Source organism: Dermacentor andersoni, chromosome 2 (assembly GCF_023375885.2).
Source record: "Dermacentor andersoni chromosome 2, qqDerAnde1_hic_scaffold, whole genome shotgun sequence".
Taxonomy (NCBI): Eukaryota; Metazoa; Arthropoda; class Arachnida; order Ixodida; family Ixodidae; genus Dermacentor; species Dermacentor andersoni.
In genome coordinates, this window is record NC_092815.1 from 112,452,221 (window position 1) to 112,717,883 (window position 265,663).

Genomic DNA, 265,663 nt, shown 5'->3' on the forward strand with positions numbered 1-265,663 from the left:
CGCATTTCGATGGGGGCGAAATGCCAAACATACCGTGTACTTAGATTTAGGTGCACGTTAAAGAACCCCAGGTGGTCGAAATTTCCGGAGTCCTCCACTACGGCGTGCTTCATAATCAGAAAGTGGCTTTGGCACGTTAAACCCCATAACTTAATTTAACCGGGAACAAAGCCACAAAAATATGTTCAGCAGTTTCTTCGCTTCCGCATCAGTCACACATAGGCGTGTAACCCATTTCAATCAGGAACGGTTAAGCCTTTGCGAATGCCACCGGTGAGACAGAGGCGGCACAGCAATATCGCATCAGCGCGGGAATCTTTTCATGGTACTTGCAGTTTTCAGTTCGGCTACTTATTGGTCCTCTGTTGGCATCTCGAACTGCCATCTGTATTCAGTGGATCTGATGGAGTGAGGATTGCGAGAATGCTATGCCCGGCACTTCAACACATCTGGCTCGTAATCAAACCGGCGTGCCTCCAACGAACTCATGCATTCACACTCAAGGTGTGGCTTTGATGCGGAAAGTACAATCAATGCTTAATAAGACTGAGTATTTTGTTGTAACTGTCATTGTTGCAGTGACTATACCTGTCTTACACAAACAATTGTACTGCAGAAGGGCAGCGGATTGGGCGAGTTGGTGTTCCATGGTAACAACAAAATTCAAACAGCGCTAGAGGACAGGACCAGAAAAAGGAGGAGACAAGCACGGCGCTCAACACGGCGGTCCAGCGCCGTGTTTGTCTCCTCCTCTTTTTGGTCCTGTCGTCTAGCGCTGTTTGAAATTTATTGTTACCACAAACTATTGTAATCGATGGGCCAGTAAGATTGCCAGATATAATCGCCAAGTCACTCTTGCAAGTAATGAGTTAAGCAGTAGAGACACGAGATTGATAAACGGGGAATCATATTCATGTAATGAAGGCAGAGCGAATGCAAAACGAATGCTAAGTAAATCAATATGCTTCTGGGCAATAGAGGGCTGGATTGAAGAGTTACAGAAGATAGAAGCCTTCGACTGCTATTATTTAGTCATGTTACCTTTTGTAACCCTCTATCGTTCGGGTAATTTATTTGACCAAGCTCTGATAGCTTTAAGTTTGACATGGTTGTAAGAACCACCGCTTACCTCCCCTTTACCTGTCTTCTCAAATTTGCAAATTATTCCAGCTTTCACCCAGTGAACACGCCGTTATACGGCCGGTTATCAATCTCAATCAGCCGAATTCTCCTTGTCCGCGACGCTTGCAAGATATCCTGCCGACTTTATTTTTCCGAAGAACAAATTTGGCGCTTTTCTAATGCAGTGAAGGGCACAAACTTCTGGTAGCAATGCGACTTCTGTGTATATCGGTTTTACATGAAGTAGGTGAGAGTAGGAGTCAACGAGCAAAAAATGTCCGTTGCAGGTTGAGACGCTAACTTTTTCAATATCGCCACTTCCGCGGAGACTATATTGCTTAGCGTTCGGACATGCTTCGAATATAGCCTAGATTAAACAGAAGACAAACGTATGATGGAGTGACCTTCAACCTTGTTCACTGAAATTGCTCCATCCGCTACTATTTGTACAAACAGTAAGTTCTGACGAAAATTCATATGGCCATAAAAAGAACAACTGCGTTGGTAGGATTCCGCGTCGATGAAGGGAAGTCACAGCTTTTGATATCGTTGACTGCGTTTTCTCTGGAAAACAATGGCCTAGTTTTATAGGACGGTCGATGCTAAAGTTTTCAAAGTTTCTCTTCATCTACAAAAGCGGATGCAATTTTGCGTGTGCTATAGCAAAAGAATGCAAACAGAAATCTAGACTGCCCTTATATGGAGGAATATAGACAGGTTTCAGGCTTTGTATGAACATTATATATACCATGCCCCTCCTTCGTTTGCGGGCAAGCACCTGACGTGTAAAGAACAGCTGATCGAAATAGGAAAACCTTAACGATTTTTACATGTATGCGCTCTAGGACTATTTCTGTAGTGATCGCCCATGAGCTGTACGACTTTCTAGATCGTTTCTGCACTTTTTATGGATTGCCAAAAAAGAAAGAACCCTGTTAGTACAGCGAGCTAGTAAAGCAAGTGTGCTCATTTCTGGCCAGCCTACGCACATCACAGACCCGTGCCTTGCAGTCAGACAGCGTCTGCAAAGATAACCATCGACCCCGCGTTTTGCGCCTCTTAACCGCATTCCGCAAACATCGTGAGGACGGACCAGCTTCATTCCTTACGTTAAAATGAAAATATACTGAATGACAAATCACTCGCCGTAGAGGAGAATACACTGTATACTGTATATAGAAAAGAACCTCGACGCTATTATTAAAAAAAAAGAAAGATTAAGCACAGGTAGCGCTTAAAAGCGCTGAAGTCTTTTTGTAGTCCTGTGTTGCCTTTTGTAGAGGACTCAAGACTCCCGCTATTAGCAATACGTGCGTGTGTTCCTGCAGTATTGTGGCGTTGTGCATTGTGCCTCTTGGCTATGTATACTTAGCTGAACATGACGTAATGTATCTGAAGGGATGTCCCCAGATGCGGAACACATATTCGGATAATTATTATTTTTTTGTTATCTCATGTACATCAAATGTTTCTTCTACTTTCTTGGAAATAATTGGACGATATGACTGGATGAACAACCAACTAGTTAAAGAATGATGCACACGCCTCCATGACAACCTAAACCTGCAATGAGTTCTTCAACACTAATTAGGTGTATCCTATAAGAGATCGCTTTACTCTTTGAGTAGCTGTGTGTTATCTAAGTTATAATTAACGTCTAAATGTAGTCTCATTTGATAATTTGACATTCTCATTCGAGCTTACTTTTAGTAGTTGATCACGGCAGTATATTTCGAATACTATCTGTGAAAGAAAAAAAAAATTGAGAACTGGGCATCAACCAAAATATTATCTCTAAAACACACAATAAATTCAGTTAAAAAATACATTGAGAGAAGCTGTTGTGTTTTGAACAGACGCATAGCTATACTGCCAAAGTATAGGTGAGCAGCAAAATACGGCCGCTCTTTTGTATTGCGAAATGTGATCATCGTTAGACAGCAGCACACTGGCAATAACGCGACATACAGCTGCACAACTTTACAGCCCTCAATGACATTCCGCCTTTAAAGGGCATCTTATCACGCGCCAAGAGAAGTATATGCGGCAAGAAAGCGCATCATTTGCAACTTTCTTTAATTTTAATTTTACGATACAATGTCACTGCCCACAACTTAGGAATTCAGGCGACAATCCTTGCTTCGATGCCGCAGTCGTTCCTTCCTAGAAGTATCCGGAAATAACCTGCGAAAAATGATAGCAATGTAAATAAAAGATGCACACCGGTAGGTAAAGTGCGTAATTTTCGGGTTGGATAAACTTTATTAAACATACAGAATTGTCCCTCGCATATGAAGGCTGACAGTGTTTAAACACCAGGAAGGAAATTTCAGCAATATTTGCGTCCTATAACGTATACAAGAAAGTACACAAAACCTGACAGACTTGGGGGCGGGATCACAAGCATTCTCTCCAAAACTCACCTTTCGCTAGAAAGCGAACTAGTTCACTATGACTGCGCTTTTCTCGTTGTGACACCACTTTGTATGGCACTGAAGATTATACATGCACAACTGGTAGGGATACTCCCAGTGACTAGCTTAAATCTTAGTTACCTCCGTGTCTTGCTTTTCTTTTTCACGAGTACGGTGAGCAAAAGCAAAAGCAAAACCAAACTTCAAGCTCGCCCGCATGAGACGAACGGCGCTAGATTGTAGCCAGGGGCCCTATAACGTAAAGCTATTCCAATATGTTTTTATTCCAATCTCCTGACGTCAAATTTGCGTAACCGCCGACGCAAGCATCGGGCGGTCACCCACCGGGTTCTCTGAACAGACCAATCAAACGCTCTCCTCGTTCATAGGAGGTCACTTTTGTTTGCTTGAAAAACGAATAACATTGCCTACACTGAGCGGCTTGTCTTATCTAATTGGCTCACAAGAGGCGAGGATCACACTCAAGTGGAAGAGGATTCGATAGGGCCGAGCCACTGCACTGAAAATCGATAACCGGATGAAGAGGGTGGTGCCGGCGTCGGCGATTGGTCCGCTTGCCCTTACTTAGCTTGCGGCGGCTCGTCGACAATCGCGGCGACATGCAACGGAAGCATAAGAATGACACTAAAACGGATCCTCAGCAAAGAAGAGTTGGTAGAACGAGGTCGTAAACGGACTGAAAGTGCTCGAAAATGGTACATGGCCACGCAGAAAGTTTTATTACACGCAAATAAACCCATGCTCTTCTACAGGTGCGAGTAGCCAGTGCCTGAGCGATCGGCGGCAGCCATCTTTTATTCCTTTCGGAACGGGGAAGCCTGCGGCTATTCAGAAGAAAATTCAGTTTTGTTCGGCATATTAATGCATCTTTATCGCGTACACGTCACTTTGACGCGGTGAGTTTTTGCGGTTTTGTGACGTCGCGTGAGAGGCAGGTAAAGAGGACGCAGCCTGAAAACTTTCTACCAATGGCCGAGGGCTAATGACGAAGATGCGTCGAATCAGAAATAACTATTTTTCTTTTGTTTGGTCAAATCATGCATAATCCGTGTGTACACGTTATATCAGATGGGGAGCTATCGCGGTTTTCGTGACGTCGCGTGACAGACAGGTGAAAGGGGGGTGGTCCAAAAAGCTTTTGACCAATCGCGGAGGGCTGATTGCAAAATTGGAATAGAAAAGTTTGCAATAGTTTTACGTTATAGCGCCCCAGGTATGCTTCCCGGGGTCTTAACTCGCTGAAGAAGTCAAATCAGTATAAACGACCGAATTCCGCACAGACCACGGTGATTGCCTGCTTTGTTAAGCTATAGTGCTAAACTAGCCTGTAACGAGCTGAATCTTTATTAAACCAATTGCGTTACTGCAAAGAGAGTCACTCCAAGCCTTTCTTCAACAAAGATTATAGCCAAAAGATATTACGAGTGGCTTAATAGACCATTAGTTTTGCCTTTCAAGACACACTTTAGTTAGCCCCCTCATTGTGAACATACAGTATTGATTGAGAATACGGTCCAACGCAACGTAAAGGGGACAGATAACGTTCAAATCTGAAGCCGCAGCAAGTAATAGCAGCTGCATTGAAAGTCCGGGTGAGGGTCGTTGCTATTTATTGCAGTGAGTCAATAAAGAGACAGAGATAGATAGATTTGATACTGCATACGACTGGCGGCGTTTTTTGTTTATTTTTCTAAGAGGGGGGAGGGGCTACGGCAATGAATTTTGCACTGTAGCTTCCCAAACTGAGGCCCGTGCTGCTTTTTACACAACGCAAAACATGAAATGATGCCGGATACTTAGGTAGTCACATCTTTCTTTTAACGGAACAACTTGTTTACAAGCAGAAATGAACTGTGAAATAAAATTTCGCTCCACTGCATCTAATGTTCGGAATGAAGCATGTCGCTTGGTAAAATACGTCGGTATCACATACGTCGACTTATGAGCAAGCGTATACGGACCAGGGATTACTCTACAAAACCGATCTTTTTTTTTATGTGCCTATGAATGTAACTTGAAATCACACCATGCTTGAAATTGAGTACTGCTGTCCAAACTTGGCATTGCGAACTTTCCATTGTAGTTTCCAGCGTCCGTAAAGACGGACACCACGAGCGCTCGTGGCGTTAGTTCTACGTGTCCTGCGTTCTTGTCTTCCTCGCGCGGCTGCGCTTAGCATGTCGAACCAACAAGCCTATCAACTCGGTGTCCTTGCACGTCTGCGACAGCCTGTGCACAGCGGACCACAATGGAGGGGAATACCCTATAAGCCCTCGGGACCGTCAAGTGTCCTTGTTTCTTGAGCACGAAATTAAAAAAAAAAAAGTAGAACGCTTTCCTTAACAAGAGATATACTTGTAGTCACAGGGCAATCTTTCGAACACAAATAAAATTTAAAACATGGTAGGCGACCCTAATTTCTGATTTAGGTGCCTCTTAGTAGCACCCGCACCTCGTCGTTGGTGTTCTTTCCGTTAACTTAAGGCGAACGCAACGCCCGAACCGAACTTGGAGGAAACTGTTTTCCATTAATTATCTGCTTAAATATCATAATACCTTCTTGTTTGTGAGGTCATTAGTTATATCTTTACTTCCGCTTTCTACTTCCGGGTTTCCAGGAATTTCGCCAAGGTCGTGCTCACATGACGGGTCTTTAAGGTCTACGATTCTGTGCTTTGGTGTACGGTAATCAGTGATTTCTAATTAATTTTATTTATTTCATACACTTCAGTAACTCAACTTGTAACTGAACTTATGCTCTGATATCATATATATAATGAAACACGTGAATATTGTACTGTACTATTTTTTTCTTCTTTTTTTTTTTTTTAGTTTGAATTTCGTCTCCGGTTGTCTCAGGAGGTTCACCGGAAGTGCTGCGCAAGAAACAAGAGTGTCACTCGGTGCTCGTGCTATTAAAAGAAAGGATATATTTAGCATGCATTAGCAAGTAACGTTCAAAGATTACATTTCACTACTTGTTGCTTGGCTATCGGTTGGGTGATCCATTTCCCACTGGCCCCTAATGAAAGGTGTCCTGTTAGCAGGGCTACTAGAAATCACTGAATATCGCTCTGTGGAGAACTAATAGACCGAGAAGGAACAGCGCTCTGCCCATATACACTCTATCCATGGATTCAAGAGACGGAAAACATTAAAGTATTTACATGCCTGAGAAGCTTTTACACAGACACCAGCGTCGCTGTCCCAGTGGATATACGGTGCTCTGGTGCTGAGCACGCGGTGGCGCGGTTCGATGCCTAGGCCCAGCAGTCGCGTTCCAGTGACGTTGTAATGCAAGCGCGCTCGCGTACCGCGTATTGGCTCCACATTAAAGGACCCCAGGTGGCCAAAATCTACCGGGAGCCCTCCATTACGCCGCCCCTCGTGGATCCCTTTGCAGCTTGGAGTATATATAGGCCCTACAATTTAGTTTTTAATTCAAAAATCTGCAAACGTTTTTAAATACCTTTGTAGTAGCAATGCCAGGCTGCCTCATTTGGGTACAGGTTGTACGTACCACACCGGCACTCACTGTAGCTGCGGCTGTATCCTATACATACGTGTGTGTCATATATGTCATATACGTACATATGCGCATGATACCTCTATGCTCATCATGCGTTCAAGCCGTTTGTCGTACTTGATAGTAGTCAGAAACTACGCTAGTAGTCAGCCACTACGCTTAACAAAAAGCTCGATATAATTTGTTGGTGCCCGCACTTGTGTGTGCATGCGTGAGTGCGTGTACTCATGTATCGACTCTCTATGCACTCACACAAAGGTTCGTGGTGTATAAATTCCAGCTCGTTGGATCTGCTAAAATTTTTAGAGACCCTGAAACAATTTTGCCCCATTTCGATTGGGGCGAAATGCAAACACACTCGTGTACTTAGATATAAGTGCACGTTAAAGAACCGCAGGTGGTCAAAATTAGTCCGGAGACCCTCACTACGGCGTGCCTCATAATCACAGCGCTTGTCTGTGGTATTTGTTTGCTTCTGTCCTTGTTTTAGTCGCGCTGTTTAACCTCAGTTCTCATAATCAGATCGCGGTTTTGGCACATAAAACCCCGTACTTTAATTTGTTTTTTACCACAGCAAGTGTTGTCTGCTTGTTTTACAACGTGCTCTGCATTAACGCGAGCTACGCGGTCAGTGTTGGTATCGAGGTTTCTGTGGGCTGCGAATCTTGCGATCGGCGGCATGTCAAGCTGCGACATCGTGTCCCTCTGCAAGACAACAGGCGAGCGGAGTGGCTGCAGCGCATCGGGCTGTCGGTATCCGATGGGCGCCAGGATCTACGCGTTTGCGGCAGTCACTTCACGCCAGAGGATTACCACCACAGCAGGGAGCGCGTCCGGTATTCCGGTAAATGCAGGCGGAGCGGGCGTTTTGCCGGATGGGCGGATGCAAAAACGTGAGTAGGGTAACTCGATCTCCTCCTCTCTTGCTGCTCCCTACAAAGCTCTGCGCTTAGCTGGTTGAGCTCTGCGCCAACAGGTGGCTGCACCGTGCAGACCGCTCCCGTTTACGCCTCCGCCCATCCGTCAAAGCGCCCTGATCGACTGCGTTTCCCGAAATACCGGACACGCTCGGCGCTTCGACAGAACACTCACAACGCACTCTGTATAAATTGCTCTCGCTGGGGATCGACGGCCAGGTGGCTAGCGGAGAGGTTAGAGAGGCTTCGCGCACTGGTTCCAAGACACCGGAAGTAAACGACACGACGCCCCATCATTACGCAGAGCCAGTGAAGGCGTGCCTTAGCCCCAATCGCTCGGCGAACGAGTTGAGGAGGAAGAGCATGGCTAGGAAGGAAGGTAACTTGTAATTGTCCGTAGCTCTTTTAATACTAGAGGCTTCACTTGAAATGTGGCGCAAATGTTTCACTGCAGCTGTATCCTATGCGTCTACAAAATGCGTCCAAACCACTTATCTCTACTATGTTTTCCTGTGGCGGGCGCTCAATGCGCTATCCAGCCCCCTAAAGTACATATCAGTGGTTCAAATCGTTTCATGGACCCTTTAAGCAAAATACGAGAGAAAAAGCTTTTCGGAGTTGAAAATACGAGCTGCTACGTCTTCAGTATCTTATACCCAGAGAAACATCACTTTAGGGATAACTTATCAGCCGATATGAACGTTGCTTCGTTTTTCGATGGCGTTAATGTGTGAATAGATAGCGCACACCTACTGAGACAACAGAACACTTGCAACTACTTCCAGTACCTATTTGTGCTATTTTCTGCCACGTATTAAATTCGACGTTGGCCCACTCATTCCTCTGAGTTCATTGTCTGAGTGTACAGGCGGGACCAAATATTGCGAGATCTGCAACATGCAGTGCACGAAATTGACCTTCCTAAGTGCTTTAGTTTTTCAAGTACTGCCACTGTGCCGACGGATATTCCCGCGGCGGGCGTACTTCTAACTGTGCGACCAAAGTTTTCACATAGAAAGATGAAATTGCAACACCCGTACCAATGTGAATAAATTACACAGCGTTGCTTTTATGTTTCTTCCACCAATCCGAGTATCACAGACCAGCCTAAACCTATGTTTGCACCTCGTGCTAACACATAAGGACAAGTCATACGTATAAGGTTTTCAGATTTATTGGAAAGTCAATGGTATGCATACTGTGCTGCAAGTTCGCTCTTCTGCCCTGTACAACATGATGCCTAATAGCGGCACCAGTCATCGTTCAAGTAAAAAAGTAGATGCGCCAGTTGGTATTACTCTTAAACCTGATAAATTCGCTCCACATGCCTGTTCATTGTAAAATTGACTACGCTGCCGTTAGCTCGGCAATTACCAAACGCAGTAGGAAGCGTCAGGCCATCACATCATCGTACATAATCGGAAGATATGTATACAGCACGTAGGTCCATTCCTCCTCTAAATAAGAACACCTTTATCGGTTAGAAAACCGACTAATTAAAGCGGAAAGGTATGCTCACCGCCTAAATTTGACGACGACGTCTATGATGTGCACGCTAATGGAAGCATTTGCATTAATTTCACTCGACACAAAAAATCACCCGAAATTGCAGACATTGGAAATGAGTAACCGCACAGCAGGATTCCTATTGGTGTTGCCAGGCTATGAAATTCTGCCGATAACGCACCCTCGTAATCATCATTGAAGAGCGTCGTTACCAAAGTAATCTCCATGAAGGATGTAATCACCGCCAGTTCGGAGTTGGCACACATACTTAGCTTTTTTCAATAACTTTAAACACATTTGTGTTAAACAACGAAGCTGCAGCTTGCAAGATCACATCACAATATAGATATACACGTTAATTGAGCGATGTACGCAACCATCCTGGTAATGTCTATTGAAGTGACGTTCCGCTCAAATGCAACGTAATCACGGAAGGTATTCTAAACGTGCCTTAACATAACACAAAGTACGATGGCTAGATGTTGCCAAAATAACAAAAGCGTTATGTCCTATCTCTTTCGACGGCCTAAAACAAGTTTTCAGAACCTATGTATATGCCCTTTCAGTCAAGCACAATATTGCAAGCGTCATAGCTATACGGGAACGATATTGCCGGATCGCAGGGACAATAGTGGAGAAATCAGTCTATATCGGCAGCCGTAGACCTGGACGCGACGTTGATGTCGGACATGCCTGTCTCGTTCATCTTGGAGATCAGGCACCGCCTCTTGCGCATTGGCGACAGAGGAACCACCGACAGCGTGACTTCGGGTTTGCCGGCGCTCAGGAGGTGATCAACCTGCGGCCGCGACATTCCGTCCACCGGTGCGCCGTCGATTTCAAACAGCACATCACCCGGGAAGACCGCCTTGTTGTTGGAACTAACCACGTCTGCGTACTAGAAGACGAATAACGCGCATATCTCAGTTTAAAAAGTAGAAGCGTTATCAAGATATCTGCAAAACACCACTAAAATGCGGTGCTTCATAGGTTTATTTAGGCCACGGGCGCCAAGTTGATTGAATAGTGAGGTTTAATTAAAATTCTAAACCAAATGCAAAGACCGTAAGTGGCACCGTAATAGAATCATCCATACAAATGCTGACTACCGTTTTTTTTTTTTTTACCTGCAATTACTGCTTGACGCACGGGCGTTTTTGCATTCTGCGAACGTGAAAATATGTGTCCCCGCGGCCGGTTGTTGAAACCGCAAACTCGTGCTCGGCAGCAGAACGTCAGAGCCACGCAGTGAAACCTCCTTGGCAAGATTGGCGGGTCTTAACAAGGAGATCGGTAAATCGTTTCTTCTTCGGATTTTCGCATATATAAGGGCTCAGAATGCATTAAGTGTGCTGACTTAAGACATGCCGCACACGCCGATGAAGTAAAGCTGCAGTCGCACGGGGTCTCGTGGATTCAAGCGGGAACGAGCCGCGGCGACAAGACGTTTTGAGGCACGCTTCCGCGAAAACCGCGTATGCTGCGGTTTCGGAAGAGGTTGAAAAAAGAAAGTCGTTTAATAACGCCCTGCGCTTACTCCCTGCGTAGTCTTGCGATTACTCGCTTAGTCGCATAACGATCCCCATGGTGCGTCCTGTGTATCTACGATGAAAACACGCGCGGGTGGTGTAAACGTACGTGATATCTGACCTCAGTATTTAAGCCTTGTGATGGGGCTACCCTTCTTTTATTTGGGAGCGTATTTATGTAGGCTACATCTTGGGCAGATGGCAAAAGAAAAATGCCTAATTGAAAAGTAGGGCGGGCATGGCTTTACAAACCATGAAACAAGCATCCACTTTGTAGCCAGACATCTATTCCGAAATTAAAAAGGCCGCGTAACAAACGACGTGCGAAAATACACACACGATTCGGTTTGTATGTCACGCAATGAAAGAATAAAATTAAAAAATATATATAAGCGCGCGTGACCGCGCGATTATATTCATCCCGTCATATGGGTGAGTACGAAGAATTGAGCAGCTAACTTACAGGAACGAGGGATTTGTGTTTTCGTAATAGCTCTTAATAAGGAACTTCGTCAATCACGCAGAGTTAGTTCTGGTGACCATTTACGCCGCACTGTGTCGTCGATGCTTGTCAACGCTGTCGTATCTCAAGAGTTACAGGCATACGCATTACTGCAACATATACTTCAACGCGCAACGTCGCTTCAAAGCCTACACACTAAGCGCGCCGTGCAATGTTCCAAAGCTATTCGATGCGGGACGCACCCTTCCAGCCTCACCAGTAGCACGAAGCACTTGGCCGACTGCTTCAGCTTGTCGTCTGCGACGTCGACGTCGAGGATGTCGATGCCGTACGGCCTCCCACCGAAGCAGCCGGGTGTCGCGGCCTTAACGACGGCGGATTCCCGGGGTATGCTGCGCATGATGCCCAGCATGTCTCGACGGCTCGTGAGCAGCCGGTAGGGACTCAACGACATCACCGACAGGACCATCTGGTCGCCGGCATCGCTGATGATCTTCTTGATCCGGGCCAGCGGCGCATGCGTCACCGCGATACCGTTCACGTGAAGAATGAAGTCCAGCGGCAGCACCTTGGACATGTCGGCAGGCGAGCCCTTGGTCACCGTCTAGCCGCCGGTATGCAGACAGAGACAGCGGCACACGTCAGCCTTCGCGCGGCCCAAAGCGTGGAGCAGCGATGTGACAGCCAGAAGGCCGTTTCTACAGAGTCGATTTACGCATCGGCAGTTCAGATGGGACACTAGCTCAGAAAGCTGCTAGTATAGTCAAAACGGTGCCCACATTCCAAAGATCTAGGCGCTACGGCTAAGTATAGACGGAGCAATATCGTTGGGCAATTCAATATCGTATCCAGTACTTTCCTCGGTTTTCTAGTATCTGAGTCGGCTCACGAAAGGCATGCCGTCACAGCCACGGATTTCGAAAGCACAAGCTTTCCGTGTGAACGCTCGTGCGTGCGTTCGTACGTAAGTAAAGTGTATAAAGCACCTCGGAGCAGATGTGCAGTGTTTTACACCTCTACAGTGTCTTACATTAATAATTTAGTCCGAATGCCGCTTTGTACTCAGTTTTACAGGAAAAAGAGCTGCATCAATATTAAAATATTTAACCCGTTGTCACTGTACATATCTTAAATTTGCTTCACAAGCGTCACACGAGCGAACGCACCACCAATGAAAATCGGCCAACTCTATTCATCATCATCATCAGCCTGGTTACGCCCACTGCAGGGCAAAGGCCTCTCCCATACTTCTCCAACAACCCCGGTCATGTACTAATTGTGGCCATGTCGTCCCTTCAAACTTCTTAATCTCATCCGCCCACGTAACTTTCTGCCGCCCCCTGCTACGCTTCCCTTCCCTTAGAATCCAGTCCGTAACCCTTAATGACCATCGGTTATCTACCCTCCTCATTACATATCCTGCCCATGCCCATTTATTTTTCTTGATTTCAACTAAGATGTCATTAACTCGCGTTTGTTCCCTCACCCAATCTGCTCTTTTCTTATCCCTTAACGTTACACCCAACATTCTTCTTTCCATAGCTCGTTGCGTCGTCCTCAATTTAAGTAGAACCCTTTTCGTAAGCCTCCAGGTTTCTGCCCCGTAGGTGAGTACTGGTAAGACACAGCTATAATACACTTTTCTCTTGAGGGATAATGGCAACCTGCTGTTCATGATCTGAGAATGCCTGCCAAACGCACCCCAGCCCATTCTTATTCTTCTGATTATTTCCGTCTCATGATCCGGATCCGCCGTCACTACCTGCCCTAAGTAGATGTATTCCCTTACCACTTCCAGTGCCTCGCTACCTATTGTAAATTGCTGTATCTTCTGAGACTGTTAAACATTACTTTAGTTTTTTGCAGATTAATTTTTAGACCCACCCTTCTGCTTTGCCTCTCCAGGTCAGTGAGCATGCATTGCAATTGTTCCCCTGAGTTACTAAGCAAGGCAATATCATCAGCGAATCGCAAGTTACTAAGGTATTCTCCATTAACTTTTATCCCCAATTCTTCCCAATCCAGGTCTCTGAATACTTCCGGTAAACACGCTGTGAATAGCATTGGAGAGATCGTATCTCCCTGCCTGACGCCTTTCTTTATTGGGATTTTGTTGCTTTCTTTATGGAGGACTATGGTGGCTGTGGAGCCGCTATGTATATCTTTCAGCATTTTTACATATGGCTCGTCTACACCCTGATTCCGTAATGCCTCCATGACTGCTGAGGTTTCGACAGAATCAAACGCTTTCTCGTAATCAATGAAAGCTATATATAAGGGTAGGTTATATTCCGCACATTTCTCTATCACCTGATTGATAGTGTGAATATGGTCTATTGTTGCGTAGCCTTTACGGAATCCTGCCTGGTCCTTTGCTTGACAGAAGTCTAAGGTGTTGCTGATTCTATTTGCGATTACCTTAGTAAACAGTTTGTAGGCAACTGACAGTAAGCTGATCGGTCTATAATTTTTCAAGTCTTTGGCGTCTCCTTTCTTACGGATTAAGGTTATGTTAGCGTTCTTCTAAAGATTCCGGTACGCTCGAGGTCATGAGGCATTGCGTATACAGGGTGGCCAGTTTCTCTAGAACAACCTGCCCGCCATCCTTCAACAAATCTGCTGTTACCTGATCCTCCCCAGCTGCCTTCCCCATTTGCATAGCTCCCAAGGCTTTCTTTACTTCTTCCGGCGTTACCTGTGGGATTTCGAATTCCTCTAGACTATTCTCTCTTCCAACTCTATTGCCTGGTACTTAATACAGACAGGTCAGCCAGCCATTCAATGCGCCTTTCTTGCTTTTTTTTGTTTTTGTTCTTTTATGCAGTTACAGCATGCATGTGGTTAACCTGCAGGGCATGCATAAAGGATTGACAAATGTTTCACGCCTTTCATAATTAACAAATGACAAAACGCTGTCAAATGAAATATTTTGCCTCTGACTATTGCACCAAAGCGAGCTCTTTTCGTTCAAAACACTGCACAGAAGACAGGCATGGTCATAGCGCGGAATCAAGAATTATGGGCGCATTCACCAAAGCTTTTCCTTCGTAAATGTTGTTTCGCATTGACTGGCCGCCTTCGCTGCATAGCATATCCATGATCAGGAAGTCGCTGGCATGTGCTCTTAAGAACGGTTCTAGCGTAAGTACTTTTTTCTAAATAGGAACCTACACGGCGCAAAAATACAACAGTGTGCACGAAAAATATTGCACAGGCCTGCGATGCGTGCTGAGTCTTTCTTTTAGTATACAGGGTGTGCCAGCAAACTTTAGGCTGAGTTTAAAAATATGCCAATGCCACGTAGCGGGACATAACCAAGGTAATGTTGCTTGCCGTCGCTTGGAGAAGCTCATTTTTTCCCTTTCGCCTAATAAGATAATTAATCCTAAATAATTAGTGAAGTTCTCAAACATTATAGTTAGATGAAACGTGTCAATGAGGAAATTGTAGAGCGACATGAAAAACTGCCGATACAGCTTTCTGTTGCTTAATACGTGCTACATAAAAGTGTTTTTTCGAGCGTGAAAGAAGCCCCCAAATACACGCGAAATTGCCGCGCGACTGGTGGCTCGAGGCACGTGCAAATGGCTGTGGTATTTTGAAGACCGGGCATAATAAAGTTAAAGCGAAGTTTAATGCTTTAGTGCGCGGGGGCAGAGAATTTATTCTGACCCATCAACATGACCGAGACCAGAGACATAAAAACTTAGGCTTTCTTTCCCACGGCTTTGTACCTGTATGTCCGTAATCTCACCTTGGGGGCGACCTTCACGCACACACTCTTTTCCGATGGTTGGCTTCGAACCCAGTTACCCAAGCACGGGAGTCCGACGCTCTAACCATCAAGCCACGGAGGCACGCCTGAAGATGTACCAATTTCACTAGAGGAATCCCAGCGCTTTGAGACGCTTGGCGCGTTATATTAGGAGCCTCACATGGCAAGAATTTACTGATAAAGAATGAGCGCACGCATCTTTAATCTGACGATGAAGACGCATCATCACCAGAATTCGCTACGCATTTCTCACTGGACTGTGCCACTGTAGCGAGTTTATACAAGGTCAAGAGAGAGAGAATACACTTTATCATTGTACAGTCTGTAGTTCGAAGCTTTTTGCTATGAGATTGTCATTGTATACTCGCTGAGCCTCATTCAGCATGTTACGGGCGCGCAGAACAAGGGCCCGGGGGAGAAAAGAGGTGTGGGTTCGGGGAGCGAGCCAGTAATTCAGATATGTGGGATGCAGGGCAAGGATAATTGTGTTAGGTGTGCTGGTACGGGACTGTTGAGCTGAGGGGGCGGCCCCATAGGGTGTGTGTTGTAAGGTTAAGCACATCGGGTTTTGCGATTCAACATTTTTAGTCTTGCACCGACCGGAAAATGGGGGTAAGGGAACCTTGTCCAGCGTGCAACTGACTTTCGTCACGGCTAAGTAACCCACTGGTAACGGAACGGTGCCGGATTGATTCGGCCTCCCGCTCCTTCAGCTCGGGATCTTCTGGTTTCTGTCGGAGTTCCTGGGCTCGGGCGCCTCTGACAGCTGGTTCGGAGCGCCGACGGCGAGCCCTTTCACGGGGGAGTTTTCGTTGCCGCTCGTCAAACGCTGCCCGTTCCTCGGGGAAAGCACAACACATGGCCGTCCCATCCGTCTTCCGAGAATGAACTGAACGGTAACCAAGCTGGCGCAGCGCGCGCGAAAGCCTTTGCTGCAGTTTCCCTACCCGGCTGAAGCGAAACGGTTCCGATTGGTTGGGCGCGTGGCGTGAGCGCGCGCCTATGCAGCTGGAATGATTGCTAATGACTCACGCTTCGGCGCCGGCGCAGCTGTACCCTCATCAAACGGCGCCTTCCCGCAGCTGTTCTGCTCTGGGAGAAACTGAGTTTTTTTTTTTTTTTTTGCGTGACCACGACAACGCCACCGAAACTTATAAGCCAATACAAGCTTCTCTTGAAAAATAACTTCTGTCTTCTCTACAAGGTCCACCATGGTGGCCAAGGGACGCGACCGACAGCGATATCTTCAGCGCGTCTTTTATCGTAAAGCGCCATTTTGCCTTGCTGGCTTACGAAAGCTTGGCATACACAGATGCCCAGTGTACGTGGGACCTACGTATTTTTTTTTCTTTCGTAGGCGACACCTGTCGCTGTCGAGAAACGCACACGCGTTCACATGCGAAACATGTTAGCGCGTCCGTTCGAGGCCGTCTATACGAGCCGCCGCGCCAGATTGAAACGCCGGTAACTGACGCTTTGCAAAAATATTATGGGCATGCGTAAGAAAGGTATTTCCCAAACAAAGATGTTTAAGATGGCAAAGTTTGCAGTACAGATACATGGTCGATGTGTACGTGTCCCTGTTACTAGTTTTAGGATGAAATCTGAACGTTCTGGCAACTTTTATTGCAGATCACATATTAAGCCAAACGTAACACTTCCGTCAGGAACAACCACCGTTTATTTCGTAATTAGCCTACAACTTACACAGACACTGCAAAAGCACCTAATCCATGCGAGGACTTCAACTCAGCTGGCCGAGAGGCAGAGGAATATCACCTGTAGAAAGAGCGGCTATATGCCTTGTTTTGCAACCATATTTTGTCGTGCAGCCGCAGCACCAAAGCGGGCGAGCACTATTTTGCCATTCGTCAATTAGCCACACTGAGACTCACGTCCACGTAGGTGAAGCTCGCTTCCTCTCCCTGGACCCGACGCAGCGAGAAGCCAAAGCCCCAGAACTTCGTGTACTTCTTCCTCCGGTAAAGCATGAGATCCACCTTCTCGGTGTGCACGCCGTCTTTGCCTTCCGGGCCTGCAACAAGGCAGCGGTCGTTCAATCTCGTCGTCATGTCTAGTGTCGACATTAGTACCGCAGAAACGGAGGGGCAAAGTCGTCATGCCCAGCTCCATAGTATATGGTCCGCGTCACCGACATGCAGGTGGTGCTGTTTTTCCGTTGGTGCCTGGAGCTACAACTTACTGTCATCAATAGCCCTGAGGCAACCCCGTAGCATGTTGTCACGTAACAAAAGTATTATTATTCACAAGCCACGCAACTATATATAAAGAAGGTCTTCTCTTGTTGAGGATAAACTCCAGTTTTTCGCGCCACTCTTGGTTCCTGTGTAATGGCATTTGAAGTTATTGATTGCGAAATTGACGATAGAGAAGTGTGCTCCTGTATGCAAGAAGAATTGCTCTGCTAGAGCGTCTATTCAGAACAGGATGTTTCGTGAGCGTACTTACTGCTCATAGCTGTGGTTCTGCTCGTGGACATGGGAGAGTTCGCCTGATAGTCGATGGCTTCGGAGCTCTGACCGCTGGTCTCCATGAAGGAATCAGACACCTTGATAGGGCTCCTGCTTGACTTTACCTGGGCGGAAACAATAATTCCCTGTCACACCTGGGTTCACCGGACCATGTTTATTTTGCTAGTGCTTTCCCACTCTGATCATCGTTGCCGACATTACAAGTGGTGAAACACCCACTGATAAAGACTACAGCTTCCTTCTACAACCTCCTGCAATATAGAAGACTTCTAATTAAAAGCTACTTTACGAGTTGTGCCCGAGTATCCCAAAGCGCTATACCTTTCAAACTGAGACGAGCCAACTTCACAAAAGCCAAGCTTACGTAAGTGTTTGCGCATACACTAAGGAAACTTTCCGAACTTTAGAGTTGAGCCTATATACGACAATTACATTATACTCAAGAGGAAATTATATTCAACACAGCTTACTTGCGATTGACCATTGATATGTATACGTACCTTGATCATGAGTTTCTTGAAGCTAGGCGAAGCGTAGCACAGCAATGGTTTCTGGGTTTCGGCGTTGACGTCGGTCATCTCCTCGATCTGCTGGTGCTTGCGCTTGTCCTCGGGGTCCCCACTCTTGCGGTCTTTTTCGGCGTCGCTGTTCATGATTTCGGCGATGCTCGCTATGTCGCACAAGTTCGTCTTGCCGTAAAGCACCTGCCAGTTGAACTTGTCGAAGAAAGGGTGCGTCCTCAAGTCGCTGTAGTTGCGCGAGCCGAGCCGTTCCACGGGGTTCTTCTTGAGCAGTCGGTACGTCAGGTCCTTGGCCGGCGTCGTGGCCGAGTGTGGATGGTCGTCGGCACGCGGCCACTTCAGCGGCGACGTGATGATGCGTTCGCGAAGTAGCTGCTTGGACTTTCCTCTGAACGGCACCCGGCCGGTCATCAGCTTGTACATGACGACGCCCGTCGACCACCAGTCGGCAGCGCGACCTGCGCAAAAATGAAGGACCACGAACTGCGCATGTTGCGCGAATAACCCCCACAAGAACATTTTCCGCCGAACGCGTAAGTCTTGCCTGTGACTGGCTCTTATGCAGTCGGAGGGCGAAGACCCGAAACCACGCATCGCTAAGCACGCGAAAGAAAGGAGAACAACGCAGGGAAACGTGCTTTGCTGTAGACAAGTAGTGAGCACAATAACTATTAACTTCAATGTAATCCAATAAACTTTTCGCTGCAGAGCGTAGGACGTACCATACGGTCTCCTTTTGAGAATTTCCGGAGCCATGTACGGTATGGTGCCGGCCGACTCGCCGTCGTGGAATTCGAAAGGAGTTCTCTGAAAGTAGCCCCTCAGGAAACGCTTGGTGACTGCGTGATTGCGCATGGATTGATTATTACAGGGGAATCAGTTATTCGCATCTCGGGATCGCGCGTCTGAAGTGAATTCCAGAATTCACAAAACCTGACACCGCAGACGTAAATCCCCAGAACCGTTTATCCGCAGCACCGGTCATGTGACTGCTGCACGGGTGCAGAAACCTTATCAACGATGAAACACAAACCGTTCCACTGGCTACAGTTAGGACATGTAAATATACTGGAATTTTCTTCTGTGTTATAGAGGGACAGCTACGAATAGATAACAGAAATAACTGACAGCTTTCGCGGCGTCTGTCACTAGTGTAATCCGTTCTTCGTTAAACAAAAACAAGAAGTCGGCGTCAGCAGTTAAATGTCACAAGGGGTTGATAGCAGTACCGGATAACAATATCCTATTAGTACAGGTTCTCGAGAGGGAGAACGTCCATGTGGAATAATCATCGAACGATAAGACTGTCCAAAAGGTCCTTATAGTTACCTTACAGTATTACAGTCGGTAAATTATATAATAATTTCCTACTAAATTTAACGAGAAATATTGGTCGGGGGTACTAAATATATGGCTTGTTTACATGGCCTTCGAAGAGCTCGACGCAATCATATAGCTCGCTGAAAGCACACTTTGGTAGTCTTTTCTTCTGATAGTAAAAAAGCCAGCAAATGCGAGAACACCAACGTTTTCTTAAAACGTTTGCCTGAATCAAAGGAAAACAGGCTGCACTCACAGTGACCGTTGCACACTTTAGTTGTGTCGAAGTCGATGACTTTCACTCTCCCGCCCGGCAAAATGAGCATGCTGGAAAAGGCCGCGTGTAATGTATACGTTCACCAAGTCTATATGCAGTCGTAAGGAATAAGGTTTTTGCGAAAAGCAATACGGCCAAGAGAACATTATAACAATAACGCCATGATACTGTTTTCAGCATGCCTCGTTTTAAAGCAGCGCTGTCACTCACAGCCTGAAAAACTGCCAACGAAGCGGCGTAAAGTGCTACACCATGACAGCAATAGCAATGTTCCCAAGCAATCGCCGCGAATTGCCACTGCAACGTGAGTTCACGACCTCTATATTCGTTTATTAATGCGATAGCAATTATATCGACACTCCAGGCGCATTTCTGCCGACGCCGTCGCCAACGGCCTAGCCGTTATGTTCCGTATAAAGTCCAAAGGCGATAACATCGTCGCCGCGCGCCGCATGCTGTATGTGCGAGTGAAAGCGTGCGAGGGTGAGCCGGAGATGATGGCTCAATATCGCTCTCACAAGAGATGAAAGCGGGGAGGAAGCGCGACTTCTTCCGTCGGCCGCAAAGCAATGGGCGGAAGTGAAAGAGAGGGGGGGGGGGGGTCGTCTACTCCAGCGGCAACTGCGTATGGCGCTGTAGCGCCGGCCCTATCTCGAAAGCGATCTGTGATGTGGGACAGAGATTAGCTGCGCCGACGTCTTATAGCTTCGTAGGAGGTGTGTTCTCGCCGCTCAATTTGCATAGAAGCTATAGGAAGCACGAAGGTCACTTCGCTCGGTGCTGCTGCCGCGGGTCCTCACGCCTGCGTTTTAAGAGCGAGCGTTCGCGGTCATCGAGTGAGGTGTGTACATGTTTGCCTGTGCACACGTGACACCATGCTAGTTCACACAGCCGATAAAACTATCTTTACCTCGTGTCCAATAATTTGCTGTCGCAATCAATGCTTCGGCTTTCGGGCGAAACAGCTACTTTTGGGAGGTATCGCACGCAAGTGTCCCGTTGAAAGCACAGCACATCCATGCGGATATATAATAAGCACCCGAAATCTATATACGGCCAGGTAGAGACAATTTTACACTGTGCTCGCGAAATCGTAGGTGCGCCTACTATTTCGCAGTACGACACACTGGCCTGCACTAACGAGCAGCCACTCACTTGGACACCTTGATATCCCGGTGGAGAAATCCGCGCAAGTGCATGTGCTCAAGCGCGAGGATCAGTTGCGCCATGATGATGCGCACGGCCTCGATCTCCAAGAACTCCTCCTTGGTCACAACGCGCATCAGGTCCAAGCCGGCGATGTACTCCATGATGGTCACATACGCTTCCTGCCACGATGCACGCTCGAGCGTTAGCATGGCAACAGTGCAACACGGTCGCGTGAGTCGCTGCTCCTTTTTTGATGGCTGCCTTCTCATTATTGTACAATTTGCTTGCCAGCAACATTTCCTTTTTAAAGAAAAGAGAAAACAAAGTAAACGTGCTCTGGGAAAAAGAAAACATTGATATTTATAGCCAGCTGTAGAAAAAACAAGCTTGTAGAACAGAATCTACAGAAGATAGTGTCTTTTAAAAGCGTAACCTACCTCAAACGTTGATTGATATACCTGGTGTTCAAAATTAAGCGTTATGGGTTTCTTAAAATTAGGCACTGAAAGGCATGCGAAGACCACCTGCGCAAATAAGTGTTGTGGCCAGGATGGCACAAATTGACATGATAATTATCGCTGTCAGCAGCCCAAGTAACTAAAACTGAACAACTAACTTTTTGCTGACTGCAGTAAGTGGGTATCTCAGTAATAAAAAGTTGGAGTCAGTCGTGTTTCTACACAATATCAGTCGGCAGAATTCTTCTACCCTGTCTCTGCTCCGACATATCCGACTCCAATTTTTCATTCTCGTTCGCATGATTACACATGCAAGAGAGTCAGGATTGGTGCAAAGCTCCTCCCTGATGTGACGCAGCTGTTGCGTGCGGGCCTTAGTCTGACAACAGGGCGGAAACATAGGCAAAGATGATAATTGTCCCCCCTTCCCCTCTCGGCTGGCGAAATTAACATGACAGCGAGGTGTGCCGTGCAGTTGTTGCCTTTGATTTCAATAAAACTTAGAATACTTAGAAATCAGCGGTCACATTATTTGCGTAGCCCAAGCAAGCACCGTGCCCGCTCGTCTAGTCACCATTGCGCACGCGCACTGCCCTCCGGCTTCTCCGCTCGCGCCATTACCTCGGCATGGCAGCTGCCGCCATCGTTACAGGATGCGTGGTCGCGTAGTACGACAGCGGCGCCGTGTTCTCCAATTGTTTAGAGGAGAAGGAGGGCAGTTATCTTTGCCAATGTCTCCGGCCCGTTGTCATTAGGTTAGGTTAGGTTAGGTTACAGTGGCTAGAAAGGAGAAGTGTGATTATCCCCGAGCGGCCACTATGGGAGTCGCTGACGCTGCCTAGCGATGCCACCACCAGATGGCGCTCGATCCTGTTTACACGTCGTCGTCGAGTTGAGCGCTTTAAAAGCGGGTGACTGCGAGTTTCCTACACGTGTTGTCGGAATTTTTTCAGTCTGCTTGCTAAGATTTTCGTCGAAGTTTGTGCGAATGACGCACAATGTGCCGCCGTCAAAGCCATTGTTTTGTGCCCGGATGCACGACTGGTTACAAGTCATGCAAGAACAAGTTTTCATTTTTCGGAGTCCCGAAGGAAGACGCTGTGTTTCAGAAGTGGCAAAGGAACATACCGAGAGCAGACAAGCCGCTTGAATGCAACGCAGCCGTATGTGAGCTGCACTTCGATCAGCAGTTCATCTCACGACACTGAACACTCAATTGACGGCCAAACAGTGCTCTTGGACCGAAGCAGGCCACTTCTTCTGCCGGGCGCCGTACCGACGATATTTCCAAATGTACCAAAGTACCTCTCCAAGTCAGTTCCGAAGAAAAGAAAGCCTAAAGAGAGGTCAAGCTTGCATTCCCCAGTGCCATCAAAAAGGCGTCGAAAGGATGGGCCGCTGCAACCACCTTCGCAAAACGACGTTGATCACCTTGATCTACCTGTGCCTTCCGACAATGAAGACGCACATCACTATAAGAATGTCCGTCTTCCGTCCAGCCGGTGGCGAAAGCACATTCTCAGCGAAGAACCGTTAAAAGTAGCTTACCGTTATATTTGCTAACTTCCCGCCTGAGCCAGGATCCCATAGAGAAGTTGTTTGGCATAATTCGCCAGTTTTTGGGATGTAATGATCATCCAACCTCAGCACAGTTCCTTACTGCTGTTAACTGTCTGAGCTTCAATAATTTAGTAAAAGCTCTAGACACAGGCAACTGCTCAGGTGGCGCAATCGTGTCATTTGTCGGACCAGCTGAGGCAGCCGACCAAGTGGACAACCAGCCGACCAAGTGGACAACCGATGTCAGCAGCTGCTGACATCGGTTGAGAATTCAGATGAAGCTCTCTCATCTTTCACCCAGTTCTGTGATAAAGGAGGGCTTCTGTATCCCTCAAGACAACTTTTTTCATTCGTGGAAGCTTTGGAGGATAGCTTAATTCACAATGTGGTTCAGTTGGAAGAAAGTCCAAAGAGATAGCGCCACCGATATTTTGCATTGTATGCAACACGTGCCTTCCATTGGTTGTGATGCCCACAAAGAAGCACTGTCAAGCAATATAGTGAAGTTCTTTATCTTGACACGACTTCACTTTTACATGAAGTCTTTGAACAAAGAAAGAATATCAACGCGAGAAAAAAAGAAACATCTGAAGATGCGCCGCACTGCATAACCAACATAACAATGCGGATGCTCACTTTGCCTAATCTTCACTTGCTGAATAAAACTGATAAAAATTAAGAAGCTTATGTGGATCTCAGTTATTTTTTATTTTCATACACAGTGCTATGGTGTCTGTTTGTTAGGAATTAGTAGTCAACACCAGCATTCCAGCAATTTTGAATCTCCAGTAATGCAGGTCATCTCACAAGGTGAACCGATTAACTAACTCAGACCTCACGGGTTAATGAGGAGCAAGATCGGCAGGCGGGCACGAAGACAGTTACAATAAGGTCATTTTCGCAGTATTCTTTAGGAGCTAATGCCGCGGTCGTGATAAATTAGTTTCGGATATAGGTCAGCCATGGCGCCGTTCAACAGATCAGCGTCGCTTGTCGAATGGATAAACGCAGATCTCGGCACTAATACGCTCTGTGTTTAGTCTAGTAAACATCTGAAACTGCGATCGCGTGGCCTCCGCTGTAGAATCAACGCCACCAGACGCATGTACGGAATAGGCAGCTGTAGATGCATTTTGGACCGGCTTTTGCAACAGCGCAAAGCGAAGTGCGGAGGCCATGCGATCGTAGCTGCCTCAGATATGGCTTCATTATGACTGCAGCTAATCTAAAAAAAGGAGTGTAGAACACCAAGCTGCCTCAGTGCCGCGGCTGGAATGTCACAGTGCCTACAGCAGACCGCCGCCTCCGAGCGACGTGTAAGCGACTGCGAGCGCCACCTGAGCGGAACATCCGAGAAGCCCACGCGAGAGGCGGCGCCTTGCGCACACTTCTCCTATTCTAGCCACTGTAGTTAGGTTAGACTAAACGCCACACGCAACAGCCGCATCACATCAGGGAGGAGCTTCGCGCAGATGCTAACTCTCTTGCAAGCGTAATCATGCGAATGAGAATTAAATTTTGGAGTTGGATACGTCGGGAGCATAGACACGGTAGAGGAATTCTTCGAACTGATACTCCCCAGAAACACGACTGCCTCTAACTTTTCATTACAAACATACCCACCTACTGCAGTCAACAAAAAGTTAGTTATCAAATTTTAGATAACTGGGTTGCTGACAGCTCTAATTATCATCTCAGTTTGTGTCCCCATGGCCACATATTTCCCCAGATTGTATTCGCGTGCCTCCCAGTGCCTAACTAAGAAATTCATAAAGCTTAATTTTGAACACCCTGTATCTTGCCTTGTAAATGTAAACCGCTGCATTTCATGCAACGTTAACAACGTGCGAATGTGACATGCCATTCTTGTGTTCGACTGTGAAAGAACTTCGTGGAGTATGTATTACAGTACCGTGTTCTGTACAAATAAACTGGCAAATGAATAATTCTTACTTAATAATATTTTCTTATAGCTTTAATATGAAACGCCCGAGTTGCAATGCACCGTCACTGAACTTGAGGGAATACACGAGTTCTCCGGGAATCGGCATTATACTAAACGCTTCCGACATCGGCTTGACATTGCAAGCGATCACGACAACGAATTTTGGCTTTCAAAATGCGGATATTTTTTTAAGTCATATTTGTTGATGGCTAGTTACACAACTGACCGTGGCTGTGAATAATGCCACGGGAACGCACTGAAGATCTCAAGGAAGGCGAGAATGGGCGCTATCATAGCAGCATAAGCTATAGGAAAGTGTACTAATTATGTTGAGTGTGCATGCACGCTTACGAAGATGATCAGGATGACGACGACGAAACTAGCGAACGCTTCACAGCTTAGTTGACATGTCTTCGGTAAAGGGTCTCGTTCTGATAAAGCTGTCCTTGTTATACGCAAGATGCCGAAGCCTAGGCTATGTGCCCAATGAGGAGCAACTGGTAAAACGTAGTACGCTGACATTAGTAGAGCTACGACCGTGTGAGAAGTGGACAAGACAAAAGCTGCCAGCTACTCAGCTAGTGCGTCGGCCACACAACGTGGAGCAGCACGTCAACAAGCGGATCACACAGGACGAGTTGGAAGAGTGGGCACTAAGGATGGCCAGGGAGCCGAAGAGGCGCATTAGAAAAATATAGGCGATGGGAGGTGCGTTTGTGGTCGACTACAGACCTGTATATGCAGGCGATACGGCGCAAGGCCAGTTCGGCGAGCCAAATTATTGAGGATTAGTTCTCATGCAGGCATATCTGAGAGCGCCACAATGTTGATTTACTGGGCACGTGCAAGTATCAGTCACGTACGTGTGCTAGTACGTGTGCTAGTACTTGACCATGTAGCGATACCCCGAGGTTACTGTTACCAGTGAAGCATGTGGCACGTGTGGGTAGAAATGCCATCATTGATCGTTTGCAAAGCAACTTCAGGAGGCAGAGTTTTTATTATTTCTTCTATTTTCGTTCCCAGTGATCTACCGACGAGTGATGCGGCCGTCTGGATTCACCTTGACGCAGAAGCAGCAGTAATACTTGACAAGGAAGGGGTTCCTGATGACGGACGCGACAACTTTGTCCATGGCGGCCTGCTTGTGTCGTCTGAAGCGGTCCATGTTCACAAGCTTCACCGTCACCACGAAGTTAGCAGGACGGTAGGTGACCAGGTACACGACCCTGCGGAGTGAGAATCCGGCTTGGAGACATTGCTGCCTCCACATTCTGCAAGCTGCTTGCTAAGTTTGCCATATACAAAACTATGTAACTTTAGAGGAAAAGGATGCTGCCATCAATGATAAATCTTTACGTGGCCGAAACGAAAGCGCTCCTGTATTTAAATTGATGTGCATGCTCCACGACCTCTGGTTGTGAAAGTTATCCCAGAGCGCTCCACTAAGGTGCATCGCATACCTGCAGTGTTGCTTTGAGATGATAAACCCCAAACATTTATAAACCTTATTATATTAAATTAAAGGGTCTGCGAATGCTCATTTTTAAGACCGAATCGAATACGAATTGAATAGTAACACAAGCGAATCACATCGAATCAAATATCGTATACTTTTCCAAAAGCTTTTGAATAAGGAACCGCCGTTATGACAGCATAAAACAATGTTGACATCCCAGTATGCTTGAAGTTGGCAAGATTCTGTCATTGCATAGTATCGTATGAAGAGTTGTTTATGAAAAGCACAGACGGAGCATTAGAAGCAATGAATATCATCGCATTAGCGACTCTTCAGATAGCGCGAATGATCGCTGTACAGCCTTTAAAGTGTGGCTATCTAAGTGACGTACAGCCTGATCCACGGTGAAAGTTCTCATGTTTTATGTCATGCTATGCCCGCGATCGTGATAATTTACCGTGCATCTGCTCCAGTTTTCTGTTTCCTTGGGCGCAGTTGACGTTTTGAAATATTCGAAAATATTCTAAAGATATTCGAAAACTATTCGCGTCTACGAATGGTGACTATTCGATTCGTAATTAGAAAGTTTCGAATATTGGCACACCCCTATTTCAAAGAGAACCATGCAAAGAGAATTTCACGGAAATAGCTTTACCTGGAATTTCTAAGAACGCCTCGCAACCATTTACAAATAGAACCTACATCCTAAACACAATCACTAAAATATACATAATTCACTGACAAGGCAGAGTTAACTTACCCTTACATTTGCTAGGCTTCATTGTCTGTTAATTTTGTAACAAAACATTAAGCCTCTCGCCTGCTCCGGTGATTCTTCTCGTTTATAACAACAATATATGCTGTCACAAAACACATCTTATTATAGACATATTACAGCACCAGCGCTTTTGCATTTCGCAGACTATTACTATTACGCACGTGCACCCGTGCGTGCGTGCGTGCTGGCGCGTGAGTTAGCAAACGAGCACTTTTGCATGTCCCCTCTTGCTGACAGAATCGCACCTCGGACATGCCCCCACAGTGTTCACGGGAATTAAGCCAAGGACAAAAACGCAACAGTGTTGTATGCAAACCTACCCAAAGCCGCCGGCCCCGAGCATCTTCATGTTCTTGAAGTCACGCATCCGTGGAATAAACATAGCGAATGGAAGTGGTTTAGGTGGATTCATCTGCGAAGCAAACAACAGGCACAAGGTTAAATTTAAATTTTGGGGTTTTACGTGCCAAAACCACTTTCTGATTATGAGGCACGCCGTAGTGGAGGACTCCGGAAATTTCGACCACCTGGGGTTCTTTAACGTGCACCTAAATCTAAGTACACGGGTGTTTTCGCATTTCGCCCCCATCGAAATGCGGCCGCCATGGCCGGGACTCGATCCCGCGACCTCGTGCGCAGCAGCCTAACACCATAGCCACTGAGCAACCACGGCGGGTAACAGGCACAAGGTTATGACAGAAAGGCTAAGATGAACAGAGCGATAGACATCTGCTACGAGGCTCTGTGACGTTCCTATACGTGCTTCTTGAGAATTACAATAAAAATAAGCCTCGCGTTAAAAGATAACGACGGCATCGTAACTGCTCCCCAGTCGTATCGGCTTTCTTGTTCATGTCTATGCCTTTCTTTTCAATTCAAATTTAACATCCCATGCCGGACAAAATATAATCATTATCAAAACAAGTAGGCGGTGTTTAGCATATTCGATATTCTGAAGTCTAAAGGCACCACTTAGTCTGTTTGCTCTCAATTTCTCCAACCCGTGTTGTGGGAACGCGAAGATCTTTGATGGAGTCCGTGTACAGCTTAACATTAGGAAGAGCCAGCAGAATTAGGCTAAGAGGTTATTAGGAATAATTGAATCACATTCATAAACAACATTACTCTTCTATTTAAGAATGGGTCCGTGGTGGTTACTTACTGTCTATGGTGTTGGGGTGCTAAGCACGAAGTCACGGGATTGAATCCCGGCCGCGGCGGCTTGCGGCCGCATTTCGATGGGGGCGAAATGCGAAAACACCCGTGTACTTAGCTTTAGGTGCACGTTAAAGAACCCCAGGTGGTCCAAATTTCCGGAGTCCCCCACTATGGGGAGCCTCATAATCAGATCGTGATTTTCGCGCGTAAAACACCATAATTTATTTCTTTTTTATTTCAGAAGGGCCCAAATACCGTAATAGCCTGGCCATAATCTATATGATTTAGGGTATCGACACGATAAACGGACTCACGGGTCGTGTAGAGTAAAAAATTCGTATTAGCTTATATTATATTTGCCTTTCAACATTGAATAGCATAACTACACGCCTTCATTATCACCGGTATCAGCACGTCGCTGCAACGTGTGAAGAGAAATCCATACAACCAAAGGAGAAGAATACGTTGTAGGATGTCCGGTCTCACTGCTAGATGGCCGTGTTTCATTTTTTTTTTTTTTGCTCTTCAACATAACAGTGTTCTGCTAGCGTTATAGCCGAACATTCTCCTTCAACAGATCACGATATCGACTGTTGCTGCGCGCTCGTGGTATAAACACTGAACGAAATGTAAACCCCCCCGTCACGTCTTAATCTCGAATGTTTACTAGTTAACACAGACAACTACTCCCACGTTGCACAGCAACGCGACAAATCTTTCTTCCTGTTTGTGTGCGATGCCTTAGTTATGAGTGAATGCTCACTTTCCTCACCCATGTTTCTTCGCTCCCTATATGAACAAGGCTCCCGTAAAAAGAGAGGGAATATTTGTCATCATCCTTTATACGGTTTGCTCGATAATAAACATAAGTTATCGTTAAGAGAGGGGTGTTCCTACACTGCCGCCGACGCCGAAGCTTTCTCGCTCAAGGCGTCAAGGCGAACACCTGAACCATCCCACGGCAACTGTACAGCCATCATTGTTCGAAGTACTATGAAGCCTTCCTTCTTCCACGTACTGGCCAAGCATAATTAATGTCGCTAATCTGAGTAAAACCGGCGAATTCTGCCTTAAACGATCAATTGCTTGATTTGGAATTTCCCTGAGGTCTTATCTTCCTTATAAGCTTCTCAGCGGATTGCTCTAAGCAACACTTGCGTATGTTTCTACGCAAAACCTTTTTCGATCAAAGCGCGCGTAAAACAACGCGGTCGTCGTTTCGAGTAAAACTTGCAGAATGCCCACCCGTTCAAGCTTGTTGACAATAGCGTCACCGATGGCCATCCAGTCCGTGACGGGCACTTCGGCGATCTTCTCCAAGGATGTCGCAACCTCGCCCACGATGATAGTCAGCTTGCGTACGGTGTCACCGAGTTCTTTCGCAACTTCCGTGTTTTTCTTTATACACTGCGTGACGAGCGATGTCTAAGATAGCAGATAGCATTCGTACAGAAAATGTACCCTGCTTACTCACGTGATGATAAAGAGCACCTCAGAAAGTATGGCGCCCCGCATTGCATACTGAAGACAGCTGCGTATAGTTGACTAAAATATCTGTTTATCTGCGACGACCCACAATCGCGTTCAGTTCTTCGTTATACAAATAAATATTACTTAAAGAAAGCGTTGATTAACAGATTCATTTGATGTTATTGAATTGCATGAAATTTTCGCAAATTGCAACTTCATGAAATATATATGTAAAGTGCGCACACCTTGCCAAACAAGACAGCCTGCGTAATTTTGTTTTGTGCATCAGCTGCAGGTTTCCTTGGAAAAGCTTTGGAGGTCAACTTCAAGGCAGTTCACAAATGAAACAAAATCACGAAGTTACGGTTGTCGTTCATCACTATAGATAAAACGTTTTAGACGCGGCATATCGGCAGAGATGCGGTAGGCGTCTTTACCATGTTGTGGAGGCCGACCAAATTCTCGACCATATCGCGGATGTCCTGGTACGTGATGACCTGCTTCTTGAGCTTGAGGAGGCACTCTTGCGCGTGGAGAACCACCTCTTCCTGGCAGAAGTGCGACAGCGGCTCACGCATCAGGGACACCTTGCTCTCGCGCTTGATGAAGAAGTCCAGCAGCACAGAGGCAGTCTTTGGAATCTGAAAACGAGCAGGTGCACAAAGCGCGTTGCTATATATTGCTGATTTTATCTATTTTTATTCTTTAGCTGAGACCACCCGTCCACAGGATGCATCCTCATAAAGTGCCACTTCCAGGGCTGTGGCATTCTAGAGTATATTATAGAATTCTAGAGTACACTCTCGAATTCTTCGCTCTGGTCGTGTCTTAAAGAACTCGCAACAGCGAAACGCGTGGGGAGATGCTTCCACTTCCTCGAAACATGTTATATCCGTTGTATTCACTAATATTCGCAGTATATTTAATAAAATGGACGAATTGTCTTCGCTGATTGATGACACTGATGCTGACATAATAGCGATAACTGAATCTTGATTGACTAACAAAATAACAAACGAGGAAATGTTTCATTGCCATAAAAAATACGTGGTGTATAAAAATGACTGTACTGATAGAATTGGGGCGGTTGTTTGCTTGCTGTTAGTGAAAACGTTGAGTGATTTTATGTACCGATAATCACTTAAATTGAGTCTGTGTGGTGTTGTTTAACCATTAAAAAAATATCTGAGGCGTATGCTACTGGCCACGCTCGAATAGCTCATCTTGTGATCACATACATGACTATCTAAATCAATTAATGGTAAGATTCCCCGGAGCAAAGATAATTCTTATGGGCGACTTTGGCTTTCCTAACATAAATTGCTCGAGCACATGTCCCTTCCCCATCATCTACTGAGGCTAATCAGTTTGTCGCTATTTGTTCTGGCTTTACCCTTGTATAAACGATCGTTATTCCGACACGTGTAGCAGGCACTACGTCATCATTACTTGATCTTGTGCTGACATCATCAGCTGATATTATATCTGCGATAACGCACTTACCTGGCCTTAGCGACCATGATACATTACATTTTACAATCACGATATCCCTACCGCTGAAGCGTAAACGATTTAAACAAATAAAATATTATAAAAAGGCTAAGTTCTCTGCAATAAACATCGAACTTGCTTTCTTTTTTTGCACGTTTCTACTCGGCCATCTCGATCGTTCTGTCGAGACAAATTGGCGCCTCTTTAAAGAAAAAGTTTGTGATCTGATAAAACGTTATATTCCAGATCAACGTATCTATTCAAATAGTAACACACCATGGTATAGCAGACACCTTAACAAACTAAGCAACAAAAATAAACGCCCATTTCGTATCGCTAAACGGTCACTAAATCCTGAACACTGGTTCTCATACAAATGCGCTGCCGCTACGTACTTTTCTAACTTAAGGTCTGCGAAGTTTTCCTACTACAACGTTACCCTTCCCAAGCTACTGAACACTAACAGTAAGGCATTCTGGAGCTCTATTAAAGGAGATAGCACTACAAAGATCCCTCTCATATCTCCAACTGGGAACGCAATCGCCGACCACGCATGCGCTGATGTGCCAAATGACACGTTCGTACAGGCTTTTTTGCCGTCTTCACATGTTGCTCCTCCTCCCGAAATACGGCCTAAAATATACCCCCAGATGGAGCCCGCAGCATTTAATTGTAATGGTATTAAATCAATCATAACTAAATTAGAATTAAAATCATCATGTGGTGTTGATGGAATTAGCATTACATTTTTACACAATACTAGCTAGTGAGTATTGCTCTATAATTTTAGAATTAATTTTTTCTCAGTCGCTTCACAACCACACATTGCCTCTAGATTGGAAAACGGCTAAGATCATTCCAATTCATAAACCTGGTGATAAGCACAACCCTTCTAATTATAGGCCCATTAGCTTGCACTGCCTGTAAGATAATGGAGCACGTAATTTATTTTTAGGTAATCAATCACCTTGAATCTAACAACTTCTTTACATCTAGCCAACACGGTTTTCGTAGAGCATTCTCATGTGACCGGACGTGCAATAAAGTTTCTTCACTCACTCACTCATTCTCATGTGATACCCAGCTTCTTTGATTTACCAACGACTTGCATTCCAACTTAAACGCAGGATTTCTTACGGACTATATTTTTCTTGATTTCGCTAAAGCATTTGACAAAGTACACCACACATACTGCTATCTAAACTCAGCGCACTAAACATTGATACTAATGTACTTAATTGGATAAAAGCATTTCTAACACGCCGCATGCAATTTCTAAACGCTAAGTTAATTCAACTCTAACACCCATCAAATCTGGCGTTGCACAAGGGTCTGTGCTTGGGTCGCTGTTATTTTTGATCTACCTTAACGATCTACCTGATAACATTTCGTCTGAAATTTGTATTTTTGCAGATGATTGCATAATATATCGCAAAAATACTTATGATGCTAATAGTTCCTCTCTTCGGGACGACTTAAACACACTGCATAACTGGACTAAAAGATGGGACATGCAACTTAACGTCAAGAAATGTAAATCGATGCGAATATCCCGTAAAAATGAAGCTTGTCCTGCCTATTTACTTGCTAACATTCCTTTAGAGAGCGTAAGAAACTAGATATATCTCGGCGTGCATATAATCTATAACTTACCCTGACAGTACCACATAACGAGCAAAGCTAATCGCACACTTTGATATCTTAGAAGAAACTTCTTGATCGCGCCATTATCACTCAACCAATTGTTATACACGACATATGTTCGTCCACAGTTGGAATATGCATCATCAGTATGGGAAACACATCATTCCCTCTCAATTAACTGCTCCGAAACCGTCCAAAATCACTCCGCTCGGTTTATACTAATTACCATGGTACGGCAAGCGTAACCCAAATGACGACTACACTGAACCTACCTTCGCTGTTAACCCGCAGGAAACAATCACGCCTATGCTTATTTCATGAGATTTACTACCAGAACGCAGCGCTTCGGTCGGCATGGATTAATCCAGCACCATTCATCTCCTCACGTAGAGATCACACGCATGAGGTACATATGCATCGCTCTAACACGCTAACACAATCGCAATCATTTTTACCCAAAACATGCAACGAACGGAATGGTCTGCCACCATCTATTGTTAGCATAAGTAATCCTGTTCAGTTTAGAGATGCTTTAGTTAAATAATGAAATCATGAAAATCATGAAACTTGTAATAATACATCATGTGACTTTTTTTATTGTATAAACCCGACATTTGGAACTTAGCGTTGTATGTACTGATCTACCATTCATAATTTGCGTATTGAAAAGTGTATCATCAAACTTCTACGGCGAACTACCCCTGTTATTTTTTGTTTATTATTATGTGAATTTGTGAGCTAGCATAACTTGTCATTGTTACTTATACAGTGTCTTTTCTGTATAATCTCATTTTTAACCTCCTCTATGTAGCCTCTCCCCTCTATAATGTATACATACTCTGAGGGTACTGTAAATAAATAAATAAATAAATAAATAAATAAACATGCAGTAAGATATTCCACTTGGACTCAACCTGTCATCGTTGTATGAAGACATGAGGTGCGCAAGTGAAGTGTGAGAAAGGTAAAAGTAGTGCTGAAAATCCAAGCTCCTCACCCTGGGGTAAAGCGACACGAGCATCTTCGCCGACACTTTCCGCTTGTCCAAGCCTGCAATATAGAAGGAAATGAGTACGGGCGGCTTATATTACTTCACAAATTATCTCAGTATAAAAACATAAACTAGTATGCCTTTTTATGTGCGATTTGAGTATTTCATGTTAAGTTGATCTAAAAAGAAGTGAAGCGAGTTCCACGCAGTGATAGCTGTCAAAACAGCGAAGCTGGTGGTTGTTTTCTCACGTTTGAACTCGTGTTCAGCGCGATTTTCATGAAGGTCTTTTGTCTCGTTGTCGTCGTTTTGCTAGATTCGAGCATCGGTTCTGGATTGCGCACACTCTTCAGTTGCGTGAGGTTGTGATCAAACTGCAGTCTATCACACACCTTGCAGCTGTGGCCGCACTGACGGTCGAGGAATTCGCTCTTGAACCACCCATCGGCACCCTTCGTGGGAGGCATCTCTCCGCGTCGACATCTGTGCTGGGCCTCCTGCTTTCGAAGTTAGGAGTTAGCTTGCCTCAAGAGAAGGCTTGGGTTGCCTTCTCTTGAAAGGGGGGGTTGGCTTGCCTCGGCAGTACCCTTGGCGATAGCGGCTTCCCTCCGCTGGCGCTTTGCTTGAGCTCCTCGCTCTGGATGCTCGGAATTAGCGCGACAATGGCGCTGCCGCTCGCGCCGAGCGGAATCCATGGGGCGAAAAGACGGGCGCCGACGAAACACCTGCTCCTATAACCCTCTCACCCCCCTTCCCCGGCGCGCACTCCGCCCCCCTGCGTTACACCGGACAACGAACGGCGAAGGCTCGACTTAGAACAGCTCCGCTGTTAATATTACTAGGCGTAAGAAGTGTAGCAGTGCAAACCGTCCTACAAAAAAAAAATAATAATGAGCGATGACTTCTGTGCAGCTTTGCAATGAAGATGGAAACACTTCCCTGCGCCACGTTCCCCTCACCAGGCACTTCAAGAAGAAGTAGTTTAATGATTGGAAAATGTAGAAAGGTCGGATGGAAAATCGAGCATCTGGCCTGCTACTTTACGTAAGGAAAGGGGAAGAGAGGCAGAAAAAGGGTCACAATGGGGGATGATAATGGGAGGAACGAGGTGAAAGACACATTGCATAAATGTTATCACAAGCACGCGTCTACAAGCACTTCAAATTTTGTTTATAGATTGGAAGTTGTACGAAGTCACCAAGGGAGTATCTTGTATACCTCAACTTTTTCTTTCTAGTTGCTAGATTATTATAGGAGATAGGAGAAAATAGAAATGTCGCGATGCCACCGCTTCCAACTCTCTCTCTCTCTCTACCTAGACTAGCACCCGCAAGGGATATTTCTTCTTTTCCCATGCCAGATGCGAAAGTACCAGGCCCGACGATGGACCTTTGGGTGACAAGGCACGCGTTTTTTTTTTTTTAATACGAAAGTATTTCATGCAGGGGTACGCCGTTGACTTCCTGTAACGGATGTGACGTCGGCGCAAACGATAAAAATGTGCTCTCTCTCTTGACGGGGATGGCGCCGCCATCTAGGAGAGTTGAAGCGAAGTACTGCACCATGACACGAACGAGCGCCGACAGTGAGCGCTTCGGTAGTCTCAGCGCAGCGGGAGTTCCAACTGTGTGTAGCCAGGCGTACATGGTGTAGGCCTTCTGGTGAGGTGGCTACGCAGTTTCCGCACATGGTTTGTGTTTCGCGTCTAATTAGCCTGTGACGCTTCATCGTCTACGGAGTGCTGCTTCAACATGCATCAGCAGTGCCTACACGCCGCCTACTGCTTCGCTTGCGATTACACCAATTAAGAAAGCTGCTGTGCTAAGCGGCGCAGAAAGGCAACGACCTCGACAGGTGAATCTCGATTTGGCCTGGCGAGAGACACGCCGGCGTGAAGTAGAACGCCTTCGCGCCACTCTGCCGCTCGCATTCCTAAAGCGGAGTGCGTCGCAACTCAACTGGCCCAAGACACTACGGAGCCAGACCAAAATGTTCGTACCTTCGCCGTAGTGGCTCGGCAGCATGACGCCACTAGCCAACAAGACGCCGAGCGCTAAAAGCAAAGCTGCAACGCGGTCGCCGGCCCGCAGACCGTGCGCCTTTCGCTGCAGGGGACGTGAGTTCACGAACCGATTTAGTAACAACCCGTTCGGTTTCGTTTGTACCGTTTGCGAACGCCTGTGGTTTATCGGGGGATTTGCGCAGTGCTTCTGTGAAGACACGGTTCACTTTCACGTTCTACCGATTCCTAAGAAAAAGGGATCAACCATATCCCCCCCCCCCCCCCCCCACACACAGACACTTTTCTTTTGCACGGCACACTTCCAGTGGCAGTATCAAAACACGTTCTGCATTCGGCGAGTTACCGAGCTTATTTGCCATCACCGGTGACATTGCAGGAAGTGGGTCTCACGTTGCTAGAGGCATTTGTGCGCGTAACCTAGCGTTGCCAACATTCCAGTGGACGGAGAGGGAGCGGGTGCGGCTGTCGATGACCCCCCTCCCCCCCCCCCCCCCCCGTCAGTTGCCAGGATCCGCCATTCTGCACGTGTGAGAAAATTTAACATTTTTTTTTGTCCCACCGTCTCGCGACTTACAACAAGAAACGTGCAATTTAGTAGCCTGGCAAACAAGACTACCAATACAGATTGCAGTATTGTGAACGGCTAGGGGCCCAAAACAGAACTGGAACCACGGCAAAACGAACCTGCCTTTATGTGTTTATGACAGTACAACAGAAGACAAATGAGAAGAATGTGCAAACGAACTCTCAAACACTATAAAAAGAAAATCTGGTCTATTCATTGTCGTCCAGTACAAAAGAGACAAAAGTCAGGACATTTGGCCGTCCCGACTGGGTCGAGTGGGGAGTCGGGACATTTCCTAAAAAGCCGGGACTTTCCCACAAAATTCGGGATAGGTTATAAACCTACTGCAACCTTGACTCTCTGGCTGGAAACGGAGATCATTCCAGAGGAAGGGCACGTGGACTCCTTTAAGAAATTTCTGCAGTTCGCGCCGTGCAGCCACTTGATACTTTGTAGACACAATTGGCACAAGGTGACCTATGCGCGTCGGATTTGCCTGTTTGCAATGACCAAGTACGGTGAGGGGCACTTTAGAGTACACGGCGTTCTTCAGTTCCGCATTAATTTCCTCGGCTAAGAAATTATAGTGCTTTAGGCAACAACTAACGTTTGCCATTAGGCATGGAATCAGTACCGCTGTATACCTTTGGCCAGTGTCCCTCAAGTCACTGAACGTACCGGGCTTGTCGGTAGGCGAAGCAGCAGCAACGACCATGTCGTTTGGTCTCTGCGCGCTCGATTCTTGAATACGTGGTAGCAAGGTGTGCGATGTTGGCGTCCAAGATTCGGGGGACAACACGGACTCCGGACAGGTCGCAGGGAAGTCGCCGTCGTTTCGGAAGCGGTGCTACGACGCGGTGCTGCCACGCGGAGACTGGAAGGCGTACGACCACCCCGACCTTCTTCTGCTTCTTCGAGGGAACCAGCAAGCCTCCACGTGGAGGCACGCTTTCCTTGATGGCGATGACGATGTCTTTTTCAAAAATGGCACAAACACACTGTGTGAAATTTTTTTGGCCGCTAATTGGTTTTTTTATTGTTTTTTTGCTCATGACGCTTATATTCGATAAATACATGTGCAGGAAAATGCCAACGAGCAGTAAATACGAGGGCGAATTAGAAAGTATCTACCCTTATTTTTTTATTAGCCAAAATAAGGTATATATGGGTAATTACAAATATGCGTACGTAGCTTACGCTATTTTTCCATACAGTCCCCACACCGGTTCAGACATTTGTCCCATATATCAGCACCAAATTTGAGATGACCCTGTGGTAGGATTCGTGCGGCTGACTGTGGAACCACCGCCGACTGCTGTCTTGGCTTCATCGTTGCCCGTGAATCGCTATCCTACCAGGAACTTCAGCAGATAGAAAACGCGGAAATCTCTAGGGGCGAGGTCCGAATTGTATGGTGGGTGGTCCAGACTCTCTCAGTGAAATGACCGGAGCTTGTCGACGATTCTGACGGCCACACTTCGTTGCTCGTACGCCGTGGACGTGTGAAGCGCAAACGCCATCTTCAACAACTGACAGCACCGGCATGCCGTGGAGCTATCGGCAAATAAGGCCGGGCCGGTCCAAGAAAGGTCCACCACTGGAAATAAATATGTTGACTTCGCATATACAGCCATAATTTGGCAAAAAGAAACATACGGGCAAGGACTTTTTGTTTCGCCCTCGTACCTACGCATTTTAATGCAATAGACTTGCTAAAAACGGACGAAAAGGAAAGAAAAGATCATGAGCCATTCCACTCTGTGAAGGTGGTTGATAAGCGAAGCTGTTTAGCACACGACACGGAAGTGACACATAATTTTAAAGAAAGGTACCAACTCATTTATTGTCTTGATCGGTGGTAATTATTTCACTAGCACCTTCAATCACATTGTTTGATAATGTCTAATCGATGCAAGTACGCCGCTGTGTGGTAGGTTGGGCCGGATCGGTGTGGTATCGCAAGGGATTGCAACACGGAACGCGTAAACCATTCACTTTTCGATGCCGACACATCCACACTGAAATCACCGACAATGACAACAGGGGTAGTGTCATCGCAGCTAATTCGCGCAAAGTGAGTAGCCATGAACCTTATGGGATTATGAGTCATTGCAATTTTTGGTGGCTTAAGGGGATATGAGCCATTGCTCACGGGGATATGAGCCCTTGCTCATGGGGGTATGCGCCATTGATGATGACAGTTTTCGACATGCTGCTCTATATGTTTTATGAGTGATTAGAAAAAGTTTAAGCACTGTTCGCTTCACTTTGCTGAGTGCTTGTAGCCTCTGCCTTACGGGGCTATGAGCCATTGCATATTTTGCTTGCTTACGGGAGCATGAATGCTTACGGGGTACGAGCCATTAACGATGAGAGTTTTGTTCATAGAGAACAAACATGCACGGAAACTAGCCATATACAGTTTCGCTCTATAATTATGCAGATGTGGCTACCAGCACAGTTCGGGGTTCTTCAGATCATGCAACATGTTTGTGTGAAATCTGTGTGTAAGGCGACAGAGCTGTAAACGTGATAATGAAGTAATGGGATAGCGATTATATGGACACTGGGAGCGCGTTCTGGACATCGGCGTCAGCCGCGAGGTTCCGTATAACGTCCAAGTGCGATAAGATAGCGCCTCGCGCACCGCTTGCTGTGTGTGCGGAAGAACGCCTGCGAGCGTGAGCCGAGAAGTATGGTGGCTTGATGTGTGTCGTTCGCCCGAATGCCCAATGTTGGAGGTCACGCGATAAAACGCCCACTAAGTCGAGGGGTTGGGAGTTTAATCCAATTAATAGACAGCTATACGAAGTAACCTTGCGACACTGTAACACTGCGACAACTGTGAGCCGCAATTGCCGGCTCACCTTCGCCCGCTTTCACTCGCACCCTTTCCTAACTGCTATATATTCTCAAGCCCGGACACTGTACCGTGTTATTTTCTCGGATGGTACTTATATCGGCCGTATATGCTTGTAAACGAAGGCAAACAAGCTAAATTAACAAATCATGGTGTAACGCGCGCACAACCAAAAATGAACACATCTCACTCGATGACCGCAGAAACTCGCTGTCAAACGTTGGAGTGAGGAAGCGTGGCAGCAGCAATGAACGAGCGAATTGACCTTCGTGCTGCCTCTCGCATCAACGCGAACTAAGCCGCGAAAACGCAGCACACGGCGCACCCTATCCCAGTCGCACATGGCTTTCAAGATACAGCGGCCCGGAGGGGGGGGGGGGGGCGCTGTCCGGAGTAGAACACCCCCTCTCCCCCTACCCTATACCCCCGTAGCCTTGCGCGCGACGGAACACGGCGCGATTCGTCCCCACTTTTCTGCCTTGTGTGCGCGAGATATTTCAACACACCTTTACTTTGCTTATCATTCAGCCTACTGGCTTTCCTAAATGCTATATATTTTCAAGCCCGGACACTGTACCGTGTGCTTTTCTCAGAACGGGCGTACTTGTAACACTGCGACAACTGTGAGCCGCAATTGCCGGCTCACCCTCGCCCGCTTTCACTCGCACCCTTTCCTAACTGCTATATATTGTCAAGCCCGGACACTGTACCGTGTTCTTTTCTCGGAACGGGCGTACTTGTAACACTGCGACAAATGTTTTCATACAGGAGGGTGGAATTCCGCAACCCGTGTACCACCGTCACCAAATTACACGACGTCGCCTTTATTTCAATTTTTCTTCCAACTATCTGAGAGCCATAGACCAGTTTAAACATACGTGCTTGCACCTCGTAGTAACCCATAAGGAGAAACCATACGCATGCGGTTCCAAAATTTTGTGGTAATCACATGGCATGCACTTGTGTCAAGAAATTCGTTTTGCTGTGGGTGGCACCTGGCCACATTCTTTTCCTGCGCTGAAAGTACGCTTCTCTGCACAGCGCAATTTACCAAGAAATGGCAGCAACCTTTATCGTTCAAATACAAATGAAGTACGAAATGTGCCTGTATGCGCTTGCTGGTGCTTCATCAGGAAAGCACATTTATGCCTTCTATTTCGCAGAACAAACAGGTTCACAACACGCACACGTTCATTGTAACACGGACTATGTAACCCCTAACCGGGCAAGTTGCCTCAGGCGAGAGCGTCCTTGAAACTAAGAAAAATGTTCTGCAAAGCAATAGGAAGCAATAGGCCAATATATCAGCGCGCACAATTGGTAGATGCGCACAAAGGAGTCATTCATTCTCTAAACAAGAACGCTCGTATCGGTGAGAAAACCGTATATAGAAACGCATTTGGTACACCCTCCTACTAAACATGACGCCAACGTGTCTGAGGCGCTCGTTAATGGGAGCAGTTGCTATAATTTCAATCTACGACATAGAAAACGAGAGAAATGGCAAAGGCTGAAATCGGTGCCGCAGGATTCGCAGTGTTACTGCCAGGCTGTGAAATTCCGCCGATGACACAGCTTCACAATAATCATTGAAGAGCGTTGTCGTTACCCCAGTCGTCTCCAGCAAGCATTTCATCACACAAAGTTGCACTCTTGCGTAACAGCCAGTTCAAACTTCGCACATGTACACGCAGCTTTTTTTCAATAACGTTGAACGCAAACGATGTTCTGCTCTGCGACGTTGCAGAACAATATTTGAATACACGCTAAATTCGCGATGTCGACAACTATCCTGGTATAGTCCATTGAAAAAACGTTCCGTTCAAATGCAACATAATTACGGCAGGCATTCTAAACGTATACCTTCACCTAACACAAAAGTGCGATGGCTAGATCTTGCAAAAATCACAAATACGTTATGGATGGAAGTTTGTGTAAAACGGCGTAAAACAAGTTCTCGCAGCCTATATATGCACTTTCTGGCAAGCACAACATTGCAGGCGTCAAAGCGTTACGGGAACTCAACTGCCCGACGGCAGGGGCAGTAGTGAAGCAATCAGTCTATATAGGCAGCCGTAGACTTGGACAGAACGTTGGTGTCGGACAGGCCTGTCTCGTTGATCTTCGATATCAGGCACCGCTGCTTGCGCATTGGCGACAGAGGAACCACCGACAGCGTGACTTCGGGTTTGCCGGCGCTCAGGAGGTGATCAACCTGTGGCCGCGACATGCCGTCCACCGATGTGCCGTCGATTTCGAACAGCACATCACCCGGGAAGACCGCCTTGTTGTTGCAACTGACCACGTCTGCATACTAGATGACGAATCAAACAAATTTACAAGGCGTTTCCACACACTTTCAAAAAGTTTTTTTTTTTTTTTTTTAGTGGCCTGTGCCCGATAGCACAATTATAGTCCATGTGCTGGTCTACTCGAAGAGGTCGACGTTGCTTTCACAGAAAAATTGAAATGCATAATGGACTAGTTAAAAAAATTTAAAAATTTTTTAGTGGGAAGATTGCAAGGCGTATGTGACTCGAGAAGAATTGTGTGGATGACACCATTTACGACATATGCGCTGTCGAACTTGCGGTAAATAGGCGCTGTCGTTCCTCTTACTTTCTTTAAAAGAAATGTCGTTTTATACATTGAAGCACAAAAGTAACTGCGACGCGAATGCATTTCTCCGCAAAGTTCGGAATTTAGTATCTCGAAACTGGTGTCATAGTGAGAATTCTTTCAAGTGGATGCGGCTTGCGAACTTCCCCTAGAATTCGTAAATTGCAATATGTGCCATAAGGTAACTACTTAAACTTAATTAGTGAATTTCTGTTACTTAGTCGATTATGCATTCCAATATTTTGTGCAGGTAATGTCTGCATCTTTGATTAGACCGGCTCATGGACTAGAATTGTGCTATCTGCCGCAGAAAATTCATAAAAATTTGGAAGTGTTCGCTGAAACACTCGGTACTTGCATAAGAAGTGTACAAGCGTTGAAGAGACCACCACCAAAACACCACCAAAATGTAGCACGTTTTGGGGCTTCTTATACGCAACAGGCGAGATGTTGATTGATTGGTGAGGTTTAATTAAAATCATAAAACAGACGCAATGGCCGTAACTGGCACCTCAATTGAATGCTCCAGATAATTTGTCTACCGGGGGTTCTTTAACCTGCACGCATTCTTTTTTTTTTTCGCGCACGGGCGTTTTTGCATTCCGCTGCAATCAAAAATGCTGTCGTCGCAGCCGATGAATCAAATCCGCAATCTTGTGCTCAGCTACATGACGTCATAGCCATGCAGTGAACTCAACGTGGCGAGTTTCGCGTCAAGCATAACAGACCGTTAAATTACTTCCTCCCAATGCTTTCGCTTGCAAGCTTACATTGCGTTCCGTGTACTGCAGGGGCGTAACCAGGGGGGGGGGGGGCTTATGGGGCTTCTGCCCCCGCCGAAATCTTTTCGTGCTGTCAATGCACTGCCGACCAAAGCAATCCCCGGCGCCGGAAATCATTCTGGATTTTGTCTAGATGTCTTTTTAATGCTCAAAAAGACATTTCACCGCGAAAATAGGAAACTCGGGCTGGATTTCGTGGCAACGCCCATGCACCGGGAGTCACATAACGTAAGCAGCCCCATCCGAGCACAAAGTTTCAATGGCGTTTTGACGACAAACGGGCTCACCGCGGCATCTCGCGGAGGCCGCGGAATCTATGGAGCGCATGGATATGAATTCCGAAACTTTATGAGTATAAATCTAATAAACTTTTCATGTGAAAGGAGCACTGACATTTCTAAAGTAGTGCTTCAGATTTTCAATTGCGGAACCTTGTGGGTCTAATGTTGTTATAAACATTTGACGCCAAAGGTGCATTGACTTTTCTAAAGTCTTGCATTGGAACATACAACGGGACAAGCCAAATCAACACACTATTAGACAAGTTGACAAAGGAAGCAGCGAGGTCCAATGAGACGAAGCATTGTGGTGGTTAATTTGTGCCGTCATGTCACATAAAAAAATATAAAATACTTTTTTCACCTGCGCCAAAGCATCTATGTTAAGACACTAAAGCCAGCCAAAGTAACTACGTTCTTATTTATTTTTCCTACTTTGACTTTTCTTCGCGAAGATACATTGAGCGTCTTGAATTTTTTTGGTCTTGCTACCCTACCCGCGTGCTGCCAGAGCCAGCCAGAGTGCATACGTTTTTCTCGTGTTGCCCTGACCCCTGCGCGTCGCACTTCGGTGCGTGTTCGGTTTGCTCTAGCCGAGTGGATTTTCATCCGGCAGAGCTTTAGACGCTTTCTGGCTAGCACACGAGAAAAAGAAACAATGGTCGCTCGCCGCCATCACTGTGGGGACACAACGGATTGCACCGCGTTCACCTGAGGGCCACCTCTCCGGAAAGTCCTGGCTCGCCGGTGTAGGATACCGAGCAGTGTGCGTATAGTTCTCTGTGGACCAAGCGTCTCACGTTGTTTTTTAATTTTTTTATATTCCTTCGGTAGCTTCATTAGGTGCGCAAAGTAGGCATTCAATTGTGGCCAACATATTTTCCTTGGTTTCTTCTGAATTTCGGTGCCCCGCGACACAAAAGGAAAAAAATACATTGTTGCGGCGCAGCGAATTGTTGCATGGTGAAAGTTCGATTTTGTTACTTCTTCCTTTGCGGCAAGTAATGGGCCACGGGACGCTTCAGTTGCCGGATACTCTTATTATATTATTGCGATAGCAATTATATGGACACTCCAGGCGCATTCCTGCCGTGACCATCGCCCTCTTCGTATAAAGTCCAAGGGCGATAACATCGTTTACCGAGCGCCGCATGCTGTATGTGCGAGTGAAAGCGTACGGGAAGAGGGGGGGGGGGGGGGCTGGAATGGGTGAGCCGACGATGGTGACTGTCTGTCTTGTGTGCGCAAAAAATAAAAGCGGAGAGCAAGCTAGTCATCTTCCGTCGCGCGCGATACATCTGGGGGAGTAGATGGAATGGGGGCGATATCTAGGATTCTGTGAACCTGTGATTGCGCAACATGTTTATTTGCTTCATTCGACGCATTATACACCCTGACTTTTTCTTAGATACGTACATTTCTTGGATACTTATACGTATATTTAAATATCTTTCTGGGAGATCTTGTGTATACGTGCAGTGAAATTTGTTTCCAGTGACACTTTTTTGCCCTTTATCAAGCTCTATCTTCACATTTGTGTATCCCATTGTATCTTCGCATTTCTAATGTACGAGGGCCAGTCAAATGAAAGTGAGCCTGCCCACCCCGCGCAATAATGGTTTGGTTCATTATCTGCGAGGCATGTGTGTAGAAGAGAGGGATGTCTCATTTAAAAAAGTGACACGCAGGTGCGAGGATAAAGGTTCTGTAATGCTCTCATACATTCGGTTGAACATGATTGCGTGACATAGTGGAAACTCCAAAAGTTGAACAGCGTGGTGCCGTGAAGTTTTTGACTGCTGAAGGTCTTTCGTAAAAAGCAATTAGTCGCCGTATGGCTGCCGTGTACGTTGAACATCGCATTTCATTGGCCACTGTGAAGCGTTGGAGCAAACGGTTGAAAGGAGGACTTTTAAGTTGCAAAGACGGTCCAAGATGGGACTAAAGCCATCATGAAATCACCCTTAACAAAATTGCGAAAGTTGATGAGGTGATGATACAAGAACGGAGGATAAGCATCGACGAGCTGGCAGAGCATCTGAACATCAGTCACGATTCGGTTCACGCCATAATTCCATGAACATCTCTGTCATCTCCTTTTGTGTGCGCAATGGACGCCCAATATTTTGAACCACCGCCAGAAGACGGAGAAGTTCGGTGCTGCCTTGACTGATCAGATCCGGTACCACAATGAGGGTGACGACTTCTTGTCTGCAATTGCGATCGGGGACGAACCATGGTGCCACTACTACGAGCCTGAAACACGACGGCAAAGCTTACAGTGGAAACATTCGAATTCACCACGCCCAAAGAAAGCAGAGGCCGTCATTTCCGCCGGAAAGGTGTTGTTGACCTTTTTTTTTTTCGATCGTCAGGGGCCATTAAGGATACAATTTGCTAAGTCTTGAGAGACTATCAATTGTTTCCGATACTGTGAAACGTCGGAACGGCTGAGTGTTGTAATCAAGAAGAAACGATGTGGAAAATTGACGAATGGTTCATGTTGTTCCACGACAATGCCCGTCCCCAAATCGCTGATGTATTTAATACATAACTGGCAACGTTCAAGTGGGAAACGCTGCAACATCCGCCACACAGCCCAGACCTGTCGTCTTGCGACTTCCACATTTTGGGGCAACCAAAAAAAAAAAAAAAAACAGCTCAAGGGAACCACATTCGTGTCGGACGATGACGTGAAAGAGTCAGTTGCAGACTTTCTGAAGCAGCAACCCAAGGAATTTTATGAGACCGGAATCACGCGACTCCTTAGTCAATGGGACAATGGCTAAATGCTCATGGAGATTAATTTTAAATAAAGTACCCCGTTTGTCATATATTCGCATTGGCTCACTTTCATTTGACTCGCCCTCGTATATTTTGCAGAACTCCTGCTTTTTATACGTGCTCTTTGTTGCGACTATAAATTTGGTGCAATTACTCATGATACACGACCGGTGACAGCTGCTCCTGCGTAATATATTGAAACAAATGCCAGTGTCATTGATATTTTGCACTGGCCGTTGCATACGTACATGAATGTAAACACGGTTTTTGAATGACAAAATTTAATTAACATATTTGTCCTCAACTTGTTCATTTCATCGCCTTTACATTTTTCATATCAGCGGCATGCATTGCTTTGCTGGTTTCGAACTGATATAGTTCTAAAGTTCGTGCGATATTTTCTTTGCTTATTAAATAGACGAAAACATGGAAGCATTGATATCAGTTATTCAGGACACAATTTTTGGCACATGCGAGTATATTCTTTTATGAAGAATGATATATCTTACTTGTTTTTACGGTACGTAGCGTTCAAGAATTCGTTTTCAGCATCTTTTCAATGGAAATGTAAATATTATTAATGTATTTGATCCCTCGACAAATTGTTTAAGAGGAACCTTTAGCTCAGGCCCCACTCCGACGCGGCCTATTCAAATACATTTAAAACGCAAAAACGCTTTTCTGAGATAACCTCTGGATCGCTTTTAATGAAATTTGTTGCATTTGAGAGAGAAAGTTAAATTGTAGTGTCTGTTCAAAGCGGAATTTCGATTTAGGGCCTGAATTTTTTTTAAATATTTCGAAAATTTTGAAAATTCAAAAGAAATAGGAGCACCACGTTTACAATCTAACAGCTCTGCATCAAGAACAGATATCGCGGATCTGTCAACGGCATCTATTATAACAGTCAAAGTGGAAAATTTTGGCATGTCAATTTGTATCTTACGTGAATTGGTTACGTTGCGTACAAGGGTTCTGCAAAAGCCGTGTTTCATAATGCTAAATTTTTTAGATTCATGTGTAACATATCAATTTTGTCCGCTGTATATGTGCTATTAGCTGAAATTCACAGAATTGTGATGTCTTTCTTCATTGTTGAGCTACAGAGTTTTAAACTTGATAGTTCCGTTTTCTGAAAAATTTGCGATTTTGGCCAATTTTTAATAAAATATTGACTACCTAAATGTAAAATTCGAGACCAGCAGTCACTAGGACTCCCCCCCCCCCCCCCCCCCCCAAGTATCTTTTTTTAAATGCAATAATCTTCGTAAAATTTGGTGTGCAGTGATTGCCGAGAAAAACGCATTCCCGTCCTACATGTATTTAGATAGGAGCACCCGAACTAAAGATTCCTCTTAAGGAAGATGCCGACCCGCAACGTAAGCCTCCCCCCCCCCCCCTCAACGAAATTTCTGGCTACGCCACTGGTGTACTGCATGAAAACACGCCGGATATACCGATAAAGTAAAGCGGCAACCACACCACTTGCAACTACAACATGTACTTCAACTCAACGTCGCTTCAACGCCTCCACACTAAGCCCGCCGTGCAATGTTCCAAAGCTATTCGATGCGGGACGCACCCTTCCAGCCTCACCAGTAGCACGAAGCACTTGGCCGACTGCTTCAGCTTGTCGTCTGCGACGTCGACGTCGAGGATGTCGATGCCGTACGGCCTCCCACCGAAGCAGCCGGGTGTCGCGGCCTTAACGACGGCGGATTCCCGGGGTATGCTGCGCATGATGCCCAGCATGTCTCGACGGCTCGTGAGCAGCCGGTAGGGACTCAACGACATCACCGACAGCACCATCTGGTCGCCGGCATCGCTGATGATCTTCTTGATCCGGGCCAGTGGCGCATCCGTCACCGTGATACCGTTCACGTGAAGAATGAAGTCCAGCGGCAGCACCTTGGACATGTCGGCAGGCGAGCCCTTGGTCACCGTCTAGCCGCCGGTATGCAGATAGAGACAGCGGCACACGTCAGCCTTCGCGCGGCCCAAAGCGTGGAGCAGCGATGTGACAGCCAGAAGGCCGTTTCTACAGAGTCCATTTACACATCAACAGTTCAGATGGGACACTAGCCCAGAATGCTGCTAGTATGGTCAAATCGGTGCACACATTCCAAAGATATAGGAGCTACGGTTAAGGATAGACGAAGCAGTAACGTTAAACAATACCGTATCATATCGAGTACCTTCCTTCGTTTTCTAGTACTTGAATCGGCTCACGAAAGGCATGCCTTCACAGCCGCAGATTTCTAAAGTACAAGCTTTCAGCCCGAACGCTCGTGCGTTCGTTTACGTAAGTAAAACACATAAAGCCCTTCTGCGCAGATGTGCAGCGTTTTACACCTCCACGTGCACTTATCGGCACCGGCGAAATTATTGTTGCGCGACTGAATGCCGATTATTAATTTCGTCTGAGTGACGGTCTGTACTCAGTGGTACAGGAACTAGAAGTTGCTTCAATATTATTTACTTTTAGCCGTTGCTGTTCGTATACTCCTGGTTTGCTGTCGCTTGCATTGCTGTCCTCAAAGGACCCAACGCCTCATCAATGAAAATCACACAACTCCAATGGCCTGGATACGAGTCAGCCCGCCCTTTAAGGCGCATATATTTCCACTGCAGTTAAATCTTGCATGTGCTAAACTTGCAGCGCATTCACACGGGCCTGGCAAAAGTTTTACTGCTGTGATAACCGATAATTTACAAAAATCATCGCCCAAGCACTCCGTGCAGATGGTTAACCAGCGAACCTGAAACGCGCGGCCCCAGAGTTTATCACTGGGTCAATCCCGACGGTTCATTAAACGACGGCTTGGTAGGCTGCCGGATCCTCGGTATACGCAATTGCTGCTTGCGCTCGGCTGCACGAGCCTGTTCTTGTGCCCGGGGTGCAGCATTGGCACGGCGTAGATGAGTTCGTTTCTGGTCCTGCTCGCGGCGTTGCTGATCGAAAGCTGCTTGCTCCTAAGGTGTACTTATGACGCGTGGCCAACTCATTTCGGAGTCGGAGAGAAAGTGCTGCTCGCGCGCTCGGCTGCAACGGAGAGCAACGACGTCACTACTGGTGTAGCTAATCCAACACCACCAAGATTGCGTAAGGAGTTTTGACTCCGATCCGTGACGTCATGTTACCTGGCCCGACTGCCCTAGAATCTAATGGGGATGCTCCCCAGTTGGTAACAGTGATTTTGACGCCACCACTTTCATCACGCCAACCTTGTCAATGGAAATTTCGGGCCAGGTAGCGTGACCTCATGGATCGGAGTCAACAGACCTTGTGCTATCTAGGTATACAGTGTTGGCTAATCGAACGCAACTTTTTCTCTTTTTTTTCGCGCATGCGCATGAGGTTGCGAAGGAGGCGTTTTCGGCGTACAGGCGACGAACAGATGGACGGACGGACGAGTCGGCTAGCCATATACAGGTTCGCTGTAAAAATGTGCGCAATGCAGTATCTTGCCCGGAATATTGCCTCAGAACGAGCTCTTATTGCTCACATCATTGCAAAAGCAGACAAGGGATGGGCACAGCACGTAATCAAGAATCACACGCGCAAAAGTACAACAGTGCACACGCGCAAGTACAACGGGAAGATTTCGCGCAGGCCTTCGGTGCCTACTCATTTTTCCTGCTGTAGTATGTAACGCCCGGAACACGTACACCTGGTGCCGAATTCACAAAGCCTCTCATTCGCAAGTGCTGTCCGGTATTGGCCGGCTGTCTTCGCTAAAAATATGTCCAGTATATGATTGGCTGGAATGCACTCTCACGGACAATTCTAGCGTAAGGCACTGGGCTCGTGTTCAGCAAGCTTTTCTTTCACGAGTGCTCTCCGCATTTGGTCGCTCGCCTTCTTTAATATTATGTCCAGAATCGGGATTGGGGGATTCCTTTCGTACGAACAATTCTAGCGCAAGAGGATTCTGATTTCCGTACAACTTATTTTTGCGATTCTCTTCAAATTGTGCAGCTAGGAAGTTATTCATTGCAGTTTACTTACTGAATTGATTACTTTGGATGATAATGTCCGCCTGGTCAGATAATTAATTATAAAGCTTGCGTGCTTTGTTTGCCCGTTCCAATTTGAAAAAAAAAAAACTGTACAGGAAACGTTATATATCTAAGCGCTTTCTAAAATTAATTTAATAGAGCAGCAGTCACAATGAAATGGCCTCATGTAGTTCGACAAGTAAATATAATAGACTAACAGAAGTTTAACTTAAAGAGCCAGACCATGCATCAATCCTAATGCGAGAGTTGAACATCCCGTCATTCGGAAAGCTCATAAGCCCAAACTATGAAAAAGCTGACGTTGTTATTTCGTCTGGAGTAATAAGTTTCGGTTTGTTAGTTATATTTATTAACGTTTGTCTAATTGCTACTTCGAGCCATATTAAAAAGCATATCGCGATGATAAAAGCAACCTCGAGGGCACTATTGAACGAAACCGCCTCGTCGTCCTTATTCTTCGAGATTTTTTAGTACATTTTCCGAAATACCTAACGAATGAGCGGGACTCACGAGGTGTGTTGCTTATAGCAGGACATACGAAAAACACATCTCTAACTGAGCGGGCGAGACAAAAAAAAAAAAAGCTTCATTCTTGCGGCAGAACTGGCTGTCAGAAATGAGACGATAATTGTTCCTGCATCGCCGGAACAGCCGCCACAACAGAGACGAAAGGGTCTACGAATTCATTACGTCATAATGGCCGTCAAGAAAGCAAGGACTTTTGTACAATTATTCATCCTAAGAAAACCGTAAATTGACTCTTACTTTCTGTTTAAGTAATGTTACATTTTATTCTTTGTTAAAGAGAAAACGCAAACATACAAAAATACACAAGAAAGAAAGAAAGCGATATTTTATGCTTGAGCACGTGGGGCAGGAAAGTCACTCTGCATGATCGATCAACACGTCGGAGCGCACTCCTACAAAAATGAAGGATAGGTCTCTCTACTGTCTAGAGCTATGGAACAACAGCGACACCATAGAATGGTCTTGCAACTTTCCCGTCGCAACATTAGTTTCGTTTTGATTTTTGACGTATGGAGCACATGGCATACCTGTCGTCGTTTAAGAACCACCAGCGCACGTGTTCAGGTGCAAAACGCCTGCGCCCGTGCTGTCGTGACTGTCTATACGAACGACCGTGCCAGATTAAATCTCAGATTGACAGGCACACTGAGACTTACGTCCACGTAGGTGAAGCTCGCTTCCTCTCCCTGGACCCGACGCAGCGAGAAGCCGAAGCCCCAGAACTTCATGTACTTCTTCTTCCGGTAAAGCATGAGATCCACCTTCTCGGTGTGCACGCCGTCTTTGCCATCCATGCCTGCGACAAACGAGCGCTGCTTTTCAAGATCTTCGCCATGTCCAGTCCAGTCGGCAAAGTCGTCATGCTATACATTTCGCCCATGATCTCCATACTATGTGGCGTGCATCAGCGACATGCGCGTGGTTATAAAAGTGGTGCTGCTTATCCGTTGGTGTCTGACAGTTACTACTTATTTTCATCAGTAAGCCTGAGGCAATCCCGTAGCACATTGTGACGTTCCAAAAGTAATGTTATTCGCGCGCCAGGCAACTATGGATAAAAAAGGATGGCCACCCTCAACATATCCACAGCTCCGCTCCTCAAATCGTCTTCTCTTGTTGAAGATGTGCCGTGAGCGCACTTACTGCTAAGAGCTGCGGTTCGGCTCAAGGACACGGGGGAGTTATCCTGATAGTCGATGGCTTCGGAGCTCTGACCGCTGGTCTCCATGAAGGAATCAGACACCTTGACAGGGCTCTTGCTTGACTTTACCTGGGTGGGAACAGGAATTCGCTGTCACTTCTCGGTTCGCCGAACAGTGTCTATTTTGTCGGCGATTTCCCATTCTGGTCATGGTCGCCGACGTTATAAGTCAGGCAGCACATCGCTGAGAACGACTACATCTTCCTTCTTCAACCTCATGCATTTTAGAAAACGTCTAATAAAAAGCTATTCTTCGAGTTGTGACCATTGTAACAAAGCGCTATAACTACAAAACTGAGAAGGGCAGACTTCACGAGGGCCACGCTTGCGAAAAGCATTTGCGCATGCACAAATGCAAGTTGTCCAAAATTATAGTTTATTTATTTTATTTATTTGAAATCTGCAGCGCCCGAAGGTATTACTGCAGGCGGGGAAGAATACATATGTTTGCATGTGGGTGGCATGGAGCAAACAGCAAACTACCGCGCACGCCATTAAATATATACATACATAGCGTATACACAACGGTTACATTATACTCAAGAGGAAATTATGTTCAACATGGCTTACTTGCGATTGACCATTGATATGTATACGTACCTTGATCATGAGTTTCTTGAAGCTAGGCGAAGCGTAGCACAGCAACGGTTTCTGGCTTTCGGCGTTGACGTCGGTCATCTCCTCGATCTGCTGGTGCTTGCGCTTGTCCTCGGGGTCCCCACTCTTGCGGTCTTTTTCGGCGTCGTTGCTCATGATTTCGGCGATGCTCGGTATTTCGCACAAGTTCGTCTTGCCGTAAAGCACCTGCCAGTTGAACTTGTCGAAGAAAGGGTGCGTCTTCAAGTCGCTGTAGTTGCGCGAGCCGAGCCGTTCCACGGGGTTCTTCTTGAGCAGTCGGTACGTCAGGTCCTTGGCCGGCGTCGTGGCCGAGTGTGGATGCTCGTCGGCACGCGGCCACTTCAGCGGCGACGTGATGATGCGTTCGCGAAGCAGCTGCTTGGACTTTCCTCTGAATGGCACCCGGCCGGTCATCAGCTTGTACATGACGACGCCCGTCGACCACCAGTCGGCAGCGCGACCTGCGCGAAAATGAAGGACCACGGACTGCGCATGTTGCGTTAATAAGCCCCGAAATAAACCTTTCCACCGAACGCGTAAGTCTTGCCTGTCATCATCATCATCATCATCATCATCATCATCAGCCTAGTTACGCCCACTGCAGGGCAAAAGCCTCCCCCATACTTCTCCAACTACCCCGGTCATGTACTAATTGTGGCCATGTCTTCCTTGCAAACTTCTTAATCTCATTCGCCTACCTAACTTTCTGCCGCACCCTACTACGCTTCCCTTCCCTTGGAATCCAGTCCGTAACCCTTAATGACCATCGGTTATCTTCCCTCCTCATTACATGTCTGGCCCATGCCCATTTCTTTTTCTTGATTTCAACTAAGATGTCATTTACCCGCGTTTGTTCCCTCCCCCAATCTGCTCTTTTCTTATCCCTTAACGTTACACCTACCATTCTTCTTTCCATAGCTCATTGCGTCGTCCTCAATTTCAGCAGAACCCTTTTCGTAAGCCTCCAGGTGTCTGCCCCGTACGTGAGTACTGGTAAGACACAGCTATTATACACTTTCCTCTTGAGGGGTAGTGGCAACCTGCTGTTCATGATTTGAGAATGCCTGCCAAACGCACCCCAGCCCATTCTTATTCTTCTGGTTATTTCAGTCTCATGATCCGGATCCGCGGTCACTACCTGCCCTTAGTAGATGCATTCCCTTACCACTTACAGTGCCTCACTACCTATTGTAAATTGCTGTTCTCTTCCGAGACTGTTAAACATTACTTTAGTTTTTTGCAGATTAATTTTTAGACCCAATCTTCTGCTTTGCCTCTCCAGGCCAGTGAGCATGCATTGCATTTGGTCCCCTGAGTTACTAAGCAAGGCAATATCATCAGCGAATCGCAAGTTACTAAGGTATTCTCCATTAACTCTTATCCCCAATTCTTTGCAATCCAGTCATGCCTGTGACTGGATTTTATGCAGACGGAGGGCGAAGACCCGAAATCGTGCATCGCTAACCACGCGAAAGAAAGGAGAACAACTCAGGGTAACGTGCTTTGCGGTAGTGAGCACAATAACTATTAATTTCAGAAGGAGCAGCGGCAGCCTATTTTATGTCCACTGCAGGACGAAGGCTTCTTCCCAGCGATCTTCATTTACCCCTGTCCTGCGCCAACTAATTCCAACTGGAGCCCGCGAATTTCCTAATTTCATCGCCCCACGTAGTCTTCTGCCATCCTGGACTGCGCTTCCCTACTCTTGGTAGCCATTCTGTGACCCTAATGGTCCAACGGATATCTAACCTGCGCATTACATGACCCGGTCAGCTCCATTTTACAAGGCGAAAGCCTTTCTAGGCTCACAGTGAAGTTTGTGTCAGCAGAGCTGACCGCGAAGTGTCCACCGAAGCATCATCACGCCATATCAATACAGATTAGACATATTAAAGAATGAGAAATTATTGATAGTGACAGTTAGTGAATGATAACGTTCTAATATAGATTGGTAGAGGGTAATAATGACTAATAATGACTAATAATGACTAATAGCGCTCATGCGTGTCGTTTCTCCCTGCTGTCCCCGTCAAAACCGCGCTGTTGTGTTTCAAAAAATGACTACTAATGACTCTGAAATGACAAATATGTCTAATGACTGCTTGTAATGACCACAATTGATTAGAAATAACTAGAAATCTCTAGTAACGAGTAGTAACAACTAATAATGACTGAAATGACTTTTAATGACTATTGATGACATTGATATGACCAACATGTCTAACGACGAATTGTAACGGCTACAATTGATTAGAAATGACTAAAAGTGCTTAGTAATGACCAGTAATCCTAATAATGACTGAAATGACTTGTAATTACTAGTAACGACTACTAATGACAAATATGTCTTACGACGAATTGTAACGACTACAATTGATTGCAAGTGACTAAAGATGCCTACTAATGAGGCGAATGATAAGAGGAGGAAGAGTAGGCTTTCGCCGTTCACCTCTTAAGAAATCTTAAAAGAGACCTTGTAATTTTTTCTCTTAATGTCAATTAGAATATCGGCTATACCCGTTTGCTCTCCGATCCAAACCGCTCTGTTTGTCTCTTAACGTTATGCCTAGCATTCTTCGTTCCATCGCTCTTTGCGCGGTCCCTAACTTGTTCTCAAGCTTCTTTGTCAGTCTCCAAGTTTCCGCCCCTTGTGTCAGCACCGGTAAAGTGCACTGATTGTACACTTTCCTTTTCAATGATAATGGTAAACTTCCATTCAGGAGCTGACAATGCCTGCCGTATGCACTCCAGCCCAATTTTGTTCTTCTGTGAATTTCCTTCTCATGATCAGGGTTCCCTGCGAATAAGTGACCTAGGTAAATGTACTTCTTCACAGACTCTAGAGGCTGACTGGCGATCCTGAACAGTTGTCCCCTTGCCCGGCTATTTGATCATTATATTTGTCTTCTGCTTATTTATCTTCAACCCCACTCTTATGCTCTCTCTGTTAAGGTCCTCAATCATTTGTTGTAACTCGTCTGCATTGTTGCTGAATAGAACAACGTTATCGGAGAACCGAAGGTTGCTAAGATATTCACTGTCAATCCTTACTCCCAGGCCTTCCCAGTCTAATAGCTGGAATACTTCTTCCAAGTATGCAGTGAATACAATTGGAGAGATTGTGTCTCCTTCTCTGGCCCCTTCCTTTATAGGTATCTTCCTACTTTACTTGTGTAGAATTAAAGTAGCTATGGAATCTCCGTAGATATTTCCGAGATATTTATGTAAGCGGTCTGTACTCCTTCGTTACGTAATGCCTCTATGACTGCTGGTATCTCTACTGAATCAAATGCATTTTCGTAATCCATGAAAGCCATATAGAGAGGCTGATTGTATTCTGCGGATTTCTCAATAACCTGTATAATGACATGGATAAAACACATTATAGTGTCCCTTCCTGAAGCCAGCCTGTTACCTTGGTTGACTAAAGTCCAGTGTTGCCCTTATTCTATTGCAAATTATCTTGGTGAATGTTATATATAATACTGGGAGCAAGCTAATGGGCCTATTTTTTCAATTATTTAACGTCTCCCTTATGTGGATTAGTATAATGTTTGCATTCTTCCAGTTTACTGGGACCCTCGAAGTCGATAGACACTTCGTATAAAGAGCCACCAGTTTTTCAAGCATTATGTCTCCTCCATCTTTGATGAGATCGACTGTTATTCCATCTTCTCCTGATGCTCCCTTGTCACCTCATCTTATAGGAGGAGTCTCTGCAACCTGTTCATTACTGCTTTGAATGGAGGTATCGTGGCTCCCTCTGGGTACAGTACAGGGCAGTCTAGAATTCTTCCGCTGCTTTTACAAAACGACGATTGCTGATGATGTTACCTTGCTTATCTTTCAGTGCATACATTTTGGTTTGTCCTATTACAAGTTTCCTTCTGACTTATTTGAGGCTGCGTCCATTTTTTACGGCCCCTTCAGTCTTTCTCACTTACAATGTCGAATATCACATATTTTCGCCTTGTTGATCAGTTTTGACAGTTCCGCGAATTCTATTTTATCTCTTGAGTTGGACACTTTCATTCTTTGTCATTTCTTTATTAGGTCCTTTGTTACTTGGGAGAGCTTGCCTACTGGTTGCCTTGGCGTCTTGCCTCCCACTTCACTTGCTGCCTCTGAAGCCAACCTAGTTACGGCTTCATTTATTAGCTCTATGTCATCACCTCCTCTCTGTTCTAAGGCTGCATATTTGTTTGCTTATACCATTACTGCCTCTAGGTTGACCTTTTCCTTCTTGACCAATTTAGCTCCTTCTCTCTTCAAATTGAGGTGAATACTAGCCCTTACTAACCTATGATAACTGCACTTTACCTTACCTATCACTTCTACATCCTGCACTATACTGGGATAAGCAGCAAATATCAAGTCAATTTCATTTCTTGTTTCACCATTAGGGCTTTTGCAGGTCCACTTTCTGTTGCTACGCTTCCTGAAAAAGATGTTCATTATTCACAGCTTATTCTTTTCTCCGAATTCTACCAGCATCTCTCCTCTAGCGTTCTTAGAATCGACGCCGTAGTTCCCAACTGCTTGTTCACCAGCCTGCTTTTTCCCCACTTTTGCATTGAAGTCGCCCATTATTACAGTATACTAAGTTCGCACTTTTCTCATCGCTAATTCAACATCTTCATAAAACTGATCTAATTCATAATCATCGTGACTGGATGTTGGAGCGTGAGCTTGTGTTACCTTTAATCTATACCTCTTATTAAATTTGATTAAGACTGCTGCTACCCTCTCATTTTTGCTGTAGAACTCGTCAATGTTGCCAGCTATGTCCTTATGTATTAAGAATCCTACCCCGTATTGCTTCTTATCTAGGAGACCTCTATAGCAGAGGACATGCCCGTTATTCAGCAATGTATAAGCCTCGCCAGTTCTTCTAGCCTCATTAAGGCCAATGATATCCCAAACAATGCTTGATAGTTCCTCAAAGAGTCCTGCTAAGCTAGCCTCTCTCGACAGAGTTCGGGCGTTAAAGGTTGCCAGGGTCAGTTTCCGTTGGCGGCCTGTCCGGGTCCAGACATTTTTAGCACCCTTTGCGCTGCGTTACAGGTCTGACCGCCGCCTTGGCCAGATGCTCCGCAGCTGCTGGGTACTGAGGGCCATGGCTTGATTGTAAGAATCATGAGGGAGGTAATGGCCGAATACTGCACCAGGGAGGCCAATTCCTGCTTCGTTTTTCGCTGCAGAGCGTAGGACGTACCATACGGTCTCCTTTTGAGAATTTCCGGAGCCATGTACGGTATGGTGCCGGCCGACTCACCGTCGTGGAACTCGAAAGGAGTTCTCCGAAAGTAGCCCCTCAGGAAACGCTTGGTGACTGCGTGATTGCGCATGCATTCATCATTGCAGGGGAATCAGTTATTCGCATCTCGGGATCGCGCGTGTAAAGTTAATACGCAAAACCTGACACCACAGACGTAAATCCCCAGAACCCCTTATCCGCAGCACCGGTCATGTGACTGCTGCTCGAGTGCAGAAAATTTATCAACGGTAGAACTTACGCACCGTTCCATTGGCTACAATTAGGACGTGTGATAATGCTGTAATTTTCTTCCGTGGTTTAGAGAGACAGATGGATGAAAGAAATAATTGATAGCTTTCGCGGCGTCTTACGCCAATGTCATCCGTTCTTCATTAAACAAAAGCAGAAAGTCTGCGTCAGCAGATCAATGTCATAAGGGGTTGATAGCAATATCGGATAATAAGGTCCTGTTATTACAGGTATAACTACGAGAGAGGGAGAACGTTCATGTGGACATTGACAGATAATCGAAAGTTATTATGTCGAACGAACGATAAGACCAAGAGGTCCCGTCGTTACCTTACAAAATTACAGTCGGTAAAGCATAACATAAGACCTGTGAGATTTAAAGAGAGATAATGGTCGGGGTACTCGTTATGGCATGTTACATGGCCTACTAAGTAGCAGACATAATTATCTGGCCATCTGAAAGCAAACATTGGTAGTGTTTCTTTTTTCTAATAGTACAGAAGGCCAGCAAACGCGAGAACTCCGATGTTTTCTTAAAGTCAAAAGAAAACAGTAAAACGTAAGCCAAAAGAAAACGGGCTGCACTCACAGTGACCGTTGCACACTTTAGTTGTGTCGAAGTCGATGACTTTCACTCGCCCACCCGGCAAAATGAGCATGCTGGAAAAGGCAGTTTAGGGTATGCGTTTACTAAGTCTTTATATGCAGTTGGATGAAATATAGTATGTTTCGAAAATCCAAACGGCCAAGAGAACATTACTGTTATGATACTATCATTACGTGATGATACTGTTTGCAGTATGCCTCGTTTTAAAGCAGCACTGTCACTCACAGTCCGAAAAATTACGAAAAGGTGTAAGAAGTGCTGCACCGTCACAGTAGTCTGAATATTTCCAAATATTTGCCGCAAATTGTCATTACAACGTGGGTTCACGACCTCCACGTTCGTTTATTTGTCGATGTCACGCGCAAGTGTCCCGTTGAAAGCACAGCACATCCGTGCGGATATGTAGTAAGCATCCGAAATCTATATACGGCCAGGTAGAGAAAATCTTGCACTGTGCTCGCCAAGTCGTAGGTGCGTCCCACCGTCGGCGGTACGACACACTGGCCTGCAATAACGAGCAGCCACTCACTTGGACACCTTGATATCCCGGTGGAGAAATCCGCGCAAGTGCATGTGCTCAAGCGCGAGGATCAGTTGCGCCATGATGATGCGCACGGCCTCGATCTCCAAGTACTCCTCCTTGGTCACAACGCGCATCAGGTCCAAGCCGGCGATGTACTCCATGATGGTCACGTACGCTTCCTGCCACGATGTACGCTCGAGCGTTAGCATGGCAACAGTGCGTCACGGTCGCGTGAGTCACTGCTCCTTTTTTGATGGCTGCCTTCTAATAATTTTACAATTTGCTTGCCAGCAACATTTATTCTAAAAAAGAAAGCAAGCAAATAAACAACCTCTGGCAAAAAAAGAAGTTTCTATTTAGAGCGACCTGGAGAAAAAAAATACAAGTTTGTAGAACAGCATCTACAGCAGATAGTTTCTTTTAAATGTGTAAGCTACCTCAGACGTTGATTATCTTGGATTAGACAGACAGCATGCTGAATGTGAACAGTTGCGTGTCATGCAAAGTTAGCAAAGTGCCAATATGAAATGTTCTTGCGTTCGACTGTTTAAAAAAATCGTAGTAAGTGTATTACAATACCCTATTATGTATGAATAAACTGGTGAGTAAATTATTCTTACTCAATAATATTTCCTCATAGCTTTGAAATTAGACACACGAGTGCCAGTGTACCGTTTTTGAATAGAGCGAATATACGAGTATTCCGGGAATCACAAGTATACCAAACGTCTGCGACATCACCATGACACCATGCAGCTAAAGCATGTAAAAGAAACACTGAGCTACCGTAATTCCGTACAGCGATCGCAACAACCTATTTTGGCTTAAAACATGCTCAGAAATGTTCCTTAACAAACACATTTGTTTATGGCTAGTTAAACAGCTCACCGTGCACGATGTCACGGTAACGCACTAAGAACCTCAAGGAAAGCGAGCATGGGCGTTATCATAGCAGCATAAGCTACAGGAAGATGTGCTAATTATGTGGAGTGCGCACGCATGCTTACGAAGGTGATCAGAACGATGACAACAAAACCAGTCAAAACTTCACGTCTTAGCTGACGTGTCCTCAGTAAAGGGTCTCGTTCTGATAAAGCTGTCCTTGTTATACGCAAGATGCCAAAGCCTAGGCCATGTGCCCAACGAGAAGTTACTGGTAAAACGTAGTACGCTGACATTAGTAGAGCTACGGCCGTGTGAGAAGTGGACAAGACAAAAGCTGCCAGCTACTCAGCTAGTGCGTCGGCCACAAAGCGTGGAGCAGCACGTGAACAAGCGGATCACACAAGACAGGTGGAAAGAGTGGGCACTAAGGATGGCCAGGGAGCCGAAGAGGCGCATTAGAAAAATATAGGCGATGGGAGGTGCGTTTGTGGTCGACTACAGACCTGTATATGCAGGCGATTTGGCGCAACGCCAGTTCGGCGAGCCAAACTGTTGAGGATTAGTTCTCATGCAGGCATATCTGAGAGCGCCGCAATATTGATTTAGTGGCCACGTGCGTGTATTAGTCACGTGCATAAGCTAGTGAAAGAGCTTGTATTTGACCATGCAGCGATACCCCGATATTACTGTTACCAGTGAAGCATGTGGCACGTGTGTGCAGAAATGCCATCATTGATCGTTTGCAAAGCAGCTTGAGGAGGCAGAGTTCTTTTATTATTTGTTCTATTTTCGTTCCCAGCGATCTACCGAAGAGTGATGCGGCCGTCTGGATTCACCTTGACGCAGAAGCAACAGTAGTACTTGACAAGGAAGGGGTTCCTAATGACGGATGCGACAACTTTGTCCATGGCGGCCTGCTTGTGTCGGCTGAAGCGGTCCATGTTCACAAGCTTCACCGTCACCACGAAGTTGGCAGGACGGTAGGTGACCAGGTACACGGCCCTGCGGAGTGAGAATCCGGCTTGGAGACATTGCTGGCTCCACATTCTGAAAGCTGCTTACTACGTTTGTAATATGCCAAAAAAAAAAAGAACACCAAGAAACTTCTTACTGTAGAGGAAAGGTGTGCTGCCATCAATATCATAACCAGGGGCTCTGGTTATGACTCTGGTTATTATATATATATATATATATAGGGGGGAAATTGCACGTCATGCCATTTTCCCCCCACTCCTTTCTGTAGTGCCTTTGGGCCCTGAAGGCATTTTTATAAAATAAATAAATAAATAAATAAATAAATAAATAAATAAATAAATAAATAAATAAATAAATAAATAAGAGAACTAAATAAGTAAATATGATTTTGCGCCTTGGCCTTCATTTCCACAACATTCGTGGACACTGCTTTGACGGGGCAGCTAACATGTACGGCCGTTTCCCAGGAGTCCCCAAAAAATATTATTCTGAGCAGTGATTTCTGTATATACAGTGTAGTAATCACTGCCTATATCTTGTGTTACAGAAAACTAGCAAGAGTTGCGATATCATTGCCGATGCTTTTAGTACTCTAAACGACCTTTTCAAAGTCATTCGTGAACCAAAAAAGCACTCAAGCGATTATGCCTATATGAGCCAGGGCCAATGCCAGATAGGATTCTGCCACTGTGCTCGAAAAGGTGGACAGTCAGGTTAAAGTCAACAAAAAGGCTCACTGAGAACTACGCCAGGGTCTAAGAAACACAGACTGAGATCCTTAGAGGAACAGGCTCGATGGCATACAACGGCAAAGCCATTTTGAAGGGATACCAAGCACTCCTGGGAAAGTATGAGACGTTGTTGGGTATATATATACATATATATATATATATATATATATATATATATATATATATATATATATATATATATATATATATATCGGTCTATTTGGTCAGTGTGAGGAACTAGGACGAGTCCTGAAGCGCTCAACGGTTCCTACTGCAGGTGTGAAAGGAGCTGCAGAGACTCTGTGCGAGGCACTGTCCCGCCTGATGTATGAAACCACGTTTCAGCAGTTGTGGGACCGCACGAGTACTGTTTCAACTCACCTAAGTCGTAAGGAGCCTCGCAGTGGAAGGCTACAAAGCCGCCGAGTAGGTTTGAGATGTCCATCACGACTCTCCAGCCAGTTGCGCCCGATCCCAAAGCAGCATTGCACAAAGCACACTTTGAGGTGATCGACCGCATTACAATAGAAAATGTGGCGGCGCTTTGGTCAGCCTGGCATGGAGCAGCTAGTGAAATTAGAAGGCATGTTGAGTGACGTCGCCAGAGGAAGAAAATTTTCGGCTGACGACCGAAACGGGACCTTAGAAGTGCACGCAGCTGATTTTGACCTAATCCAGTCTCTCAGCGCTGTTCTTACCTTTTCATTCTATTTTGTCCAACGTTGAGTCCTTAACAAAAAGCATTTCGAAGACTCTGCAGGCAAAATCTGAACAATTCCATGCGCTGCTAGACGCAAGTCATCAAATACATGCAACTTCATTCACTAGCTGCATCTGTAGCTTCGGCAGAACGCTCATTCAGCGCTTTACGCCGAATTAAAACTTATTTGCGGAACCGCATGACGCGGAGGAGGCTAAAACATCTTCTCACTCAGCCCATTTACAAGTAAAGGACCGCCACGCTGAACTTAGATGTGATCAAAGAATTTGTCACCAGGACTGCTGAGCGAACTGTCAGGCCTTTGGTGTGATCAGCAAAGCGTGCATCTGTATCGTACCAAGTCGTAGGTGCACTAAATATGTGACCTATCCATCTCTCGCCTTTACTCTCTCTCCGCTCGTTACCTCCGGATTGAATAATCGGACGTTAGTCCATAAGCAGGACGTTTAGAGCTGTATGATTAAGCGTCACTGCCTTAAATAAGCTTGTGCACAGAAATAATCAGTCTGCTGTGAGCAATGTATACCACGGTGTTCCGCGCACAGTTTTTCCCCGTCTCCCTTCGAGCGCTGTTTCTTTTCACGTAAAGAGCAGATCGGAACGCGAGTTTCTAGCCTACTGTCAAGCAGAAACTAAAAAGACTGGGTATTTCATTGAACTTCGCTTGACGACGAGGACTGATAGCCCCAAGCTTTCGCTTGTAAACCGATGCACTGTTTCATCAATACATGTATATATCGTAAATGTAATAACATCTGCAGAGCATTGATCTTCGCACCTCCCTCCATTAAATGTGTAGAGCTGTTCATATGTACATATATTGTGCATCTGTGTAGTATAAAATAAAACATGCTAACTTGTTATTGCGACAGCAATTATATGGACACTCCAAGCGAATTTCTGCCGCCAGCATCGCCGTGATATTCCGTATAAAGTCGAAGGACGATAACACCATCGCAACGCGCCCTACGCTGTTAGGTGCGAGTGAAAGCTTGCGAGTGGAGCCGACGATCGCGGCTCAATCTCGCCCGCGCGAAAGGGAGGAAAGAGGGAAGGAAGCGCGCCGTCTTCCGTCGCGCGCGAGGCACCGTGGTCAGGGGAGGGAGGGAGGGCGAGGGGTGGCGTTTTACTCCGGCTGCAAATGCGTATATGGCGGCTGCGCGTGGTGGCTCGGCCGTTTCTCGAGAGCAATCTGCGCTGGGGGCAGAGCCTAGCTACGTCGACGGCTCGTAGCCTTGTGCATGCTGTGTGTTCTCGGCACTCAGTTTGTGTTGAACCAATAGACAGCACGAAGGTCACTTCACTCGCTGCTGCTGCCGCGCTCCCTAACGCCAGCGTTTTGACAGCGAGTGTCTGCGGTCATAAAGAGTGACGAGTTTTCTCGCGATTTCAAGTGCCCGGCACTCTTGACAATCAATAACGATAACGCATGACCTTTGATTCGATTCCCGGCTGGAAAGGCCTAATCTTTACGTAGGCGAAACGAAAGCACTCGCGTACTTCTAAAAATATGTGCGTGAATTAGGCAACTACGGGTTGGCAAGATTAATCCGGAGCCCTCCACTAGGTGTCTCGCATTCCTGCACTGTTGGTTCCCAAATTCCCCAACATATCAAAAATAAACCGAGACATTTTAAAATAGGGGTGTGAGAACAGTGACTTTCAGACAAAATTGAATACGAATTGAATAGCGCCAGAAGCGAACCAAACCTAGTACATCTCGAATGGTTATCGAATAATGAACAGCCCTTATCACAATTACTATAAGAGAAGTTGACATCCCAGTAGCAAGTTTCTGTCATTGCATAGTGCGTTATGAAGCGTTGTTAATTAAAATCGCAAACGAAGCATTAGAAGCAATCAAGCATAGTTTCTTCGCATGAAAAGAACTTTCAGAGAGCACGAATGATCGCTGTACAGATTTTAAAGTGTGGCTATCGAAGTCACATAGCCTGCTCCACGTCGCAAGTGCCGCTCTTTTATGTCTATACTATGCCCGTGCACGAGGGTGCATAGTTTACCGTATTTTTGCTCAAATTTAATGTTTCTTAGGGCGCAGTTGAAATTTTGAAACATTTGAAAAGTATTCGAAAAATAGTCATATTTACGAATAGTGACTATTCGATTCGTAATTAGAAAGTTTCGAATTTTCGCACACCCCTATTTCAAAGAGAACAATGCAAAGAGAACTTCACGGAAACAACTGCATCTGGCAATTCTAAGAACGCCTGGTAACATTTACCAATAGAATCTATGTCCTAAACAGATTCACTCAATTATAGATAATTCATTGATAAAGCAGAGTTAACTTACCCCTACATTTGCTTGGCTTCATTGTCTGTTAATTTTCCAACAAACAGTAAGCCCCTCGCCTGCCCCGGTGATTCTCCTCCCTTATAACAACAGAAACTGCTGTGACAAAACACCGTCTCATTAGTGACATATCGTTAGCGCACGAGCACATTTGCACGTCGCAGACTGTCACCATTACGCACGTGCGCCCGTGCGTGCTCGCGCATGCGTGGTTCTCTTGCTGACAGAATCGCATCTCGGACATGCCCCCATAGTGTTCACGGGAATTAAGCCAAGGACAAAAACGCAACAGTGTTGTATGCAAACCTACCCAAAGCCGCCGGCTCCGAGCATCTTCATGTTCTTGAAGTCACGCATCCGAGGAATAAACATAGCGAATGGAAGTGGTTTAGGTGGATTCATCTGCGAAGCAAACAACAGGCGCAAGGTTATGACAGAAAGGCTAAGATGGACAGAGCGATAGACATCATCTGCTACGAGGCTCTGTGACGTTCCTATACGTGCTTCTTGAGAATTACAATAAAAATAAGCCTCGCGTTAACAGATAACGACAACATCGTAACTGCTCCCCAGTCGTATCGGCTTTCTTGTTCATGTCTATGCCTTTCTTTGCAATTCAAATTTAACATCCCATGCCGGACAAAATAAAATCATTACCAAAACAAGTAGGCGGTGTTTAGCATATTCGGTATTCTGAAGTCTAAAGGCACCCCTTAGTCTCATCATCATCATCATCATCATCAGCCTGATTACGCCCACTGCAGGGCAAAGGCCTCTCCCATACTTCTCCAACTACCCCGGTCATGTACTAATTGTGGCCATGTTGACCCTCCAAACTTCCTAATCTCATCTGCCCACCTAACTTTCTGTCGCCCCCTGCTACGCTTCCCTTCCCTCGGAATCCAGTCCGTAACCCTTAATGACCATCGGTTATCTTCCCTCCTCATTACATGTCCTGCCCATGCCCATTTCTTTTTCTTGATTTCAACTAAGATGTCATTAACGCGCGTTTGTTCCCTCACCCAATCTACTCTTTTCTTATCCCTTAACGTTACACCTATCATTTTTCTTTCCATAGCCCGTTGCGTCGTCCTCAATTTAAGTAGAACCCTTTTCGTAAGCCTCCAGGTTTCTGCCCCGTACGTGAGTACTGGTAAGACACAGCTGTTATACACTTTTCTCTTGAGGGATAATGGCAACCTGCTGTTCATGATCTGCGAATGCCTGCCAAACGCACCCCAGCCCATTCTTATTCTTCTGATTATTTCACTCTCATGATCTGGATCAGCAGTCACTACCTGTCCTAAGTAGATGTATTCTCTTACCACTTCCAGTGCCTCGCTACCTATCGTAAACTGCTGTTCCCTTCCGAGACTGTTAAACATTACTTTAGTTTTCTGCAGATTCATTTTTAGTCCCACCCTTCTGCTCTGCCTCTCCAGATCAGTGAGCATGCATTGCAGTTGGTCCCCTGAGTTACTAAGCAAGGCAATATCATCAGCGAAGCGCAAGTTACTAAGGTATTCTCCATTTACTCTTATCCCCAATTCTTCCCAATCCAGGTCTCTGAATACCTCCTGTAAACACGCTGTGAATAGCATTGGAGAGATCGTATCTCCCTGCCTGACGCCTTTCTTTATTGGGATTTTGTTGCTTTCTTTATGGAGGAGTACAGTGGCTGTGGAGCCGCTATAGATATCTTTCAGTATTTTTACATACGGCTCGTCTACACCCTGATTCCGCAATGCCTCCATGACTGCTGAGGTTTCGACTGAATCAAACGCTTTCTCGTAATCAATGAAAGCTATATATAATGGTTGGTTATATTCCGCACATTTCTCTATCACCTGATTGATAGTGTGAATATGATCTATTGTTGAGTAGCCTTTACGGAATCCTGCCTGGTCCTTTGGTTGACGGAAGTCTAAGGTGTTCCGGATTCTATTTGCAATTACCTTAGTAAATACTTTGTAGGCAACGGACAGTAAGCTGATCGGTCTATAATTTTTCAAGTCTTTGGCGTCGCCTTTCTTATGGATTAGGATTATGTTAGCGTTCTTCCAAGATTCCGGTACGCTCGAGGTCTTGAGGCATTGCGTATAGAGGCTGGCCAGTTTTTCTAGAACAATCTGCCCACCATCCTTCAGCAAATCTGCTGTTACCTGATCCTCCCCAGCTGCCTTCCCCCTTTGCATAGCTCCCAAGGCTTTCTTTACTTCTTCCGGCGTTACTTCTGGGATATCGAATTCCTCTAGATTATTCTCTCTTCCATTATCATCGTGGGTGCCACTCGTACTGTATAAATCTCTATAGAACTCCTCAGCCACTTGAACTATCTCATCCATATTAGTAATGATATTGCCGGCTTTGTCTCTTAGCGCATACATCTGATTCTTGCCAATTCCTAGTTTCTTCTTCACTGCTTTTAGGCTTCCTCCGTTCCTGAGAGCTTGTTCAATTCTATCCATGTTATACTTCCTTATGTCAGCTGTCTTACGCTTGTTGATTAACTTCGAAAGTTCTGCCAGTTCTATTCTAGCTGTAGGGTTAGAGGCTTTCATACATTGGCGTTTCTTGATCAGATCTTTCGTCTCCTGCGATAGCTTACTGGTATCCTGTCTAACGGAGTTACCACCGACTTCTATTGCACACTCCTTAATGATGCCCACAAGATTGTCGTTCATTGCTTCAACACTAAGATCCTCTTCGTGGCTTAAAGCCGAATACCTGTTCTGTAGCTTGATCTGGAATTCCTCTATTTTCCCTCTTAGCGCTAACTCATTGATCGGCTTCTTATGTACCAGTTTCCTCCGTTCCCTCCTCAGGTCTAGGCTAATTCGAGTTCTTACCATCCTGTGGTCACTGCAGCGCACCTTACCGAGCACGTCCACATCTTGTATGATGCCAGGGTTAGCGCAGAGTATGAAATCTATTTCATTTCTAGTCTCGCCGTTTGGGCTCCTCCATGTCCACTTTCGGTTATTCCGCTTGCGGAAGAAGGTATTCATTATCCTCATATTATTCTGTTCTGCAAACTCTACTAATACCTCCCTCCTGCTATTCCTAGTGCCTATGCCATATTCCCCCACTGCCTTGTCTCCAGCATGCTTCTTGCCTACCTTGGCATTGAAATCGCCCATCAGTATAGTGTATTTTGTTTTCACTCTACCCATCGCCGATTCCACGTCTTCGTAGAAGCTTTCGACTTCCTGGTCATCATGACTGGATGTAGGGGCGTAGACCTGTACAACCTTCATTTTGTACCTCTTATTAAGTTTCACAACAAGACATGCCACCCTCTCGTTAATGCTATAGAATTCCTGTATGTTACCAGCTATATTCTTATTAATCAGGAATCCGACTCCTAGTTCTCGTCTCTCCGCTAAGCCCCGGTAGCACAGGATGTGCCCGCTCCTTAACACTGTATATGCTTCTTTTGGCCTCCTAACTTCACTGAGCCCTATTATATCCCATTTACTGCCCTCTAATTCTTCCAATAGCACTGCTAGACTCGCCTCACTAGATAATGTTCTTGCGTTAAACGTTGCCAGGTTCATATTCCAATGGCGGCCCCTTAGTCTGTTTGCTCTCAATTTCTCCAACCTGTGTTGTGGGAACGCGGAGATATTTGATGGAGTCCGAGTACAGTTTAACATTAGGAAGAGCCAGCAGAACCCGGCTAAGAGATTATTAGGAATAATTGAATCACATTCATAAACAACATTACTCTTGTATTTAAGAAGGGACCTAATATTGTACAAGCCTGGCGATGTTCTATGTGATTTAGGGTACGTTACGTTAAACGGGCCCACTGTTCATGTTGAGTAAAAAATTCTTATTTTTCATTATATTTGCCTGTCAACATTGACTGGCATAACTGAACGCCTTGATTATCACCGTTATCAGCACGTCGTTGAAACGGGTGACAAGAAGTGCATATAATCAAAGGAAAATAATTATGCCGATGTCATGGATTGCCGTTGCAGAATGTCCGGTCTTACTGCTAGAAGGTCATGTCCTTTCATTTTTTTTTTCTTCAACATAACAGTGTTCTTCTAGCGTTATAGCCGAACATTATCCTTGGATAGATCACGATATCGACTGTGGCTGCGCGTCCGTGGTATAAACACTGAAAGAAATGTAAAATGTAAACCCCCGCGTCTTAATCTTGAATGTTTACTAATTAATACAGACAATTACTCCCACGTTGCACAGCAACGCGAGAAATCCTTCTTCCAGTTTATGTGCGATGCCTTAGTTATGAATGAATGTTTATTTCCCTCACCCCATGTTTATTCGCGCCATATATGAACAAGGCTCCCGTAAAGAGAGGCGGAATTTATTTCATCATCCTTTATACGGTCAGCGTCGCCTTGTTACTTTTTTTCAACGATATCCACCCACCATACTAATTGTCAAGCTTTTCATTTCATTGGCCTGAAAATTTACACGCCACTTGCTCCGTGATTAAATATTTGTAAAAACGGCGTTTTACCGACTGTTTCCATCTTGCGGCTACTATGTTCTGCGATCGTTTATATCCGAATATTATTCCCATGTACTTAAGCGGGGTTCACCCTACGAAACGGATTGCCGACTCATCCAGCTGATGATGATGACGCAGATCAGATAGCGCATAATGTTTGCGTTTGCTCGATAAAAAAATGACAGTTATCGTTAAGAGAGGGGTGCTCCTACACTGCCGCCGACGCCGAAGCCCTTTCGCTCAAGGCGTCAAGGCGAACACCTGAACCATTCCACGGCAACTATACAGCCATCATTGTTCGAAGTAATATGAAGCCTTGCTTTCACGTACTGGTCAAGCTCAGTTAGTGCCGCTAATCTGACTAAAACCGGCGAACTCAGCCTTAAACGATCAATTGCTTGATTTTGAATTTGCGTGAGGTCTAATTTTCCTCGCACGCTTCTCAGCGGATTTTTCTAAGCAACACTTTCACGTGTTTCTATGCAAAACCTTTCTCAAATCGCGCGTAAAACAACGCGGTCATCGTTCCGAGTAATGCCCACCCGTTCAAGCTTGTTGACAATAGCGTCACCGATGGCCATCCAGTCCGTGACGGGCACTTCGGCGATCTTCTCCAAGGATGTCGCAACCTCGCCCACGATGATAGTCAGCTTGCGTACGGTGACACCGAGTTCTTTCGCAACTTCCGTGTTTTTCTTTATACACTGCGTGACAAACGGTGTCGAAAATAGTAGATAGCATTCGTACAGAAAATGTACCCTGTTTATTCACGTGATAATAAAGAACCCCTGAGAAAGTATGGCGCCCCGCATTGCATACTGAAGACAGCTGCGTAGTTGACTAAAATATCTGTTTATCTGCGACAGCCCACAATCGCGTTCAGTTCTTCGTTATACAAATAAAAATTACTTAAAGAAAGCGTCAATTAACAGATTAATTTGATGTTCTTGAAATGCATGAAATTTTCACAAATTGCAACTTCATGAAATATATATGTAAACTCTTCACACCTTGGCGAACAAGACAGCCTGCGTAATCTTGTTTTGTGCATCAGCTGCAGATTTCCTTGGAAAAAGCTTTGGAGGTAAGCTTCAAGACAGTTCCCAAATGAAACAAAATCACGAAGTTACGGTTGTCGTTCATCGCTATAGGTAAAACGTTTTAGACGCGGCATATCGGCAGAGATGCGGTACGCGTCTTTACCATGTTGTGGAGGCCGACCAAATTCTCCACCATATCGCGGATGTCCTGGTACGTGATGACCTGCTTGTTGAGCTTGAGGAGGCACTCTTGCGCGTGGAGAACCACCTCTTCCTGGCAGAAGTGCGACAGCGGCTCACGCATCAGGGACACCTTGCTCTCGCGCTTGATGAAGAAGTCCAGCAGCACAGAGGCAGTCTTTGGAATCTGAAAACGAGCAGGTGCACATAGCACTTTGCTATATATTGCTGGTATTTTTTTTTAACTGAGACCACCCGATCACAGGATGCATCCCTATAGTGTCGCTTGCAGGGCGGTAACATTCTAGAGTATACAGTCAGTCAAAAACTGCACTAAGGGCTACGCGCGTGCCTACGTAGCCTCATAGACGCTACTGCAAGCCAACAGCTGTGAACTAATGCCACCTTCAATCGTTATAATGTTTGTGCTTTTTGCATTGGTTCTCCACAGCAACAATTCTTTAGCAACTCAGTGTTACGAATGCTTGCGATCTTGTTCCCCTTTTAATGCGTCAGCATGCTTTGACGAGCTCCCCAGCCCTGTCACGCGAAACGTGCAATGCCTCGTATTTGCACAAAAATGGGTAATTTAGAAACTTAAGGCATTTTATCGTTATAACAGTGTAAATGTAGATGATTGGTAGCCTTGTAAGCGATAAGGAAGAACTTGAACCCGCCAAAAATTCAGAATATGTCCATAGAGATACATAGGGCTCCATAGAAGATGCGTGGGAGGCTTATAGTAGGGGTGGGCCAACGGAAATTTAGGGGTGGGGCAACTGGAATTTTGGAGGTGGGCCAACTGAAACTTGGGGGTGGGCCAACTTGAAATTTGGGTTAGCCCAACCTAAATTGGGCTAGGCCAAGTTGAAATTTGCAAGTTGGATGTCTTGAAATTTCGGGGTGGGCCAATTGAAATTTACGGGTGGGCTAACTGAAATTTAGGGGCGGGCCAACTTAAATGAAGGGGGTGGCCCAACTTGAAATTTGGGGGTTGGTCAACTTGATATTTGGAGTTGGGCCAACAAAAATTTCGGGGTGGGACAACTGGAAATTTGGGGGTGGTCCAACATTCTTGGTGGTGGTCCAGCTTTCAAATTTGAGTGTGGGCTAACTTTTAAATTTGCTGGTAGACCAACTTGAAATTTGGGCATGGGAAAACTACATATGAGGGTAGGCCAAATAGAAATTTGGAGGCGGGCAGACTAAAATTTGGGGGTGGGCCAACTTGAACTCTGAGGCTGGACCAACTATGAATTTGCATGTAAGGCAACTTAAATTTGTGTGTCGGTCAACTTGAAGTTTGGGGTTGGAGTGGATGAAACGAAATTCGGAAATTTGGAGGTGGGTCAACTTGAAGTTAGGATGTCGGCCAAATTGAAGATTCGGGGCAGCCCAATGTCCAAATGAACGCCCCTGAGCGGTCCTTCGAGTTATGAACTCTTCGCAGGCAAGCGAGCGCGTTGAGACGCTTGGCGCGTTTTCATTGGGCCTCACCGTGGTGCAGTTAGAATGCAGGCGAGAGCTTACGCAGACAAGGCACGCGCGCATAGCACAGGCACGCTGCACAGCCACGCTGCCATGCCACCCGCGCACAGCGCGGGTGGCATGGCAGCGTGGCGATGCACTCTCCCCTCACGCAACTTCTAGCTCACGCGCTACAGCGGCAGCTGGTGTTCCCTTTGTCCCGCTCCGCTGCGTCGAGGCACGCTTGAGCCCGGCCTTCAGGCTCAATTGGGAGGATCGCTTTGAAGGGGCCGGATGCGGCGAGAACATCTGACAATTGTCTACTAAAGCCTAAGCATTCTTTGCCACCGCAAAGGCCGTGGTTAGGCGCGCATAAGCTATGAAAAGCAAGCAAGCAAAAGTAAGCAAAAGCGAAGTCTCAGCCGAGCCAAACAAAATGCTTACGCATTAGCAGACAATTCTCAGAATTTCTGTAGCTGTCTCTGTTCCCGTGTTGAAGTGTTTCAATTCAAGCCACTGACTTTGCTTATGCTTGCTTCTTAATTTGCCCTACGGGCTCGTTACGCCGGTCTCCCACACCGAAGCACGCGCCGCAATGGGCTCTTATCTCGAGGCTACATATGAGCCTCTTAGATATCACAGCGACAGCATCCCTTCTCGAGACGATAAACCGCAGGATAGCAATCGGCTTTGAATTAAATTCTGAGGTATTACGTGACTAAACCACGATTTATTTACGAGGCACGCCGTAGTTGAGGTCTCACGGATTAATGTTGACCACTTCGGGATCTTTAACGCGCCCCCAAAGCGCGGCACATGGGCGTTTTTGCAGTTCGCCCCCATCGAAATGAGATCGTCGCGGCCGGGATTTGATCCCGCAACTTCGTGCTTAGCAGCGCAACACCGTAGCAGCTAAGCCATCTCGGCGGCTGAATAGCATTCTTTTCTCGCAGAACTTAAATGTGCTTGTTTATTGCGATACCTAATGTCGCGATGACAACATGATGATTAACGTTACCGGCGACTTTATGGACCTTTTCGTGTAGCAAGCGCACGTATAGTACCGCCTTTTTCCCGAGAAAGGACAATCGATAGACAATTTCTCTCTGAATTCCATCTATAGTAATGTAGACATAAGCACACTTTACTAGACGGGAAACCAGCAATGGCCTGCCATCTAAAGATTCGTTGCACTTGGACATTACGCTTCTTGTACGTGCCAGCACAAAATCGGACGCAACATCGAACCTCTCGTGTGGTTCCATAAACGCACTCCACGGCTGCGAAATGCAGCGCTACCAGTGTCTTCTCTTTACACTCTTATAAAGGTGTAATTTGTGAGTAAACCGCCTGCAGCATTGCTCTAGGAGGGCTGGTGGGAGAGCTGAGGGTCGAATGGTGGGGCATAGCTAAAATTATTAGTAATTAGTGGTGACACGCTTGTGAAGTTATGTTGAAAAAAAAATATGTTAAAATTATGTTGTCAACATGAGTCTGCCCTTCTCGGCAAGCAGGTACGATCGAGTTCATGCAATTGGTTTTGCGGCAGAAATGTCGCGCAATGAATAACTACGCCCTCTATAACATGCGGTAAGATGTGCTACCTATACTCAGCCCGTCATGGTTGTATTAATACATGAAGTACACAAGTGTGAGAAAGGTGAAAGCATACTGCTGCAAATCGAAGTTCCTCACCCTGGGGTAAAGCGAGACGAGCATCTTCGCCGACACTTTTCGCTTGTCCACACCTGAAATATAAAAGGAAATCAATACGGGCAGATTGCATTACTTCACAAATTATCTCGATGTAAGAATAAACTAGTATGCCTTTTTATGTGCAATTCAACTATTTCATGTTAAGCTGATCTAAAATATTACCAGGAGGAAGAAGTGCGGCAGTACAAACTGTCCTACAAAAATATCATGAGCGATGACTTCTGTGCAGCTTTGCAATGAAGGTGGAAACACCGTTCCTTGCGCCACGTTCCCCTCACCAGGCGCTTCGAATTTCGCTTATACACCAAAAGTTGTAGGAAGCCGTCTAGGGAGCACCTTACCTCGAATTTTTCTTTTTAATTGGTTCAATATTAGAGGAGCTTGGAGAAAACGGACATGTCGCGTTGACACCGCCTCCAGCAGGTAAACGTGGCTGCCAAATCTGTTTCTACCTTTACTAGCGCCCACAAGCGATACTGATTTCTTGCCCTCTCCCGTACCAGGGCTGAAGATAGCCGATGGACCCCGTTACCTTGAAATCGCAACGCCCTCACTTTTTTTTTTTTTTTTTTGCGCGGCATACCTTTAGTGGCAGTATAATTCGCGAGTTCTGCATCGGGCGATTTACTGAGCTTACGTGCCATAAACGGCGACGTTGCAGGCAGTGCGTCTTACGCAGCTAAAGGCATTTGTGCGTGTAACCTAGGGACGCCAAACCTCGAGTGGATGGAGCAGGAGCGGGCGAGCCTGTCAGTGTCAGGAGCCGCCATTCCAAGGGTGTGAGAAAATGTAACAAATTTTTTAGTCCCACCATGTCGCAATTTACAAGAAATGTGCGGTTCAGTAGCCTGGCAGACACGACTACCAATACAGATTGTGGCACTGTGAACGGCTAGGGGCCCGAAACAGCATAGAACCACAGCCAAAACTAAACTGCTTTCATGTGCTTATGGCAACACAACAGAAGACAAATGAGAAGAATGTGCAAACGAGCTGTCAAACACTATAAAAAGGAAATCTGGTCTATTCATTGTCACCCAGTAGAACATAGACAAAAGTCGGGACATTTGGCCGTCCCGACTGGTTAAAGTCGGGAGTCGGAGCTTTTACTGAAAAGCCGGGACTGTCCCTCAAAATTCGGGATGGTTTATAACCCTGGTGTAAACTTTGACTCTCTGGCAGGAAGCGGATTTCGCTCGAGAGGAAGGGCCATTGGGATCCTTTAAGAAATTTCAGCCGTTCGCACAGTACAGCCGCTTGAGATGTAGACCCAATCGGCACAACGTGATCTGTGCGCGTCGTGTTGGCCTGTTTGCAATGCCCAAATATGGTGATGGGCCCTAGAGAGTACACGGCGTTCCTGGGTTCCGCATTAGTTTCGTCTGCTAAGAAATTATACTGCTTTGGACAAATACTTACATTTACCATTAAGCATGGAATCAGTGCCGCTCTATACCTGTGTCAGCGCCGCTCATAAGGTCACTGAACGTACCGGGCTTGTCGGTCGACGACGAAGCAGCAGCAACGGCCATGTCGCTTGTTCTGCGTGCGCTCGCCTCTTGAATACGTGGTGGAAGCGTGTGCGATGCTGGCGTCCAAGATTCGGGGGACAGCACTCACTCCGGCCAGGTCGCAGGGAAGTCGCCGTCGTTTCAGAAACGGTGCTACGACGCTGTGCTGCCACGCGGAGGCTGGAAGGCACGCGACCACCTTGATCTTCTTCTGCTTCTTTGACGGAAGCGGCAAGCCCCCACGTGAAGGCACCCTTTCCTTGACGACGATGACGATCTTCTAAAATGACACATATTGTGCAGAATAGGCCGCCAAACGGGTTGTATTACGCCAGCAAAAAGATATAACAAAAATTTGAAAGAAACGGAATATAACTTAAGTGATGCATACTACAGTAGTCAGCCTGGCAAAAAAAAAAAATCGGCAGACCGCATCTCACGATGACTGTGCACGGTAATGCGCTTAGCGTTGAATCAATACAGCGACACAACGTATTGCTGACGTCGAAATGGGTTATGCATGAGGCGTGTACTGCAGCGGGGCTCCTCTTTCGCGCTTCCTTAAGAACACTCGGCGCCATATAGCGGCGCCACATAGCGGTGCCGCCGCGAAGCCTGCGCGTGGCCTCTGAAATGCATGGCACGCTGGCGCGCGCGAACGCTGAGAAACGCGCCATGCGGCTGCCCGGCTCCTCCCTCGCGCTCATGATGATGATTAATTGGCATCCCCTTTGAAAGGAGCGGTGACAAATAGTCACCTAGACTGCTTGAGTTAATCAGGTATGCTATGTATGCTTTTCATTCTACCATTCTTGTGCTCGTCTTTAATCTTTTCTTTTTTTTCTTCCTCAAAACTTATCCGTCTACCTTGTACCGCTGCCTATGCCTGTAACGGGTCCGGTCGTATCAATCTCGTCCCTGCTTTTTTCCACGAATACTCTGGACGTCTCTTGCTTATCTCGACTGCTGACCGGTTGATGCTTCCGTCCACTTTAAATCCAAGCGCTCCTTGAAGGTGTGCATTACCTCTGGGTCTCACTGGGTGAATCCCTTCGCATTCTATTAGAATGTGCCGAGTGGTCTTCGGATTTTTGCTGCAACATACACATGCCTCATCTATTTGCGAATAATTGCTCCGGTTTGTCCTTAGGCAACCAGATCGAGCCTCAGAGAGCAGTTGAGGCACTTCCCTTTGTGTTATGGTACAGATTTTCCCTTCTAATTTATTTCCTCATTCTTGTAAATCTACATGGCATTTTTGTTTCCGTTCTTTGCATCCAATTAACTGGCTCCTGGTTCTCTATTTACACTTTCAGTTACCCTTTACTTGGTTGGCAACTTTCTTGACCTCTTCATCCATTATGTGTCCATGCTTTTCAGGTAAAGATACTTGCGCACTTTAGCCGCCCATTTACTTCGATCCATGTTTCTGAATCTTCAATACTAATTTTGCTATGCGCTTCTTGACTTCAAACGACTCCCAGGCTGTGTCACTCTGCACGTACTGCCTCAGTAGAGGATTTGCCGTGGGCTGCCAAAGCCAACCGGCCTACCGACCTTTGGCTAACTTCCAGCCGCGACAAGATTAGATTTTAAGAAGAGAATGGCATTTGCGAACGTTAGCGCTGGCACCATTATCACCATTACTCCTTTCCAGATTCCACGCACCACTTCATACTTATTGCGGCCCTAAAGTGTTCTGTTTCATTATTGGCCTATTCCGCTTCCCCTTTATCTTCAAATTATCTTGGTGGTTGCTTGAGTAAGTCTTTCCTTCGTTTATGTATGTGCGTCGAGGTACTTATATTGCTTAACTATGGTTATGACTTGCTGTTGAATTGACACCACGTAATTACTCGTCTCTTCGTTGAAGACCTTAATTCACGATTTCTCTGTGCTAAACTTAAGGCCTAGAATTCGCAAGTGTTTGTGAATCTCTTGCATTGTCCGCTAGTAGCACTATGTCATCCGCATACATCAGTCCGGGGACCTTCTGCTTCCCCATTTGTCCATTACCCATGCATAAGAAACTAAACCCTAATTCACTGTTTTCCAGTTGGCATTCCATGCCCTTGACATAAAACGTTAACAACAATAGAGACAGAAGACATCCTTGCTTCAGTCCTTAGTGAACTTCCGCCACTTCATCACATATTCGGCCTTCCTATACAAGTTGTGTTGTCTGTATATATTTCTCTCAGCAGCTCCACGAAATCGTCATCTATGCCTTCGTACTTGAGAATGTCCCATAACAATTCCCTGTCCACGTTGTCGTATAGGCTCCCTCAATATCTAGAAATGCTAGCCATAAAGGTCTGTTTGGAGCTACTGAAATCTTTATGCACCGAGTTGGTACAAACGTCTTATCCTCTAAGCGTCTGCCTGGTCTGAACACATTCTGTAGTTCGCTCAGTACATCATTTTTTTCCCACCCACTTCGACGATTCAAATTTTATGGCTTGCATTGTCATTCTATTTATCACCGACGTTGCTGTAACAGGCATATACCAGCTGGTCCTACCCTTATCACTTTTGCCCTTGTAGATGAGGTTCATCTTGCATCCGCGCCATCCAACCGGAATTTTCTTCGTTTTAATCACTTGCTCAATGGCATTAGCAGTGCCTTGCTCGTTGGACCGAGGTTTTTTTATTAGCTGTATTGGGACTTCAACAGCTGCGTCTTCTAGTGGCACTGCCGAGGTGTCCGCGCGTGACCTCTGAGACAAGATGCGTGGCAAGGCTTCATGCGTGCGAACACTGAGAATTGTTCCCTCGCTTTCCGCACACCCAGTGGCATACACACTGTGACCTACGTTCACGAGAGGTTCATCGAAGAGCGACACATATACCCAGTGAATGTGTGGCACTGCCTTTTTAACGTCGGGTTGCTGTTCTTCAGGAACCCGTATGGTTTCTGATGTTTTCGATTTCCATTGGTTTCGTTTCGATTTCGACGTGGTTTCGATTCCGCCCAGCGCAGGTGAAATTTGAAGGGGCCCTGTACCGCCATTCGGGCTTGGTGAAATAACATAGTTCACGGGTAGCAAGCGCTGCTGTGAACATCTCAGCCAAGTTTTGCTGTCGTACGAGGTGTGTGGAGCTCGCAAGAACGCGAAGTCACTTTTGCATCAAAGGCTCTCTTTTCAACGCATTCTCTTCTGGACGCTTTATTTCTTAGTGAAGAGGATTCTCATATGCGGCCGCTATTGGTAGCTGCGATCAGCTACTAGCGTAAATACCGCGGCCGCCGCGGGGTATCGCCATTAGTCCACTGGCTATAGGATTACTGTACATGCTACCAAAGCCTGTATATGCTGCCTTCTGTAGCATATACAGGAGCACTAACTGGCTAAGCTTACTGCGGCTCGCTGAGGACAATAGCGTTTGGCTTACGTTTAGCGCGTCGTAGGCACCGAAATCGGAAGTCGTGGCGTCTACGTTAACATCGAAAATTAAATTTGAACTGCGCGCCACGGTGACATTTAGAAGGGGGAGCATGGCGGAGCGTTGTGGGCACGCCTCACTCCGCCGTAGCCTTCGCAGTGCAAGGCATTGAACAAGGAACGGGAGCACAGCGGATGACGTGTTTAATTGCCAATAAATCCTCTTCTGCTGAAGGCATTCAAGTACTTTATGCGGCAAGTTATTAACATTTATTTCTCTATGGTATTAACTCAATGGCGTCAAGGGCCCCATGTCGCAGAAAATCCGGCGTCGGCGTCCCCCGTCAGGCGTCGCTCCGACAGAAAAGGCGGACATAATTCCGAACCACGCATACCCAACCACTCTTCTACCATCAAAGTTGCTCATACCTTGTCTTTCCTTCTTCACAAAGTTGTTCCTCAGAATTTTGCCAACGGCAGCCCACAAACAAATATAATGAAAAACAACAAAAAAATACCCCGACGCGTGAATCGTTTATGTTAGCTCTTCTCAGACTAAAATATTAGAAGTGCAAAACAACAACCGGAAATCGACCCATGCAAGAAGCCGTGTTTCCACCAGAAATCATGTCTTCGTGCATAGTGCTCTCCACCAGCGTTTCCCGGTAAACGTAACGGTTACATAAATGCTTCTGAAATCACCTATTTTCACATCAAATGCCTTTCTTCACTTCGATAAAAAGTGGTTCAGGGCCCCTTTAAATGACCATTCTTGTCATTGCAGACTGGCACACTCCTACTGGCACATATCCAGTGACCCAATTAAGTTGGCACCAAGAGGTTCAATGAAGACCAGCACAGACCCAGTGGTATATACCCAGTGCTCCAAGTCGGCGTCGAAGTGTTTCTTCGAACAGCAGTATGTACCCAGTCCTGCATCTACAGTCACCCATGTCGGCGTGTAAGAGGTTCATTAAAGAGAGGCACATATGTACACATTGCCACCTACTCAATGACCCATATTTTCCCTCAGCACAGGATCCCGATGCGCTGTGGTGTCTGTGGCGGCGACCGACCGTTTCAGAGCCAGGAGCTGCCATTTTGTACGTGTGAAAAAGTTGGAAACTTTTTAGTCATACCGTGTCGGCAATACATCAGATTTTTTTTGCTGCACCAAATTTTTAAAAGATTCCTTACGGCAGATTCCTTACGTCGCCGTGATGTTCCGTATAAAGACGAAGGGCGATACCATCGTCACCGCGCGCCGTATGCCGATGTGTGAGTAAGAGCGTGCGAGTAGGAGCCGACGACAGCGGCTCAATCTCGCGCGGTCTTCCGACGGGCGCAAGGCAGCGGGGGGGGGGGGTCCCACTCCAGTGGCTGCTGCGTATGGCGCGACCGCGCGGGCCAAATCTTCAAAGCGATCTGCGATGGGGACACAATGTGCGGAGTGCTGAGAACTCCTTGTCAGGGTGCCTACCAAATTGACATTTCCAAATTCCACGAGCTTTCCCGATTTTCCCTGAGTGCTTTTGCAAAATTCCCTGAGTTACACAGAAGTTTGTTTTATGTCCAGACGGGCTGACTTCGTGTTGCCCGATGCTGTCACTCTCTAGTAAGCATGTTAAAAAAAAAAATCGACTTAGTCCAGCTTGAATAGTGAAGAGTGGTGTCTATTTTATCGGAAAAGAAAGCAATTGAGGGGTTAGGAAAATGCACAGCGAATATCTTCTAAAAAGAATGGCAAAACCTATTGCAAAGCGAGTCGAACATATTCAAATACGAATAAAAGGAAGGTGCATACAGAAGCAAATATTTTCGAGTATGAGGTATTTCTATCAACTGATAGCAAGCTCATTGATATGAGGCCCGAACTTTAGTGAGTCTCGCTGAGCAGCTGAAAAGTCAACCTCAACTGTCCTGACATACTCTCACCCTGCGCACAACACCTCAGTGTTGCGTTTCACTGCTTTAAAGAGTTTACTTTCGTTTGGCTGGGGGACATCTGCATCTCGGCGTCAGCCAACTGTTTTTTGAGCTCGAGCTCCTTCAAAGAAGCGGCGGCACGCTTCCTTTCCCATTCATTCCTCAATGCGCCGGTCCTTTCTGTTATCGTCCTCCTTGCGCCGCGCGTTTGCCTCACTGACTACTTGAAGCATCCTCTAGGTCAGTTGTAATAAACATCCGATTTTTCAGTCTCCCTATGGGAGGCAAAAGCGTCCTAAAAATATGAATGCAAGTATTTTAGTGGCCTTAGGAGCTCAAATCGCCACAAGCACGGGCGAAAAAGCTCTGAAGGTTTACCAGTACATTTATTAGGCATATCGGTGCTTGTACTGTGACGGGAGACGGCCGTTGTGTACGCGTGTATAATTAGAGAATACATACTGTGTCCCGTGACAATTGCCCCTTACTACGCTTGCTAGGCTTCACTGCGTAACATTGCTGTATTGAGGTGAAGCCGACTTTCGGGAATCGATATTATGCAACGCGTCGTGCTTTCCGAGCTTCGAAGCCAATCGCGTGGATTACAAAGGCGGAGTCGGCGCCACTGCTGACAGCAGCGAATTCTTTCAATGAAAAACATGGCACCGAACGGCAAGAAGCTTAGTTGCCGCGGTGGTGGTTACGGCTGCCATTTGCGTGTGAGCGCCGGTTCGATGCGGAGAGATAGTCAAAATGGCGGCCGTGGTGGCTTTAATTAATGTCATTTCGGGCCTGCGATCAAGGCAAAAAGTCCGGAAAATCGGACGGCGAAGGGTTCTTGCGTCCGAAATTTCAGACGCTCTTATACACTGACTATATGGTGTACGTGGTGGCGCCGCCAAGCCGTCCGAATTATAAGGCATGCCTGAAAAATAGGGCGTCCTGAAAATCGGTCGTTCACTGAAAAATGGCAACTCCTCCAGCCGACGACATTCCTCCCTGTTACTCGAGTCAGCACAAGCGCGACTTTCGTTCCCTTTTAATAAAGTAACAGCCAATTTTCCCTGATAGAAGGGATTTCCCCGAGTTCACAAGTTCCCCGAGTTTTCACCGAGTATTTCCAGACTTTCAAAATCCCCGAGAATCCCCGGTTTTCCCAGTTGGTAGACACCCTGCGTGTGCGCTGCGTTTTCACCGCTTACTTCGCGTTGAAGCGAAAGGCAGCACGAAGGTCAATTCACTCGCTGCTGCTTCCGCACTTCCTCACTTCTGCGTTTTGACAGCGAGTTTCCATGATGATCGAGTTAGGTGTGTTCATATTTGCTTGTGCATGGATGACACCATGCTTGTTAATTTAGTGAGTAAGCAAATGTTTACAAGGTCATATGGTCGATAAAGCTGCTATCCTACTTCGTATAGCTGTCCAATATTTGCTATCGAACTGATGCTTCACCTTCCGGGCGAAACTGCGACTTTTTCTAAACATAGAACAGAACTGGACAAGTAGCATTTGCTTCTGTCTTATAATGCAATACAATTATCTTTTTATTGAGAGGTTGAGTACTAGTGACAGAATTATTATGAGTTGCTACGTCATTGGGCTAGTACTTGAATGTCCCAGATGAGTTGCAAATCATGTCCTGCATTTATCTGAAGTTTTTTATTACTAAAGCTCTGTTCGCAATAATATTGATGCCTTAGACATTCTCGAGCATAAATCTATCAATTTTGCATGTCTTAATATTTGCTTTTAGTGTCCCTTTAGGAGGCTGCTGACCCTGAAGAACAGATAGCTTGCCAGTACCTACAGACTTCTGATTGTAACTCAAATGTAGAATACTGTATAGTTAAATGACCACCAAAGTTGTAGTATATGTTTGTACTTGCATTTCTTCCTTTTTGTCTTGCTTGCAATTTACTTTTGTCCTAACAGCTTTACATCTACTCTGAGGCACTCTGTCCGTCTTTAGTTTCTTTTTCATCAGTACCTTTTATGTTGCTTATTCAATTAAACTGAGAGTAGAGAACATTTACATCTAGCCCGTTATACACATCTGAAAAACTTATCTTGTTTTCTTTTTCTTTATAAGACAATATTACATCCTTCAAGAGTGGCCCTTCTTTTTCTTTTTCTTTGGTGGAGGCCCTCCACGCTTCTGAGAGTCACCACAGCCAGCAGCTTTTGCTGCCGCCTCTTCCACTCCAGGTGCTTTGCAGGCCTCCACGAGCCACTTGTCTTTCTCAGGCAATTCATCAAGAGACTTCGAGAACACAATGGCTCGATCCACCTTTCGCCTGGTTTCTGTACAATGAATAAAAGGAAACCAGTAAAAAAAGACATGAACACACTACTCTTACTCAAATGTAGATCGACATACCATAAAACATCACACAGATCCCACACACTGAAGGAAGCTGAGTTCATGTGAAACGTTTTCCACACAACAGATGTGATGATAACTTTTAAAACTTCTATTTGTGTGCACTTCACTTCTGCTGTTGGGATTCACAAAGAGGCTATTAAAGCTGACTGACGCAGACCCTCACAACACCCAATTTTACACAGCATAAGTGCAAGTGAACCTTCCCATTGCTAGATGCAGTAGAGCACATGTCATCTTGAGTATAATTCACGACACATAAGGGTAGAACGACAGAAAGCTGAGCTAGGTGGTAAGGATTCATTATGCGTTCGTGTTGTCCACTTCTCTTGTGTCTTGTCTGTATGCCTCACCTTTTTGCATAATGAACACATAAGCGTAATGATAAAGAGGACAAACATCAACGCTTACTGAACTAGACTCATCAGCTGCTCGGCACGAGAGAGAACTCTTTATGGCAAACGATGGTGATGTTGCAATATGTGTTCCTAAACAATGGTAAAAAATAACTGAAGCTGTGCAATGCACTAGCTGGCCCACAAAAAAGATGTCCCTGCAACGTGTCATCACTTCAACATTGAAAGAAAGAAGATTCGTGTGGGGACATACAAAGAGCTGTTGTCGCCCAAATGGTCGCTGCCGTATATTTACAATGCTATCTACATGTTTGAAAAATGCCACAATTTTTCAACGTTGAGTTGCCCAGCAAGTGTTATCACATTGCGTAGATATATAAGACATTCATTTTTCAGCTCAGTAGTCTCTTGGTTTTGATTCCACGGCTTGCTTAACCCGGCTCGGCAGTTAGTTTTGGTTTTGTCTTGTAAATTGTTTCCTTTTGTCATGCTCGCAATGGCTGATGTCCATCTGCTTTCTAATCTCTCAAAGGGTGACCAATAGGTGCTCGCTCATTTATTTTTCACAGGGATGCGATTACATTTGTTCCCAGACAGACGCTGGTATAACCAACGATGCTGTCATGCCTGCGTTTCTTTTCTTGAGACTCTCGAAAACTGCTTGCCCTTCGATGGCAATGGGGCAAAGGATTACAGCAAGTTTCTGACTTGCTTGGTTCTTCTGATGGGTGCACAATTATAGAGTTCTCTCGAGTGTGCTCACCTAAATGGTTCAATTATGCTATGGATGTGTGTGCCCGTTGCTCTTGTGCAACTGAGTAGGGCAATGATTCCTTCGATGTGGACTACTACCGTCCAAGTGCTGAATCAGAATATATCCACTCCAGTGCATATCCTTTTCATTCTAAGCATTTATGCACGCCCATCTGTATTAATTAGTAAAAAATGCTTGTTGCCCTACAAAAAATATTTTTTTGTCACTTTATACTCACTCTAAAAGAATTGTGGTAAATTTTTTTCGAAATAGGTCACTCTGAAGATTTTAATCTGCAATAAAAATAAATCTACAATTAGGATACTCCCTAATGCAACATTTGAGAGCAGCTCTATACATATTCTCATTTTGTGTGTCAATATTTTGTATTGTGATTATATGGGTACACGGTTTATATTACGAAGAGAATGCTGTCAGTAGCGTGCTTTGTTTCCATACAGACAATGTTCGCTACTCTGGCGCTGTATCATAGCCATCGCCGCCACACAGCTCGTCTCGCGCGGCACTATGCTTTTCCACCAGTTATGAGAGTGGCCCTTCTTTTTGGGGAAATCATGTCACCAGTGTCAGCTGTGACAACACCCAAGGGAGCGTCACATCGAGCCTTGCTCACAGCCGCTTGCCATCGCCCCTCGCGGGAGCAGTGGTCCCCGTCATACACGCTGGTACCGTGGACTGGTACCACTGGTATCGTACAGCGGAGCTGGTACCGTACGTGGTACTGTACGCTGGTACCGTACAGTGGAGCCATTGACGCCGTCGACGAGCGTAGCCCTCCCCACCTCACGCCACCCTGCCCTGCCCCTAAGTTATTACCCCTCGGCTGCTCCTCCACTTGCCGCCTCATGCTTTCACTGTACCCTCCCCTCCTCCACTTCCCTCCTCACATGCTCTTCCTTTCGTTTCGCGCTGCACTGAACGTTCGCTTTCATCTTTTGCTGCGCTTTTTCACTTGGTTAGAACGAGGAACAATGCCAACGCTCAAAGCATGAATGGGTGCCTAAGGGATGCGTTCTAAATATCAACCCTGAAATGGCAAAGTCTTGAATATGAAATTATGGGGCTGGCTTAGGTTCAAAGGTCTAATTTTGTCATAACCTTCACAGCCTTCACACCGTCTGACAGCCGCATGAAGGTGGCAGCATATGACAATGTGCAATGGCAATAACAACAGAATACTTCGTATGAGACAGCAATTCACATCAGTCATAGCAATCACTTGGTAACAACATAAGAATTCTCTTTGAGCTCCACCTAGAAAACAGCAATGTACCTGCCCTCTGTACCTCCGTGCTCCAAGCGTAGGTCCCAAAAGATGCTCATATTTACACAAGTTCACATCTGCCATGACGTTGAATTCTGAAGTTTTACATGCCAAAACCACGATTTTATTATGAAGCACACCATAGTGGAGGACTCCAGATTAATTTTGACCATCACGAAATGTCTGCCATGATGTCACAAAAATGAGCAAGCATAATTGGACATTTTATCTATACAAATTCTGTTTGAGTTGCACAACAATGCAGAGTAGAACCTCGTTGATACAATCCTGTCACATACGATTTGCCAACACCAATGTTTGCGATCGAGAACACAAAAAATTACCCAATAGAGATATGCTTATATTTTGCCGGTTCATACGTTTTTGGAAAACACAATCTTTCGGCATCAATGTTCAGCACATTGTGAAACTGTGATCGTACGATACATTTCCTGGCTGCTAGATCGGGCCCCTCAGTTGACCCCCTTTCTTCTCGTTCTTACATAATGGGGGTCTCGAATCCGGCAACACTGATGCCTTCAGGTAGTATGTGCAGGTTTATTGACCAGTTGCCTTCACCCAGAAAGATCATGCACTCATGACGCCTGTGGCAGAAAGGATGTTCCACATCCGTCGTCAAGGTTTATGGGTGGTGGCGCTGGCTAACACTCCCAAAGTTAGTTCTAGTAGTAACACATAAATACCCAAGAAAGTGGATGGAGAAACGGCGCCACAGTAGCTCAATTGGTTAGAGCATCGCACGCGTATTGCGAAGACGTGGGATCATTCCTCACCTGTGGCAAGTTGTTTCCTCATCCACTTTCATTGCCATTAATTTATCATTTCTTTAATTCAATTGGTAAGTACAAGTAATTTCCTCTATGTTGTCGTTGGTGTGTTTGTTGGCTTCTCATGATATGATCTGTATATCAGGCACATCATAGTGGGGGGCTCTGAATTATATTTGACCATGTAAGGTACTTTAAAGCTCACACAATGCACTGTACACGAGTATTTTTTAATTCTGCTTCCATCAGAATGTGGTCACCATGGTCGGGATAAAACTCACAACTTTGAGCTCAGCAGCACAACACCAAAGATAAGGCTTTTGAATCTGGCAGCCAGATGAACAATGAAATCTGCAGTTTATCTTCAGCGAATGTAAATTTATCTTTACTTAATGTTCACCATTGTCAATCTTAACAGCTGTTTATCGCTGTGGGCCACAATGTGTTGCCCTCCTTGCAATCTATTGACTTTGATAGCCCGTGTTTTTCAAACCACTACGCTACAATAGCAAACTGGACAGTGGCCAATTTTTAGGCTGACAGTTCTCCAGTTAGGCCTGTGACACATGCAAGTCTCTGGAGTTCCAAGAAAACGTGACACGACTCTGTTTCTGCTAGCTTAGCATGTGAAGTAACTTTTATCTTTTGAATGAGCTTGTGTCACCAAAGCCTGAAAGTGGCATGTCGTTATCATCATCCGATGCAAAAACCTGTTTTGCCGCCATCTTGTGAGGACAATGGCGATGATTCCAGCTGTCATGGTAAAGTGTTGCCAAAATTGTGAATGCAGTTTCAGTTTCATATCTAATTTTAATTAGCAGAAAATCTTTGCACAAATTTTCTAGGGATTTTCTAGGGAAGAAAGGTGGGCATTTGCATTGGATGAATATGACAATCACTCATCGTAAAATGCTATATCTGCTTCAAAGTGCCCCCAAAATCAGTGTTTCAGTTAGAGACAACGTGCCTTCGATGCATTCGCTGTTGTCTACTGCTGCCGAGACAGATGTTGCAATCAATAGGGTTACGATTCAGGCCAGGCACTTGCATGTCGACCAGTGAAGTATACATTATATGCCGAGGGCCAGTTTCTGGATCAAAGTACTGATGGCTCATAGACATGTGAGAGAACTAACCCGCACCTTCCGTTGGGGTCAAATTATTCACCAAAGTCAAATTAATCGAAGCCTGCTGTACCACAACCAAGTTGCCCAGTACAGTGGGTTTCATGTTAAAAGATGGACAAGCCAAGTTATTTTCATTGTGACAAAAACAGTATTTACCTGCATGCATGATGACACTTCGGCAGTTGCCAAAGACAGCCTCTCGTGTTGTGCACTCAGAAAGCCCATACAGGAAACCGCTGTGAATGATGTCAAGGCCTCGCTCTTGAAAGCACAGATAAAGCCTCATCGAAGAACACTGCTCTCAAAAAAGTCCAGCAAAAGGTCAGACACCTGCTTTAAGCCTAAAATAAAAGAGCCGCTACTGCAGTAACAATGGAATGTATCATGAGCAACAGCACCATAAGCCACAGGTGCTACAACTAAGTTTCTTAGAATTGAAAGTGTGATAATATGCAAAAAACTGCCATCCACTTAACCGTAGCAGAATGGGGAAAAGTACTCTTTTCAATGTCTTAAATTAAAATTAAATTATTGCATTTAATTCCCCAAAGCAATGTACAAGTTATGAGAAATGCCACAGTGGAAGGTTCCATAATATTTACTGCCTTGAGTTTTTTAATGAGCACACACATGGTACATGAGTTTTTGCATTCCAACACCCTTAGAGTATGCCTGCCGTGACCAGGAGCTGTACTTGGTTTGGTCCGGTGGTTCGGTCCTTCCATGCGCACATGTGTTGGGGATCACATGCGCAGAGCCATAAAGTTACACGCAATACACTGAAGCGGAAGCGCACACTTTGATAAAAGTATGGCAATACCATTTGGGAGCCCTATGTAATCGCCAACGTTTTTCATTTGGCGTGGCTAAGCTTGACTTGGCTCAGTTACTGCTGTGCAGCTGTGACAACTTGCCTTAACTGGCTAAGCATATATCTTTAGAGGAACTTTTTATTATTAAAAATATTACTTCAAAGATAAACCCAGATTAAATGCAAGTTTTGTTAGATTCTTCTTTCCCCCAAGATCATGGTGATCATTTTCAAATAACATTTGTTTTCACCATGTGACATCCACAGAGGGAAGATGACATTAAGTCCACTTAAATTCATTCAATGGAAATGACATTTCATTTGCTGTATGACAGGGGTTTTAACCACATAATTAAAAACAAAGCAATAGGATTGTATGTGATCCAATGGGCAATAGAAGGATACAGGTTGGCAGCATCATTTGGTCCTCTCAGTTCCTGAGGCTGGAGCACAAAAAAATGTCAAAAAGGAAAAGGGTTGGGACAGAAGGCAGATGACAAAAAAGGTGAAAACAATTGACAGGACCCATTTACTACACAATTTGATTATTGTGAAGCATGTTTTTATATCATTGCGAGGACAGCCAGTTGGTTGCAGAATCTCTACTGAAGCCCTTTAAATAAGGGGCAGATTGCCAGCAATATGACTCATTTTGCCAACATTAGCATCAGTATTGCCGCTACGGCAGTCAAGTTGTGTTGATATTGCACATATATAATGGTGATGGGCTTACACTTACAATGCAATAACAGCTTTATACCGTGAACTCCTCTAGCACACATATGAAATCGGTATTTATAAAGTTGATAACACAAAGTTGATAACACACAGAATCAGACAAGAACAAGAAAATGTTTCGCAGCCATTCCACTCTGTGAATGTGGGCTACCAGCAGAGCTGTAAAAAAGACAAAGCACACCACTGAGTGTAAAGGTTTACTTATTTAGGGGCTTTTCCCTTCCACATCTGTAGAATGCTCTACGAACATGCACAATCACTACTAATAGTGGCTCAACCTGTCGAGGTGTTCAAATTAAAATGCGCTAAGCATATCAAGATGCTGGCCTGCCTGCAAGAAATTCATAAAGGTGTTCTATGCCGCTTGTCGATGCATGTGTCCATGGCGTTATGATTTCAATGTCAGGTTTCTGTGCTAGGGATCCTGTGTTCGAATCCTGGCGGTGAATGATTTGGACGATTTAAATCATGTTTATATTATTATTCATTACACAGCACTTTGTTGAAAATGATGAATTTACAAAGTCAAGAGACATTTAAAGACAGAAAGACGAAGTTTAGGCAAATCCATGTACTTCCCATAATTTCCATGATTGCTGAACCATCCCAATTGCAGCTTCTGTAGACAGATAGCACCAAAGTTCCCTCTAGTAATTACCGTATTTACTCACGTAGTGAATGCGCTTGCATAATGAACGCACCCCCAACTTTGCTACTGTGCAGTAAAACACCAGTGCTGGCACAGCGGCACCTTGCAGATTTTAGAGAGAAAAAGACGTAAGTGGCTCTCTGCAGCACATCCTGCTTACGTACTTTACACTGACGTAATAGGAGAGCGCACGTGCGGGATGCGCGGCCGGGCGCAGCGCATGGGATAGCCAAAGTGAAGAAGAGGTGGCCGGCACTTGATTGGCATTGTGGTCATAGTTGGGTGTAGTGTTGAATTCGTGTGGCTGTGGCTTGCATTTCTGCCCACCATGGGTTTCGATGTCTGCGATGGGCCTTAAGTCGAGTTATGTGCCTGTTGTGGGACATAGAGCTTACCTTATCACCAAACAGAAACGCTGATCAGACACCGATAAACTCTGACATGCCGATAAGCAGGACGGTTCAGGAAAGAGATGCACACATCCTGCTTGTCAAAACAGGTGCACGCTTCAATGTGATGCTTGCGATAACGGCAGATGGACAGAAGCAGCTGCGAGGATGAGCTAGGGCGCAATCGGAGGTCGTTGTTCAGAGTGTGCATTCAATTTCATCCCATGCGATTGACCTAGGCCGCACCTACTTCGCATGGCTGACGCGTTCGTTCTTTATTCTACGGTAGAACCATGATGTGAATGAAGTGGCCAGCGACCTGAATGGCAGGTCTGGTGGTTCCGATGCGAAGTGAAGTTAGGGTTTGCAAGTGGCATGCATGTATTTTTAATGCCAAGATAAGTTATCTAATGCATCTTCCAAATCATTACCGTCTTACTTTTCCATTTTTGCTGCTTCGCGAATGTCTCCATGAAATTTACCCGCATAATGAACGCAGACCCCAATTTTGCTTCGATTTATTGAAAAAAAAAAAAATTCATTGCGCAGGTACATATGGTATTGTATGAAATTATGTATTGGGTGGTTTATTAGCTTTTCTCTTGTTACACCAGGTGTCAGTACATGCCTCATTGGTTTGCATTGCCTCCTCATGGAGAGCGCAGGAGTTTTGAGGCACGGACATTGAAAAATGCATGGAAGGGGTGAGATATACAGCGCTGCTGTAAAAGCATCACAAACAAAGAACATGAGGCAATATGATCAGCTCATGATCTGAGTGTGAGACTGAAACTGAGTGTGAGCTTGGTGTGTTTAATAGGTATGTTTTAACAGTCACAGTTGCCTTTTGTACTAAAAAAGAACTACAAGTACAAATGTTGTCATCATATGTTCAAACTACACTGTCAGCAAGCTTTCTCTTTCACACATTATAAGACCCTGGGAGTAGAGGCACTAACTCAGTATACCAAGAAGCAGTATGTACCATGAAAAGTGATAACCGGTATGGCATATTTTGTGTTTCTTAAGAACACTTACAAAATGAACAGTTAGTTATTCACATTGAATGAACAAACTTGAGCAATAAGACGATCCAGTAGAAGCAGCATTTTGTTAGGAAACATAGTTTCTAAAGCGAGGTAATTAAAAAATATTAAGCTTAGATTTGTGCTACAAAGCTGTAAGCTTGAAGATATTGTCACAGACAAAGCCACAACAAACTTTGGTCGAAGCTACAGATCTTTTATATAGCTGTCTGGGCACCTTCGTCGTCTTCTTCTGGGAGCCACCCAACATGCCTAGCATGTGGCACCGAATTGCACCGAGTGGCTGTCAGTTGTGTCAAGGTTGTGGCAATATATATATTACAGAATCGAAATTAAAATTTCACCTATGCTTTTTATGGATTAAGTGAAAGTTAGTTAGTTAAATTGGGTTTAATGGCGCAAAAACGACCAAGGCTATGCTGTGCCAATTACGCAGTGACTGGCGTAGCAGTGTTTTTACTACGAAGTGAAAACACTGCAAATGATAATAACAATGAGCCCTGGCAATGACACTGACAATGCTTTAATGTTGCTGCTGATCATGATTTGAAAACAGGCTAAATAAGCACATACAGGTAAAGCTCGATATAACGAAGTCAGTAAAATCGGCACTTTACTTAGTTATATCAAAATTTCAATACATTGACATTTCACCTTTTATCCAACTAGGTAGAGTTACTGTTAGACTTTTCTTACACAAAACAGGCTGTAAGAATGTTCGAATTATCAAGTTATTGAAAAAAATTTTTAATGACAAAAAATTTGTTTTTTTCGCTTTTGCAAGTTGGCGACCAAAGATAAGGTTCCATGAAATCTTGCAATATCTTCCCATTGACAGTACGAAGCAAAGCCTGCAAAGCTTTTGCATCCACTCCACCACTGAAAATGATAGTGTCGTCCATAGTCGGACGACACTATCAGCAGGCTGCTATCCACACAGTCTGACCAATGCAGCATCAAAACCTGTCATACGCTGCAAAGAAAGTTTCGCTTTAAAATTGGATGAAAGGGGCGCAACGTGTGACACTGTGTCATTCAAGGCCGCCGTGTTTGCTGTAAATTTGTGACATTGCATGCATGTGTCGTCTTCAACAAATCGAACAAGATCCACTATGGCATCCAGAATTTCGACACCCGTTATGCACTTTTCCTAGTATTGGCAATACGAGTAAAAAGGTTACAGTTTCTTCTGAAGGACGGAGTGCTGGTAGTAAATACACAGTATTAGACAACTGGATAAAGTGTCACACGCGCATAGACAAGCACGAACTGATCTCATTCAATGACCGCCACCACACGCTGCTAGAATGCTGCTGTGATGATGAGCTTAGGCAGCGGGGAGCAAACGCTTCGCCTGCCTCCTTTTTCAATGCATCGCCAAACTCGAGATTATGTGGACTCCAGCACTAGGTGTGTGGGAAAACAGTGCACACAAAGCCACCAGCCATTTTAGCTAGCCCAGCTTTTGCACTTGGGGCAGATTACCTCCAAGATGGGGCATGTGGCCACATATGCGCAGGCTTGCCGCCCCCTCCTCTGCCTACCAGCCCCGTGTGGCTGATCAAGTCTCATTACCGCATGCTCACTCCTTGTCCTTGTTCGAACGGGAGCACAGCACACATCAAGCCTTTTTGGCTCCTTTTAGGATCCTTTTTGGCTCTCCCCACAGCATACAGCTTGCGGGGCATAATAGGGTGTTATCCCACTTGTGCTTTACATGGACCATGATGGCAAGAGGGTCATTTGCGTTTAGTACAAGTACAGCTACTCATGTTTACCTGTTTTTGCCACATGAGGTAGGGGTAATTGGCGACAACAAAATCACCAAATCGGATGCTGACGCAACACACAATCAGAATAAGAGAACTATGTCGACACTGCATTCATCAGTTATGAACTCTGAAATCTCATGGTGTGCTGCCTGATTTCGGAGGCCATGATTAGCTCAGTTCTCCTCTGCCGGCGAAGGTGCTGCTTCGCTTTGACGGCCGCTCTCTGTTGCACGTTGCATGATTTGTGAGGTGCATTCACAAGCAACTGTATGTAATTCAAAACCATATGCACCCGTGCCAGTTTCGATTTATTAAGGTGAAAGCCTTAGATGGCTCATGGGATGAAAAATTCAATGTCCAGCGTTACGGCACCAAAATTCATTGGACCAAAATTCATAGGAAGTCGAACCCTCTACCTTTGGCAGGAGTCGAACCCACTACATGTTGTGTTAATTAAAGCAAAGTAGGACGTTAATTTCTTTATAAGAAATTGTGAAGCCGAGGCAAAGAAGAAGCATCATCACTCAACCCATGATGTTAACTAAAACAAATTTCATTAAGGCACGCTTGATTAAGGCAAAGTTAAGGCCCTCTAAACCAAACCCTTTCGTGGGAGTCAAACCCACTCGGAGATATGGGCAAACCAGCCCATATTTTCAATCGGATTCCAATTTCTAAATTGGATTCTAAGTCGGATTCCAAATGCCATAGGGAAACATCGAGAGCCAAACCCACGACCATTGGTGGAAGCCGAATCCTCGACCTCTGATCTGAAGTGAAGGCGCTAAAACGACGGTGGATGAAGAAAGAACACACACACAGGGCACCACTTCCAACAATGTTTAATTAGGAAAAAACACCACTGATTTATACTAGGAGCGCAATCACAGTTTCTCAGTGCGCATTCGCGTTCAGGTAAAGCAGTTCTTTACGTGATAGGGATATTGATGCAACGCTTACGCACTTATCATCTGCTTCAATGATCCTTTTGGCCTCAATTATTAATTGAACCTATTTGTCATGGCTTCTGGCAACCACAGCGCAGGCGTGGAAGTCTGGCTTACATTTGCAATTTCTGCAATGAATTGCCAGGTGGCCCTCCTTCCCATTGTTGACTTTGTTATTGTGTTGCCTCAGCCTGTCATTCAGGCACTGCTCTGTTTGGCCCACATACTTTCTAACACAATCTAAAGGAATCTCATAAACGACTCCTGCCTGACATTCTACGTATTTGTTATCGTGTTTTATGACACAGGCCGGTGCCTTGCGGGAAACAGGGTTAGTCATTCTGCATAACTTAGAGAGCTTGCACGGGGCAGAAAACACGACATTTACGTTGGCTCGCTTTGCGATCTTTTTCTAATTATGCGACATGCGGTGCATGTAGGGTATGACAGCTACCTTTTCTTTTTCGCGGGGTGACATGTGTTCTGGTTGGCGAGTTAGGGAACTTCTTGAGGATTGTTTCCGCTACGGAAACTAAAACAGGTTGCGGGTAGCCTGCCTCTTCCAGTCGGTCAATCTGCATAAGAAAACTCGCCGCTGCTCGATGTGGACAGGACTTCTTAAAAACATTCAGCAGGCACATGTTAGCAATGCTGCATTTAACTAGCTTAGAGTGAGAGGAACTAAAAGGTAGCAGAGGTTTACTAGCCCGAGGTTCATACTGCCAACAGACGTGGTTACTTGCTAAAAACAATCTAAGATCTAAAAACCTGACGGAGGAATCTACCGAAAGTTCGTGGGTCACTTCAATGGGAGATAAAATATGCCTGAAGGTTGTCAATGTTTGCCTAATGACCAAGTCGGCGTCATTGTAATTCTTATCTACCAAAATTAGGAGGTTGGCAATGAATCTAAAAACTTTGGCTATGCCATTACCCTCATGACTGCTAGAAATGGCTCTGCCAGCATGAGCTAAAAATAAGTCACTCAGGATCGGAGCTAAACACGAACCTATGCAAACGCCGCTCTTTTGCACCGTCGTTTTAGCACCTTCACTTCAGATCATGCTTAACCAACACGCCCAACTATCCATCCTAACCTCGACCTCTGTTACGAGTTGAACCCACAATCTTCGGTGTTAATTAAGGTGAAGTTAATAAAAGCACATGAACCAGGATAACCCCTGCCCTTTCGCTTGAGTCAAACCCATGACCTAAGGGGTTAATTAAGATAGAATCAATTAAGGCACTCGTACCCATGACCTTTAGTGGAAGTCGAACACACTTGGAGATTTGGGCAAACAGACGATATCTCCAAGTTGGATCCCAATTGGCATTATGAAGGTCGAGAGTCGAACCCACAAACTTTGGTGGGAGTTGAACACATGACGTTTGGTGTTAATTAAGGCAAAGTGGAGTAAAGGGCCCCTCACCAGGCCCCATAGCAAATTTTGGTTATATGCTGGAAGTTGTAAGGTGTCCTCTAGGAAGCATTCTGCAGCAAAATTTTTTAAATCGGCCAATTAATAGCCGAGATAGAAATACTTCAGTGCCACGAACCCATGATTCGCGAACCCATTGAGTGGAGGTCTTTCTAAACTCTGAAAGCATGCTGGTAAACTTATTAAAGGTGTCTCGGTGCTTGTACTTTAGCCGGAGACGACACATGTGCGCGTGTAAATTAAGCAACATGTGCTATGTCTCGTAACAGAGGCAACCTTTCATACTTGGTAAGCTTCACCGTTTAACACGGCTGTATCGCGGCGAAACTAATTTGAAAGGCAAATACTGCGAAGTGAATTAACGGCATGTTTTGCCGTTATTTTCTAGTCATAGTTTAATTTGTCGCGCCGGATAATTCGACCAGCTTCGTCAGTCCCATCAGGATCGAACTAACGGAAGTCGACTGTACATTCAAATCGCGTATAAACAAACTTTGTTATATTGAGAGTCAAAATACATGATGTTCCGTGGACAATCAGTCATAAAAATTAAATTATGTGGTTTTAAACACCAAAACCACGATTTCATTATGAGGCACGTCGTAGTGGGGGACTCAGGAAATTTTGACCACGTGGGGTTCTTTAATGTGCACCTATGTCTACTAAGTACACGGGTGTTCTTGCATTTTGGCCCCACCAAAATGCGGCCGCCATGGCCGGGATTCGATCCCACAACCTCATGCACAGCAACCCAACACCACAGCCACTAAGCAACCACGGCGGCTGACAAGAAGTAATAAATTATTTGGTTATATCAAGAATTTCGCTACACAGACAAACCTGTTTATAACAAACTCGATAGTTCCACAAAAATTGATCATTATATCACTAGTTCGTTATAGTTCGTTTATCACTAGTTCATTATAGTACATATCACTAGTTTGTGTAGAGCGCCCGAATTCTATCTTTCGCTGGCTTGTTCAAACAAACATCGAGCGACTGGAGCTGCGATGTCATGCCACCAGGTATCACTACAAGGTTGGTGTTGCATGCAGCCAGCTTGTCCTTGATGCACTGTTGAGTCAAGGTGGCACTTGAACGCGTCGAGCACAAGCATCCCACGCAGATCCAAACTGCTGTCGGGTCTCTTCTGCCAAACGTTATCAATCCAGTCAGCGACCAAGTCCATGGTAATTTTCATTTGCACGCACAATCACACCACTCGGAAAAACAATTCCTTTCGGCAGCATCTTCCGTCTGAAGATAAGATACAGGGGCGGTTTGTGCCCATCCGCAGTGCAACAAAGCATTGTGATGACTCTAGTTTGTTCGTGGCTAGAAGACAAAACGCGCGCTTGCTTCGCCCCTTTCTTTTCAACGGTTGCGGTGGCAGGCACGTCAAAGCAGAGCGGTGTCTGACTGGCATTTCCAATCTGTCTGAAGTGATAGCCGTTTCTATGGCGCAACTTCAAAACATACCGCTGAAAACTGTGCAATTTCTCTTCATATTCCTCAGGAAATTTTTGGCATATCCCTGTCTGCCTTTGAAGAGAAAAGCCTTTTCTTTTCATAAAATTTGACAGCCAGCACCTGTTAGCTTTGAAGTCACTCCGCATTAGCCCTTTTTGTAGGGCTAACTGCATTGCCCGTACTTCGAGCAGATCAGTCGTCACAGGCCACTGTGCCGCTCGCTGCTCTAGCACGTATTCCGTGAGCAGCTCTTCTGTTTCGGCAAAGTGGCCCTGCTTCGGTCCACTGAAACCCTTCCTTGTTGCTTTGCTGGCGAAAATATTCTCCTTCTGTTTGTGCCAGTCCCGCACGCAAGTTTCGGGTACTCCGAACGCCCGTGATGCGGCCTGATTTCCGTCCGTCTCCGCGCACATGATAACTTTCCTTCTACATGCAGCATCATGGTGGACTCGGCGTGCCTTCGCAGTCGGCGCTTACATGCTGATTGAATAAACGCAGAAAACGGGAAGACAGGTGGTAGACCAGGTTACACTAGTGCCTGGTTACACATACAGTAAAACCTCGTTAAACCGTACCCGCTTAAACAGTAGTTCCGTTTTAAAAGTAGTAAAGTGAAATCCCCGACTCGGCGGCCATTGAACATAATGCATTTTGTATCCGCATAAACCGTACCAGCTTGTCGCGTACGTATCGGTTAAAAAGTAGTGTTTTCACTTTTCGTCGCGCAATCACGGCGGTACATCGTCCCCGTCGGGCGGCCCGGCAGAACAACAACAAGCCTCAGAGATCCGAACGGCCTCCAAGCGCAAACGCAGAGGGCGCTTGGAAGGGTGAAGCATTCATCCATCTCCCCATCCGAGAAGCCACATCAACATCAACATCACTTCGGCGCCGTGCCAGAGAGCGTTCTATATTTCCTACGAGAAAGCGTTGTGACGTCGTGCAAGTTAGGACTCTCGTCATGCCGAAGCTCGGGCAAAAACACCGCGTGCTTAGCATTCAGGAAAAAATGGACATCGTTCGTGCCATCGAACGTGGCATGAAGAAGTCGGCGCTGGCACGCGAAAGGGATGTACCTTTAACTACCGTGTGTGGCATATGGAACGCAAAGGAAAAGTTGTTCGGCAGTGCTGCTGCGACCGCGAAAAGATGTCGTATACGAGGTTCGACTTTTCCTGACGTGGAGGAGGCGCTGGGGAACTGGTTAAAAGCAGCGCGGTCGAAGAACTTGCCTGTCAGCGGACCCCTACTTGTGGAGAAGGCCCTGGTTTTCGCTTCGCAGCTGAACCACGATGACTTTGTATGCAGCAATGGCTGGCTGGCGAGGTTCAAGGCGAGGCATGGCGTAAACACAAGAGTCGTTTCAAGAGAAGGTGCCGCTGGCGACGTGGATGGGGCAGAACAATGGCAAAGTGGTCAGCTGAGGCACATCCTGACCGACTACGCGCCCGACGATATCTTTAATATAGATGAGTCGGCGCTATTCTTCAAGCTGCTGCCAAACAGGACGCTTGCGTTTAAAGGTGAGACGTGCACCGGCGGCAAGCATGCCAAGGACCGGATTTCGGTTGCGTTCGGTGTAAACATGTCGGCAACTGAAAAACTGATCGTGATCGGGAAGTCGGCCAAGCCGAGATGTTTTAAAGGCGCCCGACTGCCCCCCGGAGTTGTCTACCGCAGCAACACGAAAGCGTGGATGACGTCGAAACTTTTTGAAGAGTACATGCGCCTCATCGACTGCCGTTTCGCGGCGAAAAACAGAAAAGTTGTTGTTATCTTGGATAATGCCTCGGCGCATGTCGCGCTTGATAACCTTGCGGCTGTAAAATTGGTGTTTCTGCCTCCTAACACCACAGCGATTGCACAACCCTTGGACCAAGGTGTCATTCGGGCTGTGAAACAGCTTTACAAAAAGAATCTGCTGTGCAGAATTCTTCTGGCCTTTGAGTGTGGCAAGATTTTTTCAATTGATCTGCTGGGCGCAATTCACCTGCTCGAATACTCGTGGCGCCATGTTGAATCGGCGACTGTGCAGAACTGCTTCAAGCGCGCTGGCTTCACGGTGTGTGCGGGTGACGCCGAGGATGCTAGCGATGCCGTCGACCAGTCATCTGACGCCGTCGACCAGTCATCTGACGCCGTCGACCAGTCTTCTGACGCCGTCGACCAAGCTTGCGAAACACTGCTCGCCGAAGTGCTGGGTGCATTTCTTTCACCGACTTCAGGGACATCGATAGCAATGTTCAGACTTCTCCGGATATGTCCGACGAGGCTATAGTTGCCTCTGTTGCCGAAGTGTCGCGTAACGACAGCGATGAGGACGACAGCGACAGCACGGGCGATCCAGGCCCGACAGTGGCAGAAGCTGCACGTTATGTGAGCCTCATGCGGGTGTTTGCCGAGAAGAGGGGGCTGGTGGAAAAAGCTGGCTCGCGGCTTAAGTGAGTTTGAGGCGGCTGTCGTCGCTGCCAGGCCGCCGCGCCATCAAACAAAGATCACAGACTTTTGTCGCCCAAAATGAATAAATAGTGTACGTTTTTTGCCCTTTCATTGCATTTTCTCCGAGTTCCGTTTTTGACAGGTAAGTGGGCGATCTCACGCTATTTCGGTTAAGCAGTACTACCGTTTAGTACGTACCTTTTCCGAGCTCCGGCCAACTACGGTTTAACGAGGTTTCACTGTACAACATGGAGGTACTGTATGCATATGGAGGAAGCTATGGCAGCTAGGATAGAAGCGCGTACGAGGCGGCCATTTTTTTTATGCAGATGGCGATATGGTAATGCAGATTTAGGGTCGTACTCAATTCTAACGCGGATGCAATTTTCGGACCCATTTTACTGGAAAAAAGGCGTGCATTAGGTTCAAGTAAATACGCCGTTTGCCACTTACCATCCATGCTCCACTTGTTATGATGATCCCCTGCAGAAGTAAGAACTCACATGAAGTACCATGTCACAAACAGCAAAGTAACAACTAGAACGCAAACTACAACAACGTACAATTACAAAGAATATGAAATTATCTGAAATATGTGTTGTGACTTCTTATAAGTACTTAAGTATTAACTTGTCCAGTAACCTCAGTTGGTCCTCACACATTTGCAGCATTAGCAATGATGCCAATCGTGTACTATGCTACTTTTGCCATAATCTACGTCTTGTTTCCCCTTCAGTAAAACTACTCGCACATTTAACACCTGTTCGACCCAAACTGGAATATGCATGCTCAATGTGGGACCCATACCAATCTAACTTGGCAACAACACTGGAATTCATACAGAATCGCACAGCAATGTTCATTCACTCTGACTACTCTTACCACACTAGCGGCACTAAACTTATATCACCTCTGAACCTTCCAACCCTCGACCACAGCTGCAAAACAGCAAGACTATCTCTTTTACAAGTTTTACCACTCGCTGCTTCACCAGACTGACATCACGCCTGCGCATCACACTTCCATCTCGTCATAGCCATTCAAAGGCTGTTTGTCCCCCTCCAGCTCGCACCACCGCTCATCTTAACTCTTTCTTGGTTCAAGCAGCGAAAGACTGGAATCAGCTACCTGCTGAAGCGGTGCACCACTCCAGTCATTCATCGTTCAAGGCATTCACTGAAAATATGACCGAGATATGCCCACCCCTCATGTAAAACCCCAAATAGGGTATTTGAGGTACGAATAAATAATAAATAAATAAATAAATAAATAAATCAAAGCTATTGGAATTAGGGTGGAGTAAAATGACAACTGCATGTACCAATTCCCAAGTGTATGTACTATAACTTCTTGGAGAGCTACAAGTATACGAATAAAAGACATTGTACTAAAGTAAAAGCTGTAGTACTTAGGCACTTCTGTTTCTCTTGCCACTGCAGCTAAGGTCTCAGTGCAAAGCAATTTACAGGCTGCAGGTGCCTCAACCAAGTAGTTTACATTAGACCTCGTAGGAGGAATGAAATGAGCATTGCCGTTCAAATGAACGTCTACTGAAAACATGTGATGGTTACGTACAGCGTGAAGCACACAAGAAGCAACACGATGAAGCAACTAAAATGATAACAGGAAATCCTAAAGGTAAACCGGAACATGCATAGTTAGGTGAAATCATGATGGCCGAATTCACCATTTGTTAGATAGACAGATGTTAGACCGACGGCTGACTCGCACATGGACACACACACTTTCTGACATAAAACACTTATCTCACAAGCCCACTGACCTATGTGCCTCATAAGAATGGATTTGTTGGCAAAATTTCTCACCCAACCGCACAAGCAACAGTGACGTGATAAATGGGAGCTATGTGCAACTGCCACTGAATTAAAATGTCCTTTGACATAAACACTAGTGCAACAGTCTGGACAATGTCAAGTCTTACCACAAGAGAGTCTAGCTTCATAAACAGTGCCTCTACAACAGCGTATAAAGCAGGTGGTGTTTTAGTGAGCAACTGCTACCCATAATACCTGAATAAGTTGGCTATTTTTTACTAATTTGGATCCTTTTCTAAAGTGTAATTCCAACCAGCTACTGTATATCTTTCGTAAGGACCATACCTGATGTAAACAGGGTGTCTACCTAGTTGACATTTCCAAATTTCGAGTTTTTTAGGTTTTCCCTGACTGCCTTTGCAAAATTCCTCAAGTGACGCAGAACTTTGTTTTACATCTAGACAAGCTGACACCATGTCACCCAATGCTGTCACTCTCTAGTAAGCATGTCAGAAAAAAAAAGCGACTAAATCCAGTTTAAATAGTAAGGAGTAGCATTTATTATATTCAAAAAGAAATCAGAAGGAAGGGGTTAGTAAAATGCACACCGAATAAGATATCTTTGAAAAAAATGGTAAAACTAATTGCAAATCGAGTCAAACATTCTCAAATACGAATAAAAAGGAGATCCATACAGAAACAAATGTTTTCAACTAAGCTATTTTTATCGATTGATAGCAAGTTCATTGGTATGAGGCCTGAACTTTGTCAAAAGTGAAATTCTCTCTCAACAGCTGGTGTGTCAAGCTCAACTGACCTGACATTCTCTCAGCCCGCACACAATGCCTCAGTGTTGCGTTTCACTGCTTTAAAGGGTTTATTTTAGTTTGGATGAGGGATACCTGCATTTCGGCGTCAGCAAACACTTTGTTTTTTGAGCTCAAGCTCCTTGAAAGAAGCGGCAGCAGTTCATTCCTCAATGCGTAGGCCCTTTCTGTTCCCATTCTCCTTCCACCGCGTATTCGCCCCACAGACCATTTGAAGCATTCTATTCATCAGCTGTAGAGTCAACGTCTGATTTTTCACACTCCAAAAGGGCCACAAAAACGTCCGTAAAATCTCGAGGTGCAGCAAAGGAGAGCACGTAGGACAACAGAACAAATAGAAAACACAGCGCTTGCGTGCATTCACAAGCAACTGCACGTAATTCAACGTGTGTCTTTGTCCTCTTCTGTTGTCCTATGTGCTCTCTTGCGCTTCACCTAGAGTCGACCATAGCTGCCCAAGGGCCAAGTATTACAACTGAGCCTATATAAAGTTAACAAATACACAATCATTCCCAGATATATCAATCTCGGATATATCAAATTATTGCCTATATCGAACAGTTGTAACAGTTGAACAGTTGTAAAAGCACTGTATTACGTGTATATCGAACTTCCATTGACTGCCACATTCAATATATAGAACGCTACGCCCCTGAAAGTGCGGTTCTGTTAATGAGATCACAATCACTTCTCGCATCATCGAAAATATTCATGCCGACGAAACGGTACTGTTTTGCCAGATGCTGAAGGGCAAGAGTAAAAATGAGCAAGGTGCATCTTTAAATGTGAACGGCTCGTGCAGCAATGGTCTTATTTGTGCCCCATAATGGTGGATTTGGTTTAGTAGGCTTAACCGCAACCCAGCCACATAATACGGTGAAGCATACTGATAGCAAAAAGAACCGCTGTGCAGTGAAGCTACTACCAGCGTCCCGTTCATTATTGGAAACAGGATCACCACACTGCTTTAAGAACGCAAAAGCCTCCCTGTCTGATACATGTGCTTCACATGAAAGCGTGGATGGTACCCAATCTTCTCATGCAGTGGCTCCGGGCATGGTATGCCGAACTGGAGATGTCTCTGCCACTGAATTAGTTTTGTAAAGTTTCCATGAGCGGAATTTTGTTTCTGCGAGCGGTCAGAACGAATCTGACTCCAACCCTTATATGTAAAAATTTTTACATTAGTTTGAATTTAACAAAACCCCCAAATGCCCCTTCCGGCCTTCATGGAAAGACTACCACAGCAGCGGTGCGCAAGACTCATTGCTGTGCCCTTTGTGGTAACAGAGTTTGTGCTGAAAGCAATTCATTTGTCTTCACAGAGATGCATCAGTGCGAATGGACTCGGGTGTCCTGCAGTTCTGCAGGCTGAAAGCCACTTTCGAATCTAACAGCATCTGCCTGATTAACTCGTCCCTGATGTGTAATGATCAGCCATTGAAAAGGTGCATTGTAGAAGAGATGCGGCTGGGTATGCCCATGCGCTACTCACAGTGCAGGTGCATTGATGGCAGCACGGTGCACATAGGCTGGTTTGCTTCTGCACTGTGTTCATTTCTACCTTATCCTGAATAAAAATGCGCAACAAGCAATTTGACGCATGCAAAGCGCACTGCGTCAAGGCTTACTGCTGCGACACGGGCTTTTAGGGTTAGCACTACGATCAGTTAATCAAATAATGTTCTGCAGTGCAAATGACTTGCAACATTCATCGGCAAAATACAAAGAATAAGTAAACTTTTGCATTTGACGAGGACTTGGAGTAACAAATCATTAAATTCCCACTTATCACAATTTCGGGAGTCTTGTCTGAGACGTGGAGTTTTTAGATAAGCTTCAGAGAGGCATATTGTGTCTTTCGGATTATCTATATATTGAACTATTTTGCTATCTCCTTCGAGTTCAATATATCTGGGATGGACTTTATATATAATTTTGAAATTATTTGCACATCATGTGTACCTTAACTCCTAAGCATGCACACCATCAGCCTGCACCATCTCCATGTGGTATCACAACAGAACCTAAGAATTATATACTGGTGCAGCATAATGTGCTCCTCTCCAATCTGTTTGTTGTTTTAACGTTTGATAGACTGTTGGGCCACCACATAGACTAAGCATCAAAATCGTCATATGGGTAATCCATATCCCGATACACCGCAGCTTCTGCCATCGTGCTTATTATCCATTGTTATGCGCAGTGTGAACAGCGTACAGGTGAGCCACTGCACACTGACCTGCATACATGAACACCAGGGTTCACAAGTCTTAGATAATGTGCCTGTGCAGGGAACTTTCTCTACTCTCATGCCCCCTCCAATGTAGGCAGCTGCTATTGACTGTCAAATTCCTGTAACATACTGTTAACATTTTAAGTGAATACTTTTGCACTTTTTTTCAGTGTACAACTTTGTGCATGGCATGACTTCTGAGCTCACGTCCCAGTTCGCCACAACTTTTGAAAAGCACAGTTCTTGTGAACTGAACTTCAGATCTGCCTGATCTACATGGTTATATGGCAATTAAGATGAATGTGGTAGCAATTGTAGTTAAACAAATGCTTTTCAAGGTTGTCATATATGGCGGCAAGCACACTTATGTTCTTGAGCACATACATGTGCATTTATAGTTTACTCCTTAATCGTGTGTGAGATGCATCCAAGAATGTCGGACCCAAATGTAAGAAAGAAAAACACAGCCTTTGCACAAGAACTTATGATAGCCAATTTTCCAAAGAACTAAAAGCTGACATGTCCAGCTTTTAGCAATAGTAATCTAGACTTCTTCTGTCCTCGTTCTCATGACCATTACATGAGGTGCACAAAAGATACTACAGTAAAACCTTGTTAATTTGACCCTCATTAATTCGTAAATTCAGACTTGCCCTCTGGTCTCAGCAGGCGTATGTATTATTCAATGCAATGAAACTCTCGTTAATTAGATTTGGCCGCACATCAATTAATTCAGACAACTTTCGGAGCTCACCGAGCGAGGAGCACCGCAAATTTGTGACGCAAAAGAGTGAAAACAGCGCTAGCGTCTAACTGAAACAAAACAGTGGAGTCCGTATAGCCATAGTCAGCAGAAATTGTATGTTAATGGCAGCAGCGCCAGAACGCTTCGTGCCCATTTGTGCCTTCAATGCCTTTATTCTTCTGTTTACTGCCGCGCATAACACCGCGTTGGCCACGTGCTTTCATAACTGCGTAATTGCTATCCAAGATGGCATCGATAACAGCCACGGTTTCTTCTGCAGCGGTTGCTAAAAACAGTGGTTTCATTTTGACTTGCTACGTGTGTCGGCCACGTACCAAAAAAAGTTCCCATACATGATTGCGTCGATAGCGACCGTGGTTTCGTCCGCAGTTGTACTGAACAGTAGGTTCGTTCTCAGTGCATGCATTGGCCGCGTGCCTTCAGCACCGAAAAGTTGCCATTCATAATCGCGTCGATAGCGGCCATGGTTTCTTCCGCAGCAGTTACGTAAAGCAGTAGTTTCGTTTTGACTCGGTGCAAGGCTGTCGAGGACGAAGAGCACCGGCTACATCGCGGTGGACGGACGATCTGTTGGGGATCAGCTCCCTGGCTAGAAAACAATGTGGATGAGTGCGCGGATGAGTACAAAACGTGTCGCAAATGAAGGCATGCGCTGCGGCCATACTGAGAAGGAAGTCGCAAGGCCTTGATCGCCGCTGCGAGAGCCAATGAGTCCCGACATGACGAGAGTTGCAGCTTCCACATTGCTTTTGTGCAAAATAGAAACAGGATTTGCTCATTCATTCACTAAATAAAAGCGTGTTGATATAGTTAACATTTGCTTATTGTTTTCTGGATACCCTTGATAATTCGAAATTCGGTTAATTTTGACATTTTTTTCAGTCACGTAAAATTCAAATTAACTAGGTTTTACTGCATTACAAAGAATGACTAGATCTAGTTAAAAAGTAACGAACAATTTCTGTATAATTGTTTCTAGAAATTTAGTCATTTTACAGAATAAGGTGATGCTCATGAATAGCAAATCTCAATGTAATCGCCACAGACTTCACCAAACCTTCCCAAGAACCCACAAGGCCCACAAGAGTGATCTAAGGTACCGATGCTCAAAACCAGAAGGCCCAGATTAACCCTTTCGCTGTCACGGACGTACCGGTACGTCATCGCGCTTCCCCCCCCACAGTGTCACTGACGTACCGGTACGTTCTCTATCGTGCGTTCAAAATTTCGCGCCTGAGCGCAAAGCTGGCGCTCCTAAACTGGCCACGCCATCTGTTGACTCTTTCTACAAGTTTGTATTTTCGCCCCGACCTGTGTAGTACATGTATTGAAGAGTACGGTGCGACTGCCACTCCCCCCTTTCTCTTCGCTGAGTGGCGCGGTGGCTCCGCGTTCGCTGGATCATGCGTCGCGCGCGTGTAGTTATGGGTTCAAGGGTTGTTCTGCCATCTCCGCTGGTTTGAAGGTGTTTATTTTTCTTCTGTTGGTATGTTTGCTACGGCGCGTCAAATTCAGGCGCACACGCCGTTGCCTCTCCGAAAAGAGTGACTCGATTGCTGCTTTCGCTCTCTCGCCGCACCGCCGCTTCCGACTTGCAGCAGTAAACGTAAAGCCCTTCGAACTTTGTTTTAGCCTTTTTCCATCTCCCTCTGTCTTCTTGATCACACAACATCCCATTTCTCTCCATTGTGCTGGCGACCGAAAGCGCATCCTTCCTGCGCGCGGTTACTTTCGGATAGCTGAGGCGCGCGGGACCTTCGTCTGCTCATTGGAGCGGTGGCTCTTCTGATTCAGAATACGAGCAGAGCACGGATTTGGACTTGGACAGCGTCTCATGCGAGGAAGAGATGAGTTCCGCATCGTCAGATTCGGATGTTGAACGGATGTTAGTCCGGCTGATGATGATGATGATGTTTACTAACAACAGCTGCAGAACACTGAAATGTGCATATTGCATTGACTATGTTATTTGTATACCAATCATAATCAAAAATAAATTGCAATGTTCATTCCCTGTTATGCTCGTTCCCTGAAACCAAGCCGACACTGGGGGTGCGTCACGGCCAGAAAGGTCCGACAGCGAAAGGGTTAAAATACTTGGGGCACAATAAAGTGTGTCTGTTGTTATGATATTTTACTATGCATTTATAGAGTGACACAAACTGGCATCCTTCAGTATTGACTCTGATTTCCAATCTCTAAAAAAGCTTATTAAAAACAAGTGCAGAACAGAACACATTTACCTTGCCTTTGCCTGCATGCATGAGAGTCTGGCAGTTAGCAATAGTGTTCCGCAGTGAAGACTCATCACGAATGCACGGAGCATACTGAATTTCAAAGAAGAGCCCCCGGCCTGTGGCCTGCACAAAAAAACAGACATGAATCGTGAACACATTTCCTTACAGAATTGTTCTTACACTATAAAGGATCAGCTATACTACTCATTACACAAAATGTATGGTAAGGTAACTGTGCAGAATGTTATCTAAGGAAAGGTAGAAGTTCTCAGCCCCCCAGCACCAAATAGACAGTTTTGGAGCCAGACACACAAGCTGAAAAACTGAGTGCCAACCCAGAATAAAAAGCGGAAAGATGCATGGTCTAATATAGCAACATGAAGTTGTCTATTCCATGCATACTCACCATAGCTTCGCTAACAACGTGCCTGGTTTCCAGAAAAAAATAACTTGTGCAACATGCTTTCTGTCTGATGTTGTGTAAGCCAAGTAGCCTAAGCAACAAAATGACAAGTTTTTATAGCTGTGTATTAAATTTTAGTCTGCATGAACCTAACAAAGATGCGTCGCCACAAAACTGCAACATCAAAACAAGACGGGTGCTGAAACCAGTGAACTTTACTGGCTCAAAACTTAACATGCATGAATGGTCAGGGGAACCAAGGGACTTGATTTTAAATGCATAAGCATTTCTACGACTACCCAACGAAGAAATCTGTTAGCCTGTTTGTCACACAAGATTGATCGCTATAAAGAAATTAATGTATAAAAAAACAATAAATTCGAAAGAAAGAACGTTGGTGGTGGTGAGTTTGCTACCTATGACCCGACACTCAGAAGCCAAGTGTCTTACCTACTGGGCTAAACACCCACGCTTGCAGAAGGTGAGTATATCTGAACCATATGAATGTGCTGTACCACTGGTACAAAACAAATCTCAAAGAAGAACAGTTTCTATAAAAGCTTTGTTGAAAGATTTGGTGATGGTAGAATAAAAGCCATCTCTAGGACTACATATAGAGCTGACTTGGAGCATTGTAGACATTCGGAAAACTCTGATCTTGCGAAAATTTAATGCCAAACAGGCCACATATCTGATTCAGTTTGGTGGTTGCGGGATGCGCAACCATCAAAGAGTTGGGGTGCTCCTTTATCGACTGAAATACCACCAATCTCTGAGGGCTCATGGGCTTTGCGTTGCGCAACACAGATAAGCAGTCAATGACTTCACAAGGATAAGGAGTGATGAGGGGTTATATAAGTCTCCTCACAGCTGATAATGGTTCGATGCGGATGGATAAGGTACTAAAGAGCGATAAGGGCTTATAATGGTTGGAGCAATTCTGATAAGGTTAATAAGAGTGGTATAAAGTCCGATTAGGTTGATAAAGATGAATAAGGGTTGATAAGGCATTTGCTGTGACATAGTTACTAGCGCTAACAAAACTAATGGAAAAGAAGTTGGGACAGGACAGAGCGACAGGACACTAACGCTCTGTCCTGTCCCAACTTTTTTTCCATTAATCTTGTTAGCGCTAGTAACTATGTCACAGCAAATGCATCAACTAGCCCAACTTTCTGCGTTGATAAGGCACAAATTGACTGCAATAAGGTTAATACCTAACAACCCGATAAGGGTTGATAGGGGTCAATAAGGGTTTATACTAGGTAGATCAAGCTTGATAACAGTGATAATGACACCGAGCTTTGTGGCACAATACTTACGCATACTTAGACAACTCCAGTGGAGCTTTCGCATTATTTTTTTTTGTTAATAACAACCACATGAAGCTAATTGAAGCATAGGAGAAATAAACTTCATACAAAAATTAAATGTATAGTTCCTAGGCAAAAGGGAAAAAGTGGACGAAAAGACAGCTTGCCACCAGTGGGAGTTGAGCCAACAACCTCTGCATGGTACATGTGACACTCTACCAATTGAGCTATAGCAGTGGATGGGCCCCACCAACTTTCTAGACTAGAGTATGACTATGTGTGTGCTAAATTTAGCACTAGGAGTATTAGGTAGTGCCACTCATGGCCATGGCGGTAAATGCAGAACATTTATTTCAACCACATGTGTTACTTAGTACAGTCGAATCTCGTTAACTCGAACAGGCTTAATTTGAACTTCCGGTTTATTTCAACTGATGCTGTGGTCCTATCAAAGTTGTGTATTCCAATGGGCAAAAACGCCTGGTAATTTGAACTCGCCAGCACTTGCGACGATTAATTCGAGCATAACGTGTTCCGACAATGTTTTCGTACTGTGACAAGACACCGCGGGTGCACGCGTGTATAATTAAGGAATTATGTCCCGTGACAATTGCCCCTTCCTACTCTTGGTATGCTTCACCGCAATACTTAGAGTATGCTTCATCGCGTAACCCTGCTGTGAGGCGCAGCTGATTTTCAGGAACTGGCATTATGCATCACGCCGTGCTTTCCGAGCTTCGAAGCCAATTGCGAAGATTACAAAGGCAGAGTCAGTGCCATTGCTGACAGTGGCAAATTCGTTCAAAGGAAAACATGGCACCGAACGACAAGAAGCTTAATAGCAAACGTCAAAGCAGCTGGGTCTAGTGTTGCCGTGGTGGTGGCTATGGCTACGAGCAGATCTGCATGCGAGAGCGCCGGTTCGAGGTGGTGAGATAATCAAAATGGCGGTGGTGGTGGCTTTGATTAATGCCGTTTCAGACCTGCAGCCACGAGAAAAAGTCAGGAATATCGGACGGCGAAGGGCTCTCGCATCCGAAATTTCCGACGTTCCTATATGTTGAGTCTATGGGTTACATGGTGGCGCCGCGAAGCCGTCTGAATTATCGAGCATGTCCCAAAAATCAGCCGTCCGGAAAATCGTTCGTTGACGGCACATTGGCTACTCCTCCAGCCGATGACACGGCGTCAAAGAAGATTCATTACGGTCCCCCTCTGTTACTCGAAGTCAGCATTAGCGTGACTTTTGTTCCCTTTCAATAAAATTACAGCTAATTTTCCCTCATACAAGCACAAATTCCCGGATTTTTTCCTGAGTATCTCCAAACTATCCAAATCCTTGAGAATTCCTGGTTTTCCAGGTCGGTAGACACCCTTTATCACAGAGCACACTTGATACGAAAGTGTATTGAATCAAATAGAAGAGGAATAAATTATCTTCTGGTATTATTTCCAAACAACATGTTTATTAAAAATAATTAAAAAAAAAAGCTAAAGCAGTGTTTTGTAGAAGAAAGAGTTATACAAGAACGACATTGTTACTCTGCACAGAAAGACATCTAAAAATTTTCAGAATATACATCTTCAATACAAAGCCCTGTGTCTATTCTAATTTGTGTGATATTCTAGCAAATATAATCTTTTATGCAAAAAGATCTCTTGAGATATAAAAGAACATTAACTCTAGTAACTAGCCCTAGCGTGATGCCGAAGTCGACTACCGACGGTCTTTTCGCACGAAACTCGACTCCTTGCGTGGCCGCTGACAAATGATACCGACTGAAGGCTGTTAACATCATGCAGATAAGAACTGTGACCTTTAGAACACGCAGGATATCTTTGTATCAGTGTACGGCAGCTTTCAAATGGTTCGGCGAAGAAAGCAAAACTCCGTAGTGAAATCTTATGAACTGAAGTTGTCTTCTACGCCAATGCTGCTTTCAAAGTCAAAAAGCTTGCATGCAGATGCATTGAAGTAAGTAGAAGCGTGACGTTTTCATGCATGAGCGGCACGCAGTGGTGACGCCATCTTGGAACCTACGAGCGCCCATCACACCGACCACGCCCCTTCTCCGGAGGCACTTTAAAAACGTATGTGCTGCATAAAAAGAAAACCAAAAACCAAAACTGACTACATAGTTTCTAAATAATCCATTGAATGGAGCTAGCTATCTGTGAGCGCTCAGAAAGAGGCAAAATACAAATTTGTAACTGTCGATAGCAGGTTATCGATAAGAATAGGCACTAAGAGAAAAGTGTTAACAAATAAAACTTAAAAGAATTATTATTTCCCCTGAATTACTCTTGTGATTATTTATTTGAATTTTACATACTGATACCGTTTAAGGAAATGAGTTCATGATAGTGACAGTGGCATGCATTTAGGAGACCTACAAAATGTATCACTCACTGCTCCGTATTGTGTTCGCTTCACCACAAATGGGAGCCGATCGTCAAGTGGAAGGCAGACTATGTCAAACTCTCCCTGGTTGCAGAGATGCTGTGAGCAAGAAGGGACAGCATAGATTAAACAGTATAGATACTGGCCAAATATAGTAAAATTGTTTTGCTACACTTTCAGCAATAGTGACACATCATGAAAAAACAAGTTGGTTGAGTAAAATAGCAAAAGAGCAGACGTACACCTTTTGAAATCAAGCCTAATTTCATGTCAGAACCATTGTGAGGGCCTTAATAACTGACATGGTCATACAGCAATTTAATGCTTTACTAGATGATAAACAGTTGCCAAAATGTTAGCCTCATGTTGAAGGATTTGTGAAACATTTACTACGTGAAATTCTTTTTATCATTATACGGTATGCAGAGCTTAATTTTTCTACTGCTGTAGCTGTTTATTCTTGTGTTTGTATAGTACATTGCATTTAAAATTAACATGCTGTTTTGCTGAGATGCTTGTGTTGTTGTTTTGGTTACCCCTCATATTGTACCCATTTTAGTGCCTTCAACTCCTCAAATGGTCCTTATACTGGCAGTACTATATATATATATATATATATATATATATATATATATATATATATATATATATATATATATATATATATATATATATATATAAAGATAAATGTGCCAGTGGGAAACGTGCTCCTCATGGACAGGTTCACAAAATTAGCACAGTTTTGCATTACTGCATTCCGATCTTCGCGATGAAGGAACAATACAGCTTCAAACCCTGATATTAACTTGAGTGACCCAAGTTAAGCCCTCCCCATATATGGGCTGGTCCTGAAGATAGTAAAATACCGGGCCGACACACGGCAGAAGTGAAGTAGGTGCTAAACACTCCCCATATGTGAGTCGATCCCAAAGATAGTGCAATGCCGGGCTGACCCGCAGCAGAAGTGAAGCAGGCATTAAGCACACCCCATACGTGGGTTGATCCCGAAGATAGTGCAATACCAGGCCAACCCATGATGGAGGTGCAGTTCACCATTAAGGGGTCCATATGCACAGCTTCGCTCGCCATTCTTCTGCATCGCCCCATCCTTCCATCCCTCACTATTTTCACAAAGACCACTCCTTTCGAACAATGAGGGTGCTCCTTTCATTGGTGCGCTTTCTCCAGGATCTCCCTGCCCTCTATTGTAGGTCTTTCATCGGCTGCTCTCTTTGCTTTATCTGGCCAAGCTTCAATAAACAAAAGTACTCCTTACTTAAGAGTGGCTGCATGATCGCTTTGAGATGGCTGCTTGCACAGAACCTTTAATTGCCCTTTGGAGCGGCAGCTCCTTCAACTCCGAATATGAGCCAGGCATGGATGATAAGCTGTCATCTGATAAGTCCGAGCCTGGCTCGCACTCTGACTCAGAAGCTTGGACTCAGGAAATGACAGCCTGTCATGCGCGGGCAGAAGAGGCAACTTTGACATCAGATTCTTACCCTGACATCATGAAAAAATACTGAATACGATGCTCTTCTCCAGTGTGCTGCATGTATTATTATTTTTGGATGATAAGAATGTGATGACCGTATTAAGGAAGCACTTACCATTATCTGTGTCATTTTTTTCCCTGATATATAGCCAAAAATAAACAATTGTGTTTATTTGACAAGATTATCCGAGAAAAAATTCGGCGTGGGAGTGCGTCAGCTCCAAAAAACTCGAACTCTGAAAAGGCTAACTTGTTCTAAGTGATTTCAGACAGGAAACCAATGGGATCGCACACCCGGATGACACCACCAACCGATTCAACATAGAATGAACAGGGGTGGGAAGACATAAATGGAGATTCATCGCTTTGACCAGTAGGGATGTGAGATAAATAACATCAATTTATAAAATGCGGGCTTAGTACAAAGGATATAAAGTTGTCCCTTTATGTTCACAAGCACCTCGCCAAATTAATCCATTCATACACAACCATCAAAATCATTTAGGGGTCCATCCATTATTAAATTTTAGAGCACAGCTCTAATCGAGATTAGCCTAAACATGTGTGAGGGCATTTAAAGCTTAAAATATAATTTTTATTATTCGTCCTGATTTTCAGTTTTCCTGATGGGCACGCTGGTAAACATGTGATTTAATAGAGAGCTTGTGTTGCCACTGTAGTCTGTTAGGATTCACGCGGCTAAAGTATTAACAAGACACAACTGAAAGGTGCATAAAACCAACCTGAAACATTTTTTCTTGGGTAACCGAGACCGCAATGATGTCATACTTCTTGGCAACAGGAGACTGAAACTGAACAGTGGCAGATATTTTCAAGGCAACTTCAAGAAAACACAAACATCGGGTGACAACTATTTGTTTTCAACAGAGATGGAATCCTTCTAATTAAAAAATTGGTGCAGCATCTATTATCTTACATTATATAAATATGCTATTCTTTTGGATGGTCTAGTGGATGAATAAGCTGACTGAGAAGTTATATACAGGGCTTTTTGGTAACCTGTGCCAAGTGTTTAAGAAATTGGAACAAATTAAACCAGCTCAATATTGTTCACTGCCCTCATGAGTTTAACATTTTTGTACTTTCTTTAATCATCTGCACAGAGTGATATAGAATGACAAAATTTATTTTTAGGTGTAAACCTACATTAAAAAAAAATCGAATTGGGAATATGTACCAAATGCCCCAACTTTTGGTGCTTCAAAAAGTTGCATAGTATAGGGGGAGTATTGAGAAATATATATTCAAGTTACTTCATCATGATATCTATTGTGCATTGAATTTTCTTGGATCTCACGTGATTTTATTGCTGTGGCATGAGGGTAACAATGTTGTTACCCTCTGTTAGGATTCACGCGGCTAAAGTATTAACAAGACACAACTGAAAGGTGCATAAAACCAACCTGAAACATTTATTCTTGGGTAACCAAGAAAGCATGAGGGTAACAATGTTGTTACCCTCATGCTTCGAATGTACCATTTAATGCAGCATATGTGCGTGAATAGGCCATAGGCAATGGCAGTGTACATGTGATTAGAACTTTCTCAGATTCATTATCTGCCCAGCCAACCTCCTTGACCCGATACCTGTTTCTGTTCATCAATGTGAAAAACATTACCATTCCTGCAAAACTAGTCACAGGCCTTTTACAGTGTCTCACAGGGATGGATCTTTTCAAGACACCTGTATTGTGGTGCAATGGGATGCCCTAACTATTATTGTTTCTTGTCACTACAGATAACATGCTAAATAAAGCAATCTAGCAAGTTGGTGACAGAAATCCCTGAAGAACCAAGAAAGACAAGGTGAATGGAGGGGAGTGTCACTAATTATAAGGGAGGATAATAACATGTTTGATGTAACCAAGTTATTAGCCTGTCCACATTCACTTTATCTCAGACTATGTGCCATAGTGTGCATGTAAGTTTTGACTAGTGTTCTGTTGTTGCAATAAATGCACATTCATTGCAAGTGGCGGGATTGTAAGAAGTGGGCGCGGCCATACTAAGCCTGACTTCAGCACATTTCTGACAAGGCACTGCCGTGTTGTTTAAAGGGTCCCTGAAACGGTTTGGAAAAATTTTGTAGACGTGTAGGGTACAGCCACATTAAAGCATTAGTGCCACAATTTAAGTCAAGTGTCTCATATTAGGAGAGCTGTGAACGATTACAAGTTATCCTCCTCCATAGCCATGCGTCATGATGGGACACCATGTTGTCTACTTCCGGTTGTCTAGGAGAGCATGCGTGAAGCCTCTTCAACCTCTCCATCAGCTCCAAGTCGAGTGGTAGTCGATCCCAAGCGAGAGTTATCGAAGCAGCATGCATTGCGAGCATTCTGTCACACTACCGAGCATGTCCGGTATTCCAGCAAACAAAGGCGAGCTGGGCTTTTCAACGGGTGAGTGGAGGCATAAACTAAAGACTCTCAATACTACTATTGCTGTGATGAAGGAGCTTTAGCGTAGACTTCCGTGAGCGGCCTGATTGTTCTGCACGGTCGAGTCATTTGGTGGCACAGAGCTTAAGGGGGGACATGGGTTGTGGAGATTATTACCTGCATCTTATGGCCAAATCTGATGAAAATATACAAGCTTACTTAGTTTTTCGTGCTGATTTCAAATATGCAATAATCTTTCTTGTAGGTTCATTAGTTCAGGAGATTGACGGTGCTGCCACTCTATTGTTTCCGGAGACAATGGAAAAAAAACTGCTGAGCAGAAATTGAATATTATTGCATAGCTAGATACTATAATGTGCAATAACTGCAATGCTGCAAAAAGTTTTCAAATGTAATTTTAATTAGCCATTCTGCAGGTGATCAAAATTCTTTCCTTGACCTAAGGCTACCACACCAAAAGAAAATTCATAAAATGGAAATATACATACGCACAAATTTGAAATTCTGCTCTCAGCACTTTGTAATATGTAGATTAGGCTTTCTGCTAAAGAAAGAATTAGTGCTCTAGCTGTTCTAGATCATGAGATATCACTTCGACAGTCTAGTGAAGTGACCCAAAAACATGTTTTGAGAAAAGTGAGAAAACGTGCAAAACCCTACTTTATTTACAAATTTACAGCTGTAACAGCTCAGTAGGCACCAGGCATGTAGTCCTGCTGACTCCCAGCTCCGGTGTGCCGCTTTTTGAGGGACTGGCACAATTCAAATATGCAATAATCTTTCTTGTAGGTTCATTAGTTCAGGAGATTGACGGTGCTGCCACTCTATTGTTTCCGGAGACAATGGAAACAAAACTGCTGAGCAGAAATTGAATATTATTGCATAGCTAGATACTATAATGTGCAATAACTGCAATGCTGCAAAAAGTTTTCAAATGAAATTTTAATTAGCCATTCTGCAGGTGATCAAAATTCTTTCCTTGACCTAAGGCTACCACACCAAAAGAAAATTCATAAAATGGAAATATACATACGCACAAATTTGAAATTCTGCTCTCAGCACTTTGTAATATGTAGATTAGGCTTTCTGCTAAAGAAAGAATTAGTGCTCTAGCTGTTCTAGATCATGAGATATCACTTCGACAGTCTAGTGAAGTGACCCAAAAACATGTTTTGAGAAAAGTGAGAAAACGTGCAAAACCCTACTTTATTTACAAATTTACAGCTGTAACAGCTCAGTAGGCACCAGGCATGTAGTCCTGCTGACTCCCAGCTCCGGTGTGCCGCTTTTTGAGGGACTGGCGCAATTCAAATATGCAATCATCTTTCTTGTAGGTTCATTAGTTCAGGAGATTGACGGTGCTGCCACTCTATTGTTTCCGGAGACAATGGAAAAAAAACTGCTGAGCAGAAATTGAATATTATTGCATAGCTAGATACTATAATGTGCAATAACTGCAATGCTGCAAAAAGTTTTCAAATGTAATTTTAATTAGCCATTCTGCAGGTGATCAAAATTCTTTCCTTGACCTAAGGCTACCACACCAAAAGAAAATTCATAAAATGGAAATATACATACGCACAAATTTGAAATTCTGCTCTCAGCACTTTGTAATATGTAGATTAGGCTTTCTGCTACAGAAAGAATTAGTGCTCTAGCTGTTCTAGATCATGAGATATCACTTCGACAGTCTAGTGAAGTGACCCAAAAACATGTTTTGAGAAAAGTGAGAAAACGTGCAAAACCCTACTTTATTTACAAAATTACAGCTGTAACAGCTCAGTAGGCACCAGGCATGTAGTCCTGCTGACTCCCAGCTCCGGTGTGCCGCTTTTTGAGGGACTGGCGCAATTCAAATATGCAATCATCTTTCTTGTAGGTTCATTAGTTCAGGAGATTGACGGTGCTGCCACTCTATTGTTTCCGGAGACAATGGAAAAAAAACTGCTGAGCAGAAATTGAATATTATTGCATAGCTAGATACTATAATGTGCAATAACTGCAATGCTGCAAAAAGTTTTCAAATGTAATTTTAATTAGCCATTCTGCAGGTGATCAAAATTCTTTCCTTGACCTAAGGCTACCACACCAAAAGAAAATTCATAAAATGGAAATATACATACGCACAAATTTGAAATTCTGCTCTCAGCACTTTGTAATATGTAGATTAGGCTTTCTGCTAAAGAAAGAATTAGTGCTCTAGCTGTTCTAGATCATGATATATCACTTCGACAGTCTAGTGAAGTGACCCAAAAACATGTTTCGAGAAAAGTGAGAAAACGTGCAAAACCCTACTTTATTTACAAAATTACAGCTGTAACAGCTCAGTAGGCACCAGGCATGTAGTCCTGCTGACTCCCAGCTCCGGTGTGCCGCTTTTTGAGGGACTGGCGCAATTCAAATATGCAATCATCTTTCTTGTAGGTTCATTAGTTCAGGAGATTGACGGTGCTGCCACTCTATTGTTTCCGGAGACAATGGAAAAAAAACTGCTGAGCAGAAATTGAATATTATTGCATAGCTAGATACTATAATGTGCAATAACTGCAATGCTGCAAAAAGTTTTCAAATGTAATTTTAATTAGCCATTCTGCAGGTGATCAAAATTCTTTCCTTGACCTAAGGCTACCACACCAAAAGAAAATTCATAAAATGGAAATATACATACGCACAAATTTGAAATTCTGCTCTCAGCACTTTGTAATATGTAGATTAGGCTTTCTGCTAAAGAAAGAATTAGTGCTCTAGCTGTTCTAGATCATGAGATATCACTTCGACAGTCTAGTGAAGTGACCCAAAAACATGTTTTGAGAAAAGTGAGAAAACGTGCAAAACCCTACTTTATTTACAAATTTACAGCTGTAACAGCTCAGTAGGCACCAGGCATGTAGTCCTGCTGACTCCCAGCTCCGGTGTGCCGCTTTTTGAGGGACTGGCGCAAATTTTGTGATGCTTTGCATTTCTTGGCTGATGCTGTCATTTGACGCCTATATTTCTCGGCCATGAGGGTGCGACTTTGCTCGCTCGGATTTAGACATAGTTCTTTCATTATGTCCTTTGAGGCCCTTGCCCTTGCACACAGCGATGTTCCCAGTATGACCCACGTTCAGTTCGGCGTAAAGTTCGCGAACCGACCGCGCGCAGTCGCTCGTCAGATTACGCGACGCGCGATCGGCCGCTGGCGTCAACTTCGTCTTCACGTAGCTCTGGCACGTTTTCGTGTGAAGAGCCCGACGGCTGATGCCCATCAACGAGACAAACGTCATTGAGCGCGGTCTGTCGGTTCTCCGCTGCCTGCATGGCACGCGTAGCCAAAACGTTCACAGCAAAGGGTTTCATTCGTTCAGCACTGTGAACGCGCAGCGAGCTCCACACCGACGCAATCTCTCCACAATTTGCGCACATAAAACGCAGCTTCACAGCGAGTCCGTATTCCCGCTCGTCTCGGACGATTTATAAGGCACCACTGCAGATGTTGCAGTTCGCAAATGTTAATAATGTGTTCACGGCACTCAAATTCACAATCGTAAACGTAGTCCCATCAGGCGGGCGAAGTGCATCGTCGGTGCTGTCACCCACACTCGCGTTTCCTCTCCGTCGCTGGAGCGGAAGACAACTCCGATAGCTTTGCTTTGGCTTTCGCTTCCTCCTCCTCCCGCTTGGAGGGTTGTCGGTAGATCGTATCTTGCCGTATGCGAGCGCTGGGTCGAAGGGTCAACGGCTGGCGGACTTGTCACAGTATCCGCAGCAGCCGATGCGGTCGTTAGGCCTGCCGTTGCTGCATCGACGATTTCGGCATCGGTCGCTGAGGTTGTGGCGTCCTGAGCGTTTTGCAGTGTTGAGCAGCGTTTTTTGAAGTATTCGATGAGTGTCCGTCCCACTTTTTGCGCACCAAACTTGTGCCGCGTTCGAAATTTGCGTTCCGTTTCAGATATCGCGTTGACACTGGGGCAAGATGGCGCATCTCAGTGCGCGGCTCCAAGCGCGGAGCAGACGATGGCCATGCAGTTCCGCCAATCGGGAGGCAAGCTCAAGTCACGTGCACCGAGTGACGAATAGGAGGGCGTTCTAGTACCTTTCTTTGCCGCGCATTTTATAAGTGGCCAATGGCTGAATGGGGCCCGTTCTGGCGGGAATTTGAAGGGAAAAGTCGGCTCTTTCAAATGAGACCAAGATGTCCGCGCTAGCACACGTGGAAGAGCAGGCGCGCGTTTCGGAAAATATGCCGTTTCAGCGCAAGTTCCGCCTGAAATTCAGCTAGTACATGTCGTATAAGGCGTCACTGCGGCTAAAATACTGATGTTATCGGTATGAAATTAACAATATAGATGCAATAATAGCTGTACATTCCAAAAATGCAAGAAAAAAAATCGAGTTTTTTTCGCGATTTTTGGTCGCCACAACCCGTGTCCCCCCTTAACCAGCCGAACTAAGAGCTAATGTTGCTCTAACCAAGTGTAAAACATTTTAAACATCTAGAAAAACAACATGTTCACGATTACGCTCCTGCTAAAAATTTACACCCAAAGCCAATGTAGAATACACTTCATCACTGCTACTGTGTTTGGCTGAGCTCTGTGCCACCAGGTAAACGCACCGTGCAGACCGTTCATGTTTGCGCCTCTGCTCATCCCATGAAACTGCACGGGCACAGTGAAATGGCCAGGCCCAGTCCGCTTGCGCTTGCGTTCACCCGAATATCAGACGCGTGAAACACTATTGTGGTAGTAATCCTCCAGTGTAAAGTGAAAGCCGCAAATGCAGAAATCCTGCCGCCAATTGGATAACAACAGTCTGATGCACTGCAGCCACTCCGCTCATCTGCTGCCTTGCAGAGGGACACAATGTCGCAGCTTGATATATTGCCAGTCGCTACGTTTGCAGCCCACGACGTAACAAGGGTGAACCATAGTGCTCACGAAAAAAAAAAAAGAAGAGAGATCGAGACCAACACTAACCATGAAGCTCTTGTCAACATGGAGCACATTGTAACACAAGCAGACAACACTTGTCGTGTGCCGGAAGTCATGAATGTAGTGATAAATCTTCCTTGTGCATTCTCTTTCAGTTACTTTCTTTTTTATGGAAACAAATTAACTAACCAGTATTACAAACAACGTTTGTTTGCTATAAAGCTAGAAAAATTATCGATGATGCGCCCTGGGCAGCCAATCAGATAGCTCGCCCTGCAGGTGTCATATGGTCACCTTGCGTTGCCTAGTCAGGGGCGTCTAAAAACTCAGCCAAGTGGAGTGCTGCGATCGGTAGCGATGTACATTTTTAAAACCTTATAACAAATTACACACTTTATGTGGAGAACTTAGATACATCAATTAATGATCAGAACAACCTACTCTAACGACTTAGTACATTTGTACAAGATCGTCAGAGTCCACACAAGGCCACTCTTTTGTTTTCACACAATGAGCAAATGAAGCGGTTCTTACTTTCACTCAGGTGGTACGCTTGCTAATTATGAATATGAAAGTAATAACTGTACAGTCTAAATGCCACTACTATAAGAAAGTTGTATTCGAAGGAAAAAAAGAAAGATATTTCGTCAAATTGTGCATTTTGTTAAGCCAAAGTTTCTATGCTTCACCATTAAAGATTACTTCGCAGGTTCTTAGAACAGTCCTAGTCAACAGCATCTAATCAAGACTCACTTATAAACAAATCCCAATAAAAAAAAACTTGAGCGGTAAGTATGGTATCAAAAGTGCTGGTTTGTGTGGTTGAAGTTGCATAGGAAACAAAGCATTGGCAAGATATGCATGCAGTGCTAGCAGCTGTCATTAAACAGTACCATGCTTATATGCACAGTCTTTATTATTAGGGCCTGCGAATGATCGGCCATCATTTTGTTGATTTACAATAGCAGTGTGTATTGCAAGGACAACATAACCACAACAGTGTTTGTGATAACAACAGAGACGATGACGCGGCAGCCTAACACGTGGACAATATGCATTCCTTTGAGCATTGTCACGGCGCTTGTAAGCTCACTTCCAGTTGCCCTTTTCTATTCTGAATGGTCACTGATGCATTTGGAACCACACCCATGATTACACATTGAGCATGGCCATCACAGCTTCCATACTGACATGACAGTTGCTTCATGAGAGCATTTCTGTGTTTTACATGTATTTAAATAAGGAAATCGGAGTTGGCCCGGAGCCAAAGCTTCCTCTTAAGCTTGGGAAATGGTACTGTAAATGGTACTCACAACCGCAGAGGTGGTATTTGATGTTGTAATTACACATAACAGTCTATAGCATTTGATCGCAGCTGTATCTCTCGCCATCAAGGCCTAAACTATGCCACACCAACAGGGATATTGCAAGCACTTAGCATTTTCAAGTGGTCTCTATCTCAAATACTGACTGAGCCCAATGCTGCTTAACTTTGGTGAGCTGACAAGAGCAGCATGACATGTCCAATGGCCACTCAACATGCATAAATACCCAGGTTGCCCTTTTCACAACCCATCACTTATTTCTAGTAGAGCTATAAAGCGTATCGGTATCAGTGCTTTCTATGTCAGCTATGCATTAAATTACACAGGAAATGGCACATTTGCAAACTAGAGACCTAATGGCTGCTGCTTATGTCTCAAAATGGGGCAGCACATGTTTCACACTTGCAGAAATTAGGCACAAGATACTGTGTAGCGTGATACCTGCCCATGGCAACACAGATTCTTTTTTATCAATGCTAGCGAAGATGTCCAAGGGGCAACAACCACACAGACTTTCTTGACACTTTTTATGATATTTTCGTATTGGCCAATAATATGCATGATTGTGTGCAGTTAAAGATGGGTTTGGCCAGGTGGGTTGAATTATAAGTAATGCCAGTATCATAACTTGAAGGCATATGCAGTAAAATGGTCAAGCTACTGTCAAGGTTTCTTATATTCTTTTAATTTGTCTTTTAAAGGCTTCTTTCAGCAGCTGTAATGCCGTATGAGATTCAACAACTCTACCATACTTTACGATCTACAACAGCAGGAAACACTTACCAGCCTATGTGACTCGGCACTGTCTGTCAAATTAGCAGTTAGTCGTGTGAGAATTCTAAGCCTTCGATTTCGTGGTGTCAATGGCTGAAGGTCTGGATGAGTCAATGAGTACTGTGGAGGTTCTGGGATCTGGCATGAAAATAAGAATATAAGTCAATATACAAAGGGCTGAAACTGTGATGGGAGTGCTACACACGCCATGCAAACTGTGCCTGGATTCGTCTTGAAAAGATGCAAACTGAACCGCGTAACATAATGCAATAAATAAAAGCTATTTTTGAGTCTATCTGTGTCTGACCAAGACTGCAACAATAGTAGTTGTTGCAACAGTAGCTGTGACTCACCAATCTGCACTAATATATCGACAGTTCTTGTTATCATTGCTACTGTAAAAATGTGAGCCCAACGATGACAGTAGAAAACGTCAGACAATTCCACAAGGGAACCAAACACAATGCCTTTCATATGCTCCTGGCTAGGAAACCCTTCACCGATGTCAGCGTGCGCACCTACTGTCAAAGTTTGGTAAATTAACCCGACCACGAGCACTCACCCACCAAACAGCTCATCACGTCGAATGCCTTTCAAACCTGGTAAATGCTCCTGGCCATACTGATAACAGGTCTCTGCTGCCTCAAATCAAGGCCGTCATTTGTGATGAGGTGGCCCTCACTGTCCCATTACCTGGAGCCTGCCCAACCACTGTCCTCAACAATACAGCTGATCAGCTGTGACCAGGTTGGTAAGGTTTTTCCCTGCGGCCACGAGCAAGCTCTCATCATTGCACTATGTTTAATGTTTAAGTCCTTATGTAATCACCTTCTTCATCATTTCTGAAGATCTATTGAAGTTGTAGCACTTGAACTCTATCTTATACTGGTGCCACACGATAAACTTCTGATTGCGATCAAGCCCAATCCGGATCAAATTTCCCGGTTGTGACTGGCTCCTTTGAGCGAGTTGCTCGAGGGAGCCAATTGCAGTCATGAATTTCGATCTATATCAAGCTTGTTCGCAATCAAAAGTGGTCATGTGACATCGGTATCATCTGGTTGGCAAGGACATGTGGGTTATTTAATTCTGAAAATTTTGTGGTATTCCTTTAGGCCATAAAGAGTTCAAATTCTTGGCTTAATTCAATGTAAAAGGTATATGTCCAGGATAATGGAAAGTGTTTATTTTAATTCGTTTTATCTTAACTCGTCGTGAAGATTACAGCATCCTCTCAGAAATGAATAGACAAGCAATACAGCCAACTTTACTTGCCTTGTTCTTAGAACCAAGTTCACTAGCTCCTATGACAACGTTGAGAGCAACAACGTCATATCCGACTGAAAACAAAAAGAAAAGTGCAACTGTTAAAATAAGCTCAAGTAATACAGCGGTTATTCGGGCTGCCTTGTAGATACAGTATGTGAAAATTTAGCCCAAAAGAATGTGGGACAGGAAATGAGCAACTGTGCTAACTAGCAGCAATATATGCACGTTCTGAAATCACACTACACATGTTTTGTACTATAGATGCATGCTGACAACCAATTATTTGGGTGTTATCATTTAGACTGCAGAATATACAGCACACCTCACATCAAGCTCACCAGGCCTCAAGGCCTCACATTCAGAATGCTTCAAACCAACACATACCCCACACAGAACAGACTACATCACTACATGCCTGAGCTATACACAACATCATATTGCGAAAACTGCCTTAGCGCACTAGACGTACATCACTTGCTCTGGCCATGTGGTCAGACCCACGCAAACAAGAATCAAGACTCCGCCAGGCTACAAGAAGCATTACGCAGCACGGACCTGGCGGAGCAGCTGTGAGCCGTGAGGCGAGCCCATGATGCGGCCAGGGAGTTAAAACTCCCGGTCCCAACGTGGGAGTAGCCCGCTCTAGGGGGCCTTGCGCCCCGTAGCTCGCAGGACCTTTCAGTAAATTGATTCCACCCATCCATCCAATCCAGCCTTCCTATTCAACTGTGTTGTTTTTTTCTCTTTTTCTGTGAGGTTATGCAGTGCAACTTGCCTAAGGTGAATACACTGCAGTCTTCAGCCATTACTTTGGCTTGTTGTTTAAAGCATCCAAAACTGATTTCAACAGAGTAAATCCAACTTACAAAGCAGTTTAGTCACTAAAAACCATGAAATCTCGCAATTATTGATTGCTTCCCAAATATTAGCATAGGTAGTGTTAAACAAAACAAAGGGCCTTAAGATGCTTTCATGATGCTATCTCTGGAATTATTTAAAATCAGGACGCCGTTTGCAGCTCTTGTTCCTCACTGTGGTTGGAGGTAAGCAAAATTTGATAACAATAAGCAATCAAGAAACAATCAAGCTGGATGAAGTGAGATGAAACGTACTTTTCTAGCTAGAGTGGCTGAAGATCCTTATTGTAGTGAATTACTATGAAGACGGTACCTTACGATATGTATGTTTACCCCACGTATCAACCCCATTGAGCATCACAGGGGCCTGTGTCCTAAGGTAAGCTTTCGTTCGAAATAACCAGTACAGTCTCGTCATTTAAAAATCGTGCAAAAGCAGAAATTTCCTTTAGAAAAGAAGAATGACATACTTACGCTGAAAAGCGGTCTTAATCTTTTTGATCACATTCGATTTGTCCAATTTCTCCGATTCTCGTTGAACAATTAAGTTCAAATCCATGTCGACAGTTTCTTGCCCTTGAGTTCCGCGGCTTGTGTATGCAGGGCACTGAAAAAGAGATTAATACCATAACAGGCCTGTTTGCCTGGAAAGCACGTTACAATACAAATCATCAGTTAAACACGATTTAAGTGTTGATACATCACGGCGACAAGATCGCCTACATCACAGTCGTAAAGTGTTCACGGGGTCAACACTTTTCTCGCCCTGGTATTTTCATTACACGTTCAGCGATCGAGGCCAAACACGACACTATTCAGCAGCTAACCGCACTACAAGGTACAGTGGGTAGTGTTACAAGAACAACTACATTTTAATTTCTTCACGTCAGCAACAGCTTTTACACTAAACAACAAAAGGTGAAGATGATGTATACGTTGCTAAATGCAGGAAAATTATGGCCTTAAGCGAAGTAAATTAAAAGGGAAACAGTAAATGTTACCTATAAAGATACACTCTTCACGCCGAACATGTGTTCCGTGCGCGCCGTTTGTTGACAACAGTGTTACCAACGCAATAAAGGTTTTGACCGGAAAACGCTTAACCTTACGACTTTGACCACACTGCACAAAATTAGTATTGAGTAATATATAAAAAATAAAGTTATTCTTTTACATTATAAATAACATTGAACTAAAGTGTCAACTTCTGAAGCAATATTATTTGAGTTAGTTTCGGTTTTGCTTTTAAAAATTGTTACGTGCGTGCAAGTCTTTACGGTTCCTGTATGCGAGGACTGCCTGTGCAGTTAACCACAAAAGTTTTCGAAATGCGGTAGATGGCAAACAATACAAATTTCGCACTAAGCATCCAGCCTAATGTTAAGACAGGCTTGCAATGTCGGTGCCACTATGTCTTTCTCTGTAGTACCACATTCAAATGCGTACACTGCTTGCTTGCGCTTTGCTTGCACAGAAACTTTTTTCGTAGTTTCCGCATTCTGAAATATTCTGTGAATACATTTGCGTTACGATCATGCTATTTTGACTACTTTGTGTGTAGATTTCATGTCAAGCCTCTGGTGTCGTTCACCAGATTTCTTTTTCTTCTGTCTCTTTCTTTCTTTTTCTTAATCGATTAATCGAGCCGGTCTTATTTTGTACCATTGCTAGTGGTATCAACTTGAATGTTCATTGGCTGCATATTCTGAGACCTCAAATACCTTATCAATATTGGTTCAGCTTTTGCATGCCAATAGAAGCCCCATGTTTCGAAACTCGATCGAGAGGAGAAAGAGGCACAAACAGGTTACATCTACTTCTACAATTCCGCATGAAATTTTCAACGAATAATACGTTATTGAGCCCATGTCAGATTGAATTTAGACCCGGATGCTCGATATGGTGCTCACATGTGGATTTAGAGGGACGCGTTAAGCTTGCTCGACACATATATCAGTATGTAGGTTTAGTGACCCTTGATTTAGCTAAAGCATAAGACAGTGCGGAGCATGTCGTAGTCCTTAACATTTCAAATGGCATGAGTTTGCCTCGGTATATTATAAATTGGATACATGAATTTTTAAAGGATAGGAAATTTTATTGTTCCCAACGTGGCTTGTTGACGCAAAAATATAATCAGTCAACAGGAGTTCCCCAGGGATCTGTCCTTTCATCTATTTTGTTTAACGTTTTATGAAGCTCAGTTACACTGTGCGATACCATACAAGTATGCAGTGTACAATATGCAGGCGACATAGCATTCTTTGCGCCTGCGAATGATATTCACTCATTAGAAAGAACACTGCAGTGATATTTAGCAACGTATGAAGACTGGTTTGCAGATTTTCGAATGGCACTTAATGTCTACAAAAGTTCCTTAATTGTTTTTTTCATTGAATGTACCGAATGATATCTCTCTCCAATAGCGTCAGGAAATAATTTCGCAAATTGACTTCATAAAATATCTATGTGTAATATGCGACTCAAAATTTAGCTGGCGAAATCGGATTGATCCTGTTAAATCTAGAGCAGGACGCGCTGTTGGCATGATAAGCAAACTTGGCCGACATCACTCTGGGCTACGCAGGGAAACTCTAATAATGATTTATGGCATGTACGCTCGACCAATACTGGAATTTGGGTGCGTTCTATTCTCTGGTGGGACAGCATACAAGTTTAAACCTCTGGTTCTTCTAGAGCGGAGGCTCCTTAGAATTGTCTTGGTTTACCAAAATTTGTAGCTAACGATGTTTTATATCAAGAAGCACGACTGCCTACTCTTCCCTGCCGATTCCGCATTCTAACACGAAAAACATATTTAAAATTTTATCAATCTTCTTTGAGACGATCACAATTTGTGTTTATTAGTATGGTATGGTATGAAGAACTTTATTTAGGTCCTGAGGGATCAGTCTGGGACTGATGCGGGCCGCTCCCACGTCGGTACAGAGTGAAACGAGGGCATTTTTCGATTAGCATTCGTCCCACTTCTCAGTTTTTGTTTGTGCAAGCTGAGCTAGATCCACTAAACGTTAATGCACGCGAGATCGTTTGCCCAGACAAGTCCTTGCCTAATGTAAAGATTCAATTTGATAATATATTTCCACCTGATGCCAAACTCCTGCCCACAACATATTTAAGTGACGTGCTACAATATCATTTAACGCAATTGGGAATAAATATCCAAAATATCCTCTCCATCGGGGCTTCTTCATTGGGCTTTAGCCACCGGAACATATGCATGGTCATCTACGACTATCTCTGCTACACAAGAAGGCTACCATGTTGACTGTCGAAACCGATAATTGGGTAACTCATTAAATCACCGATTGTGTGTTCGAAATTATTCTAATACCACAAAAAAGAAACCCACAAAATTTGCGGTTTATATATAATTACAAATATCTTTATTTCTGTATCCGCCAGCTAAATCTATTTCCTAATTATCATAAACGTTATACTTCACCCTGATTTACTTTTCCGTTTAGGTTATTCTCTCTCCACTTCCCTTTAACATTTAACCGCCCGTTTTTTGGCCAAACCCCGTAGTAGGTAAGCGCCACGAGGGAGGAGCAAGCAAGCAAGTAAACTCCGCACCTTCGGTCAAAAAGGGGCGGCGCAAGGATTTTCCTTGTTGAGGAGCAGAGTATGATTCCCCGTTCCCTTTGTGGGTGCAGGAAGGCACTTCATCGCCAAGCGTACTACAATGGTAGTTGCTAGGGGGGGCGAGGAGGTGGGGGAAGGGAGGAGGTAGGTAGAAGAGGTCGGCCTTACCCTCCCCCTCCCGGCTCTGGGGAGTGTATGCGTTACTGTAAGATGTATATGCTGTGCTCGAGCGTCAAGCGATGACTGCACACTAGCGTACTTTGACAAAGCGACGAACTGCGATATGTAGGGTTGCGCAAGGTTAACGTTATCAGGCTCCTCCAACGATTGTTGTTTTGGCTGTGCGCCTTCTCCGCAGGCTTTGGAAAAATACCACAAATATCGCTAACAGTTGCGAAAGACAAGGTGCAACGTGTACGGGCAGCAGACCAAAGGGTGGCTGTCAAAACTATTGCGTTTTTGATTGCAGAAATAGAAACTTGGGGCCGTAACTCGAAACGCCGTGACAGAGAAGCAGCAGATAGCGCGCGTATCGAAAAACAATAAAGAGGAAGACAGGTTCAGCTTCAGGTCCAATAATGGCTGTATTCTACTTTCTTTAAAAGTATAACTTAATTGCGCACGCCTGACTATAAACTCATTTGTCCTCGTGTGTCGTGACGTCACGACACCTCCACGTCGGTGTACCGGAACTGAAAGCAGTAACAAAAACAACAGATGTTTCCTTACAACATTTTAGCGCATGCCCACAAGGACAAAAGGCTCATCTGTGCTCAGGAACTAGAAGACAAGAAAAGTGCTCTTCTCTAGTTGCATGTCATCACCCTCATTCATTTTTTCGTGTCCTTCTTTGTGTCAGGGTATTACAAGCGATTATGGCCCAGCAATCCGTTTCCTGTTACGTTTTCACTTCCGCCACTATATCTCACACTGCTATTATAGTATACTTCGCCACGCGGTCGTATAAGCGAACACCTTGTTAGCGTTTCCTCAAAGTGTTTTGTTTCTTGCACGACAACTAATTCACTGCACACTGATTCATTGATTTACGATGACGTGTTTCAGCCACTAATGGCGATCTGTAAGCGATCGTTTCGTGCTCTGTTGACCGTGTGATAAGCGGTCCACTATACTTTATAAGGATTCGTACCGAATCCCGCCCTTCAGTAACGGAAAGGTGGTTACTGAATTGTCTGCCAAAACTTGCACACACGCGGATCCATGAACTGAAATAAACATAAGCAAATTTCTGCATTCACTGTCTACAGATACTCCGCTGGAGGTCGCTTAACGACTCAGATGGCGGTACGCTTGGAATGGTGCACAGTGAACCGCGCGCATTGAACCACGCGTCGAAGTGTACTAAAAAAAATTACATCTCTCGTAGAACTGCCTGCATTTTATCCCAATACAATAATATTCATTTATCTTGCGTGTGGGCTTACTTTCTTTGACACTCTGCTTTCGCAAATTTCTTGTCAAGGACGCTATATGTCATGCTGATAGGCGCATGCCTTTACATGGTGACCTGAAAGTACCGGACGCGCATGCGCTAAATAAATATAGATAATGAGTATTGTTTTGGGGAAAGGACAAGGCCTAGAGTGTGAAGTCAAATGCAAGGAGAGTGCCTGGTCATTGACATATAAGAAAATTAAGTCTTTAGCGAACCATTGTCAGACCAGTAGGTATAGTACACTTCTTTGCTTGCTTAGCAAATGTGAGTAGCAACAAACCAGAGGAGCTTTAAAATCAGAGTAATTTAAGACGCCAAGATGGAAGACGGAAGAGACACGTCATTTTTCAAGGGCTGGATTCCGCGTCTGAATAGGCTTACAGTTTTTGTCTTTGGCAATTTAGTTTTAGAATGTGCCCGTTTCGGACGTCCGGTATGCGAACGTGACGGTACGTAAAAGCGTGCCCTCTGACACATGCGTGAAACGGGCCACTTCGCTGTGAAAACACGCGCCGGCGAAGTGGTGCTCAAACAAACCATTTCCTGTCCAGGCACGCGAAAGGCTCGCACAGCAGACCCCTGCTCGTTGGTTGTTCCGCGTGTATAGGTATTGTAGGTATGTAAGTGGTATGTCACGATGCTTTTGGCGCACCTCGAGCAAACCTATTTCAGATAGCGGCGCGATGAAAAAGGATGTGCGCACCTCCCGACATCCGACGTTACTTTGTGCCTCTTCGCACCACTATAGATTTTCGTCACCGGCCGGCCCCCTCCGCGCGTCACGGGGCGATGATGGGGCACTGTGCGCGGCTGTGTTCCGAGGCGTTTGCTTCTCGCAGAGGCTTGGGATGAAATAAGCGGGTCGTTGCCGTCCTCGTTGTGACGGGACGCGCCCGTAAACACGTGACTCAGTTCCGCAAGTCGTGACTTGTCATAATGCAAAAAAAGGCGTTAAGGTGTGCAGACACGGGCACAAGAGGTGTGGGCAACGCAGACACGGACACGGAACACGAGCACGGACAACACGGCGTTCCTGTTGTCCACTTCTCTTGTGTCCGTGTCTGCACGCCTTAACGCCTTTTTTTTGAATCCTTACCAACTATGAATCCTTACCAACTAGCTCAGCTTTTTGTCGTTCTAAGTGACTTGTCAGGCGTGCATATAGGCTTGAATTAGAACCACATTGCTCACGATGGGGCAAGCAAGATGCAAGCATTGCAAGATGGGGCGCATGAATGAAATAGTTTCTTTTTACGTTTTGGAGTACCATTAAAATAACTTGGTCACCTCAAGGCACCCCAACTGGTAACCTTGAGTTGACTGTATATGTCGCACTTTTGCACCGAACGCAAGAGGAAATTACTACGTTCTCGGAGAACACCCGCACAAAAGGCTGCTGCACGTACAATAATATTACGCACTAAAGATGCGCAATAAAATTTATTATACGAGGCCATATGTACACCATTTGTAAGGCTGTTCTAGGCAGCAACTTACAAGTAACTAGGAGAGGAGGGGCCAATACTCATGTGCCATTGTCCATCGTATTTGTAAGACTTGATTAAAAGCGTAAAACGAACGAAGGAACGAATAAATAAACGAGCAACCAAACAATTTCATAAATCAATAATTTATTAATATGTCCAAACCAAGTCCATGCGGGGTTGTGCCTGCATAAAGTGCCTGCAAAAAACAAAAAAACAAAAGAAAGAAAATCTGGTTTGAGGGAGAACCACTACATTGAGCAATATTTGAACCTATAGTGATGTTACTTATCGCTGCTCGCGCATGGTTTCCGTTATATATAGCGTCAAAATATGCATCTCAATATAATATGCCTCCTCAATAGCTTACCTGGAGGTGTTGCTTAGTGGCTATAGTGTAGGGCTGCTAAGCACAGGAGGCCCCGGGATCGAATACCGGACACTGCGGCCGCATTTCGACGGGGACGAAATGCGAAAACACCTGTGTACTTAGATTTAGGTGCACGCTAAAGAACCCCGGGTGGTCTAAATTTTCGGAGTCCCCCACTATGGCGTGCCTCATAATCATCTCGTGGTTTTGGCACGTAAAGCCCCATAATTTTCTTTCAATAGCTTTTTTTTGTCACACTGTGATCCAATCAGTAGCGGAGCATTTCTCTAAAGGAAATTCGGGGTCAGAGTGGGGCCCATGCCAATGGGTAACGTAACACTTTATTACCTAAACCTGGATGTAAAATTTACAAGACTGGTTTTGTTCAAGCCTTAGAAAAGCCAATTCTGTTTTGGTGGATCTTAGGCTTAGACTATGTTGTACAACTACACTGCAGCAAAGAAGAGCGCGCAAACAAAGAAACGGGAAATGAAACAGAGACCAGTACCGATCCCAGTCTCTCAGCTCTATGCATGCTTGGTAGACACAACCAGATACAGCAACAACAAATGAATCCATTTTCATGGCTTATTTGTCTGTTGGCTTTATGTGATCGTGCATGTATATATACATAAAAAAAAAAAAAGATGAGCACCTCCGTTTCCTTCTTCTCGTTCATTACCTATAGGGACGGTCTCATTGCATAGCGAGGTTCACTGCATAGTGAGGGGCCTAGGTGGTTCGTGTCTGCGGGAACCGCCTACGAAGACATGAACAATCAAGGTCACTGTAGGGAGCATCCCCACAACCCTCTAATGCTTAAGACAACCAGGGCTTCTGTTCTTTGTTTTTCTGATAACGACGTTACAAATGAAATCAAATCGTTTACCACGTGACGCCTGCGGTTAAAATTACGTTCTACTCTCGCCGCTATGGCCATGTCTGGCACTGACTAACATTCCCAAGGCCAGTTTTTGTACATACCCATTACCCAAGAAGGTGGAAGAAGAATAGCCGTTGCCGTTGCTCAATCAATGCGTAGGTGTGCGTTCGGCCAACACCACCAAAATAGCAGGCCTTCCCATTCTGTTTCGTGGCGTAGGGCTACTTGGCCCAATGTTTGCACTGTGAAACCCATCAGTGACGCCATAATCGGCGTGCCTTCTTTTCGTTCGTGCCCATTGAATCTATGCGAGTCGGGCCAACACTATTTAGATAGCACAAGGCCTTTTCCCTCCGATCCATAACGTCACGCTACTGGCCCAAAATTTCGATTCACAAGGCTGGCGCGATGAAAGCGGAGGCGTCAAAATCCCTGTTGCCTACTCGGGAGCATCCCCATTAGATTCTATGGCAGTCGAACCAGTATACCATGAACATGACGTTATGGATCGGAGTGAAAAGGCCTTGTGCTATCCAGGTGGTGTTTGTCGGGCTTGGTACCTTGACGCCATATGACAGAGTGCGGAGGCCTTGTCCTGTCAGATGGTGTTGGTTCGGCTACAACTGGCAGAAAGTTGTTTTTTCGTCTGCTGTCATTTATCTTTTCCTTATAATTTCTACCTTTCAATTAAAACTACAGATAAGCTTTCAGAAGTGTGCTACAGATATAGTACAGGCAAACACGCAGCTACGAACAAATGTGGCGCTGTGTTTGTTTTTTACATGCGCCTTGGCTACAGCACGCCATTGCACGTTAAAATGTGTTACCAACTCGCCCAAGTTCACACCCTGTAAAACCAGAGGTGATTTTCCTTATGCTTTCCTTGGTTTCAGTGTCTGCTGGAGTTATGTGTCAACGAATGTTTGCGTTCGTATATTCGATGGTTTTGTCCAAGCGGTCTATTTGACATGGTAAGCGAATTGGCTTATTGGACTTACCATCACTGGATCTTGGATGTGCACGAGTGTAGGCTGCCGTTAAATGTAAACACTCGCATATTTAACGAGGGCAGATCGTCACTTAAGTATGGATGTCTCATCTGCGTAAAGCAGAAGAGCCTTGCAAGCTGCACAGGTGAGATAATTCGTAGGCTGCCTTGAATAAAAGAAGTACGAATGTACGTCACACAGAACAATGCGTCATGTGTATATGCCCAGTCTCCTGTCTTCTTGCTGTCCTCCTTTTTTTTATCATGGAGAATTCTTTGTTTTATTTATCTCTCTTCTGAAGGATTAGTCCCACTAAGGAGAAGCACCCTTCCCGCAAAAATATCTTTATATCTCGATCTCTGAGCTAAAGTTGCGAAACGCAATGTGGGTGATGCCTCCGTACTGGGAAAGTGCGTTTTCGGTGAGTCTCTTTCTGTTCGCTGCGGCTCTTGTGCTCTCAGCGGCGGTGTCCAGTGTCCACGCTCACGTTTGAAGTTGCTTCTTCTCCAGGTGCCGTTTTTCACGGAACCTCGAGTGCCTGTTCTCCGTGGTTATGCAAAACGATAAGGTGTCGATGTGATAGGAGTGGTTTTTGACTGACGTCGGGATCCGGAGGATGTAGCCGAGAAGAATTGGCGTTTTGATGGCATTGTTCCTTCAGTGGCTCAGTCTCTTGGCCAACTTCGTCTGTTGCTCTTGATACTTGAGATAACGAGATAAGTGTCACGCGTGAAGCACTGCACTGTCAGCGATGGCGAGTCGTTAGCAGTGATAGTGCGCCAACCGGGTTATATGGAAGAGTAGGTTCACCGCTGTACAGCTTGATAGCTCTCCTCACTTGTTCAAAGGCAGGGAATCCTCCGAAATGTTCGCGCAGACAATATCCTGCACGTTTGTCACGCGCTTTGACAACCCGTAGAATAAGTGCTGTTAAAAAACAGTCCTCACTTGTCACACATTGTTATAAGGAAAATGTGTTGTGTTAAACCACGTTGTTTTACAGCAAACAGCTACCATTAAAAAAAAGGACGCACTTGCTAATTAATTACAAGATATACGCATTTCATTAATTATTCTGGCAAAGGAGAACATCTGCATATGCCCAAGGATGAAATTCAATGAAACTCAAAGGCCTAACTGCACCGAATATTTCCCAAATTGCCACATTGGGGAAACTGGCAGTAGTGTCATGCAAAGATGAAGGCATGGTGAGGTTTAGCACTTGGATCTCATGTGTGTGCCCATTCCCGAGTGTCATCACTGCGGCACTGTGGCGGCACGACGTGTTTATTTATTTGTAAAATACTACTATGCTCGAGAAAGGCTGCAAATATAGTAGTGACATATACATAAAGCTCTGCGTGGCACAGTGAAACAACGCATTTAATTAGCGTAGCTAATTATACGAAGCCTAAATAATTATAGCTGTCAATTCGGGCCAGAAAGCCGGCGTTCATATCGTATGCATATTTCGTTGGGTTTCACTTTTCATAGTTATTGTCATGGCAGCAGTGCTTTTAGGTTGTTATATTTATTTGCTATTATTTCCGTTATATCTAATTAACAATAACCTCTTATTTAAATGAGATTGTTCATTAGCATTCTTGATTTCTTGATAAGTCATGGAATCGTTTGCGAATAATGCGACGCTGAGTGAATAATATCACTTGGGAATACCAACGATAACAACGGCCCAAATATAACCTTACTGAGATGCCTGAATAAACCACTGATACGCCCAAGCAAACGCCATAAGATGTTATACATCACCGGCGTGAAGAACAATAGACATCTGTCCATTGTACTAACTTATGCAATCTCTTAATGAAGCTCATAATTCAATAGGCATCTTAGAGTGCGAAAAGTATATGTATTAAATAATGGGGTTTAACGTGGCAAAACCACGATCTGTTTATGAGGCACGCCGTAGTAGGGAGACTCCGAATTAATTCTGACAACCTGGTATTCTTCAACGTCTACCTAAATATAAGTAGACGAGCGTTTTTAGCATTCTGCCGCTATTGGAATGCGGCCCCCGTGGCCAGGATTCAATCCCGCGCCCTCGAGCACAGCAGTGCTACGCCGTCGCCACTGATAGCGAAATATAGCACATACTGAGATAGAAATATCTATTCAAAGACGCTGTTAACCGCTCAATCTGCCGGCTACTGTTCCACTTTGGAAACAAAACACTGTGTTGAAACCATATTTGCTATAGGTGTAAAAGGGCTGGCCGAGTTTTGCCGGAGCCGAACTAAATTTATTCGTAGTTAGATTAAATTTGTATTTAGTTTATGGGTATACACTTGGCAAAGTTTGAATGCGTTGACCAGGGGAGGGTAAATTTATTACTGCTTTTAACCACCGTCTCACTTTTTATCGCCACCGTATAACCTTTTTTTTGTGATCCAGGGATTGATCTCTTCTGATGATGATGATGATGAGGATGACCTTGATGAGATTGGCGCTTACCCACTCGCGGGGATTGGCCAAGAGTCGGGCAGACTTTGCTTATGTGTTCAGAAAATGGAGGTAAAAATCTAAAATTTTGTTACATGAATTTAGGCGAGGGAAAATCGAAATGGTTCAGTAGATTCTTAGTTTTGAGCCATATAAAATCCCCCCAAAAGGCCGTAAGCTATCGACTGGCACTTGCTGCACCGTATATCCTTGAATATAAAAACGAATTCAAAAGGCGAAATATTTAGTTCGTTTAAAATTACACATGTCGTCCACACGAGAGAAAATAGAAAATTTCGGCACTGTCTAACTTATTTAAAGCGTATGCAGGATTCAAGTCCAGCATATAAGTTGACCCTGAAAGACGTTTACACCCTTTGTCGCGTACCTGAAACGATAATGGTCATCTGTCTTGATTGAAACTACTTTGTTTACTCCTGAGTGTTCGATACATTGCTGTCAACAATGCTATGTAACGCGGATTACACGCATGTCCTACGTGGCCTGGAAGTAATGGGCACGCATAGTTAAACAAAAGGAAGGCACGCAAAACGGAGGTTAATTATTGTTTGGGGCGTTCTTCCCCCGTGGTTAGGGAACAAGATAAGTCCCAAAGTGTACACTCCTAAATATACACCCTTTTGGGTCGTATCTCGCCGCACAACAATAATCGTCATCTGTCTTGCTTGCGTTTGCTTTCTTGAAAGCGCCGCGCTCGCTACTTTCCTGTCGAGAATGCTCTGTCACGCTGATAACGCGCATGCCGTTCGCGACTTGGAAGTACCGGGCTCGCAGCGTTAAAGAAAGGAAACGTGGGCAAGACGAATGACCTTCATTGTTGTGGGACAAGATAAGCCCCAAAGGGTGTAAATGTTTCTAAGAGTGAAAGGAAATGCGGATAAGGCAGATGACGATTAGTGTTGTGTGGCAAGACACGACCCAAAGAGTGTAATTTTGTTTAAGAGTGTACAAACTTTTCTGTTATGTTGCGATCGGACACACCATCTACACACTTAAGCAAAATTACACCCTATTGCCAGGCAACGATAATCGTCATCTGTCTTGTCCGCATTTCCTTTCTTTAACGCGGCGAGCCCGGTACTTCCCAGTAACGAACGGCATGCGCATTATCAGCATGACATATAGCATTCCCGACAGGAAAGTAGCGGGCGCGGCGTTTTCAAGAAAGGAAACGCAAGCAAGGCAGATGACGATTATTGTTGTGTGGCAGATATACACCCCAAAGAGCGTACTTTTGTCTAAGAGTGCATAGGATGCTCACTGTCGGGGCCGAATTCACAATGCTTTTTGTTCGCAAGGGCCCTTTGCCGTTTGCTGGCCGGCTTCGCCAATAATATGCCAAACCCCATCAGGATTCACTCTAATCCAATTTACACCTATAAAGGTGTTTTATGTTTCCCTAACTCGCACCTTGGCTTACATCCCTCGATATGACCGTTTCGTACACAGAAACACCCTTTTTGAGGGTTAAAAAAAATTAAATTATGGGGTTTTACGTGCCAAAACCACTTTCTGATTATGAGGCACACCGTAGTGGAGGACTCCGGAAATTTCGGCCACCTGGGGTTCTTTAACGTGCACCTAAATCTAAGTACACGGGTGTTTTCGCATTTCGCCCCCATCGAAATGCGGCCGCCGTGGCCGGGATTCCATCCCGCGACCTCGTGCTCAGCAGCCTAACACCATAGCCACTGAGCAACCGCGGCGGGTTTTTTGAGGGTGAAATTCACGACATGACACCCTTGGCATTTTAATTATCGTGACGGATGTATTTATAAAATTACGCTCTTCATGCAGGAATGAAAGTGACATTAACAAAATTATAAATAAACTATCTGTCCTCTGTGAGGAACCCATCTATCGCCTGACTGACTATTTACTGAACAAATGAAATCGAGAATTTTATGCGACCCGATGCGCGATCATGAGCTCACCATAAGGGTTGGGGCTGACAGTCCCCAATGTATAATACTGTAACCAGAATAGCACGTATACCAATAGCACATACCAACCAGCACGTGAAAGAATAACACTCGCATGACATAAAACAGATGACGTTTACCGCAAGTTGATTCTTACTTTATTTCTCGTTAACACGTTGTAGCCCATTTCCCGAGTTGTATGGCAAGAGCTACCGATCGGTATTTATAGCCGTTCAATCGAGGTCGCGTCTACGAACAGTTAGTGACGACATTTGAAAAAAGAAAATATTGTGCATGCTTTTGTGTATTAGTGAGCAAGATATATTTGTTAATTAGGCATCATGTTAAATCCGATATTTGCACAAATTATTTTTGCCGTCAGCCTTATTGCTTTGTCAAAATGAAACACTCCCATACTCTCACACACTTATCAGGTGTAACCTCCGAAATATGCCCTTCGCACACCCTTAAACTTCACCAGAGCGACGCCCCATTAAAAAAAACAACTGCAAGAAATATGGTGCGCCAAGGATGTTTTGTGAGGCGTTATACCCATACGGGTGTAAGGAGTTTTACACTGTTGGCTAAAATTTTCGCTTACGAACGAATCTAGTGTAAGAGGCTTTTGAAAACACGGGCCCAGGAGTTTATAGAAGTGCGTTTGTACCGACGAGAACAACAGGTCTAAAACGGACTCGACTTTCACATCAAGTTTCTTGAGGTAAACGTTCACTACAGGCACTCAGGCATGAGACAAGCTCCAAACTTGAATTCTTTGTAATTACAGCTTAGTTCTTTTGACTAACTATAGAAATTTATGACATATGACGAGGGCCTGAATCCACAAAAAGCTCTTGCGCTAAAATGTTGCGCAAGCTTAAATTATAGCCAATTCTGATGCGGAACATATTATTAGTGAAGGCGACCGGCGAATGGCAAGAAAAACTTACCAACGAAAGGCTTCGCGAATTCGGGCAAGTGTCTGGTAATGGTTTAGCAGAAAGATGCTCAAGGAATTTCTCCGCCCAGCAAATACAGACGACGCATTGAAGTTTCTCGCAATGAATGGAGCATAAGAATTCAGTGAATGAGTGAAGTAATATTTTTTTCGTTGCGCTGTGGGTGGTAAAAAAGAACAACGCAGTAATCAAGCCGAAATTGTTAAGGTAAAATTTACCGGCGACGCGGTCAACACAGGGGTGGCATTATATATAAGGATCGTTATCCTCTGATTCTTATAACTTTTTTTGTCACCCGTACAGCTGAGGGGTAAATCGTGGCAATAGCGGGTGCTGTGCTTCTTGCGAGCCAATGACACAAGGTAAAAAAGAATAGGAACCTAAACGAATTGTTAAAAAAAATCATCCCGAATTGCGTCAGGCCCTAAAGCAACGACGGAGCAACTCGCAAAAAAAAAAAGGAAAAAGAAGAAAGAATTGAAACGCGCCCCAAGCCCGGGGAATTTCTGTCCTTGATGCTGATGGTGATGGTGTGATCGCGAGGATGAAACTCCAGCATCACTTATGTTGGAAAGTAACAATGTTTCGCATATAATTATAAACTGTCTTTCATGTGAGTGCAATGCTTTGCCGTTCTTCATACTTACCCCAACAATTTTACCGTCTTGCGATAATTTTAGCGACTTAAAACAAAGAAAGGCCTGTTGTCAACGCTGTTGTCAAGGCTGTCCAATTGTTTATTACGGTGCTGATAGGCATTTATGCGAGTCATCCCATTCGAAGAGGTCACGTTCGTCTTGAACTTCATTTTATCAGCTTTGTTTTCTGACCAATCCTTTTAGTCTCCGCGATGTTCTCCCAGAGTATATACACTGTGCCCTTTTCGCTTTTGTTAAATTTTGCCTATTGTACTGTGCCTGCAGTGTTTGTGGCATACTATGCTATATACTTGTGATATTTTGTGCTTTGAGGAATTATCGAAATGTCATATTATAATATGCCGTTTCTTTACATTTGTGATCCCGTGTGATACATTTTCATGTTACTCATGTGATAAATAGTAGGAAGGCTCCAGGCCAGTGTCAACATGTCCTTATTTGTTCGTGTCAATGAAAGAAAAATAACAACGTTATACCGCTTTTGCTTCGGTCCTATAAATTGGCGCAGTCTTGCTTCTAAGTGCCGCACAATTTCATTGACAAGGCCGGTTATGGTGTAGACCTCGGGAATTACGGATGTCGAGGACTCAGTTGGCTAGAATTTTAGTTAACTTACATAAAGTCAATGTCATATTGCTCTCTGTCCCGCCAAATGTTCAGTTAGCAATACTTCAATGGTGGGAGCTTGGTTTGAATCCACATCCTCGAGACGCGTAATTAGAAAGGAAAGTTTTGAAGGGCATTGATTACATCGACACATCAGCGGGAAAACGTATGCTAATAGAAGTGCTACAGCCTGCACGAATAAGAAAAGTAGATTTTTCGTAGTGCCGTATAGTCAGACAGCTGACGTCCTAACTTCATGCTTTGCTATGCCACGTCAACAGCTAAACGCAGCAGTACATAACTTACAAAGAAAAGCTTAGATTCTTTTTTTTTTTGACGATGCGTTTTTGTTTACTTTAGCAAAAAAAAAAAAAACCAAGTTTTATTCTTAATGCTAAAGTCAGGCATGCAGGTGGCTGAGCCATTTACATGAGTACCATCGCGTCCTGGCCCTGCCACACCAACTCCACACGTAATTGTGCCTTTGATTGATTGATTGCTGTGTTGTTAATATCCCCAGTGTAACACCTGGACAATAGGAGAGAAGTCGCAGTACAAGAGAAGTGGTATGGGGCTCTGGTTTGCTTTTGGAACGCCTGGTGTTCTTTTACGTATAATTAAATCGTACCGCGTGACTATTTTTGTAAGCCGCTCCCATTACGCAAGCCACTTCGTCACCAGCGGCGGGGGGGGGGGGGGGGGCGCAGTACAGAGAAACTAACACTTTAAAAGGTCCCTCACCAGGCCCCATTGCAAATTTTGTTTATACATTGAAAGTTGTTGCGTGTCCTCTCGACAGCGTTCTGCCGCAAATATTTTTCAAATCGGCTCATTAATAGCCGAGATAGAAATATTTCAGTGTCACGAACCCATAATTTCAGGAGGCGAGCTTCTCCGCAAGCGTAGGCGCTCTCTCCACTTGCCCCGTCTAGCCTCCGCAAACAAGATTACTTCCCTGCGTTCTCCCATACCGGACCTCGAGGATCGTGTGACGCATGCGTCACAGGCCTCGCCTTCATCTTCTTTTTTTCTCCTCGCTTTTTTCTTTTTTTTTGCGGCGCGGCGCACTTTCGCTGACGGCGTCGCCTGCGAGCTGTTACGATTGTCTTGTTTCGCGCAGCACGCGATCTTTCGCGCTGTGCACGAGGACACCTGAATAGCGGTATAAGTCAGTGCTGCACGAATACTGACGCAGACACAAGCGTATCACGGAGCACGATCCCGCGCCGGAACACGGTAGTAAACGACATAGTTTCGGTGTCTGTGCGCGCGACTCCACGACGTGGGAACGAGCAGACGAAACGGAAGTGCATCTCTCTTCTGCGGTGGGAAGTAAAACAAAAAAAACACATGCAGACATTCGGTTTGTGAGTTTTATTATTTCTCTAAGCTTTAATTCGTCTAACCAAGCAACATATTACACAGATAACAGATGTTGCCTTGAATAATTCTCGAAGTCACGTGTCACCACGAGCGACGTCACAGCGCGGCGCACGTGGCGCACTAACACGTGTACGTCATCCTCCAGCTTGGAGCGCAGCGGCCGCGAGAAGGGAAAACGGCGTTCGGTTTAAAATTTCACATCTTTCCGCGGCACGTAGCGATGTAATACTTTGCAGACACGATCGTTATCGCGCAATGCATGCTCTGCGCTTTTCTGCTCGAAATGGCAGACCTGGTGAGGGGCCCTTTAAGATGTCAATGTGACGTTATATTTTCTAGCGCAAACATACTCTCCATTACCCCCATTTCTCACTAATTACTGCGTCACAATAAGACGATTACTTTTTTTTTTTAATTCTTCTCCTCGGTCAGTAACACCGATACGACCAATTGAAGGGGGGACAGGCAATGTTTCGCAGATCTGAATGGTTGCAACTCGATATTGCCTCACATGCGCACGAGCTAGAGGCAGGCGCGAAAATGCACGTGTGTGGTTGCCATTAAAAAAAAAAAGAACTAGAAGCTAAGGAAATAAAAAAAAGGAGATACGACAGAATCAATTATGAATAGACCGTCTAGCACAGAGGGAAACGACTAAAAAAAACTTTTACTGAAGGTTGTTTCTCACCTCTGACACATCAGAGAAGATCTATTAAAAAGACACAGAATGACAATAACACAAAAAAAGAAGAAAAATATCCTAGCAAGGCTGCCGTACCTCTAGAATAAAATTTCGCATTGTTCTGCGAACATTAACGAGTCTGTATGCAGCAGTTATGTCAGGCTGACATAATTTTCATTCGTTTGAACTTTTATTCCGAGCAAAAATACGAGCGGAGAACCCGCACTGCGTGGCTCGTTTTCTGAAGTTCTGAAGTTCTGAAGTGAAGTTGCGCTCTTAATATCCACAATCAGTGCCAGTTTTTCTGGGGATAATTAATGCAATTGAAAATTAATTTGCACTAATCCTCCTTTTTTGCACTAATCCTCCATTTATAACCAGTATGACGATAGAGCAGTTTCAGTGTGAGGGTGGCTTTTCTTCGAGTGCTTTCTCAGGGGCTTATAGTTACGATATAGAAAGTAAATCCCCTCCTTTCCTCTGGGTAAGAAAGGTCGAAAACGTTATCATTCAATCTCCAAATGACAAAAAAAAAAAGAAGACACGATAAATGAAACTGCTTTGGCGAAACTATTGCTTCGATCGATTACGCTTGTTCAAACACTCGTAAAAGCCAGAAGTGCACTTATTAGTTCCGGAGGCTTCTTCGAGGCAAATGTTTCGTTTATGACTGCAGTTGTTTTATAAGAAGTGAAAAGAGGGCGACGAAAATGAAAAAAAAGAAAAAATCAACAACAACAACAACAAACAAGAGACTGGAGTTCGCAGTTTGTAATTATATTTCTTCACACCAAAAAGGAAATGCGAGACCTATTCTGAAAAGGACATGCTAGATCGACTAAAGCAGAAAACATCGATCCACATAATGATAATACTATCGCTTTGTAAATAAGAATTCTGTACACAACTTCCGCAATGCAAATTAATACGTTGGCTTTGTCCTTGCATGGGTTGTGAGTTGCTGCTTTAGAGACTCGTGATATGTGTTTTGTCGCAGTGTTAAAATGATCCCAACGCGATGCGTGAATTGTTATAGCGGAGTCAGAAGTTTCTGATTTTTGTCAATTAGGGCGGAAAACTTTAAAGGTCAAATATACGCTTTCTAAAGTTACGATAGCTGCGCTCGTCAAAATCATTCATCATTGGAATTGATGTGAAATCAATCCACACAATCAAGGAACAGAAGAAAAATCTAAGATGTTTCAAGCTTCTCATAAAATTTAGCTAGCTACAAGCGGGCGCACCTAACACACCCGTTCTCTTGGCTTCTCGGCCACGCACGTTTAAGAGTGCCAAGTCAAGTGCTTAGCACCTTTTCACAGCGCACACACGCGCCTCCTGATAGGATCTGAGTGAGTTGTCAGCGGCGACACTTACCAAGTCGACGTCATCGCGCACTTCGGGGCAGCACGTTTCAGCTTCTTTCTTACTTTTCCCTTTTTTTTCTTCATGCAGCTCCCCTCTATTCCTCCTCTACGTTTTATCAGCCGCGATCGCCGTCTCGGGACGACGAAACCGCTACAGTGTAAACGAGATAACTACGCCGGCCAGCTAAGTCGTCGAGCGTATTTAAAGGATAAAGAAAAAAAAGAAAGATCCCTCTTGTACGAGACGCTTCGGTACTTGTCGGGCAGTCGCCGACAGACAACGTCCCCTCAAAGCCACGCGTCGTCTGCTCCGCGTCGACTGCCTCTTCCTGGCGTGCGGCCACCTGAAGCGCCCGGAACCGCTTATAATTTAACACAAGACACGTATACGAAACGATGCTGTCCAGCTCCTCCAAGTCCCCGCTCGCGTTTGAAAGCGGGCTACCACTGCTCGTTTTTCTCCTCCTGATATCTTACACGGTGCATCGATGCGGAGCTCAGCAGCCACAGACTCAGCAGGTCACCACAGACTATGGCACCATCACTGGAAGTCTGATGCAGGCTCCCGCGCCGGGCTTGGTGACTCAAGTGCCAGTGTACGCTTTCAAGGGGATACGCTACGCCAAGCCACCCGTCGGTCGCCGCAGGTTTGAGGTATGTGTTCTGCTGACCCGACCGCTCTTGCAGCAGCCGTAGCCACAAAGCGCACACGCGTGGTATGCAGCATGAAGCGATGTTCAAGCGTAGGGTCAGACATGCAGAGGTGCGGAAATATTTCGCCTGATGCGACAGAGTTTGTTTTCCCGCGCATTTCTGAAGTTTCAGGGTGCAATCGCTGAACGGCCGTCTCAGATGATATAGGCTTTGTACCTCCTCGAAAAGATGAACTGCATTGATGGAATTTAACCGAGATAAAGAAATAATACCCAGTTGAGTCTCGGACTATTGCCTCAAGGGCACTTCAGTATAGCCACACAAAGTCCCTGTGATTGTGACCTGCGATGACTAGGACGTTCGCAGGAAAATATTATGTAACTTAATTGACACTATGGAGCATCGCGGGGGGCAAAGAAGCCCTCCATTTTATCTTCTTTCCAAAAGAAGCCCGTTAAAATGAACCGGGAGTATATTCACCCTAACGTCCGTAGTTGACCGGTCGTTGCTCCGAACATCCTCCCACTAGTATTTGCTACGACTAGAAAAATCAAACGTGGTGTACCAAGTGAATGGGAACTTCTAGATACAGAATGCTCTCAATAATTACAATCCTTTCTTTTAGCAAGCTCTGCCTTTTAATTGAAGTCCTCCCTTGTTCACGGCGTGGGAAGTGTAAGTTATCTGTCATGCTGGTCGAGTTTGTAGTCTGTTCTTTGTCTCAATGTCGATGAGATATCGTGACAAACGCTCGCATAAGCTTCGAAGGTGATATTATTACCGACCCGATGATAGTGATTCTGGTGTAGCGTATTCCTTTTTGAGATTAGAATCAGTTGCTGCGGAAAGTTGCTCCTCGCAACCGTACTCAGTTACCTGCCTAAAGTCTAAGGAAATACGGCTAAAAAAATTCACTTTCTATAAACGAATACTAGAAACTAGAAGCACGTGCAGACCCTCGAAATCCTGTTATAGTTAAGTAAATTTGTTTACGTATGTAAACCTTATGTAATGCCTCCGGGCCTTTAAGGCTTCAATAAATGAAATGAAATGAAATGAAATGAAAGAGAAATCTGGTGCAGTCGGTCCTGGTACATCATCTGAAACTCATCAGTTGGTCCCAAAGTGTTGCATCAGACTAGTATGTAATGTGCGTTCCTAAACCTCTGTGCATCTCGGGAACACAAAACGCTAAAATTACATTAATTTGATTGGTAACGCATAGGATGGTAGCTATTTTCATTGCTTAACCACGCACAAAAAACCGTACTCCCATCCTCCCCCCCTCCCCTCCCCTCTAAAATATAAAGGAAAGAAAAGGCAGCTTAGTGGTGGCCACCATCGGCAATACGTGCAATAGTTGATGAGATGGGATGATAGTCAGGCATATCTGTTAACCTTGTCTCCTGATGTGGTGATGTATGTTTGAATCTTGATGCATGTAAAGGTGAATCTCTCTCACTGTCTCAATAGATAAATAGGCGCGAAGAACGCGGAGCCTTTGGCGCTAACAACGCTGCGTCCAGTCTACGCACCAGTAAACGTAGGCTTGTGACGTGAGGCCGCGACAACTAAGCAACGTAATTACATTGCCTAGAGAGAAAGAGAGAGAAATAGAAGAAAGAAATGAGAAAGGCACGCAGGATTAACCAGAACAAGAAATCAGGTTTGCTACTCTACGTCGGGACCACGTGGACTTAACATATAAGAAAGTAGGTAGAGATCCGGCTATGATAGTGCGTATTTCAAATTTGCCAAAACTGAAGTTTGTTCTGTACATCAGGGCTTTACTTTCTCGAGACACATCGTTTCTTATGTGTGTAATCTGCCAAATATTCTCGCTCGACATTTTTCTCGCGTATGGGCTGCACATTTCGGCTTTTGTATGAGTTCCACTGCCGCTGTATCACCCAGCCGCTTTCGAAATGTTCTAGAGTCGACGATGCGTTGCGGGAAGTGCCACTGCCAGACAGAGCCAGCTGCTATATATCCTTGAGGTAGGGTTCGAATGGCAAAAGTGGGCCCCTGGACGACTGCCAGGGCCAGCAGCTGTCCACGTGCTGCGCTGTCAAAGATATGACCGTCCAAATCCGTCTCAGATAGGCTAATCTCGAAGAGAGAAAGGGAGGCGCGAGTTCACATAGGTGATAGCGACGCTTCCTAATTTTGCCGACGTAGCCTCTCAACACTTGTCACCACCCTCCCGCGCATATATGCAATCGATCAGCGGTATCGTTGCGTCGCGGTGTGGGCTCGTGGTATAGCGGGTGAACGTCAAGAACGCCGCTGGAGCGTTTTCTTGAGCGTACGTGCAACAGGGCAGGGTGAAGGGGTGAAGCGAAAGGGTGAAGCGAAAAAGAAAAAGAATTACGAGATGTTTTAGCTCAGAGTGCCCGACTAAGTGACAGCGTAAGCTCGCCGACGTGCCTCGGCATTACCCTCTAAATGGCGCTTCCTGGTTTCGGCCTTCCGCGACAACGGAACTTCGGTTATCCATTTTCGTATAAATCCGAAGAGCTCCAAAAGAACGCTCGCCGATAAATATTTTGCGAATTTGGATTTATCAGAATAACTCCGATTTTGAGGGCACGTAGCCTTTAAAATTATCTTAGCCTTTTGTCTCCCGTAATTCGCGATGCATTTCCCCGCGAACCCCGCGAACCCCGCGATGCGTGACAAGTCCAGAAAAAGCCACACGCCAAAAGCGCAACAAGCTGGGGCTGGAGATACACAAACACAATCAAAACAAGCTTCCTTGCTAATAAATGTTCATTTAGCGCACGTACATGTGGAAGAAGAAATAACAGACAGACAGAGCTCTACTCGCCATGCTACGCTCTTGCGCTACGTTCTTGCGCTACGTTCTTGCAAGCTCTTGCTTCTTTGTCATAAACACGGATGAATGCTAGGTGCATCTAATTTGTAACGGGGTTGTGGTTTGCGCCACCAAGATCAATTTTTGTGTAAATCCCTCAAACTGTGTAGCTATCTAAACAAAACATTTGCTCCCAAATGAGGCGATAGAGTGGAAGCGAAGTAGAGCTCGCTGTGGCTCTCAGCCTATGGTGCATTCGGTTTTTACGCTTCTTCGTTGTATGTATCCTTCCTGGTTTTACGCCACCGATCTTCCTATCAGTTTTCTATTGGTTTTTAATGCATGATTTCGATAAGGCCGTCATCTGGCGGATGCCGACCATCAACTTTCTTGCAGTATTCCGTATATGACGCGAAGGAAATTGCTGAGTTAATGGTGTGCTGGTACGTGCGTGCCCACGACTGGCCTCTCCTTTAGTGCTGCGCACTGCATCTCCTGGCCTTCCCAGTATCTAGTGAGAACGTCGAAAGGATGTTCTCTATGGTCCGTGCCGGGAACAAGAAGGAGAGTGCCAAGTTGCGGGTGCTAACAGTAAAAACTATGCTTGTATATAGTACAAGTTGAAACCAGAGGCAATAATCCTGCTACCAGTTGCTCGACAAAGCTCTCTTTTAGTATTGTCAATTTGACAGTGTTCCCTTCTATTAAAGAGCAGTTGCCACATTTTGCAAAGAAATGAATAAAACGCCAAAACTCCAGTTTTGGGTCACCTAACCGCATGGTATATGGAAACACACAGGAAAACTACGAATTTCTTTCAAAAAATAAACACCCTCCAAATTTGGCCTGAAATAAACTCCGAAAACGCAGAGCCGTAACAATAAGCCCCGACTCCACCGCCTGCGCTTGAAGCCAAGTGGCTTGTCCTTATTGTACTAATCATCTGTAACTGCCGAGTAGAAGAAGAAAGCCTCATACAGACCAAAGCTGCTCCGAAGGAAGCTGTTGCGATTAACCCTCGATATGATGACCAATGAGAACGCCCACGACTCTTATAAAAAAAGTTCCGTGTTCATTGCTGTAATCTGTAATTTGACAGTTCTGTACCGCCTGCTTCGTTTGACGACTGGTGGCACAAGCTATTTCTCACATGGCTTATACCCATGACAAACCGGCAATTTTCAGCTTGTTCGACTCAACGCAGATCAATATCAGTAAACAGAGAGTGACTCCTCGATTAGTTCAAGTAGGCCTGATTTTGATATACATATGCGCAATTGAGCTTTCTGTTTAAATCGCGCTCATAAATTTCGACGCATGTTAACTTCAATGAGCATCGAAACTATCCACGTGACAAGTGCGTAGCTGGACGTTGCTGTCATCATCGGTAATAAGTTATGCGACCGGGCTAGTAGGTGTCGGTATATGACGTTTGACAGCGCGAATTCGGACAAAGGACGGCGAAAGAGGCGAAAATTAAACACTTGTATCCGTTTGTCGCCTCTTTCGCCGTCCGTTGTCCAAGGTCGCGCTGTCAAACGTCATGGATCATCGGCAAAATGGCGTACGGTACATTTACCGTCAGCTAATTAACAAGGGATTAGATCCTCATGGCACCTGCATCTTACCCTTTGGTGCATTTGGTTGAGTGCCGACCTTGAAACTAAGAACAAGTGGCTAAATCAAGTTAAACGCAACCGTGAAAACGAGCTTCCCCACCTAGGTTCATTTGTTGCGGAGAAGCCGGCTTCAACAAACGCTTCAGCGTTCAGCAAGCTTTCGCAGAATGATGAAGGCAGACTACGGCCTAAGTCTGTTGATTTTTACTTCCACTGAACTTGAGACGCGCTTCCTTGTTTTTTCCACGTCTCTTGTGGGTCCAAGAAAATGCTAGATCACAGTTTTCCGCTCGTCTTCCACGGCGCTCGAGCACTGTTTGCAGTCTGCGTGGCCCTGCACTGTCGAACACGAAGAACAACTTCTCTTGCTTGACCGTGGTGTTGCTGGAGAATGCAGTAGCCGAAACTAAATGGAGTAGCCAGAAGCATGCATTTTCTGACATCTGCAGTTGGACGCCAGCTAACCTTACCTGCCCGCAAAATCCAAGGTAAGGGGCGAAGGCGAGTGCTTCTATATGTCTCAGAATCGTCCCTTATTTCGTACAGTGTGTTCTCATTCACGAAACGCGAATTATTTTTGTTAAAAGTAACAAACGATTGCTCAGTAATGCAAGGTTCAGTAACAAGATTGTTGTGATTACATTCGCATGATTCTGAACCCTCATATAACGATGTACGTAGGTGTGGTAGATTCGAAACCTGCGCTAGTTGGCACGGAAACGTGATGTCCCATTGTCGCGTGTCTGCCACGCCATTACATCGCGCTAAGGATGGGGTTCTCTTTTCTGTTTCACACTAATATTGTACTGCAGTAATAGTTTCAGGTGGCGTCATCCAATCAGGAACGCTATCGCGATAACGCACGGGTCACCGCGCCGCATGCGTGTAAGGGAGCCGTCCGCTGTTTCGGTATGACTTGGATTCTAGACCAGCGCCATGTAATTGTGAAGCACAGTGAATGCGGGCTTCGGTATACGCAGTGATGCAGCATATGACCCTCCGCATCCTCTCCAAGTACGGATCGCGCCGGCACTTCACTGTTCCGAAGGGCTCCCCGCTGCTTTTGTAGGCTGCGCATGGCGCTGCGTCTGCGATACGCGCACACGAGCCGAGGCCAATGTTTGCGTAATAGAGCTCCCGTCCCGCAGAGCAGGGCTCTTCGGAGATTGTGCAGGGCCGGACGGCACTTTCACTTTGTTCCCGCGCGTGCGAACGTGGCCGCACTGAGATTGGGCGTATCTTTATCTCTTCTTTTTTTTGTGGTCGCACTGATATTGGGCCTATCTTTATGTCTTCTTTCTTTTTCGTTTAATTCGCGAGTGCCGTAGCGGTAGAACAAGCGGTCTCTTCTCCTGTCCTCTTTTTCCTCACCTGTTCTCTCTCGCACAGCCTCCGTTCCTTCGACTCTTATCGCCCATGTGGCCAGCGCTATGCTGGCCTGGCTTCGCTAGTCCATGTCGCGTGCCAGAATGGCGCGTGTGGGGTCGTTGCTTATACGGCAGGTACACGCGCACCTTATCTCTTGCTCCCCTGGAAGGGGTTGACCGCTGACATGCTCACATGCCTTGGTGACGAGCGTTCCCAGTCGGAGGTTTAAGAAAGGGTCGCCCAAGATTTAACTTTGTTGCAGTTCAGGCCTCACCGTCTTTTTCTTACTGGCGTTAACGAAGAGAGAAAAATCTAATCTTTTAATGTTCGTGATAATTATTGCGGTTGTTTTCAATATAAAGAACGTGCAAGCATTCGTTCAGAGCCAGGAATCGCCAAACTCATGATTATGTTTTCTTCGACAACGAATACTTCGGTTCTGGTATCTGATATAATTACCAGATAGGTTATAGAGTGCGACTTCTTCCTTTGGTCGTGTCTGGGAATAAGAGTTCGCTCGCTCGCTCGCTCGCTCGCTCGCTCACTCACTCACTCACTCACTCACTCACTCACTCACTCACTCACTCACTCACTCACTCACTCACTCACTCACTCACTCACTCACTCACTCACTCACTCACTCACTCACTCACTCACTCACTCACTCACTCACTCACTCACTCACTCACTCACTCACTCACTCACTCACTCAACCGCTAGATTGTGCCACCGACTCCTCGATACGCCTTGAAGCTCCTATGCTTGCTTGAGAAAATCGCTGATGTCGGACGCAGGAAATCGCCCAGGGAAAACGTGCAGAACAATACGAACGCCAAGATGTCGCAGTGCACCATACGCTAACGGCACTACGTCTCCTCAACGCCGTTGTACTGTACGCGAGTTGAACCCAACCGAAAACCATGGGCGCTTCTTAACGTCCATGAACTACTATCTGTTCGGTTGCGCAAAGTGGCTGTGGCGTATAGACTACACAATGCTGGTTTTCAATTCGCCAAATAGTCGGCTCGAATCTCTGGTATGCCTGCTCGGTTACCTCCTTTTACAGCGAAGCTGTTGTGGCGACTGCCAGTTTTCATAGTATTATCGAAAACCCAAGTTACTAACAATGTCTATATTTTGAGAAAATGTATAGGGATTATTAAGCGCAATAAACAGGTAACTTTTGAAATGTCTGGGTCAATTAGGGGTTAAACGAAAATTGTTAAACCAGCGTTCTTGCCCCATATAGAAGCGTTATATGAAACGCCGGAATATTTCTTTCACTTCTGTGGGCGGACCACAAAAGGCGAAAAATTGATATTTTGAGGAAATAAGGCCCATATCATGAGCAATTAGCGCCGAAATGTAGAAGTGTGTATGGTAACTATGTGCTTTAAAAGTACTTACTGAATACTCGACTTCTCCCAATTTTTATGCTTTACGCATGGCTTGCAGCTGCTGTTCCCCGGTATCCTTGGTGAACTATGTAAAGCACGCTGTTATTATTTCACTTAAGTAGGAAGGATGTTGTGCGCGACGAACGATAAACTTTTCATCCATGTAGCTTAATTGCAGCCTTCGTAGAAAGCTACTTATCCAAGCGTTCCAAAGTGTCATACTGGCACAATTCGATATATTTACAGTAGTACTAAAGCAAATGCATAAGACACCAGCTTCAAATTCGACGAAATTACTTAACACGTTAAGTTCAGTGTGGGACGGAACTTTCGTTTTTCCAGTATAAGTATAAGCGTTGCTAAGAATGACTGAACTCTCACTTTTTTCCTTTCCTTACTTTTATGTGCCATACAGTTTGTTTCTCTGGCGTCCACGTTAAATTAGAGAAACAAACTTGTTTAAGTTTTATGAAAATAAGGGGGCAGGTTATGGCTAATGCGTACACAAAGTTAGAAATATGCGGGTTGATTGCAGCGCTTGCAATAAATGGCGTAATCGAGCACTCCAGAACATCTATAATTTACTCTTACGAGCGGCGCAAAATTTCTCAAGCAGTCGTTGCATGAATACAAATGCCAGAAAGATCAAAGTTAGCAACAATAGATGGACTACTATGGAAAATGTATGCGCCAAGTTAAATGCGCGTGCATCAAGTACAGCTTTTGCAAGACATTTCTCAAAAATGTGCTTCCAAATGTCAAGCTGCCGTAATTAGATATACCTTTCTCAATGCCCGGAAATAACCCTGCGTTACACAGTCTTGATAGTCAAGGGATACGAGGGGCATCTTCTGTGCAACGTTTTTCGAAATTTTAACGTTACTGGCTCAAATATTGGTGTTAAAAACAATTAATTAATATTAGTTCTTGCGGTATTTCCATGTCCGATAAGCCGTTCGCCTGCTGTCCTCAGTGAACTAATAGAGATAGCTTATTTCTGTTTGTTGAAAGTAAGGGCCAGGTGATGGATAATGTGTAGGCAAATGTCAAAGTGGGTGGGTGCACTGTGGTTTTTGTAGTAAGTTACGTATACAAGCACTCCGGAGCGTTAAGAGTGTTTCACGAGCGCTCAGAATTCAGCCCGTTTCCCTGGCAGAACAACAAATGCCAACAAGATAAAATTTAGCGAGAATGGGGGAAATGTTATGGCAACTATTTGTGCGAAGTTAGATGGGTGTAAAATAAATACTGCCTCAACTAAAAATTTCAGAAGGAGTTCGAAAGTGTCGTATACTGCTGTTGTCAGCTGTGCTTCTCAATAACCCGAGATAACCCCCTTTTGCATCAAGGTTTTGTGTACTGCGAACGGGCGTCAAGTTCAGTGCGATATGTGGCGAAGCCTAGACAGATAAGGAGCGCTGCAAATAATTACTGAACTGTCATGTATTCTCATTTATTTTTCCAATAACGGGGTTCGTAGTAAGGTTCCACGGTGTCCTCAATGAACTACAAAAGGCAAATTGTTTATATTTGTTTATAAGTAGAAGCAGAGTGTAGATAAGGCTTTAACAAAGTTGAAAGTGTGTGCGCAAATTAAAGGCCTTGCAGTAAAATACGTATGCAGGCTATCCGGAGCGTTATCACTGCATTTGAGGAATAAAGCAGAATTTCCCGCGCAGCCCTCGGGGAACTGTAAGCAGCAACACGATCGCAATTTGTAGAAATAGGGGGGGGGGGGGGGAGTATTATGGCCAATAATCTCGCGAAGCAAGAGCGTATGTATATCTTGGCAGGTCTCAAACGGACCACTCATATAGGGGCAACGTTTCAAAGCGTGGAATTTTATTACAGGCAACTTAAATATTTGTTGCAACTGCTCGAAAGAAACGGCTTCGCTGGAAAGTAGGTTTTTATTCTGCAAGGTCACACAAATATACAGTCTTTCTTTACGTTACGTCGCCGTACTTGAGTGAAAGCGAGATTAAAAATTAAATTATGCGGTTTTACGCGTCACAACTACGACACGTAAACGGGCCACGTCGTAGTGGGAGACGCCGGAATAATTTGGACCACCTGGGGTTTCTTTAATGTGCACTTAAGTCTAAGTACGCGGGGCGTTTGCGCATTTCACCCCCATCGAAATGCGGCCGCTGTGGCCGGGATTCGATCCCGCGACTTCGTGTTGAGCAGCGCAACAGCATAGCCAAAGCAACCGCGGCGGGTTGAAAGCGAGATGAAACAGCGAATGATATAATGCACACGAACAAGCATACGCGATCTGTCCACTTGCTGGATAATAACTGCTGTCTGCAGCAAAAGCAGGCAAAGTTATATGAATGAAACTAATGTCCGCGCAGTGTTCAAACCCCAAGCAACCCTCATTTCACTCCCCTCTGCGCGGGTAGCCCCCAAAGAAAAAGAGGAGAGAGTGACAAGACATGTTCGAAGACACAATACCTTGGTAGGCTTCGTAATAGGGGACGGGCGGACAGCTCGCATTCAGCTTTATTCTTCGTTTACTGCCCAATTTACGTGGCACGCGTCTTGCTGTCATTTTCATGATTCAACTCTTAGAACGCCGCCACGTGGAGCAGATGACTCTGCTTGCAATTTCACCGAGAGAAAGGCTTCTTTCTTTCCCGCGTATTTGTGCACGCGCTGTGTTGTGGTCACTCGTGTATACCTGTAGGCAGCACGTGTTATCCGTTGCAGCTAGCCCGAAAGCCGCAGTTGCCTAACCCGTCCTTTGTTATCAGTTACACTCTAACTGCGCAAACAGCGCTCGTAAAGCAAGCGGCTCTGCTTCCTTTATGACAACGCAAGGTCCCTTGAAAGGCACTCGCGGAATTCTTCCCAAAGCCGCGTCAAAGGTGCCCCGACAAACTGTGACAATTAAGAAGCGTGAGGATGACCCGTGTGGATTTCCGCTGGGTTACGTTGCGCACTTTTATTAGCACAAATGGACGCTGCTATTACGGAACGCCGCAGACAGCTTTCCCATTCGGACTGCTTTCTTTTTTTTTTTGTCACGTAGAAGCTCTGCCGCTTTCTTTGGCGGAGCTGCGCGTAGTCTGTTCTCATTTTCGACTTTTCGTAGTTCTTGATGTTTGAGACTTGCCCGTCAAAGTTTCCGTAAAGCTAACTATACTCGTTCACACGTGCGTACACTTAACTGCTCGCATCGATAACCAACGGAAGCCGAAGCGTCCTTAAACTTCTAATAACCCCGCCTATTGTGGTTAGCGGCATGGTTCGTTATTTTGAATGAATTTGACAGCCGGAAAGACGGCATATCACCAAGCGATCGATTTCATGAAGCTACGACAAGCGTATACTAACCAGCCTTTTATAATACAATGTTTTGTGAGTGAGATTCCCGTATCTGGAATCTAAAAGTTGTTAAACTTATATTAAACGATAGCTTTCTGTCGGCGTCCTGCCTTTTTGTTTTGACATAAATACCCAATTCAGTTTTCCCGTATCCCATCTTCTGCAGCTATAGGAGATTTCAGTCAGATTATTTAAACGCAACCGATACGGTGAAACAAGAAATGAAATTGACTTCATACTTTCTGCTGATCACAGCATAGTGCAGGATGTAGAAGTGAAAGGTAGGGTAAAGTGCAGTGATGATAGGTTAGTGAGGGCTAGAATTCACCTCAATTTGAAGACGGGAAGAGTAAAATTGGTCAAGAAGGAACAGGTCAACCTAGAGGCAGTAACGGTAAACGCAGACAAATTCAGGCTGGTACTTGCAAACAAATAAGCAGCCTTAGAACAGAGAGATGAAGATGACATAGAGATAATCAAACCGTAACTGGGCTGGCTTCAAAGGCAGCAACTGAAGTGGGAGGCAAGGCACGAAGGCAACCAGTAGGTAAGCTCTCCCAAGTAAAATATGGACCTAATAAAGAAGCGACGAAGAATGAAAGTGTACAACTCAAGAGATAAGATAGAATTCGCGGAACTGTCAAAACTAATCAGCAAGGCGAAAATAAGTCATATTCGAAAGTATAACGCGAGAAAGACTGAAGAAGCCGTAAGAAATGAACCAAGCCGGAAATCAGTGAGAAAGAAACTTGGCATAGGACAAACCAAGATGTATGCACTGAAAGATAAGCAGGGTAATATCATCAGCAATCTCGAAGATGTTGTAAAAGAAGCTGAAGGATTCTATACTGACCTGTACAATACCCAGAGGAGTCAGAATACCTCCATTAGAAATCGTAATGAACAGGACACAGAAACTCCTCCTATAACTAGCGATGAGGTCAGAAGGGCCTTGAAAGACATGAAACGAGGAAGAGCATCAGGAGAAAATGAAATAACAGTCGATTTAATCAAAAATGGAGAAGACATAGTGCTTGGAAAATTGGCGGCTCTTTATAGGAAGTGTCTATCGACTGCAAGGGTCCCAGAAAACTGGAAGAATGCAAACATTATACTAATCCACAAAAAGGGAGACGTTAAAGAATTGAAAAATTATAGGCCCATTAACTTAGTCGCAGTATTATATAACATATTTACCAAAATAATCTCCAATAGAATGAGGGCAACACTGAACTTTAGTCAACCAAGAGAACAGGCTGACTTCAGGAAGGGATACTCTACAATAGCTCACATCCATGTCAATAAGCAGGTTATCGAGAAATCTTCAGAGTACAATAAGCCTCTCTATATGGCTTTTATAGATTACGAAAAGGCATTAGATTCAGTAGAGATGCCAGCAGCCATAGAGGCACTACGTAATCAAGGAGTACAGAACGCTTACGTAAATGCCTTGGAAAATATCTGCAGAGGTTCCACAGCTACCTTAATTCTACACAAGGAAAGCAAGAGGATACCTATAAAGAAAGGGGTCAGACAGGGAGACACAGTCTCTCCAATGCTATTCACTGAGTGCTTGCAATAAGTATTCAAGCTATTAAACTGGGATGGCTTAGGAGTAAGGATCGACGGTGAATATCTCGGCTACCTTCAGTTTGCCGATGATATTCTATTTCGCAAGAATGCAGACGAGTTACAACAAATGATTGAGGACCTTGACAGATAGAGTGTAAGAGTGGGGTTGAAGATTAACAAGCAGAAGATAAAGATAATGATGAATAGCCGGGCAAGGGAACATGAGTTCAAGATCGCCAGTCAGCCTCTAGAGTCTGTGAACGAGCACGTTAACCTAGGTTAAATAGTCACAGGGCACCCTGATCGCGAGAAGGAAATGCATAGAAGAATAAAAATGGGTTAGATCGCATGCGGCAGACATTGTCAGCTCCTTACTGGAAGCTTACCATTATCATTGAAAATGAAGGTGTACAATCAGTGCATTTTACCAGCGCTAACATATGGGGCAGGGACTTGGAGACTGACAAAGAAGCTTGAGAACAAGTTAAGGACCGCGCAAAGAGCGATGGAACGAATATTGATAGGCTTAACGTTAAAAGACAGAAAGAGATCGGTTTGGATCATAAAGCAAACGGGTATAGACGATATTCTGATTGACATCGAGAAAAAAAAATGGAGCTGGGCAGGTCATGTAACGCCCTGGTTAGATAACCGTTGGACCATTAGGGTTACAGAATGGGTACCAAGAGAAGGGGAAACACAGTCGAGGACGGCAGAAGACTAGGTGGAGCGATGAAATTAGGAAATTCGCGGGTGCTAATTGGAATCGGTTGGCGCAGGACAGGGGTAATTGAAGATGATAGGGCCTTCGTCCTTGCAGTGGACATAAAACAGGCTGATGATGATAATGATGATGATGATGCGGTGTTCAAAGCTAGTGCATTGACACTTCCTACTTCGAATTTTGCATAACAAGCCATAGGATAAAATAAACGTTGGTGAGGTTATAGCTGGACCGTCAGTAGGTAAAAAGAATAAGGTTGTCGCAGTTTGCGTTGGTGCTTTTTCAAGTCGGCAGGCGCCACATAGTCAAGATTTGTTGTGGCGCGCAAGAGCCATCACGTCCTGCGTCATTCTTGCGCAATAAAAAAATGAACAGTAGTTTTCAGTCTTCGCATTCGAAACTGGTCATTAAATTAAATTCTGGGTTCTTGCGTGCCAAAACCACGATCAGATTATGAGGCGCGCCGTCTAGGGGGAACTCAGGGTTAATTTCTACCACCCGGGGTTCTTTTACGCGCACCCAATGCCCAGTACACGGGCGTTGTTGCATTTCGCGCATTGAAATGCTGCCGCCATGACCGGGATTTGATCGCGCGACATCGCGCTTAGGCAGTTAACGCCGAAGCCACTAAGCAACCGCAGACGGTAGCTAGACATTTAATTACGAAAGTTCCTTCGAAGTGGGGTGAGTAATTGTTGTATAGCTCTTAGTTAGAACAAATTGTATCATTTGGGCTGCAACTTTACGCAACTCATAGACGCGAAAGAATTGTGCGACGACATGGCTTGCGCACGTTTTCTTTTATTCAATGGTATAGTTGCTTTTCGAAGTGGTTTTGTACCGAAGAGCCACACATTTATGTTTCCTTTCTGCGCCTGCTGAGTGTATGCAAGTGGGTTGTCATAAGTGTCACAGGTAGTGAAGCTGAATTCGGTAATTAGAATGAAAAATGTGTGGCCCTCAAAGGCATGTACTTATGCAAGAGGTTCTAGCTCATTGCAAGTAGCTAGCGGCAAGCCCGATGCGCTAGTCGATTATACGCAGTATTAACCCATTGAAGGAAGCCAGTTAATTTTCTGACCTTGTTGCAAACTCGATATTCGCACAAGATAGTGAATGTCACAGTGTGAGCTGGTGGACGGACAATATATGAAAATTGGCATTGTGATTTGCCTTTCTTGTGGCAGCCACTATGCAAACCAACCACTTCATTAAAAAAAAAGTTTAAGGAACTGGTTGTACGGGTGCAACAATGACGAATGTCTTCTACTGAAAGAATCGCGTTTAGCCATGCATAGCAAGATCCCTTGACCGTGCACTTAATGAAATGCGTTAAGTGGAAACTGTCAAGCGGGTTCCTTGCGCTGCGCTGTACGCTGTAACATTAAAGCTTATGCAGGATCAACCAGCGAGATTCTGCATGCGCAGTACCCACGAGGTCTCGATTTCCGCAATTATACTTCACTACCTCGTGCTGATTTTCTTCTGTGCAGCGCCCCGAGCCGCTGGATCAGCGCTCCTCGTTCAATGAGAATCTACAAGTGAGCCCACGTTGTCTGCAATGGACGAGCTTCCCGTCGGAGCGTATTGTCGGGGACGAGGACTGCCTGTACTTAGACATCTACGTGCCAGCCACGTACTTCGCCACGCCTGTAAGTATACTGAGCGGTGCCCGTGCGCAACTACCAAAACGCACAATAAAAAATAGTCTCTATAGCAGTCTGAGACGAGAAAAATTGTTCCGTCAACACTGTGCCCTTTCAAGTGAGGACTTCTTGCGCCTTTTCTCCCACTTTTCTTGAACGGCTGTTTGGCCTAGCAAACTGGGCTGGTGATGGAGGCAGTGCAATAAAAAAAGATGACTTCCGGTGGGACGATTCTCATGCCAGTGCATTATGTGTGTCCTCGCAAAGTTTTTAATGGGGCTGTTAACGCTAGCAGACACTAGAGGCATTGCAAGCTCACAGCACCCACACGCCTTATAGTATAATTCAATACTACTAAGAAATAAGTGTCCCCGGAAGCGCACCTCGGCATGTTTACCGGGGCGCTATCACTTTATTTGAGAATCATCCACTGATGGTTTCTGCCTAATCTTTCATTCGAAGCTGTCGTTCTTGATATGTTCCTTTTATCATTATTATTTTACCGTTTGGTTTATTGATTCCTGGCCCAAATCCTCCGTTTTCGGATGCTCCCTTCCACTGTATTCTGATATGAACGACCTTGTCTGTTATTGCCTTCAGCTAGCCTCCCCATCACACTCTTGACGATGTACTTTTCGCTTAGACCTATTGCTTGACCAAGCAATCTCCCTCAGTCCTCGTCAATGTAATCTGAAACTTGAACGACCTTTATTACCGCGTTTCGCGTGCTGCTGTTCAGATGATACCGCTCTGGAACGCGGTTATGCACGCATGTCCTCGTTCTTCATTCCTTCTTGACAAACATGACAGAACTTTACTGAGTCGTGTTTACTGGCGCGCCAGTTGGTTACACAGGTATATACTATACACTGGCAATATTTCGGAGAAATTCAGCACACTGAGTTCATTTTCGCCATTTTTTGACTGTTGCCTTCCCACACGTCGAAAACTGTGTGTTGTGTGCCTTTTGAGGGTTCTTTTTACTTCTGACAAAGCTTCCAAGCATCAATAGTGTATGTGCGTCTCATTTGCTAGCACTCGTGATTGTATCGCACTTGGAGTTACACTTACAGAAGAACGAAAGAACGAGCATAAAATAACAAAAATACGTACGCACGTCCACTTGTTGTTCTTTTATGTTCGTTCTTTAGTTCTTCCATCAGTGTAATACTAAGCGCAGTACAATCGCGAATGCCCACCAACTAGCCCCGTGCATTGATTTAGTAGCACTGCTCATTTTTGTACTTGTTTGAGCATTTCTTAATCGATCTCGCGCCTGTCTTTCTTTGCGCTCTTTCTCAATTCAACACTTACATTCCCCAGCTTTGAGGCGAGTTGTAGGCGGCTCGATCAGATTGCTGTGTCCTTTAAGAAGTGAAATTCAGTAGCTGGAAGCGGATGCTTCCAACCGCATCCTCACAAAACCCAAGACCGCACTATCACATACTGGCGAACTGCTTGCCAACTGACTTAATCGACCGACTTTGCATACGCACACACTGCCTCGTCTACTGCACGTATTTGATATGAACTCCTGTATTTTCTTTTTGGCGCTCTTTCACTCCCCGATACTCCTTCCCGAGTGCAGGGTAGCCAACTGACCATGCCTTCCATGCTAGTTCGTCATCTTTTTGTGTGCCCTATGCAGATAAATATTTATACAACGTTGCTGCTAGCCACAATGCTTTCTGCTGAACTGCTGTGCATACATGTTACGAAACGATTCCACGCAGAACAGCTACAGGAACGGTCCAATTACAAAAAAAAAAGGTGCAATGTGCCCATGCAGCTGCCTATATCAACAATATAGGAACCAGCAGCATTATAGTACAGAACATATAGGATTTTCCAATAGGGAGGGATGTCTTTCAACGCCTTGTGACATTCCGGCAGCATGTAGTCCCGTGCTAGCGCGTTGCGTCAGCGATGGGGAGTAACTTAGGACACTGTTGAAAACGCGGTAATGAGAAGAAAGATAAAGTGTAATCAGAAATCTTTTTCATTCTGCTCACGTCCCATTTCTATGGTACTGTAGTTTCACTGTTGCGGCATTTATTTTACTTGCCATTGATGTTTTACGACAAATCATGCGTAGAAGTCGTTAAACTTGCCGCCCTAATTTGTGCCCTTCTTCAGGTAGTTACAAATAGAACATCTGCAACGGTCATGTATAACATTGAGATTTATTCTTTGATAACTCTTTCCGAACAGTTCGTTACTTTTATAAATCCCTTCCACTTACTTTCTTTCTTTGTTGTTGTTGTTGTTGAAGAATTCGTTGTTGCTTCAACTTCCTAGTAGTCGATAAATTCTAGAATGTCCCGGATTGGTACCTCTAGACATACGACATCGGCCTGTAGAGACAGCGATTGTACATAGAGACAGCCTTCGTCAATATACGCTTGAATCGTAAGCGTCTTCTCGGCACACCTTCAGGAGTCGCTTTTCCGCGAAGGGGATCCTTTCGTTATCGTTAACGGCTCGAACCCTTTTTCTGTTATCCTGCTAGGAGATAATACGTTCGGCGTGGCAGCCATTTCGTGCTGTCGATATATCTCCGCTCGTCTATTTACTGAGAATATCGCCTTCGATAGTTTGCTTTTGTTCTGTATTTGCTTTTGATGCCCCCCCCCCACCTCTTGTGGTCCGAAAGCATTTATGCAAATATCGCTCTGACGGCGCACTTATATATATATACACGTGGGACAAGAGCGGGGCGAGAGCTGTCCGGGCTGCATTGCGGCGCTTATCCTAAGAGGTGGCAGCCCGGATATCACGACGTGGGCAGTTGCGCAGAACGGTGACCGATAGCTTCCGACAAAGGCGTTTCTCGCCGACCTCAGCTTGTCCACGGTATGAAGGCGCCACAACTTGCGGAAAGCTACCGAAACCAAAGCATCTGGGGGGTATTCTGTAAGATTCCACATAGTGGACTGTCCATTTCGGCCGCTGCTGATTGGATGCAGCTGTATGAGCAAAGAGGAGACGGGCGACCCTAGCCAATCAGCAGCGGCCGAAAGGGACAGTCCATTAGGTGGACTCTTACAAAATACAACCCTCCCCCCCCCCCCCCCCCCTACACATACAATACTGAAGATTTGTGTCGCGGCACGCGACCATGCGATTTGTTCAGGAATAGTTGCCCCCATCAAACATGTTTCAAAAGGTAAAATGCCAGCTCGAAAAGCTTGCTTTCGGCGAATGGCCTTTTGTTTTTATAATAAAGGCGCTGGGTTCCCCTTTCTTTTATTGAAATGAAACGAAGGAGCGAAGTTCAGGGCCCATTACGACGGTGACGGCGCCTTCTTTTGATATTGGCGAGAAAGAAAGAAAATGGCAGTGTAGGTGGTGTGCTCCTTCAGGCTTTCTACAGCGCAAGTTCACCGCCTGTCACGACACTGCCCAGAAACGAGTGCTACTCGAGAGAGCTGCCAACTTACGAACGGATTATACAGATCATTATAGGTGCTGTCTCAAGCGCAATATGTTCGCTAAGCCACTACTGCAATCGATACAGGAGAAGGACCTCCACGCTTATACTCAAGCAACTATGCCGCAGGGGCAAGCTCCAAGAAAAAAATAAAACGTTACGTGCTGAGAATACCAGCGCAAAGACAGCTAAAAAAACGAGCTTGCAATGTAGACCGAGATATAAAGGAACTTGCGAAGATGTGAAATGTCCAAGAACGGGCTGAGCTAAATACTGTTCACTGAGTCCGAAATAGATGAGGCTGCGATGTGGTGCAATATGTACAGGCGCACAGATAAGCATAATATGCCGGTGAGATAATATGCATTGACAGATAAAACAGTAAAACCGGGCTGCGCTGTAGAGAGCACACACAGGCGAGGATGACACACATACGAGATAATACGTGCATACAGGTACAGAAGGTGAAAGTGGGCTCTACTGTACACGACGATATATCCAGCGCTGCGCGCAGTGTCAGAGAGCACATTCACTTACGGCGCAATGCATTATGTAAAATGAAGCAGGATCGATGGTTGAGTGAGTGGGTAGGGTAACGTATTTGTTGCAGCGCGAAAAGACGCAGACTAAGAAGAGAAACACATCCCCTACCAGGTTTCCTGACCTGTGGCACAGGAAAGATTTGTACATGCTTTACCAAGGCCCATTTGCTGCACTAATGTTTTGGTAGTCGTTGAAATCTAGCTTTAATACAAGGATCACTTAACATGAGAGCTATTTCATAATGAATCGATGCAGCTGTATGTAGTTTCCGAGAACCAAGAAACCGTCGTACACTATTACACGTCAGCACTTTCAACTGCCGCCGCGCGCTAATTGGTGCTAGTGCCGCGTTAAAGTGCCGCTTTTGTCAGTGACTGAGCTAATTGCCAGTTTCACGGAGTGGCTCGTCTCACGTCTTTGTCATAGTTCTTTGTCACTCTATCAACTACGTGCCGAATTGCATGGACTGCTTGACACTGTAGAGAAACAATATTACTTACTGGACTGTCAGCAACCCACTGATATTCATATAATCAAATTTTTCTTGCCAGTTCTACCAAGCAAAGTAGCTTATGTTTTTCTGCAATATAAATTTCAGGCCACAAAGCTTGCAGTTGTGGTTTTCCTTCCGGGGCCCGACTTCAAAAGCGGTGGCAAAGATGAAATCAAACCAGGCTACGACTTTGGATCAAGAAACATCTTCGTAGTCGTCAACTACAGACTCGGTGTTTTCGGTAAGCCTGTAAGGTGCCACCACAGCGTTTCCGTGTGCTGAAGGTGGCGTTCATTCTTTAACGTTGTTGCCGCGCTCGTCGCTTTATCACGTGCTTTGCACTTTCTTTTCCTCATTGAGTAAATGACCCATAGAGGGATCCAGTTTAGTGACTGGTGCTGTAGTATTCACAGGCAGGTCAGTTGGTGCTTGTTCATACTGGAAAAGAAAAGCTGAAAGAAACGCAGATGAATAAAGAAAAAGAGTTCCAACTTGTCTTATTCTATTCCTGACATTTACTTACCCGTGTTGCTTCGCGCTGTAGCATTTTAAAGTAACAGCACTGAATGGCACGATGTCAAAAGCGACAATGACAGGTGACGAAAGAATTGAAGCCCGAAGTAATGCAGGAAAGAAATGGCAAATTCGTGTGACATTTCTGAGTGCAGAGGACTTCACTATCTCGTGATTTTGTTTAGTTGAGTTCTTTGGACTCCTTTGGGAGACGGCGATTCACACCTATCTTTGGCTATCATTGCAGTTTATTTGTTTTCTTTCTTATGCCACAAGCGGAAGTATCACAAAAAGGAGAACAACGTTTGAAGCATGTGTGGACAAAATTCGCAGAGAGTGTGCAATATGTGAAAAGTCCTGTAAATAAAGAATGTAGACTGGCCACTTTCTCTAACAACAACATATAACCACATGATACTCCATGTAAAACCCGTACGAATATATAATAAGAAGACTAGTGAGGGTCATGAAAGAACTTGATAAAAAAAAGTTTATCTAGCATAAGGCACGAGGAATAACAATTGAGGTCAGAAAGTTATGCAACGTGTCGAACAAAAACCAGTGGTTCAGTAGAACAAGAGAATGGTTACAATGCAAAGACCGACGCGTTCTAAAAAAGGCAGGCTACTAGCGAACTGATGGGACTGGGAAATTTGCAGGTTTATGATGAGCGCAAGTGATGCAAAGCAGGAATAAATGTAAGACTTTGGGAAATGGGTTTGGGAAAGCTCTTTGGAATTTTTTTAGAGTTTTATAGCATACTGACGCACATGACAGGTGAAACGGTGCAGCGAGATTGTGGCGATGTGGGAGCCAGATAAGTGCCGTCATGAAACTTTTTTTATTCACTATCCCCACAATATGGGCGAAAATATAGCTACGCGGTGAAAAAGGAAGAGAAGTTTTTATTTAGGAAACTGACATCTAGAACGGGACCTGCGTGACGATTCCATGCCAATGATATTGCTTTTAACATTTCGTCAGAAGTGCGAGAGACGCTCCGCTCGCGTCACCACTCAGATCAACCATGTTGTGAATGGTGGACAATGAGGAATAAATAGAATCCAACGAACATAATGTATGCATCATAGCGACCTAGGACGTCTTCAGGCAGGTATTTTTAGCTCGCTGCTCAGTTCCGGGAGAAATGAAAAGGGAGGTGAAAGAGTTTTTTTTTTTTTAACTATCTGCAGCAGTCTGTATGTGCCACTATATTTCTCCGCGTTCTAAGAGAGACAAAGTTCACAGTTCGGTGAATGATTGAAGTGATCACACAGTGATCGAACAAAAAAGAATTCCACTTGCTCCAGCTACATCCCTCGTTCGACCATTGTTGGTCAATCCTTCAGCGTTGAGCGCAGGAAACCCGCGCGTGAGTGCCATAGCAGATCAGGAAGTAAGCCCTTCTTATTCGTCATTTCTAGGTTTCCTGAGCACAGAAGACGAGAACGGGAAGGGAAACATGGGACTCTGGGATCAGCAAATGGCGTTGCGTTTTGTCAAGTCCAACATCGCTGCCTTCGGAGGGATACCGGAGAAGGTGACACTCATGGGCTTCGGCGCCGGAGCAATGTCCGTATCGTTCCACATGCTCAATGCTGCCTCGTCGGGTAAGTGAGCCCTAGTGTGATGCGCTGAACAAACAAACAAACAAACAAACAAACAAACAAACAAACAAACAAACAAACAAACAAACAAACAAACAAACAAACAAACAAACAAACAAACGCACACACACACACACGCACAGACAGACAGACAGACAGACAGACAGACAGAAAAATACCTTATATAGGATGGCGTATGAGTGAGTGCCTGAGTCAGTGAGCGTGGGTGGTTGGTCGATTGGTCATTTGAATGCATCAGTGACGCATAGTTTAATTATTTTATGGAATGTTACGGCACCGTCTTCTGCCAGCGCATAAATCATTGTTAAAACCGCACATTTCCAAAGGGAAACGTCAGCGACATTGGCGTAGTCGACACAGTAGTGGACGGCTCTCGTTGAGGCAAGCATCTTGTTTTCGCGTCAGAACTGCTTGTGGGGAACATTGGTCATGCTCAGAGGTTATTTAATGCATCCACATTTTCCTAAGAATGAAAATGATCTGCCATAAATCAAGAAGCCTTGATGCCGTCCCATAAGAGCGCATATAAAGTGACATTCATGGATTGGGTTTTAGTTCACAGTAACTAAACAACGCAATTTACCTAGCCGTGTGCAAGATGCATTGCGTGCCAACCTGCCGATGTGTTATTTTTCATTATGCGCGCTGTAGATGACGACGATGATGATCATGATCACGACGGCCTCAAAGATTGGCACATACCGACTAAGTGGGATTGGCCTAGAACAGGCTGGTACAGCCCTCTATGGAAATGTCACGTGTGCCTAGTTTGCAGTTCATTTTCATTTCTACAATGGCCGAGAGTGGAGAATGTTCCCTGTGGAAACTTAAATGTCAACCCATGTGACAACGGAACTTCCGTCGGCGTTCTGTTTTTTTTCTCCTAGCTTCTGAGATGTCACAGTTTGTTGGACAAATATGCAACGCTGAGAAGCGCTCTTGCGAACAGAGCAAATCGTGTGTTTTCCACGGGGACTACGCGAAGGGAGCAAAGTGTGGCGCCCCCCCCCCTCCCACCACGCACCCCGTACCCTCCAGAAATGTGTTGCCTATGCATTTTACATGGTTTCTGCGTTACACCCAGAACTAAGACGCCATAAACTACGAAAGAAAAACCCTGGTTCGATTCCCACCAAGTCCATCTTGCAAGTTGTTTTTTATTCATGAAGTGCCTGCCGGGATTTATCGCTCATGGCCAACGCCGCCGACGCCGACACCGACGACACCAGCTTTTCTGCGACACGAGCTCCTTAACGCTGTCGCGTTAAAATGTGCTCTGTAGTGTACTTCTCTCGCGGGATTTTTCTCCGGGCTTATTAACCGACAGTGCTAAAACTTCCCGCTTTTTCTTTCCTTCGCAGCTCTGTTTTCTCGGGCAATAATGTCGGGCGGCTCGGCCGCCAGCCCGGAGGCGACGATCACCAACGCGTGGAGGAACGCCCGTCAATTGGGACGCGCCGTCGGCTGCGGCCAAGAGGACGGCGCGTCGCTCATCGCCTGCCTCAGGGCCATCGAGGCCGTCAAGCTCGTCGAGAAGGCGCATTACGAACAGGTGCGGACGACCATTATGCGCCCAACGCTCTTTTGTATGTGTAGCTGTGCCTGCGATGAGGCGCTTAAAGAGTCACACACTAAAACTTGCCCCGACAGGCATGTTGTTTCTTTAGAATGTAAAAACAAAGCGACGCGAAAGGGCGGAAGTAAGCAAAGGTAAGCAAAGAGAAACGCTCAAAATTACAGACGTGGGAGCCAAGGTTCAAGATGCAGGCCTGAGACGGTTTGACCGTGGAATTCTTACACAAAGCCGCACATAAGAAAAATAAGAAAATAAAAATAAGAAATAAGGGATATAACAAAATTTCAATGGTAATTTAGCGGTAAAGGCGAGCGAAATGCATTAGCATTACGTCGCAAATCTTTGAGGTCCCGGATACATGATTTAAACTGCCGTAACGACATTGCAAAGTGTTGCTTAGTAGTTCACTCGGCGCACGTCCGTCTTTTTCGTGGTTTGGAGCAGACCACCATCACGAGAGCGGCTTCCCATACAATTCACAAGCATACACTTTTTCTCCTTTTCACTCTCCTAACGCGAACTCATTAAAATGGGTCAGGCTGTTTTGCCCTAAACCACGTTTAAATGCTTGTATATCGACAACTGCCGCCCCTCTCATAAAGGTTGGTGCATATCCTGCACTTGTGGAATAAATTAGCCAATTAAAAAAAGTATTTTAGTCTTCAGCATGGACGTAGCGCATTTCAGGAATGACTTTTTGAACATCCTTGGTCTTCTACACTTTTTCTTTTTACTTGTTCGATTTCCTTGAAATTGACGTGAATTCGTGTAGCCGATGGAACTGGATTACAATAAATGCTGGTGATGATGGGTAACAGTGACGAAAACGGATAGCACAGGTCCCTCGCATCCATGTTCCAATTGTTTTCATGAAAATTGCCGAAAATCGAAGTTCGTTCATCATGACCGACCTGCCTCCTTCTTTTTTCTCTCTCCAGATAAGATTTTTGCCTATTGTGGACGCGAACGTCACCACGAATGCGTTCCTGACAAACTACCCCCGGATGATGTTCTGCCAAGGCCGGTTCACGCCGAAGCCAACGATATATGGATACACGAAAAACGCTGGATCGCTTCGCTACTTTGGTGAGAGCAACATATGTTTTGTTTAGTTTTTCTCGTTTGATGGAATCATAAGTGTGACTTGCTTCACTCTTAGGATAGGCTTAATTTCGGCCTCCGAATTTTCATGTGGACTGGGCATACTGAACCAGGCCACTGTAATTTGTAATCCAGCGTTTTGAGTGCCCGTATTTGTTTATTATCTGTGCACACATGGCTTCGCATTTTATCTTTCAGAGAGGATAAACCAAGTGGAGAATCCAAAAAGCGTCGACCACATAGTGCAAACTTACCTGAACGAATTTTTCGACGATGAGGACTCACGTGTTGGCGTCACGGCAGCCGTGAGGTTCCAGTATTACAGGCCACGCAGCAATCTTTCCAACGCCACGCGGAACGCGATCAGTACCATCAACGTACGTAGTTTCCTCCCGCTTTCTTTCTTCTCAGTGCTTTTCACAAAAGCATTTGATTCAGGCTCAGCACGTATTGACCGGCACACACCGTAACATCCTAGAATTTAAAAGATTTCACTGTACAAAACATCTCGGAAAGTATTCTTCTCGTTGCTATTCTGACAGGATGCCGGGTAATCATTACAATTCAACAGGAGTCAATCACCGCTTTTGCAATACTGTGGCTAAGTTAGTGCACAGCATTGCATTAACTTTAACTCGTTGCCAACTCCGATGTCGCCTATTCATATACACGTAAAACGCAGATATGCTTTTTCTTGAGATACAACCTAACCAGATTTCAATGAAATGTGTTGCATTTGATAAAAATCTAATTCTAGTGACCTTTGGATGCTGAATTTTAATTTAGGACCTATGTTTTTTTTTATAGAAATTGCTGAACATTCATGTTTGAAAAAAAGAAATAGAGACACAGAGTTTACATATCTGTAACTCTGCATCAGGAAGAGATATCGTAGTTTTGTAAAGTGCATCCGTTATAACATCCAGAACAGACAAATTTGATGCATTAATTTATTTCTTACGAGAATTTGTTATTATGTTTACAAGGGTATTGCAAAACTCCTACGCACACATTAGTTGTGTACTTATGAGCCATGCATAATACATCAATTTTGTCCGCTTTAGATGTACTATTAGATGCAATGTATATAAGGGAGATATCATACTTCAGTACTAAGTTCCACAGTTCAAGTTTTGTTAGTCTCGTTTTGAAAAACACTTCCAATTTTCAACAACCTTTATAAACACATTGAGAGCCTAAATAAATATTCCGCTTGCAATAGTCACCAAATTTTAACTTCTTTTAAATGCAGCCAACTTCATCAAATTTAGTGCAGTGGCTGCCGAGAAAAAAAGATTTCTCCTTTCCCATGTATTTATATAGGAGTCTTTGAGCTAAAACTTCCTCTTAAGTGCAACTAGTACTTGTCTGTTCGTGCTTGCAGCTCAAAGAAGACTAGAAAAAAATGAAATACACAACAACAAATGCACAAATCCCTTCCTATGAATTTCGTGTGACCGAAACAGCCTTTCTTGCGCCACAAACATGGACGCAGCGTATCGTAATCTGTGAGGCAACATTTGTGTTGAAAAAGAGAATGTGCTTTAGACCAGAAATTGTCCACGTCCACTTTGTCCACTTTGTTCCACTTTGTTCCACTCTGAATCCACAATTGTACTTTCAATCCACAAATTGTCCACTTTGCTTGTGCGTTCCGATTATGTGCTGACAAAAGCCACAGTAATGTGTTATAAAATAATCTGATCACACGATGCACCGTTGTTATTGGGAAGCTGGCCATAATGGACATTGTTTACCATTATTCTCTCACTCTGTTCATGTAGGTTATATATTTAGGGACCTTTGTCAGGCTTGATTACCTTTAGCCTCTGCCCCTGCAGTGAGCTTTGTATATTGCTTACTGTAAATAAAACACTTACTACTACTACTACTACTACTACTACTACTACTACTACTACTACTACTACTACTACTACTACTACTACTACTACTACTACTACCTGCTTGTTAATTACTGGTCCTTTCACCAACCGGAATCGCATTATCTTTCCTTTCCACAATTTATTTTCTGCCAAACAGATGCTCACGGACTTTCTTGTGGGTGCTCCCATCGAAATGGCTCTGTCGGGTCACCTGCGGCTTCTACAGAGTACCTCGTATACGTCTCCAAACCCTGCTTTCTTGTACATATTCGGAATACCTAATGCTCCAAGGACCTTCGCTAACCTCCAGATGGGCTCCAGGGAGCTTTACGGTGAGGCACAACCTACCGTCTTTCTCATTCCTCCTTTTTCTTACGCTTGCGTATGCCATGGTCAAGCAGGTTGACACTGGTCTAGGAAGCTAGAGGGCAAGAGCGACGTTTTATTTAACATATCTATTTGATTATAGGTTGACATTTTTTTAGATACTTTACCCGATTAGGGCGTTCCACCTGTAATCCTCATCGAAACGCCAAACATTATCAGGAGCACCAGTCCCAGTCAGCACCACGAAAATAACCCCCGTTGGGGGCTGAGTGGCTGTGGTGTTGTGCTGCTTAGCATGAGGTCGAGGGTTTAAATCCCGGTTGCGGCGGCAGCATTTCGATGGAGGCGAATCGCAAGAACGCTCGCTGTGCTTACATGTAGGGGCAGGTTAACGAATCCCAGGCTGCTGGAATTAATCTGGAGCCGCCACGAACGTGTTCCGCAGTGTTGGCCGCAGTGTTGCGTTTGAACCGTAAACACACTCGACGAATGAATCATTCAAACTACTACGGTAACGTCAAAGCCCTCTCGAGAGTTTTACATCGCTTCACCTTCTCCGGGAAAAGCTAGAACGCGCAGCGATACAAAGGGGGAGTGTCAGGAGGGCGGGGATTCCAGAATGGAATTGACGCGGCTTGTGGCTTGGCGCCTACCTACAATATCGGTTAAACACCCATAATTCACCCTGATAATACATTTAGGCACACACCTATTTCATTTGCGCACGTTAGCGTGAAGTTATTGCTGTGTGCGCGTCGTGTGTGCGTCGTGCTAGATAAATGCTTCCGGCCCTGACAACTGTCCGTCTGCATGTGGGCGCGTATTCATGGCGGCTGCTGAAAAGGTCCTACATTACCGCAGTTAGTTGATGAAAGAAGAGGGTATGCTTTCTGACACAAGATTCAGCGAGGAAGATTAATTACAGACGACTGTTAGGTATGCAGACCGCAGTAAAGTGTTTAGCACCGGTCTGGCGTTCATTATTTCATCACACTCAAAGTTACAATACTGTTTGCTTCGCAAGTGTGGCTTAACTATTCCAGCGGCGTAAATTATTCCGCTCATCTGCAGTATTGGTGGATAACAGGATTCTTGCCAGGCTCACATATGTGATTAGCGTTGGCGACATCTCGATTTCCACAACCAGGGGCGACCTACATGGACGACATGCTCTACACAGTCAACACTGAAGGATTGGTGCTGACGACGGATACCGTCCGCGACCCTCTCATTGTTGGCTACATGACTACTTTCTTCATGGCTTTCATCAACGGACAGTGAGTTCAGTCGTGTCTTTGGCGCATGCAGGGTCGAGTGGTTTGAACGTGACGTGGCATAGTATTAACCCGGGTTAGGCGATGATCCGTCTTGAAAACGTGCGGCACTGGAAAGGATGGGAAAATAATTATGGCATTTAGGAATAGAGCAAGGCTTCTTGCTTTTTTTCTTTCCTTGTTCCTTACTCTATTTTCTATTATTAGGTGATAAATATATTTTTAACACCAGTGTTTCGCTGTTGCATGAATAGCCTCGCTAAAATATTACCGAACTAGGGTTATTCATAATTGTGAGGCTTGTTTGGTTGGAAATACATTTTTCAAGGAATGCTTCGAAAGAAATGACAAACACAGTGTGTACATACAGTCGACTCTAGCAATATATTTCGACAAAAGACAATGTAAAGTTGCAATAAAAGCATTTTCATTCGTATTAACTAGGCGCACCCTTGTCATTGGGATGTTCATCCAACATTTCTCGTGACAAATTCTGAACATTCACTCTGCCAACAAGCTTTGTTTTAACATGTAATACATAATTACAAACACGTGCGGCATTTATTAGCCCTTAATGAAATCTTCGTTAAGTCCAGACCAGGCAACGTAACACACTCTAACTGAGAAAACATTGTTTAAAACATTAATGAAGCTACATTTTCTGGCCACTCATTCTGTCAAATGTTGCCCTTTCGCTCAGTTATCCTGGGTCAGAAATTGAATAACATTTCGTGGTTTATACATAAGGATCTTGGCAGGCGTGTTGTTTGCAACGCTCAACGTTCAGCGTGCGCAATCGCCATGTCCTATTGTGAAATACTTTTTGTTTACCGACAGACCTGCTTCAGGTTTAGGATGCTATGCTGGTGTTAGTTATCCTGGTGAAGCAGAGAACTAATTATATCCTAAAAACATATTTCACGGCTCTCACTTTACGCCTACTGTATAATCACCATCGGCATCATAGTGCTAATCAGTAAACTCACTAGGTTTCCGGCAATGTAAACCTTCATACTTCAGAACGCTCGTGTACTGTGCATCAGGTGCCCATTAAAGAACACCTGATGGTCAAAATTTATCCGGAGCTCCCCACTATAGCGGGCCTCAAAATCGGATCGTGGCTTTCGCACGTCAAACCCCAAAATTTATTTAAATAACTGAGCAGCGCCATCGCGGTACACCCTGCCGCGGCATTTACGCGCTCTGCTCTCAATGCCGGCTCGATTTGCGCTTCGTTAACGAACAATGCCCGCCACGCAGGGCCCCCGGTGGAATTCTGCAGCCCATCAACCCTGCTCTGCGCCAGTACACCAACATGTCGCTGGCGTACCCTGGAGGCCTGTCCGACGGCGTGCCGTACCGTCCTCAAGAGATGGATTTCTGGAACTACTTCGTGCCCGACCTGCACCTGGAGCTGAACCGCACCAGTTGGGCGTCGTACCACAACGCGCGCGAGGCGACCCACTTCAAGGCGGCCACCTGGGGAACCACCACGCTCGTCGTTCTGCTGGTGCTCATCATCGTCGGGCTGCTGGCAGCCTTCTTCGTCTACCGGAGACAGAAGCAGAGGTCGAGGAAGCTCAACTCTCGAGAGGGCGTCGAGTTTCGACCGGTGACGCAGGACGTGAAATTGTAGGGCCGCGGTTACCACCGTTCTCCGGCCGACGTACGTGGCTGCCCGACGAAATACTAAAGAGAAACATGCGTGCAATGAAATACTGTGGGGCAGGAGCGAAATTCCAACGAAATGGCCAGAGTGCCTTGACTAAGGCAATGCGTCGGCACCGAACTACCCTCACAGCTACTTTACCGCCCTCATCTTTCATACTTTCTTTTCATACGAAGGAGTGAGCTCGTTTTCGCAAAGCCGTCGCCTTGGCTATTCACAGTCGATGCATTTAGCGACTTACGTTGCTTTCATAGTCGTGCTTAGCCCACTTCACTGCCGTTCAGAGGCGGCAATCAGGCGCCCAGACCATAAGCGTAACGCCTGTGGGGCGCCGGTTTGAGATTGCTGAAACATTACCATTTTTTTTTAATAGTATCTGCCTCGCACGCCAGCTTCGTCGAAAGTGTGACGGCTAACAGTTAATGCCACGATCGCCCTATACTTCCGATCGGTCAACTGTCGTGCAATTTTGCTGCGTGAGTTTTTTCACGCCTGAGTGGCGTAACGTGACGCCATCGCGAAGAAGGGCTGTGTTAGCGTCACAACTCGTCGGCCTGCACATGACCCAGTCTTTTACGTAGACGTTGTCCGACGACCATGTTATAAACTGACGTCTTCCCATATCATCCTGTGCCCGCACAACGGACTGCTCCGCAGGCTGTTCCGCACGCAGTAGTTCCGTAGATCGGCCGGCTTCGAAGAGCTTCCGTACGACGGCCCTGGCGAGCAGACAGCGGAGCTGGAAACATATTTTTATTATCTACCCCACACTCTTCGCGAATGCTAGCGGTAGACTGGTTTGAGAGTAGCGTCTACATGGATGTCGCTAAGAAAGGGCTGTTCACAGCGATGTATGCTGTTTTGTCCAAATTGGATGATGATGAGTATTCGTCTCCTCAAAAATGGTCTTTCTGGCAACGCAACAGCACTTGTTGCCAGACTTACAAGGCCTTCTAGGGCAACTTAGCGGAGTTCGACTGCTGATATCCGCATGTCAGGTATGCCTTGACATTTTCCGTCCGCGTACGTCGTGGACTAGATGGTACCAACAGCAATCCGTGATGTATAGTCAAATGATACTCCATCCGGCACGGAAATCAAGATTTGTCCCGTCGTGTGGATGGGATGCTAATCCTGGTTGTAAAAGTTGTAAAACTTTCGATGTGTTGAAAGAAGCTGGTGACGTCATCTACCTGGCTGTATTTTTGTGTCATACTTTCTTTCTTTGAATAATGATTGAATCAATCGAAACAATATCTAGTCATCCTCGATGTCGTCATTCGTCGGTAGGTTGTGTTGATGCTTTGTGGCGAAATATATGATTACCGCTTGTTTAAAATTGTCCCTAATGAAGCCTTTCTGTACACGTCGTGTTAGAGCTAGCAGTTTTTATTGCAAACGTCGAAGCGTTAGTGACCAGTGATAAGAGTTTGTTGTTTAACGAGTGCCTTTGGCTGAATTACCGGCTCTCATAGCTAGTTATCATATTTTTGCATTCGAACTTTTGTTCAAATCCACCTGTGTGCCACCGCTGAGAGCCAGCATAAATTTTCGCCGACTCATTACAATGTTGTTGGAACTATAGGCTGCCGTGTTTTTACGTCGATCATGTGTGTCCTCTTTTGCAAAATATGTTTTGCTGTCGTCAAGCACATTTTGTTTAATTATTATAAGTATTCTTGGTAGTGCTAATCTTCATGCTATTTTCCCCACGTTCAAGGTTTCGCTGAACATAGTATTTATATCATTTTACTTGTATATGACATACAGCCGTGGTACTTATAGCACTCACAAAAATAATGACACGGAATTCGCACTTGCGCACAAGAGGGAGCTTCAGCTCAGAAGCTTCTTCCTGTATAAGTGTAAATGAAGAAAGCAAGCCACATTTTAATGTTTGTTACATATGAAAGAGAAAATCAGAATCGACTGACTGCTGGGAGCAAATGCTTAATTTTAGGCTTCTAACTTGCAAAAGTTAGAAGCCTATCAGAATCAAAAATCACATTAGTGAACAGTATCAGTTAAGATTTCAAAAGTGGATAATATATACCTTTGATCACACTGAAACGTGTCAATAATTCTTGGCATGAATTTCCCGAAGCACATGTAAGCAGTGGATCGATTTCATGTAAGCTGTTGACTAATATATTGTATTTACTTGGTTTAGTCAATAGGTGCAGCTTGTAGAAATGTATATCTATATACCTATCGCACTTAGCGAAGTACTGTAGTTGTAAACTTGGTTCTCAAATTCTAATTTATCAGTTTTTGTGAAGCTTCTTGCGAAATGTTGATGCCTTCAATCAAATCACTACTTCCGACAATCGGTTAGTTTAGCTTTACCTCCTAAATAATTGAAAACATCTGTTCAGCGGCTGCACAAGACAGAATTTCTGCATTTGAGATGAAGACGTGAATGTGATTTTGACCCCTAGCTGTTGCCTTCTCTTAAATCCAACGATGTGCTTCTTCTGAACTTTCAGGATCGACAGTCGAATGTTTTTATCGTCGATTTATTCAATAAAAGGCCTCTCACAGGGTTGGGAAATCGCAGCAGAAACACGTGAGGCCTAGATCACGCGATGCAGATCATGTGTACACATTTATTACACCAACGCATGCCACCGAAAGCAACTGCAAATTCAAACAAAAAGAACACATCTTCTCGAATCGGCGACTTGGCCTTCCCACGAAGTGACGTCGTACATGTGGCCCTTCGCGCCACACCCACACCGTCTGCACTGCACAAATAACCAGCGGCAGCAGCTTGAACTCGGGGATACTTGGAAGTGCTCCACGTGAGAAAAAAATTAAAAAGAAAGACAAGGGAGATAAAACAAAGAAAGCGGAGGCCGTGGAGTTTACGTGAGGCGAAGGTGGTCACCTAAATAAACAAAGAAAAAAAAAACTGAGGTGTACTCTTGGCTGCGATGCTGGAAAAGGCAGCTATAGGAGAACAGCTTCGCTTGCGTTTGCTCGGCCAACGCAATGGGAGAGAGTCTTTCGCGGAGAGGCTGATTCGCATCCTCGCTTCTTTTGCTTTATGACTTTTCGTTTGTTTGTACTTCGCCTACTAATTAATTATTTGACATTTTTTTTTGTGGCATAACGCTCTCTATGCGGCGCTTTACAACTTCTAACATACAATCGAAATTTCCGGCGGAGCCTGGTGAGGAGCTTTTTAAAGAATGGAAGCTGAACGCTTCATTGTTTGTTTTAGTAATTTCGCTCGTTGTCTTCGACAGACCCAGAATACCTACTGTGATTACTTTTTCTACAGTCTCTGGTATGTGGTTTCTGCCAGGTCCAGCGTTTCTACGACCTAATACGAGCATTCCCAAACGGCAGCCATTATTTTTGTGTGTGCGCGCGTTCATGATCGTGACGTCGTCCCAGAGCAAAACTTCGTTACTTCTGTTCCGGTTCCCGATTGGCGGATGCTAATCTAAGTTTAGATCCCTGCCGGCTTTGCTCCATTATGGCGTTTTGCTGAAAGTGAAAAGGGGATTGGCGGCTGGACCGCTCGTATCGTCTTTATAATAACCTATAATCGTTGTGTAAGGTATTGCTTTCTTTTCCCTGCATTGAAGAATAAAGCGGTGTCAGATATAACAAATTGCGTTTGTGTGGTTTTCTTAATTGCGATGCTTCTGCAGTATATAATTGATGTATACATCCAACTAGAATGACTGAATTTCTTTTTTTTTCCCGCCGATACGCATTGCTGTAGACTGAATACGATTGTTTATCTTCTCCAATAGCTAATTTCAGCGCCGTCACTGTGCTTTCGACTTTCCTAATGGCGCGGATGATGACCTGTAAAGCTTTGCCTCTGGCAAGGGAAAAAAAAAAATGATGGGCTGAATTCACCGAGTTCTTTTCGTTCGCCACTTCCAAGAGAACGTTACCAATGCTGCGGACATCTTCGCTAGTGTCTTAAACGTGGCGACTACCCGCCCTTGGGAATAGGTCAGAGTTATACGGATTCCTTCAATGAGTACGGGCCTAGTTTTTCGTTCGATGTGTATACGTAGCGCCGTCCCTTGGGCGACGCCTAGAACCCGGAGAACGCCCACCCGCATGAGAAGAAAATAAAGATGGCGCCTGGTCGTGGCACGCGAAGCCCCGGCTCGTGGTTCTTTTCGGCGTCGATACGGGTCAGCTGTCTTATTCCTTCGCTCCTGAAGCATAAGTTTACATGTATATTAAGTCACGAGGACTAAGGTGAAAGTTCGCATGATAACTATATATAAAAAAAAGCTTCATTCGGTAGCTCGGGACATGAATCGGTTTCATAACGCCAGAAGCCCTAAGGCCAAGTGCAACGGAGTTTAGTATTCTAGGGTTTGATGTGCCACAACCAGGGTCTGATTATGAGGCAGGCCGTAGCGGGAGACTCTGGCTTAATGCTGACCCCCTGAGGTTCTTTAACGCGCCCCCAAGCTATGGAACACGGGGCGTTTTTTGCATTTCGCCCGCATCGAAATGCGGCCGCCGCGGCAGGGATGTGTTTCCGCTACCTCGTGCTTAGCTGTGCAGCACCGTATATCTGCTAAGCCACCGCGGCGGGTACAGCGGGGTATGGGACCACGCCAAAAGCCTAATTTCAGATTGTGCGGGTATATATAATCTTGGGCGCAAACATTTTTACTTTCTTTAATACGAGTGGATGTGCCACGGGAAGCTCGCTAAGCTAGACGATTTACATACTGGAAATTAAGAAAACGATATCATTGCAACTCGACGGAAGTGACGCAGAGTCCAGGACGTTTAGAACGAGCGCGGCTCCAACGTATGCGCGTTCGAGCTTGGGGTGCGCCCGCGACCGGCTGTCCGAGGCGAATTGAAAAAAAAAGAAGAAATTTTTAGGCGACGGTATGGGATTGACGTCATACCCACTAACCACGAAGTGTATGCGTCGTCTGCTTAGGTGTTATTTACAGGCTCCAAATAAAAAAAAAGATAGACAATACCAGCCCTGCAGCTTTCCCAAGAATGTTTCAGTAGTATGTGCTGTTCATATATCACGAATTTAGCAGGAGTGAAATTTTGTAGCAGCTGGCCTTTAAATGCCCTTAAGAATCGACGCACATAATGCGACTTGTGCGCACGCTCCCATCTGCGCACGTAGACCGAAATTCTTAGGGAAAATGTAAGTGCCCTGCTGATTAAAGAATGCTGTTGTCTAAATTATAGAACGCTGTTGTCCCAAAAAATCAGTTCTCAGCCAGGTGCACCACGAAGGGAGTGTCAGGTCACCAAGCTGCCGCAATTAGGAAAGAATGTGCAAACCAGAGACGTCACGGTCAGACGAGAACTCACTTTCTTCTGACTGCGTCAGACGTGTGTTCGGACTGCTGAATGACACAAGTGCGGCAGTGTGCGATAATATAACTGGAGACCCACGCGTACCTTTTTTGAGTCATGAGATCACGCCGGAAGATAAAAAAGAAGGCTAACGAAGACCACACTTTTGGAATAAATATCGTCGGGGTATTTCTCTGTTATTTTCTCGTTCACACTACATTCCAAACCTAGATATGTGTGAAGCAGTATTAAATGTCGAATGCTTATTTAAAGGGGCATTAGAGATACCTTTCTTCTTGAACCTGATAAACAAGTCCTAAAGTGTCTGGTATCTTCCGAGGGATATAATCTCGAAGGGATATAATAAAATGGCTGATATGGCGGGCCAGATCATCAGTGCAATACTTACTTTCCCCAATCCCGCTCTCGCCATAAGTGTGCCCATCAGCGACGTGCGCCTTTTAACGCGAAAGCGTTAAGGAGCTCGTGGCCAAAAAAATCTGGTGTCGTCGTTCGCCGCTACGGAAAAAAAATTTCGAGCCACACATACCCAGGCTGCTCATAAGACGCCAAGAATTCACTGAACTAATCGAATTTCTCAAGCTAATATACGTGGAAAAATCGTCAACTACGACACACACGCAACCTACAGACACGATAGCTCTCGGATTCTAATTTGAATATACGAGAAAAGATAATTATGTCACGCGAAAACTCAAGCAAACACCTTTTCCAGCGTTTCTACAATGCACAGACCAGAGACGGCGTCCGCCATTTGAGCACGCCGGCGCGTAAGTATCTCAGAGTCCACGGAGCGGCGCGCCCGCTTCCTTGAAAGACTTTGAGATGGCGCTCGCGTTCGGCGCATCGCGGCTCATGCAAGAGGCCGCTTTTCTACAAGAAAGCCCTCCTTCGTGCATAGCGTTCGCGCGAGCGTCTCCCGGCAAAGAATTACGGTTACACACGCTGCAGTTGCCGGGAAGCGTGAGAAGCAGACAGGGATCTTTGAATTCTATCGCGTTCTGCTCTTAGTGGCGAAGCTTAAGCGTCCTTCAAAGTTTACCAAGGGAGAAAAAGAAGAAATCACATGAATAATTTGCTAAAGGTTGTTATATCATGTGAGTTTACCTGAAGAAACGTGGTCATTTATGAGACATTATACCAGGCTAGTGTCACAGCCTTATAAAATATCCTTATTTCTTTATTTGGTACTAGACGCTTGAAATGAGAAGGTACGATTTCTTAGAGCCAGCTGTTCCAAAATGTCAAATGCATTACTCAGGCTAGAATTAAAAAAAAAACAAGAACAAAATATCGGCGGGCACATAGATACACGAACACTTCACAAGCGCACGGAGTGTCTCAACGGACGCCTGCTCCGAACGCCCATAGCTGGGGTGGTCGCCTATCACGCAGGAGTGAAGAAATACACCGGAGTATATTCATGTACACGTATACACAGCAGTCATATTCGCGCATCAACCCGATTGCGGAAAGTACAACATGGTCGTGACACCAACACGTTATAAAAAACAAAAGAAAATCTACCACCTCCGCTCACGACGCGTCCATGACCGCGGCCGTTGCCAGAGTACGGGAAGCCTCGAGCTCGCTTCTTCCCGACGCAGCCCCAGCTGCGGGGGCCGCCGGGGATCTTCTCCAGCGGTGGCGACGCCGCTGGGAGGTGGCTCTCAAAAGTTCGGAGTTGGAAGACCAGTTCTGGGCCGTCCGGCAAGCCGAAGACGCAGGCCCGAGTCCAAAGACTTCGAGCCGCCACCTGAGGCCACCACAACAAACACTGCCGGACCATTGTCCTGTCTTGTCTTGTATCCCAGACAGTGGCGCATACCCACTATGGGGGACTGACCAAGAAGCAGGCGGTTTTTCGTATGCTTAGAAGTAAAGCGAAACTAGATTTAAATAGTGGAGCGTGGGACTAGAACTGTAATTTAGACATGTGATGAAAATATTGTTAAGAATACTGATAAAATAAGGTAACGTAAATAAATGAAATAATAGAAAATATTGATAATTTTAGAAATTCAGCAAGGTAGTCTTTCTGTCTCTCTAATAAAATTTACATTGCAGGAAAAGCATCCCCGTGCCTGGATCCCAGTGAGGTCGCACCAAAAGATAGAATTGTTGGCGAGGTTAGCGATAGCCCAAGTTTGGTGAATGAGTATACTAATAGTTTTCTTTGTCTTAGAAAGCGGTGGCAGGAGAGAAAATAATGTTCGGTAGTTTCAGGTGCACTGCAAAATGAACATAGAGGGGACATAGCGAGACCAGACCTGTGTAAGTAAAAATTTAGAGGAGGTATACGACATCTCAATTTTGTAACAGAAACTTCCAATTGTCTTGAAGGACACCAATTATTATTCCATGGGAAGCCAAGATGGTGGAAATCAGAAGACGGTGTTAGCATGGATGTTGCAGAGTTTTGAGATATAGCGAAATTTCTGCACCTAGTCGCGGTGACTTTTAATAAAGTTTCTTCTTTCTTTTCTTCTCCTCCTCCTCCTTCTTGAAGCGAATAACAGCACGGGGTATTGGTTTCGGTATGAGCCACAATAAACCAAACAACCTCCAACCAGCAACGAGCAGAAAGAAGGGAAGCTTGGCCAGTCCCCACTATGGGAGATTGGCGAAAACGGATTGGGAGAAATGAAACTTAAGAGAACAAAGTATATATCAGGGCGAAGTTTTCCATGCTTCTACATCAAAATAATTAAAAAAAAAACCTTACATTGTTAATCACAGTATCACGGTTGTTATTCTAGTCGTCCTGGATGTGGACGGCGATTACCCACAGTGGATCAACTTTGGATTCGGAGGTTACGAGAAATGAGCAATGTCAAGGTGCAAAAAGAAAACAGAAAACGATTTGAAGTTGATACTTGCAGATAGAAATTCCGGGGGCAGAAATGATTATGCGTAGAAGGGTCGTCGCCGTCATCATCATCATCATCATCATCATCATCATCATCATCATCATCATGTGCACCTTGGCGTCGACCTTAGAAATTACATTTGCAGCACCGCAAGCAGATGCCACCAGAAGAATTAACGCTTTGCTGTCCTTTGCGAAGGAGGCAGGCATCCTTCTTTTCACCTGATCCCTTACCTCTATCTTAGGCCACGGGCCATCGATCCCTTCTAATAAAAGCTCCAATCAATCTATCAATGACTGTCATCAATCTATCAATCACCAATTAGGGGCAGTCCAGAAGGCCCGCGATGTGGCTGAAGGGCTCGGCCTGACAGTCCCAACGTGGGAGCGGCCCGCGCCAACCTAGGGTTGACTTTCAGGACCCAATAAAGTTATTTATACCATACCATCAATGACTGTATAATCGAAGCTTATGATGTAGCTGCCTACCCAGCGCATTTGCACGTTATCACCCATGTACCAGCCTACTGATTGTTGCACAACAGCTCTTCGCTGTCTACGATATGTGTGTGTGTTCTGAGTTGCGCAAATATTTCAAAATTTTTCTAAACGAGAGACGCCAACTACATCGACGAAAGAGCCCCATAACGGCTATACCTGTATACTGCACTGTGGGTGTGCGCGACGCTTACATTACAGAGTCACTAGTTGTTACAGGACCAATGTTTTAAACCTGCTTGCTAGGAATCGAGAAGAAGGGGGTTGCAGTCATTGAAATATTGCATTTTAGAGGAGGATTTGGCCGAATGATCGATATCATCGGCGTTGCCAGGTGGTCTTTCCTCTAAAGCAATGACCAAGGCACAGTGGCCGTTAGCTGAGGGTAAGCTTTGCTATCACCGTTTTCGTATTAAGTGCTTAAATTCGTTACATTTTATTCCAGTGTCATGCTCTCTTTCTATATTTTTTTTAAAATGTACTAGCCCGTTCCTCTGGTATCACTTTTCAATTACACACACTTCTCTTATATTTGCAGTCTCAGCTTCACAAGTTAATTTTCCTGAACTCCTAATTCGTGTGCATAAACAATCGATTTTTCGCGCATTTCCCATTGTACGAGGCACGTTCCGAAAGTAAGTTTAGTCATTTATTTTCATATGGAAACTTTCTTGAAAAAGAAGGCACTATGGCATCATGAACTATACACCTTGCACTATTTTCCCACTTAGTCACTACCGACATTAATGCATTTGTCATTGCGTGTAACCAGTTTGAAGAAACCACCCTGGCAAAACTCGGTTCCCTGTGATGAAAAGAATTGTCGCACAGCCTGCTCCACCATTATTTGGAAGTGACTTCCTGAGTGTGAGGCTCTCAGTGTAGGGAGCAGGTGCCCATTCATTCCAGATAACAGCACGCACTCCCATTGGCGACCACGATGTCAGCAGCAGCGAGCGTGCGGTGCACGAACGCCACAGACGCTGAGGAGGTTGCCATCGCTCTGGCGATCACCGAGGCCGAGTGTCGCACCGTGCTCAGCGACTCGAGCAATGCCGTGCGCAATTTTGCCAAGGGGCGAATATGCGCGCCGGCGGCCGCCATCATCGGCAAGCTCCAATTTCAAGACCGCGGCAGCACCGTCCGTATCAAGTGGTTCCCGGCGCACGCCGGCGAGTGTGCTTCCTCACCGAACCACAACGAGACGGCCCATTCGGCGGCGCGAGCGCTTACCTTCCGCGCCCCCGAGAGTGACCGTTCCGTGTGGTGGTTCGAAACCAAGGACAGATTGACTAGTTATGCCGAAGTAACCAAGTGTTACCGCTTAGCTCGACGGACAATGCCGCCTCCCCACCCGGCACTCAGTCGGGAGGAGGCCGTAATCCTAAGACAAATACAGACCGCGTCACTCCTCGCCCCCGCAATGCTGCACGTGCTTCACCCAGAGCTCTATCCGAGTGGGCTGTGTGGTGTTTGTGCAGCGGGTCCGGCGGACCAATGGCACATCATGTGGGACTGTGCCAGGTTCCCGACGGCAGCTACCTCCAAGACTTACCCGCCAGAACTTCAAAGTGCACTGCAGTCTACAGACAAGGACTCACAACTATGGGCCGTCCAGCAGGCCCGGGGTGCGCTCGAAAAGCACAAGCCTCGTGACCCACTACAAACGGGCCCAACGGGGCTAGTGCAGAGTAGAGTATAACCCCGGGTCGACGCTTGGCCAGCGTCACGACTCGTTAAATCGTCGTTTGCCGGCACTTTATTAAAGTTATTCCTATCCTAATCGAATAACCTTGGGCATGCTGGTCTGCAGCGACTCTCCCTTCTTCGGCGCTGTGCGCATGCGTCATTCCTCGTCCGCTGACGCTCCTTCCGTTGTTGAGCCAGCAACCAGCGTTGATTGTTATGGCGCTTGTTTCTTTCCCCTGGTGTACCATCTTCTCCTTTTAAAAAAAGGACGAAACTTACCTTCGGAACATCCCTCGTAGGTAGGTGCCATCTTTGAATGATCATCATCGTTATCATCACCATGAGTAAAGGAAGACGTAGAAGAAGAGGAAGAAGAAGAAGCGCGAGCGTTGTCGGAGGCTCGTATTGCCCGTCTGCGTTCTCAGGTGCTTTCCAAGTGCAGAAAGAAGACCAACCGTCGCATTTCATCATGCACTGGATAGCCCTTTTCATTCCAGCCAGGCCAACCTTGAGGGACTTGTTTACCAGTGAATATTTTGACTGTAATGACGCCTTCGGACACGGCACGTTCCAGAAGCGGCTGATGCTGCTCTGCGCACTCGGCGCCTTCTTGGCGAACATCCACGCCTTGGCTTTCCCGCTGATCTCAAAAGGCGTGCAATACAGGTGCAAGCAGCCGCACACCAGCGATTCGGCAGCTGCCTTGAAGGTCGCGACCGCTGCTCGCGAAGTCGGCGGACAGATCGGACGGTGCGTTGTCTACGAGGACCCGCACGACCCTAACGACACGCAGACCGTGCCCTGCCAAGAGTGGGAGTACGACGAAGAGTGGGCCAACAGGACGGCTGTGAGTAAGTGGAACATGGTCTGCGGAAGAAAGGCACTCATCACCATCATGTATGCGATTCAAAACACCGGACCCGCTGTGTTCGTCTTGACAGCCGGACATTTCGCGGATACCATCGGCCGGGTTCCCGTGCTTCTGTCGGCGGTTGGGGTGCTCTTTGTCTCAACAGTTGCGATTTGCCTGTCAAACGACTACGTAGCACACGCGGTAGTCAAGTTCTTCAGCTCGGGCAGCGCGTTATTGACCTTGACCTCCTCCGCCATCTCCCTTTTCGAGGTTACGATCCACGACAAGAGGCCGCTCAACATAGCTGTAAGCGTCACGCTCGGTCTGTTGGCGTCCGATTCGTGGTTCTTTTTCTTGGTGCCTTGGAACCTGCGCTGGGAACGAAAGCTGTGTGTTTTCATTCTGCCAGCGTTGGTTGTGCTGCCAGCTTTCCTGATGGTTAACGAGTCGCCTCGCTGGCTAGTAGCTAACGGGATGTATGAGAGAGCAGAGCGCGTTGTAATCGCTGCTGCCGAAAAAAACCGCTTTCCCTTGGCGAACGCAGCGTGCCTGGTTGATTCGCTCAAGGCTGACGCTACCAGGAAGATAAATCGCCGGAAGTCCACGTGTGCCGAGGAACTGCTGAGCATGTTCTCCATCCGACGGCGAGCCCTGGTCCTGTGCGGCTGTTTCTTTTCCAACTCGTTCGCCCTGTATGCAATCACCCTCTCTAAAGGACAACTCTACACGCCTTGGCTTCCGTTCATCGCGTTCACATTCAACTCCACGGTCTATGCGATTGCGCACTTGCTGATGAGAAAGTTGGCCATGCTCACAGTCATCACCGTGCTATTTGCCGCGCTGTGTGTTGTGCAGTGCCTTCTCTGCCTGACCGTGTTCAACCAGATGGACGTCGCCACGGAGGCGCTGCTGCAGACGAACATAGCGCTGTACTATTCTGGCGCCGTCGTCTGCTTCGTTTATGTCTTGGAACTGTTTCCGACCGCGTTGCGTGCAACTGCCGTCGGTTGGACTATCGCTTGCGGTCGCCTGGGAGTCGGATGCGCCCTGTTCTCCTCGCTTCTCAATAACACCGGCCTCGAGTACCTGGCACCAGCGGCTGCGGGCGTCCTGCTTTTTGCGTCGTTGCTGACGCTGCGCATCTTGCCGCCCGCCACAACGATCGAGTGCACCAAGATGGCGACCCAGGAACTGTCCGTTCAGACACACCACAACATCGAGCTAATGAAGGCCACGCTCGAAACGCGGCTCAGTGAGCGCAGGAACACGAAGATCTCTTTTGAGAGCGGAAGCAAGTCGAACTCAAGCCGCAGCCGCCGTTACAAGAGGAAGGAACCACGCGGATCATTACAGCCTTAGAGCTCGAGCTCTCTTGGTGCAGCGAACACTACGCGAGGCACAATGTTGCTAGTGGATGGTATTCGAAGTAGGACGGTAGTTTTTCTGTCGTTTATTGCTCTTTTTTCGAAAGCCTTGAAGTTTCTGAGTAGCATCGTTTTTTTTATCTCCTCTATCATGAGGCGCAAGCTGTGACTAGCCGAAATATTGATGATCTGGTGTTATAGTATGGTTTTATAGCTAGCTTTCTGTGAACATTTGTATGTATAATGCTCCTTTTTGCGATGTTCATCGTGCTACGTTGTTTAGGCAATGAATAATTATCGCGCAAGAAAGTACAATAAACTTTCCTGAACCTAGAATAAGATTAGCTAAGCCTATACCTTTTGCCTACCGTTTACGTCTAATGTGCAGCTGCTTCTGAGTCCAGGCTACTTTATTTCGCCGTGTTTGCCTTTTCAGTCTATTTTATTGAACTAATTTCATCCTTGCACATGGCTATACGAAAAAAAAAAGCCTTACGTGCTACTGAAAATCGCAATAAGAATTTTGACGACGACACGGTTGAAAACGAGACAGCTTTAAAATCAACTGCCTCTTTCGGGAATTGAAACGCTGATAGAAATTTTTGCAACATTGAATATACCGTGTCTGTTGTTAACGCAACTCCCCAAGATTACTCATGTGTACCTATGCTGAAGGGTTCCCCTAAGCTGCGCTCTCCTTACAACATCGAATATATCGCGTCAGTTGTTAACGCAACTCCCCAAGATTACTCATGTGCACCTATGTTCTAAGGGTTCTAAGTTGCATCCTCATTAATGGGCAAAGCCCGTCAGACGGGGAGAGAGAAAAGTGATTGCGTGAAAATTCGGGCAGGCAGGCAAGGGAAGGAACGAAGAAGAGAAGGGAGGGCAATGAGAGTTGGGCGAGTCGGCGTGAATTCATGATGGCTACGCAGGCCTAGTTCACATGCATGGCCAGGGTGTGATGGCAAAGGAGGTGCACCGACCGGACGTAGTCCACTACTGCTCCGCATCAGGAAGGCGAATTGGCGCTGCTGCCAGTAGAATGTTTTGGCAGCGGCTGTGAAGGACGCTACCGCGCTGCTCACAAAGTTGTCAGACAAATCGGTGCCCTGTCGTGAGTGCCTTTCACAGGCTATTCGAACACTCCGATCTGACCAGTCTAAGTGACCACTTTCTGCCATATTTTGACAGTACTGTGTCTTTGAATGTTTGGCCATATTTTTCTCCATCCTTGATAAGCCCAGTGTCCAGGATAACTGGGACTTATTTCGCAACTAATCACTCATCTCACTAATGCGCATGTGACCCTCCGGCGCATACGAAGCAAACAACAAAAACAAGAACGGAACACCGTGGTCTAATATATACCTCAAACGAACATGTAAAAAGTTCGGCAGCATGTTACACTCCTGTAACACGTGAAGCCGAAAGCCTGCTGCACATTTGCTAATGCGTTAAGCTATACGATTGGAGGGATCAGACTTCTTGTAAGACATACCAAGCCGCAGTGTGAATGATGTACACGTGTGGCGCTTTGGGTCGACCTCCTCAACGACACATGCGAGCGCTTAGTGCACTGCCTAAAGGTGCAGCGTACTTGTCGCCAGTAAGCGTTATAACTGTGTACCACAAGCCGGACACAGTTACCTAACACGCAATCCATGAGGCCCCGGGCGAGCGTCCGCCATCGCCGTGTCTCCACAGAATACAGAACCAACTTTAGAGAAGGGAAACTGTACCTTCCACAGTGGTACGAACACAAGATGATGATGATGATGATGAAAAACGTTTATTTGCTCTATTTTGCAGTGATTTTTGCGGCTTCAGATGGAGTCTTCCATCTTCTCTCCAGGGTCGGTTCCCCTAGTCCAGGGCTCCGCTGAGGGTAGCTGCCCTGCGTACACGCCTTACTAGTCTTTGTTGGACTTTCAGGATGTCGCTGGATAGCATCCTCTCCCACTGTTCCGCACTCGGGTTTTTTATTATGGCTAGCCCATCTATTTTCTGGCAAGCCCATGTGGTATGGTATAGGGTTGGTTTGTCTCCACACCATGGGCACTTGCTCTCGTACTGCGTGGGGTAGATCTTGCTTAGCATGTTTAGGCACGGGAATGTTCCCGTTTGTAGCTGCCGCCATGCTACGGCGTCTTCTCTATTTAGTTGTTTGTGAGGGGGCGGGTATTTTCGTCTGATGCCTCTGTAGTAGTTTAGTATCTCTGAATAGCTTTGGGCTACCGGCTCGGGTTCCTCAGCGGGGTCGGGATTGTTGGATGCTCGGTTTGTTGCGTGCCCTCGAGCTATCCTATCCGCCTCCTGATTCGCGTAATGTCGGTATGTCCCGGCACCCAAACTATCGTGTGTTTGGCCTGGTTGTTGACGGTGTTGCCACTTGAGCGGAGGATGCGGAGCGCGCTGTGGCTGATACTGCCGTTTAGGTAGTTGCGGCATGCTGCTTGGGAGTCTGTGAGTATGGTTAAGGACCTGTTGGATCGGTAGCCCTCCGCTGCCGCTAGAGCCACGGCTGCCTCTTCGGCCTCAACTACCGTACAGTTCCGAATTGATGCGCTGGTGATTTCTTTTAGGTCCGAGTTGATCACCGTTGCGACTTTGCTTTTCTTGTGGTTTCTGTCCTGAGTGTAGGTAGCGGCGTCTACGTACACTGTGTCGTGTCTAGTTGCCAGTGTTCTTTGTACATACTCTGCTCTTGCTTGTCTTCGTGCCATGTGTAGGTTCGGGTCCATATTGCTGGGTATCGGTGCTACTTTGATGGTGTTTCTGTATTCGTCCGGTATCGTCTCCGTGCTTTGTGTCTCCTTTATGGTAGCTTCACCGCCGTATCTGCTCAGGAGTCTTCTGCCCGTTCCCGATAGCTTTAGTCTTTGCATTTGCGCGATTATCTGCGCTTCTTGGAGCTCCTCGAGACTGTTGTGTAGCCCATCCTGTTGTGTAGCCCACCCATCCTGTTCAATGTTGCCATGATTGGACTGGTCCAACAGCTAGACCAAATCGACGGCGTACGCCACGCCATGTACGCCGACGATATCACTGTATGGGTCACCAAAGGCTCACTCAGGGAAAAGGAAGAAATATTACAAGAAGCTGCGACATGCGTAGAGGAATATGTCAAGGCAAGAGATCTAGCCTGCTCAACGGAGAAGTCCGAGCTCCTAAGAGTATGGCGAGGCAAGAGGAATCGCACCGTCCCAGAGGAAGTAAACATGAAGTTGAGCATCCACCTCGAGGGACAGCCAATCCCGGAGAAGACGCTCATCAGGATATTAGGAATGTGGATACAATCGAACCAACGATGTACCCACACCCTAACACTGCTTAAAACTGCAGCCAACCAAGTGGCCCGCATGATAACGCGGGTCTCGCGGAAAAGACACGGCATGAAGGAAGCAGACACACTCAAACTGGTCAGAAGCCTGGTGGTCAGTAGAGTGACGTACAGCCTCCCGTACTACCACTGTACGAAGCACGAAATGCAATGAACACAAGAAGCGGCAGCGCATGGAACTGGGGCCCAACAGATGGCGCGGGTCCTACAGGAAGCGGAAGCATCCAGGTTTATTTTATGCGGACGACATTGTGTCGCTAGCTTACAAGCAAAGTGATTTGCAACGTCTGGCTAATATTTGTGGATAGGAATGCGAGAATTCAAGTCTGAAATTTAGCGTTAGGATATCGGGTGTTATGGTATTCAATGAAAACACTGAACAGACAGTGGCATTACAGGGTCAATAAATACCTCCGGTAAAAGGATATAGATACCTTGGTATATGGATAAACGAAGGCAATAGATATATGAAAACACAGGGAAAAACAATAACAGTAAAGGGAAGCGAAATGCAGCCATAATGAAGCACAGAGCGCTATGGGGATACAATAGGTACGAGGTGGTCCTGGGCATGTGGACAGGTATAATGGTTCCAGGACTTACTTTTGGAAATGCGGTTGTTTGCTTGAAATCAGGGGTACAATCAGGACTCGATGGCAACCAAAGGTCAATGGGACGCCTCGCATTGGGCGCTCACGGCAAGACTACAAATGAAGTTGTGCAGGGTGATATAGGTTGGGCAAGTTTTGAACTGAGGTAAGCTCACAGTAAAATTGATTATGAAAAACGACTGAGGAATATGGAAGAAAGTGAATGGGCTGGGAGAGTGTTGAGGTATTTGTACAGAAAAAACATTGATTCATGTAGGAAGCTTACCAGCAAGTATGCGGCCTATGGGGTGAGCAAGACAGCAACAAAGAACGTCAAGGGGAAAGTCAGAGAGGCTGAAATAATTTCATGGGTGGCGGCAATGGAAAAGAAACCTGCTATGAGTAACTCCTTAAGAGGAAAAAACAAAATCAGGAAAGAAACAATTTATGATAACTCAAAGGCAAGCTCTTTACTTTTCGAAGCGAGATCAGAATGCCTTAGAACATGTTAGAGGTTGGACTGCGCAACATTTTGACTGGACACGACACACGACACTTATGTGTGTCCCGTCAGAATGTTGCGCGATCCAACCTCTGATATGCTATACCAACACGCCCAGTCTTCAAACTTGGCCTCACAGTAAGCACCTAGAAAGCTAAATATAAGAAGGAACAAGAAGCATGTGCTTGCTGCTGTAAAGCTGGGGAAACGATGGAGCATGTTTTATTAGAATCTGCCCAGCGGTCGATTTAGGCACCACTGGTCTCCTTGAAGCCATTGAGTTCAGCTAGAGCAGGGGGAAAGAAAACATGTCCGCTATAGAGATTAGTAAGAGGCAATTGGAAGATTGGTGGAAGTAGGGAAACGACCAAAAACGGAGACGTACAAAAACAAAGTTTACAATAGAGAGCCAGAAAATTTGGTTATGGGAATTCATCGCGGCTTTTTTTTTCTTTTTTTTTAACCTAGGTAGAACATTAGGCAGTATAATATCAAGATCATAGTGGTCAAACCCACCGCCCCCTTCCAAAGGGCACGCTCATAACATCCATCCATCCATCCATCCATCCATCCATCCATCCATCCAACGGAAACGCGTTTTTGTTCTTTAGTGTAAAATTCAATATGGCCGCTTTCTAGCGGTAGCGTACGCCGGTACGCACTGTGTTCGCCCTTCTTGCTTTGCGACTTGCTTCAGTGCCTTGGCTGCCGCATAGCTGGTGCGTATCGAGAGCTTTTCATGTTGCTCTACAATTTTCTCATTGACACTTTTCATCTAATAAATATTTGAGAAGTTGATTTTTAATTAAAACTAATTATGTAATCAAGCAGAATGCAAAATATAATCTATCTCCAAGCGACGCCAAACAACATTACCTTGGTTCTGTCTAGCTACGTGGCATAAGCATATTTTTAAATCTTGGTGCATGATAGTGGGGACACAGTGTATAACCGTTTACCCATGGTGCGGCATTGACAATGTGTGTAGGTGAAAACGGCTTTAAAATTTTTCTTTCGTGGTACGGCATTGGCAACGTTGAGAGCTACTACGACCTCAGTGGTAGTTTCTTGTGGTACCGCATTTGTAGTGTTGGTAATATCTACGGCTTCAGTGTTTTTTGCTCGTGGTACGGTACTGCTAATGTTAAGGAGCCCTACGGCTTCAAAAATAGTTTCTTGAGTTATTGCATCAGTGATCTTGGTTGGTAGCTACGGCTTCAGTGGTATCATGTATCATTACGGGAACAACCTGGCATCAAGCGATCGCATGTTGTTATACCTTATTATGACGGGACTTTTTTAACAGTGTAGGGATCCCAATGTACGGTTAGCACTGTTACTGGTCATATTATATGGGTATTAATATGGGTATTCTATGTTAGATCGAAGATAGTAGTAACGCCGAGGTATTGAAACATGCACGTGTTCCATGTCACCCAGTTGATATGTTGGAGAGCTTTCGTCCTGCCGGAAAACAGTCACTCGTTTGCATTTGTTAGACGTGAAATCCGTGACCCATCTAACGCACAAAGTTCAAATATTATTCAAGTCCGTCTGCAAGATATCTGTATCGTCATTGTTCCTGATTTACTTGTAAAGCACACATTCGTCGCCATGCAGATGTACAGAAGAAGAGACACACTTAGGCAACTCGTTATTATATATTAAAAAGAAAACGGCCTAAAACAGAATCTTGAGGTGCTCCCGACACTACCTTAACTTGAAGCGAGACGCAACTGTTATTTCTGATGAACTGAAAGCGGTTTGTTAGGATGTATTCAAGCAAAGCTAGTATATTTAAGGTCGAGATTGAGAGAGAAGTGTTTAATAATCAGTAAAGCGCGACTAACTTTTTCAAAAGCCTTCGCAAAGCCCAAAAGAGGAAACACAGTCGACCTTTCAATGTTTATCACGTATAGCATGCAAATAGTGAGTGAATAGAAGCAACTGTGTTTCACAGTAAATGTACGCCTGAAACCATGCTGAGTTGTAAAAAATGAATTGGATTATAAAAAGTTAACAATATGCGAATACAAGATATGCTCCATGAGTTTGCAAGGAATGTTTATTAGCGAACTGGGTCGCTAGCTAAGAGCGGTATGTTTGTTACCAGACTTGTATTCAGACTACCTTCCAGATTTTTCAATCCAGCAGCAAGATTCCTTCAGCAAGTGACTGTTGAAAGGGTTTGTGCGCGAAGAGAGAGGAATACACGCAAGTGTGCTTCTGAAACTTTGAAGTAATGTTGTCAGTGCCAAATGATTAAGATCTTCTATAGGGCAGCTCATAGGCGTCCATTCCTGGGTTGGCGTCGGCGTCCTTCGGCGTAACCGCGCGAACGTGCGGCTACGTTGAGGGACAGATTTCCGCTGGACAGATCTAGAACTGAGGTTGTACAATTGTACAAGGTTGTACATTCGGACAGATCGGATGACGCCTTCTATACGGAAATCGGGACGAACGACACGCAGACAGTACCCTGTGAAGATTGGCGCTTTCGGGCTTTTCGAACACCCCTATCTTGATTGTCTAAGTGGCGACTTAAACAAAGGAGTGCGGGTCCACATACCCCAAGTTCATCAAGGAGGAGTGGGACTCGCTTCTGCGTAGCCCCGCTCTAGAAAAGCAAATCCTGGCTGTCCGGCGTGCCGGTGGGCTACACCTGCCGGTCCCGACGTGGGACTAGCCGGGTGCGCGACTAGTTCGCGTCCTCACCGGACCTGCAATAATGTTTCTGCGTTCACTCACTCACTCACTCACTCACTCACTCACTCACTCACTCACTCACTCACTCACTCACTCACTCACTCACTCACAAACTCACTCACTCACTCACTACCACGTGAGAATATATATATAAATATAAAAGCAGACTTTGCAGTCATTAGTCAAGAAGTCCGTGCTAGTTTAGTTATCTTTTGCTGCAACTTTGATAAGCGCAATGTCCAAGATCACTTATATTTATTCAGCAACTGAGTCTCTGATCTCACTAATGCGAATGTAACCCTTGGGCGCATACGAAGCAAGAAGAAAACCAGCAACAACAACAAGATGAAACACCGTTGTACATCTCTCAAACGTCAGTGTAACAAAAAGAAACGTCTATTCTTCGTGCCTAAGTTGCGAAAGGCATCATTTATCGCTGGGCAACGTATAACAGTGCAGGTGAAGAGTATACCAATCCCGTTGGTGCTGGTAAGGAAGACTCTCGACCTCATACCATGCCAGATCTTTTATCAAAAAACCCAAAGCAATTTTAGAGCATGGTTAATTCTAACGAAAGCAGCGAGCTTTCAATCAACGATCGTTCTGGTGAACTGTTGCCATCGTCTGAATGTGCGTTGCTGCTAAGCATTATCTTTTCCACCCATTTTTCGTTGACGCAATAGTGCGCCGTGAATACTGTTCGATGTTTCCTGTTATCTTTGAACCTGCTGGAATTATAAAGTTAATTCCTCGAAGAGCGCTTTACATACGACTTAACGCATAAATAAAAACGTAACAAGGCCAGAAAGTCGCCGTTCCCGACGCGATCAGGCAAACGCTAAGAGTCGACCCGATTCCACGGAGCGTCCACCCGGAACACAACCGGGGAAGAAGAATGGCCAGGTCCAGAGCTCTCCTACACATCCACGGAGACGGAACGGGGACACGGTTCGTTGACGCCGCGGAATACGCAGAACGCTCGCGATTCACGGTTGCGGTCGTCGATTCGAGTGGTGGAACGCGCATAACGGCAAGTGTAGCGTGCGAGCGCGCAGAAGAAGCGGAGGAAGCGGCGGTGGCGCTCGCCCTCACGGATCCAACGGGCACCACGGTTCTCTGCGACTCGCGACAAGCGGTGAGAAACTTCGCCAAAGGATGGATCTCACGGACAGCGGCCCGAGTCCTGAGTAGTCGACAAGTCCAGCGGGAGGTAGATTTTCAATCCAGAATCCAGTGGTTCCCGGCGCACATGGGAGAAGTGTCGAAGACATACCGCAACCGAAACGAGACGGCACAAGCCAAGGGGCGCGAGCTCGCGAACCGCGCCGGCGACCGTCGTCCGTGGGACAGTACCCAAGACTGCTTGACCAGCTACAACGAAATTACCAAGGCCCTCTGCCTGGCTCACCAAACCTTCCCTCCGCCCAGCGACAAGCTGGACAGGGCGCATGCGGTGGCCCTCAGACAACTGCAGACGCTCACGTATCCTAACCTGGCACAATACCACGGGCTTGATCTACCCCGGCACATACCCAACAAATATATGCAAGGTCTGCCACACTGATGTAGCCACCTTAACTCACATGCTCTGGGACTGTAACAAAAACCCGCACGGTGCTAACTCCGGAACCCTTCCGCCGTGATGGGCCGCTGCCTTGCGCAGCCCCAGCTTCGGTGACCAACTATGGGCCGTCCAGAAGGCGCGCGAGGCGGCGGCGAGGCAACATCTCGACGTCCCCACGTGGGAGACCTAAGGCCCCGTCGGCGAAAGCTATGCAGGACTCTAAATAAAGTTGTTGCCGACCCAATCGGGGCTGGTGGCCGGTTATGGCTGGTTCGCAATTAGTTTATCATCATCATCAGCATCATCATCATCATCATCATCATCATCATCATCATCATCATCCTAGTTACGCCCACTGCAGGGCAAAGGCCTCTCCCATACTTCTCCAACTACCCCGGTCATGTACTAATTGTGGCCATGTTGTCCCTGCAAACGTCTTAATGTCATCTGCCCACCTAACTTTCTGCCGCCCCCTGCTACGCTTCCCTTCCCTTGGAATCCAGTCCGTAGCTCTTAGTGACCATCGGTTATCTTCCCTCCTCATTACATGTCCGGCCCATGCCCATTTCTTTTTCTTGATTTCAACTAAGATGTCATTTACCCGCGTTTGTTGCCTCACCCAATCTGCTCTTTTCTTATCCCTTAGCGTTACACCCATCATTCTTCTTTCCATAGCTCGTTGCGTCATCCTCAATTTCAGCAGAACCCTTTTCGTAAGCCTCCAGGTTTCTGCCCCATATGTGAGTACTGGTAACACACAGCTGTTGTACACTTTCCTTTTGAGGGATAGTGGCAACCTACTGTTCATGATTTGAGAATGCCTGCCAAACGCACCCCAACCCATTCTTATTCTTCTGGTTATTTCAGTCTCATGATCCGGATCCGTGGTCACTACCTGCCCTAAGTAGATGTATTCCCTTACCACTGCCAGTGTTTCGCTACCTATCGTAAACTGCTGTTCTCTTCCGAGACTGTTAAACAGTACTTTAGTTTTCTGCAGATTAATTTTCAGACCCACCCTTCTGCTTTGCCTCTCCAGGTCAGTGAGCATGCATTGCAATTGGTCTCCTGAGTTACTAAGCAAGGCAATATCATCAGCGAATCGCAAGTTGCTAAGGTATTCTCCATCAACTTTTATCCCCAATTCTTCCCACTCCAGGCCTCTGAATACCTCCTGTAAACATGCTGTGAATAGCATTGGAGATATCGTATCTCCCTGTCTGACGCCTTTCTTTATAGGGATTTTGTTGCTTTCTTTGTGGAGGACTACGGTGGCTGTGCAGCCGCTATAGATATCTTCCAGTATTTTTACATATGGCTCATCTACACCCTGATTCCGTAATGCCTCCATGACTGCTGAGGTTTCGACTGAATCAAACGCTTTCTCGTAATCAATGAAAGCTATATATAAGGGTTGGTTATATTCTGCACATTTCTCTATCACTTGATTGATAGTGTGAATATGGTCTATTGTTGAGTAGCCTTTACGGAATCCTGCCTGGTCCTTTGGTTGACAGAAGTCTAAGGTGTTCCTGATTCTGTTTGCGATTACCTTAGTAAATATTTTGTAGGCAACGGACAGTAAGCTCATCGGTCTATAATTTTTCAAGTCTTTGGCGTCCCCTTTCTTATGGATTAGGATTATGTTAGCGTTCTTCCAAGATTCCGGTACGCTCGAGGTTATGAGGCATTGCGTATACAGGGTGGCCAGTTTCTCTAGAACAATCTGACCACCATCCTTCAACAAATCTGCTGTTACCTGACCCTCCCCAGCTGCCTTCCCCCTTTGCATAGCTCCTAAGGCTTTCTTTACTTCTTCTGGCGTTACCTGTGGGATTTCGAATTCCTCTAGGCTATTCTCTCTTCCACTATCGTCGTGGGTGCCACTGGTACTGTATAAATCTCTATAGAACTCCTCAGCCACTTGAACTATCTCATCCATATTAGTAACGATATTGCCGGCTTTGTCTCTTAACGCACACATCTGATTCTTGCCTATTCCTAGTTTCTTCTTCACTGTTTTTAGGCTTCCTCCGTTCCTGAGAGCCTGTTCAATTCTATCCATATTATAGTTCCTGATGTCCGCTGTCTTACGCTTGTTGATTAACTTAGAAATTTCTGCCAGTTCTATTCTAGCTGTAGGATTAGAGGCTTTCATACATTGGCGTTTCTTGATCAGATCTTTCGTCTCCTGCGATAGCTTACTGGTTTCCTGTCTAACGGCGTTACCACCGACTTCTATTGCGCACTCATTAATGATGCCCATGAGGTTGTCGTTCATTGCTTCAACACTAAGGTCCTCTTCCTGAGTTAAAGCCGAATACCTGTTCTGTAGTTTGATCCGGAGTTCCTCTAGTTTCCCTCTTACCGCTAACTCATTGATTGGCTTCTTGTGTACCAGTTTCTTTCGTTCCCTCCTCAAGTCTAGGCTAATTCCAGTTCTTACCATCCTGTGGTCACTGCAGCGTACCTTGCCGAGCACGTCTACATCTTGAATGATGCCAGGGTTCGCGCAGAGTATGAAGTCGATTTCATTTCTAGTCTCACCATTCGGGCTCCTCCACGTCCACTTTCGCCTAACCCGCTTGCGGAAAAAGGTATTCATTATCCGCATATTATTCTGTTCTGCAAACTCTACTAATAATTCTCCTCTGCTATTCCTACAGCCTATGCCATATTCCCCCGCTGACTTGTCTCCAGCCTGCTTCTTGCCTACCCTGGCATTGAAGTCGCCCATCAGTATAGTGTATTTTGTTTTGAGTTTACTCATCGCCGATTCTACGTCTTCATAAAAGCTTTCGACTTCCTGGTCATCATGACTAGATGTAGGAGCGTAGACCTGTACAACCTTCATTTTGTACCTCTTATTAAGTTTCACAACAAACATGCCACCCTCTCGTTGATGCTATAGAATTCCTGTATGTTACCAGCTATTTCCGTATTAATCAGGAATCCGACTCCTAGTTCTCGTCTCTCCGCTAAGCCCCGGTAACACAGTACATGCCCGCTTTTTAGCACTGTATATGCTTCTTTTGTCCTCCTAACCTCACTGAGCCCTATTATATCCCATTTACTACCCTCTAATTCCTCCAATAACACTGCTAGACTCGCCTCACTAGATAGCGTTCTAACGTTAAACGTTGCCAGGTTCAGATTCCAATGGCGGCCTGTCCGGAGCCAGGTATTCTTAGCACCCTCTGCAGCGTCACAGATCTGACCGCCGCCGTGGTCAGTTGCTTCGCGGCTGCTGGGGACTGAGGGCCGGGGTTCGATTGTTGTATTCATATAGGAGGTTGTGGCCAAGTACTGCACCAGGGTGGCCAATCCTGCTCTGGTGAGAGAGTGCGTTACCGGTTCTGGTCACCGGGATCAGGCCGCACTCCAGGCCTGTTTGTGCAATTTTCTCAACACACGGTTTTTTTTTTTGTATTTTCCGGTGGAGAATAGCGCGGCACCGGGATTTGAATCACGGTCCTCTTGCACTGGAGACGGATACTCTACCGTCCCCGTAGGAGTTAAATTAAAAATTAATTTATGGGGTTGTACGTGACAAAACCACTTTCTGATTATGCACGCCGTAGTGGAGGACTCCGAAAATTTCGACCACCTGGGGTTCTTTAACGTGCACCTAATTCTAAGTACATGGGTGTTTTCGCATTTCGCCCCCATCGAAATGCGGCCGCCGTGGTCGGGGTCCGATCCCGCGACCTCGTGCTCAGCAGTCTAACACCATAACCACTGAGCAACCACGGCGGGTCCCGCAGGAGTTGTACGCCTCATTTAACCTGCAGTGGTGCCCTATTTGGTCAGTCAAGGTGGATGAATCTGAGCTCGGTTATACCGCATGGATGGCACTCGGCTACAGATCCTGGTATTTATGACCTGCACATGTGAGTGTGAGGCCATACATATTTGAAGATATATATCTTTCTCTTTTTTTTTCTTTTTTTTTTAGGAGGGTTCCCGTACAGTGATAAAATAAAGGAAAAGACATTAAAAGAAAGAAAAGAAAAGAAAAAGGGGCGAAAAAAAAAAAGGGAACATAACAGGTGATTTGAACTCGTGACCCTTCGATGTTGCCCGGAAAGATAGCTCAGTCGGTTGGTTCGTCCGACCCCAGGCTACTTTCAAGCGCCACAGCTCCTGCTCCGAACCTCACACTTACGTGGAAAGAGACTCATGTTTTCCGCGATAGTCGGTTTAACCAGGTGCGATGGCGGCACGCATAGCGTGGGAAGCTAGCCGCCAGAATAACTATACCAAGGACTGCTGCTGATGAGGGCGAAATACCTTCGTGTAACTATAATAACCCTAATAGGACTACTTTCGAAAAAAAAAAAAAAAGGAAACGGCCCAGAGGGCTATACTACGAGAGCTATGACTGATAGTTTTCTATATATATATATATATATTCATCTCATCTATGGGATCGCATGCGCGCGCTGTTGCTTTGTCTCTGCGTGTAGTATAGTTAAGAGAGCCAGTTTAAGGGCGGAGAAGGGGAAAGAAAAGAAAAGCAAGAACAGCAGCGCCGTGGTTTTAAAGCGCACCCGTGGTAGAGAAACGGAATGCGATGTAAGCGTGCGTAGCCATGATACGCACACGACAAACTGCCTTAAAATATTTAGACTTGAGGGAAAGCTTCGGTAACAAACGATAGCACAGCAATCAGCACTCGAATATAATTATAACCCTAATACTAATTGTAAATATTCATCTCATCTATGGGATCTAATGCGCGCGCTGTTGCTTTGTTCTGTGTGTAGTAGTTAAGAGAGCCAGTTTAAGGGCGGAGAAGAAGGGAGGGAAGGAAAGTCTCTGAAGCAAAATTACAGCGCCGTGGTTTTAAAGCGCATCCCGTGGTAGAGAAACGGAAGGCGATATAAGCGTGCGTGGCCATGATACGCACACGACAAACTGCCTTAAAATATTTAGGCTTGAGGGAAAGCTTCGTTAGCAAACGATAGCACGGCAATCAGCACTCGAATATAATTATAACCCTAATAATAATTGTAAATATTCATCTCATCTATGGGATCTAATGCGCGCGCTGTTGCTTTGTCTCTGCGTGTAGTAGTTGAGAGAGCCAGTTTAAGGGCGGAGAAGTGGGAAGGAAAGGATAGTCTCTGAAGCAAACTTGCAGCGTCGTGGTTTTAAAGCGCAACCGTGGTAGAGAAACGGAAGGCGATATAAGCGTGCGTGGCCATGATACGCACACGACAAACTGCCTTAAAATATTTAGACTTGAGGGGAAAGCTTCGTTAACAAACTATAACACGGCAATCAGCACTCGAATACGACGAGAGAAATTACTGAGACGTGGAAAATTCCCTTGAAAAAAAATCTGGTTTGCGAGACAAATGCTTGTATGTATTGAACCTTTTAAAAGATGAGGGGGGGGGGAAATATGCGCTCACCGAGAGGGCATCGTCAGCGCGAGACATCCACAAGGCACCTTACAGAGATGTGGAGAGCTTCGCGGCCGGAACGAAGCCTCCCTTCTCCGCCGGCCAAGAGGGGGAAACGCGCTTTCCGATCGCTCAAGGTTGCGCGGACAAAGCATAACTCTAGCGCCTAGGAAAAGCGTAACCAGGTGCGATGGCGGCACGCATAGCGTGGGAAGCTAGCCACCAGAATAACTATACCAAGGACTGCTGCTGATGAGGGCGAAATACCTTCGTGTAACTATAATAACCCTAATAGGACTACTTTCGAAAAAAAAAAAAAAAAAGGAAACGGCCCAGAGGGCTATACTACGAGAGCTATGACTGATAGTTTTCTATATATATATATATATATATATATATTCATCTCATCTATGGGATCGCATGCGCGCGCTGTTGCTTTGTCTCTGCGTGTAGTATAGTTAAGAGAGCCAGTTTAAGGGCGGAGAAGAAGAAAGAAAAGAAAAGCAAAAACTGCAGCGCCGTGGTTTTAAAGCGCACCCGTGGTAGAGAAACGGAATGCGATATAAGCGTGCGTAGCCATGATACGCACACGACAAACTGCCTTAAAATATTTAGACTTGAGGGAAAGCTATCTCGTATTAACGGTAGACGATACATGTGTCTTTTTTTTCAAGCTTAAATTAGATAAAATGTTTATGCTAGGTGGACAACTGTATTCCGAAACATAGGCTTTCTTTGCAATGTATTAAGATTTAAAAAACTATTGTAAAGTAATGTGCATAGGTACGTTGAGAACATAGGTAGGTTATAAAAATTGGGATCGCGGCGGCCTACCGTTACGATTGGCTCCAAAGATAGTAAACAAATGTCGACCTTTGCGCCTGTAGTTCGTTGTTTAAGAATTGTGGAATTGCTCCTTCCGTTGTTGAGCCAGCAACCGGCGTTGATTGTTATGGCGCTTGTTTCTTTCCCCTGGTGTACCATCTTCTCCTTTAAAAAAAAGGACGACACTTACCTTCGGAACATCCCTCGTAGGTAGGTGCCATCTTTGAATGATCATCGTCGTTATCATCACCATGAGTAAAGGAAGACGTAGAAGAAGAAGAAGAGGAAGAAGAAGAAGCGCGAGCGTTGTCGGAGGCTCGTATTGCCCGTCTGCGTTCTCAGGTGCTTTCCAAGTGCAGAAAGAAGACCAACCGTCGCATTTCATCATGCACTGGATAGCCCTTTTCATTCCAGCCAGGCCAACCTTGAGGGACTTGTTTACCAGTGAATATTTTGACTGTAATGACGCCTTCGGACACGGCACGTTCCAGAAGCGGCTGATGCTGCTCTGCGCACTCGGCGCCTTCTTGGCGAACATCCACGCCTTGGCTTTCCCGCTGATCTCAAAAGGCGTGCAATACAGGTGCAAGCAGCCGCACACCAGCGATTCGGCAGCTGCCTTGAAGGTCGCGACCGCTGCTCGCGAAGTCGGCGGACAGATCGGACGGTGCGTTGTCTACGAGGACCCGCACGACCCTAACGACACGCAGACCGTGCCCTGCCAAGAGTGGGAGTACGACGAAGAGTGGGCCAACAGGACGGCTGTGAGTAAGTGGAACATGGTCTGCGGAAGAAAGGCACTCATCACCATCATGTATGCGATTCAAAACACCGGACCCGCTGTGTTCGTCTTGACAGCCGGACATTTCGCGGACACCATCGGCCGGGTTCCCGTGCTTCTGTCGGCGGTTGGGGTGCTCCTTGTCTCAACAGTTGCGATTTGCCTGTCAAACGACTACGTAGCACACGCGGTAGTCAAGTTCTTCAGCTCGGGCAGCGCGTTATTGACCTTGACCTCCTCCGCCATCTCCCTTTTCGAGGTTACGATCCACGACAAGAGGCCGCTCAACATAGCTGTAAGCGTCACGCTCGGTCTGTTGGCGTCCGATTCGTGGTTCTTTTTCTTGGTGCCTTGGAACCTGCGCTGGGAACGAAAGCTGTGTGTTTTCATTCTGCCAGCGTTGGTTGTGCTGCCAGCTTTCCTGATGGTTAACGAGTCGCCTCGCTGGCTAGTAGCTAACGGGATGTATGAGAGAGCAGAGCGCGTTGTAATCGCTGCTGCCGAAAAAAACCACTTTCCCTTGGCGAACGCAGCGTGCCTGGTTGATTCGCTCAAGGCTGACGCTACCAGGAAGATAAATCGCCGGAAGTCCACGTGTGCCGAGGAACTGCTGAGCATGTTCTCCATCCGACGGCGAGCCCTGGTCCTGTGCGGCTGTTTCTTTTCCAACTCGTTCGCCCTATATGCAATCACCTTCTCTAAAGGACAACTCTACACGCCTTGGCTTCCGTTCATCGCGTTCACATTCAACTCCACGGTCTATGCGATTGCGCACTTGCTGATGAGAAAGTTGGCCATGCTCACAGTGATCACCGTGCTATTTGCCGCGCTGTGTGTTGTGCAGTGCCTTCTCTGCCTGACCGTGTTCAACCAGATGGACGTCGCCACGGAGGCGCTGCTGCAGACGAACATAGCGCTGTACTATTCTGGCGCCGTCGTCTGCTTCGTTTATGTCTTGGAACTGTTTCCGACCGCATTGCGTGCAACTGCCGTCGGTTGGACTATCGCTTGCGGTCGCCTGGGAGTCGGATGCGCCCTGTTCTCCTCGCTTCTCAATAACACCGGCCTCGAGTACCTGGCACCAGCGGCTGCAGGCGTCCTGCTTTTTGCGTCGTTGCTGACGCTGCGCATCTTGCCGCCCGCCACAACGATCGAGTGCACCAAGATGGCGACCCAGGAACTGTCCGTTCAGACACACCACAACATCGAGCTAATGAAGGCCACGCTCGAAACGCGGCTCAGTGAGCGCAAGAACACGAAGACCTCTTCTGAGAGCGGAAGCAAGTCGAACTCAAGCCGCAGCCGCCGTTACAAGAGGAAGGAACCACGCGGATCATTACAGCCTTAGAGCTCGAGCTCTCTTGGTGCAGCGAACACTACGCGAGGCACAATGTTGCTAGTGGATGGTATTCGAAGTAGGACGGTAGTTTTTCTGTCGTTTATTGCTCTTTTTTCGAAAGCCTTGAAGTTTCTGCGTAGCATCGTTTTTTTTATCTCCTCTATCATGAGGCGCAAGCTGTGACTAGCCGAAATATTGATGATCTGGTGTTATAGTATGGTTTTATAGCTAGCTTTCTGTGAACATTTGTATGTATAATGCTCCTTTTTGCGATGTTCATCGTGCTACGTTGTTTAGGCAATGAATAATTATCGCGCAAGAAAGTACGATAAACTTTCCTGAACCTAGAATAAGATTAGCTAAGCCTATACCTTTCGCCTTCCGTTTACGTCTAATGTGCAGCTGCTTCTGAGTCCAGGCTACCTTATTTCGCCGTGTTTGCCTTTTCAGTCTATTTTATTGAACTAATTTCATCCTTGCACATGGCTATTCGAAAAAAAAAAGCCTTACGTGCTACTGAAAATCGCAATAACAATTTTGACGACGACACGGTTGAAAACGAGATAGCTTTAAAATCAACTGCATCTTTCGGGAATTGAAACGCTGATAGAAATTTTTGCAACATTGAATATACCGCGTCTGTTGTTAACGCAACTCCCCAAGATTACTCATGTGTACCTATGCTGAAGGGTTCCCCTAAGCTGCGCTCTCCTTACAACATCGAATATATCGCGTCAGTTAACGCAACTCCCCAAGATTACTCATGTGCACCTATGTTCTAAGGGTTCTAAGTTGCGCCCTCATTAATGGGCAAAGCCCGTCAGACGGGGAGAGAGAAAAGTGATTGCGTGAAAATTCGGGCAGGCAGGCAAGGGAAGGAACGAAGAAGAGAAGGGAGGGCAATGAGAGTTGGGCGAGTCGGTGTGGATTCATGATGGCTACGCAGGCCTAGTTCACATGCATGGCCAGGGTGTGACGGCAAAGGATGTGCACCGACCGGACGTAGTTCACTACTACTCCGCATCAGGAAGGCGAATTGGCGCTGCTGCCAGCAGAATGTTTTGGCAGCGGCTGTGAAGGACGCTACCGCGCTGCTCACAAAGTTGTCAGACAAATCGGACGACACGCAGACAGTGCCCTGTCGTGAGTGCCTTTCACAGGCTATTCGAACACCCCGATCTGACCAGTCTAAGTGACCACTTTCTGCTATATTTTGACAGTACTGTGTCTTTGAATGTTTGGCCATATTTTGCACCATCCTTGATAAGCGCAGTGTCCAGGATAACTGGGACTTATTTCGCAACTAATCGCTCATCTCACTAATGCGCATGTGACCCTCCGGCGCATACGAAGCAAACAACAAAAACAAGAACGGAACACCGTGGTCTAATATATACCTCAAACGAACATGTAAAAAGTTCGGCAGCATGTTACACTCCTGTAACACGTGAAGCCGAAAGCCTGCTGCACATTTGCTAATGCGTTAAGCTATACGATTGGAGGGATCAGACTTCTTGTAAGACATACCAAGCCGCAGTGTGAATGATGTACACGTGTGGCGCTTTGGGTCGACCTCCTCAACGACACATGCGAGCGCTTAGTGCACTGCCTAAAGGTGCAGCGTACTTGTCGCCAGTAAGCGTTATAACTGTGTACCACAAGCCGGACACAGTTACCTACCACGCAATCCATGAGGCCCCGGGCGAGCGTCCGCCATCGCCGTGTCTCCATAGAATACAGAACCAACTTTAGAGAAGGGAAACTGTACCTTCCACAGTGGTACGAACACAAGATGATGATGATGATGATGAAAAACGTTTATTTGCTCTATTTTGCAGTGATTTTTGCGGCTTCAGATGGAGTCTTCCATCTTCTCTCCAGGGTCGGTTCCCCTAGTCCAGGGCTCCGCTGAGGGTAGCTGCCCTGCGTACACGCCTTACTAGTCTTTGTTGGACTTTCAGGATGTCGCTGGATAGCATCCTCTCCCACTGTTCCGCACTCGGGTTTTTTATTATGGCTAGCCCATCTATTTTCTGGCAAGCCCATGTGGTATGGTATAGGGTTGGTTTGTCTCCACACCATGGGCACTTGCTCTCGTACTGCGTGGGGTAGATCTTGCTTAGCATGTTTAGGCACGGGAATGTTCCCGTTTGTAGCTGCCGCCATGCTACGGCGTCTTCTCTATTTAGTTGTTTGTGAGGGGGCGGGTATTTTCGTCTGATGCCTCTGTAGTAGTTTAGTATCTCTGAATAGCTTTGGGCTACCGGCTCGGGTTCCTCAGCGGGGTCGGGATTGTTGGATGCTCGGTTTGTTGCGTGCCCTCGAGCTATCCTATCCGCCTCCTGATTCGCGTAATGTCGGTATGTCCCGGCACCCAAACTATCGTGTGTTTGGCCTGGTTGTTGACGGTGTTGCCACTTGAGCGGAGGATGCGGAGCGCGCTGTGGCTGATACTGCCGTTTAGGTAGTTGCGGCATGCTGCTTGGGAGTCTGTGAGTATGGTTAAGGACCTGTTGGATCGGTAGCCCTCCGCTGCCGCTAGAGCCACGGCTGCCTCTTCGGCCTCAACTACCGTACAGTTCCGAATTGATGCGCTGGTGATTTCTTTTAGGTCCGAGTTGATCACCGTTGCGACTTTGCTTTTCTTGTGGTTTCTGTCCTGAGTGTAGGTAGCGGCGTCTACGTACACTGTGTCGTGTCTAGTTGCCAGTGTTCTTTGTACATACTCTGCTCTTGCTTGTCTTCGTGCCATGTGTAGGTTCGGGTCCATATTGCTGGGTATCGGTGCTACTTTGATGGTGTTTCTGTATTCGTCCGGTATCGTCTCCGTGCTTTGTGTCTCCTTTATGGTAGCTTCACCGCCGTATCTGCTCAGGAGTCTTCTGCCCGTTCCCGATAGCTTTAGTCTTTGCATTTGCGCGATTATCTGCGCTTCTTGGAGCTCCTCGAGACTGTTGTGTAGCCCATCCTGTTGTGTAGCCCACCCATCCTGTTCAATGTTGCCATGATTGGACTGGTCCAACAGCTAGACCAAATCGACGGCGTACGCCACGCCATGTACGCCGACGATATCACTGTATGGGTCACCAAAGGCTCACTCAGGGAAAAGGAAGAAATATTACAAGAAGCTGCGACATGCGTAGAGGAATATGTCAAGGCAAGAGATCTAGCCTGCTCAACGGAGAAGTCCGAGCTCCTAAGAGTATGGCGAGGCAAGAGGAATCGCACCGTCCCAGAGGAAGTAAACATGAAGTTGAGCATCCACCTCGAGGGACAGCCAATCCCGGAGAAGACGCTCATCAGGATATTAGGAATGTGGATACAATCGAACCAACGATGTACCCACACCCTAACACTGCTTAAAACTGCAGCCAACCAAGTGGCCCGCATGATAACGCGGGTCTCGCGGAAAAGACACGGCATGAAGGAAGCAGACACACTCAAACTGGTCAGAAGCCTGGTGGTCAGTAGAGTGACGTACAGCCTCCCGTACTACCACTGTACGAAGCACGAAATGCAATGAACACAAGAAGCGGCAGCGCATGGAACTGGGGCCCAACAGATGGCGCGGGTCCTACAGGAAGCGGAAGCATCCAGGTTTATTTTATGCGGACGACATTGTGTCGCTAGCTTACAAGCAAAGTGATTTGCAACGTCTGGCTAATATTTGTGGATAGGAATGCGAGAATTCAAGTCTGAAATTTAGCGTTAGGATATCGGGTGTTATGGTATTCAATGAAAACACTGAACAGACAGTGGCATTACAGGGTCAATAAATACCTCCGGTAAAAGGATATAGATACCTTGGTATATGGATAAACGAAGGCAATAGATATATGAAAACACAGGGAAAAACAATAACAGTAAAGGGAAGCGAAATGCAGCCATAATGAAGCACAGAGCGCTATGGGGATACAATAGGTACGAGGTGGTCCTGGGCATGTGGACAGGTATAATGGTTCCAGGACTTACTTTTGGAAATGCGGTTGTTTGCTTGAAATCAGGGGTACAATCAGGACTCGATGGCAACCAAAGGTCAATGGGACGCCTCGCATTGGGCGCTCACGGCAAGACTACAAATGAAGTTGTGCAGGGTGATATAGGTTGGGCAAGTTTTGAACTGAGGTAAGCTCACAGTAAAATTGATTATGAAAAACGACTGAGGAATATGGAAGAAAGTGAATGGGCTGGGAGAGTGTTGAGGTATTTGTACAGAAAAAACATTGATTCATGTAGGAAGCTTACCAGCAAGTATGCGGCCTATGGGGTGAGCAAGACAGCAACAAAGAACGTCAAGGGGAAAGTCAGAGAGGCTGAAATAATTTTGTGGGTGGCGGCAACGGAAAAGAAACCTGCTATGAGTAACTACTTAAGAGGAAAAAACAAAATCAGGAAAGAAACAATTTATGATAACTCAAAGGCAAGCTCTTTACTTTTCGAAGCGAGATCAGAATGCCTTAGAACATTTTTAGAGGTTGGACTGCGCAATATTTTGACTGGACACACAGTAGAGAAACACACGACGCTTATGTGTGTCCCGTCAGAATGTTGCGCAATCCAACCTCTAATATGCTATACCAACACGCCCAGTCTTCAAACTTGGCCTCACAGTAAGCACCTAGAAAGCTAAATATAAGAAGGAACAAGAAGCATGTGCTTGCTGCTGTAAAGCTGGGGAAACGATAGAGCATGTTTTGTTAGAATGTGAAGATATCTGCCCAGCGGTCGATTTAGGCACCACTGGTCTCCTTGAAGCCAATGAGTTCAGCTAGAGCAGGGGGAAAGTAAACATGTCCGCTATAGAGATTAGTAAGAGGCAATTGGAAGATTGGTGGAAGTAGGGAAACGACCAAAAACGGAGACGTACAAAAACAAAGCTTACAATAGAGAGCCAGAAATATTGGTTATGGGAATTCATCGCGGCTTATTTTTTCTTTTTTTTAACCTAGGTAGAACATTAGGCAGTATAATATCAAGAGCATAGTGGTCAAACCCACCGCCCCCTTCCAAAGGGCACGCTCATAACATCCATCCATCCATCCATCCATCCATCCATCCATCCATCCATCCATCCATCCATCCATCCATCCAACGGAAACGCGTTTTTGTTTTTTAGTATAAAATTCAATATGGCCGCTTTCTAGTGGTAGCGTACGCCGGTACGCACCGTGTTCGTCCTTCTTGCTTTGCGGCTTGCTTCAGTGCCTTGGCTGCCGCATAGCTGGTGCGTATCGAGAGCTTTTCATGTTGCTCTACAATTTTCTCATTGACACTTTTCATCTAATAAATATTTGAGAAGTTGATTTTTAATTAAAACTAATTATGTAATCAAGCAGAATGCAAAATATAATCTATCTCCTAGCGACGCCAAACAACATTACCTTAGTTCTGTCTAGCTACGTGGCATAAGCATATTTTTAAATCTTGGTGCACGATAGTGGGGACACAGTGTATAACCGTTTACCCATGGTGCGGCATTGAGAATGTATGTAGGTGAAAACGGCTTTAAAAGTTTTCTTTCGTGGTACGGCATTGGCAACGTTGAGAGCTACTACGACCTCAGTGGTAGTTTCTTGTGGTACCGCATTTGTAGTGTTGGTAATATCTACGGCTTCAGAGTTTTTTGCTCGTGGTACGGTACTTCTAATGTTAAGGAGCCCTACGGCTTCAAAAATAGTTTCTTGAGTTATTGCATTAGTGATCTTGGTTGGTAGCTACGGCTTCAGTGGTATCATGTATCATTACGGGAACAACCTGGCATCAAGAGATCGCATGTTGTTATACCTTATTATGACGGGACTTTTTTAACAGTGTAGGGATCCCAATGTACGGTTAGCACTGTTACTGGTCATATCATATGGGTATTAATATGGGTATTCTATGTTAGATCGAAGATAGTAGTAACGCCGAGGTATTCTCCCCCCTCCGGCATCCCCCACGTTTTCGTGGAGATCATCCCGACGCGCACGTCAGATCCCAGCTTATTCATCCTCAACGTATACGTCGCCCCGCATTCAGACCCGAAGCTCGATGCGCTTTTTCGCTCGGCTCTCAAAGTCAGCCGCGACTGCCCCCTGCTCATCGTTGGGGACTTCAACGCCGGTCATACTCTGTGGGGATACCTGGGCGACACCCGCAAGGGTAGACATCTAGCAGAAGCCGCGCAAGAGTTGGGCCTCACGCTAATCAACGATACTACCACCCGCACCAGAATCGGCAGCCGAGGTCAGGTAGACACTAACCCGGACCTGACGTTCGTCGTCCACTCGCAAGACTACGCCTGGACGAACACCGGCGAAACTCTCGGAAGCGATCACTGCATCCTTCACACGGAAATCTATGCACGCGGCAAGCGTCGGCGGAAGCATCGCTTCTCGGTTACAAACTGGGACAAATTCCGCGAGTCCAGAAGAATGCGAGCCAGTGAGGGATCCATCGCCAATATCTCATCCTGGACGAGCCAACTCCTGGCCGACGTGGAAGAGCATACGGAACATCTTGACCCGGAAGACGCCCCGGAAACCTCCAACGTCGACAGCAGGCTGCTTCACATGTGGCAGGCAAGATCGAGCATGCTCCGGCGTTGGCAACAGCAGGGGAAAGATAACCAAGCCCTAAAAGAAAGAATCACTAGACTCGACGCAGAGATCTCCGATCACGCGACCGAGGTCACCCGGCAGCAATGGTACCAAATATGTGATCGCATGAGGGGACGCCTCAGCGCAGCCCGGACGTGGCACCTCCTACGCCACCTCCTGGACCCGGACACCACCAGGGCCGAAGGCAGAAGAAACATGGCCAAGTTAATCCACAGGCATGCTCAGGACCCGGGGGCGTTCCTGGCCGAGATGCGAGACAAGTACATCGGCCCGCAACTCAAGACACCGTTACCTGCGGCCTACCAGGGCCGGCCGAACGCGCACATAGACGAAGACATTACGTTCGCTGAGGTGTCGGCAGCCGCCTACAAGCTGCGGACGAATTCGGCGCCGGGTTCGGACCGCGTTACCAACAAGATCCTACGCAACCTGGACGAGGCCGCAATGGAGCAGCTCACCGAGTTCATTAACGAATGCTGGAAGACGGGCGCCATCCCGGAAGAGTGGAAGACGTCAACGATCGTCTTTATACCAAAACCAGGCAAAGCACTCAATGCGGACAACCTCAGGCCGATTTCACTCACATCATGCGTCGGCAAACTGATGGAGCACGTGGTCCTAGACCGTCTCAATGAACACGTAGAAGATGGGGACGAGTTCCCCCACTCTATGTTTGGTTTCAGGCCACACCTGTCCTCGCAAGATGTGCTCCTTCAGTTAAAAAGGCAGGTGCTGCAACCCGAAAGTCCGGTCGACGCTCGCCGATTCCGGTGCCTCCTGGGCCTCGACCTGAAGAAGGCCTTCGACAATGTCGCCCACGCAGCGGTGCTCGAGGGCCTGACCCAACTGGGTGTCGGAAACCGAGCATACCAATACGTCCGAAACTTTCTCACCGACCGGAAGTGCCGGATCAAAGTCGGCGAACATGAAACTGAATTTATAGAGCTGGGGAGCCGAGGCACGCCGCAGGGATCAGTCATCTCCCCTTTTCTCTTTAACGCGGCGATGCGCGGGCTCCCGGAATTGCTGTGCTCTATCCCTGGGCTTCACCACAGCCTCTACGCTGACGACGTGACGTTATGGGCAGCGGCGGATGATCCACAAACTCTTCAAGAGATCATGCAACGCGGCATCGACGTCGTACAAGCTTATGCGGAGTCGAGAGGCCTGACGTGCTCACCGGAAAAATCCGAATACCTACTGATCAAGCCCGGCAGAAGCAGATGTCCCACGGGATTACCACGGAGAAGGTGCTTCCTTGAACTTAAGGTCGGAGAACTCACCATCCCGGAGCGCCCCAGTATCAAAATATTGGGGCTAGACTTTCAGAACACGCTGCGCTGCGGGCTCATGTTAAAGAAACTCCAGAGGGCGACCAACTACACATTACAGCTCATTCGCCGGGTGGCTAATCGGCACCACGGCATGGGCGAGGGCGATCTGCTTCGGCTTGTGCAGGCATACATAACCAGCAGAACCATGTACTCGACACCATATGTCAAACTCGCAGCCACGGACTTAGCCAAATTAAACACCATGATCCGACGAAGCACAAAGGCAGCCTTGGGCCTTCCGGACCACGCGGCCACCGCAAGGCTAGAGGCCTTAGGCATGCATAACACGATCGAGGAGCTCTTAGACGCTCACCACACAGCCCAAATCCGTCGTCTCTCGCTAACCCCGGCTGGCCGCACAGTCCTCCGGAAGCTCAGTCTCGAGGCTATCCCCGAGGGGACAGAGTACATTACGATTCCGCGAAAGGTCAGGGGGCATATTTATGCCCCACCTCTACCCCGCAACATGGACCCCGAGTTCCATCAGGGCCGTCGGCAGGCACGCAGTGAAGCCATTTGGCGACGCTACGGCTCGCAAGATGGAGTGCTTTACACAGACGCAGCCAGACACCCTCGGGGTGACCTCATGACCGCGGTGGTAGCGGATCACAACGGAGGACTGATAGAATATACAACAATCATGGCTGGCCGAGTGGTGGAAGCGGAGGAAACCGCGATTGCCATGGCCATGCATGCGGAAGCGAATACCGTCATCAGCGACAGCAAGCAGGCCATCGGCAATTTCGTCCGTGGTAGAATTTGCAAACAGGCGTACCATGTCCTCACACGACGCCCCCTAAGCGGCTTGAAAACCCTCGTGTGGACCCCCGCTCACGCGGCTGTGCCCGGCAACGCGTCGGCTCACAGTCTGGCTCGAGATCTCGCGCGCCGAGCCTCGTCCGCGGATGCGGACGGCGTGAATGAGGAGGAGAGACACGAGGAACCCTGCGAGACCTATTATGAAATAGCTCATCGGTATCGCTTGAGGCGTCGCGCGCTTCCACAACCGGCCAAGCAACTCGACAAAACGCAAGCGGTCGCGTTTCGGCGACTTCAGACAAATACATACCCACACCCAAAATACATTAACAAAATCACGGGGGGCAGGGAAAGCGACAAATGTAGGCTATGTTCAGAAACAGGAACACTAACACACATAATGTGGGAATGCACCTCGCTCCCGTTCTCTCATCCCCCCGTCAGCAGCGAGACTGACTGGACAGCCTGGCTCAGTTCCGGGGACGTCGACCGTCAACTTGAGCTGGTGGACTGGGCGGAAAAGGCCAAGCAGGCCCATGGCCTTACTTGAGCCCTAACCCTCAGCCACGTCCCTTTTTACCCTTCCCCCTTTCAATAAAGGTTATCACCACCACCACCACCGAGGTATTGAAACATGCACGTGTTCCATGTCACCCAGTTGATATGTTGGAGAGCTTTCGTCCTGCCGGAAACAGTCACTGGTTTGCATTTGTTAGACTTTAAATCCGCGACCCATCTAACGCACAAAGTTCAAATATTATTCAAGTCCGTCTGCAAGATATCTGTATCGTCATTGTTCCTGATTTACTTGTAAAGCACACATTCGTCGCCATGCAGATGTACAGAAGAAGAGACACACTTAGGCAACTCGTTATTATATATTAAAAAGAAAACGGCCTAAAACAGAATCTTGAGGTGCTCCCGACACTACCTTAACTTGAAGCGAGACGCAACTGTTATTTCTGATGAACTGAAAGCGGTTTGTTAGGATGTATTCAAGCAAAGCTAGTATATTTAAGGTCGAGATTGAGAGAGAAGTGTTTAATAATCAGTAAAGCGCGACTAACTTTTTCAAAAGCCTTCGCAAAGCCCAAAAGAGGAAACACAGTCGACCTTTCAATGTTTATCACGTATAGCATGCAAATAGTGAGTGAATAGAAGCAACTGTGTTTCACAGTAAATGTACGCCTGAAACCATGCTGAGTTGTAAAAAATGAATTGGATTATAAAAAGTTAACAATATGCGAATACAAGATATGCTCCATGAGTTTGCAAGGAATGTTTATTAGCGAACTGGGTCGCTAGCTAAGAGCGGTATGTTTGTTACCAGACTTGTATTCAGACTACCTTCCAGATTTTTCAATCCAGCAGCAAGATTCCTTCAGCAAGTGACTGCTGAAAGGGTTTGTGCACGAAGAGAGAGGAATACGCGCAAGTGTGCTTCTGAAACTTTGAAGTAATGTTGTCAGTGCCAAATGATTAAGATCTTCTATAGGGCAGCTCATAGGCGTCCTGTCCTGGGTTGGCGTCGGCGTCCTTCGGCGTAACCGCGCGAACGTGCGGCTACGTTGAGGGACAGATTTCCGCTGGACAGATCTAGAACTGAGGTTGTACAATTGTACAAGGTTGTACATTCGGACAGATCGGATGACGCCTTCTATGCGGAAATCGGGACGAACGACACGCAGACAGTACCCTGTGAAGATTGGCGCTTTCGGGCTTTTCGAACACCCCTATCTTGATTGTCTAAGTGGTGACTTGCTGCTACAATTTGACACTACTGACTTTTTCCCGTGAAAGTGTATATTGAGACGTGAACTCGTTTATCTTTTACGGGTGAGCGCTTTTACCGTCTAAGAAATGTTATCGCTCAGCGCAGGACCCGTCTACATGTATCGGAAGTTTCTAGAATGCTATCGATGCTTCTATCCGCTGTCTGTTGTCGCCGAACCTTGTGTAATCTCATTGCATGCATGCGCGACGCGAATGGTGTAGAACTTTGTGGAAGGCACGCGGGTCATAGCGGTTACTCTGGAACGTTCGACGACTGATGTATAAAAGCCGACGCGCTTGACCCCCTGGTCAGATTTTCGACAATCGCCGACCGTGTTTGCCGCTTTCGTTGTGCTTTGAGTGTAGCCTGTGTTTGAGGGCACAGTTTCGCGCAATCTCGCCATTCACAGTTTAGCTGCTTTTTTCGCCATCACTACCACGTGAGGGGGTCTTTCCACCCCCTCACCCCAAGTTGAATAGGGCGCAAGCCGTTTCGCTTAGACGTCTGCAGACCAGCACGTATCCGTGTCTGTCCGTTCTCCACGAGGCTTACCCGGACGTGTATCGCAACGACGCCTGCCCCTCCTGCGGGCAGACCTCCACTCTAGCGCACATGTTCTAGGAGTGCGGGTCGACATACCCCAAGTTCATCAAGGAGGAGTGGGACTCGCTTCTGCGTAGCCCCGCTCTAGAAAAGCAAATCCTGGCTGTCCGGCGTGCCCGCGACCGGGCCGGTGGGCTAGACCTGCCGGTCCTGACGTGGGACTAGCCGGACACCTGCAATAATGTTTCTGCACTTCACTCACTCACTCACTACCACGTGAGAGTATATATATATATAAGCAGACCTTGCAGTCATTAGTCAAGAAGTCCGTGCTTGTTTAGTTATCTTTTGCTGCAACTTTAATAAGCGCAATGTCCAAGATCACTGATATTTATTCAGCAACTACGTCGCTGATCTCACTAATGCGAATGTAACCCTTGGGCGCATACGAAGCAAAAAGAAAATCAACAACAACAACAACAACAAAATGAAACACCGTTGTACATCTCTCAAACATCAGTGCAACAAAAAGAAACGTCTGTTCTTCGTGCCTAAGTTGCGAAAGGCATCATTTATCGCTGGGCAACGTATAACAGTGCAGATGAAGAGTATACCAATCCCGTTAGTGCTGGTAAGGAAGACTGTCGGCCTCATACCATGCCAGATCTTTTATCAAAAAACCCAAAGCAATCTTAGAGCATGGTTAATTCTAACGAAAGCAGCGAGCTTTCAATCAACGATCATTCTGGTGAACTGTTGTCATCGCCTGAATGTGCGTTGCTGCTAAGCATTATCTTTTCCACCCATTTCTCGTTGACGCAATAGTGCGCCGTGAATACTGTTCGATGTTTCCTGTTATCTTTGAACCTACTGGAATTATAAAGTTAATTCCTCGAAGAGCGCTTTACATACGACTTAACGCATAAATAAAAACGTAACAAGGCCAGAAAGTCGCCGTTCCCGACGCGATCAGACAAACGCTAAGAGTCGACCCGATTCCACGGAACGTCCACCCGGAACACAACCGGGGAAGAAGAATGGCCAGGTCCAGAGCTCTCCTACACATCCACGGAGACGAAACGGGGACACGCTTCGTTGACGCCGCGGAATACGCAGAACGCTCGCGATTCACGGTTGCGGTCGTCGATTCGAGTGGTGAAGCGCGCATAACGGCAAGTGTAGCGTGCGAGCGCGCAGAAGAAGCGAAGGAAGCGGCGGTGGCGCTCGCCCTCACGGATCCAACGTGCACCACGGTCCTCTACGACTCGCGACAAGCGGTGAGAAACTTCGCCAAAGGATGGATCTCGCGGACAGCGGCCCGAGTCCTGAGTAATCGACAAGTCCAGTGGGAGGAAGATTTTCAAATCAGAATACAGTGGTTCCCGGCGCACATGGGAGAAGTGTCGAAGACATACCGCAACCGAAACGAGACGGCACACGCCAAGGCACGTGAGCTCGCGAACCGCGTCGGCGATCGTCGTCCGTGGGACAGCACCCAAGACTGCTCGACCAGCTACAACGAAATTACCAAGGCCCTCTGCCTGGCTCACCAAACCTTCCCTCCGCCCAGCGACAAGCTGGACAGGGCGCATGCGGTGGCCCTCAGACAACTGCAGACGCTCACGTATCCTAACCCGGCACAATACCACGGGCTGGATCTACCCCGGCACATACCCAACAAATATATGCACGGTCTGCCACACTGATGTAGCCACCTTAACTCACATGCTCTGGGACTGTAACAAAAACCCGCACGGTGCTAACTCCGGAACCCTTCCGCCGCGATGGGCCGCTGCCTTGCGCAGCCCCAGCTTCGGTGACCAACTATGGGCCGTCCAGCAGGCGCGCGAGGCGGCGGCGAGGCAACATCTCGACGTCCCCACGTGGGAGACCGAAGGCCCCGTCGGCGAAAGCTATGCAGGACTCTAAATATTAAAGTTGTTGCCAACCCAATCGGCGCTGGTGGCCGGTAATGGCTGGCTCGCAATTAGTTTATTATATCTTGTGTTAACGGTAGACGATACATGTTTTTTTTTTTTTTCAAGCTTAAATTAGCTAAAATGTTTATGCTAGGTGCACAACTGTATTGCGAAACATAGGCTTTCTTTGCAAAGTATTAAGATTTAAAAAAGTATTGTAAAGTAATGTGCGTGGGTACCTTGAGAACATAGGTAAGTTATAAAAATTGGCATCGCGGCGGCCTACCGTTACGATTGGCTCCAAAGACAGTTGTCGTATGTCGACCTTTGCGCCTGTAGTTCGTTGTTTAAGAATTGTGGAACGATTACTATGCTCGCCTGCCACGGTTGCTCAGTGACTATGCTGTTGGGCAGCTAAGCTGAGGTCGGGCGATCGAATCGCGACTACGGCTTCCGCATTTCGTTGGCGGCGAAATACGAAAACACCCGTGTACTTCGATTTCGCTTCACGCTAAAGAACCCCACGTCAAAATTTCCGGAGTCAGATAGTGCTTTTGGCACGTAAAACCCATAATATAATTTTTTTAACGATTACGATACTCCCTAATGCGAAAATTTAACGCAGCTCGATACGTGTTTTGATTTCGCGAGGGGTTGAGGCAAAGAACTTCAGACCGAAATCACTGAACCGACTGGCAGTGGGCCAGTGCCGTCAGCGCCTTCCAAGAGGGAGAAGCAGTATGGTAAGGCTGCCATGATGAGCGCCATCATCAACGCGGTTACACCGAGGGACACCGACGCTTCTAACATATCTTCCTCATGTGGCACTGACAACATTATTTCAAAGTTTCGGACGCAGGCTTGCGCCACATTCCTCTCCCTTCGTGCACAAAACTTTTCAGAAGTCGCTTGCTGAAGGAATCTTGCCAGTGGATTGGAAAATCTGGGGGGGGGGGGTCTGAATACATGTCCGGTAACAGACATTACGCTTTCAGCTATCGACCCAGTTCGCTAGGAAACATTCCTTGCAAACTCATGGAGCATATTTTGTACTCGCAAATCGTTAACTTTTTATAATACAATTCATTTTTTACAACTCAACATGGTTTCAGGCGTACATTTTCTGTGAAACACGGTTGCTTCTATTCACTGCTGTACTTGATAAACATTGTAAGGTCGACTGCGCTTTTTTTTTACTTCGCGAAGGCTTTTGTAAAGGTCAGTCAAGCTTTGCTGATCCTTAAACTCTTCTCACTCAATCTCGACACTAAGGTACTAGCTTTGCTTGAATACTTCCTGACAAACAGCTTTCATTTCGTCAGAAATAACGGTTATGACTCATTTCAAATTAAGCTAGTGTCGGGAGTACCTCAAGGTTCAGTTTCAGGCCAAGTTTTGTTTTTAATATATAATAACGATTTGTCTGTCTCTTCTTCTGTAAATCTGTATGTCAACAACTGTGTGCTTTAAAGGTCAATCCTAACGATGACAATGAAGATGTCTTGCAGACGGACTCGAATTACATTAGAAATTGGTGTGATCAATGGTTCAAGAATTTAAATTCTAAAGACAATGCGAACCAATGGTTGTTTCCTGGCAACGCGAAACTTTTTCAACGTATCAACTAGGTGACAATGGAACTTGTGCATGTTTCATCATACCAATACTTGGGCGTTCCTACTATATGCAATCTAACATGGGATACTCATATTAACTCATATTGTTATGATCATTAACAGTGCTACGACTCGACTTCAAAAAAGCCCCACCCTCACTCAAATTCCTTCTCTGCAAAACTCTTGTGCGCTAATCACAGAAATCTAATTAGGGTTCTCGAATTAATGAAAACTAACGCCACTCATTTCATTCTAATTACCAACGCGCATCAACTATAACAGCAACGAAATGCAGTATCGCTTTATCAAGACTATCACTGCGCCGTCAATGTTACGCGTCTCTTGCCTTTTTCAGAATGTCTACAATCAGTCGTCATTTTGTATCGAACTTGTCATTCTTCCGACTTATCGCGCATCTCGGACTGATCATCAACACCAAGTTAGATGCGCTTTCTGCAACACAAAGGCTTTTTCTTATTACTCCATACAATAAACACCTAAGGACAGGAAACACCCTCCTGTCGACATGATGATGATGATAAAGATGATGATCAGCTTAAACTCATTGGCCTATATACACTCAGGGGGATTGGCCAAGAGTCGGGCTGATTTTAGATTTGTGTTAAGGGAATAAAATTAGTAAGCAAAAATTTTGACGAATAAACTAAAGCGACTAAAATAAAACAAGCTTCAGTGACCAGTTATTCTGATAGAACACAGAAAAAAAATTAAGTTATGGGGTCTTACGTGCCAAAACCACTTTCTGATTAGGAGGCACGCCGTAGTGGAGGACTCCGGAAACTTCGACCACCTGGGGTTCTTTAACGCGCACCTAAATCTAAGCACACGGGTGTTGTCGCATTTCGGCCTCATCGGAATACTGCCCCCGTGGCCGGGATTCGATCCCGCGACCTCGTGCTCAGCAGCCCAACACCATAGCCACTGAGCAACCATGGCGGGTCCAGAAAAAGAAGGTATATATATATATATATATATATATATATATATATATATTTATTTATTTATTTATTTATTTATTTATTTATTCATAAAGGAAACAATGTAGGAAGACCCGCCGTGGTTGCTCAGTCGCTATGGTGTTGGGCTACTGAGCATTGAGCACAAGGTCGCGGGATCGAATGCGCAAACACCCGTGTACTTAGATTTAGGTGCACGTTAAAGAACACGTGTGGCTTGGTGCTACTAGTGGCGCATGCGCAGTAGTGACTAGGGAGCGAGAGAGAGATAAATATCCGCGGTGAGGCGCGCGTTGTGACGTCATGTGCCTCCTCAGAGCACCGCCACGGCGAAATCGCAAGTTCGCGGCCAGTAAAGCTTCCGCTTTGAGAAAGAACGTCGGAGTTTGTCAGCGCACAAAGACAATATTATTAGATAGATTGATTTTCGCGTTCACTGGCATCCATTCAGCTCAGACCAGTGTGTACTACATGTGCCACGGTGTGATATACATGCACACAGCTGCTCAGCTGGAACGATATTATGGGTGCGCAAAAATAACTCGTGCCAACAGCACTCGCCAAAACGCTGCACTGACTCCGGTGTTAGGGCCGCTTGAGCGGAGCGTCATGGTGCCGTGCTCTCGGTTTCGTCGCTTTAGGCAGTGCGACCGTGCCGGCGCCAACGGCCAGGGTGCTATAACACGCCCCGAGCGTGCATGTAATTTATGTTCTAATAATAATGTTGTGGTTGGATGCTCCATGGACGGCAGTTTATAACTGCTAGTGCGTCACAAAAGTTTTAGAAGGGGTCTGGGGTGAATTCAGCGTCCTTGTCGTTGTTTTGCCCCAATTGTATTATACGGACGCAGAATGCCTATGTTGATTAAATTTTCTACAGTCTGTTGTAGCACGTATGATGTGCTTTTCGCGAAGTGTGGAGGTTTGCGTAATTAAATGTGAGCGTTCCCAAAATAACTGGCATTATTTTGTGTGTGGTGAGTGCGTGATCATTGTATCGTTTCATACTCGGCTGCAGACCGCAGCAGATGCTTGCTTCAACACTTCCATTTCTCTTCCCCATTGAGGAAGATAACCTTAGTTCTCATTCTTACCCCATCTGCTTCATTATGTCTTGTCTACTTTCTCCTGTGTAAATGGTCGCATTACTTTTCGAATCACTTTTCGACACCACTTTTTCTTTTTTTTTTTTGCAGGGAAGATTAAAGCGGTGCGTAGACTAACTATGATTTTCTCAGCTACATTGCTTTTACATTGCACTATAGCTGGACGCTTATTTAGACTGGCTGTTGCTACGTTCTGCCAGCCAGCGGCCGGTAGCTGCGATATGAAAACTAGACCGAAATAGCAGGGCAAAAATACGGCAGCTCATTTCCGATTCGGGAATATAAAGAAATAAAAGGGATAGAAAGAAGAAAAGAGGGACCATGGACGCGCGCACCGAGAGGGGTTACTTAATTGGTCCAGACTTGTTATCTGCAACAATAACCTTGACCGAAGTTTATTTTTGCCTCTGGCCACATTATGTATTAAATTAAGTGCAGAGCTTTATCTTCACTAAGATCTATTTCCCCTCAGTCACATGCGCTTTCTAATTTCCAAGTGGCGCCCATTACGATGTGAAAACTTTGAACCTTACAAGGCAGTCGTAATTGTCTGTATTCTCGCATTTTTTTATGTCGATAAGAGAATGATTATGATTACTGTGGCCTTATTAGTTATTATGTTCACCGAGACAACCGACCAACAGCTGCTCTTGAGAACCAGTCAAATGTAAGCGCTTTGCTTTCTGAGTGCGTGTCCAGTTCCCCGTTCACCACTACCGCGTTAGCCGCGAGATTAAAAGACACAAGTTTGAATGGGAACGATCAAAACGACTTTATTTGGCAGCTCATGCACGTGGTCCAGTTTCATGTAGCACCAGACTCTCAAATAATGCCTTTGTGCACACTTTTAACTCGCTCGACTTGTGCTTACTGTCCCGCCTTTCAAGAAGTAAAACCTGCCACGGAAACAGACAAATGCCGCGTTGGTAAAAAAGAAAGAAAAGAAATGCTAATGTGCCAAAAGCAGATCACAGCTGGGTAAACTGTGAGCTCCGCAAAATCAAGCTAGCCCCTTCACATATTTAGTCAGCATGAATAGGCAATGCTGCGTACCATCGCCGAGACGCGCTGAGCAGACGTGAGATTATAATTATGGAGAAACAAAATATGGCTTTTGATTTTAGCAGTAAAAAAAGAGCATTTAATTTCAAGGACAACACAAGTGAAGCCAGACTCTTTGACAGTTCTAGGATTAGTAAAAGACTAGTACGACACATATGCGTGAAACAGTGCTCAGCTCGATCCACTTCGGATAGCGGAGAGCTTCAACAATCATTGCTGTCGTAACAGCGTGAGCATGCACTCTCTGGAATCGCATGACCAAACATTGTTATATCACATGATTGCGCGAAGCATCTTTAACATTATGGGGTGTGGTGGACTGGCCCAATGTTCACTGAAATTCGCTGAAGTTTCTCTTAAAGTCTCTCTCAGAAGCTCATTTCTTAGGAACTTAATCCTTTGATACACGAAGACCTACTGCAGGGTGTCTCAGAAAACTACAATCTCAAACCGAATTGTCTTGGTCGAAACTAGAAGTGTGAGCTTCAAGTTGACATTGAAGAGAAATGCCAAACCAAGTTAGATGTAAAGATCCGACACAGTCAGAACCGAGGATGGGTCTGTCTTTCGTACCATGACCTCTGTAGAATGGAAAGAGCGCTATAACAAAACAAGGGGGGGAGGGGGGGTGGTATGCTTTTTAACATCACCTTTAGGTTCATGTAGCAAATCCTCGCGACGTCATAGCTTCCAGCAGCGTCTTTTCTGTACTCCGTCGATTTACCAATATGCATTTGAGTAACGTAGTATTACACTGCGTTCAGAAGTGAACCAAAACTCAGCCTGGTGACATTTCTGGACTTCTCTGGACTTCTCCACCACAAGACGAGTTTTCGCAACATATGCTGATTAAAACAGTGGGAAATCCGCGAGGACAAAGTGACGTCATCGCTACTGTATTTCAGGCGCAAAAATCGGAAGGAGACAGTTGCCCTGAATCTTCTCTGCTAATAATCAGCGTTTTTCCACCGAAGAACCGACAAATAGATTCTCACGAATACGAACGCACTAGACGCACGCGACTCCAGCTTCAGTGGCGTTCGAGAGCAATCTCGACTGGGCAGTCTTGCGTATGCGTCAGGCCTTTGGCAGTTCCGTGGTGGCGATGGCTCGCCCCAGGAGGGGCGCATACTCTTCGTGCATGAGGGCGTCCAACTCCCTGGCCACATTCGTCCGCACGTGGTGCTTGAAGCCCCTGTCGCGGTCCTCGTTGAGGCTCAGGTTGGCGCCGTGGGCGACGTCCAGACTGACGTAGTCGATGAGGAACGTGCGCAGTATGGCCTCCTTGCCCGGCGCGGCCGTCGCCTCGACGCGGGCCGTTCCGGTGCGCACCACCACGTTCACCGGGACGGCCTTGATGGTGCCGGCCAGGTCGTCTCCTTTTGTCTGCAAAAAGCCACAACGTCGCCCAAGGTGTTGAACACGGGAGATTTATTTGCAGCTACTCACAACAGTGGTTTTTTTAGTCGTTTTGAGATAAAAAGAGGGAGAGAGGAGAGAAATGAAGGAAGGTAAATAGATTGCGTCGCGTTGGCTACGCTGCGCTGTAGAATGGAGAAGCGATAAGAGAAGAGCGCTTAATCTAGACAAGGGGAACAGACGGTACAGATTCGCATGGGCAAGGAACGATGCCGCCCCAGTCAAAGACGTTGGGAAAAAGGAAAAAAACAATGACCCTCCCTCCACGAAGTAAACCCGTATTTTGCGTGGGAGTGCTTCCTTTCATTTCTACCACCATTGTTTATTTAATTATTCTATTATTGCTTATATAATTGTTTATCTTATAGTTTGTTCTCGTTCCTCCGCCGGCTTCACGTTAACTCCGGCACAGCAATGGGCAAGACGGGAAGCTCGTCTTGTCGGTAGTCGAGCTGGTTGCTCTTCGGGCGTCTCCTGGGCAAGTGTATACCCCGAATGTATGTCTCGCCGAGCACGTTCGGCCCGGGCTTGGCGTTTAGCGACAACTTCGGCTCGCATCTCGGTCCTTCTATCTCGTCGTTCAGCTGCAACATCACTACAAGGACCCTCTTCGTTCATACTACTTCATAGCGATGAACCCCCGACTGCTTTTTCCAAGCGCCGATACAGAACTGATGACGTACCTCTCCGAGCGCCGAGTTATGTCGGGCGCTGAAGCCATCCGCTCCGCAACGCGCTACCTGCGCGAGTTGGAACTGCACCAGCTGGGCTGATGACGTCATCCGCGGCACCGCTCGCCTATTCTTGTGTAGGTAATCACCATTTGCCGTGACAGCTGCGCCGCTTATCTCATACTTGGCGCTGTGCCAACATTTATCGCCGAGCTTCATACACCCGCATCGCGAATCTTCAAAGTGGGACATATAGGCTCACGCGCAAAACTTAATCGATCTCAGAAGTTGCAGAAATGCATTCACATCTTTGCGAGCCGACTGGTGGCCAGGGGCGATGTCGGTGCTAAATTAATCACCTTAAGTTTAGAATAATGTGAGTATGCTGCTAGCGCCAGATTAGTGGTCTTATATATTCTTCACCTGTCTAAATTATTTGGGGTTTCGCTTTAGTTTTCCTTGAAAGGCTAAACTAAAGCCAATAAACATGTGTTTAACTTACGTGTCACAGACACAGTAAGCTGTGTCTTACCAGTGCTCACGTACGGGGCAGAAACCTGGAGGCTTACGAAAGGGTTCTAATTAAATTGAGGACGACGAAACGAGCTATGGAAAGAAGAATGATGGGTGTAACGTTAAGGGATAAGAAAAGAGCATTGGGTGAGGGAACAAACGCGAGTTCATGACATCTTAGCTGAAATCAAGAAAAAGGAAATGGGCATGGGCAGGACATGTAATGAAGAGGAAAGATAACCGATGGTAATTAAGGGTTACGCACTGGATTCCAAGGGAAGGGAAGCGTAGCAGGGGGCGGCAGAAAGTTAAGTGGTTGGAGGAGATTAAGAAGTTTGCAGGGACAACATGGCCACAATTAGTACATGACCGGGGTAGTTGGAGAAGTATGGGAGAGGCCTTTGTCCGGCAGTGGGCGTAACCAGCCTGATGATAATGATGATGATGATAACTTACGCCACTAAGATGCTACCTTTAAACAAAAGAAAGCATAAGGAGGTTTGAAAGCCTAATCTGCCATTCTGGTCTGATCTAGAATGTGTCCTTGGCGTTCCTTTAACACATACTTGGGCGAAATAAATGCGTACACTCACTATTTTTGCAAGGACGCAAGAGGACAAACGGCAAATGCACCTGCGAAGTGCCATTGCTGACTCACCACGGCGACGAAGCTGGCCGTGATGCCACTGAAGTCGAGCGTGCAGCTGACGCTAGTGTTGCGGCCCACGTGAGTTGGCTTGTCGCAGTCCCCCAAGCGCCGGATGCCCGTGTCGAATCCGCGGAATACGCCCGCGGTCATGTTCACCTTCAAGTCCCGGTTCGTGAAGCCCGTCTTCAACACCTATAGAAAGCCCGTAGGCGGGAAGGACATGCAAAACGGTCTGTGTTGTTCGTATGCAGCCTATGAGCAAACAAAAAACCTTCTTTTACGGTCAGTTTTATTGGTTACTACTCTATGGTTAAGTGGTCATTTTTTCGAGAAGATTTTGTTCAACGACATCCGCATCGGCAATAGACAAATTCCCATAGATCTCTGTGCTCTGGCACGTATATTCTTTATTGTCAAACTTTTGTCTACTGTAGTTTGGTCTGAAGCACCAGCCTTAACCTAAATAAAGGTGAATCGACGGGCTCGCAGCTGGATAGAGCGCAAGGGTGTCCCTGGGGACGTAATTAGCCACGATACCTCAATTGCGCTCATCCACGATTGCTTCGATGAGGGGTCGCTTGAGCACCGCCTTTTCGCGCCCTTTCCTACACGCAAGCGTTGAAGGTGTTGAATTTCTTTCGAAATTCAGTTTCTAGCCGCATTCAATACAATGGGATCTCGTATACCGGATAATAGCCGTCTTAATCACCCGTTATCAGTATTACACCTTCAGTAAAGCAGTATACGTTTAATCACATTCTAACATGGTTTAGCGGTGCTCACAATGTCTTCGGCAATTTTCGGCCGCGATGTCCTTGTGACAGAAAGCTTCATAAATCCTTATTACAACGAAGTCGCGTCACAGAAATCGTTCCGGATAGTAATTGAAATGCAGTAACAATATCAGTCGAAGAGCAGCACTGCCCCTTCACTCGGTAGAGGAGAAGAGCGCTGAGTCGAGGCACGTTCGTGAACACGACCATAACTTTGTACCTTAAACTTGAAGAACGGAATCACTGCCGAAGGATACAGCCTCGGAGTGGCCTTCAGGAGTCGCAGCATCTTCTGCTGCACGATGGTGTCCATGTATGCGTTGGCATCTCTGATTGTGCCGCCCGGTAACGACGGGGAGGACACTGCAGAAAAAAAAATATGTGCATGTATATGTAGCGAAATGCTCTTGTCGGGGTTGGTTTTAGCGTATCAGAATGCAGTGTATAACAAATGCATTGCATAAAAGCTATGCATCTGCAACGCAGGTTCTTGTAATCTACGTGAAGAGAAGCTTTCGTGATACGGTCAATAGAATACTTCACTAAGGTTGCTACTTGGGCCTGCTGGTGCGCCATTAGAACGTATAACATTGCGCGTAAAAGATACGGACAAACGCAAGGAATGCAGATACACACATTTGCACATAAACGAAATGTATATGTATCCTCGTTCTTTGCGTTTTATTCGTGTCTTTTACGCGCAACGTTATATGTTCTAAATAAATGCTCCAAATTTGCCCATTTCATTCGTGCGTCCTTCGCGTAAAGGAAACGCAAGTGGTCTCGCCCACCCGTACTATGCGATGTGAGAACTCTTATCTTGCATTGTATTTCTCCATTTCTTCATATTTATTTTGAATGTACCGCCTTCTTCTTGGTCAACCCTGCGTTATGGGTATGTGCAAAAAATCATCATAATCAAGACGCGCATCTAAAGAAAGCTAGTTGGAGTTGGTACGATAGATTTGTACGTGCGATTGTGGCATAATGAAGCTCCTGTGGCTTTCAGAGGGGGTGGAAGACGTGTATAGATATACGCGAAGCATTCCAGCCCTTCGCAAAAGTTACAGTTAGCTCGGATTACTGAAATGGCTGGACTCGTTGGCATTGACGCCTCATACAAGGCGAATTGTTCGTACACGCACATTCAAGGAAGCTCTTATGCACGTCTCGATAGAATTCATGTTCCGTCAGCGCTCCTATCCCGTGGGCTTTCTTGCTCTACCAGATCAGTATAATTTTCAGACCATTGTGTAGTTATAGCCCGACTAGGTGAAGATTCCGATGCTAAACTCCGGCCTCACTGGGCCCTTTGGAGGCTTAACTCCACACTCATCAGTGATGAGGAATTTGGCATTCGTGTGTGCAATGCTTTTGACGATTTGCTTTATGACTGATTTGTCTTTATTTGCTGCATTGGAGCCGTTTAAGCAAGAGGTGCGCACAGTCGCTATAGAACTAAGCTCTACGGGGTACTTTTAAAGAAAGAACGACGAAAAGGGGCTGGTGAAAAGTTTTAAAATGCTTTTACGGGTTAGAGTGCGAAATGCCCGGTTCATACGTTGAAGAAATTGCCAACGTAAAATGTCAGCTCAACAAACACGACGCAGAATGCAACAAAGGTGCCTGTATTCGCTCGCGCAACAACTCTGTTATAAATTCAGAGAAACCAACCGGTCAGGCATTGCTCGATGAGCATCGCTACGCAAAGTCGAACGGAAAAATCACAAATGTACTCTAATGGTACCTTAGTAACAAGTACAGATGATATTATGATGCAATCTGAGAATTGCTACACAGAACTGTTTAGCGCTAATCAACATACTAATGAAGCTGAACTTCAAAACAATTTCATCTCTCTTATAAGCCCTTTAAGAGACGAAGAGTGTTTTTCTGTAAGCGGTCCTCTTACTTTGCAAGAGGTTGAACTTGGCATAGATCAACTGTCTTTATCAAAACCACCAGGTTCTGGCGAACTTCCGGTGAACCTTCTAAGACATTTAAGAATAATCTTTGTCCCATTCTAATGAGAACTTTGACCAAGGGTTTCGAAGGCAAGACCGTTTCATAGTCCTTCACATTCGCCTTCACTAACTTCGCCTTCATTAAGACCAAAAGTCACGGGTTCGACTCCCGCGAATGGCTGGGGTTCAACTCCCACCAAAAGTCAAGGCTTTGTAGCCTTTTCGTACCTTTCGTGTCGTCGACGCGTTTTCGCTCAATATCGACTGGCTTATGAGACCTACAAGGCTTTAGCCTAAAAACTACGTCATGTTTGGGCTGCAGGCCCATAAAGTTATGCAGTGTTGACTACAAAATTTGTGCCAAAATTTTGTATGAGAGGCTACGATTTGTAATGTCAATCCTTATTGGACCTCCCCAAACGTGTGGACTGAAGGGACACTCTATACAAACTATTGGCCATATCGCTTGTACTATTCTTGATTATTGTTCAAACGCTTATGAGATACTTGCATTGCTTCAAGTTGACTTCGCAAAAGCATTTGATCGTGTTTCCCACGCAGTTCTGTTTTCTCTTCTACAGCAAGCTAACGTTGATTCTACTTTGCTAAAAGGAGAGTAACTTTGTTGTAAACATTGTTATACCCGCTTGATGGTGAATGACCATCTCTTGGAGCTTATATTCATCCAATGATCTGTCAAACGAGGTTGTCCTATGTCGCCTTTCCTGTTTTCTCTTTATTTGGAGCAGCTGTGCTTGAGTATTCTTCAGTCTGGTAGCATTCGTGACTACAGCATGATAGGAAAGGAGATGAAAGTGCTAGCATATGCAAACAGTATTGTTTTTTTTTCTGCAAATACAAACCGAGCACTGAAGAAATTGTAGCTACCGTGGAGCAATTTGGTATTCTTTCAGGCGTACATATGAACTATTAAAAAAGTTCAGGTCAGTGGTTTGGGTAATGGTGGTGTACATCAACTTCGTTTGCTGGAATAGAGGGTACTCTGGTGCCCCCAAAATACCTTGCACTCAAAATGCCCCAAATGCACACAATTAAGGGGGGCACTATTGGAAAGAGAAAGTTCTTGCCCTTGAATGTTACGTTAAATCTTTTATACCGGACAACCTTTCAATTTTTGGTGAAGCTGAGGCATGCACCACTTTCTGGGTAAGAAAACTATGGTATGTATTACAAGTACTCCACTGTGCCAGATCTTACATTGAACGTTTTCACCGCATGTTTGACACCTTCATATGGTCTTGAAATTGTGAAGATATGAGACTAGGTAATCTTTTCAGGCCGGTTAGGCCAGTTGGGCTGAGCTTAGTACATCTGTGTGTGTGTCACTTGGTGTCTCGCTACTTACTTTTTCGTGACAGTTCTCACCTTATAGTTAAAATTTTCTTGCAGGTCAACCTGAGGAATGTGTTACCTAACCTAGTGGGCTCATCAAATTTTCCTATACAATGTCATTGAGGTTTTATGCGTGGAGTGTATTTCTCGGTTCGTTTTTTAACAGTGAGGTTCACAAATGAATATTTCTAGTGTGTATCATGAGAAAACCGTTTTACAGAGATTTGATATCTATGTTATTTCCGCCACCACATTACCACCCAACATACTTTGGCCTGCCAGGACAGGGTGTACTAGCTCGTGTGCGCAAAATGCTTCTGCCTCAATGTATAAAAATAAAGTTCGGCAGCATGTTACACTCTTGTAACACTCCTGTAAGCCTGCTGCACGCATGTATAGTGCCGTACTTTACACGATTGAAGGGGTCAGACTTCTTGCAAGACATAATAAACCACAGTGTGAAGTAAACGTATGGTACTGTAGGTCGACCTCTTCAACGACACATGCGAGCACCTTATGCACTACCTAGATGTGTCTTCATTCTTCCTTCCGTTCTTCCTTTCTTCCCGTCTTTCTTTATTTCGTTGTTCCTTCTTTATTTGTTCTTCGAATCGTGCTTTCTTCCGTTCCTTCTTTCATTCCTTCTCTCGTTCTTTCTTTGCTTCCTTCGTTCTTTTTTTGTTTCTCTATTCATATTCAGCCATTGCATTTTTGCTTTCTTACGGGGCTATGCTCGATTCCTGATCATGATAGTTTTTTGACTTACCGGACTAGACGCCGCTTTTTTGCGGGTGTGGGCCATTACAATCAGCCATCTTTAGAGCTTTCGCCTTAAAAATTTCTTTTTTAAATTACATTCTGAAGCCTTGCGTATCAGGACCTGGCTACGTTCAAGATACATTTTCATGACGTCCATTAATTGCCACCTGTGTGACGTACTTGAAACAATCGAACATTGTTTTATAGGCTACAGGGATGCTATGTCGTTTCGGGATGTGCTTAAACGAACTCTTCACAAAGACTTTGATATAAATCCTTATTCCCTGCGATATCTGCTGCAACCCTGTTGTGACGTTCTACCCTTTGACATGTTTCGGCTCATTGGAATGCATAGCCTCTGGAAAACACGCACGTTCGGTCGAAATGCCGAACCATAATTTGATCAACTATCTTCATTCAAATCATTGTCCAACTGAAACATCTATACGAAAAAAATTGAATTTCGTCCAGATTGCCGTTCTGTAATGGTAAAGTGCTTATCCTTACCACCGTTTCACTATTTCTTGTGAAGAGTGACCGCAACCTGAGCAGCGCGTTTCAATGACGCAGAAAAACTCTGTGGCGCTCCGTGTTTGTTTCAATTCGTCGCCGCGCAAGTAGAAGAGACTTCGTAGCTCGGTTATCCGTCTGTTTCGCGCAGGAGTCATGCGTGCCTAAATAAACGCCATGAAAGAAAACACAAACTTTTGTGACATAATCGTTAGCGCAATGGCTGCTATGCTGGAGGATCAAGGTTCGACCCCTGCATCGAGCACGTAACTAATTTTCTTTAAGTGTGTGTGAGCTATTAGGCAAGACAACAGCGACATCAGCACCCAGCCAGCAGCCAGGGTCACGAAAGTCCGGGGAGGGGGGGGGGGGATGTTCTCAAGGATTGTTTCACTTTGAAAATGATGAAGGAGAGAGCGACCCCAAAGAACAAGTTTTGATGCAGTGCTAATGAGGTGTCTACAACTAGCTAGTTGACATTTGCTTGAAAAATACTTCTAAGTTCGATACTAAGAAATTAAGCTAAAGTACATAGTGGCGAGCCAGAAGCACCTGCTGTTAACCACCACCCTGTTCCCGCATTTTGAGTTTTGTGTCACTGGGGCTGTTTTATGGAGCTAAGCAGGGAATTAGAAAGACATTTACAAAGCGCAGTGCACAATCATCAGCTGCTAGGAACTTTGTCGAGGGACCTGGTGCGTGCGCTTCGTGGCTCGTTAAGCATGCTCCCTCGGAATGACGCACCGCTCCATGGTTAAAGGCTGTAATATCTGTCGAATCGAAAAGGGACAAGTACGTGTTCTCACAGCACTTTGTGACTTTCTTGCAGACAGTGACCTCATTCGGTCACTTGTATCACTTCGGTCAATTGTGTTAACATGTACAGTCGCGAGCAAAAAGTCTGGAAACAAATTGGCACAGCTTACGTTCCCCTCTTTGACCAAGGCAATGCATAGAGAGAATTTCATTTTGCACAGCTATGCAAGAAGAAATAAGAGATAATTTACAGTCGGGGGCAAACTTTTGCTCCCGACTGTACATGCGATCGGTGTGTGACTTTTGCCGAAGTTCTTAACTTGAGTGTCTGTTTTCGTCATTTCTTTTTCTGAAAGAGCTGGAAGGCGCACGCTAAAGAATGTATTTGATGTACTGATGTGCTCGTAATTTGCGCTGCGCGCAAGGTTGGTTTATAATGTACTGCTGATCTTTGGCGTCCTCCGACTGAGCGAATACTATAGCACCTGCTTTCAGCCTGAAATGGCAGGCCTATGCGTGGCCTAGTTTACGTCTTTTTGTGTCGTTTTGTTGTTTATTGCATTTCTTAGGCGATTGAGTTTGTTGTCGGAAATATTGAAGAAGCTCTGTCTTCGGGAGATCTAGCATATAAGATCCTGCTGTCATGGTGCGAATCTTAGATTGGTCAGACTGGGAGATGCCTGAGCATCTGCCTCCTCGAGCACAAAAATAACATAAAACAACATAAAACACAGCACTTCTTAGCCGCTCATTGCCGTACGTGCGAGTGCCGTGCCAATTCAACAATCAGCGTGCAGGGGAAATTACCGAGGCTTTCCACATATCTACAAGAACTACTCGTGCATAAAGCAACCCTCTCTTGACCTACTTCAAAAAGAGATTGAACATCTTCGTGGGTACGTTGCTTAATGTCTTGTTGTTAGTTCCGTTCTTTCTGCTGTTATGCATACACGCTTGTGGGTTGAATGTTTTGTTGTTTTCCAGTTAAAAACAAAACAATTGTGTGACAGCGCTCCTCCATGTGCCCATCTTTACAATCGTCAACGTCTTAATTTCGTTGTAAATTTGAACCCACGAATCAGTTTTAAGTATATAGCCCAGCTTTCCTCTCTCTTCCTGTTTTGCCAGGGATGTATCGCTTATTGAACAATGACGGAAAACTTACCGCGGGGAATCGGTCTGGCTGGCCTGAATATGCGTCTTGGTGGAACTGGAGGAGGCACTCGAGGTACTGCAAGAGAAAAAAAAACAGAGAATTGAGAGAAAAACGATGGTTTCGATATTGCCGAGGGTGTAAGTGACCTATTGGATAAAATTGAAAAATGTTGGCAGATATTGTGTTGCCGCGTGCTTCTCTACAAAGAATAGCTTTTGCTCAAAGTAACCAAATTGGGTGATGTAAAAAGCGTTCCATCAATAAAGCACATATTGCAACCACGCTTATTACCGAGACATCCCTTGGAAACCAGTGCACAAGAATCCTAGCCACTCGTGAGTCACAATGCGGGCCTCTTCGTTTGCGGCAAATAAAGAAAAACAGAACATGCGCAATGCCGAAATAGCCAGGTCCCATCTACGAAGTCTTCATTTACTGTCAGCCTCCTGCCCGCTGTTCTCACATAAAAAGGTCAGACACGTGAGTGGAGATGATAAAATTGACGCATTCTTTTAAACGATTCCACAGACGTACCTATCACACTGCAATTTTCATGATTTCATTTTATATTCGAGATTTTCAACATTTCTATTTCTACAAGTAAAGAAAATCACTGGTTAGCAAACAGGTGGGATTCCTGTCAGATACATTCTTTAAAAAAAAATAACTTTTTTTTTGTTTTCTCCGCGTACAAAATAGGACTCACAGCTCGGTCTGTAGGTGTTTCTTGGTCCCGGGAATACGGGGGCTCCGGGGACACCTGCATGCGGAATACTCAATTAGCCAAGGGAACGCTACAGTCTGAAATAAACCATAAGACGCTCAGAAGTAGAATTATAACGAAAAAATAAACACGAACGTGAAGGGTCATCATCTTCTAGAAGGTCAAGGAACTTGTAGAGGGTATCCTCGTAGCGCTCTGTGGTGGTGGACGATCCTGCCAGAGTGATTGACGAGACGAAGGGTTAAAAAATACGAGGAAAATAAATAAATTTACTGATATTAGGCGCCGAAATTTGAACAGAGCCATCGTTGAGATACTGATGACGTCAGAGCCTACAGACCTTACGTTGCATTGTTAGCGCCCATTTCCTTGCGGGTGTGCTACTTGCGTTACTACTGCTGTGGGAATATATTTTCCCCAGGTCAGAATTGCTCATTTTGCGGCATTTCATGCATCGAAGTTTCGCTGTTGTTTTGAGGACAAAGATGCAAGAAGTAAAGCTTCGATTCGATGCTATGAGACCTATTTTATTTATCTATTTAGGAGTTAACATGCACCAGAAGTTGGGCACATTACCGCACGGTTGACGAATATAAAAAAAAAAATAATCATCAGTCATTTAAGGAGACTAAAAGACCGTGACTCTTAGAAGGATAGGTCTGGAGTACTTTCTTCAATGCACCATTGGAAACAAAACTCAATACGAAGCAATTCATGAAGCAATACGATGCGATGTGTGTGCGTGCATGCGTGTGCGTGTGTAAGATGAAAGAAAACAAAGTGTTAGACAACTGCATTCCAGTAATTTTACGCAGTTCTCTGCTCTGGAGTACCGGTTAGATAGTTACGTGCCTGCACCTACACCATAACAACCTATACCATAACCCTAACATCTAACATAACTTTTCCATCATCTGAAAGGAGCGTATTGTGGGAAAGAAAGAGATGTGTGTTCCTGCAGATGCGAAATTTATCAGCGTTCAGATACGTTGTGGAGTCACGGGCTGTAAAAGCGAACTGCCATAAAAGTGACGTACATTTCGGATGTTGTTAGTTTCGTTTTACTTAGTGGATGTTCGCTCGAATTTCTTTGCAGGAAAGACCATGGGTAGAACTCACAAACCTGTACATTCATAAGTGCTGTTTCCCACTGGCCAGCAACGTTCGCTAATCACTTGCTTTAAGAACGCACTGACTTAAAAGCATCACACTAAGAAACAAGACGGAAACATAAGTTGACAGCACAACACCGTCTTGTTTCTTCGTGTAGTGCTTTTAGGTCAGCGCGTTCTGGAAAGAAATAAGCTTGACCAATTATAGCACTATTTATTGTTCTGTTTGCTGTTTCCAGTAACAGGATTGTCTTCAAAGGGGTCTTACGAAAGTTTCTAGCATAAGACGTCTTTTTTAATACGGGACTGGATGATCTACGGTACCACCAAATTACTTTGACTACGTAACAGCTGACACTCGAATTACTAATACATTTATGTACTAATTACTAATACATTTATAGCTGCCGAATGTTTCACCCTGAAATTTTGTTTCTGTGTTGTCATCGCTTAAGTTAAGATAAAAGGGCTGCATATGTCGCCACGAAAATACACGCACTGTTTCGGGTGAAATAAACAGCTTCACTTATTGAACCTTCACGTATTAAAAAAGAACTGTGATTTAGTATCGATTGACGGAAAAGTTACCGTTAATTTTTGTTAAAGGCATGGCCGTATGCCTGAAGTATATTCTCAACTAGAAATGACATGTATACTGAAAACTGTCACGCGAAAACTGATGTCAGCACTGGAAACCTGGAGGGGTATGTGCTGATGCTCAGCAATAGGGAGCACTTCGTCTGTATAGATGTATGAACCGCTTGCTGATGCACAGCTCTGGCGTTAGTGTGGATGAGAAGGTCACACAAACGAGAGACCACAGCAGGTTAAGCGGGACTCCGATTTCTTCCGATACACATTGAAATATTGTACGACAATTTTTTTAATAAAAAATGCTTACTTTGGCTGCTGGCGACGACCACTGCGAGGCAGAATGCTAGTAACCGCAGCATCCTGGGAAGGTGTGTGCTCTATGAAAAGAACGGCAAGGACACATAATTAATTTCCCTTGTTTAAGGATGCAAGCCGCCTAGAAGTCAATAGTGCTGAAAAGTACGAATAACGGCAAGGAAATTGCTTATTTGGGTCAGTGTGCGGGGATGTTGATAGTGCAAAGATTGCCTCCAAGTTGTTTAAACAAAAGAAAAAAGGGGCGGAGGGCGGGAGGAGTTTCAATGTCAGGGAGGATAGGTGTCAGAATAATGTGTGACGGGTGTACAGCCATATTGCGTTAGAAAGCGCCACATGTATCATTGTACATGCTTAAACTTGCAGACCTTTTTTTCTGAAGGTTCTGTTCGGAATCTGCGCCATCTACATTGCATGACGACGCAGATTTTATTTATATGTTTTACTGACGTTAAGAGAACCACAGCGCTGCCATCCATACAAAAAGAATTGAAGCGTTCAGCAATGATACTATCTAATCGCGTCGTCAAGGGCCTTGCCCTACAAATTGGAATGTATTGTTTGTGATCATATTTATTAATAAACTTTGTTCTTACTGTAAAGAACGGCCAATAGTTGTGACAAAATTCAACTGCACAATTAAAGAGCTAATGAAGCGCCACATGGGAATACCTTAATTAAAATAACAATGTCATGGGAAGTCTCATACTACTAGTGTATGAAAGCTGGTGTTTGATTAAGCGAGAACGTTTTGCCACAAACGAATTATGTGAGGACTTTTTAGGTGTGTTTAGGGACAGGATGCGGAGGGACGGTAGGCTTAGGGCATCGAAATTTTTTATTGGGCTTAGATTAATACCACAGTACTTTAATACCTTAAAGAACGCTCAGCTAAATATGACTGCTTAGCGAGAATATCGAAATACGACCTGCTCCGGTCGTGGAAAGTAGAATCGAGAAAACACGCGCTCGTAAATACGAACGCGCGCATATCTTGTTCTTTTGAGTGGCACGAGCATCGAGTGACACGCTTGTTTCTTGCGCAGCACTTACGGTTCACCTCCTGAGACAACCGGGGTGGAAATTCAAAATAAATCAGAAAAAAAGTAGAAAAAGAATAGTAGACTATAAAATTCATGGGTTTCATTGGATATGCTATCAGAGCACACGTTTAGTTGCAAGTTGAGTTACTGAAGTGTGTAGAATAATTATGAATAATTAAAAATCACTGAGACGACCGGGCACGAAATTCAAAATAAATCAGAAAAAGAATAGTACAATACAAAATCCGTGGGTTTCATTAGAGATATGATATCAGCGCATAAGTTTAGTGCCAAGTTGAGTTGCTGAAGTGTTTGGAATAATCAGAATTAATTTTAAATCACAGATTACCGTACACCAAAGCAAAGAATCGCAGACTTTAGAGACCCGCCATGTGAGTACGACTTCGGCGAAATTCCTGGAAACCCAGAAGTAGAAAGCGGTAGTAATGACGTCACTAATGATGTCACACACAGGAAGGTGGCATGATATATAACCGGCTAATTAATGAAAACCTGTTGCCTCCGAGTTCGGTTCGTGCGTTGCGTTCCCCTAAAGTTAACCTAAAGAAGACCAACGCCGAGGTGCTAGTGCCACTAAGAGGATTAGAGTCACCTACCATTTCTTTTTTTTCATTTTGTGTCGCTTTCTATTCTCCTCCTCGTTTCGGATTTCGTAAACACACGCACACGTAGACACAACAGACACGCAAACATACGCGTTGTAGTTGTGATACTATTCGCGCATGTTAACATAAATATCCATGTCACTCCACTAAAAATCTAACTCGCTACAGAGCATTCACACGCGCTGTTGTTGGGCATTCTTCTGAAATCCAGTTTTGTTTCCTTCAACTTTTTTTCGCAGTAGCTATAACCCATTCAGGTGGATTTCTCGGCTATCGCATTACACCTTTACTTTTTTCTGTGCTAAAAAAAATAAAAATAAAAGCAATAGCGAAGGATAGAAACAGATACAGGGTATAGCTGTCTATAGCTAATCTTTTTCGTTCTCTTTTTTACTGCAGCACCCAAATGCTAGAGTGATTATATTAGCGATAACGTAACAAAACAGGTTGTTGATTCTATCCGAAAGTTGATGTAAGCATAAAGTGAATGCTATGACATCATCGATATATCTCGAAGATGTCCGTTGCTCTCTAGCTCTCTCTCTCGTTGCCCTCTTTCTCAGTGCAAACTACTGCTAAATTGCGTTATTTAATGAGGCAGTAGATGTATTATATCTTACGACGTGCCATCCTTGCGTATGCTGAGCAGAACTTCCTTTTCCTTTATTCAGGGTCATCATCGCTTTTCTCTCTACTGTTCTCAAGACAAAAAACCCGCCAACCGAAGCTTCCTTAATTTTGTCGTTTTCCTATCTAATTTTCCCAGTATCTTGGTTTCATTACTGTATATTGGAAAGCTATTCTTCATTTGACGTAATGCTGCCTATGCTAATAATGTGTTGCCTTACCGCTTTTATAAGCCTCAGTTCCTCGAAAGTGAAAAAAAAAAGAAACTTTGGCTTGGGCTAGACGATTCATTCTAATTCTACAGTCAAGGCTTTGTCTTGTAAAGATCGAGGACGAGAAAGCAACACGTCTAAGGAATGACGAAGCGAATTTCTGCTCTACGCACTGCCGCGTTCTTGGTCCCTCGGCTAGCGTTAGCAAGTAGGCCGTTGCGGTTGGCCATACGATCATGACCATCACGGTCAACGCACTTCCTGTTTGTCGTCGGAAATAGCGCTTTCTTCTGCCACAGCGATAGTTTCGCAAGTAGCAGTGTCGCGTCCGAACACGGATCAATGACATAGATCTAACATCGTTAAAAAGAAAGAAAAAAACATTTCTTTCCTTTTTCTCGAGTCATAACATGTGCGGGCACTGACTGAGTTATAGTCTGTTAAGTATATATAACAGCGGTCTCGCGACCAAAAGAGCTTTAGTCACCGTATGGTTCGACTATAGTAGCGCACTATTTCTAGCGCACTATTTCTTGTGGCTGCATTCCTTAATCTTGCTTCGCTAAACTGCCGACAACATATCACGTGCGGCGTTTCGCAAGACCTTGTGAGGCGGGCGACATTGACGATCCTCTTACAGACCATCAACACTCGGGTGAGTTTGTTAAAGATTTCGTTAACATCGCCTATATAAGCAATTCATGTTTTAAATAAGGACAGTTTACCTTTTGCAACGTTTATTGTAAAGGAAACCACCTGCTTACGCATACTATTAACTTGCGGATTTGATTCAAGCTCTGTCGCAATTGAGGGCCTTTCTGTACTAAAATAAAAGCGTTTCCGCATTCTCTCGTAGGTGTGACGAAATTAACTAAGCATTGCGATAAATGGGAGAACAAGAAATAGTGTTTCTTTCTTGCTTATCAAAGTCAAATAACATTATTCGAGTCGAAAGAATGCGACAAATTTTCTCCTTGCAAGGTGTTATCAACATGCATACAAAAGAGGGCGTACAAGCCCGTATAGGACTCTTGAAAAATGTCTTCCTAGAAACGGCGCCAATACTGTCCTTGAAAGTGAGGCGTGATATGCGTGCACGAAACGCCACCGGCGAGGCATTTCTTGCTTCGCAGCAAGAGGTGGCAGAGAATCATTCGCTAACATGGCAAGGGGAAGAAAGATAACGACATCGTGCGGTCTTGTAACCATGAACTTACAGTGCCGCTTCGAGACATCCGCGTAGAAAGTTCCCGCCGTGGTCACTGTGTTTACGCCTCGCCGAGAGTCCTTGGCACTGCGGCTCACGTGTCGATCGGAAGCCGGCGGCGGATGTCGGCTGCCATTCGTGTCGCGACAGCGACAATTCTGGCCGCTCGGCGGCGGTACCGACGACGTCGACGACGTTCACGACGCGGCGGCGGGGAGCGTGCTCGTTGCCGAACGCCCTCAAGAAAACCGGTTGCGTCGGAGAAATACGCCTCCGAAGCGAACGAGAAAAATCACCGCCCACGTCTGCGTCCTTGGCTGCGACAGAACGAAAGCGAACGACGCGATGAGTCGCGTGCGCGTGCCTTTGCGCGAGGGCATGTCATCGCTCACGATCGAGCGTGTTGGGTTGCCCTTCTGGATCCATTAGCAATACGATTGGAGCAATCGTTCGCGTGAAATCGGAGGCGCACGTTTGCATATGCCGAAGGCCTCGGCTTGGCTGCTCCCACGTTCTGTACTTGGCTCTGCATGCCTGCAGTGTTTGACTGGCCCTTCTCAGCCATCTTGTCCTCATTTCTTTCGTCGCATACTGTATGTTCATTTAACTGCTTTCTTCCGTTATTTTTGCACGAGCAAGAACTGGCAGGCACAAAACGCACTCCGTCATTTAATACGCAATCTTTCTGTGCCCTTAGGTATCAAACAGTTTGAGCTTCAGGGCCTGTATTCACGAACAACTCTTACGCTAGTACTGTTCGAAAGTGCAGATTTCAGCCAATATTCGTGGTCAATGCCAAAGAGCACTTACGAATGAAAAGCTTTATGTATTCGACCCCACCTTATTTACTGTCTATTACAGGAAGAAACAAGAGCTAGAGGACATTAAACTTGACAAAGAGTCTTGCTCCTCTTCACGCTCGAGATACAGATGCGTTTCCATTCGATATACGAACATTACTTTGCATACTTCGTGCAGATATTCCAAGAGACGTGTTTTACAGGCACGTCGCACGAGAAGATCATTCACTTGAGATCGCGCGACTGTTTCACGAACTTCAGAGACAATAAATAAACAACGCATGCTCTTAAAAATCACCGCGAAAGTTTTCTTTTAATGCCATGATTTCACTCCAGTGAGCATTGTTTGGTTGTCGGAAATGTCGTTATTTATCAGGAATTCCTAGTTCCTGCACGAAAATATCTGATAACTTAGGTACCTGATAGTATATCTTACCTATAGTTCTGCACCGCGCCAGAAGTGTCCATCGGCAAGCAGCTTCGGCAAATACTGATACCAGAACTGTTGCACGGACAATGTGCCAAGCCTAAATAACTTTTTTTTTAGCGGCCTTACACGAAGCACACTCATATTTCCCTCGCTGCCTCACGCCTCAAGTGAGTCAGCAGCGTGTCCTCGTGAAAACCGAAAACAAGTCGACGTTCGTTCCGACCTTCTCAATTTAGTTTATTTCTTTTTCGATGTCCTCGTGAGCCGTTTAAAACGATGGCGCTTCACAAAGAGCCCACGTTCACCTCCTTTCTTTCCTTGCTCTTAGCGGTGGCCCGTGCATTAGCTGTGCGCATGTGTCATTCGGCACGCTAACGCCTCTCTATTCGGGGCTGCAGTGGAGATGCGGCGTCGCGTGAATGGAATACAAGCCAGCGATGGCGAAACGGCCAACTGGAGATCCTGTTAGGCTAGCGCTGTTTCTCAAGCACGAAGGACGCGGCGCAAGTAAACAAGATGTCGACACGTTTGCGCACCATGACATGTCGTGAGACAAAGTGCGCCGTTGACGAAAATCTTCGACCCAGTTCCCCAAAGAAGCAACTCATCGCACCTCCCCTACCGATTCCCTGCTGAAGATCACTGGCAATCAGGTGTTGCTTGAGACAGGCTGATGCACGGCACAGTTTCAAAGGGCACTAAACACTTCATCAGTTCAGGCTGACAAATTAAACTCGTTTAATAGCATATTTTTGGTAATTTCGCGGTAACAAGTGGTCCGTTAGAAAAAAGGAAAACTCACAGGCCGTCTACGAGTGTGCAACACGAATGTTTAAGCGTTAGGCTGTGGGGCTGGCCAGGCGTTCTCACTCCCGATCTAGACCTCGCCTAATCACTTGGAGGTCTGAAATGGGTCCTGCTTCTTTCATGGCACTTCTGAGTAAAGGATCTTTTATAGTGCTCTCGTTTAAACTACTTTGTTCCTCCGTGGTGCTCGAGCGCTCTACGGCTTTCTAATCGTGCACTGGCGCACACCAACGTGGCATGACGCCGAAGGCATGGTGACAATGGGTCGATGACAAGTGTATAATAATGATGACGTGACGACGAATTTTTGCCAACGACTGTGCGAGGACGACGGCTGCATAATGACAACTCCAGGATGGCGATGGTGTGACCGACGTCGGTATACGACTACGATGGGGTAACAACAACGTGGTGATAAACTGTATGACGAGAATCGGACGTCGATAAATTTATGAACGACCATGGCGTGAGATGAGCGCGACAACGACAGTATGACAACGACTGTGTGAAGGGAAGGACTGCTTCTCATCGAGAACGAGGAATATGGGTATATTTACAGTATTTATATCAGTCTAACATGACTGCTTGAGAAAGTATATCAGTCTAACATGACTGCTTGAGAGAGAGTGTCCTGAGCAGCCGCACAACAGCGGTTTATAAACACTCGGTCCTCCCCCGATACCCAGGTGACGGAAACGGCCGTCCAAGCACCGTAGGCGAGTTGACCAGGCACCGTAGGGGAGACGAGGCACCGTAGGGGAGACGACGAGGCACCGTAGGCGAGTTGATAAGGCACCGTAGGGGCATTTATTCCCCAAGCTGCAGCGCGCCCGTCGGCGGCCCAATGTCTGACGTCTTGGTTGGCGCGTGGGAAGGGGTCTCAGTAGACGTTCCCGCGGGCTCAGTAAGAATAGCTGGTCCGCCGAGCCCGTTTAGTCACAATTGCGACTTCGTCAAACTCGGCTCCAGCGACGGAGAATCGAGTACGCACGTATTGTTGTTCACACATAGTCGACTTAGTCACGCCGTGGCTAGAGGCTTGCAGCGACGCTCCAGGAAAGTTGCCGCCACTGTCGCAAATGGCCGGCGAAACCTGCACTGCAGCTGGCCGTTCTTAACACGGGTGCTACGTATGTGGCGACTTTTCTTTGGCGTACGTGTATACTTTAAGCCGGCAAGTTCCGCGCTTGTTCTTTCATTTCATTTTAATATTGTTCACGCTGACAAGCTTTATTCAAAGTACACGTTGTCCATATAGTGGCATCTAGTAGCGCCTCCTCAGTTCAACATTGCTGCGAGAAAGTTATCTGCTAACTTTAGCATAAGTTGTGAAACTGTCGTGACCATGTACAGGACATTCCCGTGGTGTCGCCTGATTGGTGCTGCAGAATGCAAGTTGAGGAGGAGGAGGAAATAACTTTATTGCATGTCCTGCGAGTTGGCGGGGAGGGCCAAAGGCCCCGCCTAGGTGACGGCCGGGAGTTCGTGGGTCCTGGCGGCATCCTCGGCTCGCTGGACGGCCTACAGTTGATCCTCGAGGGCGGGACTGAGCAGCGCGGCTTCCCAGCGCGTGCGAAGGCTGTTGCTAGAGGGCGCGGTCTCGTTATCTTTATGTATCCCTCGGCATTCCCGTAATATATGCTCCGGAGTGGCTCTGGATTCGCATGTGTTGCATTTGTCCGTTTGATATATATCCGGATATATGATGGGCAAGAGCGCAGGATTCGGATACGTCCTAGTTTGTAACTGCCGCCATGCGACAGACTGCTTTTTTTGTCAATTTTGGATGAGGTCGTAAGAATATGCCCCTCTGTAACCTATAGTGTTTCGTAATGTCATTATATGTTGTCATTCTGTCCTCCCACTCATTTACTGCACTGTCACGTCCGGAGGGTGTCGGGGCGTCACTTGCGACTGCGGCTCCGTCCGTAAGCCCACGAGCCGCGTCGTGTGCCGCCTCGTTGTTGCCGTCCTCCGTTAGGGTGTGAGCGGGGGTCCATGTGATATACACCTTTCTTTTGAAAGTTTGACCTCCTGCAAGAAGAATGCTTAGTGCCTCCGGGGAGCTTCGGCCGTTGGCAAAGTTTCTTATTGCCGTCTGAGAGTCGCCGACTATCACGGTTGTGTTAGTCTGAGCTACTGCGAGCGCTATGGCTACTTCTTCCGCTGTCTCGTTACTTGTGGTGCGTATGGTCACGCACGTCTTAAACTGTTTCTCGCTATCGATTACGGCTGCCGTAAACCCCCATCTGCGACTGTATCGAGCCGCATGTACGAAGACTGCGTCCTTGTCGCTGCCCAATTTTTTTTTTTGTATCTGCTTCGCTCTGTTCTCTCGTCTGTCCTTATTGTGTTCTGGGTGCATGTTCTTTGGTATTGGGGGTATTACCATTGTTTCCTTCGTCTCTCTCGGCATTTCCACCTTGACACCGTGCTGTGTGTGGTAACCTATGTCTAGTCTCTCTAGGATGTATCTGCCTGCTCCAGTCCTAGAGAGGCGTTCATATTGTGCCGTACATTGCGCTTCAATGAGCTCGTCTATCTTGTTGTGGAGGCCTAATTGTAGCAACTTGTCTGTGCTGGTACTGATCGGTAGCCCTATGGCTAGTTTGTATATTTTCCGAATGAGGCATTCTAGTTTGATCTTTTCCGCGACCTGCCATTTCAAGTACGGCGCCACGTATGCTATTCTATTTATTACGAAGGCCTGTATTGACCTGATCGCGTTTTCCTCTCTCATCCCGCTATGTTCGTTTGCTATCCTCCTGATTAGCCTCATGATTTGCGCTACAGTTCCTTCCAGTCTTCTGAACGTTTCTCCGTTGTTGCCCTTGGCTTCGATGAGGAGTCTCAACACCCTGATCCTGTCGACCTTGGGTATGGGTTTCCCATCGGCCATCTTTAACTGTATCTCCTCTCTATTAGTGAGATCTTCCCTGTAGTTGCCTGGTTTGCGACCTCTGCGAGTCGGCCTCTATAGTAACAGCTCCGATTTCTCTGCCGAGCAGGTTAGCCCTGTCGCCTCTAGATATCGTTCGATTGTTTCGACCGCTGCTTGAAGCGTTTGTTCTATTTGCCCGTCACTTCCTTTTCTCACCCATAAGGTGATACCGTCAGTGTATAAGGTATGGTTGAGTCCTTCGATTTCTTGTAGCTTGGCTGGCAGCCTTATTAGCGCCAGATTGAATAGCATCGGTGATAAGACCGAGCCCTGTGGCGTACCTGCGCTGCCTGTCTCGATCTCCTCCGAAACTAGGTCCGCTTTCGTGATCTTTGCCTTTCTGCCCGTTAGGAAATTGCGTACATAATTGTACGTCCGTTTTCCCAGTCCTAGTTCTCCAGCTCTATCTAGTATTATTGCATCTGTTACGTTATCGAAGGCCTTTTTTAGGTCCAACCCGGGAATTGTCTTTGTCGGTCTTCCCGAATCTTCTATGATCTGATGTTTTAGTTGTAACAGATCGTCCTGGGCTGAGAGGTTTCTCCTGAATCCTATCATCGTGGGTGGGAGCGCGTCCCAGTTGTCGAGGTAGGTGGTTATCCTCGCTAGGACCATGTGCACAATGAGTTTCCCTACGCATGGAGTGAGAGATATGGGTCTCAAGTTCTCAATCTGCAGTCGCTTGCCCGCTTTAGGTATTAACACGATTTGTGCCGTCTTCCATTGCTGTGGAATCTGCCCGACCTTCCAGCATTCCTTAATATATTCTGTTAACTTAGTTATAGACTCATCGTCCAAGTTCCTTAGCGTTATATTCGTTACCCCGTCTAGTCCGGGTGCCGACTTGGTATTGAGTTTGTGTAGGGCTGCCCTGACTTCTGACTCACCGATTTTGCTGTCTAATTCGTCATTTACCTGCCCTGTGTAGTCAGGGTGTAAGACGGGCATCGCTTGCGAGATGCATCTTTTCTCGATTTCCTTGAGGAAGTCCTGCTCTGTCGCTGGGTACGCTTGTATTAGCCGATTTATATTTTGCCTATGTGCCGACTTGGTCTCCTCCGGGTCTAACAAATATCGAAGGATATTCCACGTTTTGCCATTCCTATCTGACTGCCCATGTCGTTGCATTTTTCTTCCCACTGTTGTCTGTTGTCTTTCTACGAAGCGTCCCGTTGTGTTTTTGTTTTTTCCATCTCCGTTGCAACCCTGCCTTAGCTTCCCACACGTGTAGAAGCTTATTGTCTACGTTATCTAAATGCGCCTCCGCTGGGACCGTTTTCGTCGCTGCCGCCACATCTCCCTTTAGTTTTTCGGTCCATTCCTCAATACCTTGTGGCGTGTCGTCGGCCTCCTCCCTTATTTTCGTGAATTTGTCCCAGTCGACAATCTTAAGTTGTCTACCCGTTGCCTTGCGCGGAACCTGCCCTTACTGTTATTTCTAGTATATGGTGATCGCTCCCAAAGTCGTGTTGCGTATTTGTCCACTGCGTTTCCCGTATGTTCTTGGTGAAGGTTGGTACCTATTCTCGTGGGAACCGATGGGTCGGTTACGAGGGTCAGGCCTTCCTGTTGCGTGTCTAGCCAGAGATTCCTGCCTTTTTGAGTTTCGATTTTGTATCCCCATGCCGCGTGTTGGGCGTTAAAATCGCCTCCGATCACTACCGCTTGGTTGTCCGCTATGGCTAGGGTTTCTTTAAAGAGCGTTCGAAATTTATGGTGTCTGCATTTTGGACTGCTATAAATATTTAATACAAAGAGGCTGTCCTTCGTTTTCGGCATGGGTATGAGTTCGAGAAGAATGTGATCGATTGACTTAACCTCCGTGTCGTGTTGCACGACCGAGTGATTTCGCTTTACCAACGTCGTTAGCGCCTTCGTCTCCCCTTTGGCAGTACCAAAGGACTTGATCCCGACAATTTTGCCAGCCCGTGCATTTCCTGCATCATTATAATATCCGGGTTTTCTTTGTCTTTAAGGTGTTGTTGCAGAATGTGTCGTTGAGAATCGGAAAAACCCGTTGCTCGGCCCCGCCCGTGCGTCTGCTTTTGGCGTTGGCATATTCTGCCTCGTTTCTGCCCGAGTCCGCGCCATCGTCTGACCGCTTAGGCCTACCTCTCGGCAGGCGCGATGCGCATCCCCACACCACAGGACCCTGTTCGCTTTAAAAAAAAAAACGTGGATTACTTTTATTTGAAAGTTTATACGCAACCCATATAAGCAAGACAGAGGAGGGGTAAGCACATGATTTCACCTTCTCCACCAGGTTCCCCCCAACTGTATACAAGCGTATCTAATTTGATCAGAACAAGAAAAAGCTGTTGCGAGAGAAAGCATGCCTCAGTATTGCCTCGTAGTTGGAATAAAACTTCTCGCGCATCTGTTCCATGAGATAAGCACCCACGCGAGACTTGAAATTCCTCATTCGAATCGCGTTCAAGTCGAGATTGTGTCCCGGCGTCACTTCGAAGTCGGCGTTGCCCACGATGAAGGTGCGCACGAAGCCAGGTTGGTTCAGGGCAGCCGTGACTTCAACCTTGCCGGTTGTCTGGTACTGGAGTGCTTCGACACGCACGAACTTTACGCGGCCAAGCAGACCATCTCCTTTTGTCTGAAAGAAAGACAAACAAAAGCGGTATGACATTTTGCCCACATTGTTGTACTTGTCAATTGAGGCTTGGCTAGTAATAGATTTCAAGATCTTTATGGAAAGTAAGTGGTCTCTCGCAAAATAGTTTCGAGCTAAGTTGATAGTGATATATATTGGGGGCGGCTGTCTTCTCGGGGGTACCTCAGAGCAGCCACTCAGCACTTCACCTGCAGCCCAAATGCGTAATGTACAAGAGGGTATAACACATTATTTACAAGCGCACATAAATACAAATAATGATATGAAGTTGGAGGCACATTGTATTTTCTATTTAGTGTGGCTTCTTGTACTGCACGGTTAAGGATGCCTGTATCTTCGAAAATGTGTTCTGGAGCGTTCAACACTTCACGCTGTGTTGTTTTAGATGGTCAATGGCTCAGAAATTTTGCAAATGAGAACGGTCGGTGAGGAAGGAAATTCAGCGTAGGTCTCGTTCTTGTTGCTGTCTATGCCTCGCGTGTCCGAGGCGCCCGAGAAATAGACGCCGAACATCCTCATCGTCGTTGCCACAGGAGCAAGAGGGGGGGGGGGGGGGTTATGAAGCTCGTCTTATGCGGCATAGAAGATGCTTTGCGTGGGCTGTTCTCTTGTACTGTGTGCTGAAGCTCACTTCTGATTGTTATAACTTTGTGCGTGCATTATTTCACACAAGTGCACACACTGCTATGCGAGAAAGCGTGGCCGTCGTTATTATAAGGCGACTACATAACTTTCTTTTAATTTCATTTAAATAAAAAAAGGGAAGCCCAAATTAACAGTCCACTAGGTGGACACGTACGCAATACCACCCTTGGTGGGTGCCAGATTTTCTCGGGACATTTCTTCCGGCATGGGGGTTTAGGCAAAACTAATTTCATGAGCATGCTGTTCACGCCGAATGTTGACAAAAGTTTCACTTTACGTAGTAACATTTTCTGATCAAATAAAAACAGACATCTTGATCTTAAGTAAATACCATTTATTTATAAATAAAGAAAGTAAGAAGTTGACGTTCATATTAGGTTTGTATAGTAAAAGATATTGTGTTTCCTTTGCTGTGCAAGGTTGTACTCTAGCTGAAGTGGGTTGTTCCCGCTCTCGAGGTCTTAGTTGCTTAATTAAGAATTCACTTTCTAAAGTCGGCAGAGCTTGTGTTTACATTCATCAAAGCTGATCACATTTGGTACCATGAGTGCTCAGCAAGATTTTCCGTTCCCGCATATTTATATAGGAGCTCCAGAGTTAAGGTTTCCTCTTAAAGCGACAACTAAATAAACGGATCCCTCGAGGGGTGTTCTCGGATCAACCAGTGATTGCACCAATCGCCCAAATGGGAACCATTGTTTCAGCGCTCACAGAGTTGCTCTGTCGCATAGGTAACTGTGAAGCATGCTATGGGGCCCCAACAAATAATGTTGGAGGGGCCCGGTAATTATGTACGCGCAGTCGTACCTCTGTGTGGAGTTCGGCGACGATGCCACCGATGCTCAGATCGCAGCTGAGGCTCATGTTTCCGGCCACCATGGCGAGTACGCAGTTGCCGACGCGGCGCACGGCCGTGTCAAAGTTCCTGAACTGGCCCGAGTTTACGTACACCTTCAAGTCTCGGTTTGTCCAGCTCGTCTTGTAGACCTGTGGAGAAAAGTGGGAAAGGGGGGAGGGGAGGCGAGTGCAGTTGTAACCTTGTCAGAGTGCGCTTAATTAAGATCGTGAATCCATTTGCTGACTGAAGTAACGTCAGCGCCTCTGCAATAGTCAAATGTCAAAACATAATTTAATATACAACGAACATTGAATATCAGCACATCTATTGAAACACTAGTCCGTCGTATAAGGTTCGGTACCACGTTTATTAAAGCGCTTTCTGCATAAAATGCATTTGAAGCCACGCGGACGAGGATGTACAGCGTCTTCTACTAGAATGCCCACGAGATGAAGCTGAAAAAGGCCATTTGATACGCAGTCTAATAGCATTGGACCGCGGGTTCTTAAGCTCTCTTTCTTGATGTAAAGGGTGCTTTTCACGATGTTCTACATGATGCAATAATAGATGCCCTTGAAGAATATGGCATTGGAGGCCGTCCGCATCAGTGGATAGCCTGATATCGTCTAGAGAGAACGATATTTATGACAACTGTAGACGGTGACACAAGGAACCATACCGTCTATCGTGGGGTGCATCAAGGAGGTGTACTGAGCCCAACTTTATTTAATGTTGTTCTTTGGACACCTCAAAGAACTCGCACGCACAGTCTCGGTCCCTGTCTACGCAGATCACATCTGCATATGGACAACGGGCTTAACGCGCTTGCAAATACAAACAAAGCTACAGCGTCCAGTGTCAGCAAGGTTTACATACCTAAACGGTCGTGGACTACCGCTTGCACCGACAAAAGAGCGTAGCAATGGCATTTACACGGAAGTCAATGGCCTGCTGCCCCGTTATGATTGGTGGAAAGATCGTACCTTTGGTAACCCACTACAAGTTTCTTGGAGTCACCGTCGACCGTGACTTATCTTGGTCGAAGCACACCTCTGCATTACGAAAAAGGCTGACAACTTTGCTCAAGTTTGGACTCTACGGCTGTTTTTAGTATTCTGATTTCCATGGGCAATATACAAAGCTTCAACACCAACCATTATTTTTTTTTTCACGGCTGCAAAATGGGGCCTTCTAGGTAATTTGCATATTAGCAGTTACTGTAAATTTTATTTCGATTCATGATTGCTCTCTTGCATAATTTATGGCCCCTTTTTAGCTAATGAAGGACACAAATGACCGATTACGAGTTAATATGTGAAAATTCGCACCATTATGTATGTTATAGTGTGCCTAGAGAGTTAAAAAGCAGCTGTTGCTGATATATAGGTTTCGACGCTCTCCTATACACTATGCACTATCGAAGGAAGACAGTTAATGATTGTATGACTTACTTTGAAGTAGTAGGGATCGAGAGAAAAGGAGCCTGGATTCCTTCTTACGAGAGTCGGCATTCTTTGCAGAAGCACAGTGTCAACAAAGTCGTTCGCTTTGCTCACACTGTCTGTGCCTCCTGTAATATAAATTGGGAGCATCAACAATGGCAGGCTACCCAGATAAAGAGGCTCTTTATTAAAGATTACAGAGGGTGGCCCATGTACGGTGGCTTGCACGTCTTTTGCAGGGGCAGAGATGAACTGCACAGACGTACACGCGGTAAATAAACAGGCACAGATAAGTAAAGGGGCGCTTATGTTTAGTTACGTTTAAGAATATCGGAGTGTCATCATCATCATCATCATAATCATATTTATTTCCGCTGCAGGACGAAGGCCTCTCCCTGCGATCTCCAATTACCCCTGTGCTGTGCCAACCGATTCCAACTAGCACCCGCAAATTCCCTAATTTCATCGCACCACCTAGTCTTCTGCCATCCTCTACTGCGTTTCCCTTTTCTTGGTACCCATTCTGTTACCCTAATGGTCCAATGGTTATCTAATCTGCGCATTACATGACCTGCCCAGCGATATTTTTTTTCTCTTGATGTCTATTAGAATATCGTCTATACCCGTTTGCTCTCTGATCCAAACCGATCTCTTTCTGTCTCTTAACGTTAAGCCTATCAATCTTCGTTCCATCCCTCTTTGCGCGGTCCTCAACTTGTTCTCAAGCTTCTTTGTCAGTCTCCAAGTCCATGCCCCATATGCCAGCGCTGGTAAAATGCACTGATTGTACACCTTCATTTTCAATGATAATGGTAAGCTTCCAGTCAGGAGCTGAGAATGTCTGCCGCATGCGATCCAACCCATTTTATTCTTCTATGCATTTCCTTCTCATGATCAGGGTTCCCTGTGACTATTTAACCTAGGTAAACGTACTCCTTCACAGACTCTAGAGGCTGACTTGCGGTCTTGAACTGTTCTTTCCTTGCCCGGTTATTTATCATTATCTTTGTTCTGCACATTAATATTCAGCCCCACTCTTACACTCTCCCTGTTAATGTTCTCCATCATTTGTTGAAACTCGTCTGCAGTGTTGCTGAATAGAACAATATCATCGGCAAACCGAAGGTTGCTGAGGTACAACAGGCGGCCCTTGTAGACGCTGCCTGGGTCAAAGGCAAAGAGGCCTACACCACCGTGGTGGTCGACAGCCGGGGCGAGGTACGGGACACCGTCACCATCTTCACTAAGGATTCCACGGTGGCGGAGCAAGCCACGATTGCTCTAGCCATCAGGAACCGTAAATGGTCTTTCATCTATAGCGATTCCAAAGCAGCAATTAAGAGTTTTGACAAAGGCTATGTAGCTGGGACTGCGGCTAAAATTATCGACAATGTCGAAACTATCAAAACTGAAATCCGATGGTTTCCTGCACATATGGGACCAGCGGACGAGACTCGGCCCAACCTCAACGAGGTGACGAACGACCTGGCACAAGGACTTGCTTGCCGTGCCGGTCAGAACCGAACCGACGCCCACTACCATTCCGGGGAGCATAAATATCACTTATTAACTTACAACGACATCACTAAATATTACTACTTGGGGCGTAGGCAATTCCCTCTGCCACACGTAAAATTGAACAGGGCTCAGGCAGTCACGCTACGTTTACTGCAAACCGGGACGTACCCCACTCCGTATTTCATAAATAAAATTCACCCCGAAAGAGAAATTAGGAAAGAATGTAACGTGTGCGATGGCATCATTGACATCAGACACATGCTGGCGGGCTGTCCCGCGACTCTCACCGTCCCCGAAGAAAAATGGCTTTACTGGCACAAGATGATAACAAGCTCTTCATATAAAGATCAGCTATGGGCTGTCCAGAGGGTCCACGATGACGCCATAAGGCTCGGCCTGACAGTGCCGACGTGGACGCGGCCCGCCTCGGTCTGAAAATACAGGGCTTCGGGACACTAATAAAGTTTTGTGAATGAATGAATGAGGTATTCGCCATCGATCCTTACTCCTAAACCTTCCCAGTTTGTTAGCTTGAATACTTCTTTCAAGCACGCAGGCTTAGAGTGACGTCTGACATCGGCGAAAGATGCCGAGAGTGAGTGGGGCTGTACTAATCAAGTGTTATCAAAGTATTTTTTATTTAAACCAGAAGTGTAAAAAGCAAAGATATATGGCTGAAGGAAATGTATAAACTAAAAGAAATATATAGGCCAAAGAAACGTACGGCTGCATCAATGTAAACAAAGACAAACAAAAATAGAGTTGAAATTCCGATAGCATGGCCTGGAGTGGCCAGGTCAGTTACATAGTACGCATTTCTCTAACCTGCTGCATCTCGGAGGCAATGCCTTAAATTTTAATGAGGCGCTGTTAAACGGGTGTTCTAGAATATGTTGAACTTGGCAGTAGCTATGAGATACCAACCTAAACCATTGTGTATTGGTACGTACGAAAAAAATATGCATCAATCCAGAGGCGGCTAGGCATTCCAAGGTACTTTGAAGATAAATATAGATAAAAACGATGTTTACCAAGAGGACGTTTAATGTAGGTTTTCTAAGTTTTACGGTGCATGTTGTCCATGATCTCAGTAGGATTTCAAAATCAATTTAAGGCTATTGATGACGTCACACAAAGGATAGCTAGCTCAAAATGGCGTGCTTTCTGGATTCTACTGTGGCGAGTTGCTGCATGTCTGTCAGGGCACCCTTTCCCGAAAGCCGGCAAATCGGTAACACGTATTATTTATCAAACACGAGTTTAGCTGTTCTTCCAGTTTAGATTAAAAGGAAGAAGAGGACTTGAGAGCACGTATAGTGAAATGCTTATAATGCGATATCATGTCGCCAGTTAGAGCAACCAAATGGGTGCAAAGGAAACGATAATGCTGTCGATTGCGGCGGAAAAAAGCGGAGTCTGAGGAAATTGAAAAAAAAAGATCTCGAATCCAAGCAGTGGTATCATCTGATCCAATAGACCAATGCGACGTATCCTTGGTTAGGACTGCCGAGCCTGAGCCCGATGCCGTTGCTCATATTGACGTTGGTGTTCTATTCGTCGCTCATCGTATTCTCTCTGCTGTTGAGGCGTCCTAACTTTGCGTGGCTTGCTTTGGGCAGGAACCGCTGCGTCCTACCTAGCCTAAGCACGACGCTGTTGTGCATAGTGACGTTGCTGTTCACGTCGCCGCTCGTCGTGTTCACGCCGCACCTCGGGAGTCCCAACTATACGTGCCCTTTCCATAGCGCTATCAGAACAAAAATAATATGAGTTGCTAGGCGGGTTCTTCCTTTACATATGAAAGTGTAATTACGTCACTCCCTGCTTCGTATGCCGCAGTTTCCACTTCCCGGCAACTGCAGTCTGTGCAACCGTAATCGCTACAGAGAAACGCTTGCGGCGAACGCTATGCGCGAAGGCGAAATTTCTGGTTCTTTTTTTTTCTTTCCTCCGCATGGCCGGTGCCGCCACGGCCGCAGGTGCGCGGAGAGGAGCGCCATCTGGTGGTGCGGCAAGGAACCCAGCAGCAAAAGCTGCATGCACATCCCGCTGTGATTGGTTGAGTTTTCGCCCGCAAACACGACAACTGTATTTTAGGGCGTAGACGCATAAAGCTTCGCTGTAAAAATGTAAGTACGAGGTGGTATGTATGGACATTGCAGGGGAATAATTTGAGCCAATTGGGTTTTACGCGTTAAAATAATCTGGCGTTTATCATGACGACCGCTCCACGTTTCGCCTCCAAGCAGATACAACACATATGCACGATATATTTAAAAACATTACGGGGCTTATCACGTCCCGAAACTACGTAGTGGAGGGACATTCTCGTGGAATGCTCCGATCCGAGTTAATATCGACCATCTGGGGTTCAGCCAACGAGCAAAGCACGGTGCACGAGCATTTTCGCCTTCAGCCCCCCTTGGAATGCGGCCACCAGCTACCGAACCCGCGACCTTTTGCCCAGCATTAGGACGCCACAAACTCTGAGGCACCCGGGTGGTTGCGAACAGTTTGGTGTGCACCCTCCGTACGCTTACTCGTGTGGGTCCACAGTGTACGGGATGCTACATCGAAACCCGTCGATTGTAGACGAAAAGCGTGGCACTCGAGGTCTCCATCACACGTGACGCGTGTGACGCCATCCTTGCAAGCGTCGAACGGCCACCACATGAAGCGGCGTGACGACAAGGACCGTCCATTCATAGCTGCGCAGAAGAAAAGATTTGCGCGTTAGTACCAGCGTCCAAGCGTTGCCCTAAAAACTTTCTTCAGGCACGTACGCTCTGCATTCGCCTACCCTGATTTGAAATGAGCTAATACTGCGCTTGCTCTTGGAGCCTGCTGTCCCTTATTTGTAATTGGTGCACCATTTGCGGGCAGCGTTTTGAGGGAAGTTGAAAACTCAGCCACGAGTGGTGCTCGCCCGTTTTTCTCCCATCTCGAGTGCTAGCGGCTATAGGCTTTTATCCAGAATGAAAACTAACCGTTGCTGTGTTCACGTCTACTTGCCACTCTCTCCCCATACGCTCGCGGGTCTTGGAGAGAGCGACATTTTTTTTCCCCACACCATCCAGCCTGCCACGGAAAGTGTGCTTGTGTGTATGTGTGGAGGGGACCTGATCTTGAGCGTCGCGCCATTTTTATGCACATATACGGCTACGTGTGTCAATAATGAAGTGAGTGAAGCATCACGCGTCGCGAAACGCTTCTTTTACGGGATTGCGTTTGTCGTACCAGTTAGGGTTACGGTAATATATGGCTCCCCATTTGAAGCAACGCTTGGACCCATCTCCACATAAACTAAATTCAGGGCTGCTTTAACCACCACCAATGCCGTCAACTAAATACCTATGAACATGCGAGAAATTTGGGAGTAAGAACAAGTAACGTGCCTCTTTGCTGGGCTTCTGTGCAGTCGTCTTCATCGGAGACATCGGCATTACCTGCGAACATGATTTGTTAGTCATTATAATTTGGTTATAGAATAATCAGTCCAGAATAAGTCAGACAAAAAAAACAACCACCAAAGCTTTCTGAAACATCTTTAGTTACCAGTTCTATCTGCAGAACAAAATGTTTCCTTGCTATATTTGGCATTATCGCCCAAGTGTGATTGCCTACAAAATTTGTATTCCGGCGTGATAGTGCTTTCTACCATGAAGTATTAGCGAAACCATCATCAGTTTATTTAAATCCCGTAACAAGGTTGGCCATTATGGATACGTTTCTTAGATTTAGTTTTGAGAACTGTTACCGTTAGTACGAGATAAGTCGTAGGCTAAGTTGGAGCGGAGAATTAAAAACATTACGGCAGCCCTTCGGTCAGCTGTATAAAATGGCGGGCCACACTATATATATAGCTTTGCCCCAGCACTATGAATATTTCTTTCACCGATGCAGCTAAATGCTCGGTGATAAAGTAGTCGTAGATTTACATCTTTTCTGGCAGTGGTAAAAGTAAGATAAGGTTCTGAAAGCAGATATAACATTTTGAACCCTGTGTACTTGCTTACGTGCGTAGACTTCACTTGAAGAGAAGAAATGAGCGCTACAAAGACGCCGACTGAAAAAAAAACATGTACGACGGACAGACTTTTCTGCCTGTCAGCTCCACATGCAGGGCTTCAGCGTGTGTACTCTTATGGTACAAAAAAAAAAAAAGATAGTTGAGCGACATGTTGCATGTCGTGCGAGTGCCTAAACTTTCGATGCTATTTTTCTGATAAAAAAAAAAAACGGCTATGCCGATAGCGCATTATTACTTCAACAAGTTGTAGTAAAGGAAGCGAGCAGACTGTTGTCAAAAACATCCTTGTGCATATGCACTAACCACATGCAAGAATTTAAGTGTTGCAAAATGTGTGTCTCTTAATGCCACTTCACTGCTAGAGAAAAGTGGTTTGCTCCCGCAATACAATGTGAATAGCACTCACCGAAATGGATGACGATAAATAATACCACAACGAATGTTTTCATAGTGTTCTTCTTGATAGCCTGTTCATAAAAAAAAAGAAAGTGAACATAATTTTTGAAGTTTGAAGCGAATGCGATTCCACAATAGCGCGCTTCACATGTACGCGTAAGTGTGGGTCCACTTCGGTACGTGTAACTTCAGCGGTTCGGAGTCGCTTCTTCTTTTTTTTTTTACTCTGAGGTCAATAGCAATGCTTAAGCAGAGATACCAAGCCTACTTATTAGCGAACTTGCTAGCTATCTAGCAGATTTTAGACAGAAACAAATGCATCAATGAGCAGGTATTACTTTTCTTCGTGAACGGGTGCCTTAAAGTTCAACTTGAAAGGATGAAGTCGTTATATTGTATTGTGGGCGGTAATATGGGGAAAATACGCTGTACTTACCCGAAAAAAAAAAAAACTTGTTTCCCAAGTCAATAGAATGTGGCGCTTTTGCTGTTTCTATGTTAACGAGAGTATCGCTATTCGGTAATAGATTCACTCGCGCAAGCACTCCAGTGGTGTTTTACCACGTGACCTTGGCTGCTACCAAAACTGACCGAATTTAACCTGAAGTACAAATTCAAGCTTCCTAAGTCATTTAAATTTCTTAGGGAAATTTCGCTCATGTTTTCTAGTTGCCACTAGAAATCTCAAATTTTTGCTTAAGTAGATTTGTCATTTTCAAGAATTCAAATCTTTTCATCGTTATCAATACCCGGCACATGACTTTCGACCGCCAGTTAGGGATACCGTATTGATTTGAGATCGAATGCTGTCAACAGCTTAAGTGTAATAACTTTTGCCAGTTTGGTTTGCGAATTGTGGCCAGAGTTCTTGAGTACAAGTTTTGGCATTTAATAGGGATTCTGCCTAAGATATATATGCACTGCATGTCATTCTTTTAACGACTTTTGGCGCTGCGACACGCAGCCAAAGAATTTGTATTAGGCATAACGTCTCATTCTTTCAGCTGCGAAATTGCGTGACATTTGCATGAAATTTCATTTTCAGAAATTATTTGGGGAGTAAATCGGAATTGGAGTCTTTTTTCTATGGCTCATACAAATTTTAAGTGAGGGCGAAGATGAGGGCACTGACAAAATGCAACTATATCTACTACGTCCCAGCTAATTTGTACATAGTCTTCAGCTGAGATATTGCAGTTCACGAATTCACATGTCACTATGTAAGTTTGACTCCGTCATGAAATAAATGTACCTTCCCTCGCACTCATATGTAGTTTTCGTCTGCACCCAGTCAATACTACTTGTATTCTTTTGAGGCATAATTCGGTCGGTTTTCGGTGCTTTGTTGACATAACACTTTCCTTTCATTGCATTTGGTAGCAGTCAATTGGGAATCCTCATCATGCGAAAACCTCGATTGCTCCCAGCTCTGCGATCCGTCAAGCTTGTCGCCTAATTCGTTCACGAACTTTCACTGCGTTCTATATTTATCTAATCCGAAATGGGGCCGAAAACATGCACACTCAAACGTTTTGAATGAGGATTGGAACACTTGATTTTAGTGTTCGGTGAACTCTGCCCTGGGGAAGGAGTCCAGACAAATGTCAGAAACTGCCAGGGCGCGAAGCGCTTATCCCCGGCACTGGGAGCACGTAAAATGCTTTGCGCTTCTGTTCAACTCTGCCACCGGCAGGCAGGGATGCAGATCGCAAACGTGCAGTTGAAAACGCCTGCAAAGACCGTTTACAATTCCGCCGCCCTCGCAAGCGATTTTGCGCATTCCGGCAATATGAGATGTCCATTGCAATGCCCCGATGTCTGGTCGTAAGCTAATGAGCTGGCGAATAAATAATTCCGTGAACTCGGCTTTTGTCAATTTATTCGGCTACAAGCTGTCATATTATGCCGGGATCACTATGCCTTCATGCCTCGACCGCCAGGCTTAAAATTGAGAATTTCGTTCCCCTGTTAGATATGCCACGAGATGTAACCTCACTCCCGTCGTATTTCACGTCGAACAGCCCGCTGTAAATGGTTTCTATTTTTTCCTGTGTGCTCGCGTAATTAATGTCACCGATTGAAGGCGTGTTTTTGGAGTGTTTTTGGAAGCTGCCCCCCAGCTAAAGCTACCTCTTAGGCTGCTTGTAAAGGCTGAAAATGTATTTTGACATAGGCACGCCACAGGTAGATCGGAAACGATTGTTTTAGATTATAGCGTACTCGGCGACTCGATCATTAGACCTTAACGCATAATTCTACATGACTGGGTATGCTTTCTGGGAGAGTGTGCAAAATTTCGCATAAGTGAAACGTTGTGCAACTGTGCTCTCGGCGTTGCGTTCACAAATGCGGAATGATTACGCGTTGGTATGGTTTACAGCCGTGCTTGCAGCAACTGCGGCTGCGAGGAAACGAAGAGGTGTCCCCGATTGCCGCCCCTTTTTAGAGCCACTAGAAGAGCGCTTTCGACTACGCTTGGCAAACTGGACGATCCCTCCCTGACGGGGGTGAGAGAATATTCGGACACTGCTCCAGACCAAGTACAACGCAGAATATTTTCACTGCGGTGCTCCTCTGCTTGATAACATGAGGGCATGGTGATAGTGCGACCAACTTCATTTTGGCGCGTCATATCGAGTTAGTGTCACGCATCATTTTCTCTCTCTATTATTCTATCTCTTTTTTCCTCCTCTCGCATTCTATTCCCAGCACAAGTTAGCCGGCCTGTATTTACACTATAGGTAACTTCCCTCTCCAGAGAGTCTGAGTGTCTCTGTCTATCTTTTTTTCTCTTCGTCCTGTAAGCTATAGTTCGGACATGGATCTGTTTTGTTGTATTGTCACGTGGACCGCTCTACGGCTTGGGTTACTTAAGAAAATTTCCGGGTTTATTACCCTTCCCCCTGTCCCCTTTCAATAAAGTTTACCACCACCACCGAGAACGTGCACGAGATTCCTCCATACGTCTACAAGGTCTAGAATTATTCTTGTAACGCACCGATTTTGGTCCTGCAAAAGTTGGAGACCTTCTGTGCAAACTGGACCTTTGCGGTGAATTCTACAATGCTATATCACATGCTACCCCGAATCCTCCACTTAAGCATACAATTTAATAGCAAATTGGGTGAACTAACTGATACGTAACGATTTGACGCATCTCATTCTGTCCATAGAGCCATCGATTAGCAATCGGGGCAGGGATACAGGCTGCTTTAGTTGGGGCTTTAATGAGCACGAGCTTATACCGCTGGAGCATTGTATTTCTTTTCCATCTGCTTCAGAAACTCTCGAATATGTATGTAATAATATATATATATATATATATATATATATATATATATATATATATATATATATATATATATATATATATATATATATATATATATATATATATATAATGTGCAGGAAAGAGACGAGGAACCTTTTGGAAGGCATATTTACTTAAGGTTTTCGGCTAGTGGACCAGCCTTCGTCAGAGTACAGTAACGCATGAACAACTCATACACAGTTTAAAAGCACCGTATCAATACCAGAGGGCGCACTATCTGCGCTGACTAGAACTTAAACTGCGTATAATAAATAATTATGATTGACACGCATTTTTGAGTAGAAAAATGAAATGCAAGTGTGTTCAGGATACAATATATACAAACATGATTCTCAGGTAAGTGCCGGCGATTACCATGATTAGGAGTAGTGAAAGTTTTAGTCAGCGCAGACAGTGCGCCCTCTGCCCTTGATACGGTGCTTTTAAAGCAGTGTATGAGTTGTTCATATGCGTTACCGTACTCTGACGAAGGCTGGTCCACCAGCCGAAAACGTTAAATGCGCCTTCCAAAGGGGTCGTCGTCGTTTTCCTGCATATGTTGCGTCGGGTTTTGCGTGCGGAACGTTGAATTGAACATGACCTTCGAGGTATCGAATTACTGAACACAATCTAGCCCGTTTCTTAGATCATAAATCATGTTTGCAGCACTAAATAAGACGCTTTCCCTGCATTATGTTCAAAAATCAAATTGACTTCCACTACGGCAAAGGCAGCATCAGTGGAGCAGCAGTAATAAACTTTATCCAAATATTAATTAGGGCTATTCGGTAGTGATTCACACGTCTTAAAATTTTGCTAAATAGTTATATGCACAGTTTTTTCTCTATAACGAACTCTCTACAATTATTAGGGCACAGATAAAGCTCGTTAGCGGCAGGCCTCCTTCAAGTTATGGAAGGCTGCCGGAGCGAGGGGATATACAAAAAAATAACAGCCTGGCGGGAGAGGGAGAGAGAGAAACATTTATTTCATTCCGGCCCGGGAGCCACCCCGAGAGGATGCAAACATGCGGATCGGTGAAAACATGAAAGCAAAGAAACTTGCTCACCTCAGCGGAAGAGTCTGTCCGCCCTTGTAGTCGGTCGCCTATACACTAGCGCACTGGGAGTCCAACTCCAAACTTTATAGTGTCAGCCTCTCTTTCTTGTTTTCTCTCGTATCAGCAGCTTCTTTATCTCGTCAGTGCACTTCCCCAGTCGCCAGTCGGGTTCCTTGGAAAGTTCTTGGGTAGAAAGTTAGAGGCTGCGGTATCACTCATGCAGGCGCTATCAATGTAACCACCGCCAAGCACCCTTGTGCACGATATGTCTATAGTTTCGGTTTCTCGAGGACTCTCATAGGCTTGGAGTACTTGCCAAAGATAAATGCAGCTACTCACATTGCAAACATGTTAGCATTGCCTGAGCAATGCTATCTGTCGTGCAGATAAGTTCTCACTGCGAAAATGAGGAATGCGACGCACCCCGAGTTGTCGTGTGATCGAAGGTTACGTTTTCGTTGTGCCGCGAGTGAGAAGTGTCGGACCAGGGCTTCCCGCTCAAAGGGATCCGCTGAGCTCCACTACGGGGGATTCCTGTGTTACCAAATCGGAGCCAAAGAGTGCGTCCCCCATTGTGTGGCGATAGCCATGCATCGCGCGCACTTGGACGTCGTAATAGCACAACCTGGTTCCGCTTTGCCCTATTGAGTAGGAGGTCGTCCTTAATTCAGCGTTTTTCTGTCAGTAAAAGTTGCATGCGGCCCGTGTGCGCCACTTTCTCTTAGATGTTCGCGCAACGTTTCAGCGCAAACTAATACATGAATTCTTCCAAATAGAAAGCTCGCAGTTTCACCTATTACGGCGGTGCGAGCTTGCCTGTAAGAAAGAAAAGCAAATGTATACCACAGGCAACATCGAGCTAGAGGGAATATTGTTTATGAAGAGATACGGAGAGAAAAGCCTAAAGTTTCGGAAGCGTTGCATTTATATTATTTCATATATATATTCGCAGGAGCATGACAGTTGCCTTTGTAGTGGGTTTGTCGCTTCTGCAGACGCATTCTCGGTCAAGGTGTCGGACCGGACCTGTCTGCTTCCATTAAATTAAAGTTAATAGTTTTTGTCATATATATGATAAGGTGACTATGTATATATACAGCTATATTGTAAAGAGAGAAGCAGACGATCGGCCCTCCACCAGATGATGATGATGATGATGATGATGATGGCCTCCGATATTATGGCTCATATCCACTGGGGAATTGGCCAAGAATTGTGTACTGAAACGATTACCTATTCTTTTGAAGTGTTACATATTCTATAAGAAAAGGAAGCATACAAAAACAAATTACAAGAGAACAATCAAAAAGTTATTCGTTTTGTTGATTGTATGTAACCGCAAACGGCATCAAACACGTCCCTGTGGCTGACCCCTATAACTGACGTAACTGATGATTTCTGATGATAACATAACTCTAATTTAAAAAGCGGAAGTTCTAGATGTCATTTTCTTAACAATTTGTATCGCCGACATACCAAAAAATAGTGATCTAGTGATTCTGTTTCTTGGCAGTATGGACACAGAGGCGATAGCGTCAGACCAGTCCTGCGTATATATAGGTTTAAATGGAGGGACACGGCAGCGTAATCTCGTGATCACTACTTCTGATAGTCTTGATGGACACCACTGGATTTTCCACGGAAATTTTAGGTGCTGATATCCTGTCCATGTTGTTATTGATTCATTGACATCTCTATAGATTGAATATGTTCTATATCTGATTGCCGTTATGTGCGCCACTTCTGGACGAGCCGGCATTATTGGTCCGCCCAGGGATGCTCGCGCTAATGAGTCTGCCATTTCATTTGAATGTAAGCCACAGTGGTCAAGTACCCATAATAGTTTAAGAGAACTCAACTGTAGAGGAACTGATGTTAGAAACGTCTTTAGAGTGGGCGAATTGTATGAAGCTGTAAGCGAAGTACAGACCGAAAGGGAATCTGTTATAATAACCGCACTTGCTGAGTTCGAAGGGAGTTCCCGAAGCGCTAAAATCATTGCTAAAAGCTCGGCTTCAAAAACGGGTGTGAAATCTGACAGTCTCAAGGAGAATGACCAGCCAAGCGGAAGCGAGGAAATGCCTACGCCCGCCTTTTCATTGTTCACTGAAGTGTCTGTAGCTACTATGTTATTTGTTTGTACGTGTGCAAGGTGATCTTGCAACAGGTTATTTAAAAAAGTGGCCGAAGTTTGGAGGGAAAATGTCATCAATATCTATCTTAATATTCTGATTTGGTTCGGTTGATGAAATTACCTCTCGAATATTCATATTCAGGCTATCTAATTGTTTTTGTACAAATAAAATCTGTGGAGTGGGAAAGCGAGGCCAATGAGCAAGAAAGAAGAAATTTGGATCATTAATAAAGGCGTATTCAGATCGTCTAAGCGTCAGGCTGTAAAATTTCATAAATGCTTGAATTGTTAAGATGCGAAATCTGCAGGGAAATGTTGGAAGGCGTGCTTCTTGATAGATAACATTAATAACCACAAACCTGGGAAGTCCCAGACAAAGGCGTAGGGCCTCACGCTCCAAAAGAACCAGAGGCTTTATTTTATAAGCAGGGCAGCCTGAGAACAAGACACGCCCAGATTGCAACATGGGGCGCATATGCATTTTATAAATCATTAACAGTGAATCCCTACGTAGTCCATATTCTCGGTTACTCATTTTGCGCAGAATACCTAAAGCACGTTGTGCCTTACACGCTACTTTTTCTGTGTAGACTCCAGTTGAGCTTTCTATTATATACGATCCCCAAGTATTTTAGACTCAACCTGTGGAATGGGGTCGTGCTTATAAGCTATAGAAAGTGAAATCGGATCCATGACCGGTAACACTAAAATTGCGGTTTTGCTTACATTTAATGACGTACAAGTTGTCTGAAGCCATACCTCAAGCATCTCATGTATCTTTGTAATTTTTGGTATAAAGTGTTAATGCCAGTGTCGGCCGCAAGGAATGCAATGTCATCTGCATACGCATAAACGTGCACGTCCTGACAAGTGGGGATGCAGCTCATTAATATATTAAATAATACTGGAGATAGGACTGTTCCTTGGGGAACACCGCGAATCTGTCTGAATTTAGACGAGGGACATCCGTCCTTAAAGCAGTACAATTCTCTTGATCGCAAAAAATTGTGCCACCCACGCGATAATATAATTTTGGAAACTACGACGCTACAGGATATCCAGTAAAATTGAATGTTAAACGCTGTCATAAGCTTTATCTATATCTAATTCACTAAAACAGAATTTTGTCTCCTTTTCCGGGCAAGTTGGATGCGGCTCTAAATCAGCATGGGCACACCATATTCTTATTTATTTTTTATTTTATTTTTATTGTCAAATACTGTTGGCCGTCTTGGCCGTAACAGGGTGGGTACAGCTGGTTTGCACATAGCGTAAAAAATGTAAACACTTTACAAACGTAAATAGGACATGAAGCAATGAATGTTGGAAATACAATGCGAAACAAATAATGAAATACAAATACAATAGTTTGGCTAAGAAATACATTTTTCTAACATTGTGACAGTGATATTGGAAGCAGCATAAAAGAAAGACTATTGTATGTATTTCTAGAATAGTGTGACAATGTTTGCACGGCGCCACCAAGATTAAATTTCATAAAAGGTTTTTAACGTGTTCCTCAAAGATTTTAATGCTACTCGACTGCAAAACAGACGCCGGCAAACTGTTCCATTCCTTAATCGTTCGCGGAAAAAATGAATAAGCGTAGATGTCCAGATATGCTTTTGGAATTGAGAACATGTAATGATTGCTTGATCTGACGTTTCTAGCCTGCCTGGGAGCAAGATAGGGCGTGGTTTGAATATTGAAGTGGCCTTTTGATAACAAAAAGAGAAATTTAAGTCTAGCTAACTTCCGCCGTTGAGCCAGTGGAGGCAAATCAAGCAACCGAAGCATTTCGGAAACAGAGTCAGTACGATAATACCGGGAAAGAATGAACCTTGCAGATTTTCTCTGTATCTTCTCAATGCGGTTTATAATTCCGGATTGAAACGGATCCCAAATGACGCTGGCATACTCTAACGTTGGTCTAATGTAAGTTATATATGCAAGTAGTTTGACGGGTGTCGTTGCTAGCTTTAATTTTCGGCGAAGGAACCATAACTTTTTTTCTGCAGCTCCACAAATTCTGTCTATGTGTGGTTTCCAACTTAAGTCTTTAGAAATTGTTAAACCTAGGTATTTTATCGTTTCAGCTTCGGTAAGAATTGTTGAGTTCATCTCATAATTACACTCAATAACATGCTTTGTTTTGTTTGTAACTCTGAGCATGACTGATTTAGATTCGTTAATTTTCATTTTACTTTTTGCGGCCCAGACTTCTACAGCTTTAAGGGCTCGACTAAGTGACGCCTGATCGTTTTGGTTATTGATTTCACGATATAATAAACAATCGTCTGCAAATAACCGGATGGTTATGTCGTTACTTATGTTATGAGCAATATCATTTATGTAAACTAGAAAAAGAAGTGGTCCTAAAACGGATCCCTGTGGAACGCCTGAGGTTATTTTTAATTGGTTAGATTTGTTACCATTTATTTCAACGTATTGTGTCCGATCTGTAAGATATGAGCGGATCCACATAACAAAATCATAATTTATATTCATTTCCATAAGTTTTTTAATCAATTCATTATGTACAACCAGATCGAAAGCCTTCGAGTAATCTAAAAATATAGCGTCGACCTGCTTTCTATTGTTCAAGGAAGCTGAAAAATCGTTGATTGTTTCTATCAACTGTGTGACAGTCGGAAGGTGCTGTCGAAACCCGTGCTGGTTGGGAAAAAAAGCTTTCTTGTCTTCAAGGTAGGTGTAGATTGACTTTGAAACTATGTGTTCAAGTAGCTTGCAGCATACACACGTGAGTGAAATTGGCCGATAGTTTCCAATATGTTGCCTTTCACCAGACTTGTGAACCGGAACCACTTTTGGGACCAGCCAGTCATCTGGGACCCGTTTTTGTTTCAGCGAAGAACTGAAAATGATCTCTAGATAGTGAGCTACCCATTCCGCATATCTGCGCAGAAAGGCATTTGGTATGCCGTCTGGACTTACAGATTTCTTACCGTTAATTTTAAGCAAAAGAGCTAGAATGCCTTCATGCGAAACCTGAATATTACGCATTGGTGATGTGTACGGGGATTCTAGAGAGAGGGGAGAAAGACCATCTGCAGATGGGTCAGTAAAGACAGATTGAAAAAAATCATTAAAACATACTGCCATACGCGAGTTGTCCGACACAAGCTCGTCATTAGCGACAATGACACTTGGACCTTCGTTATTATGCGACAAATGGCACCAAAAACGGTGCGGATCGTGCTTCATAAAATTGGTTAATGTCACGTCATAGTAATTTGTTTTAGCAGCAGCCATATTTGTGCGCAATATAGAGCTTGGCGCCGAAATTTTATTATGATCTTTGTTTGACTTCTGTCTCTCACGGTTAACTTGAGCAAATATTGAGCAATTAGCTCTGAAGCCTATTTGATTTGGACTTAATATTACATTATCAGTCATCCATATCCGTCATCCATATAGTATTCTGCAATGTAATACCATCTCTATGAGTTTGACCATATTAGAAGTAAGAAAAATAGGTCTGATGATTTCTATGTTATAACCTACTCCTTGGTTTTTAGGCATAGGAATTACTTTAGCTACTTTCCAATCGTAAGTTATTCAGGCTTTGTTAAAGGAATAGTTTATAACGTTTAGAAGGTCTCCAGGAGAGAGATCGAATTAAATGTATATCATGTGAGCGGGAATTCCATGAGGACCAGGGGCTGACAAGGGTAACTTTTGAATCACTTGAGCTAATTCAGGCAATCTAACTTCAGTAACCACTGATGTTGGGGCTGATTTTTGCAAATTATAGGACATCGATCACGTGAATCTACTCTCCAAGCCTCTAGCAAGGAGTTCAAGAGATTTTCTCGTTTCATCGGGAGACAGATTGACATAATCAATATTAGTTGACGATGGCAGAATTTTTCGATATCTCATATTTCTAAACACCGATTTTGTGTTTTTAGATTTAGAAAGGAAATTGTAGTGGTTCCTATCATAACCTCCTATAGCTTGAGCAACTGTACGTTTAAATACAGCAGAGTGAAATTTGTAATCAGACCAATTTTTGGGGCACTGGTTGCAAAGGAGCTGCTTCCAAGCTGCCTGTCGGCATCAGTGGTTACTGCACTCGGCTTCTTTGCTCGACAGGAGATGTTCGTTTTCCACATCGGTCACACATTATTTCATTTTTGTTAAAGCGAGGCGAGACAGGAACCTACCTATCGCAGCGTGCCAAGAATAAGCCATAGAATGCTTCGCATTATAACTGATACGAATGGGCTACAATGAACTGATTTATTTGTCTCAGATGCCTCTTGGTGCAAAACCTTCTTTGCCTCATTCTTGGCACTTTGCGGCAGGTGAGTTCCTGTCTTGCCTCGCTTATATATAAAAAAAAATAATGTTTGACTGATTCTGGAATCGAACCTCCGCCGTGGAGCACAACAGCGCGGTGCTCTAACCACACGAGGACGATCGCCTTTTCTTTTTTTCCGGTCACAGTGAAACGTACGCCAACCAATGAGAGAAAACGAATGTCGTACAACAAACTGTACGAAATCATTTTACAGCTTGAACCGCCATTGCAGCTGGGCCACTATATAAGCCACGATCGCACGCACACTTTTCTCGTTCAGAAGGCAGTCAGCTCTTTAAAACCCTTTGCACGTTCGCCACATGCTATTTTCTCGTTTTCCTTCCTCGTGACAGTCCATACTTTGAGGCACTGTGTCGGACTGCAGAATCTCCGGGACCGGCCCACTTTCCTCCGCACGTTTTTCCTACGAGTTTAGGCTGCGTGGTGACGGTAGAACTTCATGATCGCCCAAGTTAATAATGTTTTGACATTTCTTCGTCGGAGTACAAATGCCATCGTCGTTTTAGCATGCACCACATGACATAGCCGCATGCAGGTACGTACGACTGTTCAACACGTAGTCGTTGATGACGTCACAATCGGTGATTCTCACCAACACTTATTCACTGCCCGTGTAGAACCCAACGAGCGTGAAGTCCTAAGACCGCGTCAAACGGCCGGCTTAGGTATTGTGCCTTTTATGCCGTACTATCGTCTTCGACACGGTCGACGTTGTGCCGCTGTCGTCACACGCATGCACGCTCGCGGCCCGCATACAGAACTAGTCAATTTACACAAACATGTTGGTTCATCTGGTATGGTTTGCGGAGCGCTCGACAATGCTGGATAGCCACGTACCCGCAAAAGGCTTCGACTGACATTGATTCCGACACTACGCCGGATCTGCACAATTTTTTTTAGGTTTGTTAATGCCATATATCGCTGAGTAGATTCTTGGGAGGGAACGGAGCGCACGCGGGATTGTTTTCGACTTATGAAAATCTATGCACTTAAAGTTAATCTAGATGTTACGTGCTGACAATTTAGTTATATACGGCAGGGCATATTTATTGTAATCTGTCACAAAACTTTGTCTGATTGGCGAGCCTTCTTTTGCGGCTGAATATTCTTTGCCACCTTTTCCTCGTTCTTCAATTCCTGGTTTATCGCCTGATGGTTCTGGATGCCATCTGGTTCTTGATACATACCTGGTTATGGGTCATCCTGTAACCACGATGTCTGCTTCCTGTATCGAGGCCTTCTGTAGTATTGCCGCACTCAGCATCGACGCTTTCGCCGTGGTACTCCCTAAAGTAGTCGTGCCATCAGAAGACGCCTAGAGTAAGTCAACATTAACTGGACGTGCTATTAAAGATGCCTGTGAAAACCACATATCACTCTATCCCTCTTTGTACTTAGTTAGCTTCGTTTAAGGCTTCACAACGTGTTACGTCAAAGCTGTCATCACGACTAAAACCACCAGGAAACAAAAAAGTAAAAGGTGAACGGTGTCAGTGCCGAAAGTGCGACAACTGGAAAATATTTACTTCTCCGATTAACCATAAATGGTAGCGCGCTTATAATTAGAGGAGATATGTGGGCGGGTGATGAAGCTGCCGTGTAGCCAGAGTTAGAAATGTGAAGTTAGGTGCGTTGTGGGAAATGATCAAAGTTTGGTTAAGTGATTGCTCGGGCTTCTACCCAGCGTTCAACGCCGCTCGGGAGAACATCTGCTCTAATAGATTCGCAAGAGATGGGGTGATAATTCTTTAGCAGGGTCGCAATTTATACTCAAGTTTTTCACGGTGCGCTACCTAATTACGCGCATTCAGCACAAGCACGGTAATATTCGCTAGTAGCATTACTACCAGAGCCCGTGCTCAAGAGAGAAGAAGAAATGAAAGAAAGGAAAGGCAGTCATATTGACCAGGAGAAAAATCCAGTTTGCTGTCCTATCCTGTGTGGTGAACAACAGTGATT

General features: G+C 45.5%; 9 protein-coding genes across 12 annotated transcripts; 3 read left to right on the plus strand and 6 right to left on the minus strand.

The window, feature by feature from the left end:
- Positions 1-3,218: 3,218 nt before the first annotated feature.
- LOC129387580 (uncharacterized) lies at positions 3,219-18,736 on the minus strand. Of its 2 annotated transcripts, XM_055076659.2 has the most exons (5): positions 18,266-18,736; positions 17,743-17,869; positions 17,169-17,308; positions 11,755-12,102; positions 3,219-3,306 (listed from the first exon to the last, which is right to left on the minus strand). In XM_055076659.2, the coding sequence occupies exons 1-5, from the start codon at positions 18,707-18,709 to the stop codon at positions 3,286-3,288; spliced, it is 1,080 nt and encodes a 359-aa protein (XP_054932634.2). In that variant the 5' UTR covers positions 18,710-18,736; the 3' UTR covers positions 3,219-3,285. The 2 variants fall into 2 exon arrangements, with proteins under 2 accessions (XP_054932634.2, XP_072142363.1); XM_072286262.1 differs by lacking the exon at positions 3,219-3,306 and having other exon boundaries at positions 11,672-12,102.
- A 7,253-nt stretch (positions 18,737-25,989) lies between these two features.
- LOC126541210 (microtubule-associated serine/threonine-protein kinase 3-like) lies at positions 25,990-38,276 on the minus strand. Its single transcript, XM_072286515.1, has 6 exons — positions 37,253-38,276; positions 33,993-34,045; positions 30,298-30,501; positions 29,636-29,797; positions 27,553-27,644; positions 25,990-26,224 (listed from the first exon to the last, which is right to left on the minus strand). Exons 1-6 carry the CDS (start codon positions 37,287-37,289, stop codon positions 26,026-26,028), a joined length of 747 nt encoding a protein of 248 aa, XP_072142616.1. The 5' UTR covers positions 37,290-38,276; the 3' UTR covers positions 25,990-26,025.
- Positions 38,277-39,885: 1,609 nt separating this feature from the next.
- On the minus strand, positions 39,886-82,108 carry LOC126541371 (uncharacterized). The gene is made up of 13 exons (XM_050188123.3): positions 74,907-82,108; positions 73,394-73,446; positions 70,215-70,418; positions 69,554-69,715; positions 64,836-64,927; positions 60,622-60,787; positions 58,907-59,079; positions 58,360-58,430; positions 52,247-52,725; positions 51,589-51,715; positions 51,102-51,241; positions 47,494-47,841; positions 39,886-41,748 (listed from the first exon to the last, which is right to left on the minus strand). The coding sequence occupies exons 1-13, from the start codon at positions 74,944-74,946 to the stop codon at positions 41,491-41,493; spliced, it is 2,313 nt and encodes a 770-aa protein (XP_050044080.1). The 5' UTR covers positions 74,947-82,108; the 3' UTR covers positions 39,886-41,490.
- A 170-nt stretch (positions 82,109-82,278) lies between these two features.
- Positions 82,279-124,719, minus strand: Rpp30 (ribonuclease P protein subunit Rpp30). 3 transcript variants are annotated; one of them, XM_050188121.3, is made up of 11 exons: positions 124,641-124,719; positions 124,114-124,246; positions 122,789-122,853; positions 121,523-121,651; positions 112,822-112,890; positions 110,593-110,682; positions 106,473-106,589; positions 99,079-99,108; positions 88,142-88,179; positions 87,082-87,161; positions 82,279-82,536 (listed from the first exon to the last, which is right to left on the minus strand). In XM_050188121.3, the coding sequence occupies exons 2-11, from the start codon at positions 124,196-124,198 to the stop codon at positions 82,340-82,342; spliced, it is 900 nt and encodes a 299-aa protein (XP_050044078.1). In that variant the 5' UTR covers positions 124,199-124,246; positions 124,641-124,719; the 3' UTR covers positions 82,279-82,339. The 3 variants fall into 3 exon arrangements, with proteins under 3 accessions (XP_050044078.1, XP_054932543.1, XP_054932542.1); XM_055076568.2 differs by having other exon boundaries at positions 124,645-124,701; XM_055076567.2 differs by having other exon boundaries at positions 124,575-124,675.
- A 17,562-nt stretch (positions 124,720-142,281) lies between these two features.
- Positions 142,282-175,667, plus strand: LOC126541369 (juvenile hormone esterase-like). The gene is made up of 10 exons (XM_050188120.3): positions 142,282-143,140; positions 157,459-157,617; positions 162,183-162,318; positions 164,015-164,200; positions 165,580-165,770; positions 166,733-166,880; positions 167,094-167,272; positions 168,936-169,110; positions 170,253-170,382; positions 171,640-175,667. The coding sequence occupies exons 1-10, from the start codon at positions 142,883-142,885 to the stop codon at positions 172,013-172,015; spliced, it is 1,938 nt and encodes a 645-aa protein (XP_050044077.2). The 5' UTR covers positions 142,282-142,882; the 3' UTR covers positions 172,016-175,667.
- Positions 175,668-182,904: 7,237 nt separating this feature from the next.
- On the plus strand, positions 182,905-184,647 carry LOC126541209 (solute carrier family 22 member 7-like). Its single transcript, XM_050187890.2, has one exon. It carries the CDS (start codon positions 182,905-182,907, stop codon positions 184,645-184,647), a length of 1,743 nt encoding a protein of 580 aa, XP_050043847.1.
- A 15,329-nt stretch (positions 184,648-199,976) lies between these two features.
- On the plus strand, positions 199,977-201,719 carry LOC140215837 (solute carrier family 22 member 7-like). Its single transcript, XM_072286146.1, has one exon. The coding sequence runs from the start codon at positions 199,977-199,979 to the stop codon at positions 201,717-201,719; it is 1,743 nt and encodes a 580-aa protein (XP_072142247.1).
- Positions 201,720-219,090: 17,371 nt separating this feature from the next.
- Positions 219,091-236,695, minus strand: LOC126541366 (salivary anticoagulant protein P23-like). Its single transcript, XM_050188118.3, has 8 exons — positions 236,393-236,695; positions 232,660-232,729; positions 230,782-230,859; positions 230,629-230,682; positions 229,932-229,997; positions 223,645-223,787; positions 222,661-222,843; positions 219,091-220,785 (listed from the first exon to the last, which is right to left on the minus strand). Exons 1-8 carry the CDS (start codon positions 236,408-236,410, stop codon positions 220,477-220,479), a joined length of 921 nt encoding a protein of 306 aa, XP_050044075.1. The 5' UTR covers positions 236,411-236,695; the 3' UTR covers positions 219,091-220,476.
- Positions 236,696-243,520: 6,825 nt separating this feature from the next.
- On the minus strand, positions 243,521-257,266 carry LOC126541368 (salivary anticoagulant protein P23-like). The gene is made up of 7 exons (XM_050188119.3): positions 257,235-257,266; positions 252,866-252,926; positions 251,825-251,875; positions 250,970-251,137; positions 246,921-247,039; positions 245,439-245,618; positions 243,521-243,968 (listed from the first exon to the last, which is right to left on the minus strand). The coding sequence occupies exons 2-7, from the start codon at positions 252,906-252,908 to the stop codon at positions 243,660-243,662; spliced, it is 870 nt and encodes a 289-aa protein (XP_050044076.2). The 5' UTR covers positions 252,909-252,926; positions 257,235-257,266; the 3' UTR covers positions 243,521-243,659.
- Between the last annotated feature and the right edge of the window lie 8,397 nt (positions 257,267-265,663).

Coding starts and splice junctions, on each gene's coding strand:
- LOC126541371 (XM_050188123.3), bottom strand. CDS start 74,946: ATGGCCGTTGCTGCTGCTTCGTCGTCGACCGACAAGCCCG. Junction 47,842..51,101: donor CGAGCTTCACCTACGTGGAC/GTAAGTCTCAGT, acceptor ACCGGCGGCTAG/ACGGTGACCAAGGGCTCGCC. Junction 41,749..47,493: donor CCAAGTGCTTCGTGCTACTG/GTGAGGCTGGAA, acceptor TTCGTCATCTAG/TATGCAGACGTGGTCAGTTG.
- LOC126541368 (XM_050188119.3), bottom strand. CDS start 252,908: ATGAAAACATTCGTTGTGGTATTATTTATCGTCATCCATTTCG. Junction 247,040..250,969: donor TACACTGTGGACCCACACGA/GTAAGCGTACGG, acceptor TTTATATTACAG/GAGGCACAGACAGTGTGAGC. Junction 243,969..245,438: donor TCGCCGAACTCCACACAGAG/GTACGACTGCGC, acceptor TCTTTCTTTCAG/ACAAAAGGAGATGGTCTGCT.
- LOC129387580 (XM_072286262.1), bottom strand. CDS start 18,709: ATGTACAAGCTGATGACCGGCCGGGTGCCGTTCAGAGGAAAGTCCAAG. Junction 17,309..17,742: donor CAGAACCACAGCTATGAGCA/GTAAGTACGCTC, acceptor GCCTTGTTGCAG/GCCCGGAAGGCAAAGACGGC. Junction 12,103..17,168: donor CGAGCTTCACCTACGTGGAC/GTGAGTCTCAGT, acceptor ACCGGCGGCTAG/ACGGTGACCAAGGGCTCGCC.
- LOC140215837 (XM_072286146.1), top strand. CDS start 199,977: ATGCACTGGATAGCCCTTTTCATTCCAGCCAGGCCAACCTTGAGGGAC.
- LOC126541366 (XM_050188118.3), bottom strand. Junction 229,998..230,628: donor AAACACCTACAGACCGAGCT/GTGAGTCCTATT, acceptor TTTCTCTTGCAG/TACCTCGAGTGCCTCCTCCA. Junction 222,844..223,644: donor TTCCGTTCTTCAAGTTTAAG/GTACAAAGTTAT, acceptor GGCTTTCTATAG/GTGTTGAAGACGGGCTTCAC.
- LOC126541369 (XM_050188120.3), top strand. CDS start 142,883: ATGCTGTCCAGCTCCTCCAAGTCCCCGCTCGCGTTTGAAAGCGGGCTA. Junction 165,771..166,732: donor AGAAGGCGCATTACGAACAG/GTGCGGACGACC, acceptor TTCTCTCTCCAG/ATAAGATTTTTGCCTATTGT. Junction 166,881..167,093: donor TGGATCGCTTCGCTACTTTG/GTGAGAGCAACA, acceptor TTTATCTTTCAG/AGAGGATAAACCAAGTGGAG.
- Rpp30 (XM_050188121.3), bottom strand. CDS start 124,198: ATGGATTTGAACTTAATTGTTCAACGAGAATCGGAGAAATTGGACAAA. Junction 121,652..122,788: donor AACTTGGTTCTAAGAACAAG/GCAAGTAAAGTT, acceptor TTTTCATGCCAG/ATCCCAGAACCTCCACAGTA. Junction 88,180..99,078: donor TAACAAGTGGAGCATGGATG/GTAAGTGGCAAA, acceptor TTTGTGCTCCAG/CCTCAGGAACTGAGAGGACC.
- LOC126541210 (XM_072286515.1), bottom strand. CDS start 37,289: ATGGTCGTTGCTGCTGCTTCGCCTACCGACAAGCCCG. Junction 27,645..29,635: donor TTGTCAACAAGCTTGAACGG/GTGGGCATTCTG, acceptor TTTGCTTCGCAG/ATGAATCCACCTAAACCACT. Junction 26,225..27,552: donor CTCGGGGCCGGCGGCTTTGG/GTAGGTTTGCAT, acceptor CTCACTCCGCAG/GGTCGTGTACCTGGTCACCT.
- LOC126541209 (XM_050187890.2), top strand. CDS start 182,905: ATGCACTGGATAGCCCTTTTCATTCCAGCCAGGCCAACCTTGAGGGAC.